The 218,832-nt window shown below is 41.8% G+C and overlaps 4 protein-coding genes and 2 long non-coding RNA genes across 12 annotated transcripts; 3 read left to right on the forward strand and 3 right to left on the reverse strand.

The window, feature by feature from the left end:
* Nucleotides 1-32,956: 32,956 nt before the first annotated feature.
* On the reverse strand, nt 32,957-123,181 carry HS2ST1 (heparan sulfate 2-O-sulfotransferase 1). 2 transcript variants are annotated; one of them, XM_083620724.1, is made up of 7 exons: nt 122,598-123,181; nt 56,756-56,994; nt 51,033-51,118; nt 45,002-45,140; nt 43,577-43,674; nt 41,849-42,006; nt 32,957-39,424 (listed from the first exon to the last, which is right to left on the reverse strand). In XM_083620724.1, exons 1-7 carry the CDS (start codon nt 122,719-122,721, stop codon nt 39,198-39,200), a joined length of 1,071 nt encoding a protein of 356 aa, XP_083476850.1. In that variant the 5' UTR covers nt 122,722-123,181; the 3' UTR covers nt 32,957-39,197. The 2 variants fall into 2 exon arrangements, with proteins under 2 accessions (XP_083476850.1, XP_083476849.1); XM_083620723.1 differs by having other exon boundaries at nt 44,996-45,140; nt 122,598-123,120.
* Nucleotides 57,790-172,867, forward strand: LOC310765608. The gene is made up of 2 exons (XR_014549670.1): nt 57,790-57,847; nt 171,968-172,867. It is a non-coding gene; the product is annotated as an uncharacterized lncRNA (long non-coding RNA).
* On the forward strand, nt 123,588-148,163 carry SELENOF (selenoprotein F). Its single transcript, XM_083620789.1, has 5 exons — nt 123,588-123,740; nt 125,779-125,946; nt 142,532-142,595; nt 146,564-146,613; nt 147,214-148,163. The coding sequence occupies exons 1-5, from the start codon at nt 123,672-123,674 to the stop codon at nt 147,343-147,345; spliced, it is 483 nt and encodes a 160-aa protein (XP_083476915.1). The 5' UTR covers nt 123,588-123,671; the 3' UTR covers nt 147,346-148,163.
* SH3GLB1 (SH3 domain containing GRB2 like, endophilin B1) lies at nt 162,956-183,877 on the reverse strand. Of its 5 annotated transcripts, none has more exons than XM_083620716.1 (11): nt 183,759-183,877; nt 179,819-179,960; nt 177,172-177,300; nt 176,623-176,756; nt 176,283-176,375; nt 175,100-175,138; nt 173,080-173,103; nt 171,243-171,332; nt 170,265-170,365; nt 167,467-167,707; nt 162,956-165,673 (listed from the first exon to the last, which is right to left on the reverse strand). In XM_083620716.1, exons 1-11 carry the CDS (start codon nt 183,828-183,830, stop codon nt 165,566-165,568), a joined length of 1,173 nt encoding a protein of 390 aa, XP_083476842.1. In that variant the 5' UTR covers nt 183,831-183,877; the 3' UTR covers nt 162,956-165,565. The 5 variants fall into 5 exon arrangements, with proteins under 5 accessions (XP_083476842.1, XP_083476841.1, XP_083476845.1 ...); XM_083620715.1 differs by having other exon boundaries at nt 175,052-175,138; XM_083620719.1 differs by lacking the exon at nt 183,759-183,877 and adding an exon at nt 183,346-183,366 and having other exon boundaries at nt 175,052-175,138.
* A 184-nt stretch (nt 183,878-184,061) lies between these two features.
* On the forward strand, nt 184,062-207,258 carry LOC310765593. 2 transcript variants are annotated; one of them, XR_014549652.1, is made up of 6 exons: nt 184,062-184,171; nt 184,977-185,098; nt 192,748-192,955; nt 195,997-198,228; nt 198,572-199,128; nt 206,060-207,258. It is a non-coding gene; the product is annotated as an uncharacterized lncRNA (long non-coding RNA). The 2 variants fall into 2 exon arrangements; XR_014549653.1 differs by lacking the exons at nt 192,748-192,955; nt 195,997-198,228; nt 198,572-199,128; nt 206,060-207,258 and adding an exon at nt 190,490-190,779.
* On the reverse strand, nt 190,777-214,660 carry LOC310765526 (calcium-activated chloride channel regulator 1-like). The gene is made up of 14 exons (XM_083620609.1): nt 213,695-214,660; nt 210,545-210,685; nt 209,447-209,597; nt 208,515-208,623; nt 207,300-207,468; nt 205,701-205,922; nt 202,322-202,546; nt 201,618-201,795; nt 200,260-200,366; nt 197,218-197,448; nt 195,839-196,109; nt 195,074-195,238; nt 192,731-192,976; nt 190,777-192,013 (listed from the first exon to the last, which is right to left on the reverse strand). The coding sequence occupies exons 1-14, from the start codon at nt 213,848-213,850 to the stop codon at nt 191,499-191,501; spliced, it is 2,886 nt and encodes a 961-aa protein (XP_083476735.1). The 5' UTR covers nt 213,851-214,660; the 3' UTR covers nt 190,777-191,498.
* Nucleotides 214,661-218,832: the final 4,172 nt, after the last annotated feature.

The raw sequence follows: 218,832 nt of genomic DNA on the forward strand, positions 1-218,832 counted from the left end.
TGATCACATTTATAAATATGCAGAGAGGGGGCCCCCCATGCATGTTGCTAATGATAAGTAATTAAGCACTAGGCATGAAAAGCTACAGAGAAAGGGTCATGTTAATGCAGGGAGAAATTAAGAATGCAATAAAATAAGTTGTCTTGCAAAGATTAAACTTTTGGCCTCTGCCATTTTTGGTATGAAAAAACATCTTTCTTTGCACTTAAAAAAAATTTCTGGGTCTGGCACTCTGGTAAACAGAGTGCTCATTTTCTTTTCAGTTAATTTTATGTGCTTTGCTCAGTTAAAACAAAAAAAAAAAAAACAAGCAATACACCATCCACAGAAACCAACGATCATCTCCCGGCCAAATTGCAGTGTCTTTAGAAAGAGAGTGAGAGAGTGAGGGAGCCAAATTTGCCATTAGTTATAATCTTCCCTCTCCAGAAGTGGTTTCTAACTTTTCTTGGCAGCGGAAAACAGGGACGTACTCAGATTAGAATCTTAAAACGTATCCCCAATGATGATCGTACACACAGGAGCCTTGCCCCGAGAAGGTTTTCTCAGTCTGAGGAACCACCTCGAGAGTAAAACGTTTAATATAGCTTCTCTTATTGGACTCAAAAGGATCTGTGACCTTCACAGGACAATCCTAGGGATGTGATTGCAAAAGTAAATTCCAGCAAGTTAAATGTAGGGTGAGCAACAGGCCCTCTTTTCCAGAGGACAGACTTCTGCTTAAAGGGCTGTCTGTCCAGGTTAAAAATAAAAATAAAACCTTTAAAGATATTAGGAGCCTTGAAGCTGCTGACCAGTAGTTTGCAGCTTGAGAGCAGGGGGAGGAGGCCCACTGTGGTGAGATGTATTGTGTTTCAATTACAGTATATCATGAGCGGCACTCCAAGCAAAATGGAGCTGGCTTCCCCAGAGCATAGGGTTGCCGTATTTCAAATCCAGACAGAATATTTGTTGAGCTTTTTTTTTTTTTGAGCAAAATCACAATTTTAAAAAAAATGCAGTTTTTGAGCTATTTGAATGGAAAAGCGGCAACTGCCGACGTGGGCTATATTACGTCCAGATTTTCCCATACATTTTCACGCCGGGATACTCCTGCCGACTGCTGTATTCCAGATATGTCCGGACATATGGCAACCCTACCAGAGCAGGGAGCCTGCGACCCCTGTTGGACTGCAGCATGGCCAACAGTGAAGCATCATGGGAGTTGTAGTCCAACAACATCTATAGAGCCACACTTTCCTTGCTCTAGTACAGTGGTACCTCGGATTAAGTACTTAATTCGTTCCGGAGGTCCATTCTTAACCTGAAACTGTTCTTAACCTGAAGCACCACTTTAGCTAATGGGGCCTCCCGCTGCTGCCGGAGCACGATTTCTGTTCTCATCCTGAAGCAAAGTTCTTAACCTGAAGCACTATTTCTGGGTTAGTGGAGTCTGTAACCTGAAGCGTATGTAACCCGAGGTACCACTGTACTGTGTTTCTGAATCGCAGCCTAAAACATCTCAAAACATTTTAGAACAGCTGCATATCCTCACACAGCTAATGATTTCAAGGTTGCCAGGAACAATATCACACCCTCCAATATTTAAGAATAGGGATGTCCTAAATAAATTGATGATGATGATGATGTCCTAGCCACTCTGGGTGGCTTCCAACATATATAAAAACATAATAAAACACTGAATTATTATTATTATTTTTAAAAAAAAATCTATACAGGGCTGCTTTTAGATGTCTTCTAAAGGTATAGTTACTTAACTGCTTGGCTCGGGGGGGTCACATAACTCCATGCCCTCCAACATTTCTCCAGTGAAAATAGAGATTGTTGAGAGTTTGCAAAAAACAACAACAACCCCAAAACTCAACAACTTATTTGCCCAGATTTTCACTTTTGGAAGTATGGCAACCCTACTTTAAATGCTGGCATCAAGCTATTTCTATATTGGGAGTAGGAAACCGGGTGACTCCAGATGTTGCTGGGCTCAAAAACATCTGTCAGCATGGCCAGTGCGCAGGGATGGGGATGGTAATGTCTCAGGGGCTACAGATTCCCTTCCCTGTACAAAAAGTTGTTTCTTTACTCAAATGCAAACGGACGGGTTTTGATTGATTTGCAAAAGTTCACCTAGCACCTAACTGTGACAAACCTTCGAATCCTGGGTGTGCTCAGACCAGGAGCTACTGCTGAACATAACTCTGCTTCATGTGCATTAAATACGAAAATATGCAGTGATGGGCTGGTGCTATCCCTGGACCCGGTGGTTAAGTGGGGACAAGACCAAGGAGGTCTTCAGTGGGATGAGAACGTTGAGACTCATAAACAAATGTGCAAGATTGCCACAAAGGACCGTCGTGGCAATTACAACACAGAAGTTATTCCTGTCTGGTCTGCGTAGGAATTTTGTCATGTGCAAAGTGCTCCTCAGAGTCCAGGAAAGCTTTTAGGAAGAGTCAAGCACAAAGAAGGGACTTTGTGGGTGTTTTCAACCCTACGTGTTGTTTGTAATTCCCAGCAAAGTACACTCAGACTATTAGGTCCGTTCCAAACTGCATTTTTCCTGATATTAAAACCAAGACAGCCGCTGTATATGAAGAGCCAGAACAAACATTTCTAATTTTTTTATATATGAAGGGAAAGCAGTTACTTTAAAAAAAAAAATATTAAGGTGAAACCCATAAACCCTGGCCTTTGAAGATTTCTTTTAACACATTCCTATTAAATTTCCAAACTGACCTTTAATTACTTTGCAGACTGTTTCTGACACCCCCCTCCGGACTCCAGAATGAAGCCCCATAAATAGAAAAGCTGTGTGTCCTTCCACAGGCAAGTGGAATATGCACATACGACAACCAGCCAAGTTGGTTTTAACTTTTATGGGCTGCGCTGCTCGGCCTCCCTGCTAAAGCTGTTTCATTTTGACTGAAGGGGTGGGGGCGGGGGAATCAAATAACCTGAAATAAACCCCTGCCAAAAAGGTCTGACCTGCAGCATGCAAGCCAAGGCAGTTGGGCTTGGAGAAGATCAATGGCTGTCATTGAGACGAGCGTCTCTCCCATCTTCCCACCCTTAGCGAGGCTGACAGATGTTCTTTCTTTTAATGCAGCATTAAGTCTAGTGGATCAGAAGAGCCAGGCAAAGTTTTCCCCCTTTCCTGTGATTGGCAGGACTCCGCTTCCTCAAATAGCCACAACTGAAACAGAGTGATTGCTTGGGGAAGGTCTGTGCGAAAGAACTACAAAAATTGTTTCGAAAAGGCCCTAGTAGCGTGGAACGAGGCGTGACAAGGGCAGGCCTATGCCTTCCAATGCAGGTAATAATAATAATAATTGTTAAGTTGTGGGTGAACATATCAGACGACACAGCGATTCTTCAGACAGCTCTTGTTTATTCACAGGCCAGAACAGAACTGGGCAGAAGGGTTCAGCCAGCCTGCTTATATAGAGCTCAACTACAAAGCAACAGTAACAACTTTCTGTAACTATCCAATCACTGAACGTCACTTTCAATTCCTTATTTGCATATTTCACCTGAGTGAAAACTATCTACAGTATCCCCCTGCTGGCCCAGGGTGAGAACCTCAGTAAATAATAATAATAATAAAATACCCCCCCATCTAAATGGGTTGCCCCAGCCACTCTGGGCCGCTTCCAGCACATATAAAAACATTTTAAAAAGTTAAACTTTGAAAAGGATCAGGGGAGCGACTGAGTGGAAAGAAAGGCGCAGGAAGAGACTGCAGAATCCCTCCTTCTGCTCCAGTTTAGGCTTGGAAATTAGCCCAGATATGGAAGGAAAACATCCTGGATAGGGAGAGAAGAGGTTGCAGGGTGTTTAAAACGGCTTTGAAATGGAAAACAGAAATAAATCTCTGGTCACAACAGAATCAATACAAACTTCAAAAAAAAAAGAGACACAGAATTGAAAGCGATATTCTGAAAAGATGGCGGCAATCGAAAAGCACTCATCGAACCAAAAATGCCGTCGGTGTCACAGAGCCATATAATTGTGGAGTTGGGAGACCACCTAATCCAACCCTCCGCAGTACAGGAATAATCAATAAGTGAGCAGTGATGGGACCAGGTTTGATGCCAGCGATGGTCACAGAAGCATCTCTCTCCATATGAACTGAACCAGACCCTGCAATCACCATCTGAAGCCCTCCTTTGTGTGCAACCTCCACAAGAGGCTTAGAGGGCAGCAACAGAAGAACAAGCCTTTTCTGCAGTGGCTCCCCATTTTATGAGATGCTCTCCCCTGGGAGATTCGCCTGGCACCTTCGCTACATTCCTTTGGGCTCTCCCCCCCAGCCTTTGGCGAATTAAGCAATTTGTGGCCTTTTAAATGTGTTTGCGGGAGAGGGGCTATTGGCTCGTTTTTGTTTTCTTTTTCTTTCCTTTTTTTGTATTTTTATCTTGTGAACCGTCCTGCAGCCTTCGGGTGAAGGGCAGTATGCAAATTTTAATAATAATATTACAAATTCCATGCCAATAAATGTTGAGTGCAGAGAGCATATAGCCGTAGGCAGGGATGACCTAATACTGTATGTTGGTTCTGTTTTTTTCCTCCGTTAGTCGTTTTCCAACCATCAGTTGCAAGTTGGCCCCATCTCGGCCTTTGAAAAAGAAGCCTGCATAGAAATCCATACACATTTCTCTTCTAACATACAAATTTTGTGTGCATATTTGCATTTTCCCCATTAGAAAACATTTTTGTGCATTATGTCCACTAATACAGTCATACCTTGGATCTCAAACGCCTTGGCTCCCGAACAAATCAGTTCCTGAATGATTAAAGCCCGGAAGTGAGTGTTCCAATTTTCAAACTACAGTGGTACCTCTGGTTGCGAACGGGATCCGTTCCAGAGCCCTGTTCGCAACCTGAGCAGAACGCAACGCGCGTCTGCGCTTGCGCAGATTACAATTCACCGCTTCTGCACATGTGCGTGACGTCATTTTGAGCGTCTGTGCATGTGCGAGCAGTGAAACCTGGAAGTAACCCATTCCATTACTTCCAGGTCACCGCGGTACGTATCCTGAAAGAACGTAACCTGAACCTAAAGTACCAAGAGGTATGGCTGTATTTTTGGAAGCCGAACATCCAGCGCGGCTTTCACAGCTTTCGATTGACTGCAGAAGCTTCCTGCAGCCAATCAGAAGCCACGCTTTGGTTTCCAAACATTTCGGAAGTTGAACAGACTTCCAGAACGGATTCCATTCGACTTCCGAGGTATGACTATAAACATTATAATTATTTTTTGCACCAATCACTAGCAGGTGCATTTTTGTACATGTTCTTTTGTCAGAGAGCTACATCGCAAAGTTTGGAGAAATGCCAATCTTGAAAGAGAGCAAGGTTTCATTTGCAGGTTACCTTGGTGAGGATCTGCGAGCTGTCTGTGAAAACCCCTAGCTGCAGGCAAAGGCCATTCCTACCATGTGGCACCAGGAGGTTGTGTGCCGAAGGGTGTGACAGCAACAAGGAAAAGTGACACGTGCCCAGAGACGCTGCCTATGCTACTAAAATAATGGCACCTGCATCTTTTTGCCCCAAACAGGCAAATCCGAAGTTGGAAATCTGTAGAAGACACATTCCGCTCTCCTTCTAGAAGTCTGTTAGCTGATATCCAACGGATAGGACTGCCACATCTGGTGCGTGGGCTTTGCATTGCCACTCTGGGTCTATAAATAATTGCTGGGAAATTGACTGAGTTTGGGGAGGAGGGGAACTGTTGTTTCTCATTCCCCTTTCCTTGCGCAGAGGAAAGTTCACAGAAGCTCTACAGGGTAATTTTTCTTCAGAGCAAAGTGCTAGAGACTTTGGCTACAAGCCAAAACACAATTGCGAGGGAGCAAGTCCTACTGAATGCAATGCGACATCCTTCTGAATAAACACAATTCTGTCAGCATTATTAGATTATCATAGCAAAGATTTTTTTATTATTTAAAAAAGTACCTGTAAAGGCCGAGCAACCATATATGGTTTTCTTATGCTGCTGTTCCTTGCTCTGGGTACTTTTAGCAGAAGATCATGGTATAAATAAATGATCTAAGCATTTATTTATTTTTATTGATACCCATGCCTTCCTTCCAAAGGGGGAATGCAGCAGCTTCCAATAAAACAACCAATAACTGTCTTTAAATCCATAAAACAAGCTTGCAATAATACTTTAAGATTGTTCTTTGTCCAGGCCTTTGAGATGTAGATGTTGGTTTTTGCTGCTGTTTAAATTAATTTGTCAAAGTATTTTGTTTTTAAGTTGTGCCTAAACACACACACACACACAACATATCTCACTGGGGAGAGAGTTCCCTAGATGGGGGGGCACCACTGAAAAGGCCCTGTCCTGTGTCCCCTCCACCAGCAATGCTTTATGTATTTATTACTATTATTATCTAAAGCATGCTCTTGAAGAAGCAGGTGGCTCAATGCAGTTCTCCTCTGGGGAAGGTGCTTGTGAAATGTGGTCTGCCATATCGAAACTTCCGCTCAACAGCTGGATTTGATCCTGTGGGGTGCTGCTTCGGCACGGGGGCAGAATTTTGGGCAGGATGGAGAGGTCAAGGGCAAAGCCTCTCATGAAGAAGACCACTCCACCCCACCTTCTCCCAGGAAGATGCAGGCAATTTGGGAGGTCGCTCTACTCTCCATTTAAGCCTTTCTGTAGCTTCTCCTTCTTCCCTTCCTGCTGCTTCCAAACCCCTCTCTCTCACAGCCCCAGATCACTCTGGGTAGAACCAACCCACAGTGGTCCAGGCCTGACTCCACCCAACTTGGGCAAAGCCAGGATCTCCCCAAATCAACCTGAATTAGTTCGGGTTTTGGTCTTTGGTCAAATCTGGTACACAGCCCTACTGATATTCATATTTTCGCAAACCAGCTTTCCCAAGGACATAATGCATTTCATGTGCTATTTTCACTAATATGCACACCCTGACTCGTGCATTTTTGTATACAGTGGTACCTCGGGTTACATATGCTTCAGGTTACAGACGCTTCAGGTTACAGACTCCGCTAACCCAGAAATAGTACCTCGGGTTAAGAACTTTGCTTCAGGTTGAGAACAGAAATCGGGCTCCGGCGGTGCGGCAGTAGCAGGAGGCCCCATTCGCTAAAGTGGTGCTTCAGGTTAAGAATAGTTTCAGGTTAAGAACGGACCTCCGGAACGAATTAAGTACGTAACCAGAGGTACCACTGTACATTCCTTGGACAGAGAACTTAATCGCAAAATTCAGAGGAGGGTGACTTTCCAAAGATGGCTGCGTTTCCGTTCGCACATTTCAGAAAGTGCAAATTAGGCACTTTAAATGTGAACTGAATCAAACTTTCCCCCCCATCTCTAGGAGGCTCACACAGGCAGTTTGATACCTTTCGTCTACAAAAACTCATGCCACCATAAATTTCCTAGTTCCACCGGGTTCTGTTTCTATTTCTCAGATATAGGATGGGCAAGGCAACCATTGGCCCCAGTATTTCAAGTGCATACATGGAAGATGTCACTGGATCCAAAGTCTGAATATTTCACTGAGGACTCCAGCCCACAGATGTTTGTGGGGTGGGGTGTGGAGAGGCAAATGCAAAAAATACAGCTTGGGTCAAAACCTGACCCCTGGTGAGTTTATTGTGGTTACATTTTATGGAATGTCAGCATTGAACCCCATGCAAAGCGAGTGCAGCTCTGCCCGGCAATTTTTATAGCTGCGTTTCTGAGTCCGTGTTTGCTCTAAGCAGATGGAGAGAACGCCAAAAAAAAGAGAGGGGGGCGGAAACCCAGGGACCATTATTTGGAGAGAAACAATGTCTTCCATTGCAGCTGGTATTTAAAAGGACAGAAGCATAATTTCATTGCACGGCTGTTTGTGTTGCAGCGTCTAAATTAAGTGTGGGAGGGAGGTCAGGGGAACGCAAAGTTTTGAATTACAGTTAGCTCCAATTAAGAAATGTTTTTGTCCTTGCGAATGCAGATCTGTTACAGACAGGCTCCCCCCCCCCCAAAAAAAACGCCACTCTAACCTTGTCAGTAAAAACCGAATGTTAAGCGGAAAATATTTGCCAAGATTTAAAATTAGACCAGCACATTACTTACAGATGTTTTCAACAAGGGGGAAGGAGGGGGAACGAAAAAAACAAAAACAAAAACCCTTTGCAATCCAACCACACTAAATAATAAAGCCAACATTGATGTGTGCTTTCTTTACCCCCCCCCACTTTAATACTCCAAGTTAATTTTTATTATACAAGTAGCCATATGAAGAAGCCGTTGCGTACTGCTTAAATTAAATGCGGAGGAATGAAATCAGCAGTATCCTTTTACAGCATATGGTCCCGCAAATCAAATTACAAAGCTTTCCACATCTCATTAACTGCAATGAGTACGGTGAGTTTTATAAGTCACTTCCCTCCACCCCAGCCCCTCTCCCACGTGAGCTGGGAACGCCGACTTGTCATAGCCGTATTCTCACAGGATGACCCTTGCGCTGGGATTAAGAACTAATCTAAAAAGGGAAGGGGTCATTTGGTCAAATCTGAGCATAACATTTCCGCCTTATTGTTTCCCTTGGCATCGCAACCTATGCTTTTTCCTGCAGACCTGGCTGGGATAGACTGGGGAGGTTCAGGGGAAAGCCCTCCAGTCGTCTCACCAACTGCAAGGAATACGCCTGTTGCCATTTAATGAGCTTGGGCAGGCATAGCTAACAATCAAGAAGAAAACCAAAATGTTTGTGGTGGAGGAGGGGGGAGGGGGTTTCCCTTCCGCAGCCAACTTTCGCAAGGCTAATTTATTATTTCCATCGACTAATGGGATATTGCTACGAATGAGAAGAAGAAATCTGAAATCCCAAATGTACCGTTATCCTGGCTGCGCAAGAACTGTGGCACGCTGCACTAATTTGGCCCGGGTTGATCAGAGGGGCGCCATTATTTCTACAAAGATTTCTTCAGAAACCGACCCCAAAGGAGCTCACTCTTCCATGGCTGGCTCTTAGACCTAGTGGCGCCCCGGCAAGGAACATCATCTCTGGTGCACCCCTTCAGTTGCTCAGCTTTTGAATACTTTTTTTAAAAAAAAAAAAAGAAAAATGAATTCGTAGGCTGTTGCATGATTTCTATGACATTTCCAAATGTGATCTCTTCCTGCCCTGTAAGATGCTACATCTACACACATTAATCTGATTGCCGCTTTCCGTATGAACTTACTCGGCTCCTGAGATCACCTTCTGAGGCCCTTCTTCATGTGCCTCTTCCATGAGAGGTCTGGAAGGTGCCAACACAAGAATGGGCCTTTTCTGCAGTGTCTCCCCCTTTGTGGAACGCTCTCCTCAAGGAGGCCCATTGGGTGTCTTTATTGTACCTCAGGCAAAAACCTTCCTCTTGAACCAGGCCTTGGGCTGATTAACATTCTATATCCTTGTTAATGTGGGAAGGAGGGGTGTTATTGTTTTTTTTTGTTCTTATTCTTGTTTTTATTATGTACTTTGTGTTTTTATATTGTGTTTTTATGTTGCAACCACTCTGAGACCTGCAGGTATAGGGTGGTATACAAATAATAATAATAATAGCCCAACTCAGTCAGATGGGCAGGGTACAAATAATAGAATTATTGTTGTTGTTGTTATAATTGCCATGACACACAGGGTACCATTTGTCAGAAGGAGCTCCAACGTAGATTTCCCCATGGGAAAATCTGCGGGTACAGGGTAGTATATAAATTCAGTAAAATAATAATAATAATAGCATCATGCTGGCTGTGCACATCAGAGCCAACAACATGACAGGCAGAGAAGTGCTGTAGCTCCATGGTTCAATCCCTGGCACCCCCAAGTAGACATGGGAAAGACTCTGGAGTGTCGCTGCCATTTGGCACAGGCAAAACATGGAGAACCTCTTGCCCTTCAGATGTTGTGGGTCTCAATCTACCCAGCCAACATGGCCTACAGTCAGGGGTGATGGGAGTCATGGTCCAACAACATCTGGAGAGTCACAGGTTCCCCGCCCCATCCCATAATTCCTGACCATTGGTCATGCAGGCCGGGGCAATATCTGAAGGGCCTTCCCTGGTCTGGCATGAATAGTAGCAGCTCTTGCAGTTTCAGACAGGGGTCTTCCCCAAAACTACTTGGAGATGTCTGTCAGAGACGATGCTGAGCTAAATGAATCAATGGTCCGACTCTGTATTATGTATCCATTTGCTTTTGTAGAACATCTTCAGAGCACCCAGTCAACTCAGAGCTGATCTGCACCATGCTTTTAACATGCATAACTTCCACAAATCCTGAGAACTGCAGTTTTCCCCTCACAGAGCTTGAATTCCCAGCACCCTTAACAAACTACTGTACCTACTGTACGACTGTACCTTGGATCCCGAACGCCTTAGTACTCGGACATTTTGGCTCCCGCACACCACAAACCTGGAAGTGAGTGTTCCAGTTTGCAAACATTCTTTGGAACCAAAACATTGGACGGGGTTTCCGCAGCTTCTGATTGGCTGCAGGAGCTTCCTGCAGCCAATCAGAAGCCGCGCTTTGGTTTCCAAACTTTTTGGAAGTCAAACAGACTTCTGGAACGGATTCCATTTGATTTCCAAGGTATGACCGTACACTTCCCAAAATTATTTGGGGCAAAGCCATGTGCTTTAACTGTGCATTGAATGCGCTTCAAATGTTTTGTGTGGATCTTCCCTTTACAGTCCTCTAGTCAGTTCCTATATTCTAGCTCTAATCTGGGAACTTGAATTTGACGTGGGATAAAAAAGGAATAAAATTTTCACCAAGTGTGGATCTTTCCTACTTTTCCTGCAAAGGGAATGGGGGGTGGGAATGAGATGATCTCCAGTTGGGAATCACGTGGCCTTCATTTTAAATATACCGTATTTTTCGCTCGATAGGACGCACTTTTTCCCCTCCAAAAATTAAGGGGAAATGTGTGTGCGTCCCATAGAGCGAATGCAGGCTGCGTGGCTAAGCCCAAAGGCAGAACAGGGAGACGGAGCGCTGCGCAGCGCTCTGTCTCGCTGTTCTAGCTTGGGGTTAGCTGTGCAAAGCCTCCGCAGGGCAGCGGGGTGCCTTCACCCCGCTGCCCTGCGGAGGCTACGAAGGATGTATGAAGGTGGGGGGAAGGCTGCAATGCCTTCCCCCCCCCACCAGCCCCACAAGCTCGGGGGACAGCGGGAAGGTGGCGCGCCACCTCTGCGCTACTCCCCGACCTGGTCTTTGAGGCTGACGGTGGGGGAAAGCAGCGCTTCCCCCCGCCAGCCCCAAAGAGCAGGTCGAAAGGAACCCAAAGCCTCCGGAGCCCAGCAGGAACTCCCGCTGGGCTCCGGAGGCTTCGGGTGAACGCACAGAACGCACCTTGTTTTAGAGGGGGAGGACAAGAAAAAAATTTTTTTTTCCTGTTCTCCCCCTCCTATGGTCCGGTGAGTCCTATATAGCAAAAAATACGGTATTCCTAATTTTGCATCAGAATTAGTGGCTTCCTGCCCCTATTCTCAGTCATTAAAAGGTATACAATTCCTCTCTTTCGCCCACAGACTTAAAACTGTCTCTTGTCAGACATGTTGGTCATAAATAACAAACCTGAGAAAACATTAGGATTTCAAGATAGGGGATTTTATTTTACTTACTTACAAGACACACACACACACACACAGTGGGGAGATGCAGCCACACAGCCTGGCCAGCTTTAAAAAGCATGGGAGGAAAGAAAAGTCAACCAACTGTTTTCAGACAATTACGATGTTGTTGGCCGATCTGATGTAGCCAGGCAGGAAATTCCGCAGCTTTTGGAAACCATTTGAGAAAGGAAGAAAAAACAGGGTCTGGCAATTGCTGTCCTCCAATTTATACTTCAAGAAGAGTTAATGTGCTGTAGCTTAACTGGGAAGGCCAAGACGAACAGAGGGAGGGCAGAGGCGGACCGAGAAGGCAGCGGCGGGAAAAAGACTCGCAATAAAGAAAAATGCACTGTAAGAAAAAGTCACAGCAGCTTCCCCTTCCTGCAAGATTACAGCTGGTGAACAATAGCAGATTATTAAAAAGGAGCTCTGGGTGGCTGGTGAATAAGCTTAAGGCAAGCAAAACAAGGACCACAATACACACACTGTGTCTCTTCACATGTAAAACATGGCACCCGATGGAGAGCCCAGTCTGACATAGTGTCAAACTAGGACCTGGAAGACCAGGGTTCAAATCCCTGCTCGGTTGTGAAGCTCACTCAGTGACCTTGGCCAGTCGGGGATTAAATGAGGACCATGTGTTTCACCATGAGCTCCCTGAAGGGAAAGTGGAACGCTCTCCTATCAGAGGTCAAAGAAATAAACAACTATATGACATTTAGAAGACATCCAAGGCAGCCCTGTTTAGGGAAGTTTTTAATGACTGATGTTTTAATGTATTTTTAACCTTCTGCTGGAAGCCCAAATGGCCGGGGTAGAAATAATAAATTATTATTATTATTATTATTATTATTATTATTATTATTATTATTATTATTATTGCAACACATAAACCATTCCATTTGGGTGAGTCCCTAAGCTATTAGCCTGCCATTGAATCCCTCCGTACCTTCAGGCCTGGTCCTCAACTAGCCTTGTCAAAGCACCACTTTGAGAAAAAGATGGGGGGTTAGTGGGACAAAGTAGCCCACGGGCAAGACCCCCAGATTCATTTCCTTTTAATTTCCGGGTTACCAGCTTCACGCGGCAAGGCTGGGCCAAGGGGTCTCGGCCAATGCTCAACATTAACCAACCTCTGGTGCCTGCTCTGAGGACGAGTCAGGCAACCCTTGTATAACTGGGGGTTGGGAGACTTAATAGAAGAATGCTTCCTTAGGTGACAGGAAACAGAATACAAAGAAGGGAGCGAGAGCCAGTGTGGTGTAGTGGTTAAGAGCGGTAGTCTCGTAATCTGGGGAACCGGGTTCGCGTCTCCGCTCCACATGCAGCTGCTGGGTGACCTTGGGCCAGTCACACTTCTCTGAAGTCTCTCAGCCCCACTCACCTCACAGAGTGTTTGTTGGGGGGGGGGGAGGGAAAGGAGATTGTTAGCCACTTTGAGACTCCTTAGGGTAGTGCTAAAGCGGGATATCATATCCAAACTCTTCTATTAAAAAAAAAAAAACAAAGAAAGGGAAAGTACATTTTTTCAACTAGTCATACCTTGGGTTGAATGTGCTTCAGGTTGAGTGTTTTCAATTTACGCTCCGCGGCAAACCGGAAGTAATGGAGCGCGTTACTTCTGGGTTTCGCCGCTCGCACATGCGCAGACACTCAAAATGATGTCACGCGCAGACGCGCAGTCGTGTCTTACGCTCTATTCAGGATGTGAATGGGGCTCCGGAACGGATCCCGTTCGCATCGCAAGGTACCACTGTATACTTCACCTCTTTTGAATCCGTTGATGTTGCAATCCAAAATCTGTTTCAAGGTTCACACCCCTCGTCCAGGAAACACTAGTAGATGGACAACTTCTGTATGTGAAAAGAGCAACACGTGGCCCCAGTCTGATAGCCTATTTCTTCCAAAGTTTCATTTTTTTAAAAAAGAAAAATTATTTGTCCCTCTCTAGCTAAGTATCTCTGATCAACTTGATTAAGGAAAATTGTAGGGCATGTGCCTTAACAGCCTAGAGCTCAAGAGTCATGATTTTTAGGCTCATCAGCCACATTAATGAGCAAAGGGGGGGGGGAGAGACCTCTCTTCTTTCCAGTGCTCGCCTTGCAAATGTTTCTGTAAAAGGGACCCCACCCTCTCACAACCTTCCAAACAAGAAAAAGCAACCTATGTAAAATAATCGTGCATTCTGAATGTGCCTGTGTGCATTACAAAGTATAATGAGAACATGAAATCCAGACATGGACCACAAACTATCAGCAGCGTGCTGTTCCTTAAGGAAAAACTGTGCCCAAGTCGGCCTGGTGACTCAATAATGCACCACAAACCACATGTATCTATTCCCCCATTAGCTGCTGTTGAGTCACCTTTTGACTTAGTTCCTGGTTGGCTCGTGATATTTCTCCAGATGAAGATTAGTCAGTTGGTTCCTGTTATCCTCACAGCCATACAAGACGTGCTCTCTCCCTGGAAAATATGTAGGCTCATGATTCCTTTGAAAGAGATCAACCTCAAGCCAGAGAAAGTTAGTTGCAATGGTGCTTCAGTTAATCAAAACTAGTGTTTAACATTGATTTCGGTGGGAATTGTGGGGATGTAACATCACTGTTGCAGTCAAATACACCATTTCCTGTTTGCCCAGAGTGGACACACAGGGGAATGTTGCTCCAGCCAGGAGGACTTCCTGTCACACCTGGTCTGGAGCTTCCTCCCCCTGTGTGTGACCAGGTAGATGGGCGTGACCCTGGCAGACCCTACAAAAGGGCCAGTCACGCAGCCATCTTCCTCTTTTGCTACTGCTCTTTTGCTGACTGCTGGCTCTCAGCCAGCAACACATGGGCTCATCCCTCACAGAGGATGAAGCCACACTTTTCTCTGTAACTGTAACTACAAGCTAAAGCCTGCCTTCAGGACCATGCTGTGAACTGAATGTAAGTAAACATTATCATTACTTTTCAAAGAAGACTGTTCAGCGTGGGTGGCGCTGTGGGTTAAACCACAGAGCCTAGGACTTGCCGATCAGAAGGTCAGTGGTTCGAATCCCCGTGACGGGGTGAGCTCCTGTTGCTCGGTCCCCGCTCCTGCCAACCTAGCAGTTAGAAAGCAGATCAAGTGCAAGTAGATAAATAGGTACCGCTCCAGCGGGAAGGTAAACGGCGTTTCCGTGCGCTGCTCTGGTTCGCCAGAAGCGGCTTAGTCATGCTGGCCACATGACCCGGAAGCTGTACGCCTGCTCCCTCGGCCAGTAAAGCGAGATGAGCGCCACAACCCCAGAGTCGGTCACGACTGGACCTAATGGTCAGGGGTCCCTTTACCTAAAGGGGATTTACCAGGAAGAATCCAATCTGGACAAGCCAGACTGGATTGCTTAACTCAAATGGTTCTAATGAATCCATCAACTAGCTTCCCACAATGTACAAGGGAATGTGCTCTGCTACTAGCTCACTAGCGTGAGTGAGGAAGGATAATATTTAATCAATACATCATCTCCTACTATCCTCAACATTCCCACAGGAATGAGCAGGACCAACGGAACCTGGGCTTCACATAAATTCAATACTCAGGTGAGTATGAATAGCAGGCGCACAGAACCTATGATCCTTAAGATTTTTTGCTGGACTATAGTTCCCAGTATCCCTGACCATTGGCTATAATGGCAGGGGTTGATGGGAGCTGGAGACCAACAACATCTGGAGGTAATGGGTGTTGGAGTCTAGCAACAATCTCCCTAGCAAAAGGGATACTTGCCAAATTTGGACCATTAGGGTCTCCCTTTACAGCTTTTTCTGGCCCTATTCACCCTATCCTGTCCATATGCCTACTCTTACAACTATGTTGCCATGGCTGCTTTGGGACAAAGTTGGTTAATCAAACTTATCCAAGTATTTCAAGGCTATGGGTTATCTGGGCTCTCCAGTGCAGTGGCTGACTGCTCAATAGCCCAACATGAGACTTACAAAACAGCGAGAAATCTCAATGCCAGAATCAAACTATAGCCTAACATTCCGCCTCATTTTGACTAACCATAGTTAGAGCAAACCACAGAAACTGTGGTTGATTCCAAGGTGGAAGCTTTGGGTCTCCTTATGCAGGAGGAGGAGAGAGGAAGCAGAAAGGCCTAAGGCCTTGCAAACTTATCCCCATCATGCTAAATCATGACTTAGCATTATGTCTGAACTGGGTATAGCTCCAGGGGATATTTCTCTGCTTTTCCTGTAAGTAACCTTTGCTTCAGCCCTGCACTGCAACTTGTATTTTGAAAGTTTCCTCTGCCGAGAGATACGGATGCACGGGTGGCAGCGCCCGTGAGTATGATTCAGTATTGTCTGCTCAACTTTTGCATAACAATTCGGCAAACGTGCCTTTTAAGCATTCAATTCTACTTCTGCAGCTTCTTAAAATTCCCTGCAATATAATTATCCTGATGGGAATGCAGGGAGATAATTGCTTTTAGAGGAAAGTTCTCTTTTGTTTCATGTTCATCTGGCTCCCACAAATGGAACAAGAGACCTTGAGCAGCATAAATACGTCTCTAGTTATTTATTTACAAAGATAGACCTTGACAAATGTAATTTGTTCAGTACAATTAAGAGGACGCACGATAATTCATTTAGACAAAAAAGGCTTAAAAAGGAATGTCGGAGCCGGCAGCTTGCACTGCATCACGGTACACAATCAGCTGACTTTGAAGCTGCAGCAGGTGTTCCCGCTTATGGAATGCAGGCCTGAAATAATATTTGAAGGGGGCGGTAGGGAGGGAGTTAAGAACCAGAGCCATTCTTTATGCAGGCAATAATTATACAAATTAGATCTGTGAAAGCCGGGGGATGGCTATACCTTGAACCCTGTCTTGCACACAATGGGACAATGGGAAAAATAATAATTAAATCTATTACCTTCATTTGCTGCTCCCACTCCAAAGATACCCGGCTGGTTCAAAGGCTTTGGCACTTGCGCTTCCATCAATGCTTTCATGTACTTCCCGTGCTACGGATGCACGCATTGTCTTCTAAATGGAACGGCTTATTTTTTTGTTGCCTTTATATTCTGAATTAGCAAGGTCATCCCTTAACGCCACCCACGCGGAACGTTTGCCAACTTCACCTTCACCCGAAACAGTGAAACAAAGCTCCCACCCCAAAGCTCAGGTGGACTAATCGAGGGGATCGGCAGACCCTCCAAGTGTCCCTATTTTCCAGGGACGGTCCCGGATTTATATATATATATATATATATATTTTAAAGATATTTATTGAGATTTTACAAAAACATAAGTTTACAAAATAGAAAAAAGTCATATAGAAAGAAAAAGATACAAAAAAGAGAACATAGAAAAATACATAAAAAAGAAAAAAGAAGAATAAAAATACAAAATACAAAATACAAATAGATAAAAAAGAATTAAAAACAAATCCGTTTTTTGTAACTTTGAACTCATTAGCTTGTTTCCTTGGCCTCCTCACACCTCCCCTTTTTGTATTCCCATTTAAATAATCAAATCAGCAAATCCTGACCCTCTTTCGTTTATCTTAACTCTATATCTTAACATATTATAACTCTATATTTTCATCCATTATCAATTCATTTTTGCATATTCTTATTGACTTTGTTGCTAATGCCACTTATTTTCAATCCAACATCATTTTAACATTCATTAATTTTACAGTGTTTCTGAAGATAGTCTTTAAATTTCTTCCAGTCTTCTTCCACCAACTCTTCTCCCAGGTCTCGGATTCTGCCAGTCATTTCCGCCAATTCCATATAATCCATCACCTTCATCTGCCACTCTTCCAGGGTGGGTAACTCTTGTGTCTTCCAATACTTTGCAATAAGTATTCTTGCTGCTGTTGTTGCATACATAAAGAAAGTTCTATCCTTCTTTGGCACCAATTGGCCGACTATGCCCAGGAGAAAGGCCTCTGGTTTCTTCAGGAAGGTACATTTAAATACCTTTTTCATTTCATTATATATCATCTCCCAGAAAGCCTTAATCTTTGGGCACGTCCACCAAAGGTGAAAGAATGTACCTTCATTTTCTTTACATTTCCAACATTTATTATCGGGCAAATGATATATTTTTGCAAGCTTGACTGGTGTCATGTACCACCTGTAAATCATTTTCATAATATTCTCTCTTAAGGCATTACATGCCGTAAATTTCATACCGGTGGTCCACAACTGTTCCCAGTCAGCAAACATAATGTTGTGACCAATATCTTGTGCCCATTTGATCATAGCAGATTTAACCGTTTCATCCTGCGTATTCCATTTTAACAGCAAGTTATACATTCCTGAAAGTATCTTAGTTTTGGGATCTAACAGTTCTGTTTCCAATTTTGATTTTTCCACCTGGAAGCCAATTTTTTAATCCAAATTATAGGCCTCTCTTATTTGATAATAATGAAGCCAGTCTCGCACTTTATCTTTTAATTTCTCAAAACTCTGCAATTTCAATTTGTCTCCTTCTTGTTCCAATATTTCCCAATATTTCGGCCATTTGGCCTCCATATTGAGCTTTTTCTGAGCCTTCGCTTCCCGGATTTATAGAAGCCGTCCCGGTTTTGCAGTGTCCTTAGGACGTCCCTATTTCCGTTGGAGAAATGTTGGAAGGTATGGAGCTATGTGACCCCTGAGCCAAGGAGATAAGTAACTATCACCTTTAGAAGACACCTGAAGTCAGCCCTATATAGGGGGCGGGGATTAATGTTGAATGTTTTATTATATTTTTATATATGTTGGGTGGAACCTAGGCAGCATCTTAAAAAGCAGAGACATCACATTACCGACAAAGGTCCGTATAGTTAAAGCTATGGTTTTCCCAGTAGTGATGTATGGAAGTGACAGCTGGACCATAAAGAAAGCTGATCACCGAAGAATTGATGCTTTTGAATTATGGTGCTGGAGGAGACTCTTGAGAGTCCCATGGACTACAAGATCTATCCATTCTTAAGGAAATCTGCCCTGAGTGCTCACTGGAAGGACAGATCCTGAAGCTGAGGCTCCAATACTTTGGCCACCTCATGAGAAGAGAAGACTCCCTGGAAAAGACCCTGATGTTGGGAAAGATTGAGGGCACAAGGAGAAGGGGCAAAAGAGGACGAGATGGTTGGTGTTCTCGAAGCTACCAGCATGAGTTTGACCAAACTGCGGGAGGCAGTGGAAGACAGGAGTGCCTGGCGTGCTCTGGTCCATGGGGTCGTGAAGAGTCGGACACAACTAAACGACTAAACAACAACAACAATATATGTTGGAAACCACTCAGAGTGGCTGGGGCAACCCAGTCAGATGGGCGGGGTATAAATGTTACTGTGATGATGATGATTGAATAGGAGGTCCCTATTGTCATTGGAGAAATCTTGGAGGAGATGGACCCACCCCTCGCTTTCTCTCCCCTCCCTGCTACTACAAAAACTGACACGGTTGGAAGTGAGGGAACAGAACAGCCACTTCCCCCCTACCAACCCCCCCAAAAAAACCTTTGTGCGGGTTGAAAGAGTAAGAAAAGCTCTTGGGAACTTCACGATGTTGCCTGAAGGCCCATGCAGGCTTGATAACTCTTCTCTCTCTTTTATTCGTTGTGTCTTCTTGAACCACAGGAAAGGAAAAGCTGTTCGCTTCCAACAAAGTCATCTTTGTCTTGGGTTGGCTTGAATGGTTGTTCTTGGAGAGATTTGCAGTCTCCACATTAAAAATGATAACAATATTGATATACGGTTAAATGGCAAAAGGCTGGTGATTTTGGATGGTGACATTTGTAGCATTGTACACTTTTCTTCGCTTCTCCTGAATGACTCTCTCTCTCCTATTCTTTTAAACAAGATGACACATTTGGAGAGGATTGACATTGCCAGTTGTGTGTCTGGAAAGGGTCCGATCCACCTTCACCATTCTCTCTTCCACTGAAAAGATGGGCCATCTCCTGGGCAAAGATGTGTCCAAGCAATATGGGCAATGGGCATTTAACTTGCTCTACAGTCATCTGGAAAGGCTCATCAGGAGAGACCAATAGTTCAGATAGCAGAAGTTGCTATTAAGGATGGAGGAGAAACTCTATTCCGTTCACATTTAAGTGAGAATCCACCTAATTTGCACTTTCTGAAACATTATGCAGACCAGAGCACAGCCATCCTTCAAAACGCGCATTTCTTCTAATTTTGCAATGCCGATCTCCAGCCAAGTAATATGTACAGAAATGCATATACCAGGGCAAAGCGTGCATAAAATTGCATATATTCATGAAAATATCATATAAAAAGATTTTCTATTATGGAAAAAATGTTTTACAACTATGTGCCTATTTGAAGCCTAAGAAGAATATCAGGCCAAAGGCCCATTTATTGAAGCACCCTGTTCTCATAGGGGCCAAGTATATTTGTCATAATCTCATACAAGAATGTGTATATTAGGGGAAAGTCACATTAAAATGCTGATACGGACTTTCTTAAAAAAACAAAAACTGTGACATGGAGAAGTTAAGATTGGAAAAAATGAGAACTGAGAAAAACTGATTCATCCATCCCTAGTTGCTATAGAACAGCACTGTGTCCTTTGCCCTCTCATTTTTCTCTTTTACAGAAGGACAATATTTTCAGCCAGAACTTGGTTCTGGCACCTCTCAGGTGGGCACCATTGCCATTATAAGAGACCAAGGGAGGCGTTCAATGGTGAGTTCCGGCACCTCTGTTTCTACAAAAATAGCACAGTGTGTATCAACGTGGGTGGAACCAAGAAAGAGAGATTAAGAAAGCAGGCAGGAAGAATAACTCGGTGACACAGAGGAAAGGCTACTCAACTGAGAGAACCACTATCAGGAGGGAACTCACTGAGTCACAGAGATGAATAAGTAGGCACAATTGATGACCCACACAAAAATAGTCGTCATATACCTGAGTGGTTTTCCTTAGCAACAGCTCTTAGAAGCCATGTGGAAAAATGCACCCGATGTGCCATGAACAAGCCACAAGGAGAAGCTGTAATAAGAGCAATTGACCCTCATAATATCCCTGTGCCTAGGGTTTACCTAAAGAAGATTTGAAACCGTTCTGTGAGGTGCAGAAACAGGAAACACAAAAGAAATCCCATGCCCACTTAAACAGCAACAGGGATATTCCAAGTCTTCTTGAATCAGATTCAACTTCTCTCCATCAGCCGCAAAGTGTATTACATTTGGCACCGGGGCATTCCTTTCCCTGGCGCCTCCGCTGAATAGAGATGTTATTCCGTCTTGCTTATTTAAGCAGAAAGGGCATTATAATTCCTCCGTACTGTAGCAGCAGCTCGCCCAAGGTGTAATAGGGTTTCAAGCGATATGCCAGAAAGGTTTGGGGAAATAAGTAATGAGCGGGTTGCCCTGCTAAATACCATCATGACAAATTTGCTAAGTGTTCAGCGAGATAAAACACAGCACTTTAAATGCCCAGCAAATCAATACTAAGCACCTACTGGGCTATTCATTTTATAAAGGAGGGCAAACCTTTGAAGGCTTACTCTTCTGGCATGGAGTCTGTGCCTGAGTCCTTTCAGAATCTGAGCAGTTATAGATATATGTATGTACACAAGGTTAATGTGAATAGCCGAGCCCTTTGCAATCTTTCTACCAAGTTCCATGTAGCCATTGCTTTGTTCCTTACATCAGCTGGACAGCTCATAGAAAACTTGCTTTAAGACAATATTCAATGCTGTTATGAATAGGACACCAACAGTAGGTTCCTGGCACTCCTCTCAGGGTGACCCAGGATCCATCTTTGTCACTAGAGACCCAAGTGACCTCAGTGGCTAGGAGGCCTTTTGCCAGCTTCAGCTGGCAAGACAACTATGGCTGCTTCTAGACTGGAACAGCCTGAACACTATCACCTATGTGCTGGTAACCTCTGGGGTGGATTGCTGCAATGTACTCTCTGTGGGTCCGCCCTTGAGGATGGCTCAAGAGTGACAGGTGGCGCAAAACGCAGCAGCTGAAATGCTGGCTGGGGCAGGATATTGCCAATGTATTATCCCGCTGTTGACAGATTTGCACCAGCTGCCCATTAGCTACGGTAAGTTGAAGGTATTGGTTTTGGTGTCAAAAGCCCTATACAGAGTTTGGCACCAGGATAACTGAAAGTTTGTTTGCTTATTAAATTTCTACACTGCCCTTCATCCAAAGACCACAAGGTGGTTTACAATATAAAAACAGAAAAAATATATAGTCTCGCCCCTTTCATATCCAACTGATCACTGTGCTTCGCAGGTAGGGCTGGCAAATGGCGTCCAGGCCGAATTTGCTGAATCGGCAAAATGTCCTGGAAAACCTGGAGGTATGGGAACTAGGGTGATTTAAAAAAAAATGCTTTAAAAATCCCCCCCAAGGCCCCAAAATGTTGGAGATGTTCCCCTCAACAACAACTTTTTGCGGATTTTCATTTTTGGGACTATGGCAACCCTATCCGCAGGTCTCTAGCAGACGCTATCTTATCAGGATGTCCATTCCACACCAGTGGCGTAGCGTGGGGGGTGCAGGGGGGGCGGGCCGCACCGGGCGCAACATCTGGGGTTAGGGCAAATCCATGGGTTAGGGGGCGCAAATCCACGGGTTAGGGGGCGCAAATCCACGGGTTTGGGGGCGCAAATTACTTGCCTTGCCCCGGGTGCTGACAACCCACGCTACGCCACTGTTCCACACAATATAGGAATCAGGCTTTTAGTGTTGTGGTAGCTACTCTTTGGAATGCTCTCCCTTTAATAATTAGCCAGGTGCTGTCTCTGTTCATCTTTTCAGCACCTGCTGAAAAGCCTTTTCAGTAGAGATCTTTCCCAGTCTGTCATATGTCCACACATTACCGGGTTTCAAAGACGGAATTGATGTCTGGGGAGGGGGGTCCATAAGGCGGCACTTTGTCCTGGATCTTGTACAAGTCAACCAAAAAATCATGATTTTTTGGCATTTTTGTTGGCTCAACAATTTTGGGGTGTTCCTAAAGAAAAAAGTTCAGTGACTTTTGGGGTGTCCTGGATTTTACTTTTTGAAATATGGGCAACCTTGGATTTCGTCACAACAGGAGGGAGAGACACCCATGTTTCTTCACAAGCCTCACCCACCACTGTCTCCTGGCCCCACTCCCCTCCAGCCTCTGCTTCTGCCTTGACATCTGGACTGCTCTCTGCCACAGACTCTCTCTGCTCACTAAGCCCTGTTACCTCTTCTGTTTCTGGCACCTCCTCCTCCTAGTCTCCTCCTTCTGACCACTTATCATCATCCCACCACCAATCCTCAAGCTCTGAGCCTTCATCCCTTGGGGATTCCCCAGCTGGTTACTTCTACCCTTCCTCTGTGTCTATAACCAGTCTGTGACAACATACATTAAACCCCAAGGCAGCCTATCTCCCAGAAAGAGCTGTGACACTTTCACCTTTGGACTAGCATTCCACTGGCAAGATGAGTTCTAATTGGAATTTGGGCTAGTTGTGTGTGTGTGTGTGTGTGTGCCATTGTTACCTGCCATGAGTCACTGGGAAGGCGTGGGAGAGAAATGGAAACAAATATGTCCAAATATTAAAGGTTTTGGAACCTCATATGCATATTAATTGTTATATCCTTTGCAGGTGTTAGTCAGCTTGTCAGATCTGGCACCCAAGCAAAGGAGCTGTCAATCTGCAAGCCTAATTTGGAGATATGCATCAGCATATAAGACACAGGTCTGGGGCAGGCCCAGCAACTAACAGCCACAATATGCCAGAGCTGGAAAGCATTGATGCTGTGCGAATGTGAAATGTGTAAGGGCTGGATCCATGCAAAAGTGAGTCACATTGAATTTCCCATGGAACTCCAATCAGTGACAACCTGTTTTGTGGGGCAGATCCTGTCGCATACTGGAAATGCGGGTGTGTGCGATTGAAGTGGGTTGACGCACTTCCAAAGCTGCTCTTTCAAAACAGACTTGTTGCAGTTAGGAAAGTGACAAAGAAGTGTCAGATAATGACTGACCGGGAGATGGCTAACTTCCCAAAAAAACAAAGCAGCCCATAGTCATGACTTAACTTTTAACTTTGATTTCAGTGGGGCAGCAGTACCAGATTGGTCACCTTTCAAGCAGAGTTGCCTCCTCTGCCACAGAAAGGGGCCTTACACTATAGGTAAGGTAAAGGGGACCCCTGACAATTAGGTCCAGTCGTGGCCGACTGGGGTTGTGGCGCTCATCTCGCTTTATTGGCCGAGGGAGCCGGCGTACAACTTCCGGGTCATGTGGCCAGCGCACGGAAATGCCGTTTACCTTCCCGCTGGAGTGGTACCTATTTATCTACTTGCACTTTGACGTGGTTTTGAACTGCTAGGTTGGCAGGAGCAGGGACCAAGCAACGGGAGCTCACCCCATGGCGGGTATTCGAACCGCCGACCTTCTGATTGGCAAGTCCTAGGCTCTGTGGTTTAACCCACAGTGCCACCCGCATCCCACTATAAACTATAAGCCTGCCTAAAATGAACGCAGGCCCTTTTAAATCAGTTTGCTGGTTCCTGTGAACTTGATTCGGGATTAAACTCAAACAGCAGGGTCTTCTTTGCCCTCTGCAGAAAGGAAAACAGTTGACAGTGAAACCAAGCGTATCTCCACTGAAGCTGCAAAATGGGGAGCTGAATGAGGCCATCTGAAGGGCTTCTACATACTTTTCACAGCATACGGTGTGAATTCCTCTTGCACCACCTAGTGGCGAAAATGCAAAATTGAGTTTTTAATTCGTGGTCCGGATGAATTTTGTCCTCTCTTTCTCCTCCGCCACCAACCTCCCCCCACAAAGCAGGAAATGTATCAATCTCGTGTTTTCTCTAACCATGAAAACAGCCACCACTGCCAGATGCATGAAGCCTTTTCAACAGCTGCCCAGACATATTAAAACAACGGAGAGGGGAAGGAATATTGCTGTGTGTGTGTGTGTTTTAAAAGAAGAATGCCTTAAAAAAATAAAATCAAAGTTCTACGGGAAGGTGAGGCAGAGAAGAAACAGCGAGAGCTGTATGTTTGTCGCTACTTATCTTTCATGGTCACTGGGCTTGCAGTTAGATAATTGCCTCTTGATAATTGCTCAACGCTAGATAAGAGCTGAAGTAAGGCAGTTGGTTTTATCGGCCTTAACATAAGATCCGTCAAGCAGAAGATTAAAGGGGAGGCCCATTGGCAATGGAACCCATGGTAAAGTACACAAATTGCCTATTGCTAATTAGTCCCCACTTTGCATCATGGCTGCAGCTCTACTTGAATCAGAAGGGGGGGGAGAGACAGGATGCCACAAAACTGCAGATCTGTTTGCACAAATCAGCAGAATCTAGCTGCAACGCTTTTCCTAGACTGTTCCCCTCCCAATGGTTTTTTTTTTGGGGGGGTAGATTTGTTGGAAATACTTCTCATTATGCATGCTCATACCTGCACGTAGGAAAAGTAGCTCATCAGGGACATCTAGGCTGGCCTGTGGTCTGCTTTGGTAAGAGAGCAGGGAGTTCATTAGCTAAGGAAGCAGTCAAAAAGATTTCTCAAAATGGCCCACTTCTGGAAACGCTTTGCCTCCTGTTGTGAGTATAAAAGTTGGCCTTGCCCTGTGTGTCAGAGACACAGGTTGGATGCAGGGGGGGGGCACCAGCTGGGGAACCCCCAGGGGATGAAGGCTCAGAGCCAGGGGACTGGTGGTGGGATGACAATGCATGACCATGCAGAGGGAGAAGAGAGAGAAGACCAGGAACGGAAGGGGTCAGAAACAAGAGGCAACAGGGTTTAGTGAGCAGGAAGAGGCTGTGGCAGAGAGCAGTCCAGACATCAAGGCAGAAGCGGAGGCTGGAGGGGAGTGGGGCCAGGAGACAGAGGCATGTTGCTGAAGAAGCCAGGGAGTCTCCCTTTCCTGCTGCAACCAGCTTCCTTCCCACCGGTCTCCTAAGAACAGACAGAGAGATGAAAAGGACAGAGCAGAGGAGGATTGCACATAGATGCACTTCGTGACTGCTTGGGAAAGACTCTGTCTGGAGAGGAGGAAAGACCTTCAGCCGCCACAACTGCCTTGTTGGAGCAAGACCTACTGAAGAGCTGCTTTGCTTTGATTCCTGGCCTATGCTTGACTCTAGCTCCTGACACTGTGGCTCCACTCAAAGGGCAAGCTCATGGCTTCTTCCCATGCTGGCATTTCAGCCTCAGCTCTGCACATTCCATGGCTGCAGTAGTGGAACACAGGAATGTAAGAAGTGGACTTATACGGCCAGACCCCTGGGCATCTAAGTTCAGGGATGTCTACTCTAGGTGGTCTAGCCATGACTCACCATGGTCTCAACACAGAGGGTGTTGCTATCCTCACCTGGGATTCCATCGCATGCCTGCTTATTATAGTCAGTCGGGAAGCTTCATGCAACAGACCCACTTTCTCAAAAGAGCAGATTTCTTGCTGTAAGGGAAGTGATGGGGAAAACGTACCAGGAAGTGTGCATGGATTCTTGCTTTGATGCAGCAGCATCTAACCTCCCTGCAATGGATCAGAATGAATGCTCAGTCAATAGCCAATGACAACTAAATCTCGCTGCAAACAAATCAGGGTCTGCTCAGTAAGCAGATCACCCTGAAGTGCCCAGAGAGTGAATACCTTCCCCAGCTCTAACTACAGTTGCTGAAGGTAGACCTGTTGCACGCAAGGCACTTGGCTCCCTGCACTGAGTTATAGCCCTTCCCTTAAAAGCCGATGAGCATAGAAATTCACGTGAACTATCTTTGCTTCTATTTAGTGACCTTAGCGTTACATCTGTGCCAGAATCAGGAAGCTCCCTTCTTTGTGGAGACAAGGAGAGAGCAAGTCCGACAGCTAAAATTAAAAATTACTGTAAAACTCCATGACCAGATTCGTTAGCCTTCAAATAGCAGAATGAACAAGCAGAAACTCAGCATTCCAGTAAAAAAAAAAAAAAAACACAGTAGGGTGTCTCACTGAACTCAGTAGGGCTTGCTTCTGAGAAAACATGCACAAGATCACTTATTATGCTACAGGGCTGTTGTGCAGTTTCCAGATTCAGTTTTCAAATCTACCTACGGATAGCCTGTTGGGTCACTCAGAACAGATCTGCTACGTATGTACGTATAATCGTTGGATTAGCTTTCAGCTTTAGCAATATTGTGGTCCTATTGCTAAGCTTACTTGGTTGGGAATAAGTTCCGCCAAACTAAATGGGATTTAATTCTGAACATACATGTGCAAGGTTGGAGCTTTACATTTAAATGTTGCAGTGCTGAGCATATTTGGGCCGCAATCCTCAGCCTGGGAATTTCAATTGCATTCAATTGCACTTTTGAGTTAACGTGGGCTGCATTTGCCTCTTATGTATTCTCTTCAGGCCTGGCAGTTAAAAAAAATAATAGCATGACAGGTTATAAAAGTTCTGTTTACCTATTGTAGAAAAGGTATAGTATCCATAAAGGATTTTAAAAGGAAACATTTGGTTTATTCCCTTGCACTTGAGTCATTTATGATACGTAGCCAAAGAGACTCAAGTTTATTGACCTAGTTCATTAAGTACTCAGACAGAAATAATAATAAACTCAAAACTCCAGCACGAACTAGACAAGGCATGCTTGGGACATGTTTCACATGAGGCCTGGAGAACAATAGTCATAAGCCAAATGATGTACCACTTTCTCAAAAAAGGTACCACTTCACTGGGTTAGCGTGGACCTTTTGACAGGGAGATTAAACAGATAGCTAAAAATAAGAGAGACGGTTTCTGTAAAACTGAAGAGACAAGACGAAAGGGCAGGGGTAACCCGCAGACAGTTGCTATCCATACAAGCAGGGGAACACTTGTGTGACAGTTGGCCCAAGTGCATCAGATGGAAGACACCAAGCCCGAAGGTCACTGTACTCCGTACATAAAGCGGGGCTGAGAGAAAATCCTTCTTAAAGGGGGTGGAGGGAGAAAAAGAAGGGAGACACCAGGGTTCAAACAAAGTTTTATGAGGACAGCTAAAGTGCACACAGCTTGTAAAAGGCCTAAAAATGACAACAAGCTGTAGCTTGATACGGAGTCATCTCCTAAAAGTATACTATAAGGATACACTGTAGAGTTTATGAGATGGTTAACATTGCCAACAGGTGACTGAATAGCTTTTCCTAGGGCCATCAGAGGAGAATACTTTCTCTACAAAGCAGAGGGGAGAGAAGTACAGCGCTTAGACTTCTTCCTGTCTTCCGGCAAACACCACCCTCTGGTAGAACGTCCCATGGCAGGGCTAAGAGCCACCATGTCAAAGAATAAAAAGTAGAGGGGAAGATACTGGGAGTGTCCTTTAAAACCTTCCATTTGACCAACTTGTTCCACCCACATGGACAAATCACATGGAGGATTTGCAAGACGGCCAGCTTTGGAGAATTAAAACAGGAGCAAGATCTGCCCTGGCTGAACTTTGCGATCTGCTGTTGCATCATGTCCAATCTCAGTTATCAACCATGTTTCCAGGTGTGTGTTTGGGCCCCCAGTGGTGGTGCAGTTTACCTGTTGCACGCATCTCCCCAGTTTTGCTGCATTTTAATATGTGCCCGTTTGTAAAACCGAACCCCCTTTCTATCAGGATAATCTTAAAGAGTGCAAAGCAGCATTGACTGCTACACCAGAGCCCTGAAATGGTTTATTTGCATCAGAATGCTTTACACTAAACCAAACCCCAACATGTTTGCCACAAATACAGAGGGGGCAGAAGAAGTTACATTGTGTATAATGAGACAGCATGAAGCAAAGATTGATGCTGTTGCAGAAAAACAAAATGAAGGGATCTGGGAAGAGAGATGTTCTGTTCCCACGGTTGGAGGCAGCGTGTATCTTCACATTGTCATCTGCTTGGCCACTATGAGAATAGGATGCTGGATGAGGTGGGCCTTTGTTTTGATGCAGGAAGAAGAAGAGGAGGAGGAGGAGGAGGAGGAGGAGGAGGAGGAGGAGGAGGAGGAGGAGTTTGGATTTGATATCCTGCTTTATCACTACCCAAAGGAGTCTCAAAGCGGCTAACATTCTCCTTTCCCTTCCTCCCCCACAAGTGTTTGGGGCTGAGAGACTTCAAAGAAGTGTGACTAGCCCAAGGTCACTCAGCAGCTGCATGCGGAGGAGCGGGGACGCAAACCCGGTTCCCCAGATAACGAGTCTACTGCTCTTAACCACTATACCACACTGGCTCTCTTATGTTCTAACGTCAAACCAGGAAATTAATGACCTGAATGTACGGTAATCCTGAATTTTAATCTGCTAAGCAAGAGCAGCAGATTGAAACCGAACTTACTTTTGTTTAGAGCAGCCAACAGTTGGATGACTATTTGAGAAGGCAGTATTTTTATTCCCCCATATCCTAGTGGCCATTGGCAAGTGGTGTAAAGTAGCCACAAAATAATTCTTGACTAGTATGAGATGGGAGTCAAGGACTTGCCAGCTCGTTCTCTAAAAAAGAATAAGTGCTGCGCCGGTCTCTCAAATACCTGCCCACAATGTTAGGAGTTTCTTTTTCAGGAATGCCCCATAGATTTGGGTTTATTGTTTTCTAGAATGGCAAGATCTGCTTTTGTTGTTTTTAGATATTTTTGTGGATGATTCAATTGCTTTCAGAAATAGGGTTTTGGGTTTTATCCTATTTTTTATGTTGTATACAACTTCGATGGTCTCTAGCCGCGAAGCAGTTTATAAATCTGGCAAATGTAATAACTTAAAAGATATTCAGGGCAGAAGCAAAGGGGTCCTAGGCCTGTGATTCTGACATCCCGTTACTGCGTATGAAACTGTGTTACACACCAGTGTTTAGAATCTGAACCCGAGTAAAAACGAAACACCCCAGAAACTTAGGAACAGAGCAGTTGTGCTCATGCGTGTAAACACAAGCCATAACCTTTGCAATACTTTATTCTGAAGTGGAAGAAAACAGGCTGGGGAAACCTCTGCACAAAACAGCGTTCACCGGATTTTGAAGTGTGCACATCTGCTCTGAGCCCTGTCCGAAGGGTCAAATGTGCTAGCTCTTTCTTTTTCTTCTTTTTTGCTGATCATGGCATTTTCCTTTCCTAGACTAATTGGAGGGTTTTATATCTATATATATATATATAATTAAGCCTCAAAACTCAGAGGACTACTATTCTAGCCAGCTTGGTTTCTACCAAGCTATAAAAACCTACTGAAAGCTAGGGGATTATTCCTCAGCAAACACAGCTCTTTACAAAAACCTTCTTCACACTGTTAGGGCCCTCCAGATAAGCTTGCAAAGGGTTTTATGGAGGTCTCTTTATAGTTTTATAGGCTGGGTAGTACACAGTTAGGGAACTGCTCAACTAAGTAACACCATTGGTCCACCCGCTTCAGTATCACTGACACTGGCTGGCAGCAGCTCTCCAGGTAGTTTCAGACAAGGTTCTCTCCCCGCCCTACCTGCAGATGCTGGGGACTGAACCCAGGACTCTTTGCAGGGTATCTTCAGGAGAAGACAAGGCTAAGGAGTAAATCCTACACAGATCTGGAGTCCCTGGAGCCTTGTATGGCTCCTTCTTGCAACCCCTGCAGACAAGCTGGTGCAAAACGTCTTGCTCTACTTTCCCTTGGACCACATCAGCGAGGTCGAGGGGGGGGGGTCCTGTTGTCTGGGCAGCCCAGGACCTCCATCCACACTGCCCAGGCTTGCAGCCCAGGAAGGTTGCTTTGGTGCTGCTAACTTTAGAGGGTAGTTGTGAAAAGTAGTTTCAACAGTTGAAAGCACACCATGCAAGCAGCAATATCACCACCTAAAAGGTAGCCTTTCATGGGGCCTGCAAGGGAAACTCTTGACGCTGCTATCATTTCTTAAGTCTTACCTTTATTTGCATCAGGGGAAATCGTAGTCATCCATTCATTTTGTATTCTGGCAGGTTTATCTGGAATGCCAGAAAGACATTTTATGATTATCTCATCAGTATCCGGCACTATGAAAAAAATGCCACTGAGTCCAGCCATCAAGACTGCTGTTATTGCTTTGCGGAAACAGACTAAACAGTATTGCTTTGTATCCAGAGGAAACCCTTCCCTAACCAACAAGCGTCTTCTCGGTGCAATAGTACTAATTTGTATTCAGACTTCCTCTTAAGAACGTGGTACCTGGCCTTATGCTTGTCCCCCTCAAAGTTCTGCCCATTTCGCAGGTCTGTCTACTGCCTTCTCCAAATCGGTTTTCCTGTTTGCCTGAGTGAAGTCCTGCAGAGTGTAGATAATATAAAACATCCATGTCGTACAAGGAAGTGTTGTTTGAACATCTTAGCAATGTCTTCTCAAAGCCGTCGAGCTTCCGGTGGGTCATGCATACTTGGAGCAGTACATCTTGCGTGCCATATCCCTGTTTCAGTAGAAAATCCAAATTGCACTCGCTTTGAGGATCCAATTAAAAGTATGTGAATTATCTTGCAATCACATTCATTTTAAACAGCTTAATGCTCAAAGCGGGAAGACAACTTGAAAGGGCACCATCTAAAACAAGTGTGTTTATGAAGAAAAAAAACTGGCAAACTCTTGCCTGGCCCCTTTAATTTTGATGGGGTTACCCTGGGTTATTATCAGAAGTTGAAAGGTCCCGAAGCTTTTGTTTTGAACCCACAGGTGCTCTTTGTAGGGCCTATTTTTTAATAAAGAGTCTTATTTGTTTTTTTTAAATTAGCTCATATTGTGAGTTACCACATCTGTGCTATGTGGTAATGAAACCCAGGGGGAGGTCACAGCAGGAGGGGGGCTTTAGCAGGCAAAAAACATCTGGATATCGCTTTCGAGATTCACTTGCAGCTTCTTGCATTTTATTAAGCAAAGAAACTTACACTGTGCTCAACTGTGGCACCCAGGAAAAATATATTTCTATAAAAAATACACAAGCCTAGCTCTAAAGAAGCATTCTCTCTGCTCAGCAAGTTTGGGGCTACCTAGCAGGCCATCGGCAAGGCAGTCTCCACCTTTAAAGATCTTTGCACAACTTATACGACATCATTAAAAAATGTGCATGTTTTATTTCACAGCATGCTGGCCTTGAACACTGTGATGTTGTCATGCTCCTTGGTAACCAAATGGCTCCATGTTGAAAGTTGTGGGGAAGTGACCTAGTTTTACAGGCCATGCAACTGCCCATTTCTAGAGGATAAAAGCTGTATCGGACTGCACCTGTAGCAAAGTTGTACATAGGACAGGTTCGACATTCGTGTTTAGAAATACATCAGAACACTCTCCTTTCATCTGCTTCCCAAGCTAAATCCCAAGTAGATTTAACCTTCAGGAGTCTCCTTGGCTGGAAGTGCAGGTCATCCTAAAAAGGGCTGAAACTCCAGACAACAGTTGCTTCGGCGCGTAAAACGCTGATGACTAAATATTTAGGAACTATCCCATTAAGAGATCAAAGCAAGCACTTAAAAGCGGAGTCAGCTGACCGTCCCTCAGCTAAAAGGACAGCTGCGGCAGAGAACTGCTAAGAGCTCAGAATTTCCATAAAGGTTGCATTGATGCATTACAGCTTTGGGGTAACAAATGGGCAGCGGGAGGGGGTTGCACCGCCTCAACCGCATGCCGAAACGTTCCTCTCCGGAGATAGCTCACTTTTACAGAAAGCAGAACGTTTCAAGAGGGCAGTTTAACATGCTTGTGTGTGTGTGTCTAAGTCTCCAAACAAAAGCTTCACTGTTTTTCAAAACCAGGGGAGCTTTCCGAGTCCCAGTGGCATGGCAGCAACTGCCACCACCTGGAAGTCATCTTCAAGCCTGTGCTGGTAATTGGAGCTGCACTGCCATTTCCTCGGGGAGGAAAGTCAGGCTTGGATAGGCCAAGGTTATATGTACTGCTGGTCGGGGTGGTGGCTGGCTCAGGCTTCAGCTATCCTCCTTCCAAATTAGTTGCTTTCTGGAGCCCTAACCCCAATGCTGTGCGTCCGTGCCTTTGCTCCTCCTATTCACAATTTCCTTAAGGCCTAGGGGCGATGCCCAAAAGTTTGGTTTCAAAGGCAGACACTCTTACTGAGTTGCCTACCTGAGCAAAACAGGAATCTGTACCAACTGGAACCTCTTAAAAATACACTCAATCCACTCAATGGTCTTGCCACCATTTACTCAATCACCCACTGAATTCCATAATTTCATAACACAAGACTTCTATAGTCCTACCTCCGTGTACGTGACTAATGAAGGATTTCAACGCTGCTTCCTATTTGAGGCTGGTATGACTGCAGAAACAGGGCGACGATAAAGAGAAACCATCCCTGTGATATTTATACTTTTAAACCCAAATGTGTGCATTTTCGTACTGACTCCCCCCACCAAACCCCAGCAATTTGAATATCTGAGATTTTCTTTTCTGGAAGAAGAAAAAAGACACTAGACTCTCCTCCCCCTTTCCCATTGGGCATTTTATTTTATATATCATTTGCATTAGGTAATCAACTGAAACACTTCAACAACAGAAAGCTCTCAGCAAAGTACGGGGGGGGGAGGAATGAAGCAATTATCTCAAACAGATGTGACAAAACGGTTTTAGATTTGGGAGTATTGCACAACTGAAATCAGCACGTGAAGAGGAAGGAAAACGAGAGAGAGGGGCGAGCGTCTTCTAACATGGATTGTGAGGGGGGAAAGGCACCATTTAGCTGTGTGTATTAAAAAAATAATGAGGCACAATCCAAGTTCTCAATATTACATTCGACACTGCTTCTGAAATGCTCAAACTAACACAGAAGCTACGGCTTCCGTTTTCTAAAATTTCGGTACGAGGGGGGAAACAAGCATCTAAACAGATTTTTGAAAGCAAACCTGCTATTTAAAAAGAAAAAAAATCTTTACAAGGGTTTCAGTTTATAAATAGGTGCCACAAAAGTTTACATAGCTACATGGTCTTAAAATAGGATATATTCTGGCAGCTGATCGTAGATTACACGCTTTTCCCCCTCAGAATCTCTTTCTGGTCTGATCTCTAGGACTCACAAAATGATCCACCTTTTAAGAGCTAAATTGGCAGTGCGTGAGACAGGCTTTTCAGCATGCTTTCTCTGCAGCATAGTTTAGGCACCATATTTTCTTTATACAAAACACTTCTAATGCCACATGATGTATTCCGCCCACCCCCCTCCTCTTAAAAAGCCACAACTTGATCTGCTGTTCTGGCTGCAATCCTATGCATACTTACTTGGAAGCAAATCTCACGGAAATCAGTAAGGCTTTGTTGCCAAGGGTATGGATGCAGGACCAGAAGGTTTTAAACACAGGCAAATGTTTAGGATGGGAATGACGTGGCAGCTGCCTGTATTCAGAAATGTAAAGTGTCTCGGCAGCAATACAGATTTGGAAATAGACCACTTTTTCAGAAACCATCGCTCAAGTCTCTAAGAATATACAGTGTTTGAACAAGTCTGTGAATGTTAACATTTGTATATTTTGAAGCACTTGCTCGCAAAAATATTCTATGTATAAAGCTTTGCTTCAGACCACATGGCTCTGCACGTTAAAGGTTTCCAAAAAGGTACCAATAATTAGAATCTGCTACAAATACTGTTCAGATCTTCAATTTGCACGCTTTCGTAAGTGAATTTGCAGGTTGCAGATTCTAGAAGAACAAAATTCAGTGAATTCAGGAGGGAGGGTGCATCTCTCATTTGTAAGGAAGAAGTGTAGGCTATTTGTCAGATTTCTAAAACACCTTCCAGAGCCTAGCTGTTCATAATTTTTTATACAAAAGAAAAACAAAGGGCCCCAAACAATCCTCTAATGAGCAGTAACAAATAAAATTAATGAACTGGCGCATCAAGCACACATGGATTGAAATAAAGTCTTAAAAGTTATTTTAAAAGCCAGTACCAATGTGGCTATGCATATTTCCCTGGAGAGGGTATTCTGAAGCCAAGAGTCACCACTAACAAGGCCCTGTCTCTGGTACCTGCAATTAAATAATTGTAATGGTGAGCCAGACAGCAGAGCCTCCGAAGCTGATCTTAACACCTTGGTAGGCTCATATGGGTGCAAGCAGTAGTTCGGATATACTACTGGAGTCCAGTTTAAGGGCTGCAAAGGTTAAAAGCTGCACATTAAACGGGACCCAGAAATGAATAGGATATACTTATGCCTGACCTGCCAAACCATGACTAAAACAGTTTCACTTGCAGAGTAGACAAACATTCATAGACCAGTGCCACAATGCAACGTCTCCATACTTGCGTCCCAATTCCACAGAGTGCTTGCATGTATAGATCTCCCATTTAAATTCAACACAGCAAGGCAAGCACACAATTATCTGAGTCTCCCATCCACGTAAATAGTACTGCCCTTTCTTGTATGGATGTGGACTCTCATATAATTTGTAATAATCCAATAGCTCAAGGAAATACTATCATAATCAGGAATGTTATGGCAGATATAGAAACCCATCTAAAATTCCAGGTTTCACCAAACATGTATAAACAAGCAAAGAGAAACACAGTCCCTCGCTAATTAGCGGTTTGTAAATGAATTCCGTAAGACTTATTCCAATGTTCCTAACTGTACTTTTCAATGCATGCATCAAAATATTTCAGTGAACTTAAATCTACAGGTAACTGTCACCAGGGATTGTGGGCTACAATTTGAAAGAATATATTTTATTCAAAAGCCAATACAAGTTTATTTCTGGTTGACAATTAAACTGGGAAAATAAGTTTCCCATTGGGGGGCGGGGCGGGAATTAGTCACAATAGTCCTGGCATATACTATTGGGCTTGGAACCTCTGGCATACATTTTTCTGGTCAAAATACTCCTCTCAACCCCTTTCCAACATTTCACTTTCCGATCCAAACATTTTTAACAGCTTTCCCCCCACAGCGGTATTTTCATGGCTCTGTGTCGAGAAAACAATGGGCAAGATCCATCACCTGTTAATATGCTGTGCAAATTTTTCTATGACAGCAGCCCCTTTACAGGATGCTACTCTGGAGAGGCTCCTGACCTTGAGAAGAGCTTTTTCGGGGGGGCTGCCTCTTAAAGGGCAGGGGAACTCAAAACAGAAATGATTCCTGATCTCCAATCTCACAACAAACCATGGTTTACAAACAGCCATCAAAATCAGGAGCTGAAAACATGGTTTCAAACTGGTTTGCAAACCTTGCCTGCAGAACAATGTTCCAACAAGCCATCATGGCTTGTCAGCAACACAAAATCGCTGTCTGGGTTGGGATGAGGTTTCACACTCTACACCATGGTTTGGGAGGTTATCCAGGGATTTGCAGGGAAAAGAGGGGAAGAGAAACCACGGCTTGCCTTTATGTCTGAAGGACCTGCCATGTGTGAGCAGGGGAGCCACTCATACTTGATTACGTTCCAGCCAATTTTCTAAGCACTGCAAATGAGAACGCAATCCATATAACCATGCTAGTCATAATGGTTAGCTTTGAAACCTTGAGAAACAAGGTTTCAAAGTATTTGGAACTGTCTGAAAAATGGGGTGGGAAGAAACGATTTAAGGAACAGCAGAAAAGTAAACCGTGATAGCTAAGTCCAGAGTATTTTAGTCCTAAGTGAACAAGACCCCAGAGACCTAAGCTCTGAACTTCCTCCCTCTTACCCCTGAAATTCAGATAATGAACCCCCAAAGCTTCTCCTTGCAGCTGTTGAACCAGAAACTGGATTTTAGTTTTTTGCACTTGCAAAGCAGATCTTATACATGCAGAACATAAAAACAGCCATAGGTAAACCATTCCTTTCTAAACTTTCAAATACTGTCCATATGAGCAGACGGTATGAGTCACATTTTCACTGTCTCTTTGCAAAGGCAGTTTTAAGCATTTAGATGCCTGCCTTTCACTTTGTAAGCACCTTTATTCGGTGCTCTCCTTAAAAGTAGTTTGCCGGCGCTTCATGAATAAAGTATATATTATGGAAGAGAGCGCAGGGAGGATGCCCATTATAAATTTCTGCCAATATTTTCAAAATTGCCTCTCAGTTCTGCAACATCTTATACAACTAGGGAGAAGAACCAAAACGTCATGAGAAATTTTATCATCCCCAACTAGAGTGGGGCACGGCGACGTCGTCTCCTGAAGCCAAACATGACTCAAGAAATTTCATTTATGACTTAGGGTAACTTAAGCTAAGCTGTCCACAATTGCTCAAGCTTAAGATGAGCACATGGGAAACCAACACTTTCTACTTTTATTATCTACCCGTCAACTATTTTTCGCTTACTACGCTGCCAGTGTGGTCTTAGACATGGTTATTCAGAAGCCCCGCCGGGTTCATTAGCGTTTTACCCTCAGATTACTGTACACTGGACAGCCGGAATATCGAAAATAAACCTTAACTACCAAAGCCGTTTCTACAGGCTGCCTAAATATCTTAACACCTAATTAATATACACGCACCTCTTGTTTTGAGGACATGTCAACACAGTGGATATAGTATCGGGAATTGTAACCAGCCCACCTCGTGAAGTCTGTACCGCGGCTCTGAGTTAAAGGGTCCAAATGGCAGCTTTGCTAATTGTTTGCACCATCATACTTTCAGTCAACTTGGTGGCACTATGCTACATCGCCCTTGGTTTTTGAGGCACTCAGACTCTCTTCCTAACACGTGAGAATGGAATCAACAGGCCCACTAACATATCAATCAGCCTGGACAATCGTGATTCTGGTTGTGCTCCGAGTATCAGCACCTGACGTTGAACACGCTGCTGCAAGTAGCAAATTGGTCTAATGATTGTTTTGTTTTTGTTTTTTCTGCGTCTCGTTCAGTTGAACCAACATGGCTATGAAAACACTCTGGCTCATGGTCATACATTGGAAAAAAATTAACAAAGAACACTACGAATGACTGCTGACTGAAAAGAAGAAACTGCCTAGGAGGGCGGTGCTATTTTTACATCTTTAAGAGCAAGGCAAAAGGAAGAAGAAGAAGAAGAAGAGCAAATTAAAAGCTTTCCTTAATAGTCTCATCACCCTTTTGTAACAGGATCCTGTTTTTGGCATCAAAACATTCAGTTTACAGACAGCTAACAACTTTGTGTTCATATAGCGGACAATTTTGGTAACGTTCTTCTATCAATACATCTATGCTGCACTTTGACATCCTATAGAATATGACGCTCAAAGGCTGGACTTAAATGAACTAAAAAATAATAATCTGCAAACTTTAATATATATATATATTTTAAAAACAAAAACAAATCATAAACCTTCCAGTAAAAACATATGCAGCTAAGGAATTTGAAGAACTGCAGTTTTTCTAGAATTTTGTTAAAATGTAGCTTCCCAGTATACAACCAACTAACTGCTAAACAACCTCGTGTACAGAAGTTACTATAAGGTGCTAATCATTGCAAATGCACATTTACTGAAGTAACATAAAGCAGTGCCCTGAACACATTGACGTCAATTTCTGTGTATCTCTTTTGGCCAGGCCACAGGCATCCGTTTCCCTTTTCCTTTTAAGCATGATAAAAGGATGCAGATTAAGGAGGGTGTTTCTTTCTCTTTTTTTGCAAAGGGGGCTCCTGGACAGACACACTGTGTATTTAAAGTTGTTGAGGTCATTGAAGTGCATTTCAGCGATGTCCAAAAGTAAACTCAAAACTGGAATTTGAACGGCAGGTGGGATGCTCCTACTTCACATACGGCAAAACTGGTGCAAAAATGTGTTAAACTAGTTGTCCGTAACCTTTTGGTCCAAATACATAAAATATGCATTATTTACAGCATTTTATTCCTTTTTTTTCCAAATGCAATGCTTTAAAACACATTATAAAGCACCTTAGTAAAAATATTCTACAGGTAAAAGTATCTAAATAGGAAACCCCTAACCATACCACAGCTCACTAGTTGAGTCATAATATGGATTCACCAGTAGTTCTTTAAAGTACAAAGAATCTATGGAACAAGGATACAGAATTCACTATTTGTTTTATATTGAAGTGCAGGCAAAAGCCAGCTTCTGAAGAGGTGTTTTCCCAACATTAGTTGGAAGTGCAGAGGATATTAAAGAAACACTGCCTTGGTTTTAGGCGTTCTGACAAGATCACTATGGAATTTGAATTTTCAAACACACTGAAGATCAATTTAGCTCTTTAAAATGAAAACCCCACACTGACAAAATATGGGCAAGTCCAGCTGCAGCATTTCTCAGCAGAACATGATTGAACATGATTCATGTGATATGAATTCACAAGAACAAAGCACAGATGTCAGCCGGTTATTAACATTATTCATAAACGTATACAACCCAAATTTCCATGTTGAAGCTAGGGAACCAACAGCTTCCTCTTCCCAGGAGGTTAACTAAAATAAGCTGTTCTATGAATCAAAAAGAGCGGAAAGAGAGGCCTTTCATCTTTATCGTTTCAGCAACATAATTGGTAAGTGGTTAGTTTCTGTAAATGTGTATGTAGGCTTCTGCAGGAGTTGAAGAGCAGCCTTCTTTGAGATTAAACTGAAGTTTATACTTTTGGATTACCAACGTATCTGGTCAGCAGCCATCTTCTTTGAGGAACCCACAATTCATTTTACTGAGCTCAAGGACTGAGGTGCCTCAGTTGGTGCATCAGCAATCTACAAGTTGGGGCTGAAAATAAGAATGTGGCCCAAAGGTTTAGTCCCTAGCCTAAAAAGATGCATCGTCCTTAGTTCGATTTAGGGTAAATCTTTTCATAGAAAAAGTTTTGTGCCAGAATGTACAACTCTCCATCTTTTTCCCGGACGGCATGTGCTCTGACAAACTGAAACTGCTCCAGTGCAAATTCGTAGAACTCATTCTCCATTTTCCATATTTCAGACTGCTGCAGCTTTGCAATGGTTTCTTTTGTGGGGAGTTTCTTTTCCGTTGTCTTCCTAAGATGAGACTTCTTGCCTAAAAGCAAAACGTAGAAAGTCATAACTTCACTTTGACTCATAGCTTGAATGCTCCCAGAGGAGCAGAAACATAGACCGGGAAAAGTTTGTGTGTCTCTGTGCAGGGTATTCTTTCATCAGCAGGTTGCTAAATGGGTACATAAAGTGACAGAACTTGGGCCAAGATTTATTAAGCCTCCGGGACTGAGAAACTGGAAGCTCTGACATTAAACATGAATGCATTTGCATTAGTGTGCTCTCTCAGCGCACATTCCTCCCGCTGTTTAAAGAGCTTAATTATTAAAACCATAAAGAGGAAGTGTTTGCATTGGGAACTGCATTTCCTCACATCACATCCATTTAAGATATCTGTTTCAATCATGATTAATGCTTCTTTGGAAATTCAGTATGATCAACGATAAAGTTAGTAAAAAAAAATACCGGGCAAACAATTTGTTTCACCAAATTCACAGCAACCTCTCACATGATGCCATCAACAATTTTCATTTAAAGGCAAGGTGGTAAGTGAGTCATCCTGAATATTTGTTGTGGGAATATGCTATTTGCATTCTATGCTGCAATGTGTTATATGCATTATATGCTTACAGTACTAATATACCTCTTATTGCTATCAAAACCAGTTCTCAAGGTTCCGACAAACGGGGACAGTCAATGTATACGGAGGGACTACATGTTTCACCACCCCTGACTACGCTGTCTGGGGGCGATGGAACTGTAGCCCAATAACACCTGCACATGGGCTACCCTTGAACTACAGCAGAATCCAGAAATAGAGGAGCAGGCTTCGTTCTCAATGTCACTTAATCCTTGGGGAGATAGAAAACAGTTCCATTCCTATTCTTCTTTTGCATTAGACGGCGGCCCCAAGAATCTGCATGCCTCTGCCAAGGCAAGTTGCAAACCACAATGAGCTTACCGAAGCAGGCTGGTCAGCAGGTTATGCGACGTGAACAAGAGTAGAGTCTTATCGCTAATCATTCAAATTTTACTTGAATCAATCCGGTCTGATCCCACGTTCTTTGTGGACTTTGCCTACACTGCTCAGCTTCCTTATGGCAGCCTGGCAGCCCCTCTTCCTTCTTTCCAGCAACTTGTACAACTATTCTCACACTGAATAACTACAGACTTTAGGAAGAACCTCCTGGCAGCAAGAGCTGTTTGACTGGAAGCTGGTGGACCCACCCTCCTTGGAGGTTCTGAAACAGAAGTTGGATAGTCATCTGCCAGAGATTCTTTTGTTGTAATTCCTGCACTGCAGGCAGTTGGGCTAGCCAGATGAGCCTTGTGGTCCCTTTCCAACTGTACCATTTATGATTCTATGGCCCCGTGACATTGGCTGGTATTTAAAGCCCCATAAGGACCTGGGAGTGCAGTTCGAACTGCATGTAGCTTCTCACTCACAGGCAGAGAGGAGCCTAGTGGATAATACAGCCGTGTACTGATGCAGAGTATCCAAAATAGGAAACTGGAAACGACACTGGGATTGCACATGTACCAATATAGGTAAGTCAGTCTCTTGAGGTGGGTAGGGGAATGGACTGCTGTTTCAGGAAAATCGCTCATTCATGCCCTAAAGCAGGGGTCCTCAAACTACGGTCCGCAGGCCACATCCAGCCCGCCAGGTCCTGAACCCGGCCCGCCCGGCAACTGCAGAACCCGCAGCGCTCCTCCTTCCCATTGCCCAGATGGCCACAGCCAACATGACCTTCCTTCCCTCCAAACTGCTACTATTCCAAGCGGCTGGGTCCAATCCCTTCCGGCTTCTCCTCAGACCACACCCTCCAGCCCCTTCCCACTTGGCCGCCCATCAATCCCATTGAGATCCCAGGTTGCCAGGCAAAGCAGGTCCGAATGGGGAGGGACCAGCCCTTGGACCAGCCGGGCCTGGAGCCAAGCCGAGGGGAGCCACTGCCACCAAGGACGGCCTGTGGAAATGCAAAGGCACAGTGGCCGTCACCAGCACCACAGCCGGGCCTGGGGTGCTGGGTCTCCTGCTAGAGGACACTGAGGGAGGAGCAGCCAGATGCTGCCGCCACCACTGCCCAGAGCCTGAGGCGGCACCTCTTTATTTTCCTCCCTCTTATTCAGTCACCCTCCCCCTCCCTCTCTCTCTCTCTCTCTCTCATACCCCCCCATTGAAATACTTATAAGTTTATGTTGATTAAAACCGTTCTTCATTTTAAACATTGTATTGTTTTTCCTGTTTTTTGTGCACTGCAAATAAAATATGTGCAGTGTGCATAGGAATTCGTTCATATTATATTTCAAACTATAGTCTGGCCCCCAACAGTGTCTGAGGGACAGTGAACTGGCCCCCTGTTTGAAAAGTTTGAGGACCCCTGTCCTAAAGGGTATGTGAAAGAGAAGCTTTGGGGGGAAAGGAGGAAGATGAAAATGGCCTAGCGGGTGGCTATTTAAATACCTGTGCGATATAGTTCTGTAGCACCCCTGAAGAAGCGGGGCAAAGCTGCCTCCAGCAACATAATAAAGTCTTCAAGCTCTTCAGTAACTCCCACTAGGAAATATTCATTAATCAAGTTGTATTTGGCTTGTTCCAAAGCCCATCTGCTTCCCACATTCCTAAAACGATAAAAAGTAATTACAGGAAGGTTTTGATGTCTGCCAAGAATTTTGGTTCCCTTCATTTAGATATTCTCACACCAGGCTAAAAGAATGGCTTAGCTGTTATCTTTGCACAGGCAAGAAAACAAAGTTTCAGCCACACACATTTTTAATTTCCTTTGCTTTTTCCCCCCTGCTCCCCATTTTTTTTGCTCTCTTCATGGCCTAGGTTAGATGTCAAAAGATTTATGGCTCTGATTTCTAACTTTTTGATAACACTAATGCCTTTTTCAAGTATGTTGCATGGTGTTCAGTATGGAAAATTTTGCTGTTATATCAAAGAGTTCAAAAGTATCAATTTTGACGTGGCATAAAAGCAGAAACTGAAAGGCATGTTGGAACTTTGCACCAGTCTTCCACAACCAATTGCAGTTTATCTGCATTTTAGCAAGATTGCTCTGTAAGAGGATAAACAAAGAGAGGTTTGCAGAATGGTTGAGAATTCGTATATCTGATACTTTGAAAGCACTTGCTGAAGCCTTGGTCCAAATAATCTGAAGCGACCGTATACGCATTTCTCTCCTACATAGAATTACAGTGTAGGAGATTTGTCATACATATGCCATCTGACACAGCATATTAAGGATATTATCTCAATTAAAAGTAAATAAATTGGAGCTACTATTTTTTCTCCTACTATTAAGCAAACCGTGTAACAAGGCTTTACCCTAGTTACTGTAATATGACAAATCAACATCTAAACTTCATTTCACGAACACCTTCAGACATTCAAAATGGAATTGAGCACTCAAATTAATCCATGTTTACATTATAGCAGCCACAAAGTTTATTTCCGCCAGCTAAGAACAATTGGGTTTGAGACCTAAAGGTTGAACATTTATACCGGGGTTAGAAACTGATCTTGCTGCTACCAGTGAGCACATCTCCCTAAGCAGAACTTTGCTCAGATGATGCTCCAGTCATTTAAAGGGAGAGGGAAGAGACTTAGGAGACCATCCACAACAGCGGAGGAATGACAGGGTGAGGAGCAAATCAATGCCACTTCTGCCAGTGGGATCGAAAGCTTTCTGTGGATGAAAGAAGCCTTCTATCCACAGAAGGCTAAGTTTAGATCCAAGCCATGACATTTTAAACCGGGGGGGGGGGGCGGGGAATCCCATAGTTACATGATTTTTAATCAACATACCCAAACACTGACACTGGTGTTTAGAAAGGGGATACAGAGTTCAGTTTGAAAATGGTTGGTAGTTTTCTGTAGCATTCATGGAAATTCAATCAATAATAATGGGGGTATTGTTTTTGTTTGTTACTGTGTTATGTATCTTTGTGTTTTTATTTTGTAAACCACTCTATGATCCTCAGATGATGGGTGGTATAGAAATTTAACAAATAATAATTCAACCATTTTTCAGTTTGATACTTCGGAAGATAACCACAAAGTACACTTGTTAATCAAATGTGTTCTTTCTCAAAATCTTAACCTCTGCTACACATTCTGATTTAATAAAATACACTTCACATGGATAATTTATTTAATCTGCAATTTAAAGCAATTCCATCGTCTTACCAGCACTCAGAGCTGTGGCCACAGAAGAACGGAATTTGAAGCCAGAGTTTCTCAGGGGCACAATCTGAGCCTCCAGCTGCTACACATTCATCAAACGTCTGGAACAAAGACAAAAACTCAAGAGTGAGCTATAAATTTCCATCTTAAATATCAAACTTCTTAGTGCAGTTATTTTTCTACATGAACTTGGGCTGCGTTACCTCACAATAGCTTACTAAGAGGCCTGTCACTTTGTGCATCAGTACATGCTGACTCCCAGCTGTGGGCACCGCACAATGAGATAGTGAGGGGTGGCTGGCACACAGAGAATTCACTGCAGTGTGGCTTTTGGTATGCAGCTGCTGGCGTCCCAAAAGTGACAACTGCACTGGTGTGCAGAGCTACAAGCCATTTTGTGGGCGCTGTCAAGATTCGCAATTGCCTCAACACACGGTAACCACAGCAAGAACTGAACGGTGACTCAAAATAGCCCACGATGTGCCATGGATGTGTCCGACTTCAGAAGTTCTTGGATTCCGATTTATTAATGGCAGCCAATTTAAATTCTACTTATATTTGTTCTGCAAAAGCCACTATGTCAGAAAACAAGTCATATTGCTGCTACCAAGGGAAATAAAATGCTAGTGTTGAAAAGTCATTCTGAAGACTGGTCTAGGGAACAACATTGGGTGGGGAAACTTATCTAACAAGGAGGGACACCACCCTGTGCTCTGTGCCTTCTTATTTGCTCTTTAAAAACAGAAGGTCGGAGAGTTGCATGTATGCGCATGCGCCATTGGTCTAAGAGAGTGATGGCCAAACGTGGCCCTCCAGCTGTTTTGGGACTACAACTCCCATCATCCCTAGCTAACAGGACCAGTGGTCAGGGATGATGGGGACTGTAGTCCCTAAACAGCTGGAGGGCCAAGTCAGGCCATCACTGGTCTAAGACAATGTGGAGCTCCTCGTTCAACATTAAACCATATTTCCATAGCTCCCTTTGTCCACAGTTAATGCACAATTCATTGCAATCCTATCTTTATACAATTAATATTGAGTCAAACGCAAATCTCTCATGAGTGGCACTTCACTCATGGAATAAGTGCTTCTGGGACCTTCTAACAGGTATGAAGATGGAGACGGTCTTTGATGAGCCCTCCTAAGACCCCTAATAAACTGCTCCAGAGAGTTGTGAGACCATCAAGAATGGTGTAGAAGGTGGTTCATATTAATATTAATAATAACACAAACACGCACACACAAGCAGATGCCTCCATTGGACCAAAGGTTCTTGCATTCATGGAAGACTCCTGTGAGTGGGAACTGTATTTAAGATCAAGCCTATTGTTCTGGATTAAATTTGCTTTTCAAAATTGCTACGTTTTGAGTTCAGTTATTATCTCCATAATTAAAGCCATGAACAAAGCTGCCAAAATGTACTTTTACTTTTTTATCCCCTTGCTTTCGTCTTCGGAGTCCAGGCCTGTAATCATCGCCAAAGCGCAGGAAGTAATAATAGGAAACCAGCCGCTCTATAGGATCTCTTATGACATTGATGTATATTGGTTTCTTTTTAACACCAAATCTGAAACAGAAGAGATAAATCCGACTGACAAATCAAAGAGTTTCCTGCATGATGTAAAAGTGGATTTGGGGTCAAAGTTTGTTCCAGACCATTCTATTTTGCCATATTAAGGCAAGTTAGGAGGAGTGCTGGGAAACTGACAATACTACATTTTTCTGTTTCAAAGGTATTAAAGGTTATAAATGCTTTAGAAAACTTTCCAAGAAATCTTATCCCAACAGCATTCCATTGAGGTAAATTTTAAACATAAACATTTAATATTTACATATACTCATTCAGTTTATTGTGTCTAACAAGTATTATCAGCAAAAGTCCTATCTGGTACCTCTCCCTCCAACAGATGCGGCCTCTGAAAACTATGCTTTGTAACAAAGAAGATAATGCAGCTGGTGTGACCACAATGACCAGATGGGGGAAATGTAGGAGGACAAGAGAGATACTCAGAAATTGCCCTTGGTTTTCTAAAGTGCTGCTGCACAAAAATGATCATGCTTTGTATGGAATAGTAGATGAAAAAGCAGTTAAATTTTAGCTCAGTGCAACAGATCTGAAATATTCTAGCACTGGCTAGAACTTAGCACTTTGGCAGTTAACATGCTTGCCATATTTAAGACATATTTTGCATGGCTATTTTATGAAAACTCAAGCATTAATTATGCCAATGACATCATAATCATCTGTATTATTATTATTAATAATAATAATACAGATGATTATGATGTCATTGGCATAATTAATGCTTGAGTTTTCAACAATACCACCACTATGCACCCGACACACAGTTTTAGAAGGGGCGCGGGTGGCGCTGTGGTCTAAACTACTGAGCCTCTTGGGCTTGCCAATCACAAGGTCGGCGGTTCAAATTCCAGCAACAGGGTGAACTCCCATTGCTCTGTCCCAGCTTCTGCCAACCTAGCAGTTTGAAAGCACACCAATGTGAGTAGATAAATAGGTACCACTGCGGTGGGAAGGTAAACGGCGTTTCTGCGCGCTCTGGCTTCTGTCACAGTGTTCCATTGAACCAGAAGCAGTTTAGTCATGCTGGCCACATGACCCGGAAAAGCTGTCTGTGGACAAATGCTGGCTCCCTTTGCCTGAAGAACGGTAAGTGCCTCACCCCATAGTCACCTTTGACTGGACTTAACCGTCCAGGGCTCCTTTACCTTTAGAAGGAACCCAAAGAGAATGTGTTCTATTTATCTGCTGTTCACATTCTGCTTTGACACAGAGCATGTCTCCATGCTAGGCAGGGCAACCTTCGTACACTAATTAGCACTGTGTGGCTTGCAGGCAAAATAAGAATGGTCTGTCGGTTGAACGTACTCTGCACTTCGTACTGAATACTGCTGATTTAGCAGAATGCAGTTAATCTACTGCATGGTAAGAACTACAAAGATGCTTTCAAACAGCTTTGATGTATACTAGACCAACTGCCTTCCAATGTGCAAAAATAAATCTGTTTAAGGAAATATGAAAATCAATTACATGCCAGGAACAACCATCAAAGCTAGCCTATAAACCTGGACATTCAAAAATAGGGCTGTAAATACAGCTTCGGTGCTTTATTGCTTTAAGGACCAAAAAAGGTGCTGTGCATTACCACAGTTACAACAATGTTAGCAAGGCAACGGACAGAACAAAGGTATCAACTGCAACTACTTGGATCTGCCAGCCTTGCTTGTTTTGAGGATGCCAAACCCTTCCCAGTCCGGCTCATTAAGGCCAGCCAAGTCCACTGACCAAATAGTAAAATTGCCACATTGGGAAGGGAGGTTCTGTCTTTTGTTGGAGCAGTCTCCACCTATGCCTGAAAAGGCAGTCTTCAGACAGGGATGTGATGACAAGATTTAGAATGGCAACCCAGTCAGATAGGTGGGGAATAAAAAATAGAACAGGATAGATCTTTCCTTTTTGGAAAAGGTCACTGAGCACATGATAGCACAGCAACTGCAGGCATGGCCAGATGGAACATCTTTCCTGACTCCACTTGGAAGCGGGTTTCCAACCAGGTTATGTCCCTGCGTTGCTGCCGTTCTTGATTCTGTATGCTGACTGCCGTTACTTTTACCATTATTGTCTTTTTACTGGAATCTGACTCAAGACTTAGAGAGGATGAGACACCATGTCTTTAGTTTTTCCATTACAAAAGCGAAAAGGGAGATGAGGCCAGGCCTCTGCTGAGCCCACTCCTGCCCTTTCCTCAAGCAGAGGCAAGAGAGATGCATCTGGAAAGGCAGAGCTGCTGCCACCATGATGAGAGGAGGCAAAGCTTACTGCCACCATCATCAGTCATGTCGCTTATGATTTAGGCCTGGTGAGCATTTAAGGTCCCCAGCCCTAATTTGCGGGTTGCCATCTGATTAGATTTCACTTTGATTCTGATTTGATTTTAGGGTGTATTTTAATTGATTGCTTAATTTTATGATAATATGTTATATATTTGATGTTAGACACTCTGAGCCCAGTTTTGGCTGGGGAGGGCAGGGCATAAATTATTATTATTATTATTATTATTATTATTATTATTATTATTATTTACTATTAATTATTATTAATTATTATTATTATTCCACCATGGAGGAGTAAATCAACATATGCCTCACTGCTCATCCATGATGGATTTAGATGGCTAGTTGCCTTCACAAAACTTAAATGGAGTTAAAGCAAGTTGTTGCTTCAGATTTTTTTACTCAAACATTTAGCATAATGGGGGGACCCCAAATCCGGTCAGGGCCCCTTGGCATTTCGAGATAAACACTTGGAATCCCTGTATGCATTCATCTGCTCATTTGACAGATGATGGTTCCAAGTACCCAGAGCAATGAATAAATGAATTAAAAGGAATGAAGAATGAGGCAGAATCAATGGGGTTTTTTAAAAAAATAAAATAAAATGGTGCATGAGTTTTTGTCCTCTACCACTTAAGTGAAATTTCTAGACAGCTCCACCACCACTGTCATAAAAGTTTTGAAATTCAGTGTAATTTTATGAGCGTATATACTGAATCAAAACATTATGGCAGAGTTTTTCTTAAGGAGGATGAATCTTTGCAGTAAGATTTTACACTTCTCTAACGCAATAACGCAACATCACAAGTTACTCTCGCCTATTGCCGAGAGCAAGCACAGCACTCAATTTGTTATTTTAATAATCGAAACCACAAATAGAAGAAAGCAAGCTGTTGCAGGGGGGAAAATAAATCATTTAGGTGAAAGGGTAACAAACAAAAAAAGCCACAAGGATAATGCAACCCTGGAGGAAAATATGCATATGAATGAAATTTGTGAAATTGCTTAGCTGCCTTTCTTGAGGCAAAATGTTTTTTAGACTGAAGTTACAGTACCTACAAAATGTTTTAAGTTTTATTCTATGAATAATGTAGAGGATAGAGTAACACTTACCTAGCTGTTCACAAGGTTATTATTTCATTAGGTATTCAATGCAAGAGGTTTATTAATATAGCATATTGCACTTTCAAATTTGGAGGAAGCAATGCAATTTTATGCTCGGGGATTCTTTTTTGAGACTGAAGTTTGGCAACCACTTCTTTACACGTACATTTCAGCTGCTGTTGTAACCTTCAGCACTCTCTGTCTGATATTACGTTGCATGCACAAAATATACGGAACATAAAACTTCTGGTGCCCCCCACCCTTGTTTTCCACATTTGTCACAGCAAATAAATTAAGATGGATTCCAGATAAAATGAACAGCTGAAGTCCACCTCGCAGACCTTTCCCTTCATCTCGGTTAAGCAATAGTGCAGCCTTCGCTAGTCTGGTGCATATAACTCCATATATCTTGGGCTCCAACTCCCATCAGCCCTAAGCCAGCTTTGCCCATGGTCAGGGAGGATGAGAACTGTAGCCGCAGACATCAGTAGTGTACCAGCCTGGAAAAGGCCGTAATAAAGTATTGGCCAGTAAAAAGGGGGCATACATGTCAAAAGGGTGGGAATGGAAGGGGGTGGGATAGTATCATTTTTGACCTCCGCTTGTGATGTTCTTGCAACGAGTTCCCATGATAAGAGCACATCCGGTTTCACAACCTAGATAATGTGCAAGAGATGCAGGCAGATTCGTTGCTGAGGTCAAACAGATGGGCAGAACAGAGTGCAAACAATGAAGTCTACAGCTGAGTGGTAGCAATCGTGATGAGCAGCTGCCATGCAGTTCAGTTTCCCCCACTTCTGGGCTCGAGAAGGGACTTCTGGTGCTAGTTTAGGACTCTGTGTCAAACTGGGCATTGAGGAAGCTCCTGTTCCAGTATGGTTTAAGTGGGGGTGAAAGAAATGCACTTCTTTCAGAGAAAGCCTAATCTCTCCCCACCTGACCACACTGCTCAATATGATTCCTGCCATCACATGTAAGTAGGCATTTATGGAGCCATTTTCTACAAGTCAGATTGGCTACAGCAGGCAATAAAGGTAAAGGGACCCCTGACCATTAGGTCCAGTTGTGACCGACTCTGGGGTTGCGGCGCTCATCTTGCTTTATTGGCCGAGGGAGCCGGCGTACAGCTTCCAGGTCATGTGGCCAGCATGACTAAGCCGCTTCTGGCGAACCAGAGCAGCGCACGGAAACGCCGTTTACCTTCCCGCCAGAGCAGTACCTATTTATCTACTTGCACTTTGACGTGCTTTCGAACTGCTAGGTTGGCAGGACAGGACAGCAGGCAATACGAGGCCATAAAACAAGAAGTTTCTCAAGAGGCAGCAAGTCCGATAGCACTGAATCCAAACTACCACAGCCTGTTGTTAGGATTGCCATATTCCCAAAAATGAAAATCCAAAAATGAATATTTTTTGGATTTTTAAATATATTTTAAAAAAAGAATTGCCCTAGTTGCCATCCGTCTCCAGGTTTTCCAATGACGTTTTGCCGATTCGGCAAAAATCCACCCTGATATCATTTTTGCAGCCCGATTCTCCGACGTGTCCAGGGAAAACCCAGATGTACGGCAGCCCTACTGTTATGAAGTAGGCCTGAAGAGATACTGACTGAAACCTAAACAGAGGGTTTCTTTCCACATGTTCTGGCACTACTGTCAAGTACTCTGTGCTACTGAAACACTGCACCGCTGAAGGCAGTAAGTTGATTTGCTATTCTAAAGGAAGGCTGAAAGCACTGAGCGGAGTCATTAATGGCTCAATCAAATATTAAAAATAAATAATTGCTTCCTTCATTTGCATGGCTGACAAAATTGTTGCCGAGCACATATATCCATTTTTGGCTAGTGTTTCAAATTTGTCGTGGGGGTTCTCTTGTATGATATGGTAGAGTCAGCCCAGGGAACAGCAGGCTTTTTAAAAATTTATTTTGCAAAGTAACTTCTAATATGAAAGGCTCTACAGGAGAGCAGGTGGTCACTAGTAAGTTTTGGGAAAGGGATGGCACCAACAGATTAGTAGCAATTAGAAGACAAAAGAAATTGTAGAGAATCTTAACTACTTAAAGGACTAAAATCACCAAGCGGGAACTGGCTAATTCCTTGATTTGCTGCTCAGCAAGACTGTTCTGAGCTTTATCCCCACACCGTTCTCTACTCCAGTTATATATTTGTGCTTTCAGACAGCACCCAGATTTTTTTTTAATTAAGAAAGTATGTTTTCCAAGAGCTTAGTCACCAAAGCACATCAACAGGAAATGCATGTCCAGGAGAAAAAGACTGAAATCAATCTGAATGAGAAGTCAGTGGGGAAGAGAAAAGCTTTACTGAAAATAATAGAGGGGGAGAAAAGAGCATGTTCAGAATGTCTCGGTGCAATTTCTGTTCATGACCATTAGAGGGCAGTAAACTCTTAAGTGAATCAGTGCAGTGCTTGAACAATAAAAAAATGAGCTGACAAGGACTCAAAATGCTGCAAACAGAATTGTATGTTATGTGGCTTACTTTGCAAAATCCAGGAAGGATATATGTCCATGATAAAACCCTGGTTTCATTTCTTTCCAGGAAGTTACATTTTTCACAAATCGTACCTGGGAGGGAAGAAGAAAAGTTTCTTTAATGCTTAGAAGAAGAAAAATTTAAGATCAATGAAATAGGCTAGTATTAAGAGATGCAACTCAGCTAATAGCAAGTGATAACAGTAAATGCGCCACTCGAAAGCATTCTTAACATAGCCATAATGATACTTCATACTGATACAGCATTTTCTAAAAGGGCTCAAAGTGCCTCTCATAGATCCTCTTAGCAATCCTTAAAAGCTGCCATTTTTCTGGGCAGCATGATCTTCCTTCTATTACAGGTGAGAGGCTGAGAAAGCAGTGTCTTGTCCTAGGCTACCAAGAACCTCATAGGCGAGCTGGGGTTTTTTGCTTCCTAGCAAATCTATTAAGATTAAAGTGCAATAATTAATGCAACAGCTCAAGGGGACCCACATATAAAATTCTGTAAATCTGTTTGCTTTCTCTTGAGTGATTTGTTTTAAAAATAAGAGTGCTGAAATCCTCCTCTCCTAATGTCCGTGTTCCAGGGCAACTGCACCATAACCTGAGCTAAGTTTATGGGCCTGTTAACTGCAAACCCCAAAATGGTTCAGCTTGCCAAGTAGAGTCTGAAATTTGCAAACATATAAATAGGTGTGAGCCGAAGGAGAGTTATCTATTGGCTAATTTCACATAGGAACTCCTATTGATTCTGCACCCTGAGATTGCTACTGGAAAAGATATCCAGCAATGCATTTCTGGTACTTCCAGCAAATGGGTTACCTGCTTCCCAAGTAGGTCTACCACCTTCCCTTCCTTTCAGCTTTTGAACATATCCCACGATCCCTTTCACTCATGCCAGTGCCATAATTTGTGTGAAGGCAGACAGATGCACACATGAATGTGAACACACATAACTGCCACAACAGTGACATGACCTCTTTTTGCAAATACCTTTTGGGGGTTGGAGGGGTGGGGGAGAGATGGTTATTGGGACAATAAGATGGCTCTCTGCTACAATGCTTGTTGTAAATCACCATGTGATGTTTGGATAGAGGTTGATATGCAAATTCTAATTCTAATAATAATAATATTTCTCTGCCATCCTGATCAAGCCATTCCATTTTATATCCCTTGCCCAGGATTTCCCCCGCTTGGTTTCTCAGCTTTATGGGGCTGTTTTGGAGTGCCCACTTTGGTGTTTGTTTTTTTTCCTTTTTTTCTGCAGACTTAACATTGGGGTTAAATCATGTCTGCTGGTAATTCTCTCTTCTGTGTAGGTAGATGTGGTTTTGGCTACATAAACATGAGCACAGGAAGATTTGAACTAGTGTTAAAAGAAGGAATTATGACATTCAGAAGGCAGCAAAGTGACTCAAACGGTCCAAACCAGATTTGAGTAGTTTAACCAAGTGGAGCAGCCAGAGGTTGTTCGTTTGGCTTTAGAAAAAGAGTTGATAAATCTGAATACCACCATCTGTTCAGTTCTTAATACTGCAATTTCAGAAATTGATATACCAAGGCACACACAAAATGAACACACCAGGAAGTATCTCTGTACCGTAACAGATAAAAGGCATATGGTCTTAACAATGAAAGCAGAGACGTCCGACTGTACTGATCTCATAACTGATCAAGGAGTCCTATATTCATGGTAACATATAATGGTGCTTTCACATTATAATGAATGCATGGGGTATGTGTAGATCCATAAATATATGCATAGAGAGATCATAAATGACAAACACAGAGAAATATATGTCTGTAATGTTTTCTATCTAACTGCGGAATGTAATCTGAAGTTAAGCTCTGATGTGCTGCTGTTTCTTCTAGCACTCAACCAGATAGCTTTAGCTACTTGTGCAAAAAGAAATAAATAAAAAGACTGAGTACTCCACATAAGCTGAGTTTTGCTTTCCCTGGCATTGTCTGTATTGATGTTTACTTGAGGCAGCAGGACGGTTTAAAATGGAGAGTACTTCCAACTGCAGGATGCTGATATCTCTCCCTTAAATAGCAAACGCAAGCGACGGCAGCCAGCAGCCACGTGGTCAAAACGAGGAGCAGCTATCAGTCTACTAAGGTGGAACTTGAGGTTTACAGAAGTCCAAATACACGCATACACATGAACCTAAGAGAGAGTGAAAAGCCCTGCAGAAGTAGGCAGGTTCACTAACCACTATCAGAAGAGAAATGGCATGGGAAGGAGATGGAAGGGGAGATTTAGGTGACTAAATGCTGCAACATTTTTATAGCATGTCTCATATGTGGTTTTCTGAAGAGGCCAACATTTGCTAGTTATTTAAGTGAGGAGCATGTTGGCTTTTGTCAGAATAATGTTCAGTTCACTGTGCTATGTTGTGGGATGGGAACATGGGATATAGTAAACTGTTAATGTATTTCCTTTAATTGTCAAATACAATGATTTCCTCTTTCTTTCTCCCAGCAGAGTTCATCATACAGGGTGAGCAAAGCAATTTCTGCGCCTAAACTGGGCCTAAACCCTGATCAAAATGGATCTAGAAAATCAGTTTCCCCCAATAGTGCTCTTGTCTGTCATAAGCAGGGTCACTGCAGTGCACCAGGGGCTCATCCTCAACAGCCACTCAACACCAACAGACTCTCAAATTGATCTGCAGATCTTAATACTGAGTTATGAGGAATCAAATGGTGCCCTAATTCTGAATGAAATAAAAAGGACTGAAACAGTCTTACTTGATAGAAGTTGGTGAAAAATTGTCCTAGCTACTGCCAAAACATGGTATAATGAAGCAAATATTAGGATGACCCAGAAGCACTCTATGATAATAGCCTAGTTGCCTAGGAAATATGAAACCTCTGAAATCAAGATCCTGCCAGGTTCCATAGGTCACAGATCCTGCCAATTGTGTTGATGTTATCTGGATTGACATACGACCAATCCCCAACTGCAGTAAGAATGGCTACTGTCTTAATCTCCAATCTCCACCCAATTCTGCTCTCCCAGAGAATTCATAAATGCTGTATAAGGGGTCCCAGTGAGGTGAACTGGAATGCAGAAGGCATAATTGTCCATTGCCAAATTCTTGACTATCCTACAATCCATTCTAAGGGAAACTGTGTTTTCACATTTTCTGCGGCCATCAGAATGGCAGATTAGTCCAAAATATTTTAGTTGTGGGAACCATCTGCTTGCTCTCTTTGATACCAGTATTTTGTCTGTCATCTCAAATCCAGACTTACGAATTAACACTTAATTTGTGTTGATAATGCTGCATTTGGTGGCCAAAGCTTTTCATGGAACAGGTCAGCAGTAAGCTAACAGAATACCCACAAGTGACCAATATATTAAAACTATTCAGGGTCAAATATAGTCTTATGGATATTTTTGCCATTATTTAAGAATTCCACTTTACATATAGTATAGAAAATTGGGGCAATTACTTAATATTTTAAATTCAAGATAATATTTGGAATCTGACTAACAAAAGACCAAAATACGTGAGCAAGTTTCTACAGATGTATTTTTCCCCTAGCACTTTTAGAAAAATAACTGAAAAGCTATTTTTGAACTTCTGGGTATGTTTAAGCTGTTTATGTTTTAAGCTCAGATGAGCTTCCCGGAATTGAAAGAGAGATCAAATGTACTCTGATGGAGAACAAGAAATCCTGCAAGGAAAAAAGTAGAAAATGAATGGTATAAAGATTTCAGTTTTCTTGGCAGATGGGAACGTCAACAATTCTCTAAAGATCAAAGAAAACAAGCCAGACAAGCCACTATGGGATCAGCAAAACCTGGGAGAAATGCATGCTTTATAGCTACAGAATAAAATGGCTTATCAATTAGCGAGTTCTCTGCAGATATGGTACAGGGCACAGTATAGGGTTTGTATTTAATAAAGCTTTGTTTTGTTAAATCTCTAGGCCTTGGACCACTAAAGGTTTGCCAGCTAACTATCCTCTGGATAACTGGTGGACACTAACTTGGATGCCCTGGAAACTCATGGGAGTTGCAGGGTGCTGGATATTAGCTTATTAAATAAAATTAATGAATGATGTTGTCCAGACTGGTGACTGGGAGGGGCCGCCGAGACCATATAACACCGGTCTTGAAAGACCTACATTGGCTCCCAGTACGTTTCCGAGCACAATTCAAAGTGTTGGTGCTGACCTTTAAAGCCCTAAACGGCCTCGGTCCAGTATAGCTGAAGGAGCGTCTCCTCCCCCATCATTCTGCCCAGAGACTGAGGTCCAGCTCCGAGGGCCTTCTGGCGGTTCCCTCACTGTGAGAGGCCAAGGTACAGGGAACCAGGCAGAGGGCCTTCTTGGTAGTGGCACCTGCCCTGTGGAACGCCCTCCCATCAGATGTCAAAGCGATAAACAACTACCTGACATTCAGAAGACATCTGAAGGCAGCCCTGTTCAGGGAAGTTTTTAATATGTGACATTTTAGTGTATTTTTCATCTTTGTTGGAAGCCGCCCAGAGTGGCTAGGGAAACCCAGCCAGATGGGCGGGGTACAAATAATAAATTATTATTATTATTATTATTATTATTAGATACACAGTGCTAGAGTGGTGTCCCCTCTTGACAAGCAGTGGTTCTGCTGTACCGCAAAATAAGCTTCTTTACTACTAAAGTGTGCCTGGCACTGTACGAAGTATGTCTTCTGTGGAAACACACATTTAAATAATAATAATAATAGTTTATTTATATCCCGCCCTCCCCAGCCGAAGCCAAGCTCAGAGCGGCTAACAACAGTAAAATAATACAGCATTCTAAAATCAATTCATTATAAAATCTGACAAAACAAAAGGGGGGGAGGGAAGCAGAGACACGACTTATGAAAACTTCAAGTGATTAATTTTGACAGCTGGAAATAAGTGGAAGGGCTGAAGGATGGCAACAGGAGGCCAGAGAGTGGAAAGTTGCCGTTCTCAAGACGGGAGATGGCTTGAGCGACAACGAGGAAATTGCCAAGATATTTTCACAATGCTGATGAAGGAAAGAACATGATTTTGTGATAGGCTGAGTATAAAGGGCAAAGGAGAGACAGGGGTTAGAGAAAACCAGCGCTTTGCATCCTATCAACAGCCGTGTGGGAGGCATTATCAATTCATATAAAAATTAACTTAAGGAGAGAGGGGCTTTGGAGGAAAACACTGGAAATTTTGCCTTAATGTGTTCAGAAATCACTCAAGCTTACCAAGTGACAATATCTATATTATATTATTATTTAATTGAGTTCAATTAAAATACAAATTTAATAGTAAGTATGGTATCAGCATCTCCTGTTCTGCCAGGTTCTAAGTCAAGGGTAGTTAACAAGGTGCCATCCAGATGTTGTTTTTATGTATTTTACCTTTTATTTAGCAACATGTTAAAACCGTTTACTCAACAAAAGACCTCTAACTGATTTATCATGCACCTAAGTGATTAGAAAAAACTATTTGTTGGACTCCCATTGGCCCCAGTCATTACATTCAGTGGTGAGAGATGATGGGAACTGTAATCCAAAACATCTGAATTGCTTATTTTTGCTCTAAAGTAACAATTTTACTAAAACCTGTATGTTGTTGCTCTCTACTGGGTGTTACTGTCAAATGTTTCTTCATACTTGATACTTTACTTCTGGTGTACCAAAATACCCAACGTAAAAATAAAACAATTAAGGAAATGAAAGCTTATATCTTAACCAATGGAACCTACCTGATCTTGCAGAGACATCACAGGATTGTTCTTGGTTGTGTTGATATGCAGAACATGGTACTTGTTCCGTGCACAAAGATCGTATGCAATATTTGTGAAGGACGTGCTTGCAGTTTTAGGTACTCGATTATAAATGATCACCACATCATCATCTTCATCCAGAACAACATCTGACCGAAAGCCATCTATTGTGTGACGCTGCTCAATTTCTCGGACTTCGTGTTTTGCAATAGCCCTCTCTGTCAAAGGAAACAGAGTGCACAAACCATTTGATGAGCAAATTTTCATTCATTCATTTGACCAAATTTCAATTTAAACCTTTTAAAAATGTGGTGTTAAGATACAATGCCTGGGAACTTAAAAATGAAACCTCCATTAAGGGTTAACAAGAGTAAGGGAAGAAATATCTACGAGAAGACTTTTTCCACAGTAATTTCCCCCCCTCCACCAGCCAATCTAAAAATAATTGCTACAAAACATCTAGCATTTTGCAATGATAGATGAAATGATACTGCACATAATATGAATTTTACAGAACATTAGCTACTGACCATTCAGGGTTTAGTCAATTAATTGCAAAGAGGAACTGAAATTTAGATAAAACGGATGTTGTGCTTATTTTAATTAAGCCCACTCCCCTGTGTATGATATAACAATGAATGGCTTTGCAAAATCCAATTAGATATATTAATTGCAAGTCTGATAAGAATAGAAGTGGAAGCAGCTTACGACACGATCATCATTTTTTAAAAAAGGTGCAGAATGCCAATCTTGAATACAAAAACGTAGCAAAACAGAAGTGAACAAAGCAGGAGAGGCAACTGCAATCCTTGAACTGAACAGCAGATAAAACCTAGACAGCACACACTTCAGCTCAAGTCCACAACATCTTTCCATGTAATTGCTAACTGACCTTACCCCACAGCATAGCCAGTAGTTGAATTAAGTGCCCTTTTTAAATGTATGCTGGGCTGGTCGCTTCTGTCTGGCCTGAAAGCAGACTGCCTTGCCTTAATACTACTAATACAGTGGAACTTTGGGTTACAAACGCTTCAGGTTACAGATGCCGCTAACCCAGAAATAGTACCTCGGGTTAAGAACTTTGCTTCAGGATGAGAAGAGAAATTGCGCGGCAGCAGCGCGGCGGCAGCAGGAGGCCCCATTAGCTAAAGTGGTAACTCAGGTTAAGAACAATTTCAGGTTAAGAACGGACCTCCAGAACGAATTAAGTTCATAACCCGAGGTACCACTGTACTTGTTGCTGTCCAGCCATGCAACGCAAACTCAACATAGCCAAACTGATTAATGCTCTCTCTCTCAGTTGCCTTCCACGGCCACCATGCTTATAATAATAATCCCTCCAACTATTTCACATTCATTTAGCAAGCAAGGTGTACACAACAACTCTACTTTTCTATGTGCGAGTGCTTTGTATTAAGCTTAGCAGCAGAACAACAGTGAAATGGAATGCTTGAGGTATTAGGGACATGCCCATGGCTAGTTTGCAAGTAGGAAAAAGAGGAAACATTGCCTTTCTGTATTCATTTCCTCTTTGGGTGCCCTGTCCCATATTCAATTATGTATTTTTACTACATGCACACAACCCTGGCCTCTTATGGAAGGGCTGAATGAAAACACGAGGAGCTAACAAACAAAGCATATAGGTTTTGCAAACTAAAAGTCAACAGGAGCCTTTCTTGAAAATGGGTGGGGCGTGCAACAGACACAACTAAACATATGCAGCTAAATGCTCGATTACCTGATATGTTCAACATTCAAAATGTTGGAAGACCCAAAGTAAACCAACACACAAAAATGTCCATCATCATAATCCAGCAGGGTCCACAATATAAAATTAAATTCTAAAGGTTGAATTCTGGGCATTTTTTATGACCACCAGATGCTCAGACGACCAGCTGTCTTTCTTTGTCCTGCCCTTCCTGCCAGGTTTGCTCAACTCTTCCTGCAGCATTATATGCAAATTATTTAATTAGCTAACTGGCATAGTTGTCAAGAATATGCATAGGTTCATTCTTGATGTTAATTCAGCGCTACTGAATGATGTCAGACTCTCAAATCCTTGCATCTAAAAGCCTGTAAAGAAACACTCAGAAGAGCCAGAGCAGACTCCAACCACACTGTCTCAATATTCAGCTTGGCTCTATTCCATTTACAGGCTCTAAGCATATGAGATTAAAATATTCTTTTCCCCAAATTAAGGAGAAAAGTGCTAGACCAGACAATAAGAACTTGAGATATCCTAATTAATAGTTACCTGTACAACTTCATATCTGTTCCCTTAGGGCATATGAATTATGATAGGGTCTAATTACATGTGGGCCTTTTCTCTCCGTTACAGGATTTATCAGCATTTCAAACTAGGATATTCAGATTAAAAGAAAAGGCTTTTCACTTAAGCCAAAAAGATGTAATTGATACAAGCATGGGGAAGTAAAACACACTCTCTATAGGTCAGAAACCCTGGTACTTGTTTGTTTGTTTTTTAGCCTAATCTTTTGTCTTCCTGTCCTGTGCACACATATAAGCACACTGTTCATCTCCCTCCTTGGTTTCATACCTGTATGTTTATCCAAGATTTTACAGGTGAGTCAGGGCTGTCAGGACCTCAACATCTCCTAGATTTGTGTAAATAAATTCCACTTTGGCTTGTCTCAAAACTTCTTACCTCATGATTCCAGCCCTTTCCAACATCACGACATCTAATGTTCAAAATCATACACTGTTTTGTGGAATGCAAAAATCACAAGACCATACAATCACACACAACTTGGTCCATTCACCTAAACAAGAATTTGTTGGATCAATCAGGGAGGCGGGTCTAGCGTCATCTAGTCTAACATGTGGTCTCCAACAGCCATCATTCATATTCCTCTGGAAACTCATAAGCAAGATATTAACTTATATGATTATGGTGATTTCCCATATTCAGCATCTCGGCACCAGAGCAGAATATATAGGATCTATACCCACTGAAAGACTTAGTCCTTGTAAATCTGTCCATTCTTTAAGCCAGCTATACTTATGGCTGTCACATATGACATTTCTCAATGAAATTCCAGGTTTTCAAAAACACTGAGCCAAAAAGCCCATTCCCTCCTGGGTATGAATGTATTTTATGGAAGACAACCACACAACTATGCATAGATCTTGTGCTATTGAATGGGATTACAGCAAAAGGAGAAGGGGAGGGGAGAAAAGAGGAGGCTGGTGTTACTGAATATGGCTGGCAAGTAGGCACAGCTTGAAAATTTCCCTATGGCAAGCCAGATGGACATGAAATTGCTTTTAGAACTATTGGTGTTTTTTCTCAGTTTGACTATAGAAGCTCTGGTCGTACATTTAACCAAACTGGTATATCTGGGCACTTGGTGTTGGAAGGCTGAAGTTCAGGGTGAAAAACAGCCACACACCTGTGGTAGCTGCCCTCAAGCAACTAGTCGAGGTCCAATTCTCTTACATGGCTCAGCAGAGCTGCATGCTCTTTAAGATTAGGTTGCAAAAGACGACCTGCAACATTTAGGTGGGTACACACTCTTCCCTTCCCTGTCTCCTGGAAGGTGGAAAGACAGCTTCCCATTTTAAAGAGGGGAGCTAGGTTCCAAAGGAAGTATGTAAAACCCTTCCTACCACCTTTTTATGGGGATGGGGAGAGATAACAGCTTTACACACTACCCTCAATATACAACAGTGCATTAAAAATCAGCCATGTGTTCTGAAAACCATAGAAGGAAAAATACGCTATCTTCTCTCCCTACCCTCCAAGTTCTAAAGAGGAGGAAACAGCTTTGGCACTCCCTTCCAAAAACTGCTAATGAGACCCGCTCCAGCTGTAGACCAAAGAGCAGGAAGGAATAAAGGACATCCTACAGCTGTCAGAAAGCTCCTCTATTTCAGGGACAGCTTCACCAGGGAGTCAGTATGCAAGGTAAATTGCATTTGTTATCATTATTTGTATTCCACCTATCAGGATGCAAACCCTTCCAAGGTGGATTGCAAATAAAATCAAAACATATTAATAAAATCACAAGAAAACAGTATTAAAATGTAACAAGTCCTTAAAAACTATCCCATGGAGTTGTTGGTATCAGTCCGCCCAGGTGCTGTGGGGTGACAATCCAGCTGCAGCAGGTCCTGAGGTGTTGGGCAAAGCTTTATAGCAATAACAGCAGCTAATAGGGCTGAGCGAGGTCCGATTTGTAACATCGTGATATATCACCAGCTAAACATCATGATATACCAATATATCACAATGTCTGAAATGAGGATGGAACTATGCAGAGGCAAACGGAGTAACGTCCTGGCAACTGCTACTACTTAGGGGTCTAAAACTGATACATTTTTACTAACATATTGTTACAGCTGTTATTTTATAGTACAGAGCAACAGGGGCAGCAGGAATCATGAAAGACGTGATGACCTGCTTTGCGGTTTTCCCTATATCACAATTTTTTACATAGCACATGTACACATACAATGTGATTCACAATATATCACCATGCCAAATATTATAAAACCATTATCACGATGTGGACTTCAAATCGATTTTGGGCTATATATTGATACATCAGCTAACTCCAACTGCTCTCTCCTTGTCTCTGGCGGGCATTGCTTAAGCAAGTGAGGCAGGGGATGGCTTGCTAAGCTAATGATTAAAGAAACAAAACATTTTTTATGGTATTTTAAGCAAACAAACAAAAAAAACCTCTGTCAAGAAAGAAAGTTCTGTTGCTTCTCTAACAACAATATTTCCTTCAGAAAGTGGAATGACTTTTAATTCACAGACAAATAATTTGCAGAACCATGCTGCGTTTTGGATGAAAAAATGCTGGACTGGCTGAGAGGTAATGAGAAGAAACCCTTGGCATTATCAGCTTCTCTAGTGATGATGTTGGTTTCTACTTCATTCTGCCTATGGATTCAAATTATTACATACAGCAATCACAGCTGGGTTAACTTTCAAACAATCCCTGCCAAAGGATCACAATTTAAGATATTGTCTACAAAGAACAAGAGGGGAGGAGCAGGATAACAGTTCTAAATCTAAAGATGATAGGAAAAAATCCTGAGAGTCATGCATTTCAAATAATATGTATGGGAAGGAGATATTTATTCCTAAATCATAAAAACCATGTGCCAGATACAAGTGGGCAGTAGATCCTAGAAAAATTCCATCAAACACTAGGCAATGATATATGAAAATATGTGAATGAACTACCAAAGGTAGATTTAAATCACCTCTATTTGGTTATTCATTTGTTTTCTAAAGAAAAAAGAAAAAAAGACAGCAGAAAATGAACAGGAAGAGAATGCATGAAAAGGAGGAAGCTAAGAAAAATTGGAGGACATAATATGTAGTTCAAACAATGTGAAATAGATGGCATGAAACAATGATCACCAACGAAACAAAACTTAAAGAGTACAGAGGCACAAAGCAGCTCAAAATGAAGGGACTGACATGTAAATAGCTCAAGCTGAACGAGAGAAGATAATTTAAACCTCCAAAGGACAGAACAGTGAAGAATATAGTTGAGACAATAAGCGAAAAAGCACACACAGACACACATAGTTAACTGTAGGAAGTGAAAAGGGGGAAATAGATGCAGTGAGAAGCAAGTGGTTTAATTGTTCTCAATGTTGCTGTAAACTTTAAAGGAGGGGGGACTTCATATAGTCTCTTAAAGAAAAAGGACTAAATGATCAACTCAAAGTCATAGCCAAAGATTGTGAACAGGAACAATCAACACTGCAGTAGAAGACTCTAAAATAACACTGGCAAAGGAACTCCCATTGTTTGAGGCGCATTTTGTGACAGGGAATTTCAACAGCACAGCAGGGAATTTCAACAGCGCGAGCCGTTTCTGAGCTCTGGGCGCAGTACTGCGCCTAAGATTTCAGGAGGACCTTTTTCTGCCTCCCCACTTCCAGCTATTCTCCAAAGACTGGAGAAGAGACATCATAAGAATATTAGGGGAGGGGAAGGACTAGACCCTGTGAAAATGAACATAAGATTTTAGATGCAGTTCATTCATTTTCAGCACTGTATTCTTGATATAAAAAAGTGTGCCTGGACATTCCGTTGTTGCGTCCATAACCTCTGTTTAAGGTGCCATTTAGCTCCTAACTTTCATATATCAGTTTCTAACACTGCAAAGAAGTAGAAAATAAGCTGAGTACCAAATGTCTTGAAGTGACAGCAAAACTTTGGACCGTTATCCCCATGAAATAGGTGATACGGGTGAGCAAAGTCCAGCTTATGTCAAAGTAGTCAAGGTTTGTGTATAAGAACAATGAACATTCCCGAATGCCCCATTCCCGATAGTGTAACTAGTTAGAAGAAAGCTACCCAGACTTCACACTTCTTGGCAGCCTAGGCAGCCCTCTCAGGAGAAGACTTTCAGGAAAGCCACTCAGCTTGCAGTACAGAACAGCTGACACAGCAGCTTTCAGATTCAGCAACCTCCTTTTCTCAGCTAGAGCAGTGTACACAGTGTACAAGCTGCAAGTGTTGATTTTTCTACGTAGGAAAATAATCTGTTCAGTGTGTGCAGGTGCTCCCTGAGTTTGAGACATTTCTAACTATGTCACAGTTTCCCTAATGTAAAGCTATTCTTCTGCAGCCTGTGAGATGTCCCACTAACTAAGCTATCTTCAAGACTACGGAGCAGGGTTCAAAATTACCAGGCGCATTTTGCACCTAAGATTCTTGATTTGCGAGCACCTCCAAAAGCCTGCCATTTTTTGTGTCTGGCTGACACTCAAGGATTACTGAAATGTACGTGCTTTGAAGCCTCGAAGTATATGTTAAGGATAGGCAATATGTTAAGGAGTATAACAATAAAGAGTAGAGTGTTTTGAAAACTGAAGTATGGTACCAATATTTTTCTTGTAAACACCAAATTAAACATGCATTAACAATTTCTGCTAAAAATGTGACATTAACAATGTGTCACTTACATGAATTGCGTATTAGTTCATGCTTATCAAAATAATAAATAAAAAGTGTTGCTGACCCACCCCCACCCCCCCGGTGGCAATTAGGCATTCTGCTTTGGCGCCCACCACCCAGGTCCCAAGACAGGGTGAGCTCCCGTTGCTTGGTCCCTGCTCCTGCCAACCTAGCAGTTCGAAAGCACGTCAAAGTGCAAATAGATACATAGGCACCGCTTCGGCGGGAAGGTAAATGGCGTTTCCGTGCGCTGATCTGGTTCGCCAGAAGCGGCTTAGTCATGCTGGCTACATGACCTGGAAGCTGTACACCGGCTCCCTCGGCCAATAAAGCAAAATGAGTGCCGCAATCCCAGAGTCGTCCAAGACTGGACCTAATTGTCAGGGGTCCCTTTACCCTTTATCCTTTCCTACCCCAGTTTCTAACACTGCTACGGAGTACTTTTTTGCACCACAAAGAGGAAAAGGGCTGGATTATCAAGTGCAAAAATGCAGATTAATATTATCAGCTTTCATTGTGCACTTCAGTTAACTCCCTACCCCCACCCCAGTTGCAGACCACATTCCCACTGAAGTGATATGAAGGCCACCTAATGATGGGGTCAAAGCCAGTTGTGACTGGGGTCAGACCAAAATACCAAAGGGACACCCCTTTGGTATGTTTTTTCTCTTCCTTTCTTAGGCATCTCCTTTAACCTCATTTCTCCTTCTTGGCACCTGTATAAAATTTTGTTGAGTACCCTAGGTAGCCCTGGAGCCAGAGGGTTGCCTAACATTATGTGAAGTATTAGTTATTTAAGGAGAGCATAACCTTTTGAAGTTGGATGGTGAAATTTTCCAGATTTTAAAGGTGCTGAGTACTAAATGACTAATACTTTGCTCACTACTTCTGATGAGATACGTTAAGTTGGTAAATGGAATTTAAAATATTTCAGAATACACTGGAATATTTTACTTGTATTATTCAGAAACATCCATCAAATTGGAAGTTATTGAGCAGGTCAGGGTTCTTTTGCAATTGTCACGATGAAAATTTTCAACTCAAGGATATGATTTTAAAGTGAGATGCAACTAGAGAGGAAACACACATTCAAAGGGCACATGGTAATCCCTGGAATCAATCATTAGGCTTTCAGTCAGCCCAAGTGACTCCTAAAACTGTTGGAAGAGCCATACTAAATAAAAAGATTGCAAAAACCCAGTACTGTTAATACATCTGGCCTGTGACGCTAGTGCTATAAAAGTATAGTTTTGTCTGCAGAGCACATAACAAACTTAAGCGCTTATATCTTCCTACATGAATTAGAAACGATTCTGTTAGGACCAAAAATCCAGCCAATGCATTAGTCAGAGTGCATTGGACATTTGATAGGATGAAAAAAGCCCTTGTTTCAAATTCTCCATACTTCATCTGGGTGTGTTAGTATGCGGCATAACTCAAATAAAAGCAGTATTTTGCTTCACTTAAAAAAGGACTGCTCCTTTCAAAGACCTACTTACAAAAAAAATCTTATAAAGATATAATCTGCAGCTCAGAGTAGAGATGGATTTATGATAAAGATGATGAGATTACAGCTATTTCCAGGTCTATGAGCTGGATGCAATTTAGACTAAAGGATCACATTTGCTACACCACAACCCTCAAAATAAAACATTTTTTTTAAAAAAAATACATGACATTGGAACAAAAAAAGCCTCAGAAAGCCATTCAGATGTAATCCAAGTTCCAATGCAAAAAATGATTATGTTATTTTTTTCCCCTTTTGCAGTCATTAGGATTCGGTTTTTAATGGATCTGATTTTTAATTTCTATTTCACTGCATGATTTCTATACATTGGTCTCATTCAGCTCTGTGCTAGCTTAATTTGAATCTGAAAAACAGTGGATTGCATAAGAGATGTGTACAGACCTCTCTCATTCTTTACAATGGCCTCTTGGGTGTTGCATCTACCTTGGTGGCAGAAGGAAGGGTTGAGTGTATAAAACAACACTGTATTAAGATAAATGGGACCGACTTTGCACACAGGCACTATGCTCATCCCTGACAGGACTGAAGCAATGCCATTTAAAATTATATCTGCTCTTCCGCACTGTGTGTGTGTCTAAAATGCACTTAGATGCACATTTTGGCAGTAGTTTAGTATTTTTGAGTCTATTTTGTCCACAAAGGGACCATTTTGTAGTTTGTAGTAATGTCCTAGAAATGTGAAGTGCTTGTTTCTGATGCTGCTATGAGATTTCAGTTAAGAGTTCAATTTCTTGGATAAAAAAGCTGCAACGTATAGACTAGAAAGAAGATTAGAACACACAACCACATAGGATCAAATTCACATAGATTATAATGTGGACCTTTCCTAAAAGTCCTAGTGGCCATAACTGGATTATCAACAAAACTAGCTCTAGCTCACCTGAATTGTTTTGTATTCTTTATTTCTTTAAGGCTAGCTTACAGTGGTACCTCGGGTTAAGAATGTAATTGGCTCCGGAGGTCCGTTCTTAACCTGAAACTGTTCTTAACCTGAGGTACCACTTTAGCTAACGGGGCCTCCTGCTGCCACCGCGTGATTTCCGTTCTCATCCTGAAGCAAAGTTCTTATCCCGAGGTACTATTTCTGGGTTAGCGGAGTCTGTAACCTGAAGCGTCTGTAACCCAAGGTACCACTGTACCAGGAATACCGCAGATGATAGCAGTGTCTAAGCAGAAATTGTGTAAGTGTCTGGGAAAATCCGGATGTATGGCAACTTCCCCTAAAAATAGCTCGAAAACGTCCATGTTTGAAATATGGCAACCCTAGGGGACTTATGAGAAGCACATGCAACAGTAATACTGGCACTTTAAAAAACTACAGTGCCATGGCAGACGTATAATCTGCTGCAAGTCCACTGCTGGGAACAGCCACGATGGGATGGAAAATGTTTGGCAAGGCTGACTTCTCCGAAAAGTTATTTGCATGAATGACGTAAATAACTGGTTGGAAAGTGCCCTCTGCTCATGGAAAAGCTATTTTATATTGTGAACTGGAGTACTGTGCAAGAAAGGTGAAGCTAAATCCAAGTGTGTTCATCCACTTGCAGAAAAGAACGGGCAGATTCTTCTATGGAGCCTCTTAGGATTGAGTCAACTTTTACGCTACCACTTGTACAAGTGTCTGTGAGCAGCTATTTCCCTTCTGTTCATGATTCGTTGGATACAACCCCATGTAATTAAGCACTATCAAGAAACAAAACTGCCCTGGATCACATTAACAGCCAAACCCACTAGCAGCTAGTCTTCTACACTTAATTCTAGTATGCCCCTCCACCGAAGACATTAATGACTATTGTAGCCACTTTGCTATAAATAGCATTAGACTAATGAACCAGTATTTACTAACAATGTCCAAAGTGTTTATTTTCTCCAACAGCGAGTAAAAACATCTTTAGACGAGAGAGCAAATAGCATTGCTGATGATAGCCTATGCACAACAGAATTATTTCCACACTCCAGCAATCACACCTGGTGCTCTGTTCGACTGGTAAGCAAAGTCAGCTAAGACAACTCCAGCTGGGCCTCGATATCATTAAATACAATCTAATGCAGCAGCTGTCTGAAAATTAGAACTACTGATGCTGAAAACCTGCTAGGGTTTCATTAGCATCACATAATCCTTTTCAGGAATTCTACAATTTCTAAGATTGTATGAGCATACTGCACCCTACGGAATACACACACTGTACACTGGAAACCTCAAAAGGTTTAGCTTGCCATTCTAAAATAAAACCGTTATGCAATGCTAAAATCTGCTATGCTTAGTGATGTACGGCACCTTAATTTGAGCATCCTGTCCTGCAAGATGCATGGAGTTCCAGATTACATGGGGGTGAGCGAAGGGGGTTGCAGATTCCTGTGAAGCAGTGTTCGCCAAACTTGGGTCTCCAGCTGTTTTGGGACCAAAACTCCCATCACCCTTAGCTAGCAGGACCAGTGGTCAGAGATGATGGGAATTGTAGTCCAAAACCACGTTTGGAAGCACACTGCTGTAAAGGTTCATTCAGTGGTCATCCATACATAAACAATCCCATGTGTGTGAATGTGCAGAGGCATGGAACCTTCTTCGGTTCTAGGCTTGGGTGGGGAGCCTACTAGGGTATACTATAAAAAAGGTAAAGGACCCCTGGACCGCTAAGTCCTGTCAAAGGCGACGATGGGGTGCAGCGCTCATCTCGCTTCAGGGCAAGGGAGCCCATGTTTGTCTGCAGACAGCTTTTCCAGGTCATGTGGTCAGCATGACTAAACTGCATCTGGTGCTCCGTCACACAGTTTCGAACCGCCAACCTTCCAATCGGCAAACCCAAGAGGCTCAGGGGTTTAGACCACAATGCCACCCACATCCCTTTTTAGACCTGCTATCCTCCCATCATCCCCTATGGCTGACCATGCCAGCTGGGCTGATGCAGGTAGAGTCCAGCAATATCTAGAAGGCTACAAATCCTCCACCCTTGCTCTAGGAGTAAGGTATATCCACCCTCCCCTTCAGGTCTTCTTGCTCAGTTATTTTCCTTGCTGCTGTGCAATCAGAAAGACAACGCTGTGATATTACAGAAACAGCAACTAATTCTGTATTTGACAGTTTCATTTACATACTCTATATAGTCCCTACCGCCATGCAATCTAATACATAACTCCCAAACTACTTATTTACTGAGGGCTTCTGACAAGGACATTAACATTTAACAACATATAGCGTCTGTGGTGAGGCTTTTATGCCATGTGGGAGTATGTAAGTTAATGACTGGGGGAAGCTGCTTTCCATTCTTGCTGATGTATATGTCTCACATCAGGAAGGTTGACTCTTGGGAAGGGCAACTGAAAGCACTAAGCATGGTCACTGGATGAAAGACTGCAATGCTACACCAAGAGCGGCTACCTGGTGAACCTTTCCTGACGATTGTGCAATGAATGTGCAGAGGCCATGTTCCTCTCAGCAGCACACTGTACGTTTGCATTGAAACCATGCTAGAAATTGCAAGTGGGGCTTTGGAATTAGTAGGTCTTCAGCCCAAAGAGCATATGAACCAGCTGCATGCAGAGGATTCATTGCATAGAGAAAACCTGGCTGGGAGAGCATTACTCACCACAGGCAACCAGGCCAGCTACTAAATCAGAAGCCAGGATTTGTAACATTTTACATTCAGAAGGGAGGTGTTGTATGAATTGTTCTTAGCAATGATTATCTAATGTTAACCATATGCAAACAGGTTATTCTACTTCCCAATTTCAGAAATAAAAAACAAACTATAAAGTTTTATTTCTTTTCATTTTAAATATTTTTATTGATATGTTAACAAGCACAAACACAAGAATAAAAAATGCTACAAAGATTTCTAAAATATTCACTGTTTCCTTATTAGCAAATGATGCTTTTTGATCTGCAAGACACATTTTTGCTCAACTTAGGAAATGCAGTTCATCTGAAAGCTCTTTTTAGGCACATATTTCATACTGGAAAATTCTATAGACATGAAACTGTACCATTCTTTCCCTGTGGCTTTTTAGAAGCATAGTAACAGCCTATCACAAACTCATTTATACACTTCTTGTTCTTTTCTTCTCCTCCTGTCATTACTGCTTCTTTATTTTTTTCTGTTCAAAGTGACTGCAATGGTTGTTTGCTATAAAGCTGCTGGATTCTCTCAGCTCAGCCAGAATCAAGCCAATACTATATTTTCTAACAGAAATGCCATCATACACAGAATCTCAGATGAACCTGATCAAAAGAATAATTAGCGGTGAGGAAGGAGCTCTCCAAAACGTCACTGTATCTCACACTGACAAGATGTAAAGTCTCACAGGACGAGAGATTGTTTTTTGACAAACGGACAGTGCCCAAAGAGGGAAAGGGTTTAAAGAGCAATATTCTAGGTATGCAGATGAAATGCATTTGTAAAGGAATGTACTCCAGCTGGTAACAGTGAGTGGATGCTCATAAGAGCTTCTGGGAGTTAATCCAGTTCAGTGCCAGATTAAGCTTCTAATTAAAACAGTCTTCCCTGTCTGCATAAGATAATACTTTTGGCTGAAAACCAGTTCCCTTCTCTCTCTCTCTCTCTCTCTCTCTCTCTCTCTCTCTCTCTCTCTCTCTCTCACACACACACACACACACACACACACACACTTGAATACAGCTTGATCAACCAAAGTATCAACATTAAATGCTTTAGCTGTATTTTGGCAGGGATTGGCAGTATGCTCTATGTCCATGTATGCAGAATTAAACAGACTGAATACCAGCAGAAAGAAAAGTCCTACTGTAAAGACAACCAAACAACGCTAGAGTGCATATTCATGTGTGAATGTGAGGACCTACTTTACTGCTTCCGTCACAGCCTCAAGCTATGGGTCAGTGGAGTTCTTCAGGATGGTCTGTAGGCTGCTGATGCCTATATCAGCAGATGGAGTCTAGGACACCTCAGAGACCCTAAAAGGTAAAAGTACTCCTGACCATTAGGTCCAGTCATGGCCGACTCTGGGGTTGTGGCGCTCATCTCGCTTTATTGGCCGAGGGAGCCGACGTACAGCTTCCAGGTCATGTGGCCAGCATGACTAAGCTGCTTCTGGCAAACCAGAGCAGCACACGGAAACACCGTTTACCTTCCCGCTGGAGCGGTACCTATTTATCTACTTGCACTTTGACGTGCTTTTGAACTGCTGGGTTGGCAGAAACAGGGACCGAGCAACGGGAGCTCACTCCGTCGCGGGGATTCGAACCACCGACCTTCTGATCAGCAAGTCCTAGCCTCTGTGGTTTAACCCACAGCGCCACCCGCGTACCTATCTGAGACCCTATCTGAGGACAATTTTTTGCCACTGTAGTGAGAGCCAGATGCCATGGCTGATGCAGCTCTGAATGAGTTTTCCAATTCTCCTCTGAAATCACCATGCAGATTCTGTGTCCTGTCTCTGGCCACAACCAGTTTGAGTGTTATAGTCCTGATAGAAAAGATGTTCCCAAACTTCATTAAGGTGGTCCTCAGCATGTCCCCATCAAATAGTTATACGGATTTTAATTATCTTTTTATTCCTTCTTTTCTTATATTTTATTTCGCTGTGTTACATTGCAATTACAATTTGCTACAACGTGCAGAAAAATCAATAAGTGGTCCACCAAAACACTCAGCAGTTTTCAAGTCGTTTGGGGTGGGGTGGAAAGTCAGGAAACAACTGTGTTAAGAGCGTTGGCATGACCAAGCAAGCCAATCTTCATGTGCTTCTAAGTGTTCGGTTCATTTAAGATTAGACACAATGAATGTCAACTGAATCAACCAAATCAAGAGGTAGCCTTACATACTGCTAAATGAAGGATTATGCACAGCAGAGTGACAGTAAATATGCAAATTTAAACAGTGAGACTATGTCAAGATGCCATTCCTATGATATTCTCATACTATGATCTTCTTAAACAAGAGGGAAAGAAGCATAACCTAGGTGCCTCATCACTGCATAAATATCTGCTCCTATTTAGACTTTCTAAATTTAAGGTTTTATTTTATGCAACCGAATTAATCTCTTTCCCACAGCAGTCAAGACAATGAACTCTCACATTAACCCATTTCTAATACAGTTGAGAATCCCCTGCTTTCTACAAGGAAATAATATGTATGCTACTTATATAAACAAGTGGTTCATATCAGTAATATTGAGTCATTTAGAAATACTGTCCATAATTTGATTTCACTTCATGGATATGCTGTGGAGAAATGGAAGTGGCAGAATGGGAACGGAACCAAGGTTCATCAAGGGTCATACTCTGAAGGTTAAATTAGGGTGAGGGTGGGGATAAGCTATTTCACATCTCACAATTATAGCAATATTTTCAGCACAGGCACTTTTTTCGAAGCAGAGCTTGCTTCTCAGCAAAAGGCTTGCCGACCAACATTATTATGACAATTTTGTCGTGATTACACTTCAATCAATACACAATCTCAAATCACAGTCAAACAGAGAAAACCAAAATTTCAGAAGCTTGTTGTGATGACACCTCAACTGCAAGCTGACATGCTGTCATATCAACTGCAGGCACAGCAACACTGAAAGAAAAGCACAGGGATTGGATGAACTCTGCAGAACACACTCAGGAAAGGTGCCACAAATGACCACTAAATTCTGCCATGATATGACCTGCTACAAACAGGACCACAAAAATGGCCCCCTTTATCATCATGCAAATACTATCTTCCCAAATCCAGCTCTTTCAGTTAAAAATGCCCCCTCCATTCTCTCCCCCCTTCTCTGAAGCACTGCCTGCAGTCTTCACTAGATAGCAGAAGTGTGTTGTCCCCCAGCACTGGTTGATATCACAACACGCAATGAAATTTTGTCTTGATGAGAGATGATAGAAAATGTTACAGTAAAGGTGACCTTGGGTACAATCTGAAAGTGCAAAGATTTTGAGGAGGTGAGAATGACAACTCCTTTCCTCCCTTCCCAGCTGTGTGTCCTAGAAGCATGCAAATGATTCTGCAGCGCTAAAACAAGAGACACGAAAGTGTTGGATGTATTTCCTAGAAAGGCAAAGAGGTTACCCAAAGAGTACACATCCTGCACAGATAGGAATGTGTAAGACCAGCCATTTCAGTGGGTATTCTGGCTGTGTGAACAGTAACATATTACGCAACTGAAAGAATCTGAAAAGCATTTCAGATTTCAAAAGAAAATGACAAACAAGCATTTGTCACTTTTCCACCTCAAAAGACTAGAACAGAGCTTTAGTTTCAATCTAAGTGTCAGGGAACTGCCATCAGTGCCGGAGGGAGAGAGCAAAAGCCAGAGGGATTCCAGAGAGCGTCCAGGGATCGGGAGAAGCAGCCCATCTTCTGGGGAAGAGAATCAGCATAGCACCAGTGGAGAAGGGGGGCAGATGGGGGAAGCGGCGAGGCGGTCCCATGACTCCTTGCCTGGGACCAGCAGGGAGAGTAGGGGTCCTCCGTTGCCCACGCCCTCCTTGCGCAGAAGGCTTTCGCGCAGAGAGAGTAGGAGGAGACTAGGCGTCAAAGAGCTTCTTTGCTGGAAGAAGTTTAAGAAACGCCCACTGACGGATTCTGCCAGCGATTGAGTCAGCCACGGGTGAGTGGCTGTCCGGACAGAAAAGGTTCACTTTGGCAACCCAGCCAGGTGTTTGCACCCAGCCGGGGAGATAAGCACTGGCTTACGCACGAGCAACCCCTAGAACCATTACACTAAGGATCTAATATATATATATAATATCTGCAGTGAACCTTGCAAACTAATGATTTAGTTAACTGCCAAATTTTGACAAGCAATCGACATATACATCTGGTCCAAGTTACAAACATTATTCCCACTGAAAAACACCCAGAGAACCTTCTGTGTTTATTAAGCATTCTATTTATTTATTTATTTATTTTATTTCTATACTGTCCTTCATCCGAGGATCACAGGGCAGTTTGCAATATAAAAACACAAAAATACATTACCATAGTAACAAAAACAAAATACAATAACCCCACATATTTATTTATCAAATAGATTATATTCCACAAATGCAACATGAACAAATCATCAGTATCTATTTTTCCCATTGATTGAACAGGATGATGGAGATCAGAACACACACCAATTAGACCACCAAAATCTACCTATCAGCTTGCTTAATGAAATTCTAAATATTGTTATAATATTGATAAATCAAGTAATGAACACTTCAGTTTCTGCAGCATACAGACTACAAAGTACACTTCTTTCTAACGCTAGGTTTTTGTTCTGTTTTTTGAAGCGGCAACTGTTTTAAAGACAGTTTTTGAACCTGGAAGCAAACAGCACAGATAGAGCTGATATTATTGAGATGTAAAAGAGTATCAAACTCTACTTCGGTCTTAAATAGTTGAACTGATGGCATTAAGGCTCTTCCACTTATTTTAGAAATAATTTCATCTATTTTCTCTTTCTTCATAACTGCAAGTTTCACCTGCTTATTCCACCTCATTTAAAGAGAGTCCAAAATATCTTAATGCATACCAACATACTTTGGTGGAATCTACACACATATAAAAAAAATGCTGTGAAAATGCTTTTTAAAAAAAGTTTTGAAAAATACATTGAATTTGGCATAACTCACTGTCACCATCTAGTGTCACATTTGTATATTGCGCTTTACAACACATTTAAAACGTTTTATTTGCAGCTGTATTGCTGAGTCCTTTGTTGGTTCATCAGGATTCGTGAGGTTATTTGCCGATGGAGGACTTATAAAACCATAAGTTTGTTTGTTTTTACAGTTGCTTATGATCATGTGGTAAATTGGGTGGAAGGAATATCAAGGGCTGCTGGAACTTTTGTGTCACTCCCCCATGTGATGAAGCGCCAAACTGCAGGTGGCAGGCTTCTTAGGGAAGAAACTCAGAAAATGACTTTGTCCATCTGGCTGACCGCTGCGTCTTTCTGAGCCACTGATACTCGCATGAGCAATAAGGTCATCCAGAGCTCTGGTGTGTTCCTGTATTTTGGCCTGTCCTCAGCTCTTTAGTTCTGACTCCTGATTCGTTCCTGGCTCTTGCCTCAAGGCTTATTCTTCTGCCTTGCTCACTGGTTCCAGCCACTGGCTTGTCTCGCAGTTCCTGGTTCCCAACACATTTCAGACTGCAGACATAATTTATTTGGTAATGTTTCCTCTCACAATATCATGTTAATTCCCCAAAGCTGGTAACTGAAATTCCATTTGTCACATTCTCAGAAGAATGCGAGTGTGTAAATAGTATAGCTGGATCCTGATACAGCCCCCCCCCCAACACACTTATCACTTCATCAAGTATAGATGAGATTCATATTCGTAACTGCATCAATATTTAACTCTTAAAAAACTGAACTGGCTTTCCAACCACATCAGTTGATATTTTGGTTTACAAGGGACTTCAAATAAAGCCATTGTTTATGATTATGTAATGCTTTTGTTTGGAAGGGGGAAATCCATTTTAATGCTTGCTTTAAACCAGGCATAGGCAAACTCGGCCCTCCAGATGTTTGGGGACTACAACTCCCATCATCCCTAGCGAACAAGACCAGTGGTCAGGGATGATGGGAATTGTAGTCTCAAAACATCAGAGGGGCTGAGTTTGCCCATGCCTGCTTTAAACATTGTTCATGCCGTTTTATTCAATATTTGCTAGGGTGGAGTAAACTAGGAATCAATTTCAGAGAAAAAAATGCATTTCCTTCCTTAAAAGAAAATATGTACTACAAATCAGTGCTTTATTATCATTATTATGTGTTAAATTTTGATACCACCCTTCATCTGAGGATCATGGGGCGCTTTACAATATAAAAACACAAAATATGTTCATGAGGAATATATGGCAAGGAAGAGCACAATAAAAAGAAATGTAATGGCGCTGTCTAGCCCTAACAGAGCTCATGAACTCAGACTAGCCATCTTTCAAATCTGTCAGAGGCAAGCATTTGACAATCTTTATTTCCCATCTAGATTCTAGAGACTAATTTGTTAGATATCTTTGTAGTAGAAATGTATGAAGCTAGCTGATAATCTGCACTCAGTTCTATTTTTTAAGCCTGTTGTTTTTTTTAATTCAGAACTGATAGACTTTGACCCTTGAATAAAGTACCAGATCTAGAAACAAGAAAGGATTATTAGATATAAATCGTATGGGAGGTATTTGCATATAATTATTGTAACCAGATCACCACTAGAGGGAGTGTAAGATCATGCTTCCCTGCGATACCTTTTGAGGTCCAACCAGGCAAAAATATTTGTAGTTTTTAATCATTGTTGAACAGAATTGCTCTATGGACTGATACTTCAGAACATCATTTTCAAAATATTTTCCACCTCAGAAAAAGGCATCAATGTTAACTTCGGTACAGAGTAACCCTTTCTACAAGACAAATTAAGAGGGGGTTTTTGTTTTGTTTTTCGCTGTCAGGAGAATAAGGGGGACACTACCCTACAAAACACCAGGTTGACCTGGCAACACGGCAGCAAAAAAGAATATTTTTTGGAGGGTGGATGCTGGGTGGATCGGGGGTCTGCAGAGTAGCATGGCAGCAAAAGAAAAGGTTCAATGCCTGTGTGGGACAGCTGCATATTCCTGCACTGCAGTGGGTGGGACCAGATGATCCTCAGGGTCCCCTTCCAACTCCACAGTTCTATAATTGCAGTCTAAAACTAGCTGTGGTTCCTGGGAAGTGAAAACTCTGTGCAAAATGAAAAAATAGGCTCCATATTCTGTGTGGCAGACCTATGCCTCTTAAAGAGGCTCGGAGGTAGGAGGAGCTGGAAGGTAGCAGTGCCGCAATCTGAATGACAGTCGTTAGGAACAGAAGGCAAGACTTGAGAAATGGAAGTCTTAGCGGACATCTGTCTTGGCTTGGATGCGCTCTTTGGTAATGCCATAGTAGAACACTGCGGAGTAAGATATGGAAAAGTGGGAGCTTTGCTGAGAAAACATGGTAGAATGAGCCCAACAGAGCAAAGGACAACTTACAGGAGCTGTGGGCAAGTACTGTTTTGTAGTAGCTCATGTTGGAAGAAAACATGAGACTGACATGACCCAAAACTGCCCTTCTTCCACACCCCGTGAATTGCTCCATCCTCCTGGATAACTATGAGGTTGCTCCCTTTTCTATTCTTCCCGCCACCCTTGGCTCTGAAAACCACAACCTCCCCTGTTTCCAAGAGATCTCCTCACCCTTCAAACTGACTATCACCTTCCCTGTCAGCAGCTACACCGCTTTCCCAGTATCAGATATTAACACACACTGTGCAGATTTCAATATCCCATGACTGAATCTGAACCGACACAATAATTTCCAGATATCTGCAATATCAGTGACAGGACTCAAGCTGAGGGAGTGGGGTGGCACAGGCAGATGCAGGAGTTTTAGCCCATTATGACATATGATCATCAAAAGCAGAGAGCCATCTGACATGATGATTACAATACTTTTGTGACTCAATAGCTTGCACCAAAAAGAAAGGAAGCTGTTGTTCAATACAGCTGAATTCTCTTGGAAAGGATGGAGAAAATGGAACACTTATAGCTCTATGTAAAAAGCAGAGAGCCAGGGAAAGGTTTTTAGAGTTGAATAAGCTCAGTAAGACGGCAGAGACCTGAAAATGCCATCTCTTGCCCATCGGCGTTATGCAATCACTTGTCTCCGCCTTTTTCCTGTAGCTATTGTCACAGAACAAGCACAAATGCTTTCACTGAGAAGCCTAGGGAATTTTGGAGGAATGGCCAGGCTTTACATGTACAACGAATTAGACTAGAAAAATCTTTCAGTCTGGGGTACTTCAGGGTAACGACATTAGTGTTTCCTTAATGGATTGTATTTTAATCATTACCAATCCGTGCATCCAGAGAAACGGCGTGCAATCTGAAAGCCTGGAAGTAATAAGGCAGCATTTCAGCACTAAGTACTACTCCAAATCCTAACCTCCGGATTTTGGGGAGGTGATGCTCACTGTGGGCATTTAAAGATGCTGCAAAAGGCAGAAGAAGGATGTAGGAATTTTCACTGATCTTCCTTGGGCAGCCAGTCATAAGCGCTAGTAGATGAGAAGTTTCAAGTTAGGAGTATCTGGCACAACCCAGATGATCCTTGGGGTCCCTTCCCACTCTACAACTCAATGACTCTATTATTCTAACCTGTAGTTAATCACAAATGGATGTGACAGCTCTCCAGCTCCTCTTGGCCTTGTCAGAAGGAAGGAGTGCATGGCCTCAAAATTGCTGGGGTTCATTTGCATGTCAAAAGAACATGGTTTGTCCTGGTGTCCAAGCCGGATTAGTGTCAAAAGTGAATAGATACATCTACTTGGAAAAAGATTCCAATACTGGAAAAAAGAGGGCAGGACAGCTAATGGAATGTGAAACAATGTGATGTGTAATGTTTAAACATTAGTGCCACTGCTCTGTGGGTTCAGCCCATACCATTAATGTTGCATTTTAAGAGTCCCACTCTTTGGACCAAGCAACATAAAATATTTGCATCAATCTGGTAAGCTCCAGGCTTGTGTGCGTATACAGTATTTGCATTTTAGACTGCATTAACTACCTTCAGTAGCACATTAGGGGACTGCCCTTAGTCAGCAGGAGAGCTTGAGGCAAGCAAAGAAGGCAGAACTGAGACGAAAAAACATGAACAGGAGTACAGTTAGCTGAAGAAAATTGTTTTAAAAGGCATTGTTAACAGAAGCCAACCTTCAAATTAAATTATCTATTTGCTCTGAAAGTGAAAGCCAGTAAGCAAGACTACATAAAAACTCAAAAACAGACTAGAAGTTCCATTCTGGACATGATGCGTCTGAGGAGTTGGCAAGTAATGGATGAAGTCATAGATAAGAAAAGAGGAGGAAAGGGTCAGGGTAGAATAGCAGGGCTATGTCAGCCTACCACACATTAATTTACGAGGATGAATCATTGGGATGTTAATAGCTCCTTAGTCCTGCTCCATAGAACTGATCTGTAATAGAGCATTCTTCTGGTTAAGATCACGGTCATTAATTTCACATAGTTTAAATATAGCATGACTAGTTTGTTTGTTTCTTCAGAGGACAAGCTACACTCTGTAGACAAAATCTTCTTGTGTGTTCCTCAGGAATACAGGAAACTTACGAAACCCAGAAATATTATCGTTCTTGACTTCTACAGTGCAGATTGTGTTGCACCAAAGGTGAAATGTTCAGAACACAGACCAAGTGTTGTTGATTTTTAATCCAGAAAAACACTCTTGGAATTAATCTCGAAGATCCTAAAATCACTAGCCTATAAGTGAAGAGCATAGGGCTCCTTCAAGGTCTGTCAATATAAATAGTTTAGTAGCCTGATCTAAATGCAAGTACCTAAAGCATGTTTTAATTTTTTTAAAAAAATCTAAATGAATTTGTTTAACTGATACATTTCCTGCAAAAGCTTATGTACTAATTGGTTGCTATAACATTTGCTCTTGTTGCTGTAACATAAACATTTTAAACTAATAGTCTATATATAACATAAAAGCATAATTCAAACCTTTACACACCACATATGCTTGAGGCCAGAGAAGAGTTTCCCTGTCTGCTCTTTCCTGCTGTAGCCACTTGTGTCCCCTAGGCTGCTTCTGAAGGTCAAGGGGGCTTCTAGAAAAGTGGTATATAGATGGGAGATTGCTTATATTCCTCTCTTGCAAACAATGGAACTACCATCACTTTGTACCCATGCAGTGGTCCACAAACCTTTTGCATTATCCAATGGCACTATTAGCTCGTGTTAATATTTTGAATTGTAAACCATCCTAGGATGCCTTGACAGCAGTGTTAGAAGCTGAGATACGGAAGCTAGGAGCTAAATGGCACCTTAAACCAAGGTTACGGATGCAACAACGTAACCTCTTTTTTATAACAAGATTACAGAGCTGAAAATGAATGAACTGCGGCTAAAATATTATGTTCATATTCCACACGATCTAGTCCTTCCCCTGCCCACCCCATAATATTCTTAAGAGGGTCTCTTCTCCAGTCTTCAGAGAGTGACTGGAAGTGGGGAGGCAGAAAAAAGTCCTCCTTTCCTTCCACGCTGCAGTTTTAATGGGAAACCTTAGGCGCGGTACTGTGCCCAGAGCTCAGAAACAGCTCTCGCGAATGAAATTCCTTGTCGCAAAATGTGCCTAGGACAATGTGAGTTTCAAAAACTGCTTGACAGAGAGGTGGTATATCACTATATTCAACAAATAATAAATCTATAGACAAGGTGAAATTTAAAACCCACCTTGGCTCACTGTACACCTCACCGAGCAACATCACCCAAGGACTAAACACCGATAATGTTCCAGAAACAGTTGTTTGCAATTAATAGGCAGGACTCCATGGAAGGGGAAGGGCACAACCCATCTCAACTCCCATTGATTATATGGACATGGAGGTCAAACACACTGCCTTTGAAATATATGAGACTTAAATTGCTTAGTTTGTTGTCATGAAGTACCTACGCTATCTGGCCAACTGCCATATTCGTAATGACCAATTGTGTCATGTTGCTTGAACTCAGAAGTCAGGGTGGTCTCGTGTTTCTTTTATATAGCTGGTTTCAGCTCGCTTTATTTGCTAGAACAGGTGCTGAAAAGCATTTCTGAGCCAGTGAGAACATTGGGAATTTTGAGGAAGTGTCAGTCACAAAATCGCTGTGAAGCGTAACGAAGTGGCTACCTGAAGAACCAAGCAGGTTCTTATCAGCTAAGAAAGAGACAAAGTTAAATATGAAAAGTTGACTAATTTGAAGCGATGTTTTGTAGTTTGTTAATTATTGCTACAGATTATCAACTGTAGCAAATAGTGAATTGATGTGTTAGTTATTGTTCATTTATTGTTATTGTTGAATCTTGAATAAAATTAATAATAATAATAAAAGAACCGAGCAGGAAGGACAAATAGCCTCATATTGTGAATTTATGAGAAGTTATTTGCCGAGGCCTTTTGTGGACACCACATGGACACCTCATGGGGGCGACTCCTAGTATTAAAAATTGAATAATGACCTTCTAAAGGATACCACGTAGACAAATTACTTTGGTTTAAAATGTTTGTTCCCAGCAAAGTCGGCTTGTATTTTTAAAGACAGCATTGATTAAAAGTTAATTCTTTTTTTTTAATCTGAATAAAAATAGGATATATAGTCTACCTTCTTAAGAAAATATTGAAAAAGGAATATTGGTAAATGTTGGAAGATTCAGGGCAGGGGCATGGGAGGGAAGAATAAGTTCCACTGCACAAGCTGAAGTCCTTGCACAGGCTTCTGTGGATGGGACTCACTCACTGAATCCTGACCATGATGTTCTGGTCTTCAGCATCACAATTGCCTATCCCCTTTTAAGAAGGCTTCCTCAACTTTACCTGCTATTACTCACATTCACTTTATTTAAGCAATAGTGATGAACTACATCTTACAAGTTAGAAAAGAATTCTCTACACCCTTTCCCAATTGCTAGGAACAAGAGCTTGATTAATTTTATGTAAATACATTCCCATTTTGATCATGACCAAGCAGAAAATGTTAATTAAGATGCAAGCGAAGCATTCCAACTTCTCTGCAAGTTATTTATTAGGACTTGAATATAACATGACTATGGCAGTAGTAAGAAGTAAAAAAGTTTTAAAGTGACCTCTAAACACACTGCAAGGTAAAAGGTTGCTAGCTAGCACTGGCATGCTGCAAAGTTTTCTTAAACAGGCTAATACTCCAGACTTTTTCTAGGTTACAAGAAACATGAGGCTAAGAGGGAAGTATTGTGTTACGAAACTGTTAACAAGTGGGTACTGCAATGAAATAGTTCAGTACAGAATACTCCAGCTCAGGGCTCCAGTCTGCCATGCCCTTCTCCATAATATTCTGGACATCATAGAGCTGTAGACCTCAAAGGAAGTATGAGTGTCATCTACTCCAACCCCCAGCAATGCACCATGCCGTCTAATACTCAGCATTCCTTGGACACCAAAAATGCTCAGTTCTCATTGTACTATTTTGGGGTGCATCCTCCTTAAGCCTTCCTCTAAGCCTAAAACCTCCCCTCTTGTTGTAGATGGTGTTGTTTTAGCTACATAATGATTGACATTTGGAGAATTAATTCACTATTTATATATAGCATGCTAGTAAATTAGGGAGGTTAGTTATGCAATCAACTTGACATAACAAGCTCAACTCAAAATTAGCATTTATGAAAAGTGTCATCATGGTAAACGGGTAAGCAGTATTTCTAATGGACCCCTGACCATTAGGTCCAGTCGTGGACGACTCTGGGGTTGTGGCGCTCATCTCGCTTTATTGGCCGAGGGAGCCAGCATACAGCTTCCGGGTCATGTGGCCAGCATGACTAAGCCACTTCTGGCGAACCAGAGCAGCGCACAGAAACGCCGTTTACCTTCCTGCCGGAGCGGTACCTATTTATCTACTTGCACTTTGACATGCTTTCGAACTGCTAGGTTGGCAGGAGCAGGGACTGAGCAACAGGAGCTCACCCCGTCGTGGGGATTCGAACCGCCGACCTTCTGATCGGCAAGTCCTAGGCTCTGTGGTTTAACCCACAGCGCCACCCTTGTCCCTTCTGCTTGTGTATATTGTATATATTTTCCACAGAATATAAAGGAAATTTCCAGCCCACTCACCTCTTAATTCAATTGCAGACACTCTCTGTAAGCCACACCTGCTAACCCCTAGGCCACACCAACACCTGTTCAATTTCACAACATGGCCAAGGAGGAATTCTACATCTTAGTGACAAAAATCCAAGGAAATTTCTCTCAGAAAGGACTGTCCAAAGTTGCACAAAAATGTTCACTCAATGATACAAATAGGTAGCTCATTTACTGAAAGTATTGCAACTAATACTGAAATAGATAATTGTGATTATATTTAAAGTGTTCAGGATTTATTTTAGATGGATTCAAATAATTAGCCTATGTCTTCATCAAAATATGAAGACAGCTTTGTTAAAATAGCAGAATACATGTACTCACTCACAGCAAGTTCATGAGATTTTCCAGTTATCAGAGAATTGATGTGACTGCCCGAAATGGCAATAGCGAGTCATATTGTGAACAATTATGAGCAGTTGTCTTTTGTGACAGACAAATTAAAGCAACAACAGAAACCAAGTTCAGAAGCAAAGGCCTTTCCAGATGACCTGAGGATCCCAGAATGTTATAATTTTGAATGAACTAGCCAGAAGTTTCCAAGCTTCCTACTCCTCAAATCACTAATTCCTTTTTACAAAATGTTTTACAAGTATCCCAAGGCACTGTTAAACAGAGGAGAAGTGGTTGCACTAATCTGATGTCCCCAGCCTTTTGGGAGCCCAGTGATCTCAGTAGGAATGTTAAAGTGATATTGGGTGTAGCCAAAGGGGGCAGCTGCCCCCCTGAGATCAAGCAAATCAATAAAAATATTTAATTAACTGAGGTTCTGCACCCCTCAACACAAAGCCTGCTCCCCCAACATAAATCCTGGCTACGCCCATGCACCCTCCCTGCAAAACGAAACACAAAAAAAATGAAACTAGCTTTCAAGGAACACACACCCCATGGAGATCTCTCTCAGACACCCTTCCTTTTCTCCTCCTCCCAATGCCTGTTTGTCCTTGCTCCCTCAATCACCCTGCTTGTCCAGTTTAAATTTTCAGCAGATCCTCAGTCTTGAACAAAAGCTACATGGCTTCATGGCAGCACAGAGGTGAATAGAATTGCTAGTAAATGCAAATTAGCAATTGCTTTTGCACAGCAAGCACCCAGAGAAATTATCTGCAAGTTGGATCTAGTCAAGCCACAATACCAGAGCAAGTGGATACAGCAAGTGCCCTACAGTAGACCCTGTTCTTCAATGGGACTACAAACAGCATAAAGATTAGTTGTGTTGGTAGACACTACTTCAGCATGCCCTATGCAGCTACCACATATCTTGCTGATCAATCATACTCATCTTCTCTTAAAGAGTCTTGGCTGCTTCCTTCTCTTATTCAAGCTAAGCACCACATTTATTCCTTATGAAATCATGCAGAAATATGATATCCCCATTATGCAATCTAAATAGGTTTTTTTTTTGGGGGGGGGTTGTTTAATCAATATAGAAGTGATACAAGAATTTACCTTCCCAAGATAGCAAGGAGGCCTCTTTTACCATAAATCTTAATGCAATCCTAGAAATATTATGACAGGCTTTTTAGTGTATCAATAGAGCTGCTGCAATATGCTTGCTATTTTCCTTGGAAGAGATTCCATTACCTTAAAGCATACTGTGAACTAGTCACAATAACTTTCTCCCCTGGGAGCCACAGCGAATTAAAGGCTGTGTTTTAGCATTGATGTTACCAGCTCAGCTGAATTCTGCTGCCAAAATATTCAAGTAAGAGTTGCAGCAATGTTTAGAGGCATTATCAGTTGCTTGCTAGCTTGCTATTCTACATTGCAAACACAGACATGCAGGGAATCCTTAGTAAAAGGCATTATAGTAAATAATGCAGGCAAAGCATTTAATAGTCAGCAGGGGCTGATTTTCATAGACTTAGATGGGCTGTCACCTGATTGATGATATCCATTACCCAAGGTTGTAGTTTTTAAGACAACAAATCAGTAATTACGTGCATAGTCAAATGATTAATAGGTTTTCGTTGGTTTGAAGAGTTAGGTATAGATGGAAATTCTCAATGGGGTGAATTTTAGTTCTTGATCTCATTGATCAGTCCACTTTAAGACTATTGATTACTACCTGGAAATGTATGCTGTCAGTGTTGTAAGGAAAATAGGTTTTTTTTTCCTGGCAAAGAAAAGGAAAGCTAATAAATTCTGTTGCACCTTTAACTTGATCCAAAACCTTTTGAACATTAGAATTACACTTCGAAATATAAAAAATAATGTTTTAAATTGATGAGGAAAAGATACATTTCTCCCATTTTAAAAGAAATAAATGGAAACTGAATAAAACTGAAATAGCTGCATTATTTATTTTATTTTCCGTTCTAAACTTAACTCTACTACTTTAAGAACATGAAATGCATAACTTAATACATAAAGTTCTTGTTTCCCATGTGGTCTACTCCAACATGTTCACTCCCTCTGCAGAAGATCTGTACTGTTTGATAGATTTAGTAACTTTATTAACACCTTCCTTTAATTCAAACAATAATTTCCAATTTTACCCAGTGTTAGAAACGAAGTAGCAAAAGCCTATATTTTAAAGTATTAAAAATAAACTTACTTTTTTTTGCCAAATGATAAAATGGCAAGGGGAGATATTTAACAGTGCATAGAATTATACCACTGTAGAACTGGAGGGGACCATGAGGGTCATCTTGTCCAACTCTCTGCCATGCAGGATTCTGGCCCACGGCTCTCCCTGGGTTGGCGCAAAAGATCAAGCTTTTGGTTGCAATCCTATGTTTACTCAGAAATAAACCTCCCTGAGTTCAAAGGGACTTTCTCCCAGATAAGTGAGTGCAGAACTGCTCTAACACTAAAGCCAGCTATTAGGTAGAAACCAAAATGAAATATGTTATTATCTGGGCTTAGAAATGGCCTCCAGTTAATACTGTAAGGAATCTGAAGAAGCAATACAAAAAACCACACACATTTTAACTCCTGAAGGATTTCTCTTTCAAACTGTTTCCAATTCTCTTAGAAAGGAATCTCTAGCCTTTCAGAGCTGGGACTTAAGTTGTACAACTTGTACAATAAACAGCAAGTGTAATTATTGAACATTGTAGGTTCACTGTTATTAAAAATCATTTCGAGGAAGTGCAGAAACACAAATAGTACCCCACCCACTCCCAATATTTCTGGGTTTTCTGCCAGGCCTTAACACTGTGTTAAATATGTTTTCAAATTACATGTGAAACTCATCTATTTTAATTTTAAGACTTACAACCCTAACTTCACAAGGTAAGTAACATTAGAAGCTTTTAAGGCAAGGATAAGGAACTTGTGGCTCCCCAGAGGCTGTAGACTATAATTTCCATCAGCCGTTGGCCAGGGATTATGAGAGTTGCAGTCCAGCAACATTTGGAGGGCAACAGGTTCCTCACCCCATTCTAAGGAATGAAAAATAATTCTCTGTAGCTAAATTTCTCTAGAGACCAAGGATCCAAGGTGGGGACCCTATCTAGCTGTGATTCTGTTTTCCTATCTGTTAAAGAGTTTCAATATTTTTCTATCCAATTTTTCTGTGCAAGCTTTTTTCTGACAAGATCAATGAATGCATTGACTTGAATGTTCAATTTTCATAATCCTGGCTTACCCTTACATTCAAAACAGGGATTCTGGTTCAAAACAAATTCTGGTAAGTTTTGTAACAAGCCAACTTCAAGCCCATTGTTTGAAGTTGGCTTGTTGTGAAGCTTACCAGAATTTGTTTTGAACCAGAATCCCTGTTTAAACCACAATTAGGTTTTTTGTTTTGTTTTTGTTTTTTAAAAAGTGAAATAAATACTGCTAACGTTTCTCTCCCAGCTATGCATGAGGTAGATAAAAGGGGGAGCACAAGACTGCAACGTTTTGCTTGTTCTGGCTTACATGCATAGCCCAAGATTGACTCCGTGGTCTGGAGACTGGAACCAAGTCTGCAGGTGACATATTCTACCCATGCCATACAGGAGCCCATGTATTAGTAATTCAGAGCAACTGCCTCCCTATGAAGTCAGCCTCCTAGTGAATTTACCACACTTCTGTTTGTTTCAACTAGTTTTATACTGCAGTACAAAGCGTAAGGCAGTACATAAATCTTTAAAATGAAATGTATTACCATTTATACAGCAGGTGCCATGGTATATTTCATTTTATAAGAAATTTAGACACTGAAGAAGCTGGTATGTTTCTCCCCAGCATTAGTGGATAGGAATGAAGTGGAAAAGAGCTTCACATTCCTGGTAAACCCTTTAACTACGGTTTACAATACTTTTGAAGTGTTCAGAGTCCCTCAGCATTGACTGATACTTATGTCTATCTACAAAGGCAGCAGCACTGGGCTTTAAGGCCACAATCCTGGTACATGCATATCACAGTACAAATGAGGTCACAGTAAACCAAGGTATGATTGTATGAGCACAGAATTCATTTCTGCACTAACTCCTACAAATTAAAAAAAACCCTGCGTAATACAATCTTTAAAACAAGAGTTGCTCCGAGAAATGGTCTTCTATCAATACTAGGAGAAATGAAAGCCATCACAGTTGTTTTTGTTTGTTTTTTGTAACAGGCATTTTTTACAAATCCAAGTTTTTAAAAGGCTGGAGGAAAGAAGTGGAAGAGGGCTGGGACAATAACTTTTTTGGGCAAAGTTCTCATGCATGTTCAAGAGGGAAGTTCTAGCCAATCTAAATTTCTAGGCTTATTACTCTATCAGGAGTCTTGGCACTGGTGTTATTTTGAAAGCCAAAGACCGTCAAAATGTGATCTATTCATTCATTCCACGTATACATCAGGGATATCTATCCAAACTCATAGAACTGCTGTAATAAACTTAGTGCTTAGTTCACCATGGCCCTCATACTGCATTTCTTTCTCCTTGCCTTACATACTTGATTTTCAACAGGGAAAGAGTCTGAAAGAACTAACAAAGGACTCAGATTGGGTCATGACAAGCCTCTGAGACAGACAGCTCCATACTCTTCCTTTCCGTCAAAGACTAATGCTACCTATATCTACCTTTTCTGTAATAACTCTGGTCTGTTTGCTTTCCTCCCTGACACGGGCCACATTTTTGTTCTGACAACATTTGAGGACTTGGGCATCAAAATGTATTCTACCGCTTCTGTGCTATTAGGTTTTATTTGATTCACATTTTAACTGGCTTTTAAGATTTTATTTGTTTTATATTTTATACTGGAAACCACCTTGAAAATCTTCATTGAAAGACAGCCTATAAGCATCACAAATAAAATAAAGCTGTAATGAAGGGCAAACAACACGGTCCTTACGACCCACATTCTACTCAAGGTGCCCAGTTAATTGTGTATCTTGCGGCAGTTCCTCGATACAACAGCTCTCCTGATCAAATTAGGGGGAAGCTAGTATGGCAGCATTATGTCTTAAATGGATAATCTACGCTTTTAAATACAGCTATCCCCCTGGACTGACTAGTTCGAAGGCATGATAATATTTTAAATATAGCCACAAACAGCTGTTACTGAAGCCAACAGAATTCATAAGGTAAAGAAATAATATAACCTTTGCCTGTTCTTATTCTGTTTGCACATCCAAAAGCAAAGTATTCTGAGGTCAGACCCAAGTCTAACAATAAGCAAAGCAAGAGTCTCAACAAAAGTGCCAATACCATTTGAAGCTGGTATTTTAAAACATTCTTCGTTGCCTTTAAGCTAGACCTTGAGGTTCAGTTCTTTGCTAGTTGTTCAATTTGTTTGCATTTGGAATAATATAAGAATTCTAAGTGCTGAAGAAAACCAGAGTTCTTTCAAAGCAGTATGCGCATTAGAACATCCTCAGGATCACTACTACGATTAACAAATGACCCAATATATTAGCTATCCAAGAACATGCAGCACTCAGCAACACACTTTTACAGGTCAATGGGTTTTGTATAGAGCGATTGCCGAGAACTACACTGAAAGTACCTTCTCAAGTACGCCTGTCTAAGTCAATATGTTCATTGTAAAAATATGCTGCTGGGCATTAAAATAAAGCAGACTATTAGGCAGGCTATTTATTTTCCCAGGCATCGTACATAGTTTAGCTCCTTTCGTGCAATTTCAAAATGAAGAAAACACTATAGCTAAGGTCATTTCGGTTAAAGTTAAGAAATGAAACACACCAACCATGCATTTCCCCCCTGCACAAATGAACTTTGTCTAAATGGCATCACAGTATTTGTCAGGGCAACTGCTGCCTAATAATAATAATAATAAACCTCTGCCAAACAAAATTACAGCTTCCTAAGGTTTTACCATGGAAGCTGTAATAAAGTGCACAACTGCAATGTGTTTTTTGCCTTTTGTTGTATCCCCTCAGCGTAGGAATAAGGTTGTGACCCAGTACCAAACTGTCCAAGGGCCTTGAATACCAGACAGAGAAAGAAGTCAGGTATCCACCCAGTCTCTTCCCCACATCCACCAATAATATGATGGTTCCACCCTCTGGTAATAGTCTAATGGGATCCTGGCCAATCTCCCAATCAGGAGAGGCATATTAACATAAGAGCCTTGCTGGATCTGACCAAAGGTCCATCTAGTCCACCATTTTGTTTCCACAATGGAAATCTTGAAGTCTATGGGAAACAAAATAAGCAGGACATGAGCAGAAAGCACCCTCCCACTCACAGATTAAGTTCTGGTTATTAGCCACCAAATTTGTAGACCCATGGAAATGTTCATGACTATCGTTCAATTTGAACTACTGCATTTTTTGCTCTATAAGACTCACTTTTTCCCTCCTAAAAAGTAAGGGGAAATGTGTGTGCGTCTTATGGAGTGAATGCAGGCTGCGCAGCTATCCCAGAAGCCAGAACAGCAAGAGGGATTGCTGCTTTCACTGCGCAGCGATCCCTCTTGCTGTTCTGGCTTCAGAGATTCAGAATATTTTTTTTCTTGTTTTCCTCCTCCAAAAACTAGGTGCGTCTTGTGGTCTCGTGCGTCTTATAGAACAAAAAATACGGCAGTTAGAACAGCTTGGTAAAACATGGCTTTGTGCATGGGCACAAACCTTGCGCAGTCGTCCTCCCTTCCCTCACACAGCCAAGGAGGACAATTTCAAGCAGCATTTCATTTTTGCTTTCCGTTAAAAGCCAGCTTGTTGCAGTGGTTGAGGTTTATAACAAATTCTGTTTAGTTTAACAAGTCAGCTTCGGAAACCATGGTTTGAAGTTTATTCATTCAAATAAAGTACAGTGTGGGGAATCTGCCAGAGTCATCCTTCCAGGAGGAGGAGAGAGGGAGTACAAGCCCCAAATATCTCCTTCCTGCTCATGCATGTCTCGCTAAACATCTTAGCATGACAAACAAATTTGAGGTTATTGTTAATTGAGAACAATTTCAGAAAATCCATGCACTGTTATGATCAAAACATGCAAGACATTTAAAGGGTTGATATTTTATTATTGTGTAGTCAATTGGATGCCAACTACAAAGTTTTGTGGCTACCAACCACAATCCAGCCACAACTCTTCAGACGCTACTTCTACTCAGAAAACCTCGTTGCATTTTACAAACATTCCACACAACCAGGAAAACCATCAAGACACTGTGATATAGAAGTATAAGCTAAATTTTCTGTCACCCAGTTATTTATTTGAAGGATTTTTACCCCACTCCTCAGAAGAAAAAGCCAATGCTCCCAGAAAGGTTTAAAAGGTAAAGGTAAGGGACCCCTGATAGTTAAGTCCAGTCACGAACGACTCTGGGGTTGCGGGGCTCATCTCGCTTTTCTGGCCAAGGGAGCCGATGTTTGTCCACAACAGTTTTTCCGGGTCATGTGGCCAGCATGACTAAGCCACTTCTGGCTAAACCAGACCAGTGCATGGAAACGCCATTTACCTTCCCACCAGAGCGGTACCTATTTACTTGCATGTGGACGTGCTTTCGAACTGTTAGGTTGGCAGGAGCTGGGACTGAACAACGGGAGCACACCCCGTCGCGGGGATTCCAACTGCCAACCTTCTGATTAGCAAACCCTAGGCTCAGTGGTTTAGACCACAGCTCCACCCGCGTCCCTCCCAGAATGGTTTACTAAAGATCAATAAGAACTGACAGTCCTTGCTCTTGAGAGTACAATCTACAAAGATAGGAAACAAAAGGAAAAGCAGTTGGAAGAAAGAAAAAGTAAACTAGTTAACAATCCTAACCTCACTTGTGAGGGTGTAAGCCCCATTGAATTCAATAAGGCATACATCCATATAAACATTTTGCGCTGGCAGGCACTAGTTAGAGAATGATCACTTCTACTGGCCAATAACTGTGTTGCATACGAGAAAGCTGAGGAGCAACCCCTGTAAGGAGTTGTAAGGAGACAATATAAATAGCTATTGTAAATCCTTGCATAATACATGGTCTAATCATACATTTCAACCATCACATGCCAGAGTCTATCAAACACTGACATTCTCCCAACACATGCATCCAAAATAGCTTATGGAAACACATTTATTTGTGCTGGAATAAACACTCTTTGATATTTGGGAATTGTTAAATTACAGAAAGTAGCTGCAGAAACTTTCACTCACTAAGTGGCACCAGAATAATAATGGAACCGGGCGGGGGGGGGGGGGAATGTCGGTGAGAGTATTCAGGAAAAGATCAACCATTTGCAATCTTGGGTTGTACCCCAATTTAAATTTATCAGCTTAATTTATAACTTTTGTAGCATAACAACTACATTTACCTTCTTGTTTCACATTAGTAGAGCAAATACAGGTGTTAGCTTCCAAAAACTCTTATCTTCTTTCCAATCATTCTGATATCCTGACTATTACACAAGAACTTTTAAAATCTATGCTTTTGTTCTTACCACAACAGACCTGCAACAAAGCCAACTATTCCAGTAAATTTACATTGAAAATGCTGAATAATGGAATTGCAGTAGTGGAGATGCTTTATGTAAAGAAAATCAATCCCACGTTATTTCCAGTTTCAAAGTGTTTTCCGGTTGTCCCACTTTTAAGCTATGACAAATGGAGACTTCTTCTCAACAAAATAGCTATTAAGCCAAAATGTACGAGGCACACACTTAATTCTCATTCTTCAAAAATCTCCGAAAATTGCATACATTAAGTGAAGAACATTTACACATACTCCATTTACTAAATTACATCGAGAGAAAATATAATCACACTGAATTGATTATAAATTATGAAATGATTATGTTGCATTTTGCCTCAGTATAATTTTGTAAATGTAACTTTATGTAAATATAAAGCAATGTTCCACAGGTAATGTAATATACACTTAATTTTCTCTGCCTTTAGAAGAAAGCACACAAAGAAACAGTACGCCTTTAATGTTGTAATGCAAAACGCATATAATTTATAAGTTTTAAAACATTGTCAAAGGCAAAGTTCTTCAAAACTGATGTTCCCACCTTGAAATTAACTGACTGTTCTGAAGTGAAACATGGAAGTTTCAGACTATTGCTACAACAGTGTGATAAAATAGGCTTGCCATACATCCGAAATTTCCTGGACCTATCTGGAATACTGCAGCCGCAAGCAGTCTGGACAAAAATCGGCGGAATGTTTGGGAAAATCTGGACATATGGCAGCCCATGGCAGCAGTGTCGATTTTCCTCAGAAATAGCTCAAAAATGTCCCCTTTTTTGCGATTTTGGAAAAACAGCTCAACAACTTTTCTGTCCGGATTTTCACTTTTTGAAATATGGCAACCCTAAAATGAAAGACGGACAATGCTACACACTGAAAGAAGTACAACACATATTACATAGAGTCTGAAGTTGTGCCTTGCTAGCCCTCTTGAAGAAAAAGCTGAGGTTTTTTAAATGTTCATCTGGCAGCATTCAATCTCACCCTTAGCAATGCTTGCCAATCATAAAAGTAGGGATGGAAGAGGAATCTGTTTTAAAACAAATTTATACAAGGAATTTGGAAGTTTCAACTCTGTCAAGTTTTGCTCACAACAGACTGCCTTTTGTGTTCAGCACCCACTTATGTCAGAGACACCCATGCATTATAGAGTTAAGTATGCAAGTCTACAATCAGAAAGTATGTATAGAAGAATCACACCCCTTACAGTAGCATATATCTGCAGCATAATTTTAAAATACATATATAAATGATGATTACTCTAGGAAACTGGGAGTGTATCAGCATGGGATATATACAATGATACGTGTAAGAATTTTGTGATATTTTTTTTTTAAGCAGAACTGTGGGAGGATGAAACATTTGCTTCCTTTGCGAAGTTAAGGTGGATCCTGTTTCCAATTGTTTGGGGAGGTGGCACGTGTTGAGATTCCATTGTGGGGGGTTGGACTAGATGATCCTTGGGATCCCTTCCAACTCTACAATTCTATGATTCTATGAAGACTGAGATGGGAATATGAGGGTTGAGAGAATCTGAGTAAATAAGCTCAATATCAAGATTTTAAAAAAATAAAAATCCCAAGCAGGGAGACGAATCACTTAAGAATTGCCAGAGGTAGAAGATCCATGGTAATTAATCATATGATAAAGCAGCGTATTTTACATGACAAATCTACATCAATTTGTCATAGGGAAATGTGGCCATCTATCCATATATTAATGAAGCACACTGGCCTCCTCACAATCTGATTGCACATTAGTCATTGGAAGCAAAAGTAAACATATTCACTGTCCCAAAGTTCTTCAAGATACCTTCATATTCTGTAGAGTAAATAACATTTACATTTAATATGGAAATATCTAATCTATAGTGATCAATATCAAGATTCATGAACCACCTTCAGCACAATGCAGCTGGCAAGCATTCTTTAGTGTTAGATTCTAAAATACTTTAAAACAAGGTAGCCAACACATTTGTTGCTAGGCAACTCTGATTAACAAAAGTCAGCAGAGTCGATAGTTAGTAGTGTTAGAAATTCTGGTGTATATGCTAGGCACCAAATAGCTCCTTAAACCAGGGTTACAGATGGCAAAACAGAATGCCTACCGTATTTTTCGCCCTATAGGACGCACTTTTTCCCCTCCAAAAATGAGGGGGAAATGTGTGTGCGTCCTATGGGGCGAGTGCAGGCTTTTGCTGAAGCCTGGAGAGCGAAAGGGGTCGGTGCGCACCGACCCCTCTCGCTCTCCAGGCTTCGCGGACCTCTCCGCAAGCAGTGGGAGCGCTCCCGCTGCTTGCGAAGAGTTGCCTGCATGCAGAAGCCTGCGCGCGCTGAGCTCAGCGCGTCCAGGCTTCGTGGACCTCTCAGCAAGCAGCGGGAGCCAGCGCTGGGCCCCCATGGCTTGCAGAGAGCTGCCTGTTTGGGGGCTGGGGTCGGGGGAAGCTCGGGCCTCCTCCGCCCCAGCCCCGCGCCTGGGGGGGGGGAATAATTTTTTCCCCTTTATTTCCCCCCAAAAAAACTAGGTGCGCCTTATGGGACGGTGCGTCCTATAGGGCGAAAAATAAGGTAGTTGCCATTTTTGAGCCAGGCAGCTCAAAAGTCATATTTTTCAATATGACTTTTTGGTTCCTGAAATTCATTCTGATTGTGCAGATAAAATATAATGGAGAGAATCCTACAGGATGTGTTGCTAGTGTGTGCAAACAGTCAAGATCCAGGGATCCCCAGGAATGCACTTCCTGGCTCCTGGGCATCTTCACTTGGTCACAAATGGTCAATAGCCAGGTGCAAAATGCGCGTGGCATCTGGCAAATTTCACACCCTGATAGTTAAGAATGGTGGAAGTTGGTGCCTCCTAGATGTTGCTAGACTATATGTTGACTACTAGACTACATGTTTTAAAGGCTTAATTTGTCAATTTGTTTAATTTCTACTTTCCTACGAGCGAGTGAAACTTTGGTGAAAAGTTTGCCTAGTAGGATTTAAATATTTTCCTCTTTTGTAAGAGTTTCAGGATTATATAGAAATCTGATGTCTTGGACTTTGTTTCAACTTTGTAACTAGCACTGAGTTATCCTAACACCTCTACATGGTTTGTGTGGATTTCTTTGTCCTTTCTTTTTCTGCAGATACAATTTCAAATCCTGTTCAATACATTGGATACCGATATCCAATTAATTTATCAACAAAAATTAGCTGTCTTTATTCTGGAATGAGGCATCAAATGGTTGGCTAAGCAGACCTAGTTAGTAGGGTAAGGCTAACAACATGCACACTATAGACATAAGTGCCATCAAATGCATTGCTGCTTACCACTCAGCTAAATTAGCCTATGGAAATAGATTGTCTCTTTCCAGATTAGAAGTTTAATTACATCTACTCTGCTTCCAAATACTGAACAACTTTCCTCAGACAGATTACAACAAAAGTCAGACAGAAGACAATATCCTTACCATCAGTGTTGCAAGCTTCTACTCTCAGTAAAAGACCTGTAATTCATTCTAGCTTCAGATAACTACATCTGATATTGCTAAGCTCTGGGAGTTTTCAGTACCAGTCTTTCAGCTAGGTTTAACCAGTGACTGTGCAAAGTGCACAGTGTTTGCAAGCACAACAGGGAAAGCAAATCTACGCTTATTAAAAAGAGATAAAGCTGCCCTCATGGATTGAGAGTAGCAAGAGCTCAAGATGTTGGACAATGCACCTAATCTATTTGCCATCTCTTTGTTCCTTCATAGAAACACATGAAAGTATGTATTTTTTTCTGAGATTTCTTAAGCCTTTGTGCAATCTTCACTTGAAGCAACCAATTTCCTCTGTATAATTCTCATTTTGCAATTCAAACTGCACACCTATTTTATTCTCTGATGCCATGCTGGAACTTGCAACAAATATTTTTTTTAAAACTTGAACTGGGACTCAGCAATTGCTGCTGATCCCCCCAGCAATGAGTATAATAAGGTTTTCACACACCACCCCAAAACTACCACTTTTCATGGTGACAATTGCTTACATACTGGTTATATAGTATGTTACCATACCTGGATTTGTCCCTGATCACAATACCCAACTAGTGGTTCTATACATAGTGCAAGCACTAAAATGTCACAGGAGAGACATGGATGCTATCAGAAGTTAATTTTAATACAAAACATGCAACATCACACTGTTCCCTATCCAACCACAGCATATTTATTTCTTCTCAACTGCCTGCACAGCTAGTACTATTCTCCCTTTCATCTCCCAACCACTGCCAGCATGCAAGATGCTATCCACTTCACCATGTACTTCTGCTGAGAAATAGAATACGACAAGCTTTATGCAGAGACTTATTTCTAACATACTGTGAATTCCCAAAACAGTGTTACAAATTCTGCATAACTAAACACCCACAGTTGATCTTTAATATGTGATAGCTATCTGAGAAACTACTAACTTTCAATTTGTTACTGAATATGTGAATTGTTTCCGTATCTGAGTCATAACTACTCCCTTGTACTGTATTACTACAGTCTGCTCTCTATGAAAAGGAGACAAATCAAATGTTCTTGAAAGTCCCCATTGTGAGAAGTCTGGTTATCATACAGTTTCTGCTACTGCATAGAGGTGTCCGAAACTCCCACTGTTCTAGGCTCATTTTGCGACAGGGAATTCCATCAGCGCGAGCAGTTTCTGAGCTCTGGATGCAGTACTGCACCCAAGATTTCAGCTTAAAACTGCAGCGTGGAAGGAAAGGGGGACCTTTTTTTTGCCTCCACACTCCCAACCACTCTCTGAAGATTGTAGAAGAGACCCTCTTAAGAATATTAGGGGAGTGGTAAAGAGCAGACCATGTGAAAAATGAACATAGTATTTTAGCCACAGTTCATTCATTTTCAGCACTGTATTCTTGCTATAAAAAAGTGTGCCTAGACATCCGTTCCTGCGTCCATAACCTCAGTTTAAGGTGCCATTTAACTCCTAGATTTCGTATCTCAGTTTCTAACACTGCTGAATGGTGAACACTGTCCCCAGGCCTTCAAGCACTTGCACATTTCCAACACTGTCCACTCTTAAATTAGTCTCCGGGAAAGGTCTTACGTGACTGTAAAATTTGTTCTTTCAGTTGTCAGCTTGGATAGCTCAGTTGGTTAGAGCGTGGTGCTGGTAACTCCAAGGTTGCAAGTTTGATCCCCATATGGGACAGCTGCATAGTCCTGCATTGCAGGAGGTTGGACTAGATGATCCTCAGGATCCCTTTCCAACTCTATGATTCTATGATAAAGCCCTTATCTCCAGCCCCAAAGGACAACTGGCAAAGACAGGGATCCTTTCTTTTCTTCAAAAGACCTGAGCAGTGGCAAGGAATCCATTTGAGAAGGTACCTGCTCAAGCCAAGCCTCAGGAAGGCAACTGGACTGGCAAGTGTGACCATTGATTCTTGTTTGCGTGACTGGCAAATGACAGAGACAAACCATTAATCTGGTTAGTCAATAAGGAGAACACTTGCTTGCTATGTGACAGCATGAAAACACTCACTTCATTTCAACTCCTAATTTTCCCGTTATGTTACATGGGGAAGTCATTACTGGACTGTCACCCATGAAGTTAATATGTCTTAAAAGCAATGCATTTTCTTCTTTAACTACAGAATCCATTCCTGTTGAAAAATTACACTTGCTTACTTATCTGCAGAACCAGTCTTGGCAAGAGATTAATCTCATGCCTAGAGAGACAGCCATCTGGTTCTGTAGAAGGGTTACATATTGTAGTTGTTACAAACTACTTCTTTTTTTCTGCCTCACTCATCTAGATGAATGGATATTCCTTTTTATTTTACTTCAAAACTGTTTTCAAGGCCATGGAAATTAATCAGTTGTCCATTGAATAATCATCAACTATAATTGTCCCCACTGGGACTGTACGAAAGTGATAAAACAAAATGTACAGTCTTAACCAACCTGTTGCCTTCCGGATGTTTAGAATTGTAATTCTCATCATTACCGACCATTGCCCATGCTAACTGGAATTTATGGGAATTGTAGTCCAAAGTGTCTAGAGGGAACCAGGTTCGGGAAGACTGCCACAGAATAAGAGAAGTGAAGAACAGTATTGAATATAGAGTCTGATCAGAGTTGGAAAATAGCAGAGTGCCAGGCACATTTTGCACCTAAAGATTCTCCATTTGCAAGCACCTCCAAAAGTCCGTGGGCTTTGAAGCCACAAAGTATATGTTAAGAATAGACAATATGTTTAGCTCTCCTACTCCCTCCCTTCTTCTACTCAGAGTAGTCAGTGAACTCTCTAGAACAAGAGTTCAATCAAGCATGGCAGGTGTGAGCAAAATCATATATCCTATAAAGAGATATGCCTTCACTTGTACCAGGCCCTATTTCTCAAAAGGTAAGTTTCATGATCCATGATATATTATTCCAAATGCAAATTACCATTCATGTCATGTTTGCCCCATATTTTTAGTCAGATATGCCCTGGGTCAACATAAGCATGGAAGGAGCCAGTCCTGGATTAATCATCCCACGTGATCTATGTTTTCCAGTATTTGCAGTACCGGTGAATTTGAATTGCAGGAAAGGGCCACAAAGTGTCAGAAGACAACCTCCTTCCCAGTGTATTAAAACCTAAATTTCAAAATAAGGTAAAAGCAACCCCCAAGCTGAATAAAAATGATGTTTACATACTCATCCTCTTCTTATGATATAAATGTGGCACTACTTCTTCACTAAACACATGTGTTGTGCCAGAAATGTTTCATGCATTTGTTTCTGCATGTTCAGGGATCCCTCCCCCCTTTTAAGCACTCTTAATTAAATCCACAGGAAGTTCAGAGTAGGGATGGGAAGTGTTTGAACTTAGATGACATTAAGTATTCTCCTGAGTGAAAGCTTCCCAAATTCAAATGTTCATGCTCCTCATGACTGAGAATAGATGTCCAGTAGACTGCCTCACTGGGAGATGATTAAGTGACAAAGACATTGAGCTGTTTTACCCTAGTAACAACATTTAAAATTCAACACAGATCACTTTTTCCTATTTAAATATAAATGCAGAGCAAAGTAGCTGCTTCAGTGATTGACACACACCCAATCTGAAACTATTACCACGAGGATTTGCAACTTAGAATGTGACTCAGTCACTTACGACAGAGAAATCAACTTCAGAAGCATTACTAAAGATGTGTTTTGCTTAGAAATGATCAAGTCAAAATTCTTGCGTAGAAAATTAAGTTTCCTAAGAGTGTCAAGAACTAAATTGTCCTGACCCAGTGATGGATGTAGTACTCAGATTCCGAACAGTTTTTGCAAAAGGCTTTAATGTCAGTAGGATACATAAGTCAGCCCACAAAACATTCAGTTTACAAGTGTCTCAGTGATCTAAGTTCACTAGGCATAAGCTAAGACATTGTCCCAACACCAGTGTTAGAAACTGGGATAAAAAAGCTAGGAGCCAAATGGCATCTGGAACCTGGCTTGTGGGTGCCAAATCAGAATGTCTAGTCTGCCCAACACTTAACACATCCCTGAAGTTCCCCTTTTGGAGAGTGCAGAAGGCACAGTCATTCATGCAACTGACAACCTGAGCCACAGGACTGGGCAAGCAAGCAAACAAACAAACACTCCTCCAAGTAGATGGAGTTATCCAAGTCTACTTGCACTAGGACTGTCATGACCACATTCCTGACAATGAAGGCGGAGCCAACAGTCACATCAATCTGCTGTGAGCTGTTGTTTGGCGTGTCCGGTGGCACTGAGACAGGCTTCTCTCTACTCAGTTCACTCAGCCCCTCCCCAGGGTCCAGAGCAGCAAACTACTGGGCCCCTCAGCAGGATACAGTTCATTCAGTTCCCGGTACATATCCTACTCTTCCTCACTCTTTGACCAGTCACACCAATATGTATTCACACAATTCATTACACAAATAACCAGGCGATGATCTATAACCCAGTTAGTAAATGTAGTTCACAACACACATACCACTCCTTACAACATGGGTAGGCAAACTAAGGCCCAGGGGCCAGATCCGGCCCAATCGCCTTCTAAATCCAGCCAGCAGACGGTCTGGGAATCAGCATGTTTATACATGAGTAGAATGTGTCGTTTTATTTAAAATGTTATCTCTGGGTTATTAGGAATTCGTTCAATTTCCCCCCCCAAATACAGTCCACCCCACCCCCCCACAAGGTCTGAGGGACAATGGACTGGCCCCCTGCTGAAAAAGTCTGCTGACCCCTGCCTTACAAGGTAAAGTGCTGTCTAATTCTGACTGTTATTTCAAATAATTCTGACTGCTATTTTAAACCTCTGTATCAATCAAGGAAACACTTTATCCAGTCAGCTCTCACTCAAAGACCCAAGTGTGAATCAGAGCTATCTTGGATCAACTCATAAGACAGTGTAACATTCACATTTATCCTAAAACAGTATCCTGATTAAAATCCTGGTAATTCCTACTCCCCATTTGTATCTCATCCTCCCCATTTTCTTCCCAGAACAATCTTGTAATGTAGGTTAAGCTAAGATTGAGAAAGACTGGTCCAAGGTCACAAGCTTCCTAGTTGAGTGGGGATTTGAACCCTGCTCTCTCAGGTCCTAGTCCAGCACTAGGTAGTTAACCACTACACTACCCTGAGCTGAGGACTCCTAACACACACAAAGCAGCATTAAAAATAACCAAAGTACCACAGAGGCCATTTAAGAATCCTCCACAAAGCCAGTAGGAAAAACGCATTTGCAAAAGAGGAACTAACATCAACATCTTATTTTCCAATTAACACACTTATATCCTGCCCCTATAAAGGAGTTAAAATGAGCAGTCATGCCTGCTACTTTGATCTGCATAATCACTCTGTTAATGAAACTTGGGCAGAAAGGCAGTGTGGTCTGAAGCAATCCAGCAGCAAGCTTCACTGAGCAAGAATTTGAATCTCCATTGCTCTTGCTACTAGATTAGGATTGAAATAATTTTGCTTTGCATTTTAAAAAGATACATATCAGCAAGACAAAATCAAAGATGCACTCTGGCCAAGCTTTCACCATCTTCAAAGTTGAAAGCTTTCTGGGAGTTCATTCTCACCATGCATAGCATTATACAGATGTTGTCCATCTCTCCCTCTTCCTGTCCTATATGCAGTGCTAATCATGAAAATACAACTCATCACTGAGATAGTAACGCCTTAATTTTGCTCTAAACTGTCTGCTACTTCAACATATCAGGATGGTGTTCCACGTTAGGTATACAGATTTTTGAAATGATATTTCTCAAGAAACTTATAGGAGCCATTTCATGTCTGCTATCATTTCTTGCTAGGCAGGAAAGTGATTTTCTTGCCATAAAGTAAATTTCTATCAATATGAAGTAATGAGCCACACTAGACACCGAGAGGCAAATGGAGCAGCATGCTGCATCACAACCTAGAGTAACCTATGATTTGATGGTGCTTCAAATTACCAGCCTATGTAGAAATATGCCCATAAGATTCTAGCTGGTCACAGCCATTCTCTTTACAAACCTAGTAAATACAAATAATTTTCAGACAGTAGTGAATTCATCTCTTTCCCTTTATGTTCCGTCATCCCTAATTAGTGTATATACTTCTAAATGCCAGCTGGAGAGAGAGGAGGCATTTGGCATGCTAAGTGTATTTGCATAGCAAATTGGAGTTCAATCCTTGAATGCAGTTGCAATTTACACTGAAAATTACATGCTTGTATATTCACCACCTATTCAAATTCCATCATAGCTCCAAGTCTGCATCTAATAAGAAATGCCTGAACAGAACCTAGCATAGACCTCATTATATATGCACTTAACACATGAGAAGCAATTTTTAACTGCTTCCACTGATGCAAAATTATCGTTAGATTGATTCAAGTACATCACTGAATTGCCCTCTAAGGTCTCATATTGCATAACATATACCATTGTTCTAAGTGGTCTATCACTGGTATATTATAGCAAAATAAGCACACCAGTGGTAGCTGTTAAAATTACTATAATGCCAGTAATAATTACAATCAGACCAGAAGTTTACATGCATGTTGTCCTGCCTTGATTTATTTATTTATTTATTTGGAATGTGTTTTGACAGAAGAGGCCTTCATGATTGACGGGGTTGAAGTGTTACATAGCTGATAGGGTGAGGCAGGGTGCAGCAAAGCAGTGATTCTAGAAAGCAGCACAGAAGGAAAAGGGATGTGATCTCTCTGGTGAAGGGTCAAATTCTTGCAGAACTCCAATTGACTCCACTATTCTGGCAACCTCAACTATAACAAAATTGGAGAAACTGCTTATTCATTCAGCTTGTAAACATGGAGTAGCTCATTTACAACCACATCAGGAAAAAGCCCACAGTATTGACCAGATTTTCCAAATGGGAGAGAACACGCTATAAAGCACTTTTCCTGTTAAGAGGGGTTATAGGCAGTCATCATTACAAGAGGAAAGATTCTGAAATGTGACCATTTTCAGCTCTGTGGTTTCAGATCAATAACGTGTCTTCGAGGAAGGAATGTGACTATTTGAAAGCCAATGCGTCAACTCTGTAGACAGGAAAAACTGAATCAATAATGGAGGGTGCTTTTTCTAGAATGTTTTCTAATCTTAATATTTTACAAGGGATTCTACATGCCTTTCCTTTCACCAGCAGCTGGTGGTGTAAAATTCTGTCACTCAGGACCTGTGCAGCATTTGCCAAAATGAATTAATTTGTGTTCAGACTGCTTAAAATGAAGCAGTCAGGCAGTGTCACTGCAGGCTGACCTCTTGAGACAGTCAGTGGTATCTTTCCAGAAAAGTTAATTTAAGCTGCTTCTGGAAAAAACAGATCTGGATAAAATATACCACCAATAGATATGAACCTTAAAAAATATTTGGCAATATTAAATGGCAAAAATTGTATTTAAATATGTTATCACCATCACTCACACATAAAAGGAAGTTAGATAATTTGAAGGTTTATAGGCATGTTTTCTCCTGTGTAACTACGTTCCACAGAATTAACTCAACCCTGTAATTTACCATTCCCCAATATGCATTCTCTTCCCCACCCCCATAAGTCAAATTAGCAGTTCTACATTTAGCTCTCACCAGTCTTCAACAGGCTAGCAGTCCTTCTTCAGGAAAAAAGGGAGAAAGCAATGTAATGGTGCACAAACTAGCTGATCAGGAAATGGGCAACTGTCTTTAATTATTTCCAAGAATGAGACATTTTAGACACTATCTTATAAAGTCCTCCTTGCTTAGTTATCAGTGCGGCACACCATCCAAATAAAAACATAGATCTAGGGTTTGATTTACAAAGTCTTAGGTCTGGATTCACATGAACTTAAATCCTTCAAAGAAGTTCAAATCCTACATCGGATTCTAACACTGCCACTCCCTAAGGTTTAATACTACACATACTGTAATTAAGGTCCAGCATATCCTGAAACCCAGTGTTACCTTCTATTACTTGGATCTGCACAACTACTTCTTCCCAATGGATTTTATGTTTATGCAAGTTAATATATGCCTATGTACAAACATTCTGCAAGCTGGGAGAAACATGTATAGAAAGCAAAGGCTGTTTTCAATACTGCTCTGTGTAAAGAATTCACAGATCAAGCAAGGTTCTGGGGTGAAACTGTGGGGGGGGTGGACAGATGAAAACATATACAGGATAATACTACAAAACAAAAACCTAAAAGTTGTCCGGAGGACCCATAATCAATTTTAAATTCATCATAGGAAATAATGGTTAATTTATTAATTGTTAAATGCACAGACCATAACCTTCAGAAATACCATCAAACAAATATTCCAGTAACCCAATAACTTAAAATCCACTTCGCACTTCACCATGTTAATCTTACGAAGTTGGCTCAGATTTCTCCCTCTAGACAGCTAGATACATTCCTCATCTAGCGATACTGGACACTTCAGGCTTGCTACAAGAAATCCCTTGCTCAGACAAGTAGAAGCAAAAAAAAGGGGGGTGACTGTTTAAAACAAATATTCAAGTAAGAAGCAGAGACAAAGCAGTCTTTTGGCAACCAAGGAAAATAAAGACTGTATATTTGTAATTGTTCTACTATCTCTTAAATATGTACAAGTCAGAAAGGTCCACTAGAAGATCAGGACATTCCCATACAAATGTATTCATCCCACTTTCCAGGAACTTTTCATAGAAATTGATTATTTAATTTCTTACAGCTTAATATATTTAAAATATCTGCAAGTGTTACATGAAAAACTGAAGCAACAACAAAAAACCTAAACAAAATGTTACAAAAATAAACAGTTACATATAAAAATGTTACATTAATGCCAAGTTACTAATATATAAAAATCATTATCCATTCATTTTCCTTCTGCTTCTGACACATCCTCCCCTCTAGACCTCTGGGTTCTCACCCAGGGTCCAAACAAACTCTCAGCTCACCCCAAAAAAGTCTCACAACAATAAGAGTCCTAGGAAACAATGGAAACCATCCTAGTCTCTCACTCTAGACTTGCTAAAGAGTTATGGTTTTTTGGATATCGCCTGTTAAGTATGTGTAAAGGTAAGGGACCCCTGACAGTTAAGTCCAGTCCTGAACATTGCGCTCATCTCGCTTTACTGGCCGAGGGAGCCGGCACTTGTCCGCAGACAGCTTCCGCATCATGTGGATAGCATGACTAAGCCACTTCTGGTGGATCAGAGCAGCGCCCGAAAGTGCCGTTTACGTTCCCGCCGGAGCGGTACAAATCAATGTTGGAAAATTAACAGACATTGTAGGGGCCAACCATTCCCTCTGTAGCTGCTGTCTCCAGGAAGTTCAACCTCCTTTAAGCTTGAAAAAGGCAATCACACCTTTTCCCAATACAAATAGCTGGGGGGTGGGACAAGCCAGAGTGTATGCATGTGCCCATAACCATTGCTCAGGTTTCCAAATTTAACTATGGGCACACAAAAACTGAAGCCAACCTTTCCAAAACTTGGGTCCCCTAATACCACTGGGTTACATCGGCCCCAGTCAGCGGACAGGGATGATGGGAGTTGTAATCCAACAATTTAGGACCCAAGGTTGAAAAAAACTGGTCTAAACAATACATACTGGCTGCGCTCTTTCCTGGTTTCACGTGTCAGGCTTGCAAACTCTTCTTTTGACCCCTTCCACTCACATGGCAGCCTCGGAGCTTTATTCTCCTTTGCAGTAAACCTGAATTTGTTATGTCTTAAACAGGGAATTTTTTATTTAGTCCACCCAGGAATGAAGCACAGAAACAAGATTGTTTCAATGTAGCCACATTTAAGAATGAATCATAGTGAAAGGGCCAATGTGCATCTCTCTACACAAGTCATGCAATTTTAAAGATTATCTAATAGTTCCAACATTTGTCATAAATATGTTTAAAGGTAAAGGGACCCCTGACCATTAGGTCCAGTCGTGGACGACTGGGGTTGCGGCGCTCATCTCGCTCTATTGGCTGAGGGAGCTGGCATACAGCTTCCGGGTCATGTGGCCAGCATGACAAAGCCGCTTCTGGTGAACCAGAGCAGCGCATGGAAACGCCGTTTACCTTCCCGCCGGAGCGGTACCTATTTATCTACTTGCACTTTGACGTGCTTTCGAGAACTGCTAGATCAGCAGGAACTGGGACCGAGCAACGGGAGCTCACCCCATCGCAGGGATTCGAACTGCCAACCTTCTGATCAGCAAGCCCTAGGCCCTGTGGTTTAGACCACAGCATCCCCCACGTCCCTTTTATATAAATATGTTTATGTCTACTTTAATGGGAAAAGTCTGTCCTACCCCCTTCTCCCAAAGTCCAGAAAATACCTATATATTTCAGTTTCAAACTGGAAGGAGAGAAGCAGTGTGTTAAGCTGATTAACTAGTAACTAATAATAGTTTTCTTATTTCTATAGCTTGCTGTGATTAATATGGAAATGGCACAAGGTTTAGGTTAAAATAGAACTCTGACTAAATGGAGAGAACTCTGAGAGTATCATGCTGGCTGCAAAATGAAGCACATTCACAAGGAAGTCATTGTCCTTGAATGTAAAAGAGAGTAAGGTGTGTTTTATTATTAGACTTGTCTTTCTTCCTATAAAATCCATAGGAGAGTTCAAGCCAAGTTTAAATGCAAGACAGAAGTTTGTTGACTGGCATGTCTGACATCCCAAATCAAATGTTACATTTAGTACCTGAAACATTTGCCAGTATCATTTATTCATTTTAAATATTTATATTCTATCGTTCCATAATAGTATTCAGTACTATTGACATATTGTTTGAGGTTTGGCTAAAGCAGAAACATGTACATTTGCAGAGATCTCAAAACAGGAGCAGTATAAGTAATGTTTTCTATTTTTATGTCTCTGAAGCTCTGAGTACATAATACCCATCTCAAACCATTTGTATACCCCATCGATCTGATTCAACTAACTAGTCTTGCTAGCAGAAGCCCCAGCAAGGACTTCCCTAGCCCAATAGGCTTTCCCCCCTCTCCACCCCATTCCCAAAATTGGCTGGAGGGACCAGAAGAACCTCCAGAATCACACAACGGGAGACCATTTCACCAGGCAAGCAGAATGCTTGTGCTGATGGACCATCTCCTTCAACTAGGTAAGATTTACCGTATTTTTCGCCCTATAGGACGCACCGGCCCATAGGACGCACCTAGATTTGGGGGGGGGAATAAAGGGGGGGGATTATTTTTCCCCCAGGCGCGGGGCTGGGGCGGGGGAAGCCCGAGCTTCCCCCGACCCCAGCCCCCAGAACAGGAAGCTCTCCGCAAGCCGTGGGAGCCCAGCGCGAAGTCGCGCCGGGCTCCCACAGCTTGCGGAGAGCTGCGGGAAGCCGACTCTGGGAGCTTGCGGGGCTGGGGGCGGGGGAAGCAGAGCTTCTCCCTCCCCCAGCCCCCAGAACGGGACCCAGAGGGATGGTGAAGCTGCGTGCAGCTTTGGCATCGCTCTGGGAGCTTGTGGGGCTGGGGGAGGGGGAAGCCCAAGCTATAAGCTATATCAATAGCATGGGCCCAACAATGATGTACCAAGTTTGCATCACATTAATCACCTCCACTCACTTTGGTAGCAAGTCTATCTGCCACTGTTTTGGTTTTTTAAAACTGTGTTGTTGGAAATGTGTGTGTGTGTGTGTGTGTGTGAGAGAGAGAGAGAGAGAGAGAGAGAGAGAGAGAGATGGGGGGAGAGGGAGAAGAGACAGAGACAGAGCATGTGTTTTAATACCTGGTCACTTACAAGCTATTTTATTTGCCTTTTAATGTTTTGCAAGTTAAAAAACTGATCAAAAATATAAAACACATCACTTAGCAGCAATTATAAGAATGCACCAAAATCATCTTGTAAAGCAGGAAGAAACAGTCATTATGTATTTCAAGCATTTTATCCAATGACTGTACACTATCATAACACTCCATGTGTCATGGAGAAACATCCATTTTTTAAGCAAATATCAAGTGTGTACATGACGTGGAGAACTGTGATTAACACTGTGCAATCATCAAACAGGGCCAAACACACATTTCCACACATTGTATGGACACCATGTTCACACATGGAATACATGTTACAAAGCCACTAGTTTGACAATACAGTAGGCCCGCAATGTATGTAGGAGTTACATTCTGGGGACTGCGTCTAAAGCCAAAATTGTGCATAGTGAAAACCCACTGAGTTCAGTGGCAGGTGGGATTGCCAAAGTCACTTTTTCCTGGAACCCCACCCCTTTTCCATTTTTAATTTTTGCCATACACAAAAAGCTGAATGCGCGCACACACAAAGTTAAATGTGTGCAAGTTGCAGGCTTACTGTATGTGAGGATGGTAAAAATGCTAAAAATCAAAGTCTCCATGGAGGACTTATTTTTTTGTTCCTCGTGGAACTTATATCGTACATTCTTGGTGTTAGGCAATTTGGAGGCCTGGAAAATATTTGAATATGAAATAAAACTTGCACAATTAGTCCACATGTCAACCTTTCCTCTTATAAGATAGAAAATCTAATTAAGACTTTGAAACATACACAATTTTCATTGTGTGGGGGCCATAAGCTCCAAATTAAAACTCAAAATTGAGCCATTTAGGCTGTCCATCTATGGGGAGTCCTAAGAGTTGAGTTTATTTAAATTGTCATTCTAATTCACTTTTCATTTTGAAAATTCTTTGTTGGTGGAATCACTTAAAGCCCTCTTCACCTGCCATGGCACATCCTAATCAATAACAAAAAACCAAGGTAAGACAATCAATGGCAAGTCATTCCAATGTGTTTTGAGAATTAAAGGCCAAATGAATCCTATTCATCACTTAGAACGTAGAAAGCATTGATTTTATATTTGTCAGAGTATTAACTACTGATGAAGGAGTTGGCCTGTGAGAGTCACAAGCTTAACAATTCTGTTTGCCAAAGACCCAGCTTCCACAAACAAGAAAATCTTGCTTCATCCGTTTCGTGCAACAGGTGGAAACTGCATTTTGAAATGGGGCACAGTAATAAGGCATGGGCTATACTAATACAAATCTTATTTCTTATTCATAAAGCTGTATTACATTTTATCAGCCAGTTCTAAGTGTACTGTTGCTTGGGCACATTTAAAGAAGCATCAACCAAAGAAAATGTCATTTTCAAGCCAAGTACATTTTCTTATATTAAATGTGAAATCTATTGTACTTTAAAATGGTCAAATGAGTTGTTCTGCTAGCAGAAGACAGTGTAACAGGTCCCGCTGAAGCAAAGAGAATCCTCCCATCCACCCCACAATCTGCTCTGGAGGACTGGGAGAGTCCCAAGAACAGGGCACAAGGGAGAAGAGGGGAAATTGTTCCATCTGATAAACGGAAATGCGTGTGTCGACAATCACCTTAGCACGACGTTGAACTCCATCTTATGAGTTCCAACACATTCACGATCACTCTGCCGAAATGATGTAACTACCCTTGCTGGATTAAAATACCTAATTTAGGATTTGGATTCAGACTGGCCATTTCACAAACGACAGGGCTCTTTCCATTAATAGCAGGGACAGAAATCCAGAAGGGGCTCCTCACTGGAGGAATAGGGAGGCAATCTTTGCAAACTCTTCCTTCCCCTACAACTCCTGCATTGTATCTTACACTGCTCTACAGGCTTCCAACATTTCCTCAAGTACATCTATTGCAAAATGAATGTCCAGATTCAATCCACTGTGCATTTGTGGGGTTATCCCCAATTTGTGGCCTTATTTTTGTTTAAAGGGTTTTTCTGGCCCAACATTCTCCTAACGGAAGGGATTACCAGGAGAACATTTCCAGTGCATAACGGTCAAGTTCTTTTTACTTGTTGCCTAGGCATGAGTGTAGAGACTCATACAATGAATGCTCCATTAAGAAACATGTACTTCAGGCACACGCTAACCAAATAAGACTTCTGCCAATAGTTTTCAGTTTTTAAAACTCCCTTAAAGTATATAATATATGCCTACCATGCACTGGCACAACACTAATCAAGAACACACAGGGAAAAGCAAAAAAGAAACTTTAGAAAGATTATTTTATATACAGAATTAAATAGCAGCAATCCACATAAATACAAACGTTTATTCATATTACTGTCAGATAAGTTTCAACAAAATACATTTCTCAATGATTTCTTGTGACATACATAACTGAAACCAAGAAGACCTGCATTTTAAATGCAAAAATGAAAAAGTATAAACCAAACATTTAATAGCAATTAAAAATATTAGGACCATATGACAGCTATCTTATCTAAACACGTAAATGTCTCATGTGGTTCATTATACATTTATCTATGTATAATATAAAAACTGTAGTTCTAAAAAGGTCCAGATCAATGAATTACTTAAATTATTCTACAATTTTATTTACAAGCTAGACTTAGTCTTTAGTTCTGAATAGGTTGAGTAGTTGCAGAACTCTTCATGAGTGATAGAGAACACAATTTTTAAAATGTAAGAATGCAATTCTAAGCCCATTGTTTAGTATAGGGCCATAAAATTACCCAGTTAGGTTGTATATTACAACCTTTATTCTGGAGTAGTTTCCATAATGTCAGTAGCTAGAGTGACCGGTTTGCAGATTGCTGGAGGAACCCAAGAGCTACCATGGGATTTTCAATAGAACCATTCAAAAGTAAAGTGATTGGAGGACTGCAAAGAAAAGCCTGGTGTCTGAAGGAGTTTGCACTTCGGAGTCTAGATGGAGTCCACACTGCAACATAACTGTGAAAATAGCCTATTCTAAACACACAGTAAATAAAATGGTATTGGCCTAGAAGGTACCATTGTGGCACATAGCTGCCAAATCACCCATGCCTTTACAATAAAAATTGCAACCCTCGCAGTAATATGTTCAGACTTATTTCCCAAGAGAGAAATCATCTTCTACTCAACAGGGTATCCTGAATTCCTATCCCGAAGCATGGGAAACAAGGAATCCAGAATGGCTATATACAAACGCAACAGAGAAGAAAATGTGAAGCACATCCTATAGGACTTGACCTATATAAACACAGCAGTTTCTCAAATGTTGTCCTATTATATCACTAGCTGACAAAGCTTGAGGATGGCATTGACCACAAGCTGTCAATGCCATAAGGCAACTGGGATAACACTTCCCGCCCCCCCCCCAAAAAAAATCTGAAGGCAGAGGCTGTCAGCTCTCTATCTTATGTACTGGGGGGAGGGGGTTGTCAAGATTCTCCTTAATGTTTTCTATTGTGCTTTTGGCATAATCAAGGTGATTCTTCCAAGGTTTAGTTTGTGAAAAAGAGACCACCCAAATATTTCAACACCAGTACAGTGGTACCTTGGGTTACATACGCTTTAGGTTACATATTACGCTAGCCCAGAAATAGTACCTTGGGTTAAGAACTTTGCTTCAGGATGAGAACAGAAATCGTGCTCCAGTGGCACAGCAGAGAAAAATCTACATATAAAAACCACATCTAAGGGTAAAACACTTTTCTACATGCCCCAAAACTTCTGTGAGAAACCCAGTACCATGTGGAGAACTTAAAAGCTCTACTTTGTCTACTATTCTGAACTTGTTCTGTTTTCAGCGAATTAACACACCAATGACTTTGGTGCCAAAACCTAGTAACTGGTTTTCAAAACAAGAGAATATTAGCTTATTATGTTATAAATTATGGCTACTTGAAAATACACATCCAAAAGTGCAAGACGGTACACAACCTTATTGTTTACTCCAATCTGCTAACAAAAACACAAGTAACCAACAAGGGAAAGACATTATAAACCAGACTGAACGGTGGGTGGATCACAGAGCAGGTACAGCTGCAACACAACTCTAGGGTTGCCATATTTCAAAATTGAACTCCCCCCCAACACGCCAGAAAATGTGATTTGACTTGCAAAAGTTCCAGGACAAAGTGCCGCCTTTCATAAATTTTCCCTGGACGTCATTTCCACCTTTGAAATCCTGGTAATGTCCAGGAGAATTTGAATGTATGGTAGTCCTACACAACTCAGTCTGAGGCACCCTCACTCCTGAGGATCAGTCGTGATTTGTCATGCTTCTCAACCAGTAAAAGCAGGGGTCAGCAAACTTTTTCAGCAGGGGGCCGGTCCACTGTCCCTCAGATCCTGTGGAGGGCCGGACTATATTTTGAAACAAAATCTGAACGAATTCCTATGCCCCACAAATAACCCAGAGATGCATTTTAAATAAAAGCACACATTCTACTCATGTAAAAACATGCTGATTCCCGGACCGTCCGCAGGCCGTATTGAGAAGGTGATTGGGCCGCATCCAGCCCACGGGCCTTGGTTTGCCTACCCCTGTTCTATTTCATTGTTCATTTTCTCTTCCTGGAAAGAAACTATTCCGTAACTTCAGGAACTATGTCCTCAGCAATTATTAATTTCATTAAAAATTTAATCAGGCAGAAATGGCATGCCTGTGTTACCCTTCCATATAGCCTTGAAAGCAAGCCACAAAAGCAACCAACAAAAAATCTTGCTAGCTGGCAGAGGACTTACAGAGAAAGATAGAGCTGCACTTCTACACATGGAGAAGGCGACTTCCCCCCTCCAGCAGTCTATTTGCTTTCTATGTGAGGTACTAAGACCCAGTGTTTGAAACTCCCATTGTACTAGTCACATTTTGTGACAGGGAATTTTATTAGCGAAAGCCGTTTCTGAGCTCCGGGTGCAGTAGTACGTCATGATTTCCCATTAATACTGCAGAGTGGAAGGAAAGGAGGACCTTGTTCTGCCTGCCCACTACCAGTTATTCTCTGAAGACTGGAGAAGAGACCTTCTTAAGAAAATTAGGGGGGTAGGCAGGGGAAAGACTAGACCATGTGGAAAATGAACGTGATATTTTAGCTGTAGTTCATTCATTTCCAGCTTTGTATTCTTGTTTTTTTTAAAAAAAACGTGCCTGGACATTCCGTTGTTGCTTCCGTAACCTCAGTTTAAGGTGCCATTTAGCTCCTAGCTTTCATATCTCAGTTTCTAACACTGCTAAGAGCAATCCATCCACTTGCTTCATCAGCCGGCTCACTTGCCTACATGTAATTCCTGGTTACCTATGGCTAAACAGCCCAGTACTTAAATACAAAACTAATTTATACGTGAACTTGGCATGGTAGTGGATTAAACCTGCTAAATAAGATTACTGAGAGTAGTACTTTCTTCTTACTCTATCAGTAGAAAAAGTACAGCCTATGATTTACACCTTCTCTCTGCCAGGCAGCAGCTGAGTATATAGTCCAAATTTATTCTAGGAGATTAACTCTTGTAATCAGACCTGAGCCAATGTTTGATAGATTTAATTTCAGAACCCAATTCGGTATTTCAAGGGGAGAGAAAGTCCTGTAAGTTTACCCCTCTACGTTTGTCAGTAAAAAAAAAATAATGCTTCATTTGAAGTCAGAAGATGCTTTTTAATGATTTTTTTTTAAAAAAAACCTAAGCAAATCCTCAAAAGTATAAAGACAGGATTATGTATATTATATATGCTGTGGAAATGAAGAAAAAAAAATACAAAACAATGCTGTAATTAGATTTTCAACACCAAGAACGTAAGAATATGACAGCACATTCAGGAACTTAAACAGTGCCCTTTCAGTAATTGGTGTTGGCAACTGAAACAATCTTCTTTGTACTGTTAAATTGTCATTGTAGCACATGCCAAATATTTCAAATCCCTATACAAATCAGCATCAGAATTTAGGACCCTGCATCAAACTTCGCAATGTTTATATTTTCATTTTTAACAAAATGCTGACATTCGTATCCCACACTGCCAAACCAACTATTGCCTCCTCTCTTCTGAAGCTCCTCAGACACCTCAAAATCTACTCCAGGGAGTTGAGCAGATTTTGGAGTAGATTCTGGGGCACAAAGGAGACGGAAATAAAGAGCAAGTCCCATTGCATAAGTGGCATTCTGCTTATGCAGCCTTGGATATGACCCTGAGTAGACTTACTGGCATCAAAATAGTAAACTATTCAAGAAAGAAAAACCAGGGACTAACTTTCTATTCTCTCATGATGCATCAGAGAGCTATAAATACCGCTGATCAAGTTTGTTTTGCTGGGCTGCGCACAATTAAGATCCAACATGACATTTCAAATATAATTTGTGTCAAGGTATTTATTCACAAGAAAGCAGGAAACAAACATGAATTAAGAATATGGAACAGATTGGTTTTGAACTAATTAAGCAGGAATATATGGAAGATGAGACGGAGAATCAGAAGCATGCATAATTTTCTAAGGACCTGTCACACAAGATGTTCAACGCAGGCAGAACAAACCATGCCACAGTTGCTCCAAAACCCAGTTGTACTGCCTTTTTCAATAATCAGAGACATCAAGAATTTGTGGTAAATAAATACCACCCAAGTTCAAACATGTGCATTTCTTTAAATGGAAAATGCTTAAATCATTTTATTACAGAAATGTAAGGGGAGATTTACAGCAACCAAAAAATAGCATATTACAGGTTTTATCTACAGCTTAAACTAGATATTTTAAAGCAAGACACTTAACTTAGAGGAGCCTTACTGCACTTTGCTTAAAAGCAATGATATATGTGGAGCACCTCACACAACTAAGTTTCTAAGAGACATGTATTTATATACTGGCTACACATTTAGAAGCTTTCCATAAACTCATTTAAGAGGAGGTCATTCTTCAGTGGGACCAGGTGGAAGCTAACAAAAGTAGTGCATTAATGTAGCTGAATTAAATATAAATGTATTAACATTCTCTCTGGCTAGATTTCAATAGTGGTAACAAGCTTCTTCAATACATCTGGGGGAAATGTGTCCTGTTATTTCTAGTTCAGAATGTTAATATAAAAGCTGAAATATCCTCTCAGAATGAAAAAGGAAAGGAAAAGAAACAGCCTACCATACCTTTGAGAATTCTCACCTTGTTCTCAACTTTGAGGTTTGCATATGTATTCACACCCTGGAAAGCCACAAGTTCTCAGTGCATAAATACCACATCCATGGGTTTTCCCTTTACTCTTACACTGAAAATTACAATGAGAAATTTTCCACATTTGTAGGAGCTTTCAGTTCTTCCTAAAATAATCTATTTACCCAATAAAAAAATAACTGTTCGCAACTTCACTAATGCTACACCTAGTTCAGGGGCTGGAAGAATGGTGTCTGCAGAGGCCTTTACTGGCTTCTGCAGGGTCTTCCCCATACCTCTCTACTGCCATCAAGCTTGAATGAAGTATTCTGTTTCAGTCAATGGACTAGGTAATGTTATATGTTTGGGGGAGGCGGTGGTACAAGAAGTCATACAGTTTACAAAAACACTCTTCTGAGGACAAAGCCATATGCTTTGCAACTAACTTGTGGGCTCCATTGTCCCAAATAAAAACATCATCTATAAAATGTAATTAAGTTATTAAGAGTAGCTTGCAAGGTATGATTTAGGACAGCCTTTCCCAGCCTGGTGCCCTCCATATGTTTCTGACAAAAACTTCCATTAGCCCTAGTTAGGAAATAAAGTTCCAGAATATTATGCAAACATCTGCTTATACTGCCAAAGAAGTTGAAAGATGGAGTACCTACAAGGCAAATGCAAGCAAGGAGAAGCCCAGATCAATTTTCTTGAATGCATGTATATCCTAAATTATTAAAGGAAAGGGTTCAGCAAGCAAATAAAACCATATGTTGAACTCTACAATAAATGGGCATATTTTACAAAGCAATAATTTTGTAATTATAACATCATTATTTCATTCAAGATGTAAGAATATATTTATATATTTTAATAGCTAAGTTGTATTTGTGTGATATCCGTACATAATTATGTCATCTATGTATCTTGCAGAACGCTAAAAGACTCAAATCAACTTCACCATTGTATTTCCTCTATTTGCCAAATATTTTCTAGCTATGAAGTCAAGTCATTGTTCAGCAGCTAACAAATACTGTCAAGTTCTATTATGCCTCATAACTATTCAAGTTCTTAAAATTGCATTAGCATTTGCATATCCCAAAAATGAAAAACAATGTAATTTCATTGCAAATTCACTGTGAAACATTATAACCTTTCCCCTCCATTTCCTATTAAGGAAACAACCATACCAGATTCCATTTTATTTTTTCCCAGTCACCTTTTTAACTGATCTTCATATTTAACCCATGGCTGTCAACATTACAGCTTCTTGATGTATTTGAATCAGCAATTACAAAATATGTTGTTGCATCTCTTGGAACCTATTCTGAAGATACCATGAAGCTTTTATCATGAATGTAAATAATCTAATCCTTTCTCTAATTTACCCACAAATTAAGGCTGCAACCCTATGCACATTTAACTCCTAAATAATCTCCCATTCAGTTCAAGGAAACTTACTTCTGAGTAGACATGCAGAGGATTGCACTGCAAAGCAATTACTTTAAGCAAACAAAGATAGCTGAATGTGCGCTGGGGTAAGTGTCAAATAGAGATGGAAAAGTTCTGAAGGAAGATGAACATTTATTGATAGTTTCAGTGGACTCATTTCTTCAAATAAATCATTAGTCTTTAACTTTGGACTTGCTCACTTGCCCAAATCACCAGAATTGCTATGGGCTGCTGCCTATATTTGTAAGATGTACATATGAAACACTCTATGAGAACATCCAAAAAAACCTGTAACTGACATGTGACTAGTAAGAAGTGGAAGTGGTGGCAGCTCAATGTTCACCAGCAAAGGGAGCTGCTATTGGATAGCAGGAACATCTTTGCTGCTGCTGCTCATACTACATCAAGGTGAGGTTGGTTCATTAGTAAAACTAAGTTCTGCAAATCTGGAGGATGCATACTTGAAAAATCCTGCACCACTTAAGCCACTGATGTGGCTCATAGTGGAATTATTGCTTTTAAGAATGGGGACAAAACACATTGGTACAATCAAAAAAGTGTTTACCGGGTGTACTATTGCTCTAGGAAGAGACCAACATGTTGCTTCTAAGTATTAATGATGTGATCATATATGTTGCTTCTAAGTATTAATGATGTGATCATATATGTTGGGTAGAAGAACTGCAACTCAGTAGTTCATGATCAGTTAATTACTAGGCTAAATTTAGGTTCTTATTCATTCCTATTTCACAACTCTGACACAATCACCCGTATTGCATAGAAACCGATGCAAAACTATGGTGCAGTTCATCTTCATCTTCAAACAGCATGTGACCTGCTACATATTAGCACCCACTATAACTATCATCTTCATAATATACACTAGTTACAGGTAGGTAGCCATGTTGTTCTGCCGTAGTCGAAATAAAATTAAAAAAAAATTCCTTCCAATAGCACCTTAGAGACCAACTAAGTTTGTTATTGGTATGAGATTTCGTGTGCATGCACACTTCTTCAGATACACTGAAACAGAAGTCACCAGACCCTTATATACAGTGAGAGGGTGGGGAGGGGTATTACTTAGAAGGGTGGTAGGAATCAGTGATTGGCTGATAGATGTGGTAAACCTGTTGACAACTGTTAAGGACTGCAATTGGTCTTAAAGGAAAAAGCAAGGGATGAGATGGCTAAAAATAGCTTTATCATGTATAATGAGATAAGAATTCAATGTCTCTATTCAGATATACATTATATACACTAACACTGATCTCTGTTCTCTGAGTGCCAACATTTATGTACCAGCACTAGCCATGTCCAAGAGGGGGGAAACCGGCAGACCCAGAAAAATCCCAAGGGTTGCATAAATAAGGAGGGAAAGCAGTGTTAAAAACTGGGATAGAAAAGCTAAGAACCAATGGCTCCTGGGACCTGGATTATGGGACCAAAACAGAATGCCTAGTCACCACCAGGCGGGGGGGGGGGGTCAGCAACACTTTTTTATTTATTATTTTGATAAGCATGAACTAATACGCAATTCATGTAAGTGACACATTGTTAATGTCACATTTTTAGCAGAAATTGTTTAATTTGGTGTTTACAAGAAAAATATTGGTACCGTGCTTCAGTTTTCAAAACACTCTACTCTTTATTGTTATACTCCTTAGCATATTGCCTATCCTTATTCTCTTATTGTTAAACTCTTTAACTTATTGTTTATCCTTAACATATACTTCAAGGCTTCAAAGCATATACATTTCAGTAATCCTTGAGTGTCAGCCAGGTGCAAAAAATGACACCCAAACTTTTGGAGGTGCTCACAAATGGAGAATCTTTAGGCGCAAAATGCACCTGGCACCCTGCTAATACTAAACCCTGGAGGAAACCCCAAACATCTGAATGAAGACTGAGCATGTTCAGTGCGTATAGAATGCTGACTGACTGGGGTAGAAGGAATGAAAACCCAGTAGGTCAGGGGAAAGCAGTGGTTGAAATTACAAAAAAGAGACACCTCACACTAACATTTTATTGGAAGCCCAACTTGTACTAATACAGTGGTAAAGGTAAAGGTAAAGGTACCCCTGCCCGTATGGGCCAGTCGTGACCGACTCTGGGGTTGCGCGCCCATCTCGCTTAAGAGGCCGGGGGCCAGCGCTGTCCAGAGACACTTCCGGGTCACGCGGCCAGTGTGACGAAGCTGCTCTGGCGAGCCTGCACCAGCGCAGCACACTGAAACGCCGTTTACCTTCCCGTTATAAAGCAGTACCTATTTATCTACTTGCCCTTAGGAGTGCTTTCGAACTGCTAGGTGGGCAGGAGCTGGGACCGAACGACGGGAGCTCACCCCGCCGCGGGGATTCGAACCGCCGACCATACGATCGGCAAGTCCTAGGCGCTGAGGTTTTACCCACAGCGCCACCCACGTCCTAATACAGTGGTACCTCGGGTTAAATACTTAATTCGTTCTGGAGGTCCGCTCTTAACCTGAAACTGTTCTTAACCTGACGCACCACTTTAGCCAATGGGGCCTCCCGCTGCTGCCGCGCCGCCGGAGCACGATTTCTGTTCTCACCCTGAAGCAAAGTTCTTAACCTGAAGCACTATTTCTGGGTTAGCGGAGTCTGTAACCTGAAGCGTATGTAGCCCGAGGTACCACTGTATTCAGCAGGAATACAAGGCACCTGAAAGTACATGCAACACATACTAAATAACAACAGAGGAAATACCATAAAGTGAAGATACCAGGGAAGATACAACTGAGAGAAACTACAAGACATCCTCATGTTGTGAGCAACTGTGTAGGTGCAGATAAAGTGTAGATTTTGTCCAAGTGCACAAAAAACAGAATGTACACAGTTAAATACACATGGCAACTACATTCATGTATCACATTAAGACAGGATTTCCAGCTTACGATGAACAAGCAGGATGCTAGTGCACACAGCCTGTTTAGGCTGAATTTGCTTCTCCTATTAGACAGTAGGTAAATCAAACCAGGAAGTCAAAACTAAGCTTGGCTTCTTATGATGTGCAAATCTGGCAACCTAATTTGTTGCTTCCAGAACAAGCAGGGGTTGAAACTTGCTTAAAAACCTTGCTTATTTCAGAGCAACAAACCAGGATGCTTGATTTGCACATCATAGGAAGTCTGGTTTAATTGTGCTTTCCTGGTTTCCTTTACCTGCTCACATGAAGGGGTGGAGCGAGTGAACAGGCTATATGAACCAGCACACTGCTTATTCACAGTATGCCAAGAATCTTGACCACTCTTTCATATTGAACAAACAAGGCGTGCAGGCTCTAGTCATTTAACTGAATTTTCAAACACCTCCATTATCAAAATATGCACACAGCACATATCTCTGCATTGTTGTGCTTTTTAGCATAAGATTGCTCGCCACAAAATACTAACTAAATTCTAACACATACTAATTTGGGAATGTGGAGGAAGGTACCTTGTGAAAGCGATTTCCATTTATACCAACAGATGAATTGTGGATTTAAGATGAACTGCATTATAGATGTGTGAAACAGAATGTCGTCTCCGAGGAGGAGGAGGAATACAACATCTCATCATATAGCCAGTTATTTTGTGTTATTCATGTCAGAATGAGAAGCCCATTTTAAGTATAAACCACACTTGCCAGAGTAAGAGAATGCTGTTTCATCAGAAAGTATCTAGAAAAATTGTTCTACAAGCAGTTTTTTTTTCAAGGCTCCAAGATATATTTTCTGCTGTCATCGTTGAAGTCATACAGCTTTGTTTGTCACAGCAGAAATGAAGCAGACATTCAAATTTCAATTGAAGAGGCAAAAATAGCAGTCTGATTTATCATGCTAAATTTTACATATAATACCATGCTTGTTCTTAGTTCTTTTAATGAAACAGCCGTTATTGTAGTCAAACTACAGACTTGTTCATATTAGCCTATGTAGACAACTTTCAAAGAACAAAAGCATTTTATAGAACTAGAATGATTCAATTGCTGAAAGGAATATAACAGCATGAACACAACAGAATTTAACTTTTATTGGCTGCCAGTTCACAACTGATGTTATGTGGATAATTTCTTCCTATTAACAGATACACAGACAGCACCAGATAACTTTTATTGTTAACTTTCCGGAGCTGCTTCTGTACAGATGTTAAAAGTAATATAATTTACTCAACATTTTTCATTTTATTTTTGTTTATTATGTAACAAATTAGCATTTCTTTTAACAGGCTAAAGGCAGCAGCCCAAAGGAGGGTGGACAAAATTAATAGTGCTTTTACTGCTAATTTAAAAAAATAATTTAGAATTTGACATTTCAGAATTTAACTATGATGACTGTACCTAAATACATTATGCTAAAAGCTATAGCTCTCTTAAACTTAACCCATGGCTCTCAGCCACACATATTTACTTAAACATGTTTTTTGTATAAAAAATCATGTGGAAACATACTTGACATTTTCATGTCATGCATTGTATTGGTCTTCAGCTATGTTCTACTCAGAGTATACCCACTGAAATTAATGAGCATGACTAACTTAAATGGGTCTACTTGAGTAATGAGTTGCATACAACCCATAATATTTATTGTATCCTCATGTATTAATTTTTAAGGCTTACCTCCTATAGGTTGAGAGTGGCCGTCACCTCATGCTAGAATCTAGGAGATGCTATCTTCTATCTTAGCAGGATCATCCATTGTACCCACCTGGGTGTACACGACCCTTCTAATTATTCAAACTCTATGAACTACGCATAGTTATTACTCTACCAAACACCATGAAGAGTCACCATTGCTCAGGGTCCATTTCATTCCAGTCCTTTTTTGGAACATTTTGAAGGCTCAAGTCTTTAAGTAAATTATCTTCCTTAGAGTCCCTGCATGTATAGAGACCACCAAATAAAAACTTATTAATTCCTCAGTCCTACCCTATCCCCAAAAATAATTCTGAACCACAACATATTTGCAGGTTGCATGGTCTAAAAACTACAATTTTTTTGCATACCAATATGCTTAATAGCATGTTTTTCCACAAAATGCAAATTACATGTCAAATTATTTCCTTTTAATTGTGATTTAAATAATGATTTCATAGAATGACAGAGCTGTAGATTTGGAAGGGACCAGGATAGTCATCTAGTGCAACTCCCTGCAATGCAGAACTCTTTCAACCAACATGAGGCTCGAACCTAAGAGTCTCATGGTCTAACAACTTAGGATGGACTGCTTTAAATAGTCAGGATAGCTGTTTTGAATATAAAGGTAAAGGTACCCCTGCCCATACGGGCCAGTCGTGTCCGACTCTAGGGTTGTGCGCCCATCTCACTTAAGAGGCCGGGGGCCAGCGCTGTCCAGAGACACTTCCGGGTCACGTGGCCAGCGTGACGAAGCTGCTCTGGCGAGCCAGCACCAGCGCCGCACACGGAAACGCCATTTACCTTCCCGCTATAAAGCGGTACCTATTTATCTACTTGCACTTAAGGGTGCTTTCGAACTGCTAGGTGGGCAGGAGCTGGGACCGAACGACGGGAGCTCACCCCGCTGCGGGGATTCGGACCGCCGACCATGCGATCGGCAAGTCCTAGGCACTGAGGTTTTACCCACAGCGCCACTCGCATCCCTGTTTTGAATATAGACAACAATAAAAAGAGAAAGTCAACTTTTACTCAAAAAACTGCACTGTGCTAACTCCCTTATACTTAGGATTTACACTCTCCTAATAAAGACAATCTAAAACTGTTGGTGTCAACTTCTCAAAGGACAAATTGAAAAACTTTTTTCCTTGTTACCACTTGTAACAAATACCTCACAGAACAAGACCTTCGTCACACGCATATGACATACCACACACTTAAGGGCTAGATTCACCTAAGGAGTTCCATTAGTGCAATGGGGTTTCCCCCACCTCCCCTATGCCCCCATTGCCTATAGGGGAGTCAGGATAACCCACAGAACAGTGCACAGGGGGAGGAGAGGAAAATCCTTCCCTCTGGCAGACTGAAATGCTTGCACTGATGGAATGAGTGCCAGAGCACTATGAAGAATTACTCCTCCCTTTCAATCCAACAGATCAAGTTCAATGTCAGTTATTTCTGTAGGGGTAACTCAGGATAAGGTATTCAACATGTCCTCACATATCAGATATAACAATTATTTTGCCTGCTTTTTGTTAGTAAGGGAATAATGAAGAAAAAGAAGAAGAAGAAGCAAAAGAAGAAGAACAAGAAGAAGAGGAGTTTGGATTTGATATCCCGCTTTATCACTACCCGAAGGAGTCTCAAAGCGGCTAACATTCTCCTTTCCCTTCCTCCCCCACAACAAACACTCTGTGAGGTGAGTGGGGCTGAGAGACTACAGAGAAGTATGACTAGCCCAAGGTCACCCAGCAGCTGCATGCGGAGGAGCGGAGACGTGAACCCAGTTCACCAGATTACGAGTCCACCGCTCTTAACCACTACACCACGCTGGCTCTCCCTGGAAGAGAGCCTGTGGAAATGACCTTATTTTTCCTCGCTTTGTGTGGATACAGGCAGATGGACACAACCTGGGTAAAAAAGCAGGTTCCAACTGAACACATTCATAGAAAGGAGCCAATAACAGTGACTTTAAATATGAGTTTACATCCTCGTTTCTTTTTGTTTTATTCCTGACACAGTGAGAGTCCGCAAGAGTTGAGAAATAAGAAATTTTGTTAAACAAGTAACTTTTCATGAGCATGGCCCAAGAACTTGTACATCATAAAAAACTAAATGAACAGCACTATAGAAAAATCTTCTGGACCTAACATCATATATCATAACACACTTAACAGTGGGAAAAGACTATGTTTACGAAACACATGGGCCTACATATATAGTTATTTACACACACATGCGCACATACACAAATTATACATATCCAAGCTTTGTTAATTGTACAACTATTTCAGGGAGGGAGTGGGACTTGTTCTGGCACACCCTCTCTCTACAATTGCTAACTTGCCTATCTAACGAGTCAACCCACTTCCACAAAGTTCAAACCTTAAACAAAATGTGGCCATTTCACAGGTTTCCAACAGTGGAATGATAAAACAATGAAATCTATAGACTGCCTCTAAACATCACTGCTATTTTTCAGCACCAGTGGAAACTAACTGTGGGCCACACTGGTTTCCTTGAAGTCGTCTTCTTCCAGAGCAGCAATCCCCCCAAAAACCCCAGAAGGTAGGTCCTTCAGGGGGTTTCAGCAATTTTGATACTGGTGGGGAGAGACGCACATACAGATCGGCTCCAAACCCAATGCATGCCGCCACAGTCCAGTTATCATCATAGAATTGTAGAGTTGGAAGGGACCCCAGGGTCATCTAGTCCAACCCCCTGCAATGCATGAACCTCAGCTAAAGCATCCATGACAGGTGGCCATCCAAGCTCTGCTTAAAACCCTCTAAGGAAGGAGAGCCCACCACCTCTAGTGGGAGTCTGTTCCACTGCCAAACAGCTCTTACTGCCAGAAAGATTTTCCCCTCCAATGTTTAGTCAGAATCTCCTGTCTTGCAACTTGAAGCCACTGGTTCGAGTCCTACCCTCTGGAGCAGGAGAAAACAAGCATGCTCCCTCCTCCATGTGACAGCCCTTCAGATATTTGAAGGCGGCTATCCTATCTCCTCACAGTCTCAGCTAAACATACCCAGCTCCTTCCACCGCTTGTCATACGGCTTAAGTTTCCAGACCCTCGATCGCTCTCCTCTGAACACGTCGGCAGCCCTCCTTCTTGCGGAGTTCTCCTCCCAAACCGATTCCCGTCGTTTGCAGACACGCGCGGGAACCGACGGCGATTTTTGCTCTCCCAAAGCCATTTCTGACATTCTCCCCGCCCGCCCCCCCCCCAAAAACCCACCCTCGATGTCCCCATCTTTACCCCTCTCCTTCTAGTTCTGCAGTACGAGGGGGCGCCGCCGCCGCCCTCAGTAGAAAGGTAACCTAATTTCCACGCCACCGATTCATCCAGACCTGGTCGCCACCACCACCCCTCAACCCGGCCAGCCACCTTCTCCAAGGCCGCCCCTCGCTCACCAAGCTTCCCTCGGGATTCCTCCAGCTTCTGGATCTGGTTCTCCAGGAAAAGGACGGAGACGCCGAACGCCAGCACGGCCAGCAGCTGCAACTTGGGCGGCAGCATAATCCGGAGCAGCCCCATCGGCAGCAGCAGCCGCAGCAGCCGCCCAGCAGCAGCCGCCCAGCAGCAGCCGCCGCCGCCGCCGCCCGCCTGGTCGCACGTCCGCCGAGGGATCACGACATCACGCGAGGCCCGGGCAGGGAGGCCGGAGGGAGCTTCGGCTCGGTTGTGAGGGGGGGCGGACACCACACACACACCGCGGGCGAAGGAGGAGGCGGCGGCGGCGGCGGCTCACATCCCTCAGGAGACGTCGCGGCGGCGCCTCAGCAACGGTCCCTTCGGCCACCGACACGTCCGAAAAAAAACACCTCAGCGGCTCCGTCGGCGGCTCCCGCTCGCAGGCACGAGCTCAGCCTGCGCGCGCTGCTCAGCAACCGAACGCCCGGGCGTCCTCACGCCCACCGACGTCGAACCAGCCAGGACGCGGGTTCCGCCCCGGCGCTCGCTTCTCATTGGCCGCCGTTCGCCGCCCTCCCCCCGCCTATTGGCCGAGCGCGCCGCCGGGCCCGCCTTTCGCCGCTACGAAGCCAAGCCCCGCCCAGGGACGTTTGGAGCTCCGATTGGGCGGCCTTCAGTCCCGAAAGCCCAGCCGCTTCCACCCCACCCCCCGCCCCCGCCCCGAAGGGATTGGACGGTGCGAAAAGGCCGTTCGTCGCGGTCTCATTGGCCGAGGTCCTTTGCTCCTTTTCCCGTGTTTCGTAGCGCAAGAGGCCCCCGCTCGGGTGTTTGCGGAACTGCCTGAGAAGAAGCGCCCCAGATTTTCAAAGGTTTTGAAGCGGCCCAGCAGCACCACAAAACACCCCAACTCTTCCCCTTCTTACTCTTCTTAGAAGTCATCTTGATGGTTATGGGAGCGCCTGAGCGGCACTTTACTGTTTCCTTCCGATCAGGCGGGATTTTGACGCCTTGCCGGTTGGAGGGGGGGCTATCAAGGCATTTCCGTTGGTGCCGTCGTCGGTTGGGGCGCCAACATGGCGGTGGGGAAAGGAGCAATGGGGCTCGGGCGCTGCTGGGTGTGGCTGCTGGCGGCGTGGCAGGCGGTAAGGGGATTCTTAAAACCGGGGGTCGGGAGCGACGGGGCTCCGCGTGAGGGAGTGGACGGAACCGTGAGGAGACACGGAGTCACTTGGACCCAAAACCAGACCAGGCCTGTCTGCTTGCTTGTCGTGGCACCTGGGACCATGGCCGTAGCCGGGATTTTTGTTGGGGGCGGGCAGGCCTTTTGTTAGGGGGGAGGAGAACCTCAATTAGCTATGTATTTTTATTGATTTTTAGGGGGACAGCTGCCCCTCCTTGCCCCCACCCCACCCCTTGGCTACGCCCAAGCGTGAGACATCTGTTTCTGAATAAACAGCCGCAGGTTCAAATCGCGGATTTGTTCCCCTTGGTTTTCTCACCTTCCACCGTGCAGGAGCGCTAGCTTAAAGAAAACAATTGTGTGTGTGCATATAGACATGGGTGCAGCGGGGGGGGGGGGCAGACCCTCAAAAATTATTGAACAAACTGTGGTTCCCCCCCCCCCGAAAAAAGCAACAGAAGCAACAGACGATTTGGGCGAACGCAACAATTTTTTCAGCCTTCCCCAAAAAAACCTACGCCCATGTATATATAGATATCTCCCTGGTTTAACTGGCCGTCCTTTTCTCTCCCCCTTGAAATGTTAGCCTCGCTGCAGATCGTGTATTAGAAAGCTTATGCCGTGGCTGATATGCGAATGTGTGCAATAACCTAGAAACACGCCCCATGGAAGGAAACTGCTCAAGCCGGTAGCAGTTACCAATGTAACCCGTAATGGCTGAGATTCAAGTCTACGTGTTACAAACAGGATATGAAAGTGAGGAGCTTAATGGCAACTTAAACCGAGGTTGTGGACGCAACAACAGAATGTCTGGGCGCACTTTTTTATAACTAGAATACAAAGCTGGAAATGAATGAACTGCAACTAAAATACTATGTTCATTTTTCATGTGCTCTAGTCCTTTCCCTGTCCACCCCCCTAATATTCTTAAGGGGTCTGTTCTCCAGTCTTCAGAGAGAAGCTGGAAGCCAGGAAGCAGAAAAAAAACTCTCCTTTTCTTCCACTGCAGTTTTAATCTGAAATCATAGATGCAGTACTGCTCCTGGAGCTCAGAAACAGATTGTGGTAATGAAATTTCCAGTTGCAAAATGCACCTAAAACGATGGGAGTTTCGAACACTGCGTGTTACGTTCTAAGAGACCCAGGTTCGAAGCCCTTCTTAGCTATAAAGCTCACTCAGCATAGCCTGCTTTGCAGTGTGGGGTTGTTGTTTTTTATCGTAAGTTCATCGGTTAAAAAAATGAATGGATGCCAATTCTGAACATTGAGCAAAGTTGAAATCTTTGGACATTTTGTGTTTTTAAAATAGACCTCACTCTCTCCCCGCTCCGCCCTCATCATCAGCTGTCATGATACTATAGACATCAATGAAACTTGTGACGATTGTAAGGCATTAGTGCCTGTTTTTGAAATGAGAAAAAATTAAGAACAAAGTATCAATTTAGTTTAGCAACTTTAGTAGCTGTTAAACCAAAATGCCAACATTACCTGTCTTTCTTTTGCTCTCCTCTAGCTCTGAAGAGTTACCACAAATTTGTAATATGTGTTAACTGAACAGTTTAAATTATGTTGATCCATAATACGGGGGTTGTCAAAAGCCTGTTTTCTTTACAGTCTTCAACTTGTAACACCATGCACTCATTCCCCTATTTTAATAATTTACAGCACTTTAAATGCACTTTTTCTGGGAACTAATTCACATTGTGTCCAGTGGTGCTAAATCAAACTTGTATTTAGCATTGTCACTGTAATACATTATATTCCTATTTGTGTTTATGGCTAGCATTTAGGTATGCACTTTGTGCTGTTTTGTTTTACAGTTTGTGATCTTTGTACATATCTTCAGCTAAGTGCCATTGCATAGATTTTTCAGTGATGAAGTGAGCTCAACTCCTTAAAGAAAAAGCTGTGTTATGAAGTGATGGTTTGTTACACTTTAGAATGGTATGGTTGTTCATTCAGATTTTTAAGTGAATTGTACAAATCTTAATTGCTTTTAGGCATCAGTATATGGAGCAGAATTATCATCAGAGGCCTGCAGAGAGCTGGGCTTCTCCAGTAACTTGCTGTGCAGTTCTTGTGACCTTCTTAGCCAGTTTGGCTTAAATGAGCTAGAGCCATTCTGCAGAAAGTGCTGCCAAGAAGAAGCCCAGTCTGAAACCAGAAAGGTAGGTTGAATAATTAGATTTGAAGACCAGGACTATTATTTAAAGTGTGTTAACATGAATGAATTCCAGACCTAAAGCTAATTGTTTTATTGTATTTTTTTAGCAGCCATTTTAATACCGGTTGTTGACATGGTTCTTCTGTTAATGTTATCTGTGATTGAGTCCCTTAATTCATGAATGTCACAACCCTCTCTATCTTCTGTCTGCTTTCTGCATCTTGAAAAATTGAGGTATATTGCAGGCTTGAACAGAAGGGAAATGCACAATTAGTGAGGGAAAGGGTGGGCAGTTTCACAATTGCAGAAATGTTAATTTTATATCACTGACTTTGGTTAAGGGGTTTGGTAAAAGGGCTTGTTTTAGTATTATAACTATGTATTTGTCAATTTATATACTGGTTTACTGCCATGATGGATGGGGGAATTTGGAAAAGTTCCAGCTGCGTGATCATTTTCCTTCCCACCCCTTGTGTGGTGTGTATGTGTGTAGTTTGTTGTCTCTACAATATTCTTTCTGAGCTGTCGTGATCAGAACTGGACGCAGTAAATCCAAATCTGCTCACACCATAAATTTATATAAAGGCATTGGGATACCGGCAGTTTTATGCCTTGCACAAAATGTGAAGAGTTCTTGTTCTGTTTGTACTGTTTTGTTGATAACAACAACCACCCAAAACTCTGTGTGGGGCCAAGTGAGGTTCCATTTTCCATTCCTAATGCTGTACTTTGAGTACCTATACTTATTGGTTCCAATGTAAATACATAATAGCATTCAGCAATACACAGACACCATAATATAATAATTAGCATCCGCTTTGCAATATAGATGCAAATTGACATTCCTATTCACATGATATCGTTAAAGAAGGCTCCATCAGAAGCCCTGCATCCAAATATGCATTGCCATACAAGTGTGCAGATGTCTGTCCACATCGATCTGCACATGGGGTTCCAAACTGAGTAATGGAGTCTTTGCACAGAAGTGACCTTCCTGTACATCCTGTGCTCGATTGACCAAGCAATATTTGCAATAGATGTAGTGTCTGAAAGGATTGTGTTGCTCAGGTTAATATCTGCAAAATAAACCTCCACAAAGTTAATGAGTCCAATGGGTCTGATTTATACTTTGGGAAATCTATTCTTATTTTGAAATTTCCAAATGTTTGTTGAACAGTTTTACAAAAAGGAAATAAACTTTGAGAGCATCAGAAACACCTTGGATAAGTATTTTTTAAAAGTCTTGCTGTTATATGAGCAAGGAATAGAGGTTGAAACCATCAGGCTGTTAAGACTTAATGAAGCCACTGGTTCTAGAACACCAACTGACTGGATTTTTTTTGTTACAGTACATGGTATTTTGTGCTTTTGAAGGAATTTTGGGAAATCTACATGTCTTATGAAAATTCTACTGCTTGCAGACTCTACAGGATGCTATCATGGAATTACAGAAATCTTGGGAATATATTTGTATTATTTGGCTAAAATTGGTACTGCACAAATATTAAAATTGCACACAGCATATAATCTAAGAAGAAAGACCTGCACATTAAAAAAGGGAAGAGGATTCTAATCTTGCAGCTCAAACAATCTGTGGAGATGTTTTCCCCAAAAGGATTTGGGAAGCTATAGGTAATTGTAAATAATTATTTCAAATATGGAATCCGAAATAGCTTCCTGTGCTAGAAAGTATATAGTATATTCATTCATTCACACTTCTATGGAAGTAGCAGTCAAATGCTCTACTATGGAAGTAGCTGTTCAGAAAAGTAATTGAAAAGTAATTGAATCAAATACTAGAGATGCTCATTGGGTATGTTTTAAAAAACCCTTTTAAATCCTTGGTGTTAAACCCCAATACTATTAAACTAAAATATCCATAGGCTAGAATTCATTTTGCAGAAAGTGAACAGGAAGCAAATGGGGAGCGGCAAAGGAAGGTTTGGGCCCAGAAAACACATGTCCTCTGATGCCAACTTCTGTCACCAACCCCAGGATCACTTCAACAGCAAACTGGGGCTGCCCCTTCACAAACCAGAAGTGGCATGTGAATTGGACTTGGAAGATGCATTCCCTCTGACTCCAATTCTCCACCCTGCTATCAGTGACGACAAAGTACAGCTGCACTTCTGCTAACATAGAAAAAATGACAGTATGCAAGTTGAGGGGGGAATGAGCTAATCTGAAGAATTTTTCTGTTTTAAATTGCTGCAATAATTGCATTTCCTGTGGATTTTCACGCGTGCTCTCTCCTCTTCTACTTGTATACATCGTCATTTAAGCAGCAGTCATTTAGCTAGGGTGTGTGTGTCCCAATTTATTCCCACTGAGAATCAACAACATCTAACCTGCTAATTTTAGTAGATGAGTTCTCCATATTCATTATACTGAGGGTGCCCTTTGGGTATTCCTGTTGATTCAGGGAAGGTCTTCAATCAAGTGCCCTTCAATTGTATGCTCATTGTTTCAGAAATCCTCTGCTCCAGGGTGCAGCATTTGTCATGAAGAACTTATTTATAGAGACTTCAGAGCTGCATTACTTACAAATGGAAGCTTCTCTGAATATTTTATCTTGAAAAGAGGCATGAGACTAGACTATCTGCCATCTTCATTATTTTCAAGAACTGAATCCTGACAGTTTTTATCAAACAAATGTCCTGTGAGCAACAGAAGGAAACATTGGCCTTTGCAGATAATCTATTGTTGCTTTATATCCAAGTGCCTTCACTTAATTCAGATGTGGGGATCTTAGCTAGAATCGCTACATTGTTGGGTGCAACTTCAACTCGTTCAGCTTCAGAATGAGTTGTTTTGATTAGAAAGAAGAATTAAGTTTGAGCAAACAGTTATCCATACTTATTCATCCCTTTTTACCACGGGCATACCAATTCATCTGGCATACTTGGCATGGCAAGCATCCCTCTCTCCTCTCTTGAGGACTCTGAGGAATCCAGTGTACAGAGCTTCCTTGCTTCCTGTTCCTCTTGTGGATTACTTCCGTTCCTTTTGGTAATTTTCTTTTTTCTCTCTCCCCACCCACTTCCTACATACCAACACCTGAGGGCCATCAGTTTTTCATGCCAAAGGTCTGAACTGATGGCTTACAGAGGGATGTTTTTCTCCCTGCTGGCTGCTCCCACCTGCATTTCTCATCTTTATTCTAGAACAAAATCAGTGGATACAGAGACTGCTATGCATGCACACACCCCTCTGACCAACCAAATCACAGCATAAGTGCTCCTATGTTGCACATTGGGGGAAATTTTGGGACTGGAAATTGCCACCAGATATTTTTGCTCTGACTATTTCCAGGAGCGCTTTAGGAAATTTTGAAAGAACAAGCATGCCGTGGTTGCAGTAACGACAACAGTGCGACTTTGTTCCAGAGAACAGCATGCTTTACAAATGGTGAACAGTCAGGACTTTAAGGTTAATCAAAACGGATGACTGAGAGCATGCAAGTGCATTTCTGCTGACCTTTCACACTCCCTGACTCCCATGCCTTTCTGGGTTGGTCCTCCATTCCGCTCTGTGAACTGTATTGTTTTAAGAAGGTTTTAAAACAAATCATGTTTGACTTGAAAGAGGCCTTGCTAAGTGCTAATTCAATAAAGTTGATGATATGAGGTCAGGCTGGTCAGAGCAAGCATCAAGAGAGTAACAAGCATAATTAACATTCTTACAAATTGAGTAAGAGGGGATATTTCTTACAAGAGTCCATTGTTTCATGACAGCTACGGTTGCTGAAGTGGCTTCTTACATGGGCTTTCTGTAATTTATCAAATACTCAAGCAGAGCACCCTAATGTGCCCGACTGGACCCTTGTGGTCCCTTCCAGTTCTATGATTCTGTGACTTGGAGACAGAGGGGAGGGAGGAGAGAAGAAGGAATTGGAGAAGAAAAATGCTTTGTTCTCATCATGAGAATCATCCTTCTCCCACTTCTGCTGCCTGAAGATTAACTGCAGCTCTAGTCACCGCCAAAAGAAGGATGAGTTCAGGTTACAGAAGCAAAAGATGGCAAAGGGAGCCGAGCTGTTCTGGTCATTTATGATCACTCTCAGAGAACCAGGGTGTGCTTTTTAGGGACACAGAAGACGGGTTCTTCAGGAACTACAGTGAGAGAAGCAGCAGAGGCTGCCGGCTACCAGTTGAGACTGCTGATCTGCTTGTTAGCAAACCAGTCCTCCGAAGCTGCATTGTATGATTTGTGTGATTCACACGCCTGTCTGTGAGGAGCATGAGAAGGGAAGACAGGCTTGTCTCTCTTCCGGAATGAGACTGTAAAACTGTGCTTTCACTTTTATGCTGTGGGTTCCTCTGCTCTCGGAGTTAAGAGAGAGCACCATGATTGCTTGTCTGTATAGTCTGTAAATAAATTAGTAGTTTAGAACTACAATGTCTCTAACTTCTTGCTGTGTTAAGCCAGAAGGATAGTGTGCTTACTGTACACCAGCTGGTGTAGGTCGCTGGGAGCGCCCTGGAGAAGAAGGGAATGCCTTTTCCAGAGCTACGCTCACCGGGGTACGTCAAGAGGAATGGGGGCTACAGACACCCCAGGGCGTTTTCTCCCAGCACTGCTTTGGTGCACAGTGGATCTTTGGGTCTGGTTATAGGGGAGTTCAAAGAGGTGTGGCTGGGGAGGATGCTGTGAGGACACATGGAAAAGCCTGCCAGGCTGAATTAGTTCTGTGGATCATTGCCATAATCTCTTTTTTAAAAAAAATGTTAAATTTATAAATAATAATTATAAAACTATCGGGTAAATCTTGGCTGTCCTAAATATGTTTACTTGAAAGTAATTTCTGCTGAGCTGAGTAGAACTTTCTTCCTGGTAAGTGTGCTTGGCTTGCCTTTTATGCTAAGCCTTAAATTGTCAGAGAGCTGTTCACCTAGACCTAGTTCACATGGCCTTGGCTTACTGAGAACATGGAGTTCATAGTACTTTGGCCCTCTCATGGCCTTTTTGCTGCCACACTAAGTCATAGTTTAGCTTAGCATGTCATCTGAACCAGGCTCTTGGTTAAGCGCTCTTCTTTGACTACAGCTTGTGGTAAGTCAAGAGTTAACCACTAGTCCCAGTTTGGACAACACATGATGTGATAAACCTTGGCTTGACTTAGCACAGCAGCACAAAGCTCATGGAGGCTTTCAACTGTAAATCTTTTTAATAAATGAAATCCTCCAGCACACTTTTGAGAAATAATTGACAGTACTAATATTTGAAGAAATTATTCTTCCATGGAAAGAGATAATGGGTTGTGTTCAACGTAGCACTAAGTAAATCCTTGTTCTAGCAAAGAGACTTCCACTTGCCCACTAGGACTTCTGCACCCTCCTTCTCCCTCTCTCAAATTTTTTCTGGGGGGTTACCCGAGCCCTTTGGATCAGATCTGAGAATGCAAGGGGAGGGTACACATGATGGGGGAGGAGAGGGAGCGAAGCCCTGCTGTGTAAGCAGAAGTTGCATTTGCACAAGGATTTAATTGAATACAGTCCTAAGGTTTTTAAATGAAAAAGTGTTCATTTCAAATACTTGTTTGACCACCCTTCATCACTAAGCTGTCCCAGAGTGCACCATATGGAAACAGTTAAAGACCAATAAAAGCAGTTATACCATGGAGATAAGAGTTCCTCAAAAAGCAGATTTAAAGTAAACTATTACAGTCGTACCTTGGAAATCAAATGGAATCCGTTCCAGAAGTCTGTTCAACTTCAGAAACTTTCAGAAATCAAAGTTCGCCTTCTGATTGGCTGCAGGAAGCTCCTGCAGCCAATTGGAAGCCCCATCAGATATTCAATTTCCAAAAATAGTTCACAAACCGGAATAGTCACTTCCAGGTTTGCTGTGTTTGGGAGGCAAAATGTTCGAGAAATACGCCATTCGGAAACCAAGGTAAGACTGTATTTGATTACATTTGTAAGGCTGTCAAGAAAATATAAGCCTTCTAAACAAAAAGCAAGGTGCAGTTAAATCCATACTTCCTACTATGAATTATTTGGATCACTGCAGGTTCAAGGCCTATCTGCCCTGTACTTCATTTCCACTCTGTTTTTGTATACCAAATATGCCCCATTCCAGTGATCTGTGCATATGAACTGGCTTCCTCACACATGCTTTGTGAAGAACTGTGGGCATAAATCACATACATACTTGAGTGTCTCCATATTCTTGTACAACTAATTGCACTTAATGCCACATAGGACTGCAGCTGGATTGAGGTGTTGACCCTGTAAGTACTAGCAATTTTCCATTGATGTTAGTGAAGGCAAGGCTTTATCCTCTTATACTGAAATGCCCTTTGCTCCATGCAAAGAAGAAAATATTGCAGTAGCAATAAACAGTTACAAAGAATTGTCCTAACACTGGCAAATTTGCTCCAAACAATGCACTGACGACTTCCAGCGTCCGGAAATCCTGTATCCAATTTCAGACTAATTCAGAAAGTTGCTTTAGCAGCATTACTTTAGACAGCTGCACGTTGTAAGCCAGTGCAGAATGATGCTGGTTTCTGAAACACGGAAAGATGAAATGGAGGCGAAGGTAACTGTGCATGAAATTGTAGTAGTAGAAGAAATTGCCAACATTTTGCAGTTGCTGAAAATAGCTGCACTTAGGAGTGTCTGTTACCCTATATCATCTGATTGAATCAAAGAAGCTTGTGTCCTTAATTGCAGGTAAATATGATTGTTAGGAGAAGCCGGGCGCTCTTATGTTTTGGTTGTGAATTGTACTAAAGTTGCATATAAAAATGCATAGTGCTCCTAAATCTGTAGAACCCACTGAAGCAATTTTAGCAAAGCTATTACATACCATTGTCAGTAACATCTCTTATTTACTAAATTATCACTTTGTGTTTTTGTAAAAACGGGAAGATTTCCACCAAAAGAGCAGCAATCTAAAGATATTCCAAGTCAACTTTTACAAATAGTGTTTTTTCTTAAAACCAAGCTATGTCTTTGTGCAGGTGGCTGCTGTCATCTCCACTTTCATGGATGGCAAACAAGAACTTAAGGGCCTTGCTTGAGATTTTGGGGACGACAGCCCTAGCAGAGCTATATGAGAAAGGGTTGTAGCTCAGCTAATGGTCATTGGCTGCATTTGGACATCACAACAAATCACTTTTGTGGTGCGTGGTTCCCATTCTGGCTCCCATGCTTTCCTCCTCCTCCCCCAGCACAGCCGCTTTGGTTGAAATATGCCCAGTTCAAACCATGGTTTATAAAGCAGACTCATTTCAGCAAACCATAGTTACGGTACACTACAGTACAGTGGTGCCTCGCAAGACGAAATTAATCCGTTCCGCGAGTCTCTTCGTCTTGCGGTTTTTTCGTCTTGCGAAGCATGGCTATTAGCGGCTTAGCGGCTATTAACGGCTTAGCGGCTTTAAGAAAAAGGAAACAAACTCGCAAGAACTCGCAAGACGTTTCGTCTTGCCTTGCGAAGCAAGCCCATAGGGAAAATCGTCTAGCGAAGCGACGCAAAAACCGAAAAAACCTTTCGTCTTGCGCGTTTTTCGTTTTGCGAGGCATTCGTCTTGCGGGGCACCACTGTATAGGGTATTATTATTATTATTATTATTATTATTATTATTATTATTATTAGTGTCATTATTATTATTATTATTTGTACCCCGCCAATCTGACTGAGTTGTCCCAGCCACTCCGGGCAGCTTCCAGCATATATAAAAACATAATAAAACCTTAAAGCTTCCCTATACAGGGCTGCCTTCAGATATCTCCTAAATGTTATATAATTACTCATCTCCTTGACATCTGAAGGGAGGGCATTCTACAGGGTGGGCACCACTACTGAGAAGGCCCTCTTCATGGTTCCCTGTAGCTTTACTTCTTGCAATGTGGAACTGCCAAAAGGCCCTTGGTGTGTCCAGGCTGAACAATGGGGGTGGATATACTCCTTCAGATATACTGGGCCAAGGCCATTTAGGACTTTAAAGGGTCAGCACCAACACTTTGAATTGTGCTCAGAAACGTACTGGGAGCCAATATAGGTCTTTCAAGACCAGTGTTATGTGGTCTTGGCAGCCATTCCCAGTCACTAGTTTAGCTGCCACATTCTGGATTCATTGTAGTTTCTGAGTCACCTTCAAAGGTAGCCCCACTTGAAGCGCATTGCAGTAGTCCAAATGAGAGATGACCAGATAAATATGGTTATGTCCCTGGCTAATTGGGAATCAGAAGCAAATACTTACTGACTCTTTGTCACAGCTGCACTGGTGGTCAAGGCAGGAACATGGAACAGCAGAGAGAGGCTAGTCTTGCTCCCATCATGATAAATTATTGTTTATTGTGATGTCTGAATTACATACTGAGAGCAATCAGATGGTGTTGATGCATATGTGAGCTGAGCCTTGGAGCAACCTGGAGTTGATCTAGGTGATTCAACATGCTTTTCATAAGGGCCCAGTCTTGGGTATGACTTCACACTTGATGAACTAGTTCACAGTAGCTGTCATTTTTCTGTTGCAAATTTATATCCAGGTGGTGGTGTACTAATGAAGAGCAATTTATCAGGCATCTGAATTGAATAAGGATCCTTAAACTCGTAAAGGGGATAGCAGTGCTCATGGAGTGGTGGCAGAACTTAGTATGAGCTTGTCCCCACAAATGTGTAGGTCTTACACATAAGTAGCATGCCTGAGCTGGGCTGTGTATGCCGTAGAAACTTAATAGAAGATATGTGCGCCTCTTTCCTTTTTGGCACAGCATTCATCTCCTTAAGAACTATCTCTTAAGTAGCGTCACACCAAGCAATAAATAATAAGGTTTTTTTGGCAGGCACAAATGTTCTGAATAACCCATGGCAAAACAAGTAATCTTAAAGAGAAGTCTAATTTTGGAAAACAGAACATAAATTCACCGGGGGGGGGGGTGGACTACAAAACCAGCAGCCCTGACTTAAATGGCTGTTGGTTAAGTTGGAGGAAGTTTCTTAATACAAGGTTTTTTTTTAGGAAATTGCCATTCTGCAACCTTTTATAGAGGCAAACACTATTTTATATGGTACAAGATATTGACATTTATTGGGAGGATAATGCTCATTGCTGTTGTTTTAACTTTTGATAAGTGTATTTAGGGGGTTGCCTGTACTACAGTAGAGCCAGAAAAATATGAAACAATTCTAACAGAAGATGGTCGGGCCTGGTGGACTGAACCCCTAACTTTGGTATTATTTGTTTAGTTATTGAATTTCCTTCCTTTCAAAGGAGACCAGGGTAGCAATTTTTCTATTCATATGGCTTCAGGTACTACTGGCTCTTGGGCCAAAAGGCATGTTACAGTCATTGGTCAGAATCCCAGTGGTTGTGGTCTGATCCTGCACATGGAGCTTTCAGCTACCTCTTCAGTAGAAGCCTTCCTTCCCAAAGATTGAACAGCATTATTGGGTGGCACCCCATGAGGTGCAACAGCTTGTTGCCACAATGAAATATAATCACTGCTGGTATGTCGGGAGGACAGTTTGATCACAGCTATACTGTCAGGGGTCCTTTACCTTTTTTATATATAGAATATGTAGTCATACCTCTGTAGACATATCCCTCTGGATACTTAATCTTCGGGTTACAGCCGCAGCAAACCACGTGCACATACACAGATGCACTCAATTGCACCGTGTGCAGAAGCGCACCTCTACGTAATTTTCGGGGTGCGAACAGACCCCCAGAACGAATTAAGTTTGTATCCGGAGGGTCCACTGTATATAGAATACAGCCTATGTCCTGTGTCTGCAGCATCTGGATTTAAAGTTACCTTATACAGTGGTACCTCTGGTTAAGAACTTAATTTGTTCCAGAGGTACATTCTTAACCTGAAACTGTTCTTAACCTGAAGCACCACTTTAGCTAACGGGGCCTCCCGCTGCCGCCGCACCACCCCCGCCCAATTTCTGTTCTCATCCTGAAGAAAAGTTCTTAACCCAAAGTACTATTTCTGGGTTAGTGGAGTCTGTAACCTGAAGCGTCTGTAACCCGAGGTACCACTGTATTTTCCCTCCCTCCCCTCCCCAGTCTTAATCATTTTCGATTTAGGAAGATGGTTCTGATGTTGATGTAACAATTCTTTAACACGTTGGTGGCTTTAAAATATTTTTCCTTTTATGCATTAGTCAGCAGTCAGATTAGTGTGATGTCTTCCTTGAGCTTGCTTTCCAGGGAGATTTGTGCTGCAGGGTATGCCTGAAGCTAACTTGCTTGCTGCGCTTGGAACTGTGACATTTGGTCGGTTGTTCAGCTCTGTGGACCAAGGCTCTCCAGATAATTGCAGAAGAGCTCAAGGAAACAAGAACGCCGCTAAAAATGAATCCCCCTACCCTTTCTTATATATATATTTTAGGCAACTTTCAGTTTCTTGCCTTCATTTCACTGGAAATATAGCAAGCAATGAAGATGTAAAAGGTTCAGTATTAGGGTTGCCATACGTCCAGAATTTCTCAGACATAGCCAGAATACAGCTGTGTCTGGATGGAAATCGCTTAAATGTCTGGGAAAATCCGGACGTAAGGCAACCCATGTTGGCAGTGTTGTTTTTGGCAATTTCCCTTAAAAATAGCTCAAATTTTGCCAAAACCTTTGTGTCCAGATTTCTACTTTTTGAACTATGGGAACCCAACTCAGTATAGACATAACGTGGCCAAATCCCAAGCAAATAAGGAGGACGTGGTTCTTCCTCTTCCCTACACAGTTTCCTCTTACAGCTTTTGCTCTAAGAGTTCTGCAACTGAAGACAGCTGGCTTTTCAAGCTGAATGGCAGCCTCTTTCTTTGGTAGGAGAAAGAGCAGCAGGGAAATGGAAAGCAAAGTTCTGGCTCTGAGTGTGTTCTCTTATATGCACATGTACACTCCTTTAAACCTTACACATAATGCTGCTTGTCTTGGGCAGTTAAGTAAGCTGTCAGACTTGTTCCCCTGTTGGACATGTTCACACCCTTGCGCCTTTTTTTGAAAAAAAAAGTGGGAGGGGTGTTGCCCATTTGCTTGAACCCCATTCAGTGCTTTCACGTTCTCCTGTATGCACACACTTCTCAGAAAAGGGCAGAGGGAGCCAGAAGGAACGGTTGCCATTTGCATTCTGCTTTTTCCATAATGCAGTGCTGATGGCAACTGCCCTTTTGTCTATTCTCTGGCCTTAGAGCTACAGGAGTTAAACAGCCTGCAGAGGAAAAGAACACACTGGAGCCACTTTCAAAAGCAGTGCTAGGAAGACCCTTCTGTTTGCTCACCCAAAATAGTTCTGTTGAGAGCACCAGGGCAGCATCTGTGGGTGTTTATCATATTGGTGGGAAGTTGGCAACTTTGGGGTGGGGGGGGCACTGTGGAATTGGGAGCATGGCAGCAGACCCCGGAGTGCCAGAAAAGCGTATGAAGGGGTGGGGTGGGGGTGGAAAATGTGGGGTTTAAGCAACGCATGTAAGCAGAAAAATTGCTCCCCATCCTACCAAGGCTAATATGCCAGTATATGAAAATCCTTTTTACAATAACTTGATAAATCCACTTTTCCAGTAACTATTCACTTTCAAAAACCTATTTTGTGTAGCAAAGAGATAAAAGAGGTAGAAATATTTGAACGGCGTGGATCTTTGAGAATAACTTTATCTGGGTTGCCATGCAGTTCAGAGGAATTGATAATAGAAATGCATTTAGTGCTTTGGGCTGATTTTACTTTGAGTGACCTGATTTCACTTCATTTTAAAGTCTGTTTCATTCTGTTACACTAATTAAAATGCAGCTGTCAGCTTTAAGGATTTTGACTTTTATTTTTAGTTCTATGCAGCCTTTATGTCTCTGGGCTACTGCCAGAGGCTCTATCAAAGTAGTGGTAATTGTTCATTGGGCCAGATTCTCATCTTGCTCATGACAGTATCAATTGATAATGATCCTTCTCTCCCCACCCCCTGGTTTTCCCCAGTTGTCATATCATTATTACAAATGAAACTTTGGAATTTTATTCAGTATTTGCCTGGCGTGACCATTGCAGCTGGGAGTAAAACATGGATTTTGGGCACTCATATAGCTTCATTTTATCCGGCTTATGGATAAAATGAAGAACACCTAAAAACATAGAAAAAATAATAAGTAAAAAACAATTATGCAACTCCTCCCATTTGTCTCTGTTTGCCTGCTCTTTCCCAGAAACCAAAATGGTAGCTCCTTTGGTAACGGGTTGTCTTTTATGTTACATACTAGCCATATATTTACCAGAATTTTAGTCAGGAGATTTTCATGCTAACCAAAACCGATGAAAGTTGGAGTCCAGCGACATATGGAAGGCTAAAGTTCTTTAATTGATGTGTAAATTCTCAAATGTGTGCATATATTTACTTGTACATTTATTTTGTGGATTAATTCAGATAAATGTGTGTACTTTCAGTTTCTGAGTGATAAATGTTGCTTTCCAGTGCTACCTGTTACTTGGCTTACATGCTACTTATTCTTCTGCTAGTATTTTCTGCTTTGCTATTTGGAATTTGAATAAGAAATTTGGAATTTTTGCTAATTACAAGGGACACGGGTGGCGCTGTGGGTTAAACCACAGAGCCTAGGGCTTGCCAATTAGAAGGTCGGTGGTTCGAATCCCCGCAACGGGGTGAGCTGCTGTGGTTCGGTCCCTGCTCCTGCCAACCTAGCAGTCCGTGACTGGACCTAATGGTCAGGGGTCCCTTTACCTTTACCTTTACATGGATTCAAGTGGTTTAGAATTATCACTTGGCCTTGACTCTTTGCAAGTGTCAATAAAAACTCAAGCTGTCATTTGTCAGTGCGAAATGCCATTGCAGTTGAAGTCTTGGTTTTTATAAAATAGCTGTCAAATATTTTGTTAATAGTCCAGCATACAGATATTACTTGGAGAATGTTTGACATAATAATTAGCAGAGAAGAATTTTCAGCAGCAAAATTGTTGCCAGTCATCCTGAGAAAAGCCAGATAGAAAATTCTCAGCACTAATATTTGTAGACGATACAAATACAAAGGGCATAGAAAGCATTTAGACTCACTCTGGGTCAAACTTGACAGTTTGCTTGTAAATCCAGATGGTGAAATATACCCAGAGAAAGGTTAATTGTTGCTTGTACACTAAGGAGTACTTAGAAATGTCAGAGTATGCGAAAAGCTGAAATAAACATAGAAACCTTAAGTATGACATTGCTTAATCACATGCACGGGAAGATTAAATTCAGCTTACTAAATTAATTCTAACTAGACTCTTGCAGCTGAAACAGCTTCAAATAAAACTTGGAGATAGTTTTATGAAAATTTCTCAAATATATTTGTAGAACTGAAGGAACATAATTATTTCCTCTTGAAGTGGAAGTCCATGCTTACTGATGGTTCAGAGTTTACTTATTCACAATGAACAGTCTTGTGAACTTCAGTATTTTTTCTTTTTTCCACCCTTTTTTATTCCTCTTCTGGAAAGAAGAATTGACTAATGCAGGTCACACAACAAGCACTTCTTCATCCCAGTCGCTAGTCACAATCCACACAATTTTTGGTGTCAAATTGAAGGACAAAATTTCAGATCTGACTTGATACTTGGTTTTAACAAAGTTGGCAGTGCTTCAATTTAGGTAAATACCAATGCTTCAAATACGTAAATGAACAGGCTTACTGAGATTGCTTGCTTTTGCAGACAAACTCTTAACTATCAGAATGATCGTACTCAAAAAGAGTAGATAGAATGGGAATTCTGGCTTAATAATTATGAAAAGTATTGCATGGGGCAAACTTTGGTTAATGGCAATAACCATTGTTGCTGTTGAAGGTTCTGCTGTGCAATGCCAAGCCAATGATTCATAAGACTACTGCCATCCATGACTTGATTGTGGATGGAGGACTTGACCTGACATGTGTAACAGAGATTTGGTTGGATGAAGCAGATGGGCCTGTCCTTGCCACTGCTTGTCCACCAGGTTTCTCTTACGCACAGCAACCCAGGCCTTGTGGGCTGGGAGGGGGAGTTGCAGTGATTTTTAGGAAGTCATTAGTTTGCACCAGGCATCCAATTAGGAAGACCCAGTTCTCTGAGTGCATGTTCTGGAAGTTGGGCAATAGGGGCAGTACAGGATTCCTTTTGGTGTACCGACCTCCCCGCTGCACCAAGGATTCCCTGCCCGAGCTGCTTCAGGTTGTGATGGATGTTCTCCTAGAGACACCTAGTTTGGTTGTCCTAGGGGATTTTAACATCCACGCCGACACAACCTTACAAGGGCCGCTCAGGACTTCGTGGAAAGCATGGCCTCCATGGGGCTGTCCCTGAATAAGTCTGGCCCAACTCATAGCCACAGACATGCCTTAGACCTGGTGTTCACCTCTTATGGATGTTGGTGATCTAACATTAAGTAAAAGCAAAACTAAAGAAGTTCCATGGTCAGATCACTTCCTGGTGCAACTGGACTTCTGCGCGACCCTTCCCCACTGCAAGGAGGTGGGACCGATTCAGATGGTCCGCCCCCGCCACTTAATGGATCCAAATGGTTTCCAGAGAGTGGTAGGGGATGTTTTATCCCATGTTGATGGCCTTTCAGCTGATTCCCTGGTGGCCCACTGGAATGTGGAGTTAACCAGGGCTATTGACTGTTTGGCTCCGAAGTGCCCTCTCCGATTGCATGGAGCCCAGACAGCCCCATGGTTTTCCACGGATCTGAGGGCAATGAAACAATCGCTGAGACGGCTAGAGTGCCGGTGGCGGATAACTCATTCTGAATCTGACCGGACACAGATTAGCGCTCAATGTTGAGCCTACCAAGTGGTGATAGCGACTATTGCATCTGCGGAAAACAGAAGCAGGAGACTCTTTCAGGTGGTTCGCAATTTAGCGGAACTGTTTTGGGGGGCAGGTGTGGAGGACTCCCTGAGTAATTGTGCCCCTGAAGGACCAGGTGCGCAGCCTGGGAGTCATTTTGGACTCACAGCTGTCCATGGAGGCACAGGTCCATTCTGTGTCCAGGGCAGCTGTTTACCAGCTCCATCTGGTACGCAGGCTGAGACCCTATCTTCCTGCGGACTGTCTCGCCAGTGTGGTGCATGCTCTGGTTATCTCTCGCTTGGACTACTGCAATGTGCTGTTTGTGGGGCTACCTTTGAAGGTGACCCAGAAACTACAACTAATCCAGAATGCAGCAGCTAGACTGGTGACTGGGAGCGGCCGCCAATACCACATAGGCTCCCAGTACGTTTCCAAGCACAATTCAAAGTGTAGGTGCTGACCTTTAAAGCCCTAAACGGCCTGGTCCAGTATATCTGAAGGAGCATCTCCACCCCCATTGTTCTACCTGGATACTGAGGTCCAGCGGCAAGGGCCTTCTGGCGGTTCCCTCACTGCGAGAAGCCAAGTTACAGGGAACCGGACAGAGGGCCTTCTCGGTAGTGGCACCCGCCCTGTGGAACACCCTTCCACCAGATGTCAAAGGGAACAACAACTACCAGAGCTTTAGAAGACATCTGAACGCAGCCCTGTTTAGGGAAGCTTTTAATGTTTGATGGATTACTGTATTTTACTATTTTGTTGGAAGCCGCCCAGAGTGGCTGGGGAAGCCCTGCCAAATGGGTGGGGTATAAATAATAAATTATTATGATGATGATATATCAATCTAGAACAAGTTAAGATGCTCTGCTGGCCTGGAGGTCCCCATTTCACCTCTCAAAAGTGTAGATGAGTGAAAGAATTGCTGCGCTTCATGGAAGCGTAGAATTGTAGAGAATTGTAGAGACAGGGACCCCAAGGGCCCTCTATTCCAACCCCTTACAATGCAGGAATCACAACACGGGGAAGCCCTGTTGTGGTGAGGGGCTGAGCCACACTCGGATTCACTGGATTACAGCAGGCCTTATTGCTAAGCCTGCTCCAGGCTGGCATAGCTCACAGCAGACCTTTGCCTGCCCACACCTTCTGCTGTGAGCAACACCACCCTACCTGTCACAGGTTTGGATTTCTCTGTCAGTTGTGGGGGGGATATTGGTTTCAACAGAATGTCAGTGCAACTGACTTTCACTGGATGCGCACCATCACATTTATGAAGATGTAACTCACCTTGCTGCATGAAGTTGTACATCTTCTGGTTCATCCAATCTTATAGGTGACTTTGCTTGGCCTACAGAATGTCTTCGTGGTCTGTGAAATGGAAAGTTAACACATAGGTGGTATTCTGGTGGTATTGTGGTCCTGCCCTTCAAACAATAACTGACTAACAACGCATTTGCTCTAGGAGCATTTAGGCTATCAACGCTGAGTCCCAGATGAATTCATTTTTAGTGAATTATTATTCTGAACAGTGATGCCACGGAAGCCACCTTCTCAGGTTGGAAAATTGGCAATTCTTCTAAATTTACTTACTTCTCTTCCTAATTTCACTGAAGCCAATAGATGCTGTATTCAGAATAGATTAGGCAGGTCATCATTCTTTCATTAGACTTTGAATTTTGAATAGCAGAGCGATAATTTTGCAACCCAATAGGAATAAAGGGGTTTCTCAAGGGACACATTACAACCCTCTTATATATACATTAGTTGTGTCATTTGTTTAATTGATTTAGTATTTTCTTCCCTAAATATATTTTTTCTGTTCTTTTGCAGCTCTATGCAGGGGCAATTCTTGAAGTGTGTGGATGAAAATTGGGGAGGTTCCCTCAAGTTCAGGGTAAGTGAATTTGTAATTTGTCCTTTTAGTTATTTAAGAATGATCACCTAAAGGAAGACCTCATTGCACCTGAATTTTTTGCATGGATCCTGAAGCAAAACCCTGTCCTATTGTGAATATACACAGATATGGCAACTTACTTTTGTGTGAAACGTATGAACTCCAAGTAATAGGAAAGGGCAGTGGAAAACACATGTCAGATTTTTTTCCCCCTAGGTGAAGTAAAAATTGAGCTGCTAATTTTTTTAAAGTAGTTTCTGAAGGTACTTTTCTCTGTTGTTTTCATTAGCCTTGTTTTTGAGCACTTGAGTACATTTTTAACAGACAAGTCATGTGAATGCAAAATGTCACATTCACTTCCTACATTTGGGACTTCATTAACCTTTTTGAACTGAATAAAGCCAGTCATTTTATGACTCTTCTGACTGGCAGATGTCTTTTTTTCCTGATGGAAGAAGTGGGTGAGATCTTGCTCATCATACGTGGAGGATAGAAACAGAAGCAGAGGAAGGAGTGAGGGTGGCAGTCCAAGGCCACCGGATTTCCCCCTTTTGTCACAAGTTTTTTCTGTGTGTGCATTATTCACAATTCTTTAAAATACCCACATGTGCATAGCCATGCTTGAAAAGAGAATCTTAATTGGAGCAGCTTTAAATTCTATTCTGCCAACTGACCCATCATCTGTGATTGATAGGTAGTGGCTTTCCTTTTTTTATTTATCAAGCATTTATTTAAAGCAGTGTTTCCCAAACTTGGGTTTCCATGGGGTTTTTTGGAGTACAGTTCCCATCACCCCTGACCACTGGTCCTGCTGGCTAGAGATGATGGGAGTTGTAGTCCAAAAAGTTTGGGAAACACTGATTTAAAGCATTTTTATTCTGCTCTTTGCTGCTTAAAAAAATCAGTAGTAAGATCGTGACCAAGCTCACACTCTAAAAGGCATAATGCACAAGGAGAAATGGGGGGGGGGGAGAGCAATCCTTTGTGCAACTTCTTAAAGTTACAGTTATAACTGCACTTCCTCTCGTCCCCCACAGCTTTATTATCGAAGCCAAGGTGCTCCTGGAGGTTGCACCCTCCTGGAAGGTCAGCCTTGCCCCATAGCAGCTAGGCTTGAAAAGAGCCTAATTGCAGCTGGCTCTGCCTCTCCCCCCCCCCAAAAAAAATGCCCCCTCTAAAAGCAGCCTCTTGGTGAAGAGGAGGTGCTGGTGTCTCCTCCCACCCTTGTTCCTGATGTAGACCTTTCCTGGTGGGTACGTGGGTACCGGTTTGTGGCTCACCTAAGGTGCCAGAATGTCTGGGGCGAGCCCTGAGGCCACCCTGTTGGTGCTTCCCCACCCCACTATATAGTCTTGGGCATGCCTCATCCTTTGAACGCAAAAGGCCATGGACTGAACCTGGGACCTTTTGTGTGCAAAGAACATGTTCTGCTGGCCTACAGCCCTTTCCCAGATGGCTCTAGTAGCTCCTTAAACTAAGCCTCATTCAGCCCTTTCTTTGTATGAAGTGGCTTGTAAGACCTGTCTTCACCCTGAGGGGTTCTTCGGCATTTTTTTTGTGGAGCTAACCCCCCGCTTTTCTTTCTATGGGGATGCAGACCATTCCTGCATTCTGCACACCTGTACAAAAATCTTCTTGCATCTCAGCTCTTCCTGTTTGTATAATTTAAGCCACATTTGTAGCTTGTAGGGGGACCAAGCAGCTGCGTTTGCCCTATCCTTTCATAGCCAGGTTGCCAGGAATTTGAGATTACACAGTGGAAGTGCTGCTTGTCAAGCTGCAGCTGCACCTCTTTGCACATTGCAGTTGGTTTTAACCAGTCCTTTTCTTCTTTAAAAAATGTTTAGGGGTACTCTCATTTTCCTACTAATATTGAAATACTGCCCCTCAATGAAGCCAAATTCAGATTCACAGAGTGTTTAGGGGTATGTGTACCCCCAGAAAAATGCAGTGGTTTTAACTGATGGTGAAAGATGGATAATAATTATGTTGTTATTTATGGAATTTCTTATTTTAATGCTGATTCTTTTCTGGGGTGGTTTCCTTGCTCTTCTTTCATATGCACACACTCTCGGGGCTAACAAATAGAACTTTAGCGGATAGGTTTTCATCTTGCATCAGTTTTTTCTCTGAGCTTTTGAAGCTCACTCATCCTCGGAAAGCTTCCCATGTTGAGAATATCTCATCAGAAAATGAAACTGTAGCAGGTTGTCTGCAGGGTGTTTTTTTTAACCAGAAGATGTCTCAATTCATTTTTCACTAGATTTAGAAAGCTGCCAGTGCTACAATATGTCTGATAGTTTAAGTTGACATCAAACATAGCAAAGCTGGTGTTAGATTTCCCCCCGCTACCCTCCTGCTTCATTTTGTTCTCCGCATAGTGTGATCTGTTCTGTCTAACATCATTGCACCACTGAAACAGAAATGTGTCAACAAAGAGGTGTGCACAACTGCTAGAAACACTAGATGTTTTTAGGCCAACATTTGACCAAGCGACTTGCAGCTCACCTGGACAACTTAACAGTGGGGCTCAGGCGAGCAGCTGAGGGACGTGTTCATCCGGCAGCTGCCATAGTGCAGAGCTTTGCAGCTACTGCATAGCTGTCAACTTTCCCCTTTTCTTGCGAGGAGTACTATTCGGAATAAGGGAATTTCCCTTTAAAAAAAAGGGAAAGGTTGCCCGCTATGATCTATTGTCATACAAGAGACATATAGGGAGAAAGAGCAAACTCCCATTGTTCTGGGCGCATTTTGCAACAGGGAATTTCATTAGCACGAGCCGTTTCTGAGCGCTGGGCGCAGTACTGCGCCTAAGATTTCTGATTAAAACTGCAGAGTGGAAGGAAAGGAGGACCTTTTTCTGCCTCCCCACTTCCAGCTACTCTCTGAAGAGCGGAGAAGAGACCCTCTTAAGAATATTAAGGGGGTGGGCAGGAGAAGGACTAGACCCTGTGAAAAATGAACATAAGATTTTAGCTGCAGCTCATTCATTTTCAGCTTTGCATTCTCGCTATAAAAAAGTGCGCCCAGACATTCCATTGTTGCACCCATAACCTGAGCTTAAGGTGCCATTTAGCTCCTAGCTTTCATATCTCCATTTCTAACACTGCACATATGCAGGGACAGGAGATAGGGAAGGGCAAATTAAACAGGAATGTGGGACCCTGTTTTTCCATCGCACCCTTTTTTAAAAAAAATAAAAATGAAAGCCTAACGATTAGTCCAGAGTGTAGTACGACTGTTTGCAATCTTTCTCCCCGGGGTGGGTCACAGCAGTTCAAAGCACAACATTAAAAACAGTTTTTATTTATTTGAAATGCTGGTTGTTTCTGCCTAGTTGCATCTGACATGTGCCTTCTTCAGGTGAGTGAAATAACTCTGGTGGGCGCAAGGGGACACAGAATGGGAAGCAAAATGTCATGTGCACATTTAACAACATTTGCTCCCTGGTAGAACAAGTATTCACTAGAGCTTAGACCTCTCGCTGCAGTTTAGCTTTGGTGATCTGTGTATATTAAAAGTCTACCAGCACATCTGGGGTGCCACAAAATAAACCCAGGAAAAGGGTTGTTCAATAAGTGTCTGGTTCTTGTTCCTGCAGATGCTGTCTATATGTGACACAAGTGGGTATTGCAAGTCTGGCCCTACCATAGGATACAAGAAGGCAGCTGCCTTGGGCAGCGGCTGTGAAGGGGCTGGGAGTTGTGCCAAAATTGTGTCATTGTGTCCTTTGCCTCAAGCAGCAAAATGTCTTGAGCCAGCCCTCTGTATTGCCATGACTTGTTCCTGTCAGGCAAGAGCAGAGGGCATAACAGGCTCTACAATTCCTTTCTGCAATATGGTAGATTTTAGACTACAATTATACATATTTCTGTGTTTCATCTCGACTTTGAATCTTGTTTATAAGGCATGAGAAGAAATGCTCATTCTGTTTAGAATAACGCTCTCTCTTTGCCTCCACATTCTAGCTTTCGTCAGGAGTGACAAGCCCAAACTGTTCAGGGGACTGCAGATCAAGGTTTGTACTAGTTTCTGTTTTTTTTAATATGAATTTAAACCTATCAAATGTTACCTTAGTATTGGAGAAAGATGTGAATTGTGCATCTGATGGGTGGAAATTTTCAGTGGAAGGGGACAGCTCAGTTGGCAGAGCAGGAGACGCTTAATCTCAGGGTTGTGGGTTCAAGTCCCACCTTGGGCGAAAAGATTCCTGCATTGCAGAGGGTTGGACTAGAATGAGCCTTGCGGTCCCTTCCAATGCTACAGTTCTGTGATCTGTAAATAACTGATTTAGCTTAGTATGGGGAGCACAACAATACTGAGTTTGTTCATCAGCCCTGAGTGCATTTTGTCTTTTAAAATAATAGCTATGCTGCTGGCAATTCATTCCGTCTGGAATCAAAGTCTTGCATACACTAGTCATAGTTTCAGAAAATCACCCTACATAGCCATACATTCAGAATGTATATCCGACCACAGCAGTTTATTCAGCCTGGAACTTATACTTGAACAATAGCAATAATTCTGAGTTACTTTTGGAAGCAAGAAAGTGAAGGTTGAGCTTGCCAGATGTGTTGAATCCAGGCAGACAGTAACTTTGGATTTCTTTCCTCTGCAGTACGTACGTGGTTCTGACCCCGTACTGAAGCTCTTGGATGACGGTGGGAACATTGCTGAAGAACTGAGTATTCTCAAATGGAATACAGACAGCGTAGAAGAATTCTTAAATGAAAAGCTAGAGCGCCTCTAAAACAAAACAAAAAAATCTTGATTATTATGTTTTGGGTTTTTTTTAAAGTTTTTATTTCTCACATCATTTTTCATCATGGTAATCTTCTCAGACAAAGTGTGATAAACCCCGGAAATCATTCCAGCTTCTGCATTAATTTCAGAGCCATCCCATACTGTGTGGTGCTCAACATCTTTTAATTAGGAGCTGAAAGCTTCAAGCACAGCACATTTGACAAATTGGCAGGCTGAACAAATGGCCTGTCCTGGTACATTTCAACTCATCTTAGTGGATGGATATCATTAATGAAATGCTTTGAGACAAATGTAATGCAAATACTGAAATTTGTAATAATTGGGTCATTTATTTTTACTGGCAAAGCTTTATTTGTCAGCTCCCAATAATTGAGATGATTACTCTGCTTTTTTAATTTTTTTAATACACTGCCACTCTTTGTACAGCCATGGGAAGTTGGAGCCAAATAATATGTTCTCTGCCTCCCAAAGAGACATCGGTTAGCATCTTTGCATTTTGTATTTCCCAGCTGTCCTTTTTATAGAACCGTTATTTGCAATACTCATAATGAATGCCTGCTCTGGAAGAAGAAGAAAAAAATCATTTGTAGTCTTGCTCTGACGGTGGAACTCGTGATCTGCAGTGACTGAAGAATGCTAGGGGAATGCACTTTAATGATGACTGCATCTAAAACCTCTAACAAAAGGCATGTGTAGGTCTGAGGTCAGGTGCACTTTCTTGGCACAGTTTAACCTTCATTCAACAGACATGAGTTCCCTGGAGGGGAAAAAGTTGGAGAGGGCAATAAAATCTGTATCACAAAATCTGTATCGAATGTCTCATTCTTCAAAACATTTTGCCTGAATGCACTTAAAGGTAACTGTTTCGCTATAGGCCAGTTTATCGAATGATTTTTATCTTGCACAACTGGGATATCTGTCAAAACGGAATGATAGCTTAAGTATAGAATCAGTTTTTAGTCGGTGATTGTACAGATTCAACAGCTTGCCCTGATGATGGCACCATGCAGTCAGGGTTGCTGGGCTGCAAGTGTTTTAAGTTCTACTGTTTCAGGTCTCTTAAATATTGTACCCAGTGTTAGAAATGGAGATAGGAAAGTGAGGAGCTAAATGGCACCTTAAACCGAGGTTGTGGGCACAACAATGAAATGTCCAGGCGCACTTTTTTATAACAAAAATACAAGGCTGAAAATGAATGAACAGTGGCTAAAATATTATGTTCATTTTTCACAGAGTCTAGTCCTTCCCCTGCCCACCTCCCTAATATTCTTAAGAGGGTCTCATCTCCAGTCTTCAGAGAGGGGCTGGAAGTGAGGAGGCAGAAAAAGGTCCTCCTTTCCTTCCACTCTGCAGTTTTAATCAGAAATCTTAGGCGCAGCACTGTGCCCAGAGCTCAGAAACAGCTCACGCTAATGAAATTCCCTGCCGCAAAATGCGCCCAGAACAAAGGGAGTTTCGAACACTGGTTGTTCTGAAAAAAACAGGCAACAAACACAGACTCCACAGTACCTAAAGGAGACTCCATTGCAAAATTGCTTCTCAAGTGTTGGTTTGAAGTGCTTTCAGTTGCTCGAATGGCTAAAATATGCCAGCAGCTCTTTCATACATCTTCTTTAAGAGCGTAAGGTGGCTGTGTTGTTTTTTAAAAAAACAAAAATACTTAAAAGGTGTGAATGCAAGAAACATACATCATATATTTGGCAGCTAAGAGGGGCTAGATCTCTGTGCAGAACTGCTATGTACCTAAATAGGTGCAGGGAGAAAGCAGGAGTGAGTACACACTGAGTGGGAATCTGCTTTTGTGCCATAAATATGTTGGAGGGTGTTTAAAGCCCAAAACAGATGGTCAGTACAAAAGATTTCCACTTGAACAATGGACACACCCACCCTCAACACACACATCCCTAAATCTGTTCTAGGTGTTCCCCCAACCCTCTAGAGAAGATTTTGGGGAGGAGGCGGAGCACAAACCCAAAAGAGGAGAGAGAAGTTCTAGTGTGCCATCTTTGCATTTATGGAACATATTAGTTGGATTCCACCCTTGGACTGTAGAGTTATAGGAAGCTGAAGGCCTTGCCCAGGAGCAAGAGCTGATGCCTATAGGAAGTCCACAATCAGAGTATGAAGGCAATAGTTGTTCCTCAGTGACTGGTTTTCAGGAGTGTGCTCTGTCCTGCTTTATCCCATGGGCTCGGAAGAGCTTTTATCCTATTTTCCAAAAGTTCTGTCCTCAAGGGTTACACAATCTAAGGCTATTAGAATAGTTCAGAACAGCAAGACCCATGGGAGTGGGATTTCAGGGGAACAAGTTGCCTGTCATGGGAAGACACTTGAGAACGTTCCACGGTGTTGGGCTTAGAAACCCTTTTCTGCAGTACATGGAACTTTGGGGTTGCTCCAACACATGCCGGTCAGGGACAATGTACCGTATTTACTCTGAGTCTAATGCAGCATTGAATCTATAACATGCACCTCAGTTTTCAGAACCTTGAAACCCAAACAAGTATTTGCTGGCAAATGTGTCATCGAATCCAATGCGCACCTTGATTTTTGCAAAAATGCTGAGCATTAGATTCAAGTAAATATGGTATGTGTCCATGTTTGCCCTCCACAGGTTTAGAACAGTCTTAAAGCAGGCATGGCCAAACTTGGCCCTCCAGATGATTTGAGACTACAATTCCCAGCATCCCTGACCACTGGTCCTGCTAGTTAGGCATGATGGGAGTTGTAGTCCCAAAACAGCTGGAGGGCCAAGTTTGGCCATGCCTGGACTCTAAAGGATAACTTTTCAATGTCAAATAAAGCAATTCTGCCAGTAAGATATGTATGGGTCAAGGAGAAATTAATAAATTCAGCATTTTTATTATCCATGAATTACTGTTCTGGTCTAGACTTCTTGCATATCCAATTAACTCTCACAGGCTATCCCGGTCCTTTCCCCCTCCCTTTAATGAAAACTTTGCAAAACTAAACTTTCCTGGAAATGGCCAATGTCTGAACGAGTGTTTAATACTGCTGATTACCCCCATTGGCACTTAATAGTGTACCACATTTGCATGGAAATATGTGAAGGTGGCCAGTATTTTTCTGTCAATCCCCGAAAATATACTTTTCTAAATAACAAAGAGTTCAATACATGTATAGGGTTTTTTTGTTATTTTTATAAGAATAAACTTCTTCCTTTCAATTCCAATTACATCATTTGCTCATGCGTATCTTCAGTTACTAGGCCTGCCGACTGCAATGCACACATTTCAAAGGAAGCCAACAAAAGAAAAATGTGAAATATTTAAGCATTAGGGAAAGGAACTGATAGTAAAGTAAAACAAACAACAACAAACTACAGCATTAATTTGTGAAAACTGTACACAATTTTGTTCAAAGCCTGAGTGGCACATTATTACCATCACATGCAATTTAAACCACACATTTCCCTTTGGATCAATGTGTCCTGCCCAACACATTTGTTAGTTCTAAGCAGCGTGTGAAAATTGTGGCTATTTAGCTGCAGAATTTAGCTGGTCATGGTTTCGCTGAAAACCCATCCAAATCACATCCAAGCGGTGCCAAACACCAGCAAAAGGCCCCCTGCAATGTTTGGTGGCAGAAACCCCATGTTTCACTGTGGCCCAAAAAATGAGCCTTTGGGACCTAAATTTCATCTTGGGATCTGAATAGGATCACCTTTTTAAAAAATACTTTAAAGTGGGTCTTTTCATATACCCATATACCCGCATTCAGGAAATGCCTGAAATTACACTCTGAAGTCTTGTTTATTCTGTTATATTTTACTTCAAAAAGACCCATTTATCCTAAATACAACCCAATAAGGCATTTTTAAACATTTTTTAAAAAATGTGATCCCATTGAGATCCCATGATTAAATTTTGCAAGTAGCTCTTAGAAATATTAAATAAATACATTTTGGGGGATTTTTAAATCATATTGATTTTTAACCACTTTTTAAATTTTCCCATTTTGTAACTTAAATTTAAAGTAAGTCCATCATGTGACATATCATAATAAAGCCCATGAAGTTCTGAAGAGATTGGTGGTCTTAGTTTTGGCATATCTCAATTCTGAGCTGAGCTCTTAAGGTTTATGTGTAGTCTGGCAAGGCCAAAATTGTCATTTAAAAAATAATAATTCAAACCCTCATAACTCACAAACAGGATAAGATTTTAAAAATTAACATTTCAGATTTAAACTTAGTTTTGATCATTCAACAAGTGTACAAAATATTAAGAAAATTGGATGACATGAGGTAAAAAAGTTTAATCACTTGATATGGAATGACCCAATGGATGGGCACAAACTGGACGCAACTCTTAATAGACTGTGTCATGTCTATGTAAAAATGCATCTGTTTTGTCTGTAAGGTACCACATGGCTCTATATTGCTTTGGACTGTTGTTTATAACCCAGAGCACAATGCAAAAAGCTCCTTAGGCTTATGTCTCCAATTATCATGGTGTCAGTAATTGGTTTCATTCAGGAAATTTGCTCAATTCTTTCAGCAATGAAGCGCCAAAGATTTGCGGTTTCGTTTCTGCTCCTAGCAGAACAGGGAAGTCGCCTTTGAGGTACAGTGGTACCTCAGGTTAAGTACTTAATTCATTCCAGAAGTCCATACTTAACCTGAAACTGTTCTTAACCTGAAGCACCACTTTAGCTAATGGGACCTGCTGCTGCTGCTGCCGCGCTGCCAGAGCACGATTTCTGTTCTGATCCTGAAGCAAAGTTCTTAACCCGAGGTAATATTTCTGGGTTAGCGGAGTCTGTAACCTGAAGCGTAGGTAACCTGAGGTACCACTGTACCCCTGAGGTACCCCATACCCAGGTATGGGGATTTGCCTCCAAAGTTAAAAATCCTTGAGAGCATTAAACAAAGCCACACACGCAGAAATGTACGTCTGCCATTACTAACCAGGTGTCCAAGCCCCACACGCGAGTATCTGCACTTGCGCTGCCTCCCTGAGAGACGCTTTCGAACTTAACACACAAAGTCTCACTAATGCTCTCATTACACGAACTGCATTAGTCACAGAGCGTCAGGTTTTATGGCTCTTCATTCCCCCAAACCCATGGCCTCTGTTTGTGGGCTCACAGGTTGGTCCACCCGATACTCTCAACACGCTGCTAATGCTTTACCGTTTTTCATGAGGGGAATTACCTTAATGGTGTGCGAGGATCTCGGCTGCGCAGCTGCATCTGTCATAAATGCCAGGGAGCCCCCTTTGTTGTTACTGAAAAGCCCTTAAAGGATTTTAGGCTTTTCATCTCTGCTAGGAATTGCTCAGACAGAGGTTCCCAGCAGTCAGAAAAAACTTATTTGTGTACGCAACAACGGACAATTTAGCCCAAAAATGGAAAGTGGGAGAGGTCCCTAGTATGGAAGATTGGCAATTTAAGATGATAGAATATAGGGCTGCCATATTTTAAAGAGCAGAAAAGAAGATGCTGTGATTTTAAATACCCTACTATATGTAGGCTATAGAAACTGATATACAGTGGTACCTCAGGTTAAGAACTTAATTCGTTCTGGAGGTCCGTTCTTAACCTGAAACTGTTCTTAACCTGAGGTACCACTTTAGCTAACGGGGCCTCCCACTGCCGCCACGCGATGTCCGTTCTCATCCTGAAGCAAAGTTCTTAACCCGAGGTCCTATTCTGGGTTAGCAGAGTCTGTAACCTGAAGCGTCTGTAACCTGAGGTACCACTGTATTGCTAAGGGGGGCAGGAGAAGAGAAGAGGAAAGCAAGACTTCAGCCGCCAGTTATGTCTGTGTCTCATCCAGAAAGTATAACCAGAGACATTTTGGCAAATTTGAAATATCCACCCGGACAGAAAATTTACTCCTGAAAAAGAGGACATATCCTGGAAAAAGAGGACATATGGCAACCCAATTAAGAATATGCAGAATCAGCAGGTCTTACAAGTAGAGTAAGAGGACAAGGAGAACAGATAGAGTCATACCTTGGAAGTCAAATGGAATCCGTTCCAAATCATGGCTCCTGGTTCACTGCAGGAAACTGTCAGACGTTCAGCTTCCAAAAATAGTTTACAAACCGGAACAGTCACTTCCGGGTTTTCAACATTCATGAGCCAAAACATTCGGGAACTAAGCTGTTTGAAAACCAAAGTACGACTGTATTTTAAAAGGAATGGGATTTTGTCGTCGAGTATTTTGAAAATAATTGTGCAGAGTTAAAAATGCTGGCAGTATTAAAGTAATTCAATAGTATAACATATTGTGAACTGGTGTAAGATAGGAAAATTAAATGAGATGGATATATTAAAATATGCAGGAATGGTCAAATGAAACTTGGAAGGGGAAGGAGGGAAGTCAGTGAATGTATGGTAGAATAAAAGATGTTTAATTTGAAGTGTAAAATTTGAAAATTTAACAAACATTATTATTAAAAATAAATAAAAGATTTTAGGCTTTAAGATTACATCCCTCAGAAAATGCATTAGAAGGCTGCCTGGAGCCGCTAACAGGCCTGTTTTGCTAGAGGGGACAGGAAAGTGCTGCTCATCAGCCATCTTGATTTCACCTGGGCTCCCATGTTCTGAGGTAAATTTGAAAGGGCGTTTGCTGTTGAGGTTGGCCACATTGTTGTGATGGAGTAGCAGGCCCACAGGCAAAGATCTAGCAGGCTTTTCACAACTGGGGAACCTGTGGCCCTTCAGATGTTTTTGGGCTCCAACTCCCATCAGCCCCAGCCAGCCATGGTCTGTGAGGGGTATGGGAATTGGAATTCAGCATAATCTTGGAAAGCTTTAAACGAAACTCAATAAAAAGAAATTAAAAAAAAAAAAAAGGAAAGCCACAGGTCCTCCAACCCTACTTTATTGACATCTGGAATAAGCTGCAGCAAGCAAACTTCAGGATTCCAACAAATGCCAACTCTGAGGCACCCATAACATGTCTTCCCCTCCTTTAGTTAGCACAGTCCTTCAACTGAGGAGCAGGCAATATTTTGCAGGGCTGTCTCTGTATTTTGTGGGCAAGTGTGAAAATCCCAGGCAACTCTACTTCCACAAGCGCTATGGGCCAGGGGGAATTATCGCTTCCTTCGTAACAGGAATGTCAACTCCAGATTGCTCTGGAGATGCTTCTGATGGTGTGTCGTTGCCATCGAGTCGTTCTGCGAGGAACGCCTTTTCTCAATCCATCAGCCTGAACTACGGCGGGCCCCCGGCCCCCCAGCAGACATAACAAGCGTAAAGCTATAGCTTTGGACACGGTGTGCTAGAATCTCAAAGAAACTGTAAATCAAGGCAGGACTTTTGTTTCTTAATCCTCCTTTCGGTGCAAAGTGGTGGGATTTCCTGTAGAGAAAAACAGCAGCTGCTAGCGGCATTTGAACAGGCGAGCCGGTGCCAAGGAGCAAAGCTGTTCTCCAGTTGCTGCGCGTTTCTCGGACAAAGGATCGATCCTGCCATCAGAGCCACAGTAAATGTTTCCATTAACTCCGGAATGTTAAGCTACCCGTTTCACTCGAAACCAAGTCAGGGCCCTCACAACTCCCATGTCAGTCACAATGTGTGTGTACAGGATGGATGCTGTACGGCAACAATATGGCTAGAGGCGAACCAGTTGTCAAGTGTCAAAATGGCTTGGACTCTGTTCTAAAACTTAGGGCTTGCCATACGTTCGGATTTTGCCAGACACAACCAGGCTGGGATTTGGACAGCAGAAAGGCGTCCGGGCAGATATTTGCTGAATCGGCAAAACATCCGGCAAAACCTAAATGTATGGCATGGGGAAGGGGAATTTTTTATTTTAAAAAATCCATTTAAATGACAAAAAGAGCCCCAAACTTAGTATTTTTTTGGAGTGAATAAATGTTTTGTTTGTTTGTTTGTTTGTTTGTTTGTTTGTTTTGCTCAACAACTGTGAGCAAAAAAGAAGAAGAAGAAAAGCTCAACAACTTTTCCTTTCGGATTTTCACTGTTTGAAATATGGCAACCCTAGATAATTGAAAAACAATATTATAGAAATTCAATGTTTTTTGTGTGAATTGGGAAAAGAGCACTATTACTCGATTCCAGTGACAGAACACCTTGATGGTCCAGCTCTCAGAACTCCAATATTCTATGGGAACATACTTTGGGAAGCACTGGTCTCTACTGAGCGGCAGCGGCTTCCCTGGGTTTCAGGCAGGGTTCTCTTCCAGCCCTGCCTGGAGATGCTATGGATGAAACCTGGGGGCTTCTGCATTAAACCAAGCTATTCTGCTTCTAGGGACACGGGTGGCACTGTGGGTTAAACCATAGAGCCTAGGGCTTACCGGTTGGAAGGTTGGTGGTTCGAATCCCCGCAACGGGGTGAGCTCCCGTTGCTCAGTCCCTGCTCCTGCCAACTTAGCAGTTTGAAAGCACGTCAAAGTGCAAGTAGATAAATAGGTACCATTCCGGCGGGAAGGTAAACGGCATTTAAGTGCTCTGCTCTGGTTCACCAGAAGCGGCTTAGTCATGCTGGCCACATGACCCAGAAGCTGTATGCCGGCTCCCTCGGCCAGTAAAGCGAGATGAGCGCCGCAACCCCAGAGTTGTTTGCGACTAGACTTAACTATCAGGGGTCCTTTCCCTTTTTATTCTGCTTCTACAATGAGAGCCTCTTCATTCAGTACTGCTCCGCAGGAGAATTAGAGAGTCAGCCCAATATTTTTGGATGCTGTGGGAAGGGTATCAAAAGTGCGGCTCAGCACAATAGTCATCTCTTGAATATCACCGCCTTACATGGCTAAGTCTGCAGGATCAGATTCTGGTTGGGTTGTGAAGTTGCTTTAGCGGGGAGGTTGCCTTGAGTCTGAACAAATAAAGAGACTTCTTATGAGTTGTTTGCCAAGTCTCCTTAGTGGAGGGCCAGAACACTTTAGAATTTGATCCTTCATATGCTGGATTTTTACTACATCTCTTGTTACACTCAGTCCTTGGCCTGACCTTCTCTAAGTCTGCCACTGCCCAAACCTCATCTTCCTACCATTTCTTCATTGCTATCATATCCTTTTTACGTTCCCCAAATACTTGAGGCACTTTTAAGGTCACCTCTGTGCAGCATTGCACTTCTTTCAACTCGTGCTGTAGATAGCCTGTTCCTGAAGTCCATGTTGCAAGCTGCATTGTTGCTTGCCTTTTCCAGGGATGCCTCTCTCATTTTCTCACTTCCAAGTATATGTAATACAGCATCCACATAGGTGGCACAGAGCCACCTTGAGCACCATTTGGTGGAAAGCAGTTTGGCCCTTATGCATTGCCATTAAGAATAAATGCACACCTCCCCCCCCCAAAAAAGGTCAAAAGGTCCAGGTAAAATGGGCATAGTGGTGTATGGAAGTGAGAGCTGGACCATAAGGAAGGCTGATCGCCAAAGAATTGATGCTTTTGAATTATGGTGCTGGAGGAGACTCTTGAGAGTCCCATGGACTGCAAGAAGATCAAACCTATCCATTCTTAAGGAAATCAGCCCTGAGTGCTCACTGGAAGGACAGATCCTGAAGCTAAGGCTCCAATACTTGGGCCACCTCATGAGAAGAGAAGACTCCCTGGAAAAGACCCTGATGGGAAAGATTGAGGGCACAAGGAGAATCAGACGACAGAGGACGAGATGGTTGGACAGTGTTCTTGAAGCTACCAGCGTGAGTTTGACCAGTGGAAGACAGGAGTGCCTGGCGTGCTCTGGTCTATGGGGTCACGAAGAGTCGGACACGACTAAATGACTAAACAGCAACAACAACAACAAAATGGGTATGCACCAATTTACATGTGTAGATGCAAATCACAGAATGTAGAAGTAATTACTCTAATTTAAATAGAAATAAAGCGCATTTCATCATCATAGGGAAGACTGTGACCAAGTGAGCCCTGTGTCTTGCTAACAGTTGGTGGGCAAGTATATGCACAAAGGTGCAAACAAGCTCTGAGCTTGGCAAGGCATAATGCAAAAATGCTTAGTTTAAAAAAAAATGAGTTCACTGATCGAACTAGTTTCAATCTATGATTGATTTATTAGTGATAGATTCAATGAAGCTGCAAAAGGTAAAAAAGGTAAAGGACCCCTGGGTGGTTAAGTCCAGTCAAAGGTGACTATGGGGTGTGGCCCTCATATTGCTTTTCAGGCCAAGTGAGCTGGCGTTTGTCCACAGACAGCTTTCCGGGTCATGTGGCCAGCATGACTAAACCGCTTCTGGCACAACAGAACACCATGGCAGAAACCAGAGTGCACAGAAATGGCGTTTACCTTCCAGCTGCAGTGGTACCTATTTATCTACTTGCACTGGTGTGCTTTCGAACTGCTAGATTAGCAGGAGCTGGGACAGAGCAACGGGAGCTCACCCCATCGCAGGGATTTGAACCACCAACCTTCTGATCGGCAAGCCCAAGAGGCTCAGTGGTTTAGACCACAGCGCCACCGAGTAGTGCTTGCAACTCATATGTTGCAAAATGACACAGCCAGCCCATCAATGTCTCAGTGCGCCTATCAGTCCCCTGTAGCTTGCAGCCAGTGCAGCACACACCCTTAGCCACAATCCAACAAAGCAATATTAGGAACAGTTGAACACACTGCAAGCATACGGTAAAAAAAATAAGTTGTGAGCATTGTGCTTCATGTAGAACATCCCTCATGCATAGAACATCCAATGTTTGGACCTTTTGCCTTCGCTCGTGACCTTTAGGAATGTAATGCATCCAAGCGACTCCTGTTTTCTTATGGGAATAAATAGTGCCATCTGCTGGCCAAATGATGCCATTTGGAGAATACAGACATCGCTCATCTCAATGATCAGAGAGCCGCAAAATTATGGCAGATGGGTTATGTTTGCAGAGGAAGGTTTGTATGTTGCAAGGTTCTCATGGGAGCGGGGAGTTCAGTGTGTCATTGCACCTCCTGAGCATTTGCCCAGGGCTGCACACTAAAGCAAGGCTGAAAGATACATCTGTCGAAGAGCAAGTAGTCTAGGAAAACATTTGCCATGTGCAGGCCGGGCGCCTGGCACCAGTTTGAAAGCTGTTTTCTGTTTTGTTTTGTTTTTTGCAGAGAGAAAGAAGGAAAAATGACTAAACCCACTTACAGACTCTTGAAGCAAGAGCACTGAGTGGGAAGTGATCTTATTCCCAGACAGTTCCAAGCATGTGTATTGTGCATTGCTTTACTAATCAGTTTAAAATAGTACCAGTTACAGATAAGTAGCCGTGTTGGTCTGCCATAGTCAAAACAAAACAAAACAAAAAATTCTTTCCAGAAAAAAAATTCTGTGTATCTGAAGAAGTGTGCATGCACACGAAAGCTCATACCAAGAACTAACTTAGTTGGTCTTTAAGGTGCTACTGGAAAGAAATTTTTTTTTGTTTTGTTTTAAAATAGTAGTTATTTGCCAAAGATGCTCCTTCCCTATAAATGTGCAGAAAGCATGTGCCCACAAACACACTGGATAATTTTTCCTTACTACTGCACAAGGCTAAGATAGTTGATCTGGTGCCTGGAGGGGAACACAGAAAAAAATTCCCCAATCCGGGTCAGACTATCTGTCCATGTAGCTGAGCAGTGAGTGTCCCTCTAGTCCCATCTGCTTAGTGATCCTTTTTAACTGTAGGTGGCAGGGATCAAAGCTGGGACCGTCTCCATTGCAAAGTTGGTGCTCTATTATGGAAATATAGTTCCTTCAAGAAAGGAAGGAGGTTGATGTAGTGGCAGCAGACAGGCTCTCTGCGGGTCTTCTAGCAAACATGGTTGCTAAGGCAGCCCATCTATTAGAGATGTGCTTTGGGGCGGGAATCCTGAGACCTGCCTCTCCAGTGATTCTAACCAGCTGAACGTCATCCGGCGTAAGACAAAGCAAAGAACGTAATATTGGGGTCCCCATTGAATAGCTAAGTGGTATGATGAACCACAGGCTGTGTTTGCAGCTTAAATAGCATGCATATATGAAAGAAATATGTAGCCAGATTTCAAAAAGTAAAAAACCAGGGCACACCGAAAGTTGTTGACCTTGTTTAGGAAGACCCTAAAATCCAGGACAAGACCCTAACTGTACAGAGGATAAAGGGAGCCTCTTGAATAATATAGGATGGAGTGTGTGGGGCTGCTCTGGGAGAAGGGAATCATCCTAAACCTGCCCAGTTTAAGAGGGTTCCCCATTATTTAGGAGGAGCCCCTCACGTGGCTTCAGGGGACGTAAGTAAAATGAAATGCTATTTCTGTCAACCTCCTTCACTTATTTTAGGATCCAAGTCGTCGGTGAATCCTACAGTAGCTAGAGAACAGCAAGGCTAACTAAATGGCTGAGAAAAAGTTTAAATCAGGCCGTTCAGTAGCTTTCAACATAGCTACATTTTCACAGGCAAGCAGAATGAAGAGTGCATTCTTTGTGGGGTGGATTCTACTGTGTTTTGGAAGTGCAACAGCAAAGATCGTTCAGTTTGCAACATAAAGGTTCAATCTATTATCAGTCAGTCAGTCAACTGGCCAAGGAGGAGATGGGTGGGTGCGTTGCTTAGCAACCAGGTAGAGTGGCATGATGTTTGCTGAGGTAACACATGCTCTGATGGCTGTATAGTTCGGAGGGACTTTTTCTTCTGTATGTGTGGTTGAATGTCTCCCTGCTATGTACAAGGCTTAAAGGGGTGGGGGGAACCCTCTGTTCCAACTTCTCCTCTGACTATACACTGCTTTTGTCAGCTTCTTCAGTGAAGTGTTCTCAGGATTCATTTTCTTTCTGGGCTTCTTCCGCATAATATGATGTCGATAACAGTGTACGTGCTCAATAGCTGCATCTGAGTGAAGGATAGGATGTAAATCCTAGGACAGCCTTTCTCAACCTTGGGTCTCCAGCATCCCCCACTGGCCATGCTAGCTAGGAATGATGGGAGTTGTAGTCCAACAACATCCAGGGATCCAAGGTTGAGAAAGCCTGCCCTATGGCATAAAGCCTCCTTTTGCAGCTCTATGGAGATACATATGGGAGGTGGCTTTTCTTTAAATATGCAAGAACCAGACTTCATAGATCAATGGCGAGCAGTGGGCTTGAGTGGCGTGTGCTGGGCAATGAAAGTGAAGAATCTAAAATTACAGAGGTGCATCTCTACCCACACCAGTGCATTGTACTATCATCTGGCAGATGGGAACTGAGGCAGGTTTGTAGCTTCCCCAATAGTGCTTAGAGCTGTAGAATAATTGAGTAAGGAGAGGAAGAGTGATGGGGAACCGTGGCCTTCCAGATGTTGGGTTCCAACTCTCATCAGCTCCAGCCGGCATGGCCAATGGTCAAGGATGATGGGAGCTCTAGTCTAGCAACATCTGGAGGGTCGCAGCTTCCTCAACCCTGAACTACAGAAAGTGACGAGCTATATGAGCTAATGGGTATTGCTTTCCCCACGGTACAAAATCTCTCTCCAGGGATCTACCCTACCCTGCATGCTTGCCAGACTAGAGCTTGATTTCTGAATTAGTCCCTTGAATAGTTGCATTCAGAGAACCTGCACTGAAAAGGGAGAAAAACCCACCCTTATTTCCAGAAACATAGTTTACATGCAGATTCTCCTTTAGTAGCAGCAATTTCCCAGCTAATTATTCCAATTCTGGTTGTTGCGCTTCTGCCCACAACTGTGTAAAGACATTTGAAAGCCTTAATTCCATTTTTGCAATTCTAACGAGATTCCCTTAATTGCTCATGTCAGACACCCATTTCACATTTCTAAAAAATATATATATAAGGCAATTCTGATCTGTAGGGGAGGGTGGAGGGGCTCCTAAGCATTTGCTTTACTGACTGCATAATCTGGGTACCGATGCATTTCCCAACAGTGAGTCTTGTCAGCAAACTATTTATAAGAGTTAATATTCACAAAGTAATTCTGCAATTCTGTTCACCAGACGTCTACCACACCATGCCGAAAAGTCAAGGGTAGCATCCATCCAACTGACTCCATTGTTCAGGGCAGGTTTTTCCGCCTCCGACCAGCTGCCATCACCTCCACATCATTAAACAGTAGAAAGAGGCAATGATCAGAAATGGGTGATCAGAGAGGGTGAGGGTTGTGACATACCTGCACCATGAATCTGCTGAGCCCAGATGAAAGCCAGTCAGTGTATGTGGCAGCAGTGTGATTTCTTCCAAATATGTTTGTTTTGGGGGTGGGTGTGGGTGGAGGAATTCCATGGGGAAAATGGGGGGAAACTTGTGCATGAGATCACCACACATTGTTTTTTGGTTTGGCCCAAAATATCCCAGCTGCAAAATAGCAATGACTGCAAAACAGTGGAGGAAGAAGGTACATGTACAGGCCAGCTGTAAGCTCCCTGTTCTCCATGAACATAAAACCTTGTGCATAGTGCAGAATCCTGCCATTTGCTGGGTTTAGTTACTGTTTACAACAGAAATCAAAGAAACACCTTCAATGTAGTACTGACTAGCAAAATAACAGGTTAACTGTTGACATCACTCTTAACAGTTTGGCTTCACTGATTGAAATGTGCTACCAGTGGTGCAATCTGACGCTATCTCTTCCCTTGGTAATATGCAATCATGCCACCCTCCCATTCTTGTGTGGTATGCCATGCAGAAAGCAGGACACAGCCTTGACAAAGTTCTCTAGGAACAATGGGCTGCCTATAATTGTTTCCTTTAGTCGCAATCAAGTCTGAACAAAAGCAGAAGCTATTAACACAGCCTAAGATGCTAAGCAAGAGTGGCAAGACTTTTATTGCACCCTATGGTGTGCAAAGTAGTTAGACCATGAGCAGTCATTTCAGAAGTTTCTTTTTAAATCCTTCTAAAAATACTTCTGGATTCATTAAGTACAGGAAAGCTAAATTATTCAAGGTCAGGTATGGGTATGGGACCAAAGAACTGCAGAGGCATTTTCATATAAACTTGGGCACAGAGTATTCCACAACACGCCTCCCCACTGAAAGATTGGGGAACTTTTCAACCAATATTCCATATAGTGCAAAACTACTGCCATGTATGAAAATGGGGAGTGTGGTGTTCATGCCATTGCATGCCAAGAGAACGCTTTCGATCCCAGCAATGTACTGTGTGGATACAGCTCACAATTTTCCCATGCAACAGACCTGGAAAAGGTAGAACAGGTGGCAAGTCCTAGAATTCTTTTGGTAAGACCTCATATGAGAAACAATATAGTTGAGGTCCCCTCTATTGGTACATCCCTTCCCCATTCTTCCTCTTTTTCAATTTCTTGTAAGTATAAGTCTTTCTTCATTTTGAATTCTTCTGAATGGCAAATTATGTATGAAGCTGTTTTAGTATCTCTTCCTGAATGTAGAAGGGTACATTCAATTTTTCAAAATAGGAACATTTACCTCTTTCCATGACTTAATATATTATGTCTAAAATCATCTATCTGTTCAACATATGAAGTGTAAAGATATTAAGTGCCTACAAGTGTGTGATCTTGGTCCCAGTAGTCCAGCCACTTGGTTAGATACAAGGGAGAATATGTCCTGCAGATGAGGCATACACAGTCTTCCTTTTATAGACTTGTTCCAAAAGCTCCAATACTGGTTTCATAGCTCAGCTGGGTGTGGTACCACATATTCAAGATACATGTGTCATTGAGAGCCTCAGTTCACAATTCAGACAATTTATTTTAAGTAGCCAAGGAGAACACCAATATCCAGTTTGATATAAGTAGGTAATCATTCAGGGCTTACCAGCTCGCCCTTCCCAGTACAGCACACCTGGTTCACAAGTAGACAATCAAGAAAAGTATTTTTAAACTTTTCCACAAGCGTTAGGTGAGAATTCATTAAAAGTTTTCTGTTGCCTTGAAGTGTGCTGTGAAGGTTGCCAAACAATCTGACAAATAGCTAGAGGAAAGCAAGGGCATCGCAGCCCGAAACAGCATTCTCTCACTGACAACAAAAGCTGCAAATGCAATCACGTCATAGACCCTGGAAAAAGATTTCGCTGCACTTGCAATTGTACCCTATATTGTCCCTAATAAATTGGCCATATTTATTCCAAAAAGCAAATATAAACAAAGAACAGCCGAGAACACTGTCATTAGCTGCTGAGCTTTCAGTATACAGTAATCCTGCACCTTACATAGGGGTTTGGTTCTAAGGGTTCCATGTACACACAAAAATTGCATATACTCAAAACCTTTTTAGCCGCTCCACGGCTAGTGGGTGAGGGAGTGTGTGTGCAGCCCCACTACAAATTGGGATTCCCTTCTTGCTGTCCAAACTCTCTTCCATAGTCACTAGTCATAGGCTGTGTTTTTTTACCTCACATAGGAAGGTTTGTGCGTTTTTACCAAAATGGCACAAAAATGGTATTCCAAGGACAGATTATGTACAGAACTGTACTAGGTATTAAAAATATTATCAAAATTCTGAAAGAAGAAGAGCTGGATTCTGAATACAGGTTGCAGGTCAGGCACAGTTTCATGTTTTAGTTTATTCTGCTTCTGCTAGTTATGGAGAAACGCAGACTACAGAATACTCTCCTTGAACTACTGAAAGGATAACTTAGCCAGCTTTCTGACCTCTGTTGTTCTTCATTTTCTGACTCCTGCATGCCTCCTGTCAAAATGCCCAGTAGTGTACAGTAGCATGTGCAAATTCAATTTCTGATTTTCCTCAATGTACAGAACTTACTTGAATATTCAGAATCTTTTCTCAGGTTCTTACTTTTTTGAGGAAAAGTCTTTTACGCTTTGAACTACAGCTGAAATGTGCAACGGCTGCTCCTCTCCCTCTGCCCCAATTACTGCAATATACAGGCAAGTCTCTCCACTCTGGGATCAGTATTTAGTTCCTTCCATCACCGCTGGCAAATTCATACATGGAAGTAATTCATCAGTCAATAAGCCAAGCAATTAGTTTCCCTCCCTATATGCCAAGCTCAAGACTATCTCTCACACTCATCAGTCAGTGGATTGCTTTTCAGAAGGCTTAGCTAAGAAGCATGCATCTTGCAGTCCCAGATAACACGGAATTCTCACCTCTAATCATACGAGGTTTCCATTCAACTCTTCTCAAAGTAGACCCATTGAAATTAATGCACCTAAGTCAGTTATGTCCGTCAATTTCCATGGGCTTACTCTGAGTAGGACCAACACTGGATACAGCTGATGACATCACAGGATTTGATTACCAACTGTATTAGCCAATGTTCTTCAAATGTTGGAAGTCTTCTTTTCCAAATCATGGTATTTAATAAAACTTAATATTCACTGTTCCTCTCCAAACCACTCATGACAGCTGTATGCTGTTGCTCTTTAACACGACTGAACACAATACATTTTGTGAATAAATAAAATCAAGAACTATTTTCAAATCAAAGTTTTTCAAAATACATAAATAATGAAAGGTTATGTTGGTGAATGCACAATTTGTGGTCTAGATATTTTCATCTGTGATGGTAACAACAACAAAACCTGTAAAGGAGTTGTGGTATTTACACCATTTGTGTTCTGATGGGGATCACCATAGTTCTATTAGCTATTATTTGGAATAATGCCACCTGGACAAATTTGGAGTTATCGATTTTTAAAGTATATTTTAAAATGGAACTAAGTTTTGAGCTACCTCCAAAATTGGGAGGCAAATTGTCTCTGAATTCCAGTTGCTGGTTAATCACAAACAGCTTTTGCGCTGCCCATAGACATCTGGTTGGCTACTGTGGGTACAGAAAACTCAATTTAACACGCCTTAATCTGATGCCTCTAGTAGGGTTCTTTTTATGCTGTGCATTTCCTTTCAGAATTCTATTTAATGTTTTCAGTAAAAGTGTAATCTTCAGCTGCATAACTATAATCATAGCCCTTTAAGACATTAAACATCAAATATTTGTTTAGCAAAAGAAGTTACTGTTTAACAATTTTATTGTTGGTGAAGAAGCTTGCCATTATGAAAAGTTCTGTAGAAAACAATACCTCCCATTTTCAGTTTAGATTACTCAAAAGCAGAAGTTTGTTATTAGTGAAAATTCCAGTAGAAACAAAATTCTGTAGAAACAGTCTTGGCACATAAAGTAAAAGCTTTTAAACAACTTAGATCTGAAAAGAGTATCTACCATGCAATAATATTGGCATAAAAGCCCATTTCTAATGGCTGGTATTCACATCCTTTAAGATGTTAACATGGAAGACACTTAACCTGTTTTATATAAAGTTAATTGCATATAAATATGGTCTCACCATAACTGGCAGTCTTTATACAAGCCAGTTATTCAGTTTAACAGTTCTAAGTAAGTAATAGGCACTTTGCCCTTCTGATTTCCTCGTTCGCCCATCAACCAGTCTGAATCCATGCCAGGCATACTGTACACCGTTATTACCTAAAACAAAAACAAAAAGCAGTGTTTATTTCTTATGCCTGTGTCATGAATGAAGAAATTGGATAATCTGTTTCTGAAAATTTTGTGAATTCTACTTTGCAAGTAGGCACTATCCTAGAAACCTGGGCTGCTGCCTAGTGTTCACTCTATATATGTGTTAGTACTTTTATTTATTTAGGGACATGGGTGGCGCTGTGGGTTAAACCACAGAGCCTAGGACTTGCCGATCAGAAGGTCGGCGGTTCGAATCCCCACGACGGGGTGAGCTCCTGTTGCTCGGTCCCTGCTCCTGCCAACCTAGCAGTTCGAAAGCACGTCAAAGTGCAAGCAGATAAATAGGTACCGCTCTGGCGGGAAAGTAAATGGCGTTTCCGTGCACTGCTCTGGTTCGCCAGAAGCAGCTTAGTCATGCTGGCCACATGACCCGGAAGCTGTACGCCGGCTCCCTCGGCTAATAAAGCATGATAAGTGCTGCAACCCCAGACTCGGTCACAACTGGACCTAATGGTCAGGGGTCCCTTTACCTTTACCTTACCTTTATTTATTTTATAACATTGATACACTGCTTGATTGTTAAAAACCTCCAAGAGGTTTACAAATGGAATAAAACAAAAAAACAGTGAAAAACGGTTAAAAACTATTATCTAAACATGAAAGAAACAGCAATAAATTGAAACAAATTAAAACACACATCAACATTCACATATCTGGGTATATGAATGACATACCCACACACTGAAAAGAATGCAGTGAAGGCACCTGCCTGTTGTCAATGGGCAGGGAGTTCCAAAGTTTAGATGTTGCCACACTGTTTCTTACAAATGCAGAAGACAAGTATTATGGGATGGATCAGTTGTACTAATGTTATTCCTGCTGCTAGTTTTAGGTTGCATTTTTGCACGTCATGGTTTTATTTGTTTACTGATAAATTCCCGGAGAACTTTTGTTATTGGGTTGTATATAAATATTAAGAGGTAAAATAACATAATGGGCGAAGTAGTGTGTACTTAGTGTCCTGGAGCATTGTATAGTGACAAGTAGAAAGAACACTTTATGTCAAAAATATATTCAAGAACGTTAAGAGGCACCCCCCCAAAAAAAAATCAGTGTAGTTTTGGAAGTTTCAGTCTGCCATCTGTATCCAAACATAGATGAAAACCTGCTCCTTGATCTCAGGAACCATCATGCAAAACTTAGTTATGATATCCTAAGAGGGGTCCAAATGCATAGTGAAACAACTTTCCAAAATATATAGGCAGGTCAGGAGGCTGAAAGATTTTGCAATCCCAGCAGTATCTCCAAAAGAGGTGTGCACATAAAATAGCTTTACACAAAAAATGAGTATTTAACATGTTAATCTATTCCTGATGCATAGCTACATGCAAGATAATCAGGGACTGGAACATCCAAGTAATCCTATAGTCATACGATATATATTACAGTCAGTCTATTGCAAGCATAGGCAAACTCGGGCCCCCAGATGTTTTGAGACTACAATTCCCATCATCCCTGACCACTGGTCCTGTTAGCTAGGGATGATGGGAGTTGTAGTCCCAAAACAGCTGGAGGGCCGAGTTTGCCTATGCCTGGTCTATTGCTTGGTAACACCAGAAACCTTCCCTAAGAAGCTACTCTTTCCTCATTACTAATTCCTGGTACGTTGCAACGGTCAAATGGATACTTATGTATGTTTATTGCCTTGGATGATGTAACACCAGAGAATTGGCTTTTGCATTTTGTTAGCAAAACATTAAATTTGTTTACTTCTATTTATAAGAATAGAAAAAGTGTACCTCATCTGCAAGAAGTGATAATTCACTGCTATTCGCAGCATCATAATCATAAAGAACTCTGGCTTTTCTGTTGCCGCTTGCGGACTTCACTTCACCCAAGCTGGATGTAGCTGCTGCATTGCTTATTGAGGACAATGAGGCTGTAACAGAGGCAGAGGAGGCAGCTGTAGTAGAAACGGAACTACTTGGAGCACAGCTTGACGAAGACTGGTGATTGTTGGCAAGGAACGTAGATGGAAAGCTGTGAAACACAAAATTAATATAGTACTGAAAGGTACATACTAATGTTACCATGAGCATTTCATGACCCAGATCTATCACTTACTATTAGCAATTCATATACTTTCGTTTTAGTTAAATGCCACCTCTGGCTTCTCCTTATCTTCCAACAGAAACCTCTTATGACAAGGTGAGCAAAGCACAGTTGCAAACATGATCCACAACTCACAAAGGAAGCCTATAAATAATGCCTGGGGGCGGGGTGTGTGTGTGAAGGACACTGCAAGAGAGATGTACACTTATATGCTTCTTTAGATGTTGTTGTCGTTTAGTCGTGTCCGACTTTTCGTGACCCCATGGACCAGAGCACACCAGGCACTCCTGTCTTCCACTGCCTCCCAGAGTTTGGTCAAACTCATGCTGGTAGCTTCGAGAACACTGTCCAACCATCTCGTCCTCTGTCATCCCCTTCTCCTTGTGCCCTCAATCTTTCCCAACATCAGGGTCTTTTCCAGTTTTCCAGGGAGTCTTCTCCTCTCATGAAGTGGCCAAAGTATTGGAGCCTCAGCTTCACGATCTGTCCTTCCAGTGAACACTCAGAGCTGATTTCCTTAAGAATGAATAGGTCTTTAGACGTAGTCATCCCTAATTTGTTTCTCGATTCAGAAAAAAAGGGTGCCCCTGTATCCTACCTTTATTACAAGTTACTGGACCTGTTCAGAACCTTTCCAGAAATCTATTCTCAAGAACCTGCCCTATCAACTTTAACAATGAAGAATACATCGTGGAAAATCCTAATATGGCTCCATTGTGTTACAAGAAACAGCATTCAAGGGGCATTCCTGGATCTATTTGCACTTTAGAGAAACAGATACTGTGTAGATCAGGTTCTTTTAAGAAGTCCTGGGGCACAAAAACCAACAGGGGCTTTGTAGAGCTCAGCAGAGCAAAAAGTTGGGCAAAGGTAAAGTCCAACAAGATAGGGAAAAACCAACAAGAACCCATTTTATTCCAGCTGTAAAACAAATTGTATTGAAACAATCATTTTTACAGGTTGTGGAAGAGAAATATTCCACACTAGTGGAACAGACAACAGGGAGCTGGGAGATTATAGAGTACTGGCATGTGCAAGGGAGGGAATTTCTATGCAGAAATGCTTTCACAGCCCCAAGACCACAAGCAGTTAGATCAAGTACCTCAGCAGGCTAGCCATGATGTGAAATTATACCAAACCAGAGGAATCAATAATGAACATCTTTTCTATTTACAATGATACGACTGGATACAAAGTAAAGTCCTTCTGAATCTTGCCTTGTCACCAACCTTCTTCAACTCAATTTTTCTAAATGGTAGTAAGGATTTGAAGGCACACATGCAACATGCCCACAACTGATTCTTTTGAATTATAAAAAGTCTACAAAGTTAGCTTTGAAAAATTTGAACTGTTTATGACTTAACAAAAGAGGACTCATATAAGCCATAAAGGCTTATCACGATACACAAGCACATGAACATCCAACACTGCTAAGCACTAAAAATCTTTTCTTAATTACCATATTCCTTAAGACAACACATTCAAACTGCAGAAGACTGTCCACTTTCAAGAACAGGAAATTGTTGCTGGAATAACTACAGTTAATTCTAAAAGGCTTTTCTGGCAAAGAAATCATTAGCTACAGAGAAACACATTCCAAAAGAAGACCAAGCTTTAGGCTACTAAGGGAAAAGAGGATTAAGATACTTTGATCAGGCAAACTGATATATCTAAACACTGAATGACTTCATGCAGTTATTCTGAAAACGAAAGTGACTACAAGTTTACAGTTTACATATTCGTCTGCTGCTTTAAACCTATGACTTTCTGCAGTAAGATTTTCTCTCTATTTTTTTACACACACCCCTCTCTATCTATATAGTAGCTTTGTGCACTTTGTAAGCTGCTGTTTTCTCTGGCAAGCTCCCAGAAATATTTTCGAACCAGGTCAAGGCCTTCTTTTAGTAGGCCAAGATGCAGCTGCCCATTAGTGACTGGCTTTTAGTGAATGTGACAACTGTTTGCTAACATGGAAGTAATTATCCAGCAGGACAGTTGTTGTGAATTACAAGAAATGTGCTGAACTCCCTCTGCCTAGAAAGTAGGCAGCATTTTTTATTTGCTGTAAAGCATTTTACCTCTTTTGCTGGGCTTGCTGCATCCATCCAAATACACCAGGACAAGCCTAGCTGTACTTCAGTGCAAGCCTGTGAGCAATTCAAGTCCACAGTACTTATTCATAGCTCTCTCTTCTGCCATCCATATGTTATACCTGCTGACCTGTTACTGTGATATGTCAGACCATTTCCTCAGATGTCTAAAAAGTCACCGAAGGAGGGTTATTAAAGAGACTATTACTTCCACTAATTTCTCTTCCTTATCTGATCACTGTAGCAACTTCTGGAGTTAAATTGGCCTGTCAGAACAATGAAGTGAAGCAGCATCAACTTAGCTGTCCTCCAAGCTACCCTTCAATTAGAGGTACTTCTAGCAACGCTGCACATGCAATTTAGGAAAGTAGCTATGAAGACTATAATTTCCTTACCTTCCAAGCTGTTTCTGAAGGTCCAACATATACTGGTAACACTGTGCATAATACGTCATCTGAGCTTCTACAAAATCATTCAAACAGCGAAGGTGATGTGCCTGGAATGCAGTGGAGTTTAAGTATCAGTACAGAACTGTGTATACTGTGTTGCATTAACTAGCTTGCAACAATTAGAGAGTTCTAGTCAGATTGCAAGTTTGACATGAATTCATGGTGATTCCAGATAACTGTATTTATATTAAAGGTTGCTTCCAATATGCCCAAACAAAAATGTCCAACTTCAGTAACTATCTCAAATAAAGTGCTTAGGAAGATAGCCAAAGACTGACATGCTGGACTTGAACTATCCTATCTGTGAACCTTTTTAAATATAAAAACGGGAGACTGACCTTAAAAACTGATAGGATAGTGTTCTTCAAAATATCTGATGGGCCATCCTGCAAACTTATTGTCTGCTACTCTAGACAGCAGAACTATTAGCAATGGTGAAAATAGCAGGGAAGCAGGTTTTGGCCGAACATTAGTAGTAGTGTTCAATGATAGAACAGAAAATGCTGGTGTCTCCTTTGTCAGTGATATTTAGACAGAACTTGGATAGGCGTTTGTCATAGATGCAACCTGCATAGCAGACCCTGCACTGAGATTGGACATGGGGAGTTCCAACCCTATGATTCTAACTTCAGGGCATGATTTTTCATTGGTTATTGTTTATTTTGCCAGATGCCTTTAGTCAGGAGAGAGAAGCTTTTACCTCAACCTCCATAACTAAAATAACCCAATGAGTCTCCAGTGCTCTTTGGATAGAGGTAATTGAAATATTGTCATAGTGCTTGTACAATCACTTGATTTTCTCATCTTCAATAGTTCTTATACATGTATCACACCAACTTTTAGAAATTATTTCTAGTTGTATAAGATTACGTAGTCTTCTACAAACTATTATGAGATGTGTATTTTCTTCTACTTAGTACTTACATGTGTACTGCTGATGCCTTCCAACAGAAGTCTAGTAATTTCTGCTTGACGGTCAAACTCACTCTGGGCTATTCTGACTTCCTGTTCAGACTGTAAGATATATTTCACTTAGATTTTGATACATAAAATTAATTATGCTGCTAGGGTGGAGAAAATAAGAGCAAATGCCACTAAAAATCAATGTAAGAGCTTTAACTGTGCACTTAGATTTGCTTGAAATTAATGTGGATTGCACCACAGTGCTTTGCCTACAAGTAATCCATTGTCACACCTGGTCCCATCATTCAATTTATATTTCAGTAAGTGGTAGGGGATAGTCAGTATATTCTACTATTTCACGGTATTGAACAGCCGTTCCAAAACACCTACAGAATTGCATTTCTCACTTGATGTCAAAACCTGTTAGGAAGCTTGTAAATTGACACTGAGAAAGTGGTTTTAAAAACCCTCAAGCAAGCCACTTATCATGCTGAAAAGAATTAGCACAATGCATCTGCCAGAGCTCACCATCTCTGATCAAGGCAAAACATTGCTTACTAACATGAAGGGCTAGCCAACTGTTCCAGCTTCAAAGATTATCCTGGAGAGCCTCCTTTAAGCAGGAGAAATACTGTTCAATCAATCTTGTCCTGCAGTACAGTGGTACCGTGGGTTACATACGTTTCAGGTTACATATGCTTCAGGTTACAGACTCCGCTAACCTAGAAATAGTGCTCCAGGTTAAGAACTTTGCTTCAGGATGAGAACAGAAATTGTGCTCCGGTGGCGCGGCGGCAGCAGGAGGCCCCATTAGCTAAAGTGGTGCTTCAGGTTAAGAACAGTTTCAGGTTAAGTACGGACCTCTGGAACGAATTAAGTACTTAACCTGAGGTACCACTGTATTTGTATGGAATAAACCCACAACATCTAACATCCATTGTTCATGATCCTATGGCATATTCTGCCAGGCGTCTAGATTTCCTTGCATTATTTGTGGTGGTTTTCCATTTTTGTACAGAGTACTTTTTACTAAGCCTACTTTTAACCTGACTGTAATAGCTGCATTTTCATTTCAGTATACAGGGAAATACAGCAATGTATGATAAGAAAAGGCCCGTACATAATTTTAGTTGTATGTTAATAGCTGAAATGAAGGCTACTTGTTTTTCCCATGTATGTTGTTTATTCTGACTGCAGAATATAACACTAGGCAATATTCTGAGTAATTATAGTTTCAAAGCTCTTTAGAGAATGGGAAAACATAAGGTGAATAGTAAATGCTGAGTAGTAATGCAGCTATTGAGTTCAATAATAAGTATTCATGTGAACATTAAGTAGTCTTAAGCAGCGACATTTGAGACTTGGCCCTAAAATTGCACCTTTCTAAACAACAATAAAAAATAGGGCAATGCAAGTTAAGTAAGAAAACAAGTTATGAAGAAGATTCATAGGATTTGGTTGCATACATGGTGGGATGTTTAATATTTTACAGTTTCATATGTTTCTATAAACAGAATGGGAACATTGATTGCTCTGATGAGAAAGTGTGTTGAGCTACTAGTTTCAGGCATGTCAGATGGGTAGTTGCCTGGATTGAGGATCAGAGAATTACCATGTGTTATTAAAGTTCTTGTCATATTCAGAAGGGAAAAAAAACATGTTTTAACATCTTCATAAACACCCACCCCTCTTTTCTGGTAGATTTATTTCCCACATGTTATGTGGATCATTTTGCCATTGCCACTTCAAATTGCATATAATCAATACCAACCCTTTGATATCAGGGACAAGATCCATGCTGAATCAGATCTCAACATTATGGTATTTCATAACCAACAGCTTCAGTTAGATTACTTACTTTTGTTACTTCCTCTGCCCAAACCTTGTATGCATAAAGAAGTGGAGAAACAACAGTATGAAGAATTTGTCTGGTGAACTTGCACTCAGTGTTCTTTCACATATTTCTTGTACTGATTTCCTTATTCACTTTACCTATAGTGTTTGTAATGTGCTTGATAACAAACAGAGCTGCATCTTTGCTTGTATACTAGTTAAGGTTCTAACTAGTGAATTTTATTATGGCTCACACAGGGTATTACCAATGTAATACTGTATTTTAAGTATGCATACCTATTTTCCAAATTTATTATCTAATTCCATTATATTTAATGACAAGAATAGTGCATTTGAGAAGACTTTAGCAGCAGAGGAAACTGGCTGGTGAGCTGAAGACTTTTTGTAACATCTTTATTCCCAGCTATTCTCAGAAGAAGCTAGCTATAACTAGAATGGCATATGAAGCATATTCTACCCTCCAAATTGACTTCAGCTGAAAGAAGCTGCCTGCTAAATACAAAATTTCTTACAACAGTACCCTTAAGTGTCTAAGATGCAGAGTACCCCTTCTATGGATGGAATGGGTCATTCTGTCTGCAGAAAGGAGGTTCCTGTTCATGGAAAGGAACTCACCCAACCCTGATTCTCCCTTTTCCCTGCAGCTCCTCCTCCTATTGTTCCTCTAGAGCACATGGGTAGGGTAGATCTAGGCTAAGAACACTACCTCTCCCCACCTCATTCTGTGAGCAGAACTCTGCCCACAAGATCTCAAGATCCAACCCATTGTGTGAAATAAGTAGAATAGTTTTAAAAGAAACCAGCTAAAACATATTACTTTCAAAGCAAACGAAGACCACAGTCTAAGGTACAATTTGCCTGAATTATGAACAAATGCATGGATGATCTTTATGAAAAGGTGCCCTACACAAGCAAAGTCCATCACAACAACGGCTAATACAATGATAGAGGAAACACCAGTGATTTCTCTTGCCATCCAAGCCTGTCTTTATCAGATCAAATCAATAATTTAGATCTTTAGGTCATTTGAATGGTTATAGAAAAATTCTATCCCATTTTCCCACTAATATAGTCTTCACTCTAGACAGCCTTTGGCTGAGCACTCATGATACATTTAAAACACTGCTAACCCCAAAGAATCCTGGGAACTGTAGATTACTGCTCACAGAGCTGCAATTTCCAGCATCCTTAAATTACAGTTCCCAGTGTTCCTTATGAGGCTGAATTGGAGAAAAGTTCCAAATGCAACTCAGAAGTTCTTACTCCATATTTCATTTACGCTGGATTATCTGTTCGTTGATGAAATTTCAGTACAATGAGCAACTTCTCTTTTTTCAGATATTACAGGAAAAGTTGCAGTTAATGAAGAGGGGGACTCTGAGGAAGGAAGTTGGCATTCAAATAGTAAACAAGGAACATATTTCCTTGTGAATCGTTTGAGGCAATAAGAGAGTCCAGTACAACTTGAGTCCATACAAAAGTCTTTTACTTAGAGTTTCCATTAGGCTTAGAAATGTCCTCAGTGTTTCTAGACAAATATGCAAATATCCCTCTGATTTTAAGACTGACATGCTTCAGACATATTAAGACAAAAAGCATACCCTGCAGAAAGAGTTGTACTGGATAACCCACACAACAAGCTGAGCTTTTGGATCTTATGCTTAGAAATAAGCACCACATAACTGGACAATTTGCTAAAGCCTCATATCATTGAAAGAAAAGCAGACTCAAGTAATAAAATAATTTAGTCTGCTGTTTTAGTCAACATTTAGTTTGACATATTATTTTATTTTCCAAAGACTGTACACAGAAGAAGTGTTGAAGTCAATAAGGTATTATATAAACCTGTTGATCTGATGTAAATATGTTGATCTGGTGTAATCTCTCATTCAAGGAATTTGGATGGGCAGTACATATCAACAGAAAGCAAGAGGAAACACTTGAAGAAATGTTATGAAGACAAGAGGCCAACAAACCTGTAGCCATTTTACATGCACCAAGTTGAGCATGTATGAGACATTTACCATAATGTTATTTTCTTCAGGTGGAGACAGGTTTAGTTGCTTAAAGTGCATAAAAACAAAATTATGTTATTTTATGAAAGAAGATAAATTGTTGATCATTAAGTGCTACTGCAATGTCAGAGACGCAAGACACAAAAAAGCAAACAATAAACAGCAAACCCATTATGCTTCATGTATTCTTTTCCAGTATCATTTCCACATGTTGAACCAAGTACTATTTGAAATAAGTTTAAAAGCCTTAAGATGCTTCATATACTCACTATTGCTCACCAAATCAATTAGGCCAGAGAACGAGAATAGAAGATGCGGCCTCCATTATATTACCAAACACATTAATGTCTGAAAAAATTGAAAACACGAGGTCTAACCTAACATACTATATTAAATGCCTGGAGCATAGCCTTCTAAAGTAGCCAATGGAAACTTGTAGAATACTAGTCCTACTTTCTGGGTTCAATACCTATCACTGCTTTCCTATTGTCCCTTATCTGGCTTCCTATGTCAATAAAATGAGCTTCAAGGTGACCAGGTACATACTTTTACAAACTCAGGATTTTTCTTCATTCAGGTAGCAAATGAGCTACAAATTATGAACATAGGCACACAACTTTGAGACTTCCTTTCCAAAGCTAATGTATACATATCTATTTAAGTATATCATATGTAGCATAGCTATAGTATCCGTGATCAGCTGAAATGTAAGTTTGGTATACCATCGTTGTAGTCAGGTGTCTTCCCCACTGATAAGCACCTTGGAGTTGCAGTCAATAGAGAGTTAGTATCCTTCCCTAATCTTACTTGAAGATGTGCCTGGGAACTGTATTTATGAGATCTTTCCTAAAGCAATCCAAGTTCCCTGGTATTGAAATACCCTTCATGAAACCATTTAAATTTCAACCCAACGTTATCTGCTTCCAAGCTGTATGGTGCGGGAAAGATTGGGGATGTAGAGTGGCAAGGCTTCCCTTTACAAAATCTCACTGCAGACCAAACAGAGATCTGCTCCTAGTCTGTTCACAGCCAGAGAAAGAGAGACAGAAAGAACTTCTGGTTAACCCTGTTTTTATATCTATATTTACTGACACTTGGTTAATTCAAGATTTAAGGGCTACATGTTGAACCATGAACACCACGTAACAAGTCAACAATATTCTGAACATTTTTGGAGATAAATTTTACTTACTGCAGCTCGAGCTTCTGCTAATTTAGCCTTTTTCAGTCTTGTTTTGGCAGCATCCAAGTCTAGTCTTTTATTTTGTAATAATTTGCGTTCCCTCTGCGAAAGTTGAAGAAAATTGCATGTGAGTACATGGAAAAGGTTCACTTTAGAGAAAATAGAGAAGCATAAGCCACTTGGCCCTTCCTGTTCTCTCTCTGTTATATAATGGTTAAAGTCCTCTAGGTCACTTTTTTGTAGTAGGAACCCCTCAAGAATAATGCTGAATGACACAAAATCAAATTGATACTTCTTTATGCATTTGGAACTACTTCTTTAAAGTTAAGGAATCATATTCACAACTTACAGTAATTGTTTTATAATCGCCTTCTATAAAATTTCGCAGAGGTGTGAGGAAGTTTATTGCAGATGTCTGAATTAGTTCTCGGTCTGCTGCTCCAATTCGTCTTTGCGTTTCTCCACATTTAATGAGAGCATTTCCTGCAACAGAAAAGTCGTTCCAGTATGAGTTAACATAGCCACCCACCTACAATTACAGAAACGTAAAGCACGAAATGTTGACATAGTGACTTTTCACGATGTCACTGAGCGTGTTTTGTATTTGCATTGTTTTATAGCATGCTCTAAGTTTTACTTTCAATATTGCATTTTGCATTTCAAGTCAGTTTCAAGTTCTCAAACCTGGTCGACGTACAGCTTCAGAATAAACCATCCTTACAGAAGCACCACTCACCCATAGTTTCTAATACAAGACTGCCATCTTGTACATATTCCTAATTAAATGCCACTGCAATCCTGTATACACTGACTCCTCAGTGCAATCAGCACAAGTTGCTATCACACCAACAATTCTTAGTCCCGGATGCTCAAGTAATATGAAATAGTTGTTACTTACCATATGCTGTTCCAGGACCAAACTCATTCCCAGCATCAATCATGTGCTGGCCTAGTATTTCTGGGTTATTCATACGACTTGGAGCTTTGCGGTCTAGTTTTTCATAGACAAACTCTTCCATTCTAGCATCTAGCAAAAGAGAACACAACCAATTGTAAGTTACTGGCCAACGTAAAAAGCATTTATTTGAAATCTCAAATAATGCTGTTAAGTGCTAATGCTTGATGGCAGCTTTTTTGAAGAAGAAGAAATACCCAACATCCTTTTTATGTATGACTTGCAAATGTGAAAAATGATTTAAAAAAACCCTATCATGGTTAACAGCACCTAAACTCACACTGCTCCAGTCATTTTTGCCTATTTTTGCACATATTTTTCTTCACTTACTACCCAGCCACAACTCGTGGTCACCACTGACCCTTCAAAATGCTGTGTGCACACCAGAAGACGGGGGACAGAGGCAGCATAAACTGCATAGGGAACTGAAACAGCAGAAGCTATGTTAGTCTCTGCTTCTGTCTGTTACAAGGTTTAGTGCAGCATTTTTAAAAATCCTCCTCTCTGACATGGAATATGGGAACTCATATCACAACAAATAGAAGCCTTCATGTCAAGGAGGTTTGTGGATCCCTGTCTATACAGCAAAAAGGTCAGTTTTAAAAGATTTCATCATCACTCAAGATTTAAATAAGGAAATCTATTTAAGTATACAAATACTCAAGAGACATATCACAGCCTCCCATTTCCAAACAGATGGGCTGTCTGACTAAGCTCAGAAGTGTGAAGCTCCTTTTTAAGAAAATCAGCAGCTTTATATAGTTCTGAGAGATAGCCAAATACACTGAAGACCAAATATCCTTTTCTGTCCTATCAGCATTTCAGAATTATGTTAATTAACGAAGTAGCCACTTAAAAAAAAAATACCTCACCCCTATACATTTCCAGAAGATATTCCCCAACAGCCCGAGGGAATAAAAAACATAGACCAGCAGTAGTGAACTGTAAGATTACTGAATTTTCTTAATGTGGATCTACTCCACTAACAAACACATGCCCTCAATAGTCAGACTATAAATAGTCAGTCTATAAATTTAATAAATAATAATAATACCAACAAAAAAATTAGTGAGCAACAAGTGAACACCCTCTCACCCCTCTTCTTCCATGAACAGTCTTCTAGTATTAGAAGACTGAAACTTCAACGCACACACATACTCAAGAAAAAGATTCAATATACAATAAGGCCACCTAGCCCATGACTGCATATCAACCTTATATAATTAAGTTTCTAACCCACTCTTTCAAAGCTGTAGGCCTAGAAAGTAATTTCTCAACCTCAAACATGAACTACAGAGAAGGTAGTAGGCATTTTTTTGTTATTAAGGCTGGAAAAAAGATACCAGATGCTAGGTTGTTGTTTATTAAGCATCCCACAGTTTCCAGCATGCAATCATTTACTGAGGAAATCAGGATGAGCCTCAAAAGACCAAAGTTCAAAGGCAAAGCTTGAAAGCAAAACAAATGCCAATGAGAATATTGAAGTCTGGATAAGATAGTATGACAAGTTATCGGTCTCTGCAGCCACAGTGGGTGCTGTAATACTCCAGTGGTTTGACTTCACCCCAGAGGCACACTCCATTGTCTTTTGAAACAGATAGATGTCAACAACAATTGATGGTATTTGATTCTAGGATATTTTCCTTTCAGATGTTATTGTATCTTAATGGAATATTGTTTCTATTTTTTAAAAAATAATTAATATTCAACTTTATACCCATTTTTTTTCTTAAAAAGCTAGGGATTTATATTTAAAGTATAACCAGCAACATTCATTCAATATACTGTTCAAATCTTTGTAAAGAACAAGTGGAGAATTAGCTCCAGACTGGAAACTGGTTTTATTGCACTAAACTAGTTACTGCTTCACCAGGGTTCAAATTTCTCCCTCTGCACACACATATATGTCCCAACACTAGTTAGGGTGAAGTAAAAGCTGGAGTGATGTTCAAATAGGTACCCATCATCATCATTTTACTCTTCAGTTCGCAATAAATTGTATTTTGTTTTCAGATTGAAATGGGAAGTCAGAGCTGAACAACGCCACTTGCTCTGAGGTAGATCATTCTACAGAGCTGTCTTTGAGAACAAAACACTTACTTTCTTAAGTCATAAAGCTACTGATCATTTTGCAGTTACTGAAGCAGCAGCAACCAATACTTTCCATGAAGCCAGGCTTCACAGCTCACCACAAAAGATAAGGTTTACAAATACAAGCCTCTCCATAGTCAACAACAGAAAAGTTCTAGCTGTGCTCCACTTAGCAGATTGTGCTATGTCAGTCTTGTAAATAGGCCAAAAAGTAACCAACTTACAAAATATATATACTAGTCTATTAAGAGGCTTGCAGTAACACCTTAGCAAGTTGGAAAAGCTGTTTTCTGCCAAACAAACTGGCTGAGAGACATTACTCCAGCCCACTGCATGCTTTTGCTACCTATAGCAGAAGGGTCTTGTCTTCTTCCACAACTAGCACAGGAACCAAACCAGAATGAATTCCGGTTGGCTAAATACAAGGCTGGCCTATGTAGCATGCACAAAGTGTTACCTGGTAAACATCAACAGCAAAATAAAAACATGCTTTTCTTACTTGGATTGGGTTGCAACAACACCTCTGTCTGCTTCATAACCTTTTCTGTCCATTGCTTAGTACATTCTGCTTTGCACAGAAGATTTTCTAAGTGAGCATCCAATTCAGTCTTCTCTGCTTGGCCAAGTTTTTCTTCTGTAAACTACATAGGTTAAACAAACAAATAAATCACTTTTCATGTTACAGTCTAGAAATACAACTTTTATTAGTATCAATACACAAAAAAGTCATAACAGAAATATTATCCAAGAAAGAGAAATTTCCCTATTTTATTCCTTCAAACTGCTATGAAAATGAAGCTACCAACTGGCTTGATGTCTAACTAGTACTTCACAAAGGAAGAATGCAACACTTATTTTGTCTTATTTCAAGACAAAGAATATTATTTTCAGTCAAATCTTAAACACAAAACTTTACATAGAGGTCAAGTGTATAAATGCGGTCTTATTAAAAGAATACAGAATTAAAAGGGTTACAAATACAAATGCAGAAGTGTCAATAGAATTTACTTACTGGGGTCACTTACTGGGGTAAGCAGCAACTGCCCCAGGCCACTCTCCTTCCATGTCAAAACTTCCTCCAGATTTCTGCACTTCCATATCCCAGGCAGAGGAAACCTAGAATAGTGCTATGATGCCTGCTTTTATCTACAAGGCTGCATTATATCATCTACCATATGGCATATTTGATACCATATTAAATAACTTCATCTGTTTTTATTTTAAAAGGAGTATATTGATGAAGGGCCACACAAAAGCCTTCCAACTTTCTTCTAAATCTATTATTGACTAGCTAATACTAGAAGAGCTGCTGGTTAGCTGTGCTGCATACTGCATTGGTCCCAGCTTCAGTGGAAATATTGAATTATTACTTAGACATCAGTAATGGACTAGATGAGGGTCATACAGAAACTTGATCCTGACAAGACAGATGTTAGGTGGCTCATCTCTCCAGAGAGGTAGCATTCAAGTTGCTGTGAATAGGATTGCTCTCCCCCTAAAGAACAAGTTTTACAGTTTGGATTCCACGATTCTCAGCACAATTCACAGAGCTGTTGGCTATTTAATGCTGTCTTCAACAACAGTTATATTGTTTGTTATTGATGATGTTAACTACCCTGATTTTCTTTTATCTAGTGGCAGATGAACTTTCATGACATTATGGTGCAATTGTAGCAGGAGCGTTGAGCTAGGATTTGGGAAACCTAGGTTCAAATCACCACTCAGTCATGAAGTTCTCTAGGTGAGTTTGGGTCACTCACTTTCTCTCAAGACAAAATTAACTTAGGGCTACTTTCTCCCATTTATCATCCCAACAGCCCTAAGGTAGTTTTGGCTTGAGAGAAAGCTTGAGCTCCTTGAAGAAAAGATGGAAGATTATCTTATAAATAGCACTGACAAAAGAAACTGAGCATGTGTAGCCACTGTCAAAAATGCATGACCAATGTGCTTAGGAGCTATTATGCAACTGATTCCTCCCAAAAATTATGGAGTAATGTACAAGAGACAGGAAGCTAACAGGAAAGTGGATAACTGTGGTTAAAAATATTACTATGACAACCCACTTCTCTAACCCACTTATGGGTCTGAGTTGTTAAAAACCCAGTGAAACAGATTAACTCAGACCAATATATTTATTTGAAATCAAGCCAATCTGAGAAAAAACATTAAAAACAACCTTTTCACAGAAACGTTAATCACATTAAACATCACAAGACAGGCATCATAAGATCTCTAAATAAGAAGATAGTTTGTCTTGTCATCTCTTCAGTACTTGTGAAGGCTACAGATGCAGAAACTTCACATGGAAAAGAGGAACAGCACAAAATCACTAATCTATGAAACAATTGCTGCTTAAATAGTAATTCCTAATTAAAGTGTTAACTTTTTAGAAGAACCCTAGAAAGCAAAGATTTGAAAAATAGTATTTGCACGATCTATACCTCAGCCCCACTTTTTTAGTCACAAGATCTTCCGCCATATCACAACATGCTTTTGAAGGTTCAAAAGTAGGTGGCCATTCAGCATGGGGCCTTTCTAGCTTAAGAGACTCTGCACCAGAGCTAGCACATGGATGCAAAGGAGGTCTACAAGGTTCACTCCTGCCTACACTGTAGCCTAGTAGAGAAAAGGTGGTAGGCACAGGATAGCTGGTTATCAGGTACTGGTGGACAGTAGCTGTCCTTCATACCTTTATTCACCCTTTAATTTGGAAAAAAGAGGAGTGAAGAGAGCTGGAAAGAGGCAAATGAAAAACTGATACATCTTTGATGCAAAGGAAATTAATGTTTAGTGGGTAAGCAAAGGGAAGATTCATTTGCAGAGTTTTATTGTTTGCAACACACACCCAGCACTTTGTCTTCCGATCTGTGGTTGGTCTTGGGCAAACACCTTTCTTCATCTAGCCCAATTGAAATGTGCCTCTGAGGCTCACAAGGACAACAGCACCACTTCCACATGCACAGTTTGTCCTCAGCATCGCGTAACTATATGCTTCCTTAGAACATGGCACTTCCAGTCAGCTTGCATGTTTGATAGGCGCTTCCAAGGGCAAGAGAAGACAGGTGGTGTGGAAAGGTTTTGGCAAGACTAGCTCAATGAACTTAACAGATCAACGAAATGGCACTCTTTGCAGCACAGAGAGAGGGGGAGATTAATGTATTTCCACTTTCTGGAAGTAGTTACTGTGTAATTTCTAATTAAGTCCTGTCAGATATGAAACACTACCCTGGAATTAAGTTGTGAATTCTTAATACGTAGCGGGAGGTCTACCACACTGATGTTCTGTAGAAATGCTTGCGTAAGACAGGAAGCCCGATTCAAGGCTAAGCTGGAAGCAACACCCCATTTTAAAAGCCCCAATTCCCCGCCACCTCACACCACTCAGAAATGTGGGTAAAGGTGTGGAGATTAAGGCCACAAGACACAATCCTCCTCCGCTCCCCATATGTCTGCCTCCACCGATAGCACATGAGAGGGCCTACAGCAGGGTTTCCCCAAACTTGGGTCTCCAGCTGGGTCTTTTGCACTACAATTCCCATCATCCCTGACCACATTTCCTGCTAGCTATGGAGGATGGGAGTTGTAGTACAAAAAACATTATTATGTTTATATTATACTATAGCATTATATTATTATTAACACCCCTCTCTAATAAATAAAAGTAATATTAAAAGCACACCACCCATCAATTAATAAATTATTATTAATAATAATATTAATACCCCTGCCCATCTATCTGTCTGGGTTTCCCCAACCACTCTGGGCGGCTTCCAACACATATAGAAACGTAATAAAACGCCAAACACTAAAAACTAGGCCGCTGCGAGTCTTCGCCTACAGGCAACACTGGCCATGCCCAAAATTTCGAGCAGGCCCCGTTTCCCCGTTGGCTTAGCACAGCCGGCCAGGGGAAGGGAGTGGGCGGCGGCGGTGGGGAAGAGAGAGAGAGACCCACACCCAGGAGAGGGGGAGGTCTTGCGTAAGCCCCTGAGGCCGGTAACAGGCGGTCAGGCCCGTCCCACCCACCGCCGCGGGCGCCGAGAAGACAGCCGGCCTGAGGCCTCTTAAAGGCCGGCCAAGGAGGGAGGGAGGGAGGGCGACTCTCGGCTTCCAGCCCCGCAGAAAGGCGACAGCGGATGGGCGGCGGCTTAGACGTGCGCGGGGGTGTGGGGAGATAGAGAGAGAGGACGAGGCGCCACCAGGCTGCCAAGCCGTGACAAGGCCCGGCCAGGCCCCACTTAGCGGAGGGGTGTGTGTGTGTGGCCCCCCCTCGAGCTCTGCCTTTGAATAAACAAATAAGGGCGGCGCGCGCAACCAACGGTTTCAACGGCTCCCGGGGAGGAGGGGGGGGGCAGGTCGGAGGAGCCGCCGCCCTCCTGTCCTCCTCGCCGCTGAGGCGAAGCCAGGCCAGCTCTAGTCGCCCTTCTCCTCTCCGTTACCTGCACGGCGCGGCTGAGGAACGTGCCGGCGTCGGCCGCCAGCTTCTTTACATTGAAGTCCATTATGTTCATCTTCGTGCGGGGGGTGACGGTGCCCCCGGCGACGGTCCGTCACGGCGCGCCCGCCTCAGAAGCTGCCGGCCAAGGCGGCGGCGGCGGCGTAAGGGCGCTGCCGGGCCCGGCCGGGCACTGCTGCGGATCCGGCATCTGATTGGGCGGGAGGAGCGCGGGGTGGGCGGGATCGAGGGGAAAGGAGGCGCGAGACGGGGGTTAAGCGCCGCCCCCAGGTCCGCCCCTTAAAAGGGAGGCTTCGCGAGGAGAAGTCAAGGGAGTGGTTGTTGCTCCCTAAGGGAGGAAGCGGCTTTTTTCGTCGCTGGCACGGGAGCGTTCATTTCGCTCGTTCTACGTTTCGGGTGAGTTGTGTCTGAAGGGGAAACGACAAGGAACTTATTTTCCTCTCAGTGAGGAAAATAATATGAAATGGCACCTTAAACAGGCGCCAGAACGGAATCTCAAGGCGCGCTTTTTTAATAGCAAGAATACAAAGCTGAATAAGATTTGAAATATTTGTGTATTGTGTTGGTGTTGGTGTATTTGAAATGAAAACTTAATAAAAAGCATTAAAAAAAAAAGACTACAAAGCTGAAAATGAACGAATTGCAGCTAAAATATTATGTTCATTTTCCTCAGTGTCTAGTCCTTCCCCTGCCCACCCCGCTACTCAGAGTAGCTGGAAGTAGGGAGACAGAAAAGGTCCCCCTTTCCTTCCACTCTGCAGAGAAGCCCTGGATTATCCCTACACTCCCTTTCCTTCATAAAAAAATTATCATTTTTGGCACCACAGTTAACACATAATAAAGACCTATACAGCTGGTGGCAGTGTCCAGTTTGCAAACCTAAGACTTAAGGGTCCTTCAGTGATCCCAATTTATTTAGATTTTAAGCATCCCTGTGAGAGTTGAGGTAGAGAACACTTTAACATGCACTACTTAAACCATCATAACACTGACTAGTATATTTCAGATTAAAAGCAAACTATACATTAAAAGTACACCAAACAAGGCAACTAAAACCTAAACAAAACATTTTGGGTTGAAAAGCAAAAAGAAAGTTTTTCAGGTCCCCAATCCATGCATATTTTACTTGGGAGGAAGCCTCATTGAACTTTGATGGAATTTATTTCTGAGTGACAGTGGCCATTTTAATCTGAAATCTTAGGTGCAGTACGGGGCCCAGAGCTCAGAAACGGCTCATGAAACGCGACCAGAACAATTGGAGTTTCGAACGCTGTGTGTGATTGAGTTGAATTAGAGGCACATTAAGGTGTGTGCTTTGAGAAGGTATGAGTTAATATTTGATTATCCCTTTTTTGTCCTTTCAGGCTGTGACGCTTGGTGGTTTAAATGTTTGACAGTTTTCTTTAGTTCTTTTCAACGCCTGCACATAGTGCATGTGACATCACACACACTATGTTCAGGTATGTGCGTGTAACATCACACATCTGCGTGGCAGCGGCGGGCACCCACAATCCTGAGGGTGAGATGGCACCCCTGAAATACAGTATATAAATGCAATAAAATAGATGGATAATTGCTGGAAGATTTCGCTGCACATTATTCAGCCATTTACCCATCTTGGTCCATTAAATAAAGCATGGCTTTAGAAGCTGATCTTAGGCTGCAATTCTAAATGAATTTACAAAGAAGTACCATAAGCCTTACTCAACACAGTGGGACTTCTGATAAAGCATACATAGGATCACACCACACAGTATTTCTGTGTGCTTTGTGAGTCCACTAGATGTCAGTATAATAAAACCTATTTACTTAACACTTTTGTTGGGGTGGGGCAAGTTGCATTTACACAATGTTCCAGCACTATGTGTCAGTTTCACCTGAAATAAAGAGATTATCTGGATTGCAGCATCACAGTGGTCAAAAATTTCCCCAAAGATAGTAGTGAACATCCAGATTTTCTAGTTTGGTGATCTAAGTATGAGACATGATGTCAACAGATCCATTAAGTAAATTTGGTGCCCCCCACCTTGCCTTCTGCTCAATTTACTATGTCAGTGGTTTTCAACCAGTGTGCCGTGGCACCCTGGGGTGCCTTGAATGATAGTCAGGGGTGCTGCGGGCAACTCTGGCCTCTGTCCCTCTTTCCTTCCCTCCCTCCTCTGATGCCCTCTTGCATGTCTGCGTACCAAAGACTTGCACAGCTGTTTGTTGCAGCAGCCCTGGCTACAAGTTCCCCAGGCGAATGGTGCCTCTGGGGCTGACCAGGGTGTGCTTCCCAGGCCCCTTTGGGGCAGTGTGAGGAGGTACCTCTCTTTGGAGCAAGGGGGCAGCTCAGAGACCAGTGGCTGCCCACAGGATTCCCAAGGAGAAGGGAGAGGAGTTATACTTGGAAAGTCCTGCAGTGCCCCCTTGTGTTGGCACCCAGTGTAGCGAAACGAGTTCCATTGCAAAAATCTGTCTCTGATGGAATGAAAGGCACTGCACTCACCTAGATGAGGAAAGTTGAACAAATAAAAGTTGGGCAAGAGGTATAGAACACCTGTCATCTGCACACTTACTTTGCTCTGGAAATGAGGGCCTCCCTTGGGACACACCAAGGGTTAAAGCATGTCTGCCACTGTATAGCAATCCAGTTTAGTAATATGTGAATGGAAACATGGCAGTTGTGGTATGTAGAGCCGTAAGAGCCATAAGTGTGGCCATAAGCGCACACACAAAAAACAACCCCCCTTTTTATACTTTATAATTCTAAAGGGTTTATGGCAGGAGTTGCTAACCTGTGGCCCTCCAGATGTCATTGGACTCCAACTCCCATTGACACTGCTATCTAGGCCTGATGGGAGTTGAAGTCCAACACCAGTTCTAGTTACAGGTAGGTAGCTGTGTTGGTCTGCCGTAGTCTAAACAAAATAAAAAAATTCCTTCCAATAGCACCTTAGAGACCAACTAAGTTTGTTATTGGTATGAGCTTTCGTGTGCATGCACACTTCTTCAGATACACTGAAACAGAAATCTAACAACAGGTTAGCCAACCCTGCTTAATAATAATAATAATAATAATAATAATAATAATAATAATAATAATAATTTATTATTCATACCCCGCCCATCTGACTGGGTTTCCCCAGCCACTCTGGGCGGCTCCCAACCAAATATTAAAAACACAATACACAATGGCTTTTTACTGTTTGTAATCTGCTTCTGTGGGCTGTGAATTTTTGCTGTTATTGATTTGATTTGTTCTCTGTTGCTTGATTTTGTTGGATTTTTATAGTTGAGTTTTATTTTAACATTTTATTGTAAGATGCCCAGAGACCTCTGATCATAGGGTATCATATAAATATCATTAACGACAATCTTGTTTTTCATTGATAAACCTCCATGTTATGTACATAGGCAGTCTTTCATTTAAACACTGACCAGATGCAGAAGAGTTTCACTTCAGCAGGGTTGATGCAACCTGTGTCTTCAGACCATCATTTGGTTATGATTATTTAGATGTCACAGTGTCCAAATATAATTTTCTAGGATTCCACTACATTCCAGTTAAGGATATTTGGTTCAGTTCAGTGTCTTTATATGAAAATGAACATGGTCAGACTGGGGAGAGAATAACAACTGTTGAACACAAACAAAATTATATCTGAGTAAATATGAATAGGATTGTACTATAGAATAGGTATCATTTTTTCCAGATCTGAACATAGCATCAATTGTAGGTGTGTGAGCTTAGATACACCTACAATTGATGCAATGTTCAGATCTGGAAAAAATGATACCTATTCTATAGTACAATCCTATTCATATTTACTCAGATATAATTTTGTTTGTATTCAACAGTTGTTATTCTCTCCCTGGGCATCAGTGAACTAAAATGGACAGGAGTGGGCGAATTCAGTTCGGATGACCATCATATCTACTACTGTGGGCAAGAAACCCGCAAAAGAAATGCAGTGGCCCTCATAGTCAACAAAAGAGTGGCGAAAGCTGTACTGGGATGCAATCTCAAAAATGATAGAATGATCTCGATATGAATCCAAGGCAGACCTTTTAACATCACAGTAATCCAAGTTTATGCACCAACTACTGGTGCTGAAGAAACTGAAATTGACCAATTCTATGAAGACTTACAACACCTTATAGAAGTGCCACCAAAGAAGGATGTTCTTCTCATTATAGGGGATTGGAATGCTAAAGTAGGGAATCAAGAGATAAAAGGAACAACTGGCAAGTTTGGCCTTGGAGATCAGAACGAAGCAGGGCAAAGGCTAATAGAGTTCTGTCAAGAGAACAAGCTGGTCATCACAAACACTCTTTTCCAACAACACAAGAGACAACTCTACACACGGACATCAGCAGATGGGCAGCATCAAAATCAGATTGATTATATTCTCTGCAGCCAAAGATGGAGAAGCTCTATACAGTCAGCAAAAACAAGACCTGGAGCTGACTGTGGCTCAGATCATCAGCTTCTTATAGCAAAATTCAAGCTTAAACTGAAGAAAGTAGGAAAAACCACTGGGCCGGTAAGATACAATCTAAGTCAAATCCCTTATGAATACACAGTGGAAGTGAGGAACAGGTTTAAGGATTTAGATTTGGTGGACAGAGTGCCTGAAGAACTATGGATGGAGGCTCGCAACATTATACAGGAAGCAGCAACAAAAGCCATCCCAATGAAAAGGAAATACAAGAAAGCAAAGTGGCTGTCCAACGAGGCCTTACAAATAGCCGGGGAGAGAAGGCAAGCAAAATGCAAGGGAGATAGAGAAAGATACAGGAAATTGAATGCAGATTTCCAAAAAATAGCAAGGAGAGACAAGAAGGCCTTCTTAAACGAGCAATGCAAAGAAATAGAGGAAAACAACAGAATGGGAAGAACCAGAGATCTGTTCAAGAAAATTGGAGATCTGAAAGGAACATTTCGTTCAAAGATTACCATAATAAAGGACAAAAGTGGTAAGGACCTAACAGAAGCAGAAGACATCAAGAAGAGGTGGCAAGAATACACAGAGGAATTATACCAGAAAGATATGGATGGCTAGTACACCCCAGGTAGTGTGGTTGCTGACCTTGAGCCAGACATCCTGGAGAGTGAAGTCAGATGGGCCTTAGAAAGCACTGCAAATAACAAGGCCAGTGGAAGTGATGGTATCCCAGCTGAACTATTTAAAATTTTAAAAGATGATGCTGTTAAGGTGCTACACTCAATATGCCAGCAAGTTTGGAAAACTCAGCAGTGGCCAGAGGATTGGAGAAGGTCAGTCTACATCCCAATCCCAAAGAAGGGCAGTGCTAAAGAATGCTCCAACTATCGCACAATTGCACTCATTTCACACACTAGCAAGGTTATGCTCAAAATCCTACAAGTAAGGCTCAAGCAGTATGTGGACCGAGAACTCCCAGAAGTGCAAGCTGGATTTAGAAAAGGCAGAGGAACCAGAGACCAAATTGCAAACATGCGCTGGATTATGGAGAAAGCTAGAGAGTTCCAGAAAGACATCTACTTCTGCTTCATTGACTATGCAAAAACCTTTGACTGTGTCGACCACAGCAAACTATGGCAAGTTCTTAAAGAAATGGGAGTGCCTGATCACCTCATCTGTCTCCTGAGAAATCTCTATGTGGGACAAGAAGCTACAGTTAGAACTGGATATGGAACAACTGATTGGTTCAAAATTGGGAAAGGAGTACGACAAGGCTGTATTTTGTCTCCCTGCATATTTAACTTATATGCAGAATTCATCATGCGAAAGGCTGGGCTGGATGAATCCCTAGCCAGAATTAAAATAGCCGGAAGAAATATCAACAACCTCAGATATGCAGATGACATAACCTTGATGGCAGAAAGTGAGGAGGAATTAAAGAACCTTTTATTGAGGGTGAAAGAGGAGAGCGCAAAATATGGTCTGAAGCTCAACATCAAAAAAACGAAGATCAAGGCCACTGGTCCCATCACCTCCTGGCAAATAGAAGGGGAAGAAATGGAGGCAGTGAGAGATTTTACTTTCTTGGGCTCCATGATCACTGCAGATGGTGACAACAGCCACGAAATTAAGAGACGCCTGCTTCTAAGGAGAAAAGCAATGACAAATCTAGACAGCATCTTAAAAAGTCGAGACATCACCTTGCCAACAAAGGTCCGTATAGTAAAAGCTATGGTTTTCCCAGTAGTGATGTATGGAAGTGAGAGCTGGACCTTAAAGAAGGCTGATCGCCGAAGAATTGATGCTTTTGAATTATGGTGCTGGAGGAGACTCTTGAGAGTCCCATAGACTGCAAGAAGATCAAACGTATCCATTCTTAAAGAAATCAGCCCTGAGTGCTCACTGGAAGGACAGATCGTGAAGCTGAGGCTCCAATACTTTGGCCACCTCATGAGAAGAGAAGACTCCCTGGAAAAGACCCTGATGCTGGGAAAGATGGAGGGCACAAGGAGAAGGGGACGACAGAGGACGAGATGGTTGGATAGTGTCTTCGAAGCTACCAGCATGAGTTTGACTAAACTGCGGGAGGCAGTGGAAGACAGAAGTGCCTGGCGTGCTCTGGTCCATGGGGTCACGAAGAGTTGGACACGACTAAACGACTAAACAACAACAACAAGAGCTTAGATAAGGTGATACTGAAACTTTAGAGGAGAACGCTACAATTCTAAAATCCTTAACTGGCAGTTTTGGTAACCAGGTGGTTGATTTCTTTTTTGAAACTTAACAGGGAGAGAGGGCAGACCACCAATAAGATCCGGCCCTGGTGGAGTTCTTCATGTCAGCCGTGTAGCATGAGCCCCTCCATTAGCACCTCTTCAAATCAACCTACCCAGTTGAAGTTAAGATATTATTTCTCATGTCTTTCTGCTACAGGACTTGTGTATGTGAGATGGCTGCTTAGGACATGACATGGGAGAGGGGGAGTCCGTAGCACGGTATCCTAATCATGGGGACGGTGGACCACTTTTCTTTTCTTTCCTTTAATCAGAAAACATAAATAAAATTGTTCCAGTCTTCTCCATGGAATCTTCTTCTTTAATAATTTTTCACCATTCTCCCCATATCAGTTTGTGCACTGCTGTCAAAAAGTAAGAAGGCAATACAACTTTTATAGTGCATTTTTATAGGTGAATCAGGGATTCTAATCTATTTTAAGCTGTAATCACTAACCTGGGAGTAAGTCTTATTGAACACAGATGTGTTTATTTTCATCTATGAAATGTTACAGGATATGGACATACAATAATAATATAATTTAGCTTTCATTGTTTACAGTAGATAATATTAATCTATTATTCAAGCTGTGTATGTATACATTACCATTTAGAATTTTTGGAAACCATGAAATAGACCATAATCAGATACAGAAGGAGTTCCATTTAAAATCATGTAACTAATTATATAATTGCACAATGGAGAAAGAGGAATATACTCTCTTTCTCCACTGTATAATTTAGGATATGTGACTTCTAAAAGTTAATATATAATTATTACATTTCAGTCTCAGAAGTTCTAGGGCTTCGGTATCTTCACTTAAATAAAGCATACTGTTAGATTTGCAAATGCACAAATAATAACTGCAGAAGTACATACTATTATCACAAGTGTTAGGAATAGAATTACACATTAGAAGAAGTAGTATAAATGTTGTTTGGACTAGGAGTAGCTCCAAGTAATGGAGAAACAATTATAACTGCCCTGGCTGTATTAGATGCTTCTCCAACATTGTAGTTGTATTACATTCCAGTCTGGGGACTTCTGTTTCTTCGCTTATGTACAACGCAGATGGTTATACTTACAATAACACAAATAATGATCACAGAAGCACATACAATGATCACAATTTTGGTTGTGTCATTTATCACACTGATCTCAGGATCATTAGCACCAGTGGGTTTCACATTAGAGGAAGTTGTGTGAGCAGTGGTAGTGTTTGGACTAATGGCAGTACTTAGCAGTGTGGAAGTGCCAGTTGAAGAAGTGGGAGTAGCTGGCAATGTGGAAAAAACCACAACTGCTCTTGCCGCATTAGATGGTTTTCCTGTGTTGTTGCTGCCATCAATGGCACGAATGGCAAAGTAGATGGAGGAGCCATTTTCTTTTGTTAAGTTTTCTGACTTGTACTGAAAAGATTGTTTGACCCCAGCGACTTCCACTGTCAGTCCAGTAGTGTTCACAGAAGTGGCACTATCAAAACTTGCATCTCTTAATTCCAAGGGATTTTCACTCATTTTTATTTCATATTGTTCAGCTGCAAAATAAAGGACCCACAACAGACATGCGTTAGATGTACATCTTCAAACATGGATCAAGGAAACAGTGACAAGCCTATCAGTGCATAACTTCCTATCCTCCAGGAACCCTAAGCATATTGCATATCAGCCATTGCATCGTTGTGTGTTGCAGAAGGCTTTGGAAAATATTGCAGGGCACACGCTGGTTCACATGGCCACCATGTCAAAGTTGTTAAGATCAGCTGTCATTCCATGCTAATTTAAAAGCATGGTATTTGTCAGAGGTGTCCAGAACCATTTTTGGTCCAGGGGGACATTTAGAAATCTAAGCACTGTTACAGGCATCGCAAACAACTCGTTCCACAGAAGAAAAACTAATGTGGCTCTACCCGCCTACCCCCACAACACAGGAAAAACAGCTACACCTTCAAACAAATAAAGCATATTCTATAACTAGCAATCCTTGTGGACTAAAACAAAGCAATGTTTGTGTTCAAACCATACAGTCAAACACTTGACTTGGCCCAAAGAATCCTGGGAACAGTAGTTTGTTAAGGATGCTGGAATTGTAGCCTTGGGAGGGGAGAACTGCAGTCTTCCCAGAGCAACAGTGTCATGCTATTCTAGCATATTAAAGGGAGATTAATTCTGGTATAAACCCCTCCTTTGCCATAATTAAATAGATCTAAGCAAGGGAGTCATACTGGTTGATTAAAACAGGATTCCACGCTTACCTTGTCCTACATCATAGTCATTCCCAGGAGCTGTCCACGACAAAAGGAATTCATCATCATCGGCAGCTAGCTCCACCTCAAGGTCAGTGATTTGACAGGGTGGAAAGACATCTGTGGCGTCTGGATTATTAGGAACTCCTGATACCACAAAAGAACCACCAGATGCAACTCTGCTGAAACTTCCTAGGTTTGCTTGGATTTCATCCTCAGTAGCTTCAGGTCTTGGTGAGTTCATTTTTATTTCACCTTCCAAAGAAAGAAAGAAAAATTGTGTCATAAGATGTAACTAGAATCTCTGCAAACATTCTCAGTATTCTGAAAGTCTGTCTGATTTCCCCCCCTGTGTGCAAACACAAAACGAAGACAAGGCATGTATAAAAGGTGATAGGATAGCCATCTTCAAATATCTGAAGGGCTATCTCATGGAAGATAGAGCAAGCTTGTTTTCTGCTGCTCCAGAAGGTAGGGCCCAAAACAATGGATTCAAACTACAAGAAAGGAGATTCCAACTGAGCATCAGGAAGAACATCCTGGTGGTGAGAGCTGTTCAACAGTAGAACGGAACACCTCAGAATGTGGTAGACTCTATGCTTATCCACACTTCTGTTTGGTCCAAGGTTCATTCCGTTTGTCCCATGCCTTCTCGGCACAAATCCAAGAGGATTTTCTTTTGTCCAGCCATGTTCCCTGTGAGAAAACATGGTTTACTGCTGAATTGAAATAAACATCAATTTTCTGCAGTTTGGGACAAACTGAAGAAATACCAGGATGAACCCTCTCTGCATTAGAGGTTTTGAAGCAGAGGTGGATGGCCATTTGTCAGAGATTCTTTGGCTGTGATTCCTGGATGACCTTTCAGGTCCCTTCCAACTTTACAATTTTATAATCTGCACTAGATACTGTACGTATTTTTCGTTATATAGCCAGCCTTAGCTCCTCTTGTCCCCTCATTTGGTTTACAGTATTTCTTTGCAGAGGATACCCAGCTCTGCACTACCAGTCACAATTTCAGTTCTTGACAAGCTTAACAGGTATCTCTTCATAGCTGTCAATAAATCACTAAAATTCAGTATGCAGAAAACTATAGTACTTGTGTTTCTTCTAAAACATTTTCACTATCCCAACTTGATGCTCTGTAATTCAGTCTACCAAGCAATTCTGCTGTAGTTCCTTCAAATCTGTACTCTTATTAACTTGCCTATCTTTCTCCACAACAGTTTTATGTTCCACCAACTCTTAACTGCCAGTTTTGCAAAACTGCTTCTTATTTCTAAAATTTTGACAATATACTTCTACTTGCTTTTCCTACTTCTTTTCAATTTCTTGCATGTCTTAAACTCTTCTGTGACAGTTGGGGTATATGTGGGGGGGTTTTGTGTGAGTGTAGATGAATTGCAGGTATTTTCCAGAAGAAGGATGCCAGAATAATATTTTAAAGCCTAAAAACTTAGGGAATTTTTCCATTGATTCCCAACATATTCAGTGAGGAGTGGCCCAGCTTGCTTCACCTGAGGGGCATTCTGCAAGTTGGTCTTCTCTACCCCAGGGTGGGGAAGATGAATGGCAACACTGTGTGCAAGAACACCCCCCTCTTGCCAAACTTGAGAATCAGGATGTTCTACTAACGTTGCCACTGCAGGAGCAGAGAAGATGAGCAGCAATGCCACTTGCCAGAATACTTCCCTCTTGCTGGCAGGGGGACATTCCAATGGTGGCAGAAGCAGTGGCATGGGTGGGGCACTGCCTCTTGTGTTTCTACTACCTGTGGCAGGTGCTTCACGCTGCCTCATTGTTGAGCCGGCTCTGCATTCAATCAACAAGTTGGGCAGTACATAGAATATTGTAGGAGAGTAGACTGTGTCAGAGTTGTAAAAGGTAATGGACCCCTGGACGGTTAGGCCCCGTCAAAGGCAACTATGGGGTGTGGTGCTCATCTCGCTTCAGGCTGAGGGAGCCAGTGTTTGTCCACAGACAGCTTTCTGGATCATGTGGCCAGCATGACTAAACTGCTTCTGGTGCAGTGGAACACCGTGACGAAAACCAGAGTGCACAGAAACGCCGTTTACCTTCCCACCACAGCGGTACCTATTTATCTACTTGCACTGGTATGCTTTCAAACTGCTAGGTTGGCAGAAGCTGGGACAGGACAACGAGAGCTCACCACTGTTGCGCTGGAGTCAGAGATGTGTACTCAATATCTGTATTAAATCTAAAATCTGCATAAGGTTGACAGTGGGGAGGGGAATGGCAGGGAAAGGTTTTCATTTCTCTCGAGATACCCATACTTTGAGAACTCTAGAGCTACATATTACTAGTAAATGCTTTTTCATAATGAATCCTTACCATTTTCCACAAAACCTGGTATATAGAGTGCTTGACTCTGTCTACGGACCAATCTGACAGTCTTGTCTTTCCCTTGGACACGCACTTTTAAGTTGTATCTACCATTCTGTGTGAATGATGTGAAATACCTTGAGTAGATTCCATCATACTTGAGAATATCAGCACCTGAGTACATAAATATTAATACTTAACATCCAAAGCAGACCTCTCACTTGTGGTCATTATAAACCCTACATAACACATGCAAGAGATGTTTATTTCATAGTAACTGCTCCTGTTTTCATGAAATAGAAAATGCGTGACTTATTGTGATAGTATGGAATCATAAGGGACTGGTTAGTAATATCTGTACAACACAAGCCAGGACAACTCGTGACCTACCAAACAAACATAATACAATAACATGTATTAGAACTTGCTGCATATTTCATTTTCTACAGTCACAGTCAGCAAAATCAGGAGATTTATCAAGCTTGTGGTGGGTGCCACTAAGAGTCCCACCTTTCCCCATATGAACCTGTCCACACCCTGGAATCATCACCTGAAGCCTTTCTCTATGTGCTGTCTGAGGGCTGGGTATGAGAGAGCAGGCCTTCTTTGCAGTAGGCTCCAAATGGGGATATTGGCTCAATGCATCTGAGGGAGCACACCTGGCTGGTTTTGAAAATATCTTTGTAAGAGGCCTTGGAGGCCAGTATGCCAAATTAGACAAGACTGATTGTCAGTGAAAAAAATAACAAAATGCATGCTGCAATAATTACTTACCTGAACCAGAGTCATAAAGCTCAAGCTCTTCAGTTTTTCCACTCTCATCTTCAACTATGGCTGTGACATTTGCACCAATAACAGGTAAGAAACCTTGACTGATTTCTGCATATACGACCATTGGAATAGGATATTTATTGGTATCTTGATTCATATAGGGCTTCACAAGAATTGGAGGCACAGATACAGATGCTGGTCGACTGGTTACCGTTATTGATATGATTTGCTCTGTTGAATGTGTATTCTGAAATGAATACTCCCAGTCTCCCACCTGCAGATCAAGTGTTGAAATACAGAAGAATATTCCATATCCATTATCTAAGTAATTTGGATAAATACATTTACTTTTCCTTTGGTTGTTATGTTTTCATAAAGAAGGTAGCTCTTATATGAAAAATGTATCAAGGAAAATGAGTACTGGCAACAATGTCTTCCTGTGCACAGGATGAACTAGGAAATGAAAATGTGTGTGGAGAGAACAATATTGAGGCAATTCAAACCAGGATTTTGGCAGACGCCCATTGGCAATATGGATTTTATGGGAAAGGGTTTTTGTTCTCCAGAAAATTGACTATAAAAACAGTTTCTGCTCAAAACCAAGGCAGAGAAGGCAGTATGGGATGGAGAAGCCAATGGTGGAAAAGACCAAGTGGACCTGAGAAGACCAATTCCAAGAAGGCCAATTGGAAGAAACCAACTGGGAATGGATTACAATGCAGAGAAGACTTAAACAGCAGAAATCCAAAGAGGCAACACATGTCAGCAAGCCTCACCCTTTTCCTGTTTGTTACAGGATCTCTACCTGAGGACCTTGGTGTGCATGTGCGTGAGTATACTCCATCTGCTGTGTGTTTGAATTTAGCACTCTAAATTCAGGGCCTTGAGGTTTTATTTAGAAAAAAATACACCTTAGCTACCAAAACATCGGCAAATGATATTCTAGGTATCTCATGTGGGCAGGAGCAGGGAAGTGTCCTCAGTTCCCAAATGAGCATTAGGATCAGGGAGCCAATAAGGAAGCTTGTGCAACTTCCCAGTGAGTTTCAGCTTCAGCAAAACTGGCACAGATTCGAGTAGCAGCTGTGAAGGGGCCTTAACACATTTCATGAACCATTTTAGGGCTTTGGACTTTGTAGACACAACCCTCATAATCATATTTTGTGGGTGGGGAAAATGCTGATTTGGGATATTGAAGGTCTTTAAGATCATTACAAAATGCTACATAGAAGATGGTTCTTCCACACTTGCATAATCTATCATTCTACTTTACCTGTAATGGCACAACCCTTTAATAGCACAGCTGTAGTTCCATAAAGCTCTACGTGGAAAAGGCACATTAGTAATTGCAGGGTTAGATGCACAGAGAGCTGGGATTTTACCTCTGCAGTTCCACTAATATTGAGTCGAGCTGTTTGGACATTTGTATTATCAATGACAAAGTTCTTGTGGCTGTACTTCTTTCCTTTGGGATCTATCAGCAGAATTCCTGGTGGATATATGCTTGTGTCCCATGTAACGACGAAGAAAGTGTCATTTCCCACTGTTTTATCAATTGTTACAATACCATCAAACCACCTTCCGGAACCGACGCTATGACTTTTACTTTCAAGCTGTTGGTATTAAAACAAACAAACAAAACATTAAAGGTAAAAAGATAAAGGAGCCCTGGAGTCCATTCAAAGGCAACTACAGGGTGCTACACTCATCTTGCTTTTCAGGCCAAGGAATAATAATAAAAATAATTAATAATTAATAATAATCTATTATTTCTACCCTGCTCATCTGGCCGGGTTTCCCCAACCACTCTGGGCGGCTTCCAACAAGAGATTAAAAATACATTAAAACATCAGTCATTAAAAACTTCCCTAAACAGGGCTGCCTTCAGATGTCTTCTAAATGTCAGATAGTTGTTTATTTCTTTGACATCTGATGGGAGGGCATTCCACAGGGCAGGCACCACTACTGAGAAGGCCCTCTGCCTGGTTCCCTGTAACTTAGCTTCTCGGAACCAAGGCCCTCAGCACTGGACCTCAGTGTCCAGACAGACCGATCAGGGAGCTGGCATTTGTCCACAGACAGCTTTCTTAGTTATGTGGCCAGTCATGTGGCCATGACTAAACTGCTTTTGGCACAATAAAACACCATGATGAATGCCAGAGCACACAGAAATGCTGTTTACCATCCTGCCACAGTGGTACCTATTTACTTGCACTGGCATGCTTTTTAACTGTTAGGTTGGCAGAAACTAGGACAGAGCAACGGGAGCTTATCCTGTTACGTGGATTTGAACTGCTGACTTTCTGATCGGCAAGCCCAAGAGGCACGGTGGTTTAGACCACAGCGCCACCCGTGGTTACCTTTAAGCATTATAATATAGCAGGAAAATAAAGGTAAAGGGACTCCTGACCATTAGGTTCAGTCGTGTCCGACTCTGGGGTTGCGGCGCTCATCTCGCTTTACTGGCCGAGGGAGCCGGTGTACAGCTTCCAGGTCATGTGGCCAGCATGACTAAGCCACTTCTGGTGAACCAGAGCAGCGCACGGAAACGCCGTTTACCTTCCCGCTACTTGCACTTTGATGTGCTTTCGAACTGCTAGGTTGGCAGGAGCAGGGACCAAGCAACGGGAGCTCATCCCGTCGCAGGGTTTCGAACCGCCGACCTTCTGATCGGCAAGTCCTAGGCTCTGTGGTTTAACCCACAGTGCCACCCACGTCCCTCTAGCAGGAAAATAGTATGAACTTAATTTGCCAGCCAATCTTTGAAACTGGCACTTTGTCCTTTACCTTCAAGCTGGTGTGTATTAGGTATGCTGATATACCTGGCAAGTTTTATAAACTGAATACATACAGTTAATTTTAAATAGGGTGGGCTGCTCGCAGCCCCCAAGCCTCAGCCTCTGATTGGCTGAGCGAGCACTGCCCACCCTTACCTAAGGGTCCAGCGCAGCTAGAGGTGGGCAGTGCCAGCTGTCCCACCCCCCTGCCACACCAGAAAATGGCAGCCCCCTGCACCCAGCAATAGCTGCCAACCTGGACTCCTAGGTAAGCAGATGTTTTATTTCAAAAACAGTAAAGAAGTCAGGGTCAGTGCTTTGCCTAGAAGGTGAATTCATAGTGGATAGTCGTGCTGAACAAAAATTACATAATAAAGAGGCATTAATAAAAATGCTGGTACAGCCACAAGGAGATGTTCCATCTTGGTTTGTGCAAAAGGGACAAAACTGATATCCTGCAGTGTTTCATTGTTAAAAACATGGAGGAAACGTAGATAAGCAGCTACAGCTAAACAGGTAAGGAACCATTGCAACTCCAGCTCAGCAACCCTTTCCATACATAAGCTATGGCATGCTTAAGCTACTCCATGCAGATACCATAATTGTTTTTTCTCCACCAAATATATTTATTGCAATTGTTTATGGGTTTTTATTGGTTGTTTGCTGCCTTGGAAGTTTTAAACTGTTAGATACAAAAATCCAGTGCAAAAGCAACAACCGCCCTGTGCTCTTCGGATGAAAGGTAGTATATAAATTTCAATAATAGCATTTGGATGGTGTCTTTGAATTCAACATGAAGCTATGTTATAAGCAGGATACCTGAAAACAGTAATGGGTAAAAAAAAAAACCTAGGACAAATCCGATCAGTGATCAGAAACGAGGTTGAAACTGGAAGACTCAAATCTAATTACATAGACCAGGGGTAGGGAAAGTTTGCTCCCAGATGTTGAAGAATTACACTTCCCATCTGCCCTGGCAAGCATGGCTTAAGGCATGATGGGAGTTGTATTTCAGTAGCATCTGGAGGACCAAAGGTTCCCTATACCTGCCACAGAGGAAGAGAAGTAAGCTAAGAATTCACCAGAACAGGAGATACCGATAGCTTTGTCTCCAGGCATGGAACTGGCAAGCAAAACAGTTGTAGAAGCAGCTCCAGGGGAGTTTGCACTCCATACCCAGGCTTGAGGATGGCCTGGCTAGGGTATTACTAATTTGTGGGCTCCTACTGGTTGGGGGTATGGCCAAATTTGCCCCAACTTGCATATGGGTTTGAATTAGGGATTTCCTACCTTCACCCTCTGGGGAAGCAGGGTCAGTGGCCTCCCTACTCGCCCTCTAGACACCATGGAAAGGGGGATAGGAGACTCAGCTGTGCCCTATTTCACAGAGGTGGGAGAATGGTTGCTCTTTGTACCGGACCTGTACATTTTGAAATGTTTCAGTTCTGCCAAAATCTACCTCTGCAATTAGCCTTTCTCTGCAAATTCTACCTGGGTCTCTCTCTGTACAATAAGAGCAAATCACAGGCTGTAGAGTTGATGTCACACTCTGTTGTTTTCAATTTTTGTACAGTGCTTAGTAATTTTAAGATAATAAGAATCATTACGATAGGCTACTGCTTGCACCCAAATCTTTATAATCCTGACCTGAATCGATTGTTGACTGATAGTTCCACTTCCTGAAGAAATTCCAGTGAAAGCATCTATGAGCCCATTGGAATCCAAACTGTCCGTGGCAGCAAATTTCAAACCTCCTGAAATAGAATTGAAATAATAATTAGAGTAATCTATCAGATGGAATAAAATGTATTACATTATTGTGCTGTGTCTTGTAGTAGCATATCCAGTATGGCTGCATAAACACTGTTCTGAATGGTAGCTGCAGCTTTTTAATGTTAGGAATTGATAAGGATGCTGATAGGACTTCCAGGGACCAGTATGCGCCCCTACCTCTCCAGAGTCCCAGGTGGCAGGAGTGGTCAGCATTCCTTATGCTGATTGCTTAGCAACAGTGATTAAGCATCCTTAGCAACAGAAGCTTCCCTGTATTGGCCTAATATTTGCCTCCATGTTTTGCTTTCTAACTTTATAGATTTCCAATTGACTTTTTTTTTTAAAAAAAAGAAAGCCAGGAGTTCAGGCGCCCTTCTGACTTGGGCATGTATCGTACCTGCACCCCATGTTGGTGTCCCTGGGAACTGTACACACCCAACAGCCCATTGCGGCACATATCTACAGATGGAACAGAGTCTATGACTTGTGAGAACATAATTAGTTTCTCCTATACTGTGGTATGTATTAAAAAGAATCAGAAACCACTTTTTTCTCAGTCCCTCTAAATCAGATATTCACAACTGGCTAGCTGTTGAAAGATTACAATGAACTATAAAATTTGCAATCTTAGATATGGATTATGATGAGTATCAGCTAAACACACACACATACCTAAAAGGGAGGCCAGGAGCACTGGTAGGTGTTTAAATAATTGGGGGCAGAGGCCCATAGCTACAAATTTACATAAATTTGCAAATGCTGATTTATATGTATAGAAGCAAATTTAGACTTCAAATGTCACAAAAGCAAGTCAACCAATTCAAATCATCCTATTCAGGTTCTTAAGTTACTTTGCACCCAACACTAGATAACTCCAAATCAGTTTGTTTTCAATTAATTCTCCCTCAGTTAATTTTCAAACAGATACTGCTCCAAATCAGTGCAGTTCTCATTCATTGCCCTGCACATCACATTATCTAAATAAAGTCATCTTAAATAAATTCATTTCTGCAAATTAATAACCTATACCAACATCAGTCTCCTAATTCAATGTCCTTTAAAATCATCCCTCAACTAACACACATATTACTTGGCTCCCTGAGCAAATTGTGTGTAAATTAAAGGTTTGTTTGCTGCTGGATTGACCTTGTGATAAACTCCTTTTTGGAGACACCAACAGGCACCAAGTATCACCAAAGAGTTAGTGTAAGGCATTCTACTTAATCGCTTACCTGTCATATCTGCCAACATTTCTAGTTCTTTTGCAGCTTTTGGTCCCAAAGCAATTGTGTGAATTATGGACCCATTATTTCGAACTTCAGTAAAGCAGGAGCTTACAGTGCTATCTTCTCCATCTGTCAAGAGCACGATTTCACAGCCTTTGGCATTTGGATACTTTTTTAAAAACACCTTTATGAAAAAGAGGATTTAAAATTTTAGCAGGCACTAGTAATGTAGAAGCAATGGGACACTTTGTGCTTAAGGTATAAGAGAAACTTGCTGCAAACCTCTTCAAGTGTGTTGTGTTGCATTGTAGATGAGTGACAAAAGTGTGGACTAATTTTCTACCTGTGACAGAAGTAGACTTTGGTGAGATAGGTGTGATATTTTTTCCAGTTGAAGTAACATTTGCTACTTCACTAATTTTAAAAGATAGCGAATATGGGCAAAATCAAAATGGGTTCTTCCACCCTCTCCCTAGGTGCTCTTCAACTATGACTGCAATAGCATTCCTTGGAAACACATGTCTGCACTCTGGGCTGGCCAAATACATTTTGCTTCCTGAGGCAAATCTGAAAATTGTGCTTCCCCCAACCTAGTATTCAGAGGTAGCATATTTGATGCATTTCTTGCTCACATGCTGATTCTGGATGGCTTTGCTGGACCCAAATCCTTCCCACTGCACCACCATAAGAATCTGGACAAACTTCTTTACCTGAACTGCTGTTCGCACTCCACCACATATGATAGTTCCTCCACCAGCTGAGGTAGGAAGTAAGGTTGTAAGGTTTTGGCGCACACTGTCATTGCTGATCAGTTGCAAATCGGACTTAATTTGTGCTATGGAATTGAATGTGACAATTCCAACCCAGGATCCTGCTTCAATAATCTGTAGGAGGAATATTTCTGCAGCTTGCTTCAGTCGGTTGATGCGATTGTACTGCATATGAATTAAAAAACAACATCCATAGAGTTGTCAGTGCTTTTCCGGAAGCAAATAAAAATTGATAGTTATAATTAGGAAAAATTATAAATAAATGCAAAAATATATTAAAGGTAAAAACACCACTTTAGTTCTCACTGTTGGAAGCTATAGTGGTAAAGAAAAAGAATAGGATAGAAGGGTGGTCAACTTATTTATTAAAATAAGAGGGAGCAGAGTATAAATTAAAAGAATTTAAGGAATTAATCAGGAAAATCAACAACATGGATACAATATCATTTAAATGAAGTATTTAAGAAAGATAGGATATGATGGTTTAGGGAAACAAATATCACAACTGAAGAGAGAACTGTTTGGATGTAATGTAAAAGTGCTGTCTAAAATATATAAGATATTGGAATGGGAGACAAAGGATGAGCAAGTAAAATCTTCAATGATACATTGGGTAATACATATTGGTTATAATATAGATAAGGAAGCATAGGAATGATTGTGGAATATGGATATAAAATTTACAGCATGTTATGGTCTTAAGAGAAAATTATATGAAAATGATATATTGATGGTACCTAACACCGAGTAAATTGGCAAAAATGTATAAATACAAATCCAATAAGTGTTGGAAATGTAAAGAGCAAGAAGGTTCTTTTTATCATATGTGGTGGTCTTGTAGTAAGGTTAAAACTTACTGGGAAACGATATATAATGAATTGAAAAAGATGTTTAAAACAATGTTTGTAAAAAACACACACCCAGAAGCTTTCCCTTTGTGAATTATAGGGACAGAACTACCCAAACTAGAAATTTATTCATGTATGTGACTTCAGCGGCAAGAATGTTACTTGCCCAAAATGGAAAGAAGTCGTCCCAGCAAAAGAAGACTGGATACCTAAACTTATGGAATATGCAGAAATGATGAAACTTACTGGAAAAGTAAGAAATCAAGATAACAAACTTTTTATAAAAGAATGAAATGGTTTATTGAATATTTACAAATATAAACAGATAAGAGCATTGGCCGGATTATTGTAATAACCTGCAGTTTTATAAGAATAGATATTTAAAGTTGAAAAATAAATGAGCAAATTAAGTTTATTTGGCTATGCAGAAAATAATAAAAATAAATTTAGGAAACCGCAGAAAGAGGAGGAAGGAAATCAAGTTTTGAAATATTAAAATGATTGTAAAATTATTGAAATTTATAAAATTGAAAATAATAAATAAAATATATTTTAAAATTGATAGTTGTACTTTACAAATACAGGTTGATAAACATATATGAATACTATATAGACAATATACAACAATATTTATGGATATCCTGAATTACCTTTTACGTGTTTTGATTTGGGGTGCAATATATCTGGAGGTTTTCTTGCACACGCTCCATTGAAATGGATGCTCAAGAGAGTATCGTTCATTTCAATGGGGCTTGTACCATGAATTGTGCTCATGGAGAATAATTATTCTATAATGTTTTTCTGACTGTTTTACAAATATCTAAATGCTGCTATCTCCTAGGCAAATATAAACTCAGTTCCAGAATCTTGTTTTTATTTGCTTAGCAGTTCTTTAGATAGTTTGAAGCAGTGCTTTTAAAAGGGGATATTCAAGGGTATACAGTACCAGCACCACTTTTGTTGTTAAAAAGTGTGACACAACTGTAACAACTTCATGGTAAGTACTGACATCTATTTTTCTAGGGGGGAAAGGCACTGGTTTGAAAATAGAAACACAGCAGAGTATATCTCAAATGATTCAGGGATTATCACCAGAAAATGGGAAGATCAGAGCTCTGGGAACACACATTAAGCCCTACTCACAGGACTCCTCCAACTCCACCACATTTTAACAGTAAACTTCCAGTATGGAGCCTTGTGTATCTGTTAAAGCTTCCTGCACTACTGAGGACACTGAAAGAACAGGTTGATTTTGCCAGAAGTCTGAACTGATTGCTTGCAGTAGGGTTTTTGCCTTTCGTCCTTCCCAGTGGTAGGGTGAAAGACAGGCCAACAGTGGGTGGAGGCAGAACCAATGATAGGCAGAGCCAGCTAATTCTAGTATTGCCCCATCCTCTTCCTTGTTGAGTAATACAAGTAATGATGATGATGATGATGATGATAATTTATTTATACCAGCCACTCTGGGTGGCTTCCAACAGAACACCAAAATACAATAACCTATTAAACATTAAAAGCTTCCCTAAACAGGGCTGCCTTCAGACAAGGGCATCATTGAGACAAAAGATGAGGAAGCCGGCAGGCAAAGCCACTCCCTGGACTAATTTTAAGAAAGTAGGCATGCAGGAGCTGGCTGAGGGCAAACTGAGATTGGTCAGACAGTGCCCAGTTCACCTCAATAAAGCAGCCACGGCTCCTTCCCTTGCTCAGTTTTGGCTTTCCCCCACCATGTTTTCCCATTCCCACACTCTATCTCTTCCTTTGGGATCTCTACACCCACATGAAGCTAGGCAGTGGGTTTAATAATGTTCCTATGTTACACTACAGGTTGCCCATTCCTAGCCTAGAACTTCTCTTTGAATTAGTTGCTGTCGTTTGGTAAAGATCTAGATTAAACTATCTAATTGTGGGATAACCAGCCTCATATAATCAACATTCTTAAGTCTAATTAATGCATGAAGGGGTTAATACCATAGAGTAAGATGTCCTTCCAGGCGTAGCTAGGTCACCCCATCCTCACCTTGGGGGGAAGATAATCAAGCCTATTGTTCACCTTCAGCCTAACTTAACCAATCTTAAGTTTTTTCTTTTTCTATGCTAGGCAAACTTTGGAAAGAACTCAGAAGGGGATATTTTAAAGGTCTAACGGCCTGTGTTTACATGTTTTACTTTGCTGCGTATTTTGTGATTTAAAATATCTGCTGGGGTTCTTTCACCAAAGAGCACTTGACCCAAACCTGGATCTTGGCATCCAGGGAATCTTCCTTCTATACACCTATTTTTTACCCTTGCCACCAACACTAATCAGGTAAACCAAAATTGACCTTCACTCTTTCTAACACAGAATGCCATTTTTTTTATTTTTTAAAAAATGCTGCTGCTGTAATTCCAAATCCCCCCCCCCCGCGTAATTCCAAATTCTTGAATTTTTTTGGAAATATTTCCTATGGACATGGAAATTACAGACTTACCGAACCCATACTTCCAGAAACATCAAATACTAGGCACAAAACTCTGTCTTGTGTTTGCAGGAAGGAGATAGTGGGATCAGGTGGAGGGACAGTTATTGGAGTTGAATAGGCAAAGTCAGGAGAAGTCATAATTACTTCCCAGGTGCTCCTGTAGTTGCACAGTTTATTCTGCATATTTGTTGCTTTCATATTATGGTTGCTTTCGTTACAGAACTGAGTAACCTAAATAAAAGAGAAGGAGAACTGGTCAAAATCACACACTTCTTAGCAATTTCCTTATGAAGTGGTGCTGTGAAGGTGGACATTCTTTGTCATAAAAAAAATGGCTTCAGGGTGTTATGTGGATTTTTTCTTTGTAGGCATTTGTTGCCCTTTATCTCACAAAAAAATATAGTGGCAAGCGTCTCCAAAGAGCCTGTTTCTGTTCACCCGCTGATCCCATGGCGAACAGAGTTAATAAGTTTGCAGCGGAGAGTGTCAGTGCTTGTGTGTGGCACCCAGGTCAGTGGCAGACTTTGGGCTCTCAAATTTCAGCAGCCCTCTTTGTGATGCTAAAATTTGTCCTCCCTGCCTCTCATGCTTCGTTCTACAACATTTGGCACCCCCTGCAGCGTGGCACCCTGTGCAGTTGCAGCACCCTAAAACCGCCTCTGCCCAGAATCCCATCTCTTTACAAGGCAATTGAGCACCAATAAGGGGGCTTTCTCTGCTTCCCCTGTATCTCATTAATTTGCAGGGGTATCTCATTAATTTGCACTCTTTTTCAGAGGGAAGGGTGAGGGAGAAATAGCTGGGCTACGATGAGGAGGAGGCCTGTATTGGGTGTAGCTAAGTGCTATCCCTGTTTTCCAGCATCCCAGAACAGAGAAGAAGCGGTTTCCTTTGGGGATAGAGGCAGCAGGCCCCTTCTTGCACAGGCAGCCTAATTGCTAATACTCGATTCTGACCAAACTAAGCCTCTTAGACAAGGGTGCCAACCTGAATAAAATATTGGGGGGTGGAAGGAACAGGTAAGCCCCGTTCTGCATAATCAATCACAAGACGTGGCACACACACTATTTGAATGGCAATGCCCATCAACTTGGGGGGGGCAGCCCACTCAAATATTTTATTGGGGAGCCCGAAGGGACCTTGGCCCCTAGGAGTTGGCTGCTATACTCCTAGAGCAAAATATATATCAGGAGGCTTAGTTTGGTCAGAATTGAATATACACTTCCAGAATTAATGCTAAATGAGCCACCATAGCTGCTAGAGGGCCATGAAAAGTTGTGCCCTGGGCTTTTTGGACTTGTCTACCCATGTTCTATCTGAAACCAAAGGAGTGAAATGCTTGTCAGGTGTGATTCCCCCCCCCCCAGCTCTCCTACCCAACTACTAGGTCAATACCATGATTTTTTGGAAACACAGTTTCTCCCAACCTTAGTGAAACAGCCAGGAGAATCTTGAAGTTGTTTTATATTAGTGGCAGGATTTAAACTATAATCTTAAGAAATAATATTTAATTTAGCCAAAGTTGAGTATGGACAACATCTTGCATTTTTCAAGACAGACACTAAATAAAGAAACTTACAGCTTCAAATTGACATTACACATACTTACTGAAGAGAGACTTTGCATATACATTATAGATGCTTGAGCAGTCTGCGTTTTGTCTGGAATGAACTGGCATCCAGCTTCATACAGTTGAGTTCGGCTTTCAACTTTGCATTTTCTAGTTTTCCCTGGGCTAATTGGGAATATATATTGACCAGTGACACCAGCAGAGCATCTAATAGAAGCAAATATAGTTAGTTAAAAGTCAATATATGGATCTCATAGATATTGTACTCATTTTTTTAAATTGCAAGGGTTTCTTGGAGAAATATAACAAATAATCACGCAACGCTTAGACATTCATATATAAAATATGGGAATCGGGACTTAGCAGGCTGATTCTGGACAAAATATTTAAAAGGGTTATGGAAGAATATTAGACATTATGTATGAAGTTGATCATTCTGCTCCCTACCTTCTGCCAATGTGACCATGGTGGGGTCCCCACTGTGGAAGCCCCACAGGCAGGAGAGAGGAGTTTGGGTTGCACTCTGAGTGAATGAGCTGATTGATAATTATGCAGGGGAGGCAGAGAGAGAGGGTGGGGCTGGCAGGTGAGAAGAGCATTGCCCCACTTTCCCCTAAGGAGCAAACTCTTCTGTATCCTGTCAGAACCAGAACAGCAAGATTGTTTAGTTTAAGTTGTCTTTAAAAGAAACTTCTAATTGGTTAGTGTCCCTGAAAGGATGCTTTATGACTGGGTTAAACTAACATAACAAAGGGATGGGTTTAATGATTTTACAATGCTGTATCTTTGCCTGTATTGAAACATGCTAGGAGGAAGGCACGCTTGGCAAATCCACACCGTGATCAACTCCCGCCCGGAAACCAATGTTCCCACTGTGGAAGGACGTGTGGATCCAGAATTGGCCTCCACAGTCACTTACGGACTCATTGTTAAAACCGTGTTTATGGAAGACAATCTTACTCGGCTACGAGTGATCGCCGAAGAAGAGAAGATTGCAAAGGTGTATTGAGATCTCTGTAGTGACTTCTGCATCTGAGATTACTACCTTGTACTTACAAATATATGTTTAATGATTTCATCAACTTGTCTATTTTTGACCCCCAGTCGGGAATCTAACTGTATTCCCTACAATACTATCAAATTATAGGTTAATCTTCTGGACAATTACTCATACCACAACCAAACAAGTCCAAGGCAAACATCAGCCATAAAGGATTGGTTATATAGTTTGAGGTATACATTTTGGACAGTACCTTGTTGCTTCAGCTTGCTTTATCCCAGTAGTATAGAAAGGTGCATCGTTGTTATATTCATCAAAGACTCCCCATCTGAGGTGAGCCCATTCATGGACAAACACTCTGCCTGTGGAAGACCATTGACAAAGCTAATTGTGACACTATTCAGGTGTCCTGGGTACTAAATACTATGGATCCCTTACTCAGAACCAAATTATTTACTTCTTGATGGGATACTACTGGGCTTCCCCTGTGAACCTCAAGCTATTACAGAAAAGGGTATTCCTCTGCTATGTACATTTTATGCCAATTGTTGATGACAAGCTTTTAAGAGCCGATATGGAAATGGAAATCAAAGTACTTAGTCTGAAAGCATATGATACAGTTAGCTTCCTGCAGTGAAACAGGAACAAGTTCAGCTGGCTTCAGAAAGCAAGCTTTTATGGTCTGAAAATGTTCAGATGAACCTAACATGAAAATATTGCTAATTCCTTATATATATATATTTAAAAATAGTTTTTATTAAGTTTCTTACAAATATAACACATACTAAAACAAAAAAGAAAGAGACAAAATCACATATATAAACAAAAAAGAAAATAGGAAAAAAACAAAAAAATATGTCAACAAATACCTAGACAATACAAAACAAATTAATTGGTTATTTAAACTTCTAACGTCATAAACATATTTTGGACTTCCTCTGAGCCCTCCCATCTGAATGTCCTTGTATTTAAATGTAGCAGTTTTCTAATATCATTATTAAAACACTGTGTTCCAATTAAAATAACTTGCTAATTCCTTATATAAACTTAGGAGATATTAAGCAAATAAAACCAAACCATTCATGGTTTCTCAGTTCTTGCTCTGTTTATTGTCTTTTGAAACATTGACAATTTAAGACTGTAGTAATAAATACAAATAATTTAAGATGAATTAACAGGTACTACCTCGTGATCCATAAACAGCATGCAAGCTGTCATTTGTCAGGAAATTAGGAGTGAAATGAATGTATCTTCCCTGTTCCCCACATCCGCCATACTGCAAGGTGTAGGGATCATCTCCATATTTCAGGTAAGGCTCTGCCACTATGACATCAGCCTAAAGTAAAATAGAACTTGGTTGAAAGATCACCAAAATACCTTTGATATTAATGCTATATGGTGGGTTTTGCCTCAGCAAACCACCCTCAGATTTTTGTTCTGCATAGAAAGGCACAATTCTGGACCGCAGGGTTGAATGGAAGTTTTTGCCTGAAACAAAAATCTCTTAAAACCGTTGGGATTCCATATTTCTTTTGAGTAAACACCTGTGTGTTTCATGGGACATGCAGCCCCATGCTATGCAGGTTGATTCGGAAGGAAGACATGATGTGTTCAGTTGAGCTTAGGCCCAATATATAGGATTGCAGTGTAATTTTCAATAAAGATGTGTACAGTCACATGTTACAGCATAAGAGCCCTCAGGATCACATCAAGCATAGTGCACCAAGCGAAGTGCTTAGAGGGCTGGGCTAGGAGACCAGGTTTTGAGCCCCCCACTTGGTCATGAAGCTCACTGGGTGACTTTGGGCCATTCACCGCTTCTCAGCCTAACCTACCTCACAGTTGTGCAGGTTAAATGAGGAGGGGTAAACTGTGTACGCCACCTTAAGCCCCATGGAGGTTAAGGTGGAATATGAATGCAATAAATAACATCAAGTCCAGCATCCTGACCCTAACAGCAATTACCTAGAAGCTGACAGACAGAAAAGCAACAGCTAGTATTGAGAGACTCATTCCTTTTCAATGGGAAGTTACATTGAGGTATTATGGCTAACAGTCATGGCTAGAGATATTTTCCATGAATTTGTCTCAGCCCCTATTAAAGCTACCAAAATGTAAGCCCCGGAATATTTGAAGAATTCTCCCCACCACTCCAAGCGAATATTAGATCAGTCTTATTTTACAATTTCTGCCCCAATGTTTATTATTGTTATTGTTATTTGCCACAATATTCTTTTAAATCCCTCAAGCACATTTAAATTTTAATGCATATGCCTCACTTACCTTGTCATAGGATTCTATAGTCACTCTTTCATATTCAGGTTTTGGTGCCCATGTCAAAGGAATTACAACTTTTACAGACTTGAAATAAAATCTTTGTTCTGTAGCACTGAAGAGGTAAGCAGATGCCTCTTTAATCATATCCTACAAGGAAAATAATGAGTGTTCAGTGGCTAGCATTCGCATTCACACTTGCAGAATGTGCATTGGGTCTTTTCTGCCCTCCCTCCTGAACCTGGAGGTATTTCATTTGAAAAGACTGGGGGATAGGCAGCCTTCCCTAACCTCCAGTCTTTAAGTAGAATAGATGCCCTTCAATATGCTCCTATTCTCTAATGGTTTGAACAGCAACTTGACATAAAGAAATTCAGTAAACAAAACCATTCTTAGTTTGGTGGAAAGCAATGAGAAAAGTTGTGCCTCTTAACTTTCTGGGTGTGTAACCATATTGCTTATTCATGTTTGCACTGCATAGAGTATACAACCATCTCCGTTTAGTGAAAAAGGCATTACTAAGCCTAAGAGATGATTAACAGAAAATTCCCAAGTGGGATATTCGTATATTTTGGGAATTGTCTCCCCAAGAAAGCTTGTCTAGCACCTACCCAAGGAATGGGGTGTGTGTGTGTTAATGTTTATTTTATTTGCATTTTAATGAGAAGCTAACTAATTTGCATTTCCCAGACCAATACATGAACCCCAAACACTCCAGCCTTCAGAATTTGCACTTTGCCGAATTGTTCAGTGTAGTTCCCTAAAAATGCATCTATTGGGGGAAAATAGCTACAGAAATGTAGGTATAAGACAAAAACCATTCTCTCTGCATATATACACACTAGTAAAAACTGCATATGATAATTTGTTTAGTAGGACAAATTCACCCTAAAATATCTCCATCTTCATTTACAAATAAAGCAATACAATATAGAAAAAAATACAAAGGGTTGAATCCACGCTAAGGCTGTAACCCAATCCCCTCTTATGCCAGGCTGGGAGAATTGGATTGAATGGCATCTCTGTGCCCACTTCCACTGGTTCAGTTGGTCTCCCACTGGTGCCAGAGTGACAGTTGTGCCGCTTCACCAGGGCGGACTCCCCCTTCTGCCTACTGAACGCCTGCACAGGTGGAAAGTCTGCCCAAAGGCAACAAAACAGATCATTGTGAGGCCAAGGTGGTGCTGAGCAGGCCCAGGATCTGCTCACCAGCTTGGATCTGGCACAGGAATTGCAGGCCATTCAGTGTCTCTATTTTCCAGGCATGTCCTTGATTTAGGGAAGCCATCCCAGTTTCTTATTTGATCCTGGAATGTCCCCTTTTCCCTTAGGATGTCCCTATTTTCATCAGAGAAATGTTGGAGGGTATGCAGTGGCAAGCTTAGACTGCCTTGTAAGTTAGGCTTCAATTTTTGCTCACTTATCTGGGTGTACAGCCCATTGAACTCAAACTTCTGAACAGACATGCATAGGAACGTGTTGTTTGTTGCACTTAGTTCCTATTGAAACTAATGGGACATAAGCCATGACCAACTAACTGCACTGATTTTAAAGGGACCAAAGTTCAGCTAACTTCCCATGATCTAGCTCATTGTAAAGCAAACAGTATCAAAATACTGATAAAAAACAGCACAGTTAAACCTGAAAGAGGGCTGTGGAAAATAAAATGCCTTTGTATGGCACTAAAAATGATGTAGGCAAGAGATGCATGAATATTTTGGTTTTGGTTTTTTGCAATTTATCCTTTTTCCATTCTTAAATTTAGTTCCCCACAGCTCTTTTCGATTGATTGATTTTATTTTTTAAAAAAGGTTGTGTGTTTATATGTTGCCCCTTAGTTTATTTCCATATCGCGTACAGTGGTACCTCCAGTTACGAACTTGCCGTATTTTTTGCTCTATAAGACACACTTTCCCCCTCCTAAAAAGTAAAGGGAAATGTGTGTGCATCTTATGGAGCAAATGCAGGCGAGAGGCTCTGCTCTGTGCTCCCTTTAAAGAGCTGCGTGAAGCATGTGTGCAGCTCTTGGGGGCTTTTCCCGAGGAGGGAGAAGGGCTGCCCTTCTCCCTTCTTGGGTAAAAGCTCCCAAGAGTAGCACACACACTCCGTGAAGGCTCCATGAAGGCTCCCCTTGCCCTGGAGAGGCTGCGTGCGGCTATCCCATAAGCCAGGACAGCCAGCGAGATCACTGCGCTGTGATCCCGCTGGCTGTCCTGGCTTCTGGGATTCAGAATATTTTTTTTCTTGTTTTCCTCTTCCAAAAACTAGGTGCGTCTTATGGCCTGGTGCGTCTTATAGAGTGAAAAGTATGGTGATTCGTTCCGGAGGTCTGTTCTTAATCCGAAACAGTTCTTAACCTGAGGCACGCTTTCACTAATGGGGCCTCCCACTGCCACCGCGCCACACGACTTCTGCTCACATCCTGGGGCAAAGTTTGCTACCAGGAGCACCTACTTCCAGGGTAGCGGAGCTCGTTACCCGAAGTGTTCACAAGGTGGACAGTACGTAACCTGAGGTTCCACTGTACTATCCTGATAATTGGTGCCCGCACAGCTCTAATTGGTTAATGGGGCATTTCCACATCTAACGGTCAAAACCAGCACAACATGTACCCCAGAGTATTTACCTCTGACACAAAGCTAACAAAACCACACTTAGCTCAGCATGTTGGGCTTCAGGAATTCCATTGCTTTTCATCACCATCCTTCCCTCTTTTCACAATTTTCAGGCTGCCAGTGCCATTAATTATAGAGCCAAAACAGCGCCATTAATTCACAAGAGGGACTTATAAGAAGGCTTGGAGTCACCACAAGTTTTGCAAAAATGAAAAAAAAAATATTCAGGAAAAGAAAAACCCCATGAGGTTTGGGACACACCTGAAAAACAGCCTAATGGAAACTAAATGATGGACTGTGGCAGAGACCAGGAGAAGGTAGATTGGATTATCCTGGAGGAAAGCATAGCTGAATAGAACAGGGAAGAGCAGCACCCCACACTTTGACATTTTCTTATGGGTCCCACCTATATGCTTGGGTGCAGGGGTGTCCAGTAGCACCCTGGAACCTATGCTTACATGAGGCACACTGCATTTTCCCAGCATATCACAGGTCCCTGAGGGGACAGTGATTCAATATATTCAGAAACATCTAAACACCTTACCTTTATGTTGTCAACAGTTTTGTTGTCTTCAGCTACTGCAGGATTGATTGCAATGACAATGTCTTCAAACCCACCATCGTTGAGTTTTACCATGGTACCCATCGCCCCATGTAGGAATTGTAACACCAACAGAAGAAGCCACCGACTGAACACCATATTTGCTTCTGCCACTTAGCCCTGTCCCACAGAAAGGACGAATAGAATGGGAGGGCTATTTATGCAAGTGCATAACTGCTTGGTTTATGACAGGACTTTGTTCTGTCAAGGAAATTCTGCTATTTTTCTATTTCCTGATAGTGCCATCTTCGGGTAACAAACTGGTGAATCTTTAAGGAATGTTGTAAATTAATTCAACCCTGCACTTCCTTGTTCTGCTCACCATTAATAGATTGCAAACTTTTTTTCTGAAGGTGTTGATGTGAAGTTAGTCACAGCAACCATTCAGATTTCCTTATTAGAGAGGCACCTCTGGACATAAAAATCTGTCAAGGAGGTGGCAAATCTGGCTTCCAAAGAGTGTGCCCCAGCCATTGCTGCCACCGTGGTGGCAGCAAGTGATGCATTTCTTAGTGACTGAATCTGCTGCCCTGTGGCTCCTGCCACCTGAGGCGGTCGCCTGATCTTGCCTCATGGTGGCCCAGACCTGGCACTACTTTTTATGACGCTTAATACAGTTGAACCTCAGTTTTCGAACGTAATCCGTTCCAGAAGACCGTTCGACTTCCGAGACGTTTGAAAACCAAGGAGCAATGGGCGGTCGGCAAAATACATTGAGAAAAAAATAATAACACGCAGAGGAAGCTGTTCGACTTCTGAGGCACTTTTGGCGTTCGGCTTCTGAAACGTTTGGCTTCCGAGATGCTCGAAAACCGAGGTTCCACTGTATATTAAAAATATCTCTAAGCAATGTACAAAAAACTGAAGCAAAAATAGACAACTTAAACAAAATATTACAAAAATCAGGGCTTTTTTTTCAGCTGGAACTTGCCAGAACTGAGTACCAGCATCTCTCAGGTGGATGCCATCGCCATTATAAGAGAACAGGGGAAGTGTTCATGGTGAGTTCCAGCACCTCTTTTTCTAGGGGGGGAAAAGCACTGACAGAAATACACAGTTACATATAAAAAATTACATTAATACAAAGTTGCTAATATATATACCGTATTTTTCTGTGTATAACCTGCCCCCTGTATAAGATGCCCCCTATAAGACGTGGCTGCAACCAATCACCTGGCCCTACAATGCACTACCTGTGTATAAAACAAGCCCCATTTTTAAACATTTTTGAGTAAAAAAGCCCCATGTCTTATACACAGAAAAGTACGGTAAATGAAAATCAGGCTGTGTTTTTCCCCAGTTGGAGCTTCCTGGAACCCAGTTTCTGCACCTGCCAGGTGGATGCCATTTTGCTTGTAAGACAACAAGGGAAGTGTTTATGGTGAGTTCCGGCACCTCTTTTTCTAGAAAAGTAGCACTGGTCAAAATAATTTCTCACCCAGGGTCCAAACAAACTCTCAGCTCTTCCACAAAAGTATCACAACAAGAAGAGTTTCTGGAAACAATGGACATCACCCTAGTCTCTCACTCTAGACTTGCTTTCTTATGTATGGTTGCATGGTTCTTCCTCAGGCTGCCTATAGCTGTGTCCCATTCAGCTGTGTCCCATTCAGCTGTACTCCCCACACCCAGTTCCAGGTTTGCTGAGTTTCTTCACCCTCTTCTCTCTCTGCCTCCACCAGTTGCTGGGCACTGAGATGGGCTGAGATTCTATATCAGCTGTATTTTATTTGGTTACCTATCCAATCTGTAGTGACATAAGGAAAAGTGTTGTTGTTTTTCAATACCAATGAAGTTGACTTTCATTTTACCATTGTTTTGTCTACTACAGAAACTTGGGCATCTCTGTAGCGACATAAGGAAAAGTGTTGTTCTTTTTCAATACCAATGAATGTTGACTTTCATTTTACTGTTGTTTTGTCTACTATAGAAACTTGGGCATCTCTCTTAATCCTCCATCCAAGCGAGAAAGAGGCACAACATGTAGCAGCCAGGCAAAAGCTCTTGAGCAAGGTACAAAACTGGGCTGGTAAATGGTGTGGCCTAGGGAAAGCCCACACCAGGGCCAGATAGATGTCTGCCTCCCCTCTAAATTGGCTCAAGGGGGGGTTGGGAGAACCCCGCCAAACAGCACACAGGGATAAGGGGAGATCGTTCTTTGTGGCAATGCTTGCACAGAACGAACTTAATAGGATAGCACTGAATTCCACCAAATATAATTTTGTACTTCTGTCACCCTTGAAAGTTAGTTGCTGGGAGTCTGGGGAGGTGTTGGTTCATTTTTTAAAAAACAAAAACATTATTATTATTACAGTTGTACCTTGGTTTTTGAACAGCTTAGTTCTTGAACGTTTTGGCTCCCAAACGGTGACTGTTCCGGTTTGCGAACTGTTTTTGGAATCCGAACACCCAGCAGGGCTTCCGTGGCTTCTAATTGACTGCAGGAGCTTTCTGCAGCCAATCAGAAGCCATGCTTTAGCTTCCGAACATTTTGGAAGTTGAACGGATTTCCGGAACGGATTCCATTCGACTTCCAAGGTACAACTGTATTTATTAAATTTATATCCCGCCGTGTACCCACAGGTCCCTTTAATATAACAGCATTTATAAGGACTTTGATATATTGGAATTCAACAACCAGTTGTGTGTTAGATGACACAGTGGACTTTGGTTAGGGGGGGAAAGTATACACCTCAGGGGGCGCCAGTGAGCAAGAGACTAGGGATTATGTAATCCAAGCAGACTGAGGTCTATCCTCCATGTGTGACGCTTTGCACATGATGAATCTCCTACACCGGCTTCTTTTCTGTGGAAGAAATAACAGGTTAAACGAGGATGAGCAAAAATAAACCCTCAGGCGTCACCTGTGATGGACTTTTGCATACATATGCATGTAATGTTTTCTACAAGCCTTTATATTTCTGTATTTCCACTGGCAGGTGAAGGCTATGCCTTCTGAAAGACAGGGCGAGGTTGCTCTTCTAGAAAAATCTTTGACAGCAAAGGTCAGCTTGACAAGGAGGGTTGGGTCTCTTATAGCATAGGCAAAGAAATTCCTATTACTGGTTTATCAGATAATCACGTAGGTATGCTTTTAATGCATGCCAGGAAATAGATTTTTCAACCCTCAATGATACAGTTATTTATTTACCTGAATCAGAACAAACATCAATCGAGTTTTCCACAAAATGGCCATTTGTTCCAATTTAGTGGTAAACAGCAGGTTTTCCCAGGGAAAGCGGCGGCACAAATGAACAAAATGCTTGGACCAGTGTCTGGAAATCACAGCACAAACAGAAGTGTGGATTATGAATGTGACATCTTCCAGACTGCCTTCTCCTTGTCTTCCTTAAAATGAATGTATCCTACTTGGCTAGCTCCGTCGGTAGAGCATGAGACATTGGGCAAAAGATTCTTGCATTGCAGGGGTTGGACTAGATGACTCTTGTGGTCCCTTCCAATTCTACATTTCTATTATGTGTAGCCTTCCTTATACAGTGGTACCTCGCAAGACGAATGCCTCGTAAGACGAAAAACTCGCAAGACGAAAGAGTTTTTTGTTTTTTGAGTTGCTTCGCAAGACGAATTTCCCTATGGGCTTGCTTCGCAAGACGAAAATGTCTTGCGAGTTTGTTTCCTTTTTCTTAAAACCGTTAATACCCAGGGAATCTGTGCTTCACAAGACGAAAAATTCGCAAGACGAAAAAACTCGCAGAACGAATTAATTTCATCTTGCGAGGTACCACTGTAGCAAGATATATAGTAGCTACATGAATAGACCTAGATGGGCTGCATGCTGAGCCTCATGAGGACATCTATTAAGCTATCAAAAATTGAAGGAAATCCCCAGACCCCATGAAAGAGTCCAGGGAGATACTTTCAAAGTTTAATAAAACATTCACTTCATTGGGCTGCTGTACAGATCTAAAGATTGATGTAGATGTTCAGTTGGGCTCACACCAAATTATTGTGCAAAATGAAGTCACATACATTTGAGAAGTTTCAGTTTCACAGAATATACACACCCTAACACTTTGCAGCCGGTTCTTACGAGAAAATATTGCATGATGAGCACTTCAAACATACCAGAGCAGTAAAGTCAGGAGCAACACACTTCCTTGTTCGCATAATGATCTCCGTGGTCCACACCTCTCCATATTATTGTACACTGAAAAGAGGCATTGACCTTCACACACATACGCACTCCATCTTCAGGATATCAGTTTGTTTGGAGGACCAGAAATACACGTGACACAATAAAACAGAAGTGAGCAAACAGGTGGTGCCTGCAGGAGTGCCTAAATGATGTGTTGTTTTCCATGAATTACCACGGTAAAATTTGCAAAATTGGTATATGATGCATAGATACTGGATTTTCACTTAAGCAATGCCATTAAGTCAAAGATCACATAAGGTAAGGGTGAGCAGAGCATAGATTAAAATCTCTGCCATGGCTGGTCTTGTGCTCACCACTTATATCTCAGCCTTTGTATTCCTCACCTGTAAAATATGACTGTTCAAGTTACTTTTATTGAATGACCATTAAAAGCAAATTTCCAGTATCTGGTTGAAAGTATGGGGCAATGATTAAGTCCACCAGTCACTTACTTCTGATCAGTTTTAGCTGATTTACAAATAGATCCCAGTACTTGCAGTCAAAGAATAGTAATCTATTTTGATACAAATATTTACCGTATTGGCCCAAATATAAGCCGCACGTGCAAATAAGCCGCACCTTTAAAATTCAAGGGGGGGGGGAGACAATACCCAAATCTAAGCCGCTCCCTTAAAATTGGGTCACATGCTGAAAATCGCTGCGATTGGTAGAATTGTAACTCTGAGCCAATTTAAGCCTTTGATCTTGCAAGCCCGCAAAAGTCACCGTACAATCGCTAAAATAACAAATCGCTATTCATTTGCTACAATTCCGCAGACACTCAAACCCATAAATGGCAAACGAACAGTCTCAAGCTTGCAAATCGACAATAAAACATTTTTTGGTTCCGTTTTACCAGATGTCTGTTTCAGCAGCAATATCGCAAAAGCCAATTTTTGTAAGGCTGCGAATTTAAGCCACACTT

Source organism: Podarcis filfolensis (genome assembly GCF_964270895.1).
Source record: "Podarcis filfolensis genome assembly, chromosome: 6".
NCBI lineage: Eukaryota > Metazoa > Chordata > Lepidosauria > Squamata > Lacertidae > Podarcis > Podarcis filfolensis.

What these genes read in the sequence shown, in the direction of transcription:
- HS2ST1 (XM_083620723.1), bottom strand. Translation starts at nt 122,721, where the DNA reads ATGGGGCTGCTCCGGATTATGCTGCCGCCCAAGTTGCAGCTGCTGGCC. An exon ending in TGATGTCTCTGCAAGATCAG is followed by an intron (nt 51,119 to 56,755) that starts GTAGGTTCCATT and finishes CTTCCCTCCCAG; the next exon opens with GTACGATTTGTGAAAAATGT. An exon ending in TCCTTCCTGGATTTTGCAAA is followed by an intron (nt 45,141 to 51,032) that starts GTAAGCCACATA and finishes CTTCTGTTTCAG; the next exon opens with ATTTGGTGTTAAAAAGAAAC.
- SH3GLB1 (XM_083620715.1), bottom strand. Translation starts at nt 183,830, where the DNA reads ATGAACATAATGGACTTCAATGTAAAGAAGCTGGCGGCCGACGCCGGC. An exon ending in AAGGCATCAGCAGTACACAT is followed by an intron (nt 170,366 to 171,242) that starts GTAAGTACTAAG and finishes ACTGCATTCCAG; the next exon opens with GCACATCACCTTCGCTGTTT. An exon ending in CTTCAGAAACAGCTTGGAAG is followed by an intron (nt 167,708 to 170,264) that starts GTAAGGAAATTA and finishes TGTGTTTCACAG; the next exon opens with CTTTCCATCTACGTTCCTTG.
- LOC310765526 (XM_083620609.1), bottom strand. Translation starts at nt 213,850, where the DNA reads ATGGTGTTCAGTCGGTGGCTTCTTCTGTTGGTGTTACAATTCCTACAT. An exon ending in GAGTGCGAACAGCAGTTCAG is followed by an intron (nt 201,796 to 202,321) that starts GTAAAGAAGTTT and finishes TTTTTCATAAAG; the next exon opens with GTGTTTTTAAAAAAGTATCC. An exon ending in GCTTTATGACTCTGGTTCAG is followed by an intron (nt 195,239 to 195,838) that starts GTAAGTAATTAT and finishes TTATGTACTCAG; the next exon opens with GTGCTGATATTCTCAAGTAT.